Source organism: Muntiacus reevesi, chromosome 17, assembly GCF_963930625.1.
Source record: "Muntiacus reevesi chromosome 17, mMunRee1.1, whole genome shotgun sequence".
Lineage (NCBI taxonomy): Eukaryota > Metazoa > Chordata > Mammalia > Artiodactyla > Cervidae > Muntiacus > Muntiacus reevesi.
This window is the reverse complement of record NC_089265.1, coordinates 27567118-27809440: the sequence shown is the minus strand read 5'-3', so window position 1 is coordinate 27809440 and position 242323 is coordinate 27567118. Positions and strand designations below refer to the sequence as shown.

Here is a 242323-nt window from a genome sequence, read left to right as displayed (position 1 = left end):
CACCAAAGATAAATCAAAACCTTTCCTCTCCCCCTCACCTCTGCTGAACAGTACTTTGGGAAGGTTAAAAAGTTTGCAGTTTGCTGGATCTTTGAGCCTGTCTGCCACAGGTGGATGGGAAAGAAAAAAAAAATCTATTTGCTGAACTCTAAAATCTGAACTCTACAGAACGGCATTGAACGCTGTTCACAAACTGGTCCCTACTTATCCCTCTAGCCTTATCTCTACTTATCTTGCTTCTGAATCAACCCTTCCTAAAATGCCCTCCATCTTCCTCTCATGATCTTAATTCTACCCAGACCTGGGACTCAGCTCAAATCCTGCCAGCCCAGAGTTCCTCTCAATATCTCACACACTGTAGTTTAGTTTGGACCCTTATGTTACCTTGTATTGCTAGGTATTTTCAAAGGTGTTATGTCCTGGTTTCTGAATTAGTTACAAATACAAGACCTTGCAATCTTAAAGTCTTACATTGGTGGTTATCAAAGTGTGGTCCCCACACCAGCAGCAGCAGAATCACCTAGGAACTTGTGAGAAGTTCATGTTCCCCAGCTGTACCCGGACCTACTGACATAGAAACTTTGGGGGTGAAACCCAACAATCGGTGTTTTAACAGACCTTTTAGATGATTCTAATACATGCTCATTTTTAAATTACTGAGTTGGAGTGCTCCTCTGGTGGCTCAGTGGTAAAGACTGCCTGCCAGTGCAGGAGACATGGGTTCAGTCCCTCATCTGGAAGATCACACACGCTGAGGAGCAACTAAGCCGGCGCTCCACAACTCTTCAGCCTGTGCTCTTGAGCCAGGAGCCACAGCTACTGAAGCCCGCATGTCCTAGAGACCATGCTCTGCAACCAGAGAAGCCACGACAATGAGAAGCCTGCACACCACAGCTAGAGCGTAGCCCCTGCTTGCCACAACTAGAGAAAAGCCCATGCAGAAATGAAGACTCAGCACAACCAAAACTAAATAAATAAAAAATGAAATTACTGAGTTGGAATATTACCTGTTAATCCCAAAGGAACTCATTGATTGGGGTTGATTTGGCTATATGCAAGGTTTTTTGTGGGTTTTTGTTTTTGTTGTTTTTTTTTTTTTGCTTTTTAGCTTGAGAACTAAGCTCCTTCATTCACAAATAGCTAGGTTTGAAGGTTGTCACACTTGCTTTTGGAAGAATTATCATTATTTATCATAATGCTTTTGATGTAGTAGGATTTTTATAACTGGATTGGTTTGAAAAGAAAGAAGTCATAATGATACTCATTTTGAGGAAGAGGAAACATGTGAAGTTTTACCCCCCTTAAACCCTGGTACTGAAGTGCATATTATTTGGCTGTCTCTTAGTATACCCTTGTGAAAGAGAATAATTTGTGGCAAATGATCTCAACAGGTGCCAAAATGAGACTTAGTTGATGAGCATGTGAATGCATATGACTATGGAAGTGTAAGTACTACTCATGCATCTTTAAAATATTATTAGCCAAATCAGTTCCATGAAGAATTTTCTAAGGAAGGAGATAAGTGACAGGAAAGATATTCTCAAAATCATGAGTCTTTTTTTGTTTTTTATCCATGGGCAGTTAAGAAGTATCATCAAGGGCCTATCCCTTACACTGAAGGTCAAGTCATAATTTTATCATTCATGCTAAACATTGACTATACTGTGCTGCAACATATACACTTAGAAACCCATGTTATAGAGAGAGAATAGGAAGATATGGCATCATGTAATCTTTTTGAGGAGCTTTTCTACTTAGTTTTAGAGAAGACATATGCCATGCACTATTTTTTTCCCTTCAGAATTTTAGTTTTTCATGGTGCCTGTGACTGACTGAAACGTGATTATTAATCAAACTAATATTTATCTGGGAATAGAAAAAAGTAGAAAGGAGAAGTAGCACTGCTGCCACTGCCAATTTGGCTTCTCAACAAAGGCACAGTCAGGGCATTTATGTGGATAAACTCAGCCAACGACTGTGCTTCTGTGCCTTGACTGGGGAGGACAGAATTTTACTGCAATTTCCCAAAGTCAGGACAAGTGCAGTCCAGAGTTTAATCAGTACTGGCTAATAGCCCTTGGCAGCTTGGGATGGATAGCGTTCTCCACCTGCCCAGCTGGGTACCATGCCCTAAGCACCCACATTTGATGCACATTCATGATTTCTTGGTTGCTTATAGTCATCTCCCCCATCTGTTTGAGTGGCAGAGTGCCCATTCCACAACAGTCTAATATTTGAATAGTTTTTCTTAACCTCTTTGGGGTTATGCATCTCTTTGAGCATCTGCAGAAAGTCATAGACTCTCTTCCTAACAAATTACACAAGTATACACACATGTACATATATGTTTTATGCATTTAGGTTTATACTTGCTGTGAAGTCACTTCAGTCATGTCTGACTCTGTGCAACCCCATAGACAACAGCCCACCAGGCTCTGCTGTCCCTGGGATTCTCCAGGCAAGAACACTGGAGTGGGTTGCCATTTCCTTCTCCAATGCATGAAAGTGAAGTCGCTCAGTCATGTCTGACTCTTAGCTACCCCATGGACCACAGCCTACCAGGCTTCTCTATCCATAGGATTTTCCAGGCAAGAGTACTAGAGTGGGTTGCCATTGCCTTCTCCAGATTTATACCCAGAGTTTCACAAAAGGCTCTACCTTCCCATGTTCCCAAGGAACCATAATGAATTAATAAGCTTCAGGTTAAGAACTTTCCCTAGGAAATAGAGAGTAGGTAAAATAACTCTTTTCTCCCCCAAAATATTAAGGATAACTCTAAAAACAACTGCATTCTTAGGAGACAGAAGAAAAGCAATGCTAACCAGAGGTATGGACAAGTTACTATGGAAAGTGCTAAAGAAGCAGCTAACAGTATCAACAAGATGCTTCAGGGGTGGGTTCATGGAGAAAGTTCTTGCATCGGATAAATGAGAGTAGGATTTTGATTAGACAGAGGATCCCTCCAGGATGTGGGAAAGTGTAAGCAAAGGCATGGAGGTGTGGAAGTGCAAGAGTCCCTCTGGTGTGGCTCAAATGTGAAACATAGAGAAAGACAGAGAGGAGAATGGAAAGGTAGAAAAAAGCCCAATTATGGTGAGCTTCAAAGACAATGAGATTTCCAATGAGGAGTCATTAAGCTTTCAGAGTAGAGTAATAGACCTGCCAACAAGGGTCCATATAATCAAAGCTATGATTTTTCCAGGAGTCACGTATGGATGCGAGAGTTGGACCATAGAGAAGGCTGGGCACCAAAGAGTTGATGTTTTTGAACTATGGTGTTGGAGAACACTCTTGAGAGTCCCTTGGACTGCAAAGAGATCAAACGAGTGAACCCTAAAGGAAATCAACCCTGAATATTCATTGGAAGGACTGGTGCTGAAGCTGAAGCTCTAATCCTTTAGCCACCTGATATGAAGAGCCAACTCATTGGAAAAGACCCTCATGCTGGGGAAGATAGAAGGCAGGAGGAGAAGGGGAACGACAGAGGGCAAGATGACTGGATGGCGTCACCAACTCAATGGACATGAGTTAGGGCAAGCTCCAGAAGATGGTGAAGGGCAGGGAAGCCTGGCATGCTGCAGTCCATGGGGTTGCAAAAATTTGGACACAATTGAGCAACTGAATAGCAATAGACCTGCTGTACTCTGGAAAGACTTTTTGTGAGGGCAGTGGCATTATCAAAAGTTGTGGGGAGGTGTGGGGCATTTGGAAAAGCTCTAAATATCCTAAAATGGAACCTATGAGTGAAGCCACATGACTTTGCTTCAAGCTCTTAAGTTGCTTGATGTTTGCTCTACAAGTTCCTCCTAATTTAAACCAAGATGAACTAAAATGCTTACAACTGTTTAGGTGGGGAAATGTATCCCAGTGAATGATCAGGTGAGTTTAGAGTCTACGATGCTGAAAGAGTTAAAATCTGTTTGGAATTGAAAGAGCGAAAATTAACTTGGACTGAAAAGAGGAGAAAAAAAAAAGCCCTGCCACTAATCAGGCTGGGAGGACAGACACAGATGAAGGCAGCTGCAACGTTAATAGAAAACACTGTTTCTGCCAAGGTCATGCAGCAGTTAGAAATTACAATAATGACCCTATCTTTGGGTGGTTACTGACCAGTGATGCCCCAGACCACGTGCTCTTTTCATTTCTTACTAGGGATACCTAATTGCTCAGTCTTCTTGACACCTTCACTTGCTAACAACACCCAATTCCTAGTAAGTTCCTTCTTTTTCAGATCGCACCTCAGAAGAGCAACCAGTGGGAAGCTGATCCCTGCTTCCCTCAGACCATCTTCAGAGTCCTTAAGTAAAAGCCCAGTTCACAGAGATGCTTGCTTCCTCCCACCAGCCTAGTGGCAGGCACTCCTCTGATGCGTCCTCCCTTTTCCCAAGGCAATAAATCTGCTTTTGTTATGCTACAGACTTGTTCCTGGTAGTCCTGGGCTGAGTAAGTTTTAAGAGCCCGTTTGATAATGAAAGCCAGATGTTGCCAGGACTCAACAATCAAGATTCTTCAGGAAAGAGGTCTCCCTTTTTGTGTCAAAGGCACAGCAAAATAGCTGCCATCCTCAGCAGGGAGACTCAGCAGTTTCCCACATGGATTCTTCCAACACAGGAGGAAGTAATGCTTTGGGCAGAGCCTGCCCTGAGCCTTTGGAGAAACATGGATTGAAGTAGAAGGCTTTTTATTGCTTTGAAAAACTATTTTTGTGAGTGGTATTTCAGAAAACAGCTTATTCTAAGTAAACAGGATTAACAGAGTTCCAAGACAGAAATAAAATGAGCCTAGAAAGACAATGGCAAGTTCTGCTCTGATTCAATGCAAAGAACATATTAAAAATAGGGCAATTTTGATGATGCTGACCTCTTTGCATGATGGAGAAAGAATTGAGTGAGATGTTCTTTGAGAGATGTTATTATAAAGAAAATAGCAAAAAGAGATGGAGATAACTGACAAGACCATAAAATCAGAGATGCAGAATACAAGTCAGAATTGGAAACTTGAACAAAGTGAAGGGCAGGAGCACCAGGAGAATCAAAAGTCCAAATAGGAGGGCTATCTTTGCTAGAAAAGAAACAGTTGCTTAATTCTCAGTCAGAAGCAAAGAAGAGCCAAAGGATGACCAAGCGGGAAATTTTGAAGGGAACAGGAGGAAAACTAAGGGTTAAAACTGAATGGCTTCCATATTTGTGTAGAAACAGGAACAGGAGGTGCTGAAAGTGAAGTCACTTAGTTGTGTCCATCTCTTTGCGACCCCATGGACTATACAGTCCATGGAATTCTGCAGACCAGAACACTGAAATGGGTAGCCTTTCCCTTCTCCAGGGGATCTTCCCAGCCCAGGTCTCCCGCATTGCAGGCAGATTCTTTACCAGCTGGACCACAAGGGAAGCCCAGGAGATGCTGGGCTCTCTGAAAGGAAGAGAAAACATGAGACTGTTTAGCACCAGGAAAGGTGATGAGGAGACCGAAAGGGACAGCCCAGGTGGCTCATGTGGAGATAATGTTGATGAGGACAAGAACCGGAGAAGGCAATGGCACCCCACTCCAGTACTCTTGCCTGGAGAATCCCACGGACAGAGGAGCCTGGTAGGCTACAGTCCATGGGTTCGCTAAGAGTCGGACACGACTGAGCGACTTCACTTTCACTTTTCACTCTCATGCATTGCAGAAGGAAATGGCAACCCACTCCAGTGTTCTTGCCTGGAGAATCCCAGGGACAGAGGAGCCTGTTGGACTGCCGTCGATTGGGTTGCACAGAGTCGGACACGACTGATGTGACTTAGCAGCAGCAGCAGCAGGAGAAGAACATCGATTCTGAGTCCTTCAAAAAAAACCTAGGTGCCAGAGGTAATGAAAATAGTACTTTCGGCTGTTGTGCATAATCATATTTATGGCTGTAAAACACTTTAGAGACTTAACTTTTGTTGGTTTCCAAGCCTACTAACTCAACGGACCTGCTTCAGGTTTGTGGAATCAACATCTAATAGATAAAAAGAAAAAGAGAATGCCTGATATTTCACCTTTTGACACCTGCAGTGCCACAGCAGGGAGTCGCAGCCTTCAGTGGTAAAAATATAATTGACATGGGTGGAATAGCAGAGATGCCAGGGAAAATTCCATAGGCAATGCAGGTTTAGAGTGTTACAATGGAGATGAGCATGAAGCAAGCAAATGCATAATTGAGGAATTCAGTGCAAGCGATGGTGAAAGATTAATGAACAACTAGAATACACTGACCACATCTTCAGTTTATTAAATACCTGTGCTGCTTTGGATAGCAATGCCTGCCAGACTGATAGACATGCATACGATATACACACACGTCTTTGTTCTTTGCTCTCTTAATCAATCAGTGACTTTCACTGTGGGCTTCCCTGGTGGCCCAGTGGTAAAGGATCTGCCCATCAATGTAGATGTAGATCTTCCCTGGGTCAGGAAGATCCCCTGGAGAAGGAGATGGCAGCCCACTGTGGTATGCTTGCCTGGAAAATTCCATGGGCACAGGAGCCTGGCAGGCTACAGTCCACAGGGTTGCAAAAGAATCAAACACAATTTAGCAACTAAACAGCCACAAGAAAAAAAAAATACTTTCGCTGTAACTGCATCATAAAAACAAAAAGTCTGCCCTAAGTTCATACCTATTCTAGCAAGCGACCCCCTTGTTCCCTTCACCTTTTCCCAGTCCACTTCTGCTGTCTGGGGAGAACCTAGATATATGACCCTATAGAACCATGTAGGCAACAATGAAATGGGTCAGCCTTAGGTTTAAAAAGTCCTGCACCCAGATTCATCCTGTGGGCTGGATCTGTGAATACCAGCATTCTGAGAGACTCCTTCCTGAAGCAATCTGATCACCGTTGTGCTGTCATTCATTAACTACCACGGAAATCATCAGCTGTCATCATCGAAGTCTTTTACGGGCATGCTGTAGATATTAAAGGAGCATGTTAATATTACATCATGTGCAGCAACAGCTGACGCTATTTTATGGAGGCAATATTAGAGAGTGTGCAGAAGTATCAAACTCCAACTCCCACCATCTCTGTTTCTCACGGCTCTCCTGAAACCTGACGCGGGGCCGCAGTGTCAAGCAGCTTTAATCACAGCAAAGAATCATTCAACTGATCATTTCCGTGGAAGCCAATCTTATCCCTTAAACTAGGTATGTAGTTAATGATTATAGAAGTCTTTCTCTACACTCATCACCCAACGTCTACTGTAAACATGAAGACAGGAGGATTTTCTTTGAAGTTTCCCAGGGCCAGAGAGAACATTTCTCCTTCCTTCTAGTTCAAGCCAGTATGTGGGAGTGTACCCTAGGAGTTGTATGACTGTCTGGCTTCTCTTAGGCCTTGTGTCAAGTGGAATGGGCCTTCTGGCCAGCTGGGACATTACATTTATATGTGCTCAGTTGTATCTGACTTTTTCAACCCCATGGATGTAGCTTACCAGGCTCCTCTGACCATGGAATTTTCTAGGCAAGAATACTGGAGTGGGTTGCCATTTCCTACTCCAGGAGATCGCTGTCCTGATTTGTGAAATCTACTCAGAGCAAACTCAAGACTTATTGGGGCTCTCTCATAAGTCCTGCTTGCTCCCCTGAGATCTCCTCCATGAGCCTATCATAAAGTCTGAAATTTCCAGCTCTCTACTTGAGAGAGAGAGAGCAAGATCCAGACGGTGGCTGTTAAACTGCAAATAACTTGATGACATTTTGGAAATGTTGTTAATTTTCTTAGGGGTGATAATGATATTATTATCCTTAATTGCGTAGGAAAATAACCTCATTTTTGGGTGATGCATATTGGAGAATTAAGGGTGAAATGGCATGATATCTGCAATTTACTCTTGAATGGGCCTACAGTATAAAAATATGTAGTGAACACACATATACACACATTCACACAAATGGAAAGATAAGTCAATATGGCAAACATAACAGTCACTTCAGTTGAAGTGGAGGCTATGGAAGTCTTCTGGGATCTAATTTTTTCAACTATTTTGTATGTTTGATAAATCTTCATGATAAAGAAGTGGAAAAAATTTAGATGCCAGAACATATCTCAAACCCAGTGAATTAGATGCCTTGGGTGTGAGACCAAAAAAAGCCTTACTTGTGAGCACCTGAAGTAAGTTTGAGGCATGCTAAAATATGAGAGTTAATGAATTATAGAGCTAAATGCTAATAGAGGGGTACATGTAATAGGTATATAAAAAAAAGAGGTAATGATTTGGGGGAGAAAAAAAATTCAGTTGAACACCTCTATTTCCTCTGGGCAAAAACTGCAGTTTAGTTAACTGAGCAAGGGTACTGCTATTCATAAGCTGCCTGAAAATGAAATTTGAGGAACTTAGAAGAGAGTTTTGGTGAACAACAGGAGGATCAAGAAGGACTGAGAGAACAGCATGATGTTCCAATTCAAGAAGAAACCTGAGCCAGTGTTCAGAATTCCTGTGACCGGAATTCTGCAGTAGCTCCCACCTACTCATTATCTGCCCTGGTGGAAAGATCACCAGCAGAGCTTTAAAAATATATTGACAATTGCCTGATGTCCCCAGCACCTACCGCTAATTATTGGAACAGAACTTCTGTATTTTAAATGCTCATGGACCATTCTAACACACAGCCAAAGTGAAGAAGTAGTTACCTGTATATGAAATCTGAACTCTCCAGTTGGTAAATTCTGTATCCTCAAGGGCAGGAAGCTGTCATAGCCATCTTGGTACCTCAGTGGGTCAGCTCAGTGCCTGACGTTTAATTCATTCTGAATAGATGTTAACTGGATGAACTACACAGATAAATGCACATGAATTAGGAGCCCTGGGCAACTGTAGACAATTTGAATATCCTAGAATCAAGGTGAGAGAGGGAAGGGAGCTCAAGGGTGAAGCAGAAAGGAGGAAAAGTAGACACCAAAGAAAATTCCACCTGCTTTGAACTATTTTCCTTAGAGCTATGCCTGGACTCATAGTCACCTTTGCAGAGGGCCAGGGGAATTAGGGAGCTTCCCAGGTGGTACTAGTGCTAAAGGACTCGCCTGCCAGTAAGAGAAATGGGTTCAATCCCTGGGTCAGGAAGATCCCCTGGGGGAGGGCATGACAACCCACTCCAGTATTCTTGCCTGGAGAATCCCATGGACAGAGGAGCCTGGCGGGCTACAGTCAGGGTTGCACAGAGCTGGACATGACTGAAGTGACAGCACAGCCATGGTCATAGCACAGGGGGATGAGGGGCGTAAAGCCTCTTTTTTCAATCTCTGCACATGGAGGAGGCCCCTCCAATGATAGTTTCACCCTGTGTTCTCATGGTCCCAAGAAGCTCCAGGACATTATTTTTTTAAATGTTCAAAGATTACTAAATCCCATGGATCCCAGAGACCCTGATGGAGGCATCCTTTTAGTGTTTTATTTGAACAGCCATAAGAGGTAAAATCTGTGCATCCATTTAAATTTTTACCAATTTCTTGTCTGGGGTTTAGGCAGGATGCAGGTTCCCCTCATTACTGGAACTGTGACATAAAGAGGCATGTACTGGAAACTCTTATTCCTGGGATATTGAACATAAATAGGCGTGTTTCCCTCGGCTGGTAGACAAGAGGAAATTGTGACCATTTCCTTAAGAAACATTAACCCAAGTCCACACCCAGAGATGGGTCACTGGTTGTTTCTTTTGGACGAAAGGACGAAGAATGAAACAAAACAGGAGGGAGCACGGCAATAAAATGAAAATCTGAGCTCTCTCCCGGAAACACAGTTGGATAACTAGGGCTTGGCTTTGGAAAACTCGTATTACAGGAAAGTCCATTCCTTTGCTTAAGGTATGATTACTCACCCATTTCACCATTGCCAACTCCTGAATGTGAACATTAAACAAGGTGAAGAGGACCCACTGATGTATATTTAAAACTCCTTCTCTGTTCTTGAAATGGAAACTTGACTTTCTTGAGATTAGCTCGAAAGAGGTTTGTGAACATGATTTCCAAGTTTTCTTCCAGCTCTTCTGGCCTCCATGCTTCCTCTCCATTCCAACTGACCAGCTCCACTGTTAAAATGTTTGGCTCATGAAAATCTTGTAGAAGCTCAGGAAAATTCTACATGATCTCCCCTGAAGTGTGTCCATAACGACAACAATTATGCACATTTGGGGGGGGTGGTCATGAGGCCCTCTGAATCTACTGTGTAAATCCATACCATCTAATCTGCTCAGAAATCTTCAAAAACTTCACAGTCTATCAAATACATTTTTAAGCCTGTTGGCTGCCATTCCACATCCTATGTACCCCACAGACCTTTTCAAGAGTAGTTCCCAAAATTCATTCATTTACCTTTACAAATATTGAGTTTTTATTCCTTACAAAATATTAAAATTATACATTGTAGGCATATGTGTATGTTTCTGAGTATATGCAAATATATAAAAATCTCAAAATATGTAAATAATAATACTATTATATAAGAAATAAAAAGAAATATATCTAATAATATATTATATGTAATATATAAATGTAATGTAAATATATAAAACTTTAGAAATGGGATACTATATATATATAGTAGTAATATATAAATGTAATATATATATTGTAATATATATATAATATATAAAACTTTAGAAATGGGAGACTATATATATATAGTAGTAATATATAAATGTAATATATATATTGTAATATATATATAATATATAAAACTTTAGAAATGGGAGACTAACAAAGATGTATAATATACAGGACTTGCTCACTATTAATGCTTTATAATTTGCATGTATTATCTCTGATATTATATTATAAGCTACAGGGTGGGAGGAAATGTGTTTTATCTATGTTTGCTTATCCGAGGGTCCTCAGAATAATGTCATGTATAGCATAAATTATCAGTGAAAAGTCAGAGAACACATAACATTCTTAATTAAGAATTAAACTGGCAGGTTAAGGAGACTATACACACCAAAAAAATAAATTATCAAAGCTAAGTTAACCACTCCCTGTAAGGAGTACTTCATGTTATACTTTCTAATAGAGATAAAATAGTATAGAAAAAACGCCTCTAAAAACTATTGTAAAAACAAGCTGGAATCCTGTATGGAGAAAAGAGTAACCATGGAGCAATTTATATAGAATATCATGTTTGTAGTAATTTAAAACTCAGCTTTATTGTCACATTTTCACAGATGATTCAGTCTAACATAATTAACCTCTGGCACACTTGTCTATTTTATTTTTTATCACTTATAGCCATCTGATATTTTTCCTTTTCAGTTGATTGATTGATGAATTGATTGACTTTCCAGTTGCTTGTCTCCCTGCACTAGAATATGGACTCTGTAGGACCAGGGACCTTGTCTGACTTGTTTCCTTGCTGTGGACACAGCTGTAGACCTGCAGCTCTGTCTTGCACGGAACTGGTGGACAAATAAATACTTGCCGAGTAAAGGAACATATACACAAAAATAGCATGCATTACTTATGGATGTACATGTACCTTTACAAAAATATAAAAGGTATTGGAAGTGTAAACAAGACTGGGGGGTGGTAAGTATCGAGTGCTCAGAGACTTGGGGGATAGATCAGCATGGTAGTTAGAGAAGACATATATGTGAAGTGGTTCATACTTTTAAGAAAATAGACAAGAAGCACAAGATGACAAACGTTAACTATTCTGGTAGTGGGAAATTGAGGGTCAGTTGTATTGCTTTTTGCACTTTTCTATGTCCTCTAAATGTCTCAAAACAATTTTTTTTTAAAGTCTGAATAGAGAAGAGTGAATTTATCCTAGCTTTATAGGATCTAAAGCTCTCTGATGTGCTGTTACCTAAACCTGATCATCACAGTAATTCTGAAGTAATTATTACCAGCCTTATTTTATACAGGAGGAAAATGAGACCAAAATTGAGGAAGGGGGCTTGCCATGACCACCACTTAAGTCAAGGCAATGCTCGGCTGAGAACTTGACCTAGGGATGACCTCTCTTTCAAGAGATAATATCACTGTCCTTCAAATGTGAGGGAGGGCTAGACCAGAGGTAAAAAATAAACTAGCCTTGAGAGCTATAGGCAAGAGACCTAGAGGAGTTAAATCTAAATTGACAAACAGCAAATCGGCAAACATTTTAATACAAGTAGAAAATATGCTTCACATGCTCTTAGTCAAGTTGCATAAAATTTTTAGGCTTATTTTCCTCTCCTACAAAATAGGGTATTTACATACCTCATGTGATTCTTGTTAGTATTGTACTATTTATGTATTTACACATGACTTAAATTATACAATTTATTTAAAAGACTCAGGACAGTATCTGGCACTTAATAGATTGTTCAACATTTGTGTGTTTCCTCTGTTTCTTATGCTGCCATGTATTATGTCAAACAGTTAGACATTGCCTTTTTTGTAAATAAAAATCATCGAATGTGGGCAATTTCGTGAGTTTCATGCTGCTGCTCTTTGAATGTGACCTCTGCTACAACCATCAGCTATCTCATCTCAAATTCACACATGAACAAGGGCAGAGCAGAATTTGAATAAAATTGATGATTGTTTGGGGCTTGGGCTGGAGAGTCTATTTGCAAGGATAGATAAAAGGGATTTGCAAGTGTGTGAGGAGGAGAAAGATAGTCAATTGGCAGAGATAGGTTTACATAATCAGGGTGAGGCAATTGCAAACTAGACAGCTGCTCAATAGCTTTTGGCACCAAAATATATTGACCAGCTGGGATATCATTAATGCTTAACAGTTTTATCCTTATGACCATACCTTGGCCAATTAGGCTGTCTTTGACCACAGAAGGGTATAATATATTCTAATATAAATGTTGCATGTATATCTCTGTAGCACGTATTCTACTGCGTTGATGTGTTGTAGAGTATACACTAAATATAAATGCATTTGTTTCTTCAGAACGCCAGGTTAGATGGTGTGACTAAAGAGGAATAGAATTAAAATAGACATTAATTTCTTTAAAAAAAAAAATTATTGTTCCGGGATATACATTCTTGGGTACACTGAAAGTAAAGCGGTTCAAATAAAATCATTTTTAAGATGAATTTTTAAAGAATGATTTTAGAAAAAGAAATATGGTTAAGGAAAGTCAGTTCTGCATGCTTTTCATACAAATAAATACACACAGGACCTTAACAGAAAGTGGTTTGCAGTGTTAAAGGAAACACTTGGACCAGTGTCATTAGCCTATGAAACCATTTCAGAAATACTCCTACTAGATAATCTCCCAATAGTGCCTTTAAATTAATGGAGAGGTAAAACAAATAAGGGCAAAATATAAGACAAATGAATGCTATAACATTTCCCAGAATGCATCATACATGAAAATTTAATACATTAAAATATTTGGAATCTTTTCAGAATTTGCAACTGTGGCATTTACAGAATAAAATTTGTAACAGAGTTTTTATGCCGTAACACAAACACAGTAATACAAAAACAGAACCATTACTAAACTACCTAAACCAAAATGCATGAGGAAACAGATTCCACCTGTAAATTGTTTTTTAAATTTTAAATCATTTGCAGTTTACTTAATTTGACATCTACAGGAATTCCTTGGTTATTTGCATCAACATCTCTGGATTAACCTTTAAACCTGATACTAATCATATATTTTCCTTCCCCATAATTTAGGTACTGGTTTGTTTACCGATGATTGATTGTTCCTTCTGCCCATGTAAACCACTAAAAGTAACATCTGTGTTCCTTCTTCAAAGCTAGAGACCTGACATTAAGAATTTTATATGGGAAGTATAAAAAGTAATGAGGCAACCAAACACCAAACTCTTTCCACTTATGGACCTACTTAATCATCTGATAGAAGTCAAATAAAACATGGCCTGAGAGCAAAGACAGCTACAAGGATCAGGAATCCTCTCTACAAACACCACATAGATATGTATACATACATGCATACATATATTGCTCAGTCGCCCAGTCGTGTCCAACTCTTTGTGACCCCATGGACTGCAGCCTCCCTGTCCCTCACCATCTGCTGGAGTCTGCCCAAGTTCATGCCCATTGCATCAGTGATGCCATCCAGCCATCTCATCCTCTGATGCCCTTTTCTCCTTCTGCCCTCAATCTTCTCCAGCTTTTCCAAGGCTAACTGAATTCTGCCAAGAGAAAGCCTCTGGTCATAGCAAATACCCCTTTTCAACAACACAAGAGATGACTTTGCACATGGACATCACCAAATGGTCAATACCCAAATCAAATTGATTACATTCTTTGTAGCTGAAGATGAAGAAGCTGTAAACAATCAGCAAAAACAAGACCTGGAGCTGACTGTGGCTCAGATGCATACGTATATATATGTATTTATAAAAACATATATATATTTGCTAATGCTTTGACAAGCTATTAAGAAACCCATTTTATGGTCTAGTTTATTTCTTTTCCATCTTCAAATGGAGGGCTCTTACCAAAACTTGTAGACAATAAATCATGTAATAATAGTAGCAGAAAGGACCTTAGCAATTGTCTAGTTCAAGTCCCTCCTTTATAGATGAAAAACTTCAGGAAAAAGCTTCTGCAGCTCATTAACATGCTATACCCAGTTAGTGTCAGAGTCGAGACTAGATCCCAAATGTGCACTGATAAATGGATGAATAAACATCATGACCTCTAACTCATTTTCACAACTATTTTGCAAACCAAATTTCTCTTAAAATATTACATGCCCATTTAACATTTCAGACTGAGTAACCAGTAATTTTGCTGATAATAGTAAGATAGCTTTTCTTTTTTTTTTTTTATGTTGAAAATCCTGGGATAAAGGGATCTTGGACATGAAATTCTGCCCGAAAGCCAGCCTGTTCGGGGTAGCCATGCTGATGCTCTGTCTTCCCCATGCACTGACATTCCTCCACCAGCATCACCACCTTGACCACCATGGCCAGGCCGGTGCAGTTGAGCTGTAAGTGCCTCGTGGTGAACTTGGCAGGCAGGCAGTGGGAGCAGAATGTGTGGGGATGCTGTGCAGCTTCAGGAAAAGGCAGGGACCCGCATTTTCCAAAGCAGAGGTTGTTCTGTACAACCACTTCCTCACAGTCTTCATGGGTGATAGTCTAAAAGGCAAACACATCTCCATTAAATTATCTTGAATCATTTCTTTAACATACATGATGCAGAAGCTCTAGACTATTAAGTCTGAGGATGTTAGTTGCTCAGTCATGTCCTACTCTTTGCATCCCCATGGACTGTAGCCCACCAGTCTCCTCTGTCCGTGGAATTCTCCAGGCAAAAATTCTGGAGTGGGTTGCCATTCCTTTCTCCAGGAGATCTTCCTGATCCAGGGATTGAACCCATTCTCCTCTACTACAGGCAGATTCTTTACCATCTGAGCCACCATGGAGGCCTTCCCAAGCCTGAGGATAACTTAGACTAAAATTTAAAAATCTTTCCAATGTTGGATACATTTTGCAAATATCCAAGTGATGGTATCTTAAGAGCATAAAGCTACCTCAAGTAAATTTATTTTATTGGGTAAATTAATAAATTAACCTGTAGGAAATACCTAAGGTAATATGAAAACATTTACACTTGAATGCCAAACTCTAAGTTTGATGTTACTGGTCTGAAAAATTCTAATGGCTTGCTTCTTGTCAATAATGTGCCTTACCCTTCTACTCTTCACAGTGCATTGTACATAATAAATTCTCATTACGTATTTGTTCAATAGCTCACAGAATAGATCAGAACATCAAGAGTTTAATTCTGTCCTATTTTTCAGTGTTTATAGTACATTCAAATTTATTAAAGTTGCATGGAGCAAAGTTGCAGCACCTACACCTCTAAATCATGTTGTGTGACATCATCTCTGCCTCTCCCGTAACCCCAGACACCTAGCTTTATGTGCCCTTCAAAATATATGAGCCAAACACCTTACTCTTAATTTGATTAGCAATAGAATTCAAAATAAGAGTTCAAAGGAAACTTGATTGCCCAGTTCTTAGGAGCAATTTTCTAATTATACATGGACCAACAAAGCAGTTATTATTATTTGATCATTGCCTCATCACTGTATGTATCCTTGCCTTTTCAGAATACTTAACTGCCTTGCACAGTCAATTACCTTATAATACTGCCTGCTTAATTGGGTAGCTTTACTGGACTGTAAAATTTTATTCTACCCTGCATTGCTTTTGGTTCACTATCTCTGTGTTTAAGGACCTGATGCAATTTCTCAATTTTAATCTAACATTTGGAGCGTGGGCTTTGCCAGACTGACTGGAGGAAGTAGATAGTAGAATGCTCCCTGGTCTTAATAGTGTGGAATCAATCATCCTAGCCACAAATCAGCCAACACAACATGAATTGGGAGACAAGCATTTCTAAGGGGAGGAAATGTGATTTCATATCAAGATTACTTTTTGAAAGCTTATGAGAAAATCTGCTGTATTAAATCACTTTTGCTATGGTAATGCTAGAAATAATCTGGCAACTTTTGCCTGACAACCTGGACATAGGTGATAGACCTATGAAGTAGCTGGGTGTGAAATACAGAGATTAAGACCATCATACATGCATGTTTTGGGAGGAGTCCAGCGTATTCCACTTATCTGCAGATGGAACCCACCTGCTCACCCACGTCTAATGGAGTGTAGAGATGCAGCTAGGGAGAAGTTCCGGTGATCACTCTAAGTTCCCAATTTCGTAACTGAGGGTACAATCAATTACTTCTCCAGGTAGACCACACCAGTGTAAAAACAAATAAATAACCCTCCCCCCCAAAAACACAAAGCTCTGTGTGATCAATATGAATGATTACTAACATTAGCAGTACCATTATACCATCTTTGCAGCATTTCCAAGGTTAGAAAGAAATTTAGGGAATATGAGCATACTTTGCCAAATCCCATGATGAAGGTCCAAGGACCAAATCTGGAAATTAGGAGACTCAGACTCCTGGCACATTCATCCCTGCTTTTCACCCACCCCAGCTGTCTACTCCCTCCTGAAAATCTGGATCCCCGCCCCCACCCAGAACAAATACCTGGCTGAAGGGCACTGTCCTACAGGTCTCTTGATGTACTTCATGGCTTTTGATAGGCAGGATGATCCCCTGAGAAGCTGGACTCATTCTGAACATGAAGTGGTGCCAGAATTTCTTGGCTTCTTCCCGGAGAGGAGATTTCCCCATCGGCATCCTATCCTTGGGCTGAGTGAGGCCCCAAGTCCCAGGGAATAACTGCTCACTGACCAAGCCCTGGGATGGGTGCAGCTCTCTCTCGGGCTTCTTCCAGAATCTCCCAAACCTGGACAGCATCTTTTCTCTCTGCCTCTGGCCCTCCTCTGCAGGGCTGGCACCTATCAGATGTGGCATGGCCACAAACAGATCTGGCTTCTCTTCTGCTTCCTCCTGAGTGCCCATGGAGAGCTCTCTGCGATTCCTTTCTAGGAGCACGAGAGAGACAGAACTCTGCCTCTGGCGACCATCCCCGCGCTGCACAGCCTCCCCTAGAGGCAGGAGCACCAGTAGCTGAAGGAAGAGAAGATGCATGCTGTCGGGGCCCGCTTCTTGCAGATTCACAGACTGTGAGGCCCAGAAAGAGGCTCACTCCTTGCAGGAATGTGACCAGGGAGATGCTATATATGTATACCTGCCTTGTGGGATGGGAAGGCAGGTGGTCAGTAGCCAGGCAGAGTAAACACATCTCTTGTTTGCTTGAATTATGGAGTGCTAATAGTGTTCTGCCTTCATTTTGGTTTTGTGTATTTTAGAAGGCTCCAGTGAAAGCCAGGGACCCAGGGGGTAATTAGCTGACACTTTATCGTCTGAGATTTAAGGAGCAGTATTAGTGAAAACAACACTTCTTTGCCTGGATTTCCCATCACTGTTATTAGGGCCAGAGTAAGCTAACATCTGTGGTGCATCTGCTTTGTGCTGAGATCGAACTGACATGTTTTTAAGAGAGCGTTTAGTCTCTCAGTCGTGTCCAACTCTTTGTGACCCCACGGACTGAAGCACGCCAGGCTTCCCTTTCCATCACCAAAACTCCCGAAGCTTGCTCAAACCCATGTCCGTCAAGTCAGTGATGCCATCCAGCCATCTCATCCTCTGTTGTCCCCTTCTCCTTCCCCTCTTTAAGAGAGAAGTGTATCAGGTAAAAATTAATGTATACGTTTAACCAAAGTTCAGGCCATTAGGCTCTACACACACACACACACACACACACACACACACACACACACACACAGGAACAGCCAAAGAAATATATAAAAATTGTAAGAAAGAGAAAGGAAGAAATAGAGGAATGTTGCATTCATTGAGAAGGGGATGCTTCTACTATGGAGATGTGGTTGGGGTTGTCGATTTTTGCATGGTAACAGTAACGGGAGTATAGTCTCCTTTTCCACACATGGAAACTCACAATTCCCAAATAATCCCCTCACCTTAAAATCAAATACTTGGTGCTAAATTTCACAACTGGTTAATCATCAGATAAACTTTTTCAATTGTTCACACAAATCTCTCAACAGGATTCTAATAGACTGACAGCTCATTAGCCCTTGGTGAGGAAGGGGAAATGTCTTTCCCTCAAGCCACCCTACTGACATTTTTTTTTTCTCAAAACAAAGAGCCAGACTTGAAAACGTGGATTCTACAAACCAGGTTTGATAGCTCTGGGGCATGAAGCTGCCTGGCCCACATCATTTTCTTTATTCTGCAAAAATTGATGACCAGGTTAAAAAAAGATGGAGGCAAACATGAGTATTCAGGGATCAAAGGAAAATTTGTTAGATGACTATCATTTTTAAAACACTATAAATCAGACAAAGGTGTAAGAAAGAAACATTTTCACAAAAATGAATCTCAGGATTCAGTTCCATCAACCCTCTACAATATTTGAATAGTATTTCCATTGGGAATCAGCCTAACACCTGCTTGCCTTTCTCCCCTTTTAATTCAATCATCATATTTCTTGCTTTCAGTAACACACATAATCCTGGAACATAACCCTTTTTTCAGTAATGATTAATCTTTTATTCTAAGAAGTGACCCATTGGAATATTTTTTCCAGAACTACTGTTCTTCTTAATAGTTATGCCTGATTTCTAAGAGCTCAGTTCAGTTTAGCTCAGTCGCTCAGTTGTGTCTGACTCTTTGCGACCCCATGAACCACAGCACGCCAGGCCTCACTGTCCATCACCAAATCCTGGAGTCTACCCAAACCCATGTCCATTGAGTCGGTGATGCCATCCAACCATCTCATCTTCTGTCATCTCCTCCCCCTCCTGCTCTCAAACTTTCCCAGCATCAGGGTATTTTCAAATGAGTCAGTTCTTTGTATGAGGTAGCCAAAGTATTGGAGTTTCAGTTTCAACATCAGTCCTTCCAATGAACACCCAGGATTGATCTCCTTTAGGATGGACTGGTTGGATCTCCTTGCAGTCCAAGGGACTCTCAAGAGTCTTCTCCAACACCACAGTTCAAAAACATCAATTCTTCGGCATTCAGCTTTCCTTATAGTCCAGCTCTCACATCCATACATGACCACTGGAAAAACCATAGCCTTGACTAGATGGACCTTTGTTGGCAAAGTAATGTCTCTGCTTTTTAATATGTTGTCAAGGTTGGTCATAACTTTCCTTCCAAGGAGTAAGCATCTTTTAATTTCATGGCTGCAGTCACCATCTGCAGTGATTTTGGAGTCCAAAAAAATAAAATCAGCCACTGTTTCCACTATCTCCCCATCTATTTGCCATGAAGTGATGGGACCAGATGCCATGATCTTAGTTTTCTGAATGTTGAGCTTTAAGCCAACTTTTTCACTCTCCTCTTTCACTTTCATCAAGAGGCTTTTTAGTTCCTCTTCACTTTCTGCCATAAGGGTGGTGTCATCTGCATATCTGAGGTTATTTATATTTCTCCCGGCAATCTTGATTCCAGCTTGTGCTTCATCCAGCCCAGTGTTTCTCATGATGTACTCTGCATATAAGTTAAATAAGCAGGGTGACAATATACAGCCTTGACGTATTCCTTTTCCTATTTGGAACCAGTCTGCTCTTCCATGTCCAGTTCTAACTGTTGCTTCCTGACCTGCATACAGGTTTCTCAAGAGGCAGGTCAGGTGCTCTGGTATTCCCATCTCCTTCAGAATTTTCCACAGTTTTCTAAGAGACAAAGCCTCAAATAAATCCTTTTACCTACAATAATGATTTTTTAAAAATGAACCATCATTTTTTCAGAAATCTAATCAGAAGAGATGTATTTTACTTGCACTAAATACCCAGAGAACCTGTGCTAGTATTAATACTACTAAATAAATGTTAGTATTTGTCATTTTTAAGAGTATATTTTTAAAATTGCCTGCTGTTTGAATGTCTTAATTTCCCTCAGCCATCCAATGGAATAGACCTCTCAGAACTGGCTACTCTACTTATATAATTTATATTAGCTGGCCACTAAATTATAAATATGGTGTGGGAGCTAACTATGATATGTTCCTGGTTCCTTTTATTTTTTTATTTTCAGTTTTTTAAAAAATCTTTATTACTGGAGTATAATTGCTTTACAATGCTGCATTAGCTTCTGCTTTACAAAAAAGTGAATTGGCCACATGTATACATATATTCCCTGCCTTGCCCTTAAGCATCCTTCCCACCCCTCTAGGTTCCTAATTCCTTTTAGACTTTGCTCTTCAGTGCCTAAAGTTCCACTGCCATCAATCACAGTGTCCAGCATTTTCCCAGACTGAAGTCTATTCCAGAAATTCTCCTTGGAGTCTCAGGTTGCCTGTCTCTGAACATAGGATACAGTTAAAATAATTTCTTTTGAGTTTAAATTTATAGAAGGGTCACTTGGTGGGTCAGGCATCATGTTAGACACTAGGAGATGATAAAAAAAAATGATGAAAACTTAGTTTCTGCCCTTAAGTAGTCTAGTGGTGTGACACATTTTATAACTTTATTATATTAGCTGTGGGAATGTCAGTTATCCATATTTAACCTTTATTTAGTCCTAATTCCTCTTCTTCTGATATTAACTTTGGTGTTTATAAATGTCACTTAAAAACTGCTCAGGGAGGATTTGCTTTTGCCGTTCTGTTATTCCTGTTGAGAAATGTGTAAATATCTTGAAGGCAAACCTAGCAAAGTAAAGCCTTCTGTGATGAGTACAATAGTATGGAAGTTTGTCTTCAACCCCTGGCTTTTGCAGCTAAGGGCAGGAGACATTCACCATTCACCACTGTGTCCTTCCCTCAGTGCTAAAGCTGTGTGTGTGATACATTACAATTTATTCTCCAAAACAGAAACACTGTGGGGTTTTCAGCAAAAAATATGCTGCCTCTGTGGGTCTTTGGTAATAGAAGCATATAGTGATCTCTCAATTCAGATGAAACCAAATGGATGTAGGTGTGGAGGGGGTCTCCAGACACAGCAGGGAGCTGTGGTGTGGAGACAACACCACAAATTGCTGATGTCTTTGGTAGCAAATGCCAAAGCAGAAGGCAGGCCTGAGAGCTCATGAGCCCAAGCCTGCCTAGAGCTGCTTCCTGAGACCACCTCACGCCTGTGTGTGAGTCAGAGAGTGCAACTGTACTATTCTCAATTGACAACTTGCACTAGGCATGACCTGAGCTCCGAGTTTAACTTGACCCGTTTGTGTGGGTGCTAGGCTGTCTTCAGGAGCTCCCAGAGTGTCTGTGAAAGAACAGTAACAGACAGGTTTTCTGCCCCTCTTCCAGACTCTCAGAAAGAAGCTAAATATAGTGCACAGTGCTCTCCAAGGGAAAACAGACAGTTCTTTTCTAAAAATCCCAGACCTAAATCAACAAAAGGTGAGAGGCAGTATTGGGGCAGGAGGTAGGCACCAGAGCTAAACAGAGAGACAGAAAGGGGAATCTGGGCGGATGGATTTGTGGAAGAAATCTGTTTAGAGCACATGCCATTGCTTCACAACTATCTGTCTTTTCAAAATATAGAGTAGCAACAGGACCATCGGAATTTAGATTATTTAAAAAGAACTCAGAAGAAGGCAGAATCTTTCCTTTACCAAAGGACAAGGAAGGCAGCAAATTTAAGGTTTAAGAGTAAGTGATGTCCCCTTAAACCCTTTATCATCATGATTTAGTTTAGTAAAGTATTTAAAACATAGAATTCTCCCCCCTGCACTTTCCTCCCTGCTACTTTCTATAGAAAGAGAACATTAGGAAGTCCTTCTTCTCCAAAGGAGGGACTTTCACTTATTGGACTCATGGATACACTCATTCAGCCAGAATATATCTGAGTATCAACTCTGTGCTAGATCCTGGGGATAAATTAGTGACAGTGCCCTTGTCCAGGCCTAGTGAAGTTTGCGATCTAGAGGGAGTTTATTCAAAACGAGTTACACAAGGAAAACCAAGGCAGACACCATTCCTAGTACTGACGGGGGACTTTCAAGTGGATACCAATTTGAAAGGCACAGTGGACTGTGTTTCTGCTCATTTTATTTGATAACTATTTGCAAATAAAGACTGCACAACATGGTACAGTACATATCATGCAAATATTTTATTTTATTTTTGATTAGGTAATACATAGGTATAGTAACAAGATTGAGATCATAAAAAAAAAATTATATGATAAAAGATAAACCTTCCTCTGACCTCCCAGGCTTGCTGTCCTGCCATGTGGCCATCACTGTTGTCAACTTATTTATAGTCAATCTTTTAAAATAAAACAAATAAACAAAATTTTAAATTAAAATACTTTAATGTGAAAGAACCACTGAGGGACGTCAGGGAGAGTGGAAATTTAAGTCAAATTTTAATTAAAAACCTTTGCATAAATGAAAAAAAATTAAGTTATAAAAAAAAATGTTACCTGTGTCCCCCCTGCTCCATATCCATATGTTGAAGTCGTAACCCCCAGTACCTCAGATGTGACTGTTTTTGAAAACAGGGCCTTTAAAGAGGTAATTAAATTAAAGTGAGGCCACTAAGGTGGGTCCTAAACCAGTAAGATTGATGTCTTCATAAAAAAAAAAAAGAGAGAGAGAGATAGGGACAAAGACACACAGAAGAAAGACCAAAGACAAAAGAAGATGGCTGTCTACATGCCAAGGAAAGAAGAAAACAATCTTAACAAACACGATGACTTCAGACTTCCTGCCTCTAAAACTGTGAAAAAACAAATCTGTACCATTTAAGCCACCAGGCCTGTGGTATTTTGTGATGGCAGTGATGGCAAACTAATACACCACTTGAAGAAAAATAATGTAGCCAATAGCAAAGGACAAATATCAAATGGTGTACCACATTATAAAGCTTCTCTATTTCCACATTTAGGTACGGATTCCAGGATTACCTTTTAAGGTCAGATTATTCAGTTTCAGCGAACTTACTGTTCTGTGTCCAAATCACTCCCACACCATTAGGAAGCATTTTATTTTTTGCTGCTGGGGCTATATCTATTACCATGCGCAAGTCATGGACAATACCTAAATTTGACAAATAAGCTACCTACGAGGATAGCAGAGAGGGCTCCTATAAATCTGAAAAGTAGGCCAAGGCAGCCGAGGCAACTTCACCCTGTGCCCCACCCTCCACCATCCATCCATCCCTCACCACCCACAGCCTCTAGTTAGAGTCAGTTCAGGATGTCTTCACTGATCCTAAACCTCTGTCATCACCTTCTTGCTATTTCTTAAAATTTACCCTGATCAACTTTCACTGCAGAAAGCTGAGAGAGTAATATAAGTGGAAGTGGCTTCAGATTTGAAGCCAGAAAAGCTTTATCTGATTCCTGGCTCTGCCTTTACAGTTTATGAGCAACATGATCTCAGGGACTTGACTTCATGTCCCTAAACCTTGCCAGAAACAATACTACCTGCCCTGCCTTCCTCATCTGGCTCATTGCCTTTCTCTTCACCCCAAATCCTACTGTTAGCCTGAGTAACTTCAGGATGAACTTCAGGATCCTGGGTCAATTCAGGACAGGTCTGAACAAATAACCTGCCGTCAATGTTACATGCTGTCCTGTTCAATACCCTGGCTGTAGCCTGGAAACTTCCACTCAACAGGCCGCTCCATCCCCTTTATATTCTGACCCGTTATCCCCAGGAATTGTTCCACCTCTAGACTGTGAATGTCACATTCCACTTTCTCAGCGCAACTTTCTGTGGCTTCTATTCTCTGAACTGTCTCCACAGCATTTGTTTTCTGCTTCATCCTTATAATGGTACCACCAGAATTGCAGTTAAATAATTACTTGTGTGAACATTTAATATTTGTCTCCACTTCGGAGTTTGAAGTCCATGAAAGCAGGGGTTCTGCCTTTCTTAGTCACCATCTCAGGTCTTTTCTTGTAGTAGATGTTCAAAAATACTTGTTTAAAATGAATGAATGAATGAATATCTATAATTCTCTCGTCTTCATTTTCTTCCCTATCCAGCTTGGATACATGGCCCATCATTTCAAATTTTTACAATATTCCCAACTTCCTTGCTCCCCTTTTTCTTGTGTGATCTAGTAGAATTCCAAACCTGGAAACACCCCGCTCCCTCTTCCCTGGGCTACTTTGACATAGAATACTGGCGGGGATAATGACAAAATGGTGAAAATTGACTCTATATAAATTATCTCCCATTTTAACTGAACTGTCAATTCCACCGGCAATCTTTCTTATTACTCTAGTCAGCTCTCTCTTCATTTTCCAGGTAGATCATTTAAAAGTCTTCTCTAATAATCTCAAACCTCTGACTTCTCTGCCTTTCATTTTCATTTCTTCTCAACATTTTCAGCAAATGATCTCACCCCCTTCTTCCACAGAGAAAGACAGAAGCAATCAGATGGGAGCGTTTCCTTTACTGGACTGTCAGACCACAACAATTCTTTTCTCCTTTCCACTCTGTTCTTGGAATCCATCCTTTCCCACCTCCTTTATTAATAGTCTCTCCCACCCTGTAGCATTCAATTCCCTTCACTCCACCAGTTGCCTCCCATCAGCATTTATATAATGTGTGCTTGTTTTGAAGCTTTTAAAAATGCCTCTTTGATTTCACAGCAGTTTACAGATTCTATTCTTCAGTGGTGTCTTCTGCCTTCCCAGACAAATATTGGGAAAAAATTGTCCACGCCCAAACTCCACTTTCTCACTTCCACTGACATATCAACCCACTGAAGTCTAGCTTTTTGCTCCAGCACTCCTTTAAATCTTTCTTCCCAGGATCACCCATGACTCTGTGTAGTTACTGGAATGCTCTGCAACATTAAACTCATTTCTTAGGAATTTGGTCCTAAATAAAATGGAGAAAGAATGGGAGATTAGAGTGGGCAAAAGAACTATGAGAAACCTGAAATCTTAACTTCCAGGAGCCAACCTATCATCCAACCAGCTTCCTGGGGAACAGATGTTTTACAAGGAATCACCTCATCCATAGAGTTTCCCTGGTGCCTCAGACAGAAAAGAATTTGCCTGTAGTGCAGGAGACCCAGGGTTGGTCCCTGGATTGGAAAGATCCCCTGGAAAAGGGAATGGCAATTCACTCCAGTATTTTCACCTAGAGAATCCCATGGACAGAGGAGACTAGTGGACCACATCCCATGGGGTAGCAAAGAGTGGGACATGATTGAGCAACTAACAAACACTTTCACTTCACTTTCACCTTACCCAGAACACCAGGATTTATTTGCAGCTTCTTCTTTTCCCTGCCATTTAGTGACTCCTCAGCGTTGGCTCCATTTGAACGCGTGTGTGTCTTCCTAACCAGGAGGAGAGTCTCCTCAGAGGTGAGGTCTATGTTTGCTGGAGACTGCACAGTCAGCAACTTGGAGAACAGGAATTTTGCTGAATGCATTTTTCTGCTTCTTTCCCCTTCCCGGCGCCTCACTCTACGCTTAGGTTAATGAATGTTGGCTTCAACACATCAAATCCAGGAAAAATTTTGGATAGCAACTTCTAGCATGGGTCCTTGTCATGCTTTCCTTTCTAAGAGATTTCACTTTGTCCTGGAGAACTTATCCTTAATTCTCTGTGTTTAGACTCTATTTTAAAATCAAATTTCCATTAGATCTGGGAAGACTCAAAATAAAATTTTATTTTCCAACCTGGTCATAGTCTCAGAGTAGGTCTTTGAACTTTGTCATACCAGCTGCAGGTCCCAGGCAAATCTCTTCTGAAAGATGATTATACTCCCAGAAAAGGCAACTCAGGCCAGCAAACTCTTGTGTTAGGGAACTTTACACAGCTCATAAATTGCTTTCCTCTAGTTGGAAGATGGGAATGGTGTATCACCAACAGAAATGAGTGTAGGGGGCATCTGTCTGAAAACTGTTCCCCCACTGGCCACCCTGCCAGTTTCTGCTTTTACAATGCAGGCAGATTGAGGGAACCATATTGTCCCTATAAGCTCATAACACATGGACAAATGATTAAAAACACATGGAAAACAGTTCCACGGCTAAGCTAAAATTCAGATGGGAATGGAAAATCAACTTGCAAAGCTTTCAACTGTCTCGAGGCCAAATGTAGGACAGAATGTAAAGAAGAGTTGCCAAAAGGGAGGGAAGTTTGGGGGAAAAAAACGCAAGCCATGGATAGGAAACCTAAAACAATGGCACCTTGTGTTGACAACGCTTCTCTAAACCTCTCCAAGAGTAGGCACCAAAATCAACTCTGGAAATATTAAGACCTTCCTTTCATGAAAGATTTTAGACAGATTTATATTTTCTACCCTCTATAAATAAAGGTTGGCTTTGCCATCTTGGCAACACCTATGCAGAAGCATAATGTTAAGTATCTGTAACATAAATATTAAAATATTACACATTTTTCCCTCCAAGGTGTGGGAATTAAGTAATAAGGTGGCATGAGACAAACTGTGAAAAATCATGAGAATAAAGCGCTAAAGCAAAGCAGAACTTTCCAGGAAGGCTTGCCTTCTGTTGTGTTCCTGACCCTGGGCCTGAGTTTGCTATAAAGTCGGGCAGGCCTTCCTTCGTCACATTAGCAAAAGTTCAACTCTTGATTCAAATCTGAAACTCTTAGAGGCCTGCTATTCATGGCTAGTCACCACCATGACCTAAGGATTCTGCTTGGTGGGAAATCTTAGGCAAGAAGGTGATTTACTGGATGTCAGTCTCAGCCGAACTTCTCTGTCCTTCAGCTTCTAGGCGAATCTTTCTTGACTCCCATACACTTCAAACCACCATCGTCTCCATTTAGTGGGACATTCCCTGTGGCTCAGACGGTAAAGAATCCATCTGCCAATGCAGGAGACATGGGTTTGATCCCTGGGTTGGGAAGATCTCCTGAAGGAGGGCATAGCAACACACTCCAGTGTTCTTGCCTGAAGAATCCCCGTGGACAGAGGAGCCTGGTGGGCTACTGTCCATGGGGTCGCAGAGTCGGACACGACCGAGTGCGTAAGCACACATGCACGGACAACCCACACACGCGTTCTCTCGGGCCCTGATGAATCCTCAATATATGTAGCGAGTGTGTCACTTACTGAATATAAAAGGGAATTTTGAGGATACGGATCACTGGGGAACCATTCTTAGAAAATAACTATCATCCAAGTCCTTACCAGTAAACAATCTGTTAGCAAAACAAACAATCCTTTCTGTCAGTGGAAAAGCTATTTCTTAACTTTTCTTTCTTTATAATAAGATTTGGGTATAACAGATCTGCATTTGTAGAGATGTGGGTGGACGAGGAGGCCGGACACCGTCGGGGAAAGTGAAGGGTGGGATGAATTGGAGATCAGGGTTGACATCAATACACTACTGTGTGTACAATAAATAGCGAATGGGAAGCTGCCCTATAGCACAGGGAACTCAGCTCGGGACTCTGTGATGACCTGGAGGGGTAGGGTTGAGGAGTGGAGGGAGGTCCAGGAGGGAGGGGATATATGTATACATACGGGTGATTCACTTCATTGTACAGCAGAAACTAGCAGAACACTGCAAAGCAATTATATTCCAATTTTTTAAAAAAGATCATGCATGAAAGCAAGGCATCCTGGAGGTTTAAAAAGAAAGAAGTCAGTCTTCTAGCTTCTTCCAACAGCTGGAAACACCTCTATATTCAATAAAATGTCCTAATACATGGGAATGTTCTCACTGGTAATATGAAACTTCAAAACTCCAGCTGTCCCACTCCTGCTCCTCCTCCCCTGTTTACTGGTCAGGACAACACTGTTGGAAATTGTCACCCACTTCCAGGTACTGTGCATCACACACACACACACACACACACACACACACACACACACACACATTCTTATAGCTCTTCAATCTTTACAAAGATTGTTTTATTGAATGCCTACTATGATCCAGGCATATTCTTCATAGTTTCACACTTAATTCACTTAACAATTTCTTTAGAAAGTTATTATTACCTCCACTTTCTAGATGAGAAACCTAAGTTTAGAATGCACAGCTAGGCAGAGATGGGATTGAGATGTAAAACTATATCAAGCTTTTCTCCCTTGTCAATTTGCCTATTGCAATATGGCTATTAAACTTATGCACACAGTATTTTAAATTCTGCTACTTAAAATTAATTTTGTACAATAGAATTATCATTTTAAAGGAGGCAATAGAATATTCCATTAAGCATTTTTCTGTTGTTGGACGTTTAAATCATATAAATTTGTTCCAATTTTTATTGCCCTGAAATAGATATCTTTGTGAGATAGTGAAGGACAGGGAAGCCTGGCATGCTGCAGTTCACGGGGTCACAGAGTTGGACGCAACTTCGCAACTGAACGACAGCAATTCATATAGCCTTCCTTTTCTTTTGAAACTTTTCCATGATGTTGTAGACATTATTTCATTGTTTTTATTTCTCTAAACAGCGTTATTGAAGGATAAATGAGATACAATAAACAAGATATATTTAAAGTGTATGGATGGACAGATTTAGACACATACATACATATAAGTGTGGATGCACGTGTGCTAAGTCACTTCAATTGTGTCCAACTCTGTGCAACCCTATGTCACACAGACAGAGGAGTCTACCAGGCTCCTCTGTCCCTGGGATTCTCCAGGCAAGAATACTGGAGTGGGTTGCCATTCCCTCTTCCAAGGCATCTTCCCGACCTATGGATCGAACTTGTGTCTTTTATATCTCCTGAACTGGCAGGCTGGATATGTATATATGTGTGTATCTGTGAAACTATCACTACAATCAAAATAGTGAGCACATCCATCCCCTGCTAACCTTTCTTTGTGCCCCTTGGCAATCCTTTACTCTGTCCTTTCCTGTCCGCCTCGGTCATTTCCAGATAACATCTCACTTACTTTTTGTCAACATAGATTATGTTGCATGTTCCAGAATTTTCCGTTAGTGGAGTACACATACACTGTGTATTTGCTTGTTGTCAGGCTTCTTTCACTCAGCATAAACATTCTAACAATTATCCAAGTTGTAGAAAGTTTTCATTTGCTTTATTCCTGCATAGTATTTCATTATAGGGATATGCTATAATTTATTTATCCATTCACATGATAACAGATGGTTGTTGACAATTTTGGCTGTTACAAATAAAGCTACTATGAACATTTATGTACAAGTCTTTCAACGGAGATATGCATTTTTCTCTCTTGGGTAAATACCTAGGAGTGAATTGTTTGGATCATATACATGTTTAACTTTTTTGAATAAACCACCAAATTTCTTTCCAGTGTTGTTGGGCTACTTTATATTTCCACCAGCAATGTATGAGAGCTCCAGTTCCTTCAACATATAGTACGGTCAGCCTCTTTAATTTTAGCTATTCTAGTAGACAGTAGTACTGTCTTATTGTGACTTTAGTTTATAATTCCTTCAGTCAGTTCAGTTCAGTCGCTGAGTCGTGTCTGACCCTTTGCGACCCCATGAATCTCAGCACGCCAGGCCTCCCTGTCCATCACAAACTCCCGGAGTTTACTCAAACTCATGCCCATCAAGTCGGTGATGCCCTCCAGCCATCTCATTCTCTGTTGTCCACTTCTCCTCCTGCTCCCAACCCCTCCCAGCATCAGGATCTTTTTCAGTGAGTCAGCTTTTCGCATGAGGTGGTCAAGGTATTGGAGTTTCAGCTTCAGCATCAGTCTTTCCAATGAACACCCAGGACTGATCTCCCCTAGGATGGACTGGTTGGACCTCCTTGCAGTCCAAGGGACTCTCAAGAGCCTTCTCCAACACCACAGTTCAAAAGCGTCAATTTTTCAGTGCTCAGCTTTCTTCACAGTCCAACTCTCACATCCATACATGACCACTGGAAAAACCATAGTCTTGACTAGACGGACCTTTGTTGGCAAAGTAATATCTCACTTTTTAATATGTTATCTAGGTTGGTCATAACTTTCCTTCCAAGGAATAAGCGTCTTTTAATTTCATGGCTGCAATCACCATCTGCAGTGATTTTGGAGCCCCCCAAAATAAAATCAGCCACTGTTTCCCCACCTATTTGCCATGAAGTGATGGGACCAGATGCCATGATCTTAGTTTTCTGAATGTTGAGCTTTAAGCCAACTTTTTAATTCTCCTCTTTCACTTTCATCAAGAGGCTTTTTAGTTCCTCTTCACTTTCTGCCATAAGTGTGGTGTCATCTGCATATCTGAGGTTATTTATATTTCTCCCAGTCATCTTGATTCCAGCTTGTGCTTCTTCCAGCCCAGTGTTTCTCATGATGTACTCTGCATATAAGTTAAATAAGCTTGGTGACAATATAAAGCCTTGACGTACCCCTTTTCCTATTTGGAATCAGTCTGTTGTTCCATGTCCAGTTAATAATAGGAAAACATATTTTCATGTAATCTTTCATCCATATATTCTCTTCGGTAAAGTATCTGTTCAAATATTCTACCTCTTTAAAAAATTTATTATTGACTTCTTAATAATATGATATAATATATTCTTTTTTTATAATATATTCTTATATTCTATATGTTGGAGTTTAAAAAATAGAGTTTGCACACAAGTCTTTATCAGATCTATGCATAGTAAATATTTTCTCCCAGTCCATAGCCTATCATTTTTTTTAAACAGTATTTTGGATAAGATGTATTATCCTTTTATAAGCATTGTTGGATTTTAATTGGCAAATTTGGGGGGAATTTTTCCATCTATATTCATGAGGGATATTGATCTGTAGTTTTCTTTTCTTATAATATTGTTGCATGGTTTACTTGTCACAGTAACACTGGACTTAGAGAAGGAGTCAGAAAATATTCTTCCCTCTGCAATTTTCTGACTTTTGTGGACTTGGAACTATTTCTTTCTTAAATATTTGTAGAATTCAATAGTAAAGCTATCTGAGCCTGAAATTTTCTTTGTAAGAAACTACAAATTCAGCTTCTGCAATAGTTTTAGAGTTTTCTCAAGTTACCTATTTTTGCTCGATTGAGATTTGAGAGTTTTGTCTCTTTCATGGAATTTGACCATTCAAGTTGTCTTTTGATACAAGTTGTTCATGACAGTCCCTTATTTTTCTTTTAGTAGCTACAGAATACATAGTGCTGTCACCTGATGTTACTTCTCATTCCTGATATTAGCCATCTGTGTCCTCTTCTCATCTTTTCCTCATCAGTCTGGTTAGAGATTTACCAACTTTATCAATACTCTCAAAAAAGTAACTTTCGGTTTCACTGATTTTCCCCTACTGATTTTTGTTTTCTATTTCACTGGCTTCTATTCTGATATTTTTCATTTCCTTACTTATGTCTTCTATCTTCTTGAAGTGGAAGCTGAGGCTAATACTTTCTTTCTAATATAGGCATTTAGTGCTATAAAATTCCTCATGAGTACTGCTTTAATAGTATCCTACAAACTTTAATGTGTTTCCATTTTCATTCAGTTTACCATACTTTTTAATTTCCTCTTTGATTTCTTCTTTACTTCCTGCATTAAAGAAGTCTATAATTTAGTTTCCAAACACTTAAGGGTTTTCCAGAGATATTTTTGTTATTGATTTCTCGTTTAATTCCATTGTTGCCATTGAACATACTTTGTATGACTTGAATTTTTTTTAATTAATTTATTTTTTATTGAAGGATAATTGCTTTACAGAATTTTGCTGTTGACTTGAATTTTTTAAAATTTATGGAGACTCATTTTATGTCCCAGAATATGTCCTGCCCTGGTATATGTTCCCTGAGAACGTGAAAAGAACGTATATTCTGCTGTTTTGGGGTGGAGTGTTCGATAAATGTCTATGAGGTTAATTTGGTTAACAGTGTCCGTAGTTTTATAACCTTACTGATTTCCTGCCTACTTGTTCTATCGATCCTTGAGAGAGGGGTATTAACATTACTGGCTATAATTAGAGATTTTGTCTATTCCTCCTTACAGTTCTCCGTTTTTGCTTCATGTACTTTTAAATTTACTTATTAGATGCATAAATGTCTTCTTGATTTATTGACTCCTTCAAATGTTAAGTTTTTATCCTTGATAATATACTTTGCTCTAAAATTTACTCTGATAACATAGCCACTCCAGCTTTCCTTTGACTAGTTTTAGGACAATGTATCTTTTTTCCATTTTTCTTCTGTAGGGTAAGTTGGGATTGATTGCCTTTGGGAAACAAAAATACAGATGGGAATAGAAGTAAAAGGTGAACTCATATACTTCATTGCTCGGAAAAAGTACTGCAGGTTACCATAAGGCCTTTAATGGAAGTGTCAGTTGATTTTTGTTCCTTTCTGTCTTAAGATAAACTAAATTTTATTGCCTAGCAGAATATATAAGACCCATAAAAACTGCTCAAAATGAACAGTTATATGTGTAAGTTATGAGGACAGTATATTCATTTCCTGCACGATCCTGTTCTAAAGACTTATAAAATTAATTTTAAGAAAATCAAGGCATTCTGGATATTACAGTCGTCCAGACACATGCCGCCATCAATAACCGTTCTCCCATGATTAATGGGGGGAAAGAAGGGGAAGATCAATAAAGCAGCACTGTAAATTTAAAACTCCGTCAAATCAGCATTTTCTTTCCCTTAACCAACTGTATTAACAAATAAACAAAAACCTGAGAGAGACCTGGGGCAAAGACTGGAAAAAGTATCTTGGATGAATTGCATAAACATACAGCTAATACATCAACCCATTTATAGTTTTCTAAAATACATCTTTATGTGGTGATTTTTAATAGCATTTTTTATTGAGATATACTTCCTATAACATACAATTCACCATTTTAAAATGTGCACTTCAGTGGTTTTTAGCATATTCACTGTGTTGTGCAACCATTGCCACCATCTAATTCCGGAGCACTTCCATTCCCTCAGAAAGGAACCCTGTTCCCATAGCAGTTAGGTCCAATTTCCCCTTCCACCCATCCTCTGCCTAAACATTTCACATAAAGGGAATCACTCACTATGTGGCCTTTTGTGTCCATCTCCTTTCACTTAGAATAAAGTTTTTAGGTATATGGTGAACCTCATAATACTCACCACTGGAGTGGTGAGGTATTTTACTGGAATATAATAAACCATTTGCTCAGAGTGGTAATAAACATATGGAATAATTAGAAGAGACCCAGCCTACAGTTTGGAAGACTGTAGCTCTCTGGCGCTGATTTCTTCTCACTTTAACTTCTGAGGACTTCGCTCCTTTCTGCCGTATGATGTTAGAGGAGATGACATCAAAGATCTCTCTTCCTTATTCCTGCTACTCCAGGGATCTCAAAGACACAGAGACACACACTGCTTGTCTCTTTGGAAAAAATAATTGTTACAAAATTAATTAGCCAGATTTGAAATCTTTCATTCCTAACCTGATCCGGAGACAGGAAATTTGAAACAGCTGTTATCAATAACACCTTGACCTGATTATAAATTCAGGAAGTTCACACCAATTTCTTAATCAGTTGAGAAATAAAACAAAAGACAGTCTGAGCTCTTTGTATCAGTGTGACTTTCCCTTCGATTCTGAAAAGGGATAATGTAATCAATCACTTCTACTGTGACTTTCTCCCTGATATATATATTAAAAAAAAAAAAGCTCCATGCTTAAAAACAACTATTAGAAATTTACATATACATACCATACTTTTATACTTTAACTTCTTATCTCATCCACCACATATATCCAGTATCTACAACAGTATCAGGCACTTCACAGTCAATATTTGTTGAATGGATGGTGGATGGATGACTGGATAGATGGATAAATGGATGGAAGCACTAAAATGAAAGGCTGATCTAAATAGTAAGGATGAAAAACATGTGTTCAATTTTTCTCTCCATTTCTTCTTAAATGGGTAAAATAAATATAAAATGTTAAACACTAAAGGAATAGTAATTCAGAACTAGAAATAGCTTATTTTATTAATTTTTGTATAACACTAGGTACAGTACAATTAATATGCTGCTTTGTCACAAAAATTAATCAGTACTAGTATATGGTTTAGATTATACAGAACCATAGTATTAAATATGTGCATATTCTTTTTGGCTGTCTTAAAAATAAACCCCCAAAAATGTAAATAAACATCACCTACTTCATTTTTACCACCCCTTGGAAGAAGATGGAATAATTGTCATGTGTTTTTTGAGTTTATATTTAGCAGATATACACTACACATATGTATGTCTTGTTAAACACCAACAGTCACAAGATTCTGAAAGCTACACATTATCGAGCTGGGTTAATGCCCTTGGATTATATGGGACTTTTCCTGAGTCAGTATTCAAGTCTGGAGAGAAGAGCTGGGTGGCATTCAAGTCCTTCTTTCTGATGCTCTCTTTCTTAGCTACCAATCAATTCCCATCTCTTCCTATTCAATCCTTTTCTCCACTCTCCCCTTATCTATAATCTCCCTTTCCCATTCTATCAATACCATTACTCCATTTCCTTCCTTCCCACTCCCGCCATAATCTAAAGGATGACAATAACCAATCAAGGTGGAGAGAAACATGATGATCATTTGCTACCACTCTCCCATCAGTCAAAGACCAGTCATGAGAAGGAGATGAAGGCCATGCACCCACATATTGCTTAGCATCCACACTTGCTTGAATTTTTATTTGTATCTTCTTCCAATTAGTTGGATTTTACCACTTGATTAATGTTTTCATGACCAGGAATATTTTTTTTTTAATATCATTTTATTAGTTGGAGGCCAATCACTTCACAACATTTCAATGGGTTTTGTCATACATTGACATGAATCAGCCATAGAGTTACACGTATTCCCCATCCCGATCCCCCCTCCCACCTCCCTCTCCACCCGACTCCTCTGGGTCCTCCCAGTGCACCAGGCCCGAGCACTTGACTCATGCATCCCACCTGGGCTGGTGGTCTGTTTCACCATAGATAATATACATGCTGTTCTTTCAAAACATCCCACCATCACCTTCTCCCCCAGAGTTCAAAAGTCTGTTCTGTACTTCTGTGTCTCTTTTTCTGTTTTGCATATAGGGTTATCATTACCATCTTTCTAAATTCCGTATATATGTGTTAGTATGCTGTAATGTTCTTTATCTTTCTGGCTTACTTGACTCTGTATAATGGGCTCCAGTTTCATCCATCTCATTAGAACTGATTCAAATGAATTCTTTTTAACGGCTGAATAATATTCCATGGTGTATATGTACCACAGCTTCCTTATCCATTCATCTGCTGATGGGCATCTAGGTTGCTTCCATGTCCTGGCTATTATAAACAGTGCTGCGATGAACATTGGGGTGCACGTGTTTCTTTCAGATCTGGTTTCCTCGGTGTGTATGGCCAGAAGTGGGATTGCTGGGTCATATGGCAGTTCTATTTCCAGTTTTTTAAGAAATCTCCACACTGTTTTTCATAGTGGCTGTACTAGTTTGCATTCCCATCAACAGTGTAAGAGGGTTCCCTTTTCTCCACACCCTCTCCAGCATTTATTGCTTATAGACTTTTGGATAGCAGCCATCCTGACTGGCGTGTAATGGTACCTCATTGTGGTTTTGATTTGCATTTCTCTGATAATGAGTGATGTTGAGCATCTTTTCATGTGTTTGTTAGCCATCTGTATGTCTTCTTTGGAGAAATGTCTGTTTAGTTCTTTGGCCCATTTTTTGATTGGGTCGTTTATTTTTCTGGAATTGAGCTTCAGGAGTTGCTTGTATATTTTTGAGATTAATCCTTTGTCTGTTTCCTCATTTGCTATTATTTTCTCCCAATCTGAGGGCTGTCTTTTCACCCTACTTATAGTTTCCTTTGTTGTGCAAAAGCTTTTAATTTTCATTAGGTCCCATTTGTTTATTTTTGCTTTTATTTCCAATATTCTGGGAGGTGGGTCATAGAAGATCTTGCTGTGATTTATGTCGGAGAGTGTTTTGCCTATGTTCTCCTCTAGGAGTTTTATAGTTTCTGGTCTTACATTTAGATCTTTAATCCATTTTGAGTTTATTTTTGTGTATGGTGTTAGGAAGTGTTCTAGTTTCATTCTTTTACAAGTGGTTGACCAGTTTTCCCAGCACCACTTGTTAAAGAGATTGTCTTTTTTCCATTGTATATCCTTGCCTCCTTTGTCAAAGATAAGGTGTCCATAGGTTCGTGGATTTATCTCTGGGCTTTCTATTCTGTTCCATTGATCTATATTTCTGTCTTTGTGCCAGTACCATACTGTCTTGATGACTGTGGCTTTGTAGTAGAGTCTGAAGTCAGGCAGGTTGATTCCTCCAGTTCCATTCTTCTTTCTCAAGATTACTTTGGCTATTCGAGGTTTTTTGTATTTCCATACAAATTGTGAAATTATTTGTTCTAGTTCTGTGAAAAATACCGTTGGTAGCTTGATAGGGATTGCATTGAATCTATAGATTGCTTTGGGTAGAATAGCCATTTTGACAATATTGATTCTTCCAATCCATGAACACGGTATGTTTCTCCATCTGTTTGTGTCCTCTTTGATTTCTTTCATCAGTGTTTTATAGTTTTCTATGTATAGGTCTTTTGTTTCTTTAGGTAGATATACTCCTAAGTATTTTATTCTTTTTGTTGCGATGGTGAATGGTATTGTTTCTTTGATTTCTCTTTCTGTTTTTTCATTGTTAGTATATAGGAATGCAAGGGATTTCTGTGTGTTAATTTTATATCCTGCAACTTTACTATATTCATTAATTAGCTCTAGTAATTTTCTGGAAGAGTCTTTAGGGTTTTCTATGTAGAGGATCATGTCATCTGCAAACAGCGAGAGTTTCACTTCTTCTTTTCCTATCTGGATTCCTTTTATGTCTTTTTCTGCTCTGATTGCTGTGGCCAAAACTTCCAACACTATGTTGAATAGTAGTGGTTAGAGTGGGGATCCTTGTCTTGTTCCTGATTTCAGAGGAAATGCTTTCAATTTTTCACCATTGAGGGTGATGCTTGCTGTGGGTTTGTCATATATAGCTTTTATTATGTTGAGGTATGTTCCTTCTATTCCTGCTTTCTGGAGAGTTTTAATCATAAATGAGTGTTGAATTTTGTCAAAGGCTTTCTCTGCATCTATTGAGATAATCATATGGTTTTTATCTTTCAATTTGTTAATGTGGTGTATTACATTGATTGATTTGTGGATATTAAAGAATCCTTGCATTTGACCAGGAATATTTTAAACATTCTTCTAGTATTTCTTTCAGTTGCTATAAAAATCAAAGCATTCTCTCTTTGTGCTAACATTTGTGTTACATTTTAATATCACTGACATGGCAGAATTGTATAATAAAACCTACCACACTGACTAGGTTTACACAGTTGCCATGGTTCTGGATTTCCAGTCAATGTAGATCTAGGAATTCCTCGTGTCTTGACCATTTACTTTCCATCCTAGGATACAATCCTTCAAGTAAACAACTCCTCATTTCTTTATTCAGCATCCCATCTTTCAGCATTCCAGAGGCCCATGGATCAGAAGGGACATCAACTGATACAGAGAATGGGTTTACACCTTCTGATTCAACACCAGAAGCTGCTTGTGCCATATGGAAGACCTCTATATCACAGCAATTCAGATTCTACTTGTGATATCTAAGGTAAGGAGCCTCCTGACTCCACACTGATGCTGGAATTTAATAAGAGGTAGAATGTCTAAATCTCATTCCAATCTGTCTCTGTAAATATTTCTATTAACCAAAATCTTGATAAACAAGTGTGAATAAAACAAGCTTGTTGTTTTTTATATCCAAAAAATGAGACTGAATTTCTTCAGTCACTTTTAGTTTCTCGCAAGGTATTATCATAATAAAACCTGCTCCAAAACTTTGATCTACTTGGTAACTCTGTTTTGATTCTGAAGTGACTCTGGTACTCATAATAGCAAGTTACATGGTGCACAACCATATTTTTCAGGGATTATGAAAAGAGGAAAATTGTGAGTAAATGTTTCAGAAATAAATTTCTAATTTCCTGTAATTAAGCTTTGATTTCAGAAGGGAGTTCTTGTAAGGCTGCAACATGCTTTACTGCTACAAAAATGTTTCACTCAGCTGCCATTATAAAAGGCACCTTTTCATTAGAGGATCAGGTTAACATGGCAATTCTACACATATTAAATATTTAAGGGCTCACAATTATATCAAAATCCTTTCTGAGAATATAGGCTTTCAAGGACTCTGTTTTCAGTACTACTTTTCTTTGTTCATCTGCATAGTTCATTGGGACACTTTTGAGGAAGCCATATTTTTCTTCCATATGTTAACCATCATCCATATATGCTTTTTATTCCAAGTGTCCTTGAGAAACGCTACTCAGTGCTACAAGCACGAATGAACAGAGAAGCTCATTGTTGCTTCAAATGTCTCTTGACTCTGTAAAGCCAGGGAAACCCAATTATTCGCTTTAGAATGGCACAACCTTCTTACTGGAAAAGGAACTCTGTTATGGGAAGTGACGGGTAGGCTTCTGAAGGACAGGTAACCCCTGAATTCTTACCTGAACTACAGCTTTGCAGATGACCTTCCATCTGCCAGATTCTTCCATCGAAAGCCTTCCTTTTTCACCACAGAGAATTCTCCTTTTTATCCACCGCCTCTCAGTTTTCACATTTGAAAGGACTCCAAAGGGACAAAGCAACCCTTTGCAGTTCAACCTTGATTTAATGAACTGGCAGGGTAAGCCTCATTCAGATGGAAGTAGTGGAAGCACCTGCAATATAGATTTCAGAATGTACTCATTTAAAGTATTGGGGGGGAAATCTGAGGACCATGAAATTACTGTTGACTGAAGTATAAAGTCTCCAGAATAATCAAATTTTGTACCACATAATACCGTGAGGATTTATTTCAAAATGTACTGAGTTGCAAAAAATTTATCTTTTCCTCTAAGAAACATTCATTTATCAATCTTCCTGGAACTATTGTTTTTCTTTACTAGATAGAATCCTTCAAACACTTTGATAGAAGAAATGTACCACATCAGTCATGACCCTCTGCTTTCTTTTGAGTAATATGCACAAATCCTGGAAATAAATAGATAAAAACATCCCAAGTGGACACTTGTAGGGCCAGTTAGAGTTTCCTGGAGCACACATAATTGTGAGATTTTCCCTTCCTACAGTCCTTTGTGTGCCATTTTCCTGGCCTTTGAACCAAAACACAGTCTTTGCCACGCTTTGAACGTTGCGGGGGCCCTCTCCTCCAGTTGGTGAAGGTCACAGGTTCGCCGCCAATCCACTCCCAGTGGCCAGCACGCACTTGGTCATTCAAACCTAACATGAACCAAAGAAGGGCGCCAAATGATAGTTACTACATTTACAACTTGATGTCATATCAACCCACTGTTCTAAGCTCAGTAATCACATGCAATTGTGAGCCTACATTCTAAAGCATGCACTAGGACCTGGGAATCCTATAAGATACCCTGAGACTATGAGGCTTTGGTGTAAGGCCAGATAGGAATCCAAATCCTAGCTTCACCGCTTGCTAGGTGAACATACCTGGGCAGGTTATTTAAGCTCTCTGGGTTCTCTGAGTGTTAGTTTTCTCATCTCAGAAATGTGTATCTAAGAAGAACTAGCTCTATGTTGAAGATTAAATAAGATAAGGCACATAAACCTCATGACATAGAAGTGTTAATAAATGGCACTTATTATTCATACTTCCTACAGGCAGAGTACCCATCACAGGGAAACAGATATATTCCTGTCTATTTATCTTCCTTGTGATTCTTGGGTATCATATTTGAAAGTAACTTATTGAGTATTATTTTTAGTCTGGAGCTTAAGATTTTTTTTAATCTGCTACAGTTTTAATAAAAAGCAGCTTTTCTCAATTTGCCTCTCTACTCCCACTGGCATTTTTTTTTTTTTTTTTAGTTACACCTCAGTGTTACAAAACTCTTAAAAATTTTTTTTTAAATAGTATATTGAATTGTTTAATAATAAACAGTATGTTAAGAGCTTGTATATGCTGACTGGGAACCAGTGGTGGCTTTTTAAATTCTCGGAAAGACTGATTATGATTAGAAGAAACAACAGGTGATGATGCAGATTCTCCATCTCTCTGTAGCAGCCATTAGAGTAAAAATCTTTATAGAATTAAGGAAGCATTCCTGGGATGGGTTGAGAGAGTAGCATTCGATGTATATATACTGTGTTGTGTTCTGTGCTGTGCTTAATTGCTCAGTCATGTCCAACTCTTTGTGACCCTATGGGACTGTAGCCTGCCAGTCTCCTCTGGCCATGGAATTCTCCAGGCAAGAGTACTGGAGTGGGTTGCCATGCCCTCCTCCGGGGGATCGTCCCAACCCAAGGATCGAACCCAGGTCTCCTGCATTACAGGTAAATTCTTTACCACTGGGCTATCAGGGAAGCCCCCATATATATACCACCATGTATAAAATAGCGAGCTAGTAGGGAGCTGCTATAATACTGGGAGCTCAGACCAACGCTCTTGTGGTGATCTAGATGGGTGAAATGGGGGGGCCCTCAAGAGGGAGGGGATGTATACATACAAGCTGATTCATGCTGTTGTACTGCAGAAAATTGTAAAACAATTACACTCCAATTTAAAAATACTAAAAAAAAATTTTTAAGAATTTCCCCTCCTCACTCTCTTTTAGAATAGAGATAAAAATAATAGAATAAAAAAAAAGAATCCTGTGCAATAGGATTACCTGGCAGCTCACAAACCAAATTTGACTGTGAAAATGGTCTTTGTTATGCAGCATGTAACCTTCTCCCCATTGGTTCTCATTTGATATTTGGGGGGAGAATAAAATGAAGTCCTCTTGGTTGGGAATGACTTGTCTCCTTCTGGATTGTTTCTGTGAATTATTGATCAGGTGATGCTATGTCCCAAAACTTTGTGGAATTAGAAACTTGACATTAGTCATTGTGGACACAGGGAAAATTTATCTTCTAGGCTTCACTTAAAACTCTCAGATGGCTTCAGAATTACACACCACTGAGTATCACAGAGATTTTAAGAAGCCGAGTGGGTTTATTATTATTTCCTTAAATACAGTATCTTGAAGAGATGATGAGAATATTTACTTTAGTATATCCTGAGAACTCTGTTTCTAAAGTGGCTTGAAAAGGTTTGTGATTACTGTTAAAATTGTAGAAAATATTAAAACTTTAGAAAAAAAGGACACAATTAGGATTAGCTATAATTCTTAACTAGAGATAAAAAATATTTCTAACTCTTTGGCTTATTTCTTTTTATGTCAATACATATAGGTATATATTACATGTATATATATCACTTGTATATATGCTTTTTTATTCTAAATATTTTCATGCTTCATATGGCTGTAGACTGTGTTTTTCACTTAGCACCTTGCCACTGATGCAGTACATTACATATTTTATATATAATATGCATCCATTATTGAATGAATCGATAAACATAAGGCATTGTCATATCTTTAATATTCTTTCATATGGCTATATTATAATTTATTAAACCATTCCCCATTTACAACTATCTTAAATTTTTTGCCTTTAGAATTAACATTTTAAAAGTTATCTTGCTTTTAAATTGAACCACATTACTTCTTTGAGACAGATGCCTATAAATGAACGTATTATGTAATTAAAATGAGTTTTAAAAGATAGACTGTCCAACCATCTAACCATTGCTTATTATTGTAGACCACAAGTATTTGACCCATGGAAGGGAGACATTCTCTTTAAGGTCTTGCCCTCCTCCTCAGGGTAATACCGTAATACTTGCAGGGTATTACTTGGTAATACCCTGGGTAATTACCTGGGTATTTACCTGGGTAAAAAACAGGGTAATACTTGCCTATCCAAAAGGGCTTTCTTCCGCTGATGTCCCAAAGCCATCGCATGTGCTGCCTGGAGATGACAGTTACAAGGCTGCCCTGGTGACTACGTGCAAACAGAAAAATCAGAGCCTCAGTGACGGGAAGTTCAGCATTTCTGCTGATGTGAGATGCAAAATGGAAATCAAAGCTAGTTCAAACTAGAAACCTGGCATATATGTAGAAAGAACTTTCCAAGATTCTAATACTCCATTTTTTTTTTTAATATTAATGAGTATCTGTGGTGGAGGGGGTGCCTGCATCCATGATAAGTCACAGGGTGAGGTAGGTAACAGCAAAGAAGTGATACTGTATTATAATATCTGGGCTTTAAAGCACAAATTCTTTCCAGAAAATCAGCAGCTGTTTACTTATATAGATTAATTACTTAGTGTCAAAAAATGACCTCTCTCATGGGAAGTTTATCTCTAAATTGTATAAATTTGGCAATTACCTGGTTAATTTGATTACTAAGGTAACCCAAACTACCAGATAAAATTACTGAAAGCCAACATTTTGAGCTTGATGTGTTTAGTCAAATGCCCAAATATATGTGACTCTTTTTCATCCTACTCAGGGAAAGGAGCTCAGCCTCACCATCAAACCTTTGTATGTTATGACGAAATTAAAGCACCTGTTCTTACAAATACATATAAACATCTTCTCCAAAATATAATTGTATTTTTTATATGTTTAAAGTTTACAGCATAGTGCCTTGACTTACATAAACTGTGAAATTTGATTACCACAGTAAGTTTGGTTAGTACTCATTACATATAGTCACCAAAAAAAAAGAAAAAATATTTTTTCCTTATGATGAGAATTCTTAGAATTTACTCTTAACACCTTTCACATCTACCACACAATAATCATGTTACACATCACAGCCACGTTCTTTATCTTAAAACTGACAGTTTGTATCTTTTGATTACCTTCATCCAACTCTCCCACCCCAAATTCCTCACTTCTTATAACCACAAATTTGATTTATCTGTTGATGGACACTTACATTGTTTCCATGTCTTCACTTTGTAAAAAAAAAAAATGCTGTTATAAACATGGGGGTGCAGACACCTTTTCACCTTTTCAACCTAGTACTTTCATTTCCTTTAGACATATTCCCAGAAGTGAAATTGCCAGATCATATCATAATTCTGTTTTTAACTTTTGAGGGGCCTCAATACTCTTCCATGGTGGCTGTACCATTTTACAATTCTACCAACAGTGCATAAGGGTTTCCTTCTCTCCACATCCTTGCCAGCATTTGTTACATCTTGTCTTTTTTGTGAAGACACTAACAGGAAATTCTTTATGAATTATTTTTGCAGCTAGCTAAGTTATTCCTATAAGTAATGTTTGATCCCAGTTCCCCAATAGTGTTCATTTAAAACTCTTTAAAATGCCCTAAGTAAAAAGCCAATAGATAATTCTTTTTTCTTTTCTTCTTTTTCTGATACAGAAAGTTTCAACAACAAAAAAGGGTAAAAAATCACTACGATCTTCTTGCCTAGTTAATATCTATTGATGTTTTAAAAATCAAGAAACATAATTAGTAATACATACTTGTCACAAGTTTATGTTGCTGAACTGAATTTTTTTTTTCATTTTACCTACAACTATCCAAGCTTTAGATTCATTTCTCTGCTTTTCCAGATCATGTATGGTGAACATAATCTAGTCTATCTCTTAATGATATTTTTCCTACTAATACAGTACTTTAGTGTGATATAATGCAGTGATGACTCCTAGGCCTTCTGAGATATGTAGGCACTTTTCTACTTCTCTGAATGTCCTCACGGTGCCGGATTCAGGTCGTGTGACTTGGTTCTGACATTTTTATTTACTGTCAGCTTCTGTCTGACAGTTGCAACAGACTTGATAGCCAATTCTCTTCCCTCTCCCTCAGATCCAATATGGCAATTCTGGTGTGCTGAGGGTTTAAAACACAGAATATGAAATGTGTATTAAAAATAGCCCAAGGGAGTGTTTGAGGGGCTGCTTCAATTAATGTGACATATTGGAGTGTGGGAGACCTGGGTTCCACTTCCTGCTCGGTCCCCAATTTCCTTATGGATGTAACTTCAACCTCAGAGTCTTTATCAGGAAGGAATAGATTTTATTCAAGGATATTTAACACCTCCTTCTGCTTTAAGATCCTTGAAACTATCTTTAAAATAAGACATTGCAAAATCCATTTTAGCTGCTCAAGTACAAGTTTGATTTCTTTATTGATGTTCTGAGAAGAGCAAGAGCAAGAGGAGAAAATAGCTGTGTTTAGAATAGGTAAAATGTTAGGCCACAGTTATTTACAAAAATAAATATTTAGCTATTTTCATTTTATAAAAATGCCAATCATTTCCTTTTATTCCCATATACAAATAAAAGAGAGAATATTAACCATATAGATACATATATACTATAGAGATATACAAATAAAATATAGAGAAACATAGAAATAAAAATCTTTTGACATTTCTGAAATTTGAAGGCATTCAAAGTGTAGAATTAAAAACATAAATTTGATTTTTTCCAGTTATAGAGATAAACATCTACTTCATTAGAACTTTTTGATTAAATATAGATATATTTTAGAGCAATTCTTTAAGGATAGGTCAGCAGGGGTTCCAGACACTCCTGTGGAAAACCAAAATGGTTTCAGAGATAATGATTTATAATAATAGAATTACCAAATGTACAGTGACTGCCTAAGGAAATGAGCAGATGAGATTATGATATGTAAATTCAAGAAATACCTAATCTCAGAGTCTGGTTCCTCTGGGCTAGAAAAATAATAAAACACCAATGGGGAGGAAAGGAGAAAGGAGATAAAGATTGAGTTGAGTTAGCAATCTCATTAGGGGCAACAGATAAAGTAAAATTTGCTGTGCTTCTTAAAGCATACATGCTGTAAATGACCATCTGTAAAAAACCATCAGGTAGCAAGGGAGCCTGAGGAAATATAAATCAGAATGGAAAAATGGTCCCTGAGATCTAAAAAACACACTAGATGTGTATTAATTCTAATTATAGACTCTAAAACCATCTCTTAAAATGTATTTATGAGAAAGTAAATAGCCAAGTTATAAAATGTTGCAACGATTAATTTTATATCATAGAAAGAATTGATAATTCCCAGGGGAATATTCATTGTTCAAGGCAAAGAGGTTAGAGAAGAAGAGGTCTAGATGAACCTGAAAAGTAATGGGTGAGGGGAAGCAGAGGCCCATAGAATGAATGAAAACATGTTGAATGACAGAGGAGGTCTTGGGGCTCAGAGGAAAATTATACTGAGGAGGTGGCCTTACCATTCAAAAATGTTCCTTTTAGAGTGACTGGTCCAAATCTTTTAGTTTGTTTTTAATCTGCTGCTAGATATTTTCTGAAATGCCTCTAACTATTTTTAAATGTTCTTGGGATAATCATTCTTCATGTCCTTTTGAAATAAAATGCATATTGAAGATTCACACACAAGTCAGCAGGTCAAATATTTATACCCATTCTTCACTTAAAATTAGAAAATTCAAAGTATTTTTATGATATTTAAAAAATCTCATAGCAAATATTTTTTCTTTACCTCTTATACACCTTGGAATACCATCAGAAATGGTATTTGATAGACACCTTAATTTCTGGAGCAATATGGTACATACATAACATACACTTCAAAATACTTTATATTACTGATAGATACATAATGAATCACTTTCTAAAATATGATGGAAAATCTCCAGTTGCCCCCTAAAAACTTTCTCTTCTTCTGAAAATTTTTTCAGTTTTACATCTAAAAAAAGGTCTCAGTACAATAGTTTAAAGCAATCCCCTGAAACCAGTTTACAAAATAAATTTCACAAAGATACAAAAAAAATTAATTCTGAAGCTGCTTATTACATAATGTTTGATTTGCTGTATATGGTCACCAATCCCTTTAAATTAATAGAGGAAACAGAAAATTTCCATCACTCTTATACTAGATTTTATAATAGTTTACTGCAGAACAAAATATCTATGTATGTATGTCTTAATATCATTATTCTGAGATTATGATCTTCCAGATTTTTGGTGTCAAAAAACATTTGTTATGAAACCATGGGAATTTAAGGTAATCTTATTGATGTCATCATTTTGCTAACCCTGCATTAATATCCTAATATATTTTTTATTTTATTGATCCACCTAATTGCCCAAATCTGTTATAGTTCTAACAACAAAATATCAGAAAGAGAATTTGAGGCAATAATCTCATTTACTATTGCATCAGAAAGAATAAAATACCTAGGGATACTTAATGAAGCAAAAGACCGGTACTTAAAAAACTATAAGGTGTTGATGAAAGAAACTGAAGATGACAAACAGGTAGAAACATATACTGTGTTCTTAGGTTGGAAGAATCAATATTGTTAAAATGACCATACTACCCAAGGCAATCTACAGATTCAGAGCAACCTCTATCAAATTACCAGTGGCATCTTTCATAGAACTGGAACCAAAAAATTTAAATATGTATGGAGACATAAAAGACTCCAAATAGCAAAAACAAAGAAGAATGGAGTTTGAGGAATGGTACACCCTAACTTCAGACTATAATATAAAGCTACAGAAATCAAAAGAGTATGGTACTGGCACAAAGACAGATACATAGACAGATGCAACAGGAAATACCCAGAAATAAACCCACACACTTCTGGTCAATTAATCTATGACAAATGAGACAAGAATATACAATGGAGAAAAGATAGTCTCTTCAATAAATGGTGCTGGGAAAACAGAAAGCTACATGTAAAAGAATGAAAATAGAACATTCTGTAATATCATATACAAAAATAAACTCAAAATGAATTAAAGATCTAAATTTAAGAAGAGATACTATTAAACTCCTGGAGGAAAACATAAGCAGAACACTCTTTGAAATAAATCTCAGCAATATTTTTTTTTTAATCTGTCTCCTAGAGTAACAGAAACAAAAGCAAAAATAAACAAATGGGACCTAGTTAAAATTAAAAGCCTTTGCATGGCAAAGGAAACCATAAACAAAATGAAAAGACAACCTACAGAATGGATGAAAATATTTGCAAACAATGCTACTGACAGTGGATTAATTTCCAAAATACATAAACAGCTTATATTGCTCAATATCAAAAACAAACAACCCAATCAAAAATGAGCAGAAGACCTAAATAGACATTTCTCCAAAGAAGACACACAAATAGCCAACAACCACATGGAAAGGTACTCAATGTTGCTATGTGAAATGTTACTCAATGAGGTATCACCTCACATGGGTTAGAATGACCAACATCAAAAAGCTTATATTTAATAAATGCTGGAGAGGGTGGGGAGAAAAAGGAATCCCCTTATACTGTTAATGGGAATGTAAATTGGTGCAGTCACTATGGAGAACAGTACAGAGGTTCGTTAAAAATTTTAAATTATAGTTACCATGCGACCCAGCAATCCTACTCCTAGGCATATCTGGAAAAGAAGAAAATTCTAATTTGAAAAGATTTTCATACGCCCCAATGTTCATAGCAGCACTATTTACAAAAACAAAAGACATGGAAGCAACCTAAATGTACATCAGCTGATGAATCTAAAAAATAGAACAAATGAACTTATTTATAAAACAGAAATAGAGTCACAGATACAGAAAACTCATGGTTATCAAAGCAGCAAAGGGTGAGGGATAAATCAGCAATTTTGGAGTAGCGTTAGCATCTATTAAAATCATAATAAAACATCACCTACACCCACTAGAATGGCTAAAATCACAGAGACTGACTATGTTGTAGAGTAAATGGATAAATTTTGTCAATATTTGACCACAAGTCATCTTTCATTGAGTGTTCTGTTATCTAACTACACTTTGTCCAACTTGTCTGGTTTCATAACCATCAATGCCTCTTCTATTGTTATAGGCCTGGTGCTATGAGATCTTCCATTGCTATATATTTCCAAATCAGTGGGTTGGGATTCCTATTTAATCAATAAATGATAGACTCTGCCATGCTGCTGACTCCGAGAATCTTCTGACTTTCTTCAAAAGTTGGAGAGGCTAAAAAAGAAAACTGTGACATCAGCACGGTTTATCATAAAAGAGCTACGATACATCACTAAGGTCAGCCCAAATCTGTTCTGAACTACAGAACTCCCTCCAAGCTCCTAAAACAAAGTCCGGTAGATGTCAGACACTCAACACTTGAATGAATGAAGAAACACTAGAGTTCCATGAGAAAACAGAAACATTAACAAAGAAACATCGACCAAATGAGAAATGGGGTTTCTTACTGTTCCCTGCAAGCTTGGGCAGCTGTAGTCCATGTGCCTTTCTGCTCTGTGATCAAGGAGTGGCAATAGCCTGAATGACGGTGCCACCCAGCTGGGCAGGATTTATCTTCCACTGCCTGAAAAATAGTTGTCCATGCTCACGTCATAATGGTCTTTACAATCTAGAGTCTGTTCTCAACATAGAGAATCCTGTGAGTCCTCCAATGAAAATAACTTTGTCACTAGCAAGAGGTCAGCCCCGATCCCAATTCTCCACTTTGAGAACTGCAGTGGCTTCTTATGGGACACATTGGTAAAGTCAGCCACGTTTTAATTTTATACCTTTAACATTAAATAATTGAATAAAATAAGTAAGCCTCTTTTTAAATTGCAGTGCTTAACTACTGTGTTTTGTGATTTTTAAAACATCAACTGGCCATCTTTTCCTCTTCACCTTCAGAGCATAACAGGGCAGGCAGAGGAAACAGTAGTGGATAGGGCACCTCCTCTCCCTCTCTCGGGTCATGATGGGACTTGACTGCTTGGCCTGTCCCACCTTGGTGTGGGGGCTCCAGGATCTCCAGGCAATTCCATCACACTTGTACAGTTTTTGGAGGCTTTCTTCAAAGTGGAAGAGTCCCTTTAATTCCAGTGTGCAGTTCTTTGGGAATGAGGGCAACGGGTCCTATGGGAAGGAGAGGTAATTTAGATTTGACACCCTGTAAATTGATCACACTGTTACCTCTTTTATGTCATCATTTGCTGAATAGTGTTTGAATTGAGTAAATTATTCCCAAACTTGAAGGCTGTTTTTCGGCTCAGGAAACAGCTTGTTGTAAGGTGAGTAGGAAGTGAAGAGATTTTCATACCTGTCTGGGGAAGTGTGAGTCGGTTGTGGATTCCTCCTTATCGGCTCGAGGCGATTCTGTCACTTTGGTTGCCTTTTGGGGCTCACTAATAATGGATACGCTGGCCTTCCGTCTGTGAGCTGGGGAGCTGTCATCCTCCAGTTTCAGGGAAATCATCCCATGATACTTGAGGAAATCAGCAAACAACAATGAAGACAAAATAAAGCAAGACAGCAAACAAAAACATTTGTTGTGAAAACAGGCAATCCCAAAACTGGATCAAAATAAAGAGATAAAAGGATTTTTTCCTGACCATCCAAGCCTTTAAACAAAATTCAAACAGGATTTTAAGGAAAATATATAAATATAAAAGTTACGAAAGGTAGTTTAACTAGATATTTTGCATCCATAAATACAAAAAAGTTCAGCAGTTCTCTCAGACTGGCAGGCCTGGGGGTTGCAAAGAATTGGACATGACTGAGTGACTGAGAACACACATTGCTTACACACATATGCTTACGTTATAGATGCTGTCTGTTCTATTTCTATAAACAGAGGATGGAGGCACCTGAAATCAAGACGGGAGATAAATAGGAACAAAATTGGCTTGAATAATAATTAATAATAGGGCAAAACCCTTCCAATAAGATTTTTTAGTAACTAAAAATTTCTAAACATATTTTTAAAAGAATTTCCAGGCCCAAATAATTGGAATTTTTAAAAAGTCACTGGACTAACCACAACTTATCAGTGTTGACTCATCTATTCTTAGTTCCAGTTAGAAAAGACATCCTTATATTTTGGTGCATCTACAGTGCACAGAGGTCCAAGAAACACACACACACATACAAACACACACTTACTCATGAGTGTATGCCTAGTGAGAATGCTATGCTAGTAAGTTCAAAGCCATGGTTTCCACACCCAAATAATCTCATTCTTTTTCAGGACCACAAGTCATTCCCTATCTGTCTTGATCACAAAAGGAACCAAAGCAGAAATCATATGGATGAGTCAGCTTATCTATCACTTCAGTCAGTACAATTAATGAACTATGCTGATGTTTGTATGTAAAAACCACTTCCCGATGGGACAAGGAACCATGAGAATCTCTATGGCCCCCATTCACTGTGAGAACCAAAACAGCCTCCTCAGCATTTCAGATTACTTATTAAGATCCTTTGATTCTTTTCATATGCACTCCACACATCAAAACCCAGGAGGTCCCCATCCTTACTGTTTTGCCATCCCCTTGGGTCCTAAGCTTCACAGGAGAAAGATCTTCAGAACCACGGTCCTGCAGGGTGTCACCCCTGGTGACTGCTAGCTGCTTGGAAGCTGGAAGGGGTCTTCTTTCCAGATGAAAGGAACCAGAAGTGGTGGGTGAGGAAGCCCCTGTGGAGAGCAGGTGCCACATGCCCTTCTCCCATGCACGGGGCATGTTTGGATTGAAGGCATATGAAGGATGGCACTGCCCTGGTGGCACACAAAATGGCAGGTCAGTTCATTTTACACAAACAGATAAGTGATCAGATCAACGAAGCTCGTCATTAAATTCAGATGATTTTCCCACCAGATGTTGTCTTGCTGCCATTTGCCAGAAACCCCTTTACTCTTCATCAGTTTCCACACAGGAAACCTATGCCCTTCTGCACATCTACAGGGTGATTATGAGTCATGATACTGACTTCACAAACCACAGACGAAAATCACTGTGGTGATTTTATAATCATCCCATCTACTTGGGAAATAGACTGCCTTCATTTCATATCAACAGAACACCTCCATATTATTGGGTTTATTCCCTGATCAAGTATCATTCCACAGACACTTTTACTTGTTCACCCTCTCCCCAGTCTCCATAGGTAGAAACTGGAATTGTTGGAAGATGTTAGTGAAATCAGATACCAGTTATTCAGATGAACATTCAACTGTTAGAACAAAGATTCAGTCAATCTTAATGACTCTCCTTTGATTAGAAATATTGCCAATTAGTATGAAAAAAGTCTAAACCCAGAAGGCACATTTGGATACCTTATACTTCATGTGTCAAACGTGTACTTCATCTATTTATGTACTTAATGTGACCAGAAAAGTCTACTGGAAAACAAAAGAATTTGGTGAGGCAAGGTGGTGCGAAGAAATGTGGAAATATGAGTATGGTAAAGGAAAGAGGTAAGTGTCTATATTTATTATAGAATGAGAAAGAGAAGTGGAGATAATTAGGTGAAGAAAAATATATGACCCATAGGGCATGACCGGTGTAAAAATTGGAGCGTAAGACTAAGCATTGTAACTGGACACTTGTCAAATGCTAAAAAGATGAATAAGTAGAGGTTATTTGGCAGAAAAAAGTCAGTGTACCAAGGACTTTGGCTGATCTTTATTTAGTTCACAGGTTGTTCTTTAGCATATACCATCCAGGACCTGCTTGGCTCTGCAACCCAAGGTTATTCATTAATATTCTCCAGCTGCTCCTGAATCCCCACGCCAGCTGCACCTTTCACATCTATTTTCCTCCCTCAGAATTTTCGTGGTCACACTACAGTGAGGGCTCAGATTTTAGGCATTAAGAGCTCTCTTCCACAGAGGAAGATAATTACAGCCCTACAAACTCGGGGCGGGGAAATAATTGTCGATAGATTCTCACCAACATTGTTTCCCCCTTGGTGAGAACAACAAACGGGTAGGGGAAAAAAACAATGAGGCACTGACTTGTTGCTTTTCTCCAACGATCGTTCTTAGCAGGAGGAAAGCCACACGAAGCAGAAACCAGAATAAAGGGCCTACATCATGACTGAGGTTGCTTTCTTGACAAGAAATTAAGCATTTTGATTTGAAAGCGTTATCCAGCACACTGGCTGTTGAAAGCAAGCAGCTACAGTGCCAAGACTGCTCGTGATTTCAAGATGAGGATCAAAAGAATACCTCCTTTTGAGTCCAAAATTTTCACTGCAGTTTTTGTCTTTGTGCCAAGAACCGCATTCACAGGGGAGTTCAGAATTACTTCAAAGACCTCATCATCTTCCTCTAATCCGTCATAGGTAATTGCTATATTCCACATCTTAGTTGACATTCCTACAAGAAGTAAACATTTTAATTACTCTTTAATTGCTATTTCAATCAACTAGGTGTCAGCGAAATATATTAATTAACATGTCTGCAGCCAGACTGCAGTAGCCTGAGTGAGCCATTGTACTGCAACCAACTTGCTGAAGTCGTGCTGTTCTCCCAAATAATATTAAAAGACCACGTTTGTTCCTGGACAATGATGATTCCGTTTAAATGCAAACACTGTAGCAAAAAAAAAGCAAGCTGCATTAGGGAAGGGATGAACAAAAAATGGTGAGCTGTTGAGACCCCAAGACTTAATTTTTTCCTGACCTGCCCCTTCTTATTTTAAGAATAAACAAGTACTGCAATCTTAAAATCTTAATAGTTTGGAAAATCTTAAGATGTTGATGCAGTCAGAAGTGATTATTGGATGGTACTCCATGCTATTCATGGAACCCTTGAAATGATTGATTTCTAACGACAGCTGCTTCCATCGGCTGCCCTACTTCCTGCGATCCTTGTAGCCCGCAACCGCTTTTTCTGATGATGTAATACTCCAGAGTTTGATATCCTCCTATGGAGAATTTATAGGCTGGGGGTTTCTAGAAATAGATGGAGCCAATTTTTTCTTTTTTCTCACTTTCTGTCTGCCTCTGTTCATGGAGTTACAATCAAGCTTGGATCACAGTAACTTTGCGAACTTAATACAAAACAGTTTTGATGTTACAAGTGTATCTCCAGCCATCCTGTCACCACTCAGATGGGATGCAAAGCAACCCCGGAAGCACAAAATATTAATGTTGGAAGAAACTTCAGAGATTGTCGAATCCTGACTATTTTCCATGACATGTATAGCAGGACATCCGCCCCAAGGGTTTATTTAGAAGAAAAAGAGTTGGCGGGAAGAAAAGAAAGTATTGTTTAGTGGAGAAAGATGGCTCAATTTTAAGGGGAAAAAATAAACTTATGGTGTAAGATTCAAGAACTAGGTTTTGAAACTTTATTCTGGGTCATTTGCTCATTGGCTATTCAAATGCTTTTATTTCTATGTGCTAAGTTGCTTCAGTTGTGTCTGACTCTTTGCAAACCCCTGGACTGTAGCCCACCAGGCTCCTCTGTCCATGGGATTCTCTAGGCAAGAATACTGGAGTGGGTTGTCATGCCCTCCTCCAGGGGATCTTCCTGACCCAAGGATCAAACCAGCATCTCCTGCATTGACAGGCACATTCTTTACCACTCCCATGAACTCATTTATATAAACTTTTTTTCCCCAGCCTTTTCATCTAAAAATCTGAATTCTTTTCTCACTGTTCTCATCTGCCAACAGATACAGGACAGACAGTAAATACTACATGTATGTGGGCTCCAGAGTTGGAAAGACCAGGAGGGAGGAATGGGAAAACAACATGAGCAAAGTCAGAGAGCAAAGCAGAGGCCTTAATCAGGAGGGCTGAGCAGAATAGCTGGCTGGAGTAGAAGGGTCTTGCCAGGGAAGAGAGGTATAAGGCAGCACTGACATCTTGTAGCCAGACTGCAGAGAGCCCTGGACCCTAGGTGGTCAGATTCAGGCTTTAAACCCCAGGCAACAAGGAAGGCTCTTAAAAATGGGTGTCTTAGAAAACTGAAACTGAAAAGTATTATGTGGGAAGATTTAGGGGCCCAAGCAGACAAGCAAAGAAGCTAGAAGTTGGGAGTCCACATAGGTAGCTGTTGTAATAAACTGGCATGAAGAGAAAAGACTTGACAATGAAGAAAGCATATGAATACTAGGGCTTTTAATAATTAGAGAGCTCTTTTGACTCTCAAAGCCCGTAAAGTTAAGCAGCGGTCAAATAAAAATCCAATACAAAAAATTTTTTCCCAAGTCTCAACCATTTGCCCTTATTTCAAGAATTTTTTTTTTTTTTAATTATAGTAACTCCATCCTCCCACCTTTAAAGAAAACTCCTTAACGTTTTTTAAAACCTTATGGAGTAGAACCATATAATTAGAGAAAATCTATTCCAAGTTTCACTGAAGTACTTTTGATTTGTTTGCCTGCATTTCAACTCTGCTTCTATGTTTACCAGGTGTGCACATAAGATCCACTTTTTTTGGTTAATGGGGTTAGAAATAAGAATTTTCTTAGTCTTTCTTTTTCCTTCCTCTCCCACCTTCAAGGTGCAAAGTATTTGTGAAGTCACAGTGATTATAAACAATTTCAGAAGGCTTGAACTGGCCCCCTGTTCCCACAAACAAAAGGTGCTGAAGAGGAAAGAGAAGTGTCAGGTTATGCAGACAGAGTCCACTTTAGAGAGTGAGTTAATTCCTGGATATTTTCCTGCAAAACAGATTTCACTATTGAAAGACATTTTCTCAATTTTTTTTTTTTTTTTTTTTTTTTTTTTTTGCAAATGCCACATGAACTGTTCCTTTAGAAAACATTTTGACTCTTAGGCACGGTGAAGTCTCAATTAAGAATGTAGCAAAGCCTTCAAGAACACTTATTTTAAAGGAAAACAATCATTTTCTTAAGAATATTTGCACTTTGACTCTAGATTAGGCACAATCGCAGGATGTCAAGTAGTCAGGGTTTGTTTTCGATTTGGCACAAAACTGCCAGGTGAGTACAGATCCCTAGAGCAAAAAGTCCCTCAGTTTCTCTTCAGCTTCTTCCAAGAGCCCTCAAACCTTAAAATATTCACTCTTTGATTTCTCACTCTCTGTTTCTTCCCCAATCATGGAAACCACTGCTTTTAAAGAAATAAGCAGATTACCTTGGGTAAAAGAGGTGGGAATGGGGATGAAGACATCAGATCTAAAAGAGGTAAGGATTAACAAGATGGGAGTAAGTAAGTACTTGCAGGATCAGTGGACAGGGGGAAATGTAACATTTTCCAAAGGAAGATAACAGTTTATGAAAGTTTCTGGCTAATGAGTTCCATAACAATGAGCAGCCAAATGTTGTTTCCTTTTCATTTATAAACTATGTTTTCTTATTTTCTTCAAATGTTTAAATAATCTCTAAACTCTTAACTTGCATCTGGTCCCATTACTTCATGGAAAATAGATGGGGAGACAGTGGAAACAGTGTCAGACTTTATTTTGGGGGCTCCAAAATCACTGCAGATGGTGACTGCAGTCATGAAATTAAAAGATGCTTACTCCTTGGAAGGAAAGTTATGACCAATCTAGACAGCATATTAAAAAGCAGAGACATTACTTTGTCAACAAAGGTCCATCTGGTCAAGGTTATGGTTTTTCCAGTGGTCATGTATGGATGTGAGAGTTGGGCTGTGAGGAAAGCTGAACACGAAAAAAATTGATGCTTTTGAACTATGGTGTTGGAGAAGACTCTAGAGAGTCCCTTGGACTGCAAGGAGATCCAACCAGTCTATCCTAAGGGAAATCAGTCCTGGGTGTTCATTGGAAGGACTGATGCTGAAACTGAAACTCCAATACTTTGGCCACCTTATGCCAAGAGTTGACACATTGGAAAAGACCCTGATGCTGGGAGGGACTGGGGGCAGGAGGAGAAGGGGACGACAGAGGATGAGATGGCTGGATGGCATCACTGACTCAATGGGTATGAGTTTGAGTAAACTCTGGGAGTTGGTGATGGACAGGGAGGTGTGGCGTGCTGAGATTCATGGGGTTGCAAAGAGTCAGACACGACTGAGCGACTGAACTGAACTGAACTGAACTGAACTGACACTCTTAACTATTTAGAGCCTCCAGACGTCTTTAATATGTACTCAAAACAGCATGCAAACTCTTCCAGAAAAATGGGCATTTCTCTCACCCAGAGAAACCTGCAAGGGGACTGCTCAAAATCCACCCAAAGCCCAACTCACTCCTGATCTTGTCACAAACAGACCTCAAGTAATAAAGACGATAGACAACAAAGACTCTTGCCTCTCAAAAAGTGGAAAGACCGAACCTGCCTTAATCTGAAGTACATACAAGTCACAGTGCAAGTGCATCAAGTCCTTTTGCCTTGAGGTTGATCAGAACCAGTGCCTGTGGTAACTCAAGGGTAAACTTCAAAGCGTAATACGAATAGTTCTTCTCACCAAGGGCGGTCAGGCTGAGGAACAAGCTGAGGCAAGTCAGAAACTTAAGCATGGTAGGAAGGAAGCCAGTAGCAATATTGGGGTTGCTGTTGTTCAGTTGCCCCGTCGTGTCTGACCCTTTGCGACCCCATGGACTGCAGCACGCCAGGCTTCCCGTCCCACACCTTCTCCCGGAGTTTGCCCAAGTTCATGTCCATTGTATCAGTGATGCCATCCAGCCATCTCATCCTCTGACACCTTTTTCTTCTTCTACGCTCAATCCTTCCCAGCATCAGCGATTGTGCCATGTCAAATGTGAGGCTCTTTGTTATAGGTTGTGTCGCTCAGAAATCCCTACGGTGGAGTCCTAAACTTATTTGAAAATAAGGGCATTACAGATGCAATTCACATGAAGTCATACTGGAGTAGAGTGGACCCCTAATCTATTATGACTAGTGTTGTTATAAAAAGTGGGAATCTGGACACAGACACACGCAAGAATGCCTGACTCAGACAAAGGCAGAGATTGGGTGATACAGCAGAAGCCAAGGAAGCCCAAGGATTCCAGCAGAGCATCAAATCACGGAAATGAGGATGGAACAGATTCCCTCTCAGCCCTCAGAAGGAATCAACCCTGCCCACATCATGATCTTGAATTTCTAGCCTCCAGAACTGTAAGAAAACAAATTCCTGTTTTAAAGCTACCAGATTTGTGATACTTTGTTAGGACAGCCCCAGCAAGCAAATACAGTCACCAAACATTATATAACTTGCAATCATGTCCAACTCTGTGACCCTATGGATTGTAGCCCACCAGGCCCCTCCCTCCATGAAATTCTCCAGGCAAGAAAACTGGAGGGGTTGGCCATACCCTTCTCCAGGAAATCTTCCCAACCCCAGGATCAAACCCAGTTTTTCCACACTGCAGGCAGACTCTTTACTAACTGAGCCACCAGGGAAGCCTGAGCTGCAGAAAGGCATTCTTTTCCATGTTTAATAGTAAGTTATCAGTTTTGAAGTGGTGATGGTATTCAGGCAATTTTGTTTTGCCTTTGCCAAAACGTCATGGGTCAGTGGCAGACAATGGCAAAAGTTTTGGTCAGGTGGTCGGTTCTTAGAGTACAGAACGTGTCCTCTGCAGGAGAGCACAAAGGTACAAGCCCTGGCTGCCTCTCAGAGCTTTTCCATTCATCCCTGGGCAGGTGATCAAGGTCTATCCCACACAGAGGGAAAGAGAGAGAGCCATTCAGTACAGTGAGGGGGAGCTACCAGCCCCCATCTATAGCAGCCAGAGAAAGGGGGCATGGCTTCTGCCTTGGTGCCCCTGCCAGGCACAGCTGCCAAAAGTATGTCTGTCTTTCAGGCTAAGTCCCCTTCTGCTGCTGCTATCTCCTCTAGGATGTCTTCCAGGATTTTTCTCAGCCAGCACAGCGGCGCATCCTTGGGGTCCTGATGCACTCTATCAATGAGTTGTTCTCATGTCTGTATTTCCCAAAGGATAGAACATCTGTGGGGTAGTTCCCTAGTAGTTCAGCTGATAAAGGATCCATCTTCTATGCAGGAGACCCCAGTTCGATTCCCAGGTAGGGAAGTTACCCTGCTACCCACTCCAGTATCCTCAGGCTTCCTTGGTGGCTCAGATGGTAAAGAATCCACCTGCAATGCAGGAGACATAGATTTAATCCCTGGGTTAGGAAGATCCCCTGAAGAAGGGAATGGCTACCCACTCCAGTCTTCTTGCCTTGTCCAGATTGCCCAGATTCTGGATAATCTCCATGGACAGAGGAGCTTGGCAGGTTACGGTCCACGGGGTCTCAAACAGTCGGACGTGAGTGAGCAACAAAACGCAGCACAGCACAGAACATCTACAAGAGTGGGCCCCATGCTTTTATATTCACTTTTGCACCTAGCAAATTTTTTCCAAAGGCCTAAAACAAAATAGGTGTTATCTAATTAAATAATGATTTTCCCTGAAAGCTGCTCATATCAAGCTATTCCAAGACAGATAATTTAGAAATGCCCTTTAGGAATTGGAATCTACATGACTATAACATTCTGAAGTTTTCCATCAAAATATGAGACAATTACATCATTTCAGCTTTGTGTCAGACCTTTAAATCATTTTCTAAAATGGCATTTCTTCTGGATTTTTGGATCTTTGCTTTAATATTTTATATATTTTATTTGTTATGATCTTTCATCTCATTTAAAATAAAATATCCACTAGTAATAAAATAAAATATGAGGCACAAAACTCAAGGCCAAACTGATCTCTCTGGAAGCGAGGTAGTACTGTTCCCTGAGGAGCTCTAGTTGGCTGAAGTTGCATAATAGTCTGTCTTTTCCACAATCTCTAGACTGTCTTACAAAAACATGAAACAAAGTATAGACACACAGTGTACCTGGGTCAAATTGAACCAGCTTCGATGGAGTCATGGTGAAATCCTTTCCAAGTGTAGCTGACACTTGGTTGACCTTAAGAGGGAAAAAAAAAAAAGAAGACATTCTTTTAACAAAAATATGCTGTGATAGAGAAATACCGAGTCTAATCTCATACTAGATTAACTCATGTTCTTAAATCTGTTTCTAACATAAACTTATGTTTTATTATAACACATCATTTTGGGTCCATTTTCCTTAATGTTAATTTTTTTCCTAGACTAATATCAATGGAAGTAAACATAAAACTTTTTATTTTTTGGCTTCTCCTTTATAAATAATTCAGTTGTTGGAGAAAGTAATGTGAATTTTAAACAATATTTTTCTCTTTGCTACAGATATCATTTTATTCCATAGCCTTCCCTCTACCCCAACATGGTCCTAAAATCACGCCCTGGAGGAAAGGAAGGGAACAGAGGAGAGAAGGAAAAGTGGGCTCTCCTGACAAACAGTGCTGCTCTGTCAGCCAGTTGGAGGGATCCCACGAGCTCAGAGCGCAGCCTTCAGACCAGATGAACGAACACAAGTCCGGTCCATTCTCCTGTCTGGATGAAGCCATTCCCCTTCACAGGCAGGAAGGAGGGCTCTGTGGGGATGACGGACCTGGGGAACAGCCACACAGAGGCCACCCACACCCAGAACTCAAGGCTTTAGAACAACTTACAACAAGTAAGTTGTAAAAAAAAAAGAAAATTGCTCTAGTCTAAAGAGACTACTGGCTGCTCCCCTGTTCCCCTTCCCTGGGGCTGAAGGACAGAGATGATTTAAGGACTCTGATATCATGCCCTTAACTTCCCCCGAGGAGCCTAAATATATGTGAGGAACCCATATTTAGTTTGAAACATGGTTGAAAAAGAGTTTGAAAAAGAGGCTTCAGCTGGTTTGAAAAAGAGGTCATTGAATGAGATGTTTGGGAAAGTGGGTTACTCATTTCTTCACTTTCTTACAAGGGACGAAGGGCACAATTCAAAATGCACAGATTCTTATTTCTTTGGTCTCAGACATGATCTCCATTTCTGCCAAATACCCTAACATCTGCCAGTGGTCGGCAGTGGAAATGCTTTGCTCAAGAAGACTCCAGCCAGGTGAATAAAGCTGCACACGTAGAGAACCAATACGTGGACGCAGCGGGCAGAGGAGAGGGTGGGACGAACTGGGAGAGTAGCATTGACATATATACACCACCAGTGCAAAACAGCTATATATATTGATACATCGACATATAAACACCAACGTGTGCAAAATAGGTAGCTACCACGTGGGAAACAGACAGCTGCTGTATAGATAGGATGCTCAACTTGCTGCCGCGATGACCTAGATGAGTGGGCTGTAGGTGGGAAGGAGGAGATTTAAGAGGGAGGGGATACATGTATACACAGAGTTTATTCACTTTGTTATACAGCAGAAACCAATGCAACATTGTAAAACATTTATACTCCAATAAAAAAAAAGAAGAGTACTGCCTCCTAAGCCCCTATTTGCTCTTTCTCTATGATGCCAAGGCTCCTCCCAAACAACCTTTCCCTGTGGAAAGGCAGCCCATTGTACACCTGTACCCACCATATGCTGGGAGTTGCATTTCCCCGTGGGGATCTTGCACGTGCAATTACCTAGTATTTACCACCACTGAGTTTACAGAATCCTACGTGGGAAAAGAAATGGGCTAAAGTGAGGTGGTTGCAACAGTCAGTCCGGCTCAGGTTGGTGATTCAAACCAAGGCAACACAGAAGGTAGAAGCGCTTTCTTAAGCAGCCAATCAGCTCCGGTCTAAAGTGGCAGGCTGTGCTGCAGGCAGAGTGGTCCCTGAAAGACTCAGGCTCTTTGAGAAAGGCCTGCAGACACAGCCGGCAGCTTGACAGTGCGTGCTCAGCTTCAGCAGACAAAAGATTCCCTGTCACACCAGGACTGTTCTTCCTGCCTGGCAAGGTGAACAGTTCTGTGGCCCAAAACTCCAGACTAGAGCATATGGTGCTTCCTCTGGAGGCCCAGAAGATTATTAGGAAACCATCCACGCAGAGTCTTCCTTTTTCCATAACCAGTGTACTGGGAAGTTATAGGGGACACCAAGTTATCTGATCCTTTAACAATCATAAAGCACCCGTAGATCAGGGAAACAGAACCTATGCCCACTGGAAAGATAAATGCTGAGTCTGGTATATAGTATAATCTACGTGCACAAGCTTCTGAAGGTGATTTGAACTTATTATTGTAATTGAGACTTCACTGAGATGGCATTTCCCCCCAGAACCTAATATCACTGCTTTTTTTTCCCCCTTTAGATTAAGGAAGAAGTCTTTACCAGCATTAGTATGTACAGGCTTTTCATGCTCTCATTCTCCCAATGTGCAGTTTTTCTAGTGACTCCTTAAAAACGCTTCCATTTGCTCCATGTTCCACGTCAGCAGAAAGAAATATCAGGTGACTAGTCCAAAATTAATTATTGAAAATTTCTTATATTTCAGAGTGCCTCTATTGCTACATAGCCTCTTAACTTTGCATGACTTAGCTGATGCTTAAGACAGGTGTAATCCCTGACTTTTCTCATCCACTGAGACCATAGGAAGTGATCTTGGTGCATATGCTAAGAGAAAGCCATACAGGGACTGAAATTTGCAGACAACTTTCCTTTCCAAAGCAGAGTTTGGCCCAAGTTCACTAAGTTTGGTAGATCTTATGAAATCAAACTTCAAGAGTTAAAGATCAGATTTAAAAACTAAAGATGGGTTAGAAATAGCATATGTAGGAGCTAGTGTACCTTGATACATGATGGAGAGACAAAGAGGTTTTGTCCTTAGACTCTCTGGAACAGAGTAACACTCCTGCAGTTTGAAGTTTCCTTAGTTACTCTGAATTTCTCTAAGGAAATAGTCAAAGGCACCAACCAGCAACCTAGGCTTTAGCTTGAAAGATGATAGAGTTGTTACCTGTACACTCACAAAGGCCGAGTCCATGGAATATCCCCTTCTGGTGATTTCCAAGGGCAACGTGCCCATATTCTCACAGACCTCATATTCAGTCCGCGACCATTCAATATGAGACCACTTCAGTTCCAAACTATGCGTGTAAGAAAAGAAAAAAGAAAATCATAAGACATGCAAAGTGGAAACCTGTGGGGCTCCTCTGCTGGGTATAAAGCAACCACTGGTTCAAACTGGGAGAAAAAAGTGGTTCATCAACCTACACCAGTGCTACAAACTCCTTGCATATGTCTGGTACCTTTTAGTTCACAAAGAACATCTACTAGCATGATCTCATTTGTTACTCTCAATACTGCTATGAGGTAGACAGAACATGTATTAGAATTCTATTTTATAAATGAAGAAATAAGATTAAAAGCCTATCCAAGCTCTGCAGTTATCAATGATAAAGAAAGGGACTCAAACTTGACAGTGTTTGGAAGGCAAAGGAGCAGGTGGTTAAGTTCAAGGAGACATTCATTTTTGGAAAGGACATAGATACGAAACTTCTCTCCTATATTTTGGCCTCCTTCAGGGGTACAAGATCATTTCTAGGCACAGATCTCCTCTAAACTCAGGTTCAGTTTAATAACAAGATGTCTTTGAGGAGTGTCTAGGAATTAGAATGTGCATGTATGTTACAAGTTTATCCATCTCTCCTCTGTGCATGTGAAAGGACTGTACTAATATATAGCTTGATTGCAGCTTATACAACTGAATCAACCTGATAAAGAGAGAGTGGTCTTTTTTTCCACTCTATGTTTAGTGAGTCCAACATTGGATAGAAACTGACTTCTTTAATCCTCATAATACAAAGAAGTACTTTTTATTGTCTTTTTCCTTTTCTTCAGAAAAGAACACTGAGCTTAGAGAGGTTAAATAACCAGCTCGAAGGCAAAATGCTATGACAAAGCTAATAGACAGCAGAGATAGAATCCCGCACAGAAATCTGAAACCAAATGTTTTGTTCCTTCTCTACCATTCTTCTTCCCAACTAAATTTCTTCATGACTCTTGTGATCTGAGCTCAAGCAGTGGACTACAATTTTATCTTTATCCTGAAATATTTCCCCTTTTGAGGTGAGAAAACTTGAAATGGTTCACCTGAACAGTTCTCTTCAAAGGTTTTCTTACATTTTTTACCCCCATAACCTTAAGCAAGATAAAGACATGAACAATCTTCACTATGATCATTTAAGTCACTTCCATTGTTTTGGTTTTATTCATTTTCCTTTCACTCTCCATTCATAAAACCCTCAGAGTTTGCCTTACTGTATTCCCAAACGTCTACTTAGATTCAGGTCTTTCCTCTAGACTTTTAAATTTGCTTCTTACAGTGTTTTTCCTTGCAGAGCTAGAAATTCTGGGTGCTACCGAGTAGAGTGTGGAGTTTACAATTTCAAAGAACACGTCACACTTTCCTGGAGATCCTAATAGAGAGTAATACCAGTCAGTCATGTGTCACAGTCACATCCTATGTATTAAGTTCACTAGCAAAACAAACTCAACAGCACTGTGTTCTATTCTACCAACCAGAGGCCAGTGAGACAAAGTTAGTGTGGAAACATGGAATTATTCCAGAGGTTCAAGAATTTGTATTAATATATATGTTTATTCAATCAATAGACATGACATTTATTGTTATTGGCATGCTGGGCTTCACAAAACTTTGACATGAAAATAGGATACTTATATTAAATAATATTGGGAATCTCATAGGCCTTGATGAAATCGATTTCAAATCTGACAGGAGACAGATCAAGAAAGAAAGAAATGACAATGCTTAAAAAATCACAAGATAACCAGCAACACGGATATTATAAATGCCAATAGAAATAACATGTTGCAAAGAATTCCTAAAGGATCCAGCCACATAAGAAAGGGAAACAAAATCAACAAGAATGATTGGAAGAGAAAACAAGAAATTAAAACAGGAAGGAAAAGGGAGCAGTGGGAACCAGTGAAATAGATACACAGGGATGGATTTCAACTAAGTCTGCATAAGGTTCAAATGAGTTTCAAGGTTCAATCTTCTAAGAATCTATTCATTGCTAATGCTAACCACGACCAGCAAAAATTCATCAATGTCACTCTGCAGGTCCAGATGACCTTGAGGTCTAAAGTGAAGTGTGATTTGATTACTGATCTAGATCCATAAGCGGATCATGCAGAGTGACATTCAGTTTCAAAGCATTAAGGGTTTTGGTGTTCGGGAACGTGAACACATCACCCTGATATATCTTTGGAATGCTGCACAATGCTTAGAGGTTAAGGTTGTAATTACACAATGTTCTATTTTACTTGCTTAAAACTATTCCCTGCAAATAATAAATACCTATTTAAAAGCTATGAAATTTAAACCAGGCTATATATTTTTCAGAAAAATATACAAATCATGAGGCACTTGCATACCTAGAGGATATGTGTGACACATGCTTTGAAAGTGTTTTTTGTTTTCTGCATACTGTATTTAAGAAGGTCTTTCTACACTGAGCCTACAGTTGCTTAAACTCTACACAAATCCTTGAAAGAAAATTAAGAGATGTAGTCAGTCAGCTGGGAATTCTCCCTGCAAGAAGCCACACAGAAGTATGTTTGGTATCATGTAGATAAGCAGGTGCAGAAGCCCATGAGAGAGCTGTGGAAAGCTCTGGACTGGGAGGTGTCAGGCAGACAGGGGTTGGTTCACATCTTCACATTTTAATGACTCCCCTCTTCTCTTCTCATAAAGTTAAGCTCGTTCTGAAGTCAGAAATGAAGTTTACAGACACACTTTCTGTGAAACTCACATAGCAATCATTGTAAGTCAGCAGGACACAAGAACTCCTCAAGCCAGGATTTCTTGGTCAGGATTTCTTCCTCAGGTCAGGATTTCTTGGCCTTGGAACTCCTGACATTTGGGACCAGGCCATTCTTTGTGGTGGGAGGCTGTCCTACGCACTGCAGGATGTGTCCCAGTGGGGACCTCCTCACTGATCTAGTGGTTAAGACTCTGCCTTCCAATGCAGGGGGCACAGGTTCTATCTCTGGTCAGGGAATCAAGATTCCACATGCTGTGGGGTGCAGGCAAAAAAAAAAAAAATGTTTAGTAACATCCCTGGCTTCTACTCACTAGATCCATTAGATGCAGCCATGCCATTCCATTCCAGTTACAATAGTCAAAACTGTTTCCAGACATTTCCAAATGTCCCTCATGGGGAAAGTCATCCTCAGGTGAGAAACCTTCCTGAAGTGATTTCGCAGACTCATCACAACAGAAAATTCTATTTAATCTATAAGCCAAGTTGTGGTTCTCAACAACTATCGTGAATGAAAGACATAGTCTGTGGGGTCTGCCCAGACTATTTAATTTCTATTCCTCCATCCTATGTCTTTCACGATGTAGGGCTGAAACCATCACAATATTGTAAAGTAATTATCCTCTAATTAAAATAAAAATTAAAAAGTAAGGGCAACGGTACCTAGCATATGTAATAAAAAGATAAAACATCTCACATGAAAAAGAAATTAAATGGGATGAGACTTCCAGTTCTTCTTTCAGTCAAAGACAAGACAAACTGTTTAATTACCCAATTTAGCAATCTACCTCCACAGTGCAACATATGTAATCCCCCTTAATCTGATTAACTCATTTTCCAAAGTACATATAACATACTATTTAATTCACTTAGGTACTAAGGTAGTTAGCTAAGTAAACAGGGGTCTTTAGTTCACTGATGTATCACCAAGTGCCTTGTAGGGTGAGTGGGGCATAGTAAGTGCTCAATAAATGTTTGCTCAAGGAAAAAAATAAAAATAAAAATAAATAAAAAATATTTGCTCAAGGAAATAATGAACTTTGTTTAACCTACTGTTTGAAAAGCTAAATTAACCACTGAAACTTTTTTTCTTCCCAGTCTTATTCACATATTTCACACAGCTTGAAAAGAAAAATTCTAGGCCAGATGACCCTCACATGGTTTTTCTAGCCCTGACTTATTCTGGATTCTTTAGGTCATATTGAATTGCATTAGCTTGAGAGAAAGATGGCGTTGGTAAACGAGCATTCTATCATAAAACATGATGTCTTATTTTCTAAGGCATAGGCGTGCTTCTCAACATTTGACAGCATCTAGAAACAGCTTTATTTTTCGTAATGGGAGGAAGGTGATACTGGTATTTAGTGAGTGGAGTCCAGGGATGTTGCTAAATATCCTTCAATGTACAGGACACCCAATTCACCCTCCACTCAAGCCCCATGACGAAGAATTGTCTGGACCAAACAGTCAAGAGTGTTGAAGCAGAGTCAAAAATATATACTTTCTTATATTCTATTTTGTGGCTGTTGTTGCTCAGTCACTAAGTCATATCTGACTCTTTGGGACCTCATGGACTGCAACACGCCAGGCTCTCCTGTCCTTCACCATCTTCCAGAGTTTGCTCAGATTCATGTCTATCGAGTCGTGATGCTATCTAACCATTTTGTGGCTACTTGGTTCATTTATATGAAGGAAAAATGAACCAAAAGAACCACTTGGAATTAAACTCTATTTTGGGATTTGGGACATTAATCTAGGTTAACAAGCAAATGTGGAAAAGGTACTTGGCTGCTCTCTGCCTCAGTTTCCTCACTTCCCCAAGTACAATAATAATGAGTCTGTACTTCAAAGAGGTTGAATGAACCTTAATGAACACTTGTTAAGTACTCTGAGCTTCTCAGTGAAAGGTTTTATAGTAGCTAAAACTGTGATTAAATTATTCTTATAACTAGATCTTCAGTTATAATCAAGTAGCATATGACTTAAGAAAATCAAAATGTTAAAAAATATTTTCTAAGGATTCAATCCAAGACTTATCAGTTCAAAGAGGATGCTATTAAGCTCCATAAAAATGCTATGAACACCTGTGTTTTCCTTTCTGTCTTTCTCTCATGATAATGGAGAAACGGTGTTTAGTTAGGAAGCAGCATAGTGAGTACCCCAAACAAATGCTTTGGAGTAAGATACATCTCATAACCACTTATTAGCGTGTGATTATGGTCAGCTTCTCAGTCTCTCTGGACCACAATTTTCATCATCTGTAAAATGAGGGAAATTACATTCATGTCAAATGATGCAAATTAAAATGTGCTAATATGTATAAAGCACCTGTACACAGTGGGTGCTTAATAAGGGCTATTTCCCTTTCCTTCCTCTGTGGTTTCTTAGATCTAATCTAGAGACAAATACTTTAACTTCTGGCTTGCAGGTAACATGAAAGCTTTACCTAACCAAGAGTTTCAACCTCTTCCCCTATAACGTGTTTCATAAAAGTTGTTAAAGCATCACTAACTTCGCCTGCTAGGGAGGAGAAGGAGCGAGGTGCTTGGAATCATGGAACAGCTGGAGAAGCAATCTGAGTTATGAAGGACTTCAGCAGGGGTCAACTTTCATTCTGAAGTTCACCTTTTCTGCAGTGGGTGCAAGAAAGAGGTCAACACTGAACGCATGTTAAGAAACTGCCTTGGTCAGACGTCAGCTACATTCTGTGGTCTGCAAAGGTGTTTTTTGATGAATGATGAGGTCCTATGTGACAGAGTTTGGGTGGGATGCAGACCATCTTGAGATTCACACTGGACGTGAGAACAACATGTTAAGGCATGCGCTGAGAAGATGAGCACTCACATTGAGGTCAGGAGGTCATGGTGCACTGTGGGCTCTGCCATTTATTCATTTAGTGGCTGCTGGCCCATTACTTAAATGCTTTGAGCCTGATTTCCTTATCACCCTCAGAGAACTTTTTTGCAGATTAAAATGGAAAACATATGTGAAAGCACCTAGCACAGTGCCTGAAAACAACCAAATCTAAATTTTGATGCAAATTCCCGTGGATTTCAACGTTCTATAGTAACTTCTATTTACAAATGTCTCCTAAACATATCACATGAAAAGCTTGTGCCATGAGCTATTCTGGGGCAGGGTGGTCTTGGTTTTATAAGCAAATCATATAGAGATATGTTGCATAATATATCCCTCTCTTGAAGATTCCCAATGCACACATGCATCTTTGTGACTTTGGCAATGTGATGCATTACGCAGCACTCAAGCTAATTAGTGAGTCACAATAACTTGATCACATCAAGATTTCCTAACACTATTTCTAATGGAAAGTCTATTGACCCTTCAGGACTGATGCACAATAGAAATGCTGCCATAGCAAAAACTTATTAGCAATCAAGACTCCGGGACAATTCTCACTGAACATGAGTCCTTCTTATTCTATGAGGAGCCTCCTTTCTGCTCCTGATTGCATCCACCAGTCCCTTTAGCTTCACTGCAGAAGTTTTCACCCCTTGAAATAAACAGAATATTAATCTATTAATCCTAAACCAAACAAGAACACAAAGTTCACCGCATTTAGATTATTAACAAGAATATGGATTGTTCACTCTGTTAACATCTCAGAGTCCATTTCTAACCCATGATGGGCCTTAGCTGGCCACCAAAGGCCTCTGGGATACTTCAGTGAGTCATTGTCCCCTGCATGAATGCACAACAAGAGTAATCACCACCACAGGTCCTGTTTGTCAAGGACTTTAAATAGATGCTCCCACATGTTTTACCTCATTTGTTCCTCTAAATAAATTGTAATACTGCCTCCAAATTACAGATGAGATAACTAAGATAAATAAACACTTGACCTAGGTCAATGGCAAAGTCAAAGCCCAAACCCTGTTCTTTGGCTCTGAGTCCAGTGGTTTACTGTATATTATCTATCCCATGATCCCCAGTTTATTAGCCATGGAGTACACACTCATATTGAGACCTATAATTCACATTTAAGCTCCTTGAGGAGTAAGTCTTCTTCCTTTCTTGTTGCTTTGATGGCCAAAGATGTGAGAAAACTCTGGAGCTTAGTCTATGACTTCTTTCCCCTTAGGCCAGTTCAGCACACTCATTAAGAGTAGGCAAGAAGTCCTTTAGTGCAGTGAGGAAAATCACAGATTTGAGAGTCATAATTTCTGTACCAAAATCTCCGCTCCTTCTCTGATGAGCTGTATGACCTTGGAAAAGTCACTTCCTATCTCCTTGCCTCAGTCTCCTCACCTGTAAATTCTGGATTATGATGGTACCTAACTTAACGGTTGTTGTGATGATTAAATGAAGAGCAATGAAGTAGAGCAGAAAGCTATAGTATAAATGACTATGATTTATTCTATATAGGCAGCTACGTTCCTGCTAGCTCTGGGAAGACAGATCATTATTCATAACATTGTTTCCTACTGGAAAAAAAAGTTCTTCTTGTTCCAAAAAGTATATACTTACAATGAGTTTAGAGACAACTATATCCTTCAAAACCTATAAAGATAAGTGCTTAGTAACTTCTACCTGCTTTCCCCTCCACCCACTCTAGAGAAAACAACTTAATATATGTCGGATCAACTCAAAGTTATTTGGGGATTAACTCTCAGTGGACATATTTTGCATTATGTTCCACTGACTCCAATCATTACAAGCTGAATTAGAAACATCTTCAGCATAGGTCCCTGAAAACAGGTATCCAGTAGAAGTAGGAGTCTGTTTTAAAAGTCTCAAGTAAAGTTCTAAATTCTGAGGTTCTGTAATAAACTTGAAGATTATTCAAAATCATAAATCATCTTCAAAAGCAGTGTCCTTGGTTCAGTGAGGAATTGGGGGTGCAGGGGACAGTATGTAGAAACTTCCCTGGTGATCCAGTGGTTAAATGCTGTGCTCCCAATGCAGGGGGCATAGGTTTGACCCCTGGTTGGGGAACTAAGATTCTACATACTGCAGGATGTGGCCAAGGGTAAAAAGAGGTTTGTGGGTGAAGCAATATCAATCTAGCTCTATTTCTGTGTTCCCATGTGGAAGACCAATGGTCAGCATTAGATCAGTAGCAAGTCTGATCAATATTTTTATGTTTATATGTTGAACTATTAAAAAGCAAGCAAAATCAAGTTATTAATATTTTTGAGTAGGATTTTTTTAAAAATTCTTGAGAATTGAATACATTTGTCTGAAATTGCAAGTAGGTAACATATTTTCTATAAAGATTATAATCCCAAGGAGCCATTTTTCTGAGGCAAGAGCATTTTAATGGGAAGTGGGCATCTCTTTTAATTTTAAAGTGTCATGATAGAATTTTCATGTCAGGGTCCAGTTCTTCCTTGCCCACACTATTTCCCAGATGCTTATACTGTGCATCTGGCCTATAGTAGCCACTCAATAAAAACCTGGACCAGATTTTTTTTTTAATACTACTGGCAATAGAGGTGCAATTCTGAGAACAGGTTTTGTTCAAGATGCATTTTTCTAACAATGACTACAGAGACCTCTGCTGGCAGATACTGGAACTACAATTCAGGATCAGAAAGAAAAAGCAAAAATGAAGAGATCAGAGGTGAATTTCTCAATTTTCTTGTCTTTCTTTGTCCATACTCTGTCATAAAAGCCCCGTAAGAATCTGTCCTCATTATGGTGTGTGGTTTGATAGAGTCAATACTAAAACTAGAATAAATGAACAACTTTTCTCTGAGGTGAGTGGGAAGGGTATCAAACTTTGAAAGAAAGAAAAAACACCGTACGTGGAGAACTGGATTGTGATTTCTGGGACCATTTGATAGCTGTTATTCAAGGTGTACCTTAAAAAAAATCTAGACTAGTGACCTGGTAAGTGAAATTACTATGGTCTGTTAATATGGTTAATTTTGAGGATATGATACTCTGGTTTTTCTGAGGGCCTTATATTTGACACAACTTCAACGTATTACTTAATACCTCCCCCAAGTCTGTTTTCCTCTTTCACACTGTCTTCACCTTACCCATGTTAGGTTTATTAACTTACAAAAGGAGTCGCTAGTAATTGCTTGGGTTTGGGGTGAAGAGAAGTTGTTTTGCTAAACTTTCCTGATTCCCTCATTCTCTAGATATTTTAGAAATTTAGATTTAGGAAACTGTGGGTCCTAACACAGTCCTAGAGTGACCTCTTGCTGCATGATATGTACATGAGCCTACAAGCCCAGTCCTGGATACCAGTGAATCGTCAAGACAGAAACCTCTGTGGGTATGTAAATGCATGCATAAAATGAATGACCCAGCCCCAAACAACTAAACTTTTTAACACTCGCATATTCTGTGATCATCAAGCAGCAACAGAAGTTTGAACTTCCCTGGTGGCTCAGTGGTAGAGAATCTGCCTGCCAATGCAGGAGACACAGGTTTGATCCCTGATCCAGGAAGAATCCCTGGAGGAGAAAATGGAAATCCACTCCAGTATTCTTGCCTGGAAATCCCACTGACAAAGGCGCCTGGAGGGCTACAGTCCATGGGGAAGCAAAAGAGTCAGATACGACTTAGTGACTCAACAGCAACAATAGAAGTTTCTCTTTCCAAAATAAATTCTATGAGTTTGGGAAGTCATCTATCAATTTGTCCTCTTAGATTCTGTTTAAAAAAAAACATTTTACTTTCCTCATCAGATACATTCTGGACATTATATGCAGGACTATTTAATAAGCAAAAGAATCTACCTTTGAGGAGTAGCAGAGTTCCCTGTTGGATCCATGACTTGAAATTCCATGGTATCTGAATTTACTTCCAAGGATGGGTTTATGATGTAAAGAATGATCTTACTACTTAAGTCCTTTTGGCTAAATTGCTCATGGATAAATTCACCTACAAAAAAGAAGTAAATGATTTTCATCAGTAATCAAACAAAATATTAGATAAGAGCTGATACAATATTTATGGCTGTTTTATTTTTAAACTTCTCTTTTAAAATACTTAAAGTAAATCTTTTAAAGAAATTAATAAAATGTAACCATCTTAAAACTCAAAGTCAATGAGCTTAAATTAGGCTTCAAAATTACTTTGTTTCAAACATTATACCTTAAATATGAAAACAGAGTGAATAGGAAAATCTAGCAATAAAATCTAAAATTCTGTGCCATCCTGTGATAACTATCTTCATAAAGTAGAAATAACATACAATTCAGAGGAAACTTACATCAAAAAACTGTTTATAATGAACTTACATCACTCAGAAATTCATGATATAAGAAAATGAGTCACAAATATGAATTTGGTCCTGACAATGTATTCCTATGAATACCTTACAATCTAGCTGTTGAAAAAAAAGTTATACAAAAGAAACAGTTGTGAATCAGTATCTAGTTCTCCCACTCAAGATGAATTTAGGAAAACTCAGCTTTAAATCCTCTTTAGCATGGATACTGACTTATAAACTGCATCTATCAGTAAGGCTTGGGGAGTATTTACCAAATGGGCCTGAACTCAATTACAAATTACCCTCTAGATTGCCAACCACTGAGTATTTTAAAATGAGCAATGATTAAGGAAGGGAGTACCTGTCATTGAGTTCTCCAGATGCCCGTGTTGGGGGCCTCGTAAAATCTTAAAGATGATCTGATTGTCATCAGTGTCGGGGTCTGATGCCTTCAACACGCGGGAAGTGATGTAAATCCCGTAACAACCATTTTTCAGGAGCCCTACTTGAGAAGGGGAATGCAAGTGTGTGACGCGGGGGGCCGCTTTGTCCAACTGGTCCACCTGAATGATCAATAATCACACACAACGTTAAGCAAAGGCTTCTCATTCCCAAGCAACACAGGGGCTTAAATGGTTCAACAATGACAAACTCTCCTGAATTTCAGATTCCTTATCCTCCTCATTGGTTAACCTCTGTTAAAAGCTACCTCATTCACAATATCTTCAGCAAATATCATAGAACCCAGAAGAGAAGGCAACCTCCTGTTGTAAGCTTTGACTCAGCTTTGTTTATTTGCCCACTGTCTGACTCCCCCACTAGACCTAAGCTCCCTGATGGCAGGCACCGTGTCTTTTTTCCCCTCAACTATTCCCTGCACCTGGCACAATGCCCAACTGCTACAGAAGCTCAGGAAATGCTTGTTGGATGAATATATCAAAACTGACCCAGGAACTGTATTGCAAACTTAATATTAGTTCTACGAAAGCATTTCCCCCTTCTCCCAGTGCTCGGTAATTTACAGAAATAATGCTATAAAGGTCTACAAACACACTGAACCTTTCTTTGTCACGTCTTGGTTTAAATAGCAAAAATATTGAGTAGCAATAAAAATACTTCAGTAAAAAAAGTGGAAGGTGCTTAGCTATGGGTATTGAGTATTTGTTTTATTGATAGAACCAGGTAACCGAACAGGTAGACTCAATTTGTAAAGGCTGTGATGGGCAATTACTCATGAGTGGAAGAGGTACATAAGTCAGACACTACCAAGGACCTCACTTGCATATGGTATGGAATCATCAGAAATAGAAATGACTCTTATCGGTTACGGAGGGAACATCTTTGGAAGAATTAGCATAATTCGTCACTGATACCACAAACGAGATACAAGAACACAATCTTTGTTCCTTCATTTCTAATCACACAAATCTTAACTTTAACCCCAAATGAAACTATTGTAATTCTAGCAAAGTAAACGAGTGTCCACAATAAGACCATATTTTTGTGTGTTTATATAATAAACTGCCAGTCAGCTATTGATAAGAAAAAGAGATAGGATAAACTAGTAACAAAAAAAGTTCCACAATTCAGTGTTAACCGATAAAAAATGAAAACCAGAAAGTTTCAGAATACCATTTGTGTTCAAAACAAATACATAAATATGTTCACACAGACATAGACAAAATTTTGGGAGCATGTGTACAAACATGTTCATTTGTCTTCAGGTGGGAAAAATAACTTCTTTGAGTATTTCTATATGGAATTTTTTAACGGTGAAATATTTTTCTGTTAAGTTGGCAATCTGCTTTTTTAAATAAAAAAGTAATCACACCTCACATTGTTAAATGTTTGAAGAAATAGACATTTTTATATTTTGTTGGAAGGAAAGCAAATTAGTGAAAACCTTTTGGAGATAAATTTGACATACATGTATGTTAATAGCATGCATATACTGTGATTCAAAATTTCTACTTTTGCAGTATACCCTACAAAAATAGATATGTAGACAAAGAATATATATATGAATATTAATTAAAATATAATTTGTAATAGCAATTAATAAAAAATTCCATAAAACTTGGAAGTCCTACAGAGGAATTGTAAACTATCTCTGCCTGAGATTGAGTGCCATGCAGCCTTTATCAATTATGTTATCAAGGAAGGTTTAATGACGTGTGGAAATTTTTATGAGTGGAAAGAAGTAATATGCTTAATAGTACATAGAATATCATCTCTTTTTCATTTCAGTAAAAGACTGCAAGCAAGCCACTGACAACAGTGGGATAATGAAGAATTATTTTCTAGACCTTTTCTGTAGTTTATGAATTTTTTAACAACAATTATTTTGTAAGCTGAAATAGCAACACACAGTTTCAAAGGTTACAGTCATTCTCCTTTCCTAAAAAAGTGAGAATGGCGCCCTCAGAGCTGTGAGGTGGGGAGGCAGTTATCATGGCCTTTTGGGGAAGAAGCTCCAGGGTGACTAGTAGGAAGTACAGTCAATGGCAAAAGAAGAAAAAAAAGATATTTTAAGACATGTGAGTAATCCTCAAAGTTGGTAAATACTTAAGTGTGGTGTTTTTTTTTTTTTTTAATTATATTTTCCTTAAAAATAGAAGCATTATAAAAGGAACAAACGCCTGCTGTGATCCTTTGCTTTTAAAAAGGTTAATATCTACACTTTGGTCTTTGGGCCCCCTGCTGTGTCTTTGGTCCTATTCTGTGTTAAAATCCATCCTAAATTTCTAGTTTCTTCTTCAAAAGCAGGTCTTTTGACTCAGGATACCAGAAGTATTTTAAAATATTAGAGTACAGACATTTTTTTTTAAAAGGCTACATCCTTACAACCATTTGTGTTGGATTTACTAAAACTTATGTCACACTTGCCTAAACCATAGGAAGCAGCGACACTGGTCCTCTGTCCCTCACCCCCACCCCCATCTCCTTCTAAAAGATTACAGAAATCACTGCACTGAGATTGCAGAATCTTGGTCAGCAACACAGGAAAACCATAACTCACAAAGATACATGTGCCCCATGTTCATAGCAGCAGTATTCACGATAGCCAAGACACGGAAGCAACCTAAATGTCCATCGACAGATGAATGGATAAGGAAGATGTGGTACGCAATGGAATACTACTCAGTCATAAAAATAAACGAAATAATGCCATTTGCAGCAACATGGGTGGACCTGGAAATCATACTAAGTGAAGTAAGTTAGAAAGAGAAAGACAAATATCATGTACATGTATCATTCTGTGTGGTATCTAAAGATCACACAAATGAACCTATCTATGGAACAGAAACAGAATCACAGACATAGAGAATGGACTGGTAGAGAAGGGGTTGGGGGAGGGATGCAGTGGGAGGTTGGGATTAGCACATGTAAGCTCTAATATATATTAATAGAATGGATAAACAACAAAGACCTACTATATAGTATAGAGAACTATATTCAACATCCTACAATAAATCGTAACGGGAAAGAATACCTTAAGAAAGAAGGAATGTAAATATATGTACAGCTGAATCATTTTACTGTACAACGGTAAGTAACACATTGTAAATCTTCAATTAAAACAAAGACGCAGAATCTTAGACAGAGAGACAGGATTTCCTACAAAAATGAATGTCAGATTGGTGCCTGTTGGTATCAATAAAAGACAACTGTGTTTTGTGTCTAAGTCCTGTAGCTTTGCCCTAAGTTACTCAGTTTGGGAACATAAGTGGTACACCTATGTTTAGAAGATTCAGTTCAGTTCAGTCGCTCAGTCGTGTCTGACTCTTTGCAACCCCATGGACTGCAGCATGCCAGGCCTCCCTGTCCATCACCAACTCCCGGAGCCTACTCAAACTCATGTCCATTGAGTCTGTGATGCCATCCAACCATCTCATCCTCTGTTGTCCCCTTCTCCTCTGCCTTCAATCTTTCCCAAAATCGGGGTCTTTTCCAATGAGTCAGTTCTTCGCATCAGGTGGCCAAAATAGAGTTTCAGCTTCAGCATCAGTCCTTCCAATGAACACCCAGGACTGATCTCCTTTAGGATGGACTGGTTGGATCTCCTTGCAGTCCAAGGGAATCTCAAGAGTCTTCTCCAACACCACAGTTCAAAAGCATCAATTCTTCAGCACTCAGCTTTCTTTATGGTCCAACTTTCACATCCATACATGACTACTGGAAAAACCACAGCTTTGATTAGCAGATATTTGTTGGTAAAGTAATGTCTCTCCTTTTTAATATGCTGTCTAGGTTAACAGCTATTCTTTCAAGGAGCAAGCGTCTTCTAATTTCATGGCTACAGTGAATTTTGTACAGTGAAATCTGCAGTGATTTTGGAGCCCCCCCCCCAAAAAAAAGTCTCTCACTGCTTCCATTGTTTCCCTACCTATTTGCCATGAAGCAATGGGACCAGATGCTATTATCTTAGTTTTCTAAATGTTGAGTTTTAAGCCAACTTTTTCACTCTCCTCTTTCACTTTCATCAGGAGGCTCTTTAGTTCTTCTTCGCTTTCTGCCATAAGGTTGGTGTCATCTGCGTATCTGAGGTTATTGATATTTCTCCTGACAATCTCAATTCCAGCTCGTGCTTCCTCCAGCCCAGCACTTCTCATGATGTACTCTGCATGTAAGTTAAATAAGCAGGGTGACAATATACAGCCTTGACGTACTCCTTTCCCAATTTTGAACCAGTTTGTTTTTCCATGTCCAGTTCTAACTATTGCTTCCTGATCTGCATAAATATTTCTCAGGAGGCAGGTAAGGTGGTCTGGTATTTTCATCTCTTTCAGAATTTTCCACAGTTTGTTGTGATCCACACAGTCAAAGGCTTTTGTATAGTCAATAAAGCAGATGTTTTACTGAAACTGTCTTGCTTTTTTGATGATCCAGAGGATGTTGGCAATTTGATCTCCAGTTCCTCTACCTTTTCTAAATCCAGCTTGAACATCTGGAAGTTCACAGTTCACATACTGTTGAAGCCTGGCTTGGAGAATTTTGAGCATTACTTTGCTAGTATGTGAGATGAGTGCAACTGTGTGGTAGTTTGAGCATTCTCTGTCATTGCCTTTCTTTGGGATTGGAATGAAATCTGACCTTTTCCAGTCTTGTGGCCACTCCTGAGTTTTCCAAATTTGCTGGCATATTGAGTGCAGTACTTTCACAGCATCAGCTTTTAGGATTTGAAATAGCTGAACTGGAATTCCATCACCTCCACTAGCTTTGTTCATAGTGATGCTTCCTAAGGTCCACTTGACTTCACTTTCCAGGATGTCTGGCTCCAGGTGAGTGACCACAGCACCCTGACTATCTGGGTCATGATGATCTTTTTTGTATAGTTCTATGTATTCTTGCCACATCTTCGTAATATCTTCTGCTTCTGTTAGGTCCATACCATTTCTGTCCTTTATTGTGCCCATCTTTGCATGAAATGTTTCCTTGGTATCTCTAATTTTCTTGAAGAGTTCTCTAGTCTTTCCCATTCTATTGTTTTCCTTTATTTCTTTGCACTGATCACTGAGGAAGGCTTTCTTATCTCTCCTTGCTATTATTTGGAACTCTGCATTCAGATGGGTATATCTTTCCTTTTCCTCTTTGCCTTTTGTGTCTTTTCTTTTCTCAGCTATTTATAAGGCCTCTTCAGATAACAATTTTGCCTTTTTGCATTTGTTTATCTTGGGGATGATCTTGATCACTGTTTCCTATACAATGTCACAAACCTCCGTCCATAGTTCTTCAGGCACTCTATCAGATCTAGTCCCTTGAATCTATTTGTCACTTCCACTGTATAATCATAAGGGATTTGGTTTAGGTTATAACTAAATCAAATGGTCTAGTGGTTTTCCCTACTTTCTTCAATTTAAGTCTGAATTTGGCAATAAGGAGTGCATGATCTGAGCCACAGTCAGCTCCCAGTCTTGTTTTTGCTGACTGTATAGAGTTTCTCCAACTTTGGCTGCAAAGAATATAATCAGTCTGATTTCGGTATTGACCATTTGGCCTAACTCATCACTCAGTGGTGGTCAATGTCATATTTTCTTGCCAGAAAGAGCTCTTAAAAGCAAGAGACTGAGGGGGTCACCTCTTCTGCTTTACAGATGGGTCAGTCAATTCCTGAATTATTTGACTTCTCTGCTCAGAGACATCAGGAAGTTCAGGGCAGTTATGGGAGAAAGTTTGAGGCTTTCCTTCTGAGGTTTTTTATTTGTTTGTTTTATTTACACTAAAGGCAAGGAAAGCCTTGTACTTTTGATGAAAAACTTTTGCAACATGTATTCAACATTTCCCTATCAGTTAACTCTACAACTTCAAGAGATAAGGCTCTTGTGATAACTACATTCTAAAAGATACTTTTGCTGTTGGGAGAAACCTGTTTGAAGTTCTGGTACTCTCTTCAAACTCTAACCCCCTTTCCCTCCCTGTTCTGGAGTGTAGATAGGAACTCTTACACTGGCATTCAGAATTGATAATTCCTACAAAGTTGTAACCAAATAGAAGTGAAGTGAAGTCTCTCAGTCATGTCCGATTTTTTGTGACCCCATGGACTGTAGCCTACCAGAGTCCTCTGCCCCTGGGATTTTCCAGGCAAGAGTACTGGTGTGGGTTGTTATTTCCTTCTCCAGATAGACCAGAACATTACTTCAGATTGGGCAGTACTATGACATTTCTCTACATAGCATGGGGGTGGGGGTAGTCAGGAGTCAAGAAAAATATTAACTGACTGAAGAGTGGGAGGGAATTAACAACAATTAAAACATGTAATAAAAAAAATTAACTTTACTATGCACAAGGTATTTATTACATACTCTACCAATAATATCAACACCTTCTCTCTTCTCCCAGTATATCATAATCTCATTCCACTTTCTGGACCTCCTCATAGTCAAAGATTCATCTTATATCCACTCCATGTTATTAAAACTCCCCACTTTCATCCTCAGATCTCACCTGAGATAGAGACTGTGATGGTTAATTCTACATGCCAATTTAGCCAGGATGTTTGGTCAAGCTAGATGTTCCTGTGAAGGTATTTTTTTAGATGTGATGAGCATTTCAATCAATAGACTTTGAGTAAAGCAGATTACCCTCCCTAATGTGGGTGGGCCTCATCCATTCATTTAAAGGCCTTAAAAAAAAAGGCTGAAGTCTCTTGAAGAGGAAGGAATTCTGCCTCCAGACTGCTTTTGGACTCAAGACTGTAATATCAACTCCTTCCGAAATCTTCAGGCTGCTGGCCTGCCTTGTAGGCTTTGGAATGTGTCAGACCCCACAATCGCAAGAGCCAATTCCTGAACAGAAAACAATCTTTCTCTCTTCCTCTCTCTCTTATCATTTATATGCATATAAATTATATAATCCTATTGATTGTTTACCTGGAGATCCCTAACTAATACAGAGATGAAAGAGCAAGGGGAAATTATTATTATTTTACATAATCAGAATGTATTCCGCATTAAGACAGATTTACATCTTTTATGCTGTTGGTGGAAGTGTGTAGAACAGGGTGAACTGTATCCAAGGAGAGTGGATTCAAGGCTTTGAGAGCCAGAATCTACTTGATGTGTTTTGACTAAAAAAAGAAAAACACGTTATGCCCTCCAAGAATCATCGTAACAGTCATCATAACTGTGGCAGCACAGTACCAGGAAGGACACAGCACTGGGGATGAGGAAGACTGGAGCTCTTTCTGTGTGTTTGACCAAACTGTTTAATTTTTGAACTTCTGAACATCTATAAAATGGAAACAATAAAACTTAGTTCATTGGATTTTTATGAAAATTAAAAGAGATTTATATAAAGCAGGTCTGACCTACAGTTAACACTGTAAAATTATAGCTTCTGTAATTATTTTTCTCATCAATACATGGGTAGAACTGATGCAGCTCCATAAGTTTTTAGGTGTTTAATTGAAAACCATTAAAATTACAGTTAACCATTAACATGCTCTTGGAACTGCCAGGAGATCAAACCACTCAATCCTAAAGGAAATCAACCCTGACTATTCACTGGAAGGACAGATGCTGAAGCTGAAGCTCTATACTTTGGTCACCTGATGCAAAGAGCCAACTCACTGGAAAAGACCCTGATGCCGCGAAAGACTGAGGGCAAAAGGAGACGGGGAAGGCAGAAGATGAGATGGTTAGATAACATCATTGACTCAATGGACATGAATTTGAGCAAACTTCGGGAGACAGCAGAGGACAGAGGAGCCTGGCGTGCTGCAGTCCATGGGGTCACAAAGAGTCGGACAAGACTTAGCAATTGAACAACAACAATGTCAGTAGATAAGGTAGGCCAATAAGCATCATTATAACAGTATAGTTAGATACTATAAAAGCAATTATGAGACTGAATACCTAACATATTTCAGGCAACATGTTTGTACCTTGGATACCTTATCTTATTTAATTCTTACCACAATGCTGTAAGGCACGTTTTTTGAAGAACAAAACATAGAATTAGAAGAATCAAAAAACTCTTTTAAGTTCACACAGCTTTGAAAATACTGAAAGCAGAAATTCCAACCTAGGTGTCTGTCTCCAAATGTATTTTGGTCCTTTGTGCATTACCACTGACTCCAAAGGTCAGTCATTACCTTGTACACAGGCAGCACATCTGTTTTGTATTCATATTAACACGCCTGGCGCCTTGCTTAGTGCCTGGCATGCTATAGACACACATTATACATTTGAATGAAAGAAGGAAGGAAATAGGAAACAGTTCTCCTGGAAGTCATGTTCTCCTATTTCTGGCCATGAACTGTGTATTTGTTATACTTGCCTGGATGGTGAATGATACAGGTTCTTGCCACACTCTCCCATCCACAAGAAAGCCATTGTTTGTCCCATCTGAGACCATAAAAGTGAAGTGGTCAGTCCGAGAATCCCCTCCCAAGTGCCGATAGGCCACATGCCCGCTGTCCACGTCCAGCTGAGTGAAATTGTGTGGGATCAGCGCCATCCCCCGCAGGTAGAGCTGGCCATGCCGTGGGAGCTGGGCCAGAAGAAAGGTGAGCTTCTCTGCTGGAGTGTCAGGGTCGGTCAGCTGCAGGAGGTCAGGGGAGAGCAGGCCCGTGGCCCCTTCAACCAGTCTCAACCCCTTGTTCCTGGCCACCACGGGTAAGGCTGTGTCCACAGTCTCCAGTGTGATCTCAAAAACCCCAGGCTTGGTCTGAAGTCCATTGCTGACGATGAATCTGGCAAAGAGAGGCAAGGCAGCCTTCAACATGGATGCTTGTGTCACCATCTATTGGAATGAAATGATAACAATACACACCTTTACTCAAGGACATGTTGTGTTGGGATGTGAATGAAAGCTCAAGAGCAGATCTTTCAGGAGGACACCATTCTGTCCATTAAACCAGTCACTAGACAATGTGTACATGGACCCCAAGTATTGCTCAGCAGCATGGATGGTGGACTCCTGGGATGGGGCAGGTTAACTGTGCCAATGATCTTTCTCAGGCTTGTCAATACTTAGTGTCATTTCTTGCCCCAAATAGGAATTTCATAGTCCAGACTCTTTTGCAATTGTATTTTCTTTGTGAGATTTTAATAGACTCAGTTCTTAAGGCTGATCATTGGAAGCCCATCCAATAAAGTACTGAGTAGGCTGAATTTGGCTAATTCACTCAATTCATATATTTTTCTGATTGTTTTCACATTTGCCCATGACAAGATATGGGGGAGTTATGTTAGACAAATATTATTCCCCTGCTTTAAAGAAAAGAAAACTAGAGTGGAAAGATTCAGAAACATGGCAGATCATAAGGCAGGGAGGAGACAGAACTGGGACGGACACCCAGGTCCTCTGACGCCACACCTTCTGTTCTTGCAGTTTTAGTGATTGCTGGTTTAACAATCCACTAAGAAAGAGTTGTTGTGCCTAAGTGTCACTGCAGACCTAGAAGAGAAAACTGAAATGATACAAATCCAAGCTGAGCAAGATGTTTCTTACACTTGAAGCTCTGTGATACCACGGCGTGCTTCTGATTACATTGATCTCTAAATCACATTCCACCCACACCAACAATCTCAAAATTAAACTAACCAAAGTCACCCTTAGAATATTTCAAAGTGTAATTTCTATACAAAGGACAGTGGAGACTATGATGAAATTAAGTCAACAAAATCTGCTATTGAAACTCCAACAAGTGAGGAAATCACTAACCTCAAATGGAATTGACACATTCACTATTGGTCAAAGAAACGTACTTCAAAACAATCATGGAATTGTGTCTATTTGTTTTTTTCCACGTACCAGTTTTTAAATAGTCATGGAGGATAGAAGCACGCTTATGTTCCACAGATGTAAAAATCTCCTAAAACACTGCAGTGCATATAACACTGAATGATAAAAGAATTTTCTTTGGAGGTTCTTTTTTAAAATTAGAGAAGATATGGGGTTCATATTTATTTTATTAATTTGACAAATGTGACTACCAAGTTTTTTATTCTCTACAAAAGCTATCTTATCTTTCAGGGATAGAAGGTTGATGCTTTGTTGTTGAACATGAAGGAATATGAAACCAGGTTGTGTGGGCGTGATGAGTCTGCCAGCCTGCCTGAGGCAAAGGACTCAGGGACAAGAGCAGCTGGACCAGAAGTTACAGGGAGATGAGTTTGGCAGATACAGATTTTGCTTTGAAGGCTAGGCTAACATTTTTGAGCTTTCTAATTATCAAGCTGGTAAGACTGCCTACCAGGAAAATAGGATGCAATGCATGGAAAAGGAATCCTTGTCCAAAAAGTTAAAACTGCTAAGTGAAATACTCCAAATAAAACACATTTTTGGACATTTCACATACCTTGACCTGTAAAGAATACAACCTGTTTTTTTTCCTCCCACAGCTCAAACAAGAATATGGAATCAACTTTAGAATTGTAGATGGAACAAAATCATAGTTTCCTTAAAACAAAACAATATGTTTGGACAAATATATTCTAAGCAAATAGGTAATTTCATTGCTGGATCATGGAGTGTTTGCAAAATCCATTATTATTTGAAAAGAAAAAAATCACACCTGAGGAAAAATATTTGTGTTTGCTCTTCACCTTTTAAGTTATTAGACACCTTGACAATGTCAAAAATCAGGTGATACACATTTTTAGGTCCAAAAATCATGGTCTGTTTCTCAGGGGATGCTTTTCATGGAATTATGCCCATATTCCATTGTTTTCTGGTTAACTCTGTTTCCTCCCTGGAGTCTATCTGAGCAGAGGTAAAAATTGGAGACTGGGCATCCTCTCAGGGCCTCCATTTTCATGTAACCTCTCCAAAAACACACTTCATGCCTTCCACTTTGCCGTCTTTCACAATAAAGTGGCTATCTATGTAAAAACATGCTCTTTGGAGAGTCTTAAATTAGCAATTTATAGTTGAGCACAGCCTTAAGCCAGAGAACATGTAGGCATGTCAAATACTGGTGGAGAAGGAAGAAAAAGAAAATGGGAGAGAAGGGGAGAGATAGCCATCAGGAGCAAGGAGGCGAAGCAGGAGCCCCAGGCGCTGCCAGGGCCACATCAGAAGTGGCCACTTTGAGTGTCTGAGTCTGACTTTCTCCTCTGGAGACTGAATTCCAAAAAATGCCCCACTGGGTGCCCCAAGCTCCGTCTCAAGGTGGCTGCATTAGCCACATACATGTGACCTGTGTGAGGCCACTGAAGTTTCCTCATGATCCAGGAAGTCCATCTCAGACTCCTGTCTGCCTCTGATGGGCATCTGACCACAGTGAAAATCAGCAGTCTGCCCTCAGTCAGAGGGGAATGAGGGTGAGTGGGTTAGGGACCATTTAAGATAAGACACATGTTTCCTGAGGCCAGTGTTCCCAGCTGGGACGCTTGGGCAGCTGTCTGCACTGACAGAAAGCTATCAAGCCAGTGGCTAAAAGGAGGCAATGTCCCAACATGATTGGATCAAGTACATCATTCCATGTTCACAAGAAACAGTGCAAACTATTCACAAGTGGAGAACATTATCAGAGAGAGTGAGAGATGGGGTGAATTGGCCATGGTTGGCTTCCCAGTCAAAAGAAAAAAAAAGCCTAGCAGAACCAGTGTGACAAGGTCAATGGTCTGTGCCTGCAAAAGTTGACCAGATGATCTTGCAAATGGCCTGCACCATCCCCCTCAGAAGAAACCTTCCAAATAGATTTTCAAGTTTTAAAACAACAGTGCCATTGCTATTGTGGCATCAAATCAAGCTTAAGAAGCCAGTGGTGTTGGGGTGGAAGCTCCTTGTGTGGGTCCATTTTGTTTAATTTCCTTTATTATGCCCCCCCTGAGAAGAAACGCAGCCAAGATGACCACTGTCTCATGAAATTTGGGGAATGACTCTCAGATCTGTGTGGGGTGCCTGGCCGGCCTGATTTCACCATTACCATGGTGCTTTCAAGCTTTCTGCATTTCCTGGCAATAGAGTTGGCTGAAGAATCTGCCATCTGTCATGGCATTTAAAAGATAAAAATGGAATCATAAATAGAGCCAGTTCTTCAGCAAAAAAAAAAAAAAAAGTCCAACCAGCATGTCAAAATGGAGGACATTAGCATGTTCTTTTAGAACCCGGCTGCCAGCAGCTGAAGTCAGCTTGCTAATCACTTGGTGTCAGCTGTCCCAGAATGCGCTGCCAAATCCTTCTTCCAGGCCAGCAGCACCAAACAATACAGGAGAAATTTATGATTCACAAAATATTTTTGCAGAAGGTAAAATCTGACCATTAAACTCCCCCGTTTAATTAATGCTGCCATAGCTTACATTAAAAGTGAAGGGAGGAGGGAAACTCTCTGCCACAGAATTTATCTCTTCTCCCCAGCCAAATTCCTTGCCAGATTTAACAGCAAGCAACATAAATTTAGGTGATTAGATTGGTTGCATATATTTAATTTTTAAAAAGCACCATGATCACGCTTTCATTAAAACAGCCTTTCAGCTTTGGTTGAACGCCACCTGACAAACAACACAACGGTTGGGTTAGTGAAATGACAAGATTAAAACAAGGGTCTTCAGCAGATGTGAGGCTCTTCCACTATAAATATGTAAAAACTGCTGGCCAGATATCAGAAAGACACACACAGAGAAGGGTCCTTCCCACAAGTAAAGATTCCCCACAAGGTTTTTGGTACAGTCAGGGATAATGGAAAGATCTCTCCACAATGAGCTTAGCTCTGATACTCAGCTATGTCAGTTTAGGTGACTTTTTGCCTCTTCAAGACTCACTTTTCTCACCCATAAAATGGGAACAAGACATCTCTCTCAAGGTGGTGGTGTAAGGCTTAACAGCAATGATACTTGTATAAAAAGGGTCTAGTACACTGCTTGATGGGGCTTCACAGGTGGCCCTAGTGGTAAAAAAAAAAAAACCTACCTGCCAAGGCAGGAGACATAAGAGACAAGGGTTCGATCCCTGAGTCGGGAAGATCCCCTGGGGGAAAGCATGATAACCCACTCCAGTATTCTTGCCTGGAGAATCCCATGGACAGAGGAGCCTGGCGGGCTACAGTCCATAGGGTCGCACAGAGTCAGACATGACTGTAGCGACTTAGCATGCACACACACACTGCTTGATCCCTTACAAGTGTATCAAGACGAGCTTTCTTACACATAAATGAAGGGGCTGGATTAAATCAGTGTTTTCCTACCCTTGCTGTTTATTGTCTTGATGAACCTGTTTCCTAATTGTGAGTCATTCAAACACCATCTTCACAATTTTTGCCATTTTCTGGTACTACTTGTACTCTTATTACCTACTATTTTGCTTTATATCAACTCATTGTTCTTCTTAAATAAATGTGCTTGAGAAGAAACCTTTTAACGACTAAAAGATCAAAGTTTTCACTCATAAAAACGAAATCACCATAAACACGATAAAAATAAATACAAGAAACCAACTGTCTTTCATTCGCGCTAGACGTTGTTGGCCGATGGCTTGGAGCCTGAGGCCTGTACTTGCTTTGCTAAAAAGGGAAAAACAGTCCATACTGGAGAGCTGTTAAACACATATGAGCACAGGCCGCCTGAGACCTCCTTCTAGAAACAGAAGGATTGAGAATATTAAAATGGAGTTTCTCACTCTTGAATCTCTATGACTTAATGTCTCCTTTCTGGAGACAGCCAGAAAACATCATTTTGCATCTTTGTAGCATTGGTGGTACTAATCACTCATTTTACAAAATTGAGTCACAGAGTTTTTGCTAAATGAAAACCTTGCCCAGAAGCTGTCTGTGCAAAACAAACTAAAAATCAAACCACCAACAAACTAAACAAAACAAAATTATCTCAGTAACTCGAGATGTGAGCTGCAAAACACCAACAATTCTGCCCCTTCATGTGCTGTCTGGGAGAGGACCTCAGAGACTCCTGTAAATCTTCAGACACCTTAGAACACACTGGGAACAATGGACTGGGCCGAACTGGACATGGCTAGCCCCAACGGCATTGGAATCACCTGGAGAGCTTTTAAAAATATAGATTCCTAGGCCTGAAACTGGACTTACTAAGGTTGTCTCTTTGCAGTGAGGCCCAAGAATTTAAATTTTGTCAATCTCTCAGGTAACTCTCTTGAGAATCTAGAAACTTAGAAACTCCTAGGATGAATGATTTTATAAACACCCTTTAGTATGGGTTTTCCAGTGGTCATGTATGGATGTGAGAGTTGGACGGTGAAGAAAGCTGAGCGCCAAAGAATTGATGCTTTTGAACTGTGGTGTTGGAGAAGACTCTTGAGAGTCCCTTGGACTGCAAGGAGATCCAACCAGTCCATCTTAAAGATCAGTCCTGGGTGTTCATTGGAAGGACTGATGCTGAAGCTGAAACTCCAATACTTTGGCCACCTCATGCAAAGAGTTGACTCGTTGGAAAAGACCCTGATGCTGGGAGGGATTGGGGGCAGGAGGAGAAGGGGACGACAGAGGATGAGATGGCTGGATGGCATCACTGACTCGATGGGCATGAGTTTGAGTAAACTCCAGGAGTTTGTGATGGACAGGGAGGCCTGGCGTGCTGCGATTCATGGGGTTGCAAAGAGTTGGACCCGACTGAGCGACTGAACTGAACTGAACTGAGAAACACTCAAGCACTGAATTGGTAATAAGATAGTGAGCAACCAAATGATTATCTGCTTGTTAAAAACATTTGTCTAAAGAAAAAAGGAGGTATTAGTCTAAACTTCCCTGGATTTTTTTACCTAACTATACAACTCATCTTTTCAAATCATCATTCCAAATAGCAAAAAGGCAAGCAAAATAATCTTTACTGACATTTAAACATTGTTTATCATAGCAGACATACTGAATTAGATAAGATATATGATAGAGGAGAGTGGCATTTGGACATGGGTCTATCCATGTACCTGATAGTTTATGGGAACCCGTCAAATAACATAGGAGTCTGCTACAGTTGTGCTATTTTATAGCATTCTTTTGAAGGCTGTATTCTGACATGATAAAAATCATAGTGGAGAACAGAAGCTTTGTGTGTATGGAAGATGAATCAATGCTCTCAGAGCCTCTTTCTTAATTGGAAAATTCAGGGTTAGATGTGCACCAAGGCCCCCCAAAGGCTAGTCCAGGACTTCTGGGTTCTCAACCCAGCCCTGGGAATCTGTATTTATATCAAGAACCCCAGGTTCAGCCAGTTTTGATAACTGCTCAATGATAGACCCTCTAGAGTTTTTCTTGCTTTATGTGACCGGAAACAGATTTCAGTATTTTAAATGAATATAGACTTTCATTAATGTTGTATCTTTGCCTTTTCAACAGATTGTTATTCCTCCCAGTGATTTATTTGATACAGAATCCTTGAACAGGTGCACAGCCCCCAATTATAACACTGTTTCTATGGGGAAATATGATCCACTTTATGACAACATGATTTATGATATAGTTACCCGAACACATTGTGTCAAAAGGCACTGTCTGCTTATGCCAAATGTTTACTAGCAAATTTCTTTTCCTTGGATAGAAAAACAGACTCAAATAAAGAGGTAAATTACTTTGCCACATCTCTCATTAGTGGAGATCCTCAGGTCTTCACATGTCTCTTCACTGAACAGCTTGCATGGAAATTTGCTTAGGTGTTTATTTTTTAAAAAAAACAAGCCCCAATTTCTTGCCTGGCTACTACTGTCAATTTAATTGTGCACCCTTCTCTCTCATCCATCGAGGCAGTGGACAAAGAGCAGATTTATCCCGGAGCTGGAAAAGGACATATTTTTCCCTGCCTTTGTCTTTCTAAGCATTCATTCTGAAAAGTTCCCTCAGGGCTCACCTGAACATGTCTCTGTGGACAGGTGTCGTGCTCTTATCTACATAGCAGACTGTCTGTCCTGCTACATCCATTTGGCTGAAGCTCGTAATGGGGACCCCAGGATAGCGGACGTACTCAACCTGGCCAAATCGCGGTGGGGAGGTGATGACGTAGAGAAGTTCCTCAGGCTTGTCTGTTCCATCCACAGCAAGGAGAGTGGTGGTCGTCAGGAAACCTCTGTCACCTTTAGACACCAGAAGTGGTTTTGCCAGGATGACAATATCACCTGTGTGGCAGAAGAGATGGTGGTCAACATTTGAAAAATAAAACATCCATGGTGAAGGTAAAAAGCAAAGGCCAAACTGTGCAGAAATCAAAATCTCAACTCTAGGATAAGAAGAGAGGTACAGATGTAGAGAACGGATGTATTGACATGAGGGTCAGCAGAGACAGAACTGGCAGATTAGGTTTGCCATACAAGCATGCATATGCATGTGTGCCCAGGTGCTCAGAAGTGTCTGACTTTCTGCAACCCTACGGACTGTAGCCTGCCAGGCTCCGCTGTCAATGGGATTCTCCAGGCAAGAATACTGGAGTGGGCTGCCATTTTCTCCTCCAGGGGATCTTCCCAACCCAAGGATTGACCTGCATCTCCTGTGTCTCCTGCCTTGGCAGGTGGACTCTTTACCACTGAGCCACCTGGGAAGCCCATACACTACCATGCGTAAACATAGCTAGTGGGACAGCTGTTGTATGGCATGGGGAACTTAGCTCGGGGCTCTGTGATGACCTAGATGGGTGGGATGGGGCGTGCTGTTGCTGGGAAGGAGGTCCAAGAAGGACAGGATGTATGAACACATGTACACACAGAGGGGGTTCACACTGTTGTACGGCAGAAACTAACACAACATTGAAAAGCAATTACATGCCAATGAAAAAAATATTTAAGAAGAGACCAAAAAAATGCTAATATGATATAGCAAGGTTTCTATGACTGGGATTAATCAAAGAATTTGGCCAAAGACGTGGGCAGATATCACAGAGAAGGGGCAACACATAAGGCCAATAAAGATGCAAGATATGCTCAATCTCATGAAGAGTCAGGGAACTACAGATCAAGATCTCAGTAAATTGCCATCTCACATCGCTCTGATAGGCCAAGATGTGGAAGGCTGAAGACAGCAAGTGTGGAAGAGGATGTAGAATCTTGCATACAGTTCTAGTTAGAGTGTAAACTGGTACACAGCCTAGAATTATTTTGTAAAGAGTTGGATACTCACATATGCCCTGACCCAGTGATGCCACTACAGTGGTGTATTGGAAACATGTGCACTTGTACCCAGGAGGCCTGTGCTAGAAAGGCCATGGCAGCACTGTTTGTAACTGAAAACACTGGAGACAACCCAGATGCCTTTTCAGAAGGCGAATGTATAAACAAGCTGTGGCCTATTCATACAGTTGAATTTTGCAGAGTAGCAAAAGGAATGCACTAGAGCTACATGCACTCACACAGAGGTAGCTTATTAACATGTATCAGATGAGTGAGCAAGTCCCAGAGATCTATAAACAAAAGCAAGACACTTAACACAAAATTCAGGATGGTGGCTTTCTCTGGAGGATGGAACGGGTAGATAGGTAGATTCTGATACTGCAATATTCCAGTTCTTGTATGTATGGTGGCTGCACAGGTGCTGTTATATGTATTTAAAAGACTCTGTGAGTGAATGTCTGAACGAGCAAAGAAGAAGTTGATCACACACAGACAAAGGATACAAAGCTTCATAAATTAAAGGTTATAGCAAAGTTTGCTCACCTGAGGTTCATCAAAAAATGATCATAATTAAAATACCCTTAAGCTTCAACTTTGTGCTAGGTAAGGGATAAAGACTCTTTAAAATTTACACCAACATTGTGATAGGCCATTGCTAAGTGTCTAGGCTATAAATGAGGGAACTAAGGTGTACAAATGTCACCACCGTGGTAATGATTATACAGTTAGAAAACATAGAGCTAGAATTTATACCCAAGCCATCTGACCCAAGAGCACACACTCAAACATGTCACTATTTTGCTTATGCTCTTTAATACTGGAAAAGACCCTGATGGTGGAACAGATTGAAGGCAGGAGAAGGGGACGACAGAGGATGAGATGGTTGGGTGGCATCACCAACTCGAAAGACATGAGTTTGTGCAAGACCTGGGAGTTGTTGATGGACAGGGAAGCCTGGCAGGCTGCAGTCCATGGGATCACAAAGAGGTGGACACAACTGAGCAACTGAACTGAACTGATTCTTTAATATATATAAGGAATTCTTATAAACCAAAACTAAAAGGGTAAATATCCCAAAGGAAATATGTGTGAAATAAATGTCAGGTCATTTCTAATTTAAATATACAGTCAATAAGATTTTGAAAAGATATTTAGTCCTATAAAGAAATACAAAATGAAAAGAAAACATCAAGGAGGTATGATTTTGTTCCAGGAGTTCTCAATGAGGGACAATTTTGCCTCCTCTCCGGGGACATTTACCAATGTCTGGAGACATTTTGTTTATGCTATCTGAGGGGAACTACTGGCTTCTATAGCTCCATATAGTCAAAGTTATGGTTTACCCAGTAGTCATGTACGGATGTGAGAGCTGCACCATAAAGAAGGCTGCTGCTGCTGCTAATAAGTTGCTTCAGTAATGCCTGACTCTGTGCGACCTCATAGACGGAAGCCCACCAGGCTCCCCCATCCCTGGGATTCTCCAGGCAAGAGAAAGAAGGCTGAGTGCTGAAGAATTGATGCTTTTGAACTGTGGTTCTGGCGGAGACTCTTGAGATTCTCTTGGACTGCAAGGAGATCAAACCAGTCAATCTTAAAGGAAATCAGTCCTGAGTACTTGTTGGAAGGACTGATGTTGAAGCTGAAGTTCCAACACTTTGGCCACCTGATGCAAACAGCCAATCCATTCCTAGCATCCAGACCCTGATACTGGGAAACATTGAAGGCAGAAGTAGAAGAGGGTGACAGAGGATGAAATGGTTGGATGGCATCACCAACTCAAAGGACATGAACCTGGGCAAATTCTGGGAGATGGTGAGGGACAGGGAAGCCTGGCATGCTGCAGTCCATGGGGTTGCAAAGAGTCAGACACGATTTGGCCACAGAACAATGACTAACTTCTAATAGGTAAAGACCAGTTCAGTTCAGTTCAGTCACTCAGTCGTGTCCAACTCTTTGCGACCCCATGGACTGCAGCACACCAGGCTTCCCTGTCCATCACCAACTACTGGAGATTACTCAAACTCATGTCCATCGAGTCGGTGATGCTATCCAACCATCTCATCCTCTGTCATCCCCTTCTCCTCCTGCATTCAATCTTTCCCAGCATCAGGGTCTTTTCCAATGAGTCAGTTCTTCATGTCAGTTGGCCAAAGTATTGGACTTTCAGCTTCAGCATCAATCCTTCCAATGAATATTTAAGACTGATTTCCTTTAGGATGGAACTCGTTGGATTTCCTTGTAGTCCAAGGGATTCTCAAGAGTCTTCTCCAACACCACAGTTCAAAAGCATCAATTCTTCGGCGCTCAGCTTTCTTTATAGTCCAACTCTCACATCCATATATGACTACTGGAAAAACCATGGCTTTGACTAGAAGGACTTTTGCTGGCAAACTAATGTCTCTGCTTTTTGATATGCTGTCTAGGTTGGTCATAGCTTTTCTTCCAAGAAACAAGCATCTTCTAATTTCATGGCTGCAGTCACCATCTGCAGGGATTTTGGAGCCCCCCCAAATAAAGTCTCTTACTGCTTCCATCGTTTCCCCGTCTATTTGCCATGAAGTGATGGGACCAGATGCCATGATCTTAATTTTCTGAATGTTGAGTTTTAAGCCAACTTTTTCACTCTCCTCTTTCACTTCCATCAAGAGGCTCTTTAGTTCTTCTTCATTTTCTGCTGATAGAAATTCTATGGTGCACAACAAAGACTTACATATTCCAACATATTGATATTGCCATGACTGGGAAACCCTGTTTTAGATGATCAAATTAGTCTTTTTCATATATTATGCTTTTTAACTCAAAATGCAACTTAAGTTCAATGTAGAATCAGCAGTCAACCTAATGTTGCACCAAAATCTGAGCTGCAGATGCTTCAGAGGGAGTTAAGATTAATACATCAAAGAATAAAGAAGAATGAACAAAGCCAGGAAACAAAATTCACCCACAAGATGAAGGGCAGAAGATAGAGCTGAGGGGAGGAAAAATATCTAGGTATTGCCTGAACCCAGTTTTCCAGCACTGTTTTTCACATTAGTCAGAGTATTGATGAGGGTCAACTATAGGCAATGTCCTTCTAAACTTTTCTCAAAGATGTCCGATCATTTTTGCCACCGTGCAAATCAGAAGTCATGGCACAATGGGAAAGCATAAAGTTATTTATAATGGCTCCCAAAAAGTGTTCAAATATGCTAATGTTAGGGTCTAATTTAGTCTAACAATTCAGTATAATTTTATTTAGACATGAACAATTCTGATTATAAAGTTACACTACAACCTGAGAAAATTTCCTCCAAAAAGAAGGAAGGAAGGAAAAAAAATCAAAGCCGTGAAGAAGGAGGAGGAAAGAAGGAAGGATAGGATTCTGTACAGAGATAAAAAAATATCACCAAATTAAAAAAAAAAAAAAAAACTTCTGAACTACTGAAAGTTTCAACAGGTTACTGTGTCTACTTGATTAAGTTTTCACAAGTCCTTTAAGAAAATAATCACATGCCCATTGTAGCAGAGACTAGGGAGGACCTCACCAGCCTCAGTACTTTTTCTTCTGGATGTACTGTTCCAGTTTCCACCACCCAGCCTCCTTAAGGATTCAGCCACCGGGATGTATAGAGGGCAAGTACCCTACTTCCAAGCCTAGCCCATGAAATTCTCCCATTTTCCTCCACATGCCCATGTGTGCATGCACAGCCATGTACTGCTCTTTGCAAGCCCATGGACTGTAGCCCACCAGGCTCCACTGTCTATGGGATTCTCCAGGCAAGAATACCGGAGTGGGTTGCCATTTCTTCCTCCAAGGGATCTTCCTGATCCAGGGGCCAAACCCATGTCTCCTGCGTCTCCTGCACTGACAGGAGGATTCTTTACAACTGCACTACATGGGAAGTCCATTGTCATCCACATCTCACTCCCAAAGTGACTCCGAGGCCTTCAGAGACAAAGAATCCCCTGTCTAGAAAGAAGCCCCAGGTGCGTGTGTGGAACAGAACACTTCTATACTCCCCAGGGAATACACCATGCTAAGAATGACAGGGTAGTCTGCCAGCCTAATACATATGTTGTCTGCCCAGATACTTCAGTTGTATTCCATTTTCCCTGGACAAGTATTTATGAAGAATGTAGTCTTATTTTGCAAAGAGAAATAAATGTGTACAGTAACATAAACTTACTATGAATCTTCAAGGAAATAAGCAAATAAAATATACAGTCTTCCCCTCAAAAAAAAAAAAAAAATCAAAATCAGTCAATCTGGCTTAAAATTTGTTTACAAAAATTCAGAACAGCTGCAATTTTACCACAAACATGAAGTAAAACTTTTACTATACCTAAGCATCCAATTTAATTTAGCTCTGAGCTTTCTGGCAGCCAAGGCAAAAAAAAAAAAAAAAAAAAAAAAGCATTCTGTTAATCTGTCAATCAAACATGTACTAAGGATCTAACACTTTGCTTGATCCTGAGACTATATAGATCTTGGACTATACAGATGAATGAGACAGGATCTTTACTCTCCTCACACAAGCTCTAAGTGAAAGTATACAGTAGTCACAGTTGAGAATCAAAGACCTACTCTCTCCCTTGCTGAGCTTTCAGTACTTTTTTTGCTCTCCTCCTTCTGACATTTATGTGCTGTTGAGTCCCACCATGCAAATGGTCTGCTTAATTAATTCAAGAGAAGCTTACTATCAGGACTTCCCTGGTGGCCCAGTGGCTAAGATTCTGTACTCCCAATTCAGGAGACCTGGGTTCAATCCTTGGTCAAGGAACTAGATCCACATACTGCATATGAGAGTTCGCCTGCCGCAACTAAAGATCCTGTGTGTTGCAACAAAGACCCAGTGCAGCCAAATAAATACAAAATAATTTTTTTTTTTTAAAAAGAGAAAAGCATATTATCTTACAACATTCTCCCTCATCCCTAAAGTGTATGTGTTAGCACTTTCAAAGTGAAAAGAGTAACAACTTTCAACTTTTTCAACAACAAAATTCCTTTTTATTATTTTAAATTTTTAAAAAATACATTCATTTCTATTTCCTGTATCATTAGTGCATTGGAAATCTTTTCCCTTTCAAATTCTGTTTTCAAGTAATCATTCAATTCCTGAAGATAAAACTAGAGCTGGTGCATTGATTTGTAAAATTTTCCTTAAAGCATAAAACCTTGACAGTTAAAATAACCTGTGCAGCCATATTGCAGACAAGGCTGGATTTTTCATGGGCTTTTTGAAATACTGAAAATAACACATGAATTGGCTACTCTTGTAAACCAGGCAAAACAAGTGAGGAGCCCAAGGATCAAATCATAACTGATGGAATTTCAAGTCTAAGGGATGGAAGGGAGAAAGGAAAGGAGGGAAGGAGGAAGAGAGAGAGAGAAGATGAGAGAGGTTTACACCAGTGCACTTCTGCTATGCAAGTCTGTCCCGATAAAGTCCGCTAGAAATGTTTTACCTTTCCCCATATCCTTGATGGTGATGTCACAGTCAAAGGCCGGTGACCTATGGTCACCATCCCAGAGGTGGAAGGTGAAGCTGTCTTGCTTCTTGGAGTCCATAGCCCCGGTGTGTGTATATCTCAGCAAGTTCAAATCCACTTCTTCCTGAGTGCATTTCATGCCAGGGTACAGAGGGACCCAGTCCCTCCCTATCTGAAAGATGCCAGAATTAGTCAGCTGCCCAGGTTTCCCCCTCCTCCCAAGGTGTGTTAGTGAACATCTTCCATATCCTCTGAAAACTTCCAATATAAACAATATTCAGGGAAACCCCAAATTCAATTATTTTGCCATTCTACCTCATATTTTCCATTGAAATAAATGTATTGAAATCATTTCAGACCTTGAGGGAAAAAACTAGCTGTAAGCAAAGAATTTTTGGCAAAGTCATGTGGCAATTCAACTGCAGTGCTACTAAGGTATTTATCATAAGCCATCATAGCTGATTAAATATTTCAATTGAGGAGAGCAGGTGGGTAATTGAGCTGTTGGAATTGATTCTTTAAAAATTAAACGTGTTTCACTTGGGATTTCCTTTTTTCTTTTTAGTTCATATCATTGCCCAACTAATAAAACCTGTATTTCAAACCAGTTTGTCACTGGAGTTATCTGAAGTAGATAAAACACAAACAGAATGGGTGTATTTACTGTCCCTATGCTTTTCAAGTTTCCTAAAGACCAAAGAAAATGATCAAAACTTCTATTATTCCCTACATTTATATCCTGAGTCAGCACAAAAATAACTACAGATATCATATATGTATTGTTAATTATACTCTCTAAAAATAACCCAGCATTATTTAAGCATATATTCTATACAGAACTCAGTGCAGAAACTGTGGCATTTTCAATGAAAAGAGGTCTTTATGCTGAGGGAGAACTAACAACTGAGAGTATTAGAAAATGCAGTAATAATAAATGTGTCTCTGATTAATAATTCTGTTGTTATTCTCTTAAGATGTATAGCTTTCCCTAAGAGTGGCTTGTAAAAGTCATCTGACATAATTCAAGAAAAATGTCATCTTAAAAATTTACTATATGATATTATCTCTAGGGCTTTTCCTATGTTTGAAGAGACTGTAACAGAAATTTAAACATTTGTTTTTCATTTCCCTTGACGCATTATTTCACATGCCCTCCTCTCCCCTCACCGTGTTACCACTTCCTTTTGTCACTCTATCTGATAAAGTTCCCTCCTCTTTACTGTTTATGCCCAGCTGATGTTTACACATAGGTAGGCTCTGCCCCAGTTCTCACTGGGTGAAAGTTAATTATATTCTAATAATTAGGTTCATTGTTTGTTTGCATTATAAGGTCTATTTGAAAATTTAATTTTTAAAGCACTCTTTCAGGTTTTAAACCAGACAGCCTGTAATCTATTTAACTTTTTTCCTTATAGTCTTTTCCCAGAAAGTAAATATAGAAGAAGATACATTTTGCTTTCCCTCATCTCCACCTAATTCCTTACTTGCATTCCCAAGTGTGGGCTTTGACTTGACAAAATCCGTCTGCAAGTCCCCAAAGAGGAAGAAAATAAGAGCTGGACTCAAGGTGGGTAAAATGCAAGATAGTCAACAAGAAAACAAACATGCACAAGAAAGTCCAGGAGGCCTGGTCCCTGGTTTGGAGAGACTTGGAGAACCCCTCGGGAGCTGGGAGAGAACTCTATGGCGCCACATTGGGAACCTGGACCCATCTGGATTTTTACATAACCAAAAACACTTTTGCTCCCATGCCACCCAAATGTGTGAGCTCTCACTGCATTTCTGCTTCATTACTCTCAGAAATGAAATAAGGCCACAGCTGCACCTCAGTTTAAATCAGTGATTTCTCTTCACTTCGATTCTCTATGGTGCCTACAATCTAAGACAATCAAGCTGTTCCACACAGAATATGTCCTTGCTGCTATTATCAGGCTGTGTCTACATTTTATTAAAAGTTAAGCATTCAAATAATCACATAGACATTTTGATGAGTTACTCGAGTGACCTTCTCAAGTGACAGATCTGTAATTTGTATTGAGTTGATCCTTGGGCATCACATACAAAGTCTGAACTAGTCTGGTGAGCACCATTTGTTAAAAGACTATCTTTTCTCCACTGCTTGGTCAAAAATTGGTTGCCACACTTGTGTGGGTCTATTTCTGAGCTCTCAGAAATAGAGATTTCTGATTCCCTGGTGGCTGAGATAGTAAAGAGTCTGCCTGCAGTGTGGGAGATGGAGTTCGATCCCTGGATGGCAAAGGTCCCCTGGAGAAGGAAATGGCAACCCAGTCCAGTATTCTTGCCTGGAGAATTCCATGGATGGAGGAGCCTGGCAGGCTACATGTAGTTCATAGGGTCACAAAGAGTCGGACACAACTGAGCGATTTCACTTTTACTTTCGTTCTGTTCCATTGATCTATTTGTTTGTTCCTGTACCAAACGTACACTGTCTGGATTACTATAGTTATATAGTCAGTCTTGAAGTCCGGTAGTGTCAGTCCTTGAATTTCATTCTTCTATATTGTGTTAGCTATTCTGGGTGTTTTGCCTCTCCAGAGAAGCTTTAGAATCAGTTTGTTGATATTCAAAACTGCTCTAAAGAATAAAGCCCATTTTTTAAAATAAAAATCTGATGGAAATAAAGATATCACAAAGTATGCCTGATTCTCATCAGAAACTAGACAACTTGCTTTCCCCCGTAACTTCCTGTCCTCCAATTTAGGTACAATCCTAAGGAAAAATGAGCAGTGAAAAACTGTGATTTTGGTTGAATTTACCCTGAAATGAGTAAGTAAATTTAGAATAGTGTGAGCTCACTCCAAAGTAGGAAAATTAAAATTTCTACTTTTGGGCCAAATATGATTACGACAGAATAAATTCGGTTATGCAAATCTGTGCATTGAAAAAATTTAAACCTGTTACAGTCAATCTGAAAAATAAAAGTAAAAAGGCGACCAACCTTAAGTTGAAGTTGCCCATTTTGGGGAAGTCTTTCAAATAAATAGTAAATCTTCTCCCTGGGTGAGTCTTCATCTATGGCTGAGAGAACAGCACTAGAAATAATACGAGTTTCACCCATATTCATTGTAATTTCAGCCTTCCTGTAAAAAAGATACCTGGGTTGATACTGAAACAGAAGACATTGCTTTAACAGGGGGCAGTCATAATGATTATTACAGTGCTCAAGCTTCAAAAATTAGGGAATGATTTTCAGTCTCCAAAGTACTAAATATGATGAGTCAGTCTTGTGAAACCAGCTCTCATTTCACCTTACCTGTGAAAGTGCTGAAAACATTTAGCCAGGATTGATGAGTATGGCATGAGGTAATTACCTACTCCTGCTTACATGTGTAGACTTTATAATTTTATATTAAAACTTGTTTTATAAACTGATATTTTTCCAAAATTTTATTTGATACAAATACAACAACAGCTCCATGAAGTAAGTGGGCTAGGTATTCTCCTTCTAATTTTATAGACAGAAACTTAAAAAGCTGAAATGGCTTACTCACAGGTATTCTGGTACCCTTTATGATAGACGATTATGAATTTGGTGATATTCAGGAAATCTGTAGCCCTCTACATTACTCTTTCTCCTTGATAATCTTCTGGATAACTAGCATTCTAGCATTGTTTTCACAGCAATTCATCTTTTCCAAGTGCCACAGCTGCCCGGTCAACTCCTGGCATCTTGAAGAGAAGGCTGGGGCAGGGAGCAGCTGCTCCTTCTACCATAGAAGCTGCTTCTGTGGTTTCATGTGTCCTGTAAAGGGTGACCGCCTTCATAGCCAATATTGCCATTTTCCCTGGTCTCACCAAACTAAAGAGGGGATTTCTTTCCACCTGTTGTTTTTTGTTCTTGGTTTTGGTCATCACACATGAACAAACTGTGACACTTTGTTTCTGAGAAAAACACTTTGTTTCCTTGGGATTAAGATCAAGGACATTTTTGTAGCAAACTGACCATTCTCAACAGCCTTCCAGTCCTCTGCTGAGAAGTCAAAGCCCAAACACCTCAGTTCTAACCTTACTAGGTTTCTCTTGCCTCCTCAGAACTGACACCTTCCCTGGTAGTAGGAGGCAACTTTTGCTCTCCTCTTTACAAGAGACTATAGTACCACTGAGGTAGGAGAGAGATGGTAGGAGATAGATGGGCCCCTGGGCTGAACAGCTGGTGTTCGTCAAGTGGAGTAAAATTGCAGCTTTGTTCTCACCCAGACACTCCAAGCATAAAGCTAGTGGCAGAAGCTGGGCGCTGCTGAAGTAAAGAGACAAGAGGACCAATTCTGAGGTCAAGGAAAACTTCTCTGTCTGCACAGATGCAGGAAGACTCCTTGGTGGTCAAAAGACAGGGCGCACCACCTGTGTGGACATGTACCCACAAGCGTCTGCAGTGGAATCCATCTTAGTAAAAAGGTGCACACACATGTTGGGGAGAATCCTTGAACAGGTCACATATGGGAAAAGAAACAAGATAATTGGCCAAAGGTCAACATAGATCTGGAAGTACTGTCCTATGTAAGTGATTTAAATCACCTCCTTACTGCACTCCTCACTAGGGTGGACACACATACCCTTTCTCTCCAGGTGTGTATTTCTCCCTTACTTCACTCTTAAACACACAAAACGATTCTCTATGTGCTCTCCCATATGCTAAGCTGTGTCTCTGATAATAAACTTTGTACCTGTTGTTACAGTTTTGGCCTCCTTGAGAAACGCATTTTTCAATAAGGATAAGAGCCAGAGTCACTTTGCTTCTAACCTTCAGACCCTTGTTGTCTAGTGGCGAGGATTCCTCATTTTCATCCAGGCTACCCATGTTCAATTCTGGGGCAAGAGACTAAGATCTTTCTTCTTAGTCTCTCTTAGATTGCTGTCTCTCCAAGATCAACATCATTCTAGGAGGCTAGAATGATGGTTTGGGGCTATGGAGATTAGTGGTGATTTTATTTACTTATTTTTTGGGCCTCACGTCTTGTGGGTCTTAGTTCCCTGACCAGGTATTGAATTCCAGCCTCTGGCAATGAGTGCATGGAGCCCCAACCATTGGACCACCAGGAAATTCCCAGTGGTGCTTCTAATAGAAATAGATGAACTGAAACAGGAAGCCAATACAATGAAGATAATAAGGAGTCTGGTAGAAAGAAATGGTCAGAAATAAATGTCAGAGGGTTCAAGAGAGAAGAAAGTGTGTCACTGTGTGTTACCCTGAAAGAGACAAAGGCTTAGTCTAGGTAATTTATTTGGGAACTGACCTCAGGAACACGTGAGAGGGAGGGGCATTAACAAGGCCCAGCCAGATGAGAAAAGCCATTAGATTTGGTGGGAAAGCCATTAGATTTGGAGACAGTTGGCAGAAATGGAAGAAGCAAGCACAAGCTATTTCTTCAAACAGTTTGGCACTGAAATGAATGAAGGACTGGGTCACCATTGCAGTCTAAAATGAAGATATTTGCTAGCAATGATGATAATAACTGACATTTATGAGAACTTACTATGGACTAACCAATCTTTCAAATACTTTTACATATTTTAATTCATTGAGCCCTTTCTTTCAACAACCACATGAAAAGGATACGTTATTACCCTCATTTATAAAGAGGTTGACAAAGAGGTAGCAAGAGGTTAAGTAATACATTCAATATCAAATCAGGGCCTGCCTAGTGGCTTAAATGGTAAAGAATCTGCCTGTAGTATGGGAGACCTGAGCTTGATCACTGGGTCAGGAAGATCCCCTGGAGATGAGAATGGCTATCCACTCCAGTATTCTTGCCTGGAGAGTTCCATGAACAGAAGATCTGGGTGGGCTACAGTCCATAGAGTCACAAAGAGTTGAACATGACTGAAGAGCTAGAACTTTCACTTTCTTTTTCTCCCAAGATCACACTACCCACAAGTGGCTGAATCAAGACAGTTTGGCTCCAGAATTTGCTCCCTTCACTATTAACCATATCCCTGTGTCTTGTTAGCAGAAGGAATGAAAAGGGAAGAGACGGAATATGCAGTTGAGAAAAAATAATGGAGCATGTTCTGAGAGAAGAAGGCAACAGGTGATATGCTCAAGGACACATATGGAAGGGAAAAGAAGAAAAGGGGGGAAAAAGGAGAGATTTCAAAGCAGGGCTGAAGGAACGTTGGTGATTCTGTAGATGAAGCTATGTCAGGAAGTTTAACGGCAAAAACCTAGCAAGAAATAGTAAATCAGATAAGACTGAATGAGTGCCTTAAGTCATTTTACCTTTCTGGTCTTAGCTATCTTAGTGAAGAAAACAATAGCTAATTCACACAGTTTTGGTGAGGATTTAAATAAATATATGTGAACAAATACAGCACACTGCTGTATAGAATGTATTTAATAAACATCATTTTTCACCTCTCTCCCTCTTTTGTAGACAAAGTGAGGTCATCAGAAAGGAGGCTTTTTACTGCCAAAATATCTTTCAGATTTTCAATTTTATAAATTAACATTATACTAATTGAACATTCCAGCTAGGAAATAAGGAAATAGTATGTGTATCACTGATTCATTTTGCTGTACAGTGGAAAGTAGTTTCAGTCACTCAGTCATATTTGACTCTTTGCGATCCCATGGACTGTAGACTGCCAGGCTCCTTTGTCCATGGTATTCTCCAGGTAAGAATATTGGAGTGAGTAGTCATTCCCTTCTCCAAGGGATCTTCCCAACCCAGGAATCAAACCTGGGTCTCCTGTAGGCGGATTCTTTACCATCTGAGCCACCAGGGAACACAACATTGTAAAGGAACTATAATCCAATAAAAATAAATTTAAACAAATAATTATTCCTTAAATAAGGAAAAGCGTTTCAAAAGAAAGATGAGTTATAAGCCCAGAAATCAATACAATTTGAAAAAATTTTTATAAATACACAAATCCTAAGAACACCCACACAAAAATTTCCTATTGAATACTCTTAGTCAAACTGATGTCTGAGATGCAACTCTCCAAAAAATTATCTCCAGCATCCAAGGACCTCAGTGGCCATAAGTAAACAGCAAGATAAGGAAAGGATTTGTTTCTTTTCTGTAAAGTGGAGGAGACTTTCCGAGTTTACACACTTTCAAGAAGTTGTTCACTTCCTAACAAAAACTTAGACTGTCTACTCAATGCCCATCATGTTACACCATTGACATGGTCAGAGAGTACCAAGAAGCGCACAGCTCCCTTGATCTAGGAACTTAGAAGAGTTGGGTTTCCTAAAATTTTAACCTTTAGTTAACCTTTTAGTTCTCTATAGTTGCCAATGATAAGAGAAATGGCTGGAACTAAAGAAATATAACCAATGAAGATTCTGTATCTATGATCAAACTGATCAGGTACTGAGAAAGTTTGCAAAGTATAATACAGAATTTTTAAAAGGTGGTCATCTTGACCTCAGGTGGCAACAAGATATTGATCCCTATGGAACACAGAAGAGGACTGGAGGACAATGAAATATGGCGATGAAAAAAATCATGGCAATATATTTCCCTCAGCCACTCTTAGCTCAAAGCTTAACCAAATCCACAGTAGGGACTATCTTCTGTTGTATTATCATACTTTAGTTGAATTTATTTATTAATTACTCTCTGGTTTGTGTGTACGTGTATAAGTGCGTGTGCTTAAATATTTAGTACACTGTTCATTCCATATTGTATGTATGATCATTTTGAATTACTGACAACTAAATAGAAGTTTTAGAGGAAAACCAAATAATTAAAAGGCTAATTTGAGAAATTTTAAGGAGGAGTTATGTTAACTAACATTTGCACTGAAGGTTCTAGGTGATTAAGTCCGTGGGAAAGTTGCAACAGGCAGGAATTGTTAAAGACTTCTCTCTGGAGGAAATACATTACACTTGCATCTAGTATTCCAGACCTTGGAACTTCATATAGAATCTCAAATGGACTCTTTTCAGGTAACTTACTTGCTCAGCATTGGTTTTTCATCATTAACTGGGGTGACCTCTACAAAAATGGTTTTAAGTATTTTATGCTTCCCATCTGACACCTGGATTGTAAAGTCATCAGCAAGACTCTCTGAATCATCATGCATGTACATCAACCTCATTCCTGGACAAAGGGAAGAAAGAGAGAAAGCAAATCTTTCTTATGATTAAACCATTTCAAAACCTGTCACAAATAATTTGTTTTAATTTCCAAGGCATTGTTATTAGCATGAGCTCATTAATCAGCGCAATAAGGTAAAATCAAATTATTTTAAAAGTAAGAGTACCCTCTAGTTCATTAAAAATTCCTGTTTAAACAAGTTAGTATTTGATAAGGGTCTTACTTAAAGTCATTGAGGAAAAATATATTATTCAATAAACCAAAAGAGAACAATAGTGACAGGGTATTTAAATGAAACAAAAAATTAGTTCATTACTTAGGGGAATTTGTATTAAGATCCCTACCTCAAGCCAACAATCAAAATAAATCTTAGGTGAATCAAAACTTAAATGAAAAACTATTTTTAAAGCCTATATAACATTCACATGGAAAAAATGGAACTTTCATATGTAGCTGGTAGAAAAGTATAATGATGAAGCTATTTTGGAAAACAGTTTGACAGAGGTTTAGGTTTGATCCCTGGGTCAGGAAGATCCCCTGGAGAAGGAAACAGCAATACACTCCAGGATTCTTGCCTCTAAAATCATATGGACCGAGGAGCCTGGCAGGCTACACTTCATAGGGTCACAAAGAGTTGGACACATCTGAGCACATGAGCATATGGGATAAGATCAATTTTTCAAAAACAGTAATGAAAAAATACTTTAGGCTGCTATTTCAATGTGTCATTTCCTTAAAGAACAAATTAGCACCTCAGAGAATAATGAATTATTATAGGTTGTTCTATATTTGTTTCAAATGTGGAGGTTTTGACAGACAAATCTCTTTAAATTTAGTTTCATAATCTCAATAGTTTTTAAAAGGAATTTTTTTATTATGTGATTAAAACCTTGGGGTAAAATACAAAAATTCAAAAATATCATTTTTACTGATGCTCTTAAGGTGAAAGAAGATACTATTTCTTTTTCAATTACCCACTCTGTCTAGCTGAGACTTTATGCTCTGCATTAATCCAGAGCCCAGAGAAAACCCTTGAGGGATAAATGAATATAGGCAAAGGCCATTTCTTCAATTCCTCTTTCTGTGGTTTATTACTATCTTTTCTGGGTTAAATTATTAAATCAACAACAACAAACAAATTGAAATGAAACATGATATACCATTCTTGAGGAGTTCCATGGAAAAGTTGTAGACAAGCTCATACTTCTGGTCAGGGCTGACTGATTGCTTATATTGAAAAAAGTTTCTGCTAAATGCCCTATTGATGAGGAGGCCATGACGTGGCTTGTGAGTGATACTGAACAGCAAGGGGTTCTTGGGAATGTCCCGGTCAGTAGCACTGATGATGGAAGAATCCAGCTCTCTCATCTGACCCTCACACACCTAAACAAAGACAAGAGAAGTCAGCCACATGTGAAATGAAACCTGTCTTTCTTTTGGAAAAAATCTTAAAAAATAATTTTAAGAGATCCCCACAAATTTTCCATGAGGTTTGTGTGTAATGAGTCCTAAAAAGAAATTGCTAATTTAACATGACCTTAGAAGACAATAAGAAATCTATTCATCTTTCTCATGTGTTTTTCTGAAGATTTCAAAGCACTTTATTCATTTCCATGAAGGACTAAGAATATAAATAAATAAATAAGGATATATATATATATATATATATATATATATATACACATAATCTCATATATATGATTCATAATTCAAAGATCAGGGACTAAAGCAACCAAAAGGATGCTTGCTTTCTGGAAGTCACAGAGTTCAGTTGTAAAACAGGGTGTAGACCCTGGCTGTCCTAACCTGCCATTTTAACCTCTGCACCTTGCTGCTCTCACAGTTCTTTTTTTCTGCTTTACAAATGGCATAGATATCTGCTACACACACTGGGGGGTGTTAGGTGTATTTAATTTTCATCATTGCAGCAAACACTGCTATATCTCAATTACAGTCAACCACAGTTGAGAGGATGCTCCTGGATACACAACAGTATATATTTTAATGCTGGGTCCCTGATCTCTTCTCTGTCCTCACACCACTAATTTGCCTGAACAACCCCATATCCCACTTCAAGTTTCATAATCCTTTAAGCATAAAGAGACCTGAGTGTTTTTCATTTCATGTAGGATCTAGTTATTTAGAAACATTTGTACCATTAACATGGTGCTTAGTCATCTTCATCTTCTTTTCTCATAGCAAGGGAACAAAAAAGTATTTCTGCTTCCTACTGTGAAATACAGCAAGATCTAAATAATATGAGTATATAAGTTTAGTATGTGTTTATTGGGCACGTACAGAATCACTGTAAGAATATGAATATTCTAAAGAATCAAAGTCCACATGAGACTGTGATGTCCTGTTCATCATTAAGACAAGGAAGAAAATATCTAGCTCTACTAAATACATATAAACAAGAAGTAGGAGAGGGTGGAGGAATCCAGGAATGTCTTTGTGGCTGAGTGGACATTTTAGGTTTGAAGAAGACATGGGCTTTAGACTTGTGAAAATACTCTCTCTTCAGCCTCTCTTGAGGACTTTGAAAAGAGCCTTCCTACAACTACTTGCATGTACAAAACAAGAATCATAATATCTGACATTTAGGCTAAAATTGTGCTAGTTCCCTTTTATCTGGCCTACATTCTAAAAACTGAGATGGCAAAAAAATTTAAAAAATTAAAAAATTTAAAAAAATAAAAAACTGAGCTGGCATAATAATTTAATGCACGGTGATAGAAGTAGGGAATCATCTTTGATAGCAACTTGCATTTTTCTCCAAAAACTTTAATAAAGCAACCCAAAAAAGATGTTCTAATCATCTTTCTTTATAAAGCTCGGGACTCCTGGACTCATTGTATGGCAAACTTTCCCATTTACAAAATGGTAAATTCATTCAGAAGATGACTGGGAAATTTTATCCAAAAAATGTGAGATTCTTCTTTGCACATTCAATAATTTATTGAGATTATAAATAAAAGGTTTAGATAAATAGACATAAAACACAGAAACTCACTAGTAGACAGCTTTGAAATAGATTATAATAACTTAAAATCTCATTTTTTTGTGCTGCAAGTTGCAGCACAACTTGATGGAAGCCCAGCTAGCTATAAAATAAATACACTTTTCCACAAGAAAGCAAAATACATATGACTATTTTAAAAAATCACTGGAAGCTTAAAGTCAGCTCTGCCAATAACACATGGGGCTCCATATTTGTTACTCTTCAACAGCCTCTGTAAGCAATTCGCAGGGGAGAAAAAAGGCATGATTACTTTCAGAGAAGAGCAAGAGACAAATTCCCAGTGGCCTAATTATTTTAGAAACTCCAACCCTAGATAGATACAAGACAATAGAGGTAGGTATAGAAGGAGTCATTTGTAATTTCTTCTCTCTCTCATAATTACTGAAGAGCTCTCTGGAGAAATCCATGTGCCAACAGCAGAGGAATGGCAGGCGCTGGCTTTTAAGTCTCATTCTGGGACTTTTAATTCTCATCCTTTTAAGTCTTATATACCATTAAGACTTGGCAGAAAATTAAAATCAAATAAAGACTTTTGCATTTAGAATTTGATGATTTTTAGTGAAAAATAAGACAAAATAATGGTTTCAAAGCAACTTTGATCAATGTCTGATAAAAGACGTCAAACGCAACAAGACTAATATGAATGACACCTATTTAATAAGGGTTTCTAAGGAGATGGTTAGATAGTGTCACAACTCAATGGACATGAATTTAAGCAAACTCCAGGAGACAATGGAGGACAGAGGAGCCTGGGGTGCTACAGTCCATGAGGTTGCAAAGAGTAAGACATGACTTAGCAACTGAACAACAGCAAAATGTGCCTGACCATCATGATAGTCATGGCCACCCTAAAGGAAGATCTGATACACATTTTGCAGATGAGGAAACAAAAACACAGAGAGAAATAACTTACCCAGGACACTACGACTAGTAAACAGCAACACCAAGTCCCTCATATTCCAAAGCCAGTACTCATTCATTTAATCAGAATATGCTATGAGTATGTATGGATTAAATAATTGCATAAAAATTAGGATTGTGTAAAAAGAATTATATGCTCATATGAAAATATTAAAATATAGTAATCAAAGGCTTTTTTAAGCAGAAAGCAGGGTATATTAATGGTCTCTGATTTGTAGGTGAAAACATACAGAAAAGTCATATACATACATACACACATACATACATACATACATACATATCATTGGCATGGGCACAAATTACTTCTGTGGAAATTAATTACTAAAAACTCAACTGATGGGGAGTGACCATGCAGAGGGACTGTTAAAGAGGGAGAATTTCATAATTCACTGTGTAAGTTTCACAACATTCTAACTTGTTTAACCACATATTTATTATTTTTTTTAAGTCAACAATTATCTCAGCAGTGATATGCTGGGCCATTTTAACTATGCCTAAATTTTTAAATAAAACTAACAAATATTATTATATAATATAATGGCATTTTAAAACTGCACAAAAATAATGGTCCAAATTGTATTTTTTCTGGTCATATATCTTTATAAACAGCTATATAAAAAAGATCCCTGTAGTTTGTGAATTAAGAGTCCTTGCTATTGTGACACTGGTTAAGGTAGCATGCTATGGAATCAAAGCACCTGGGCGCAAATCCCCTACTTTTTACTTACTACAAAGCTCTGTGATCTGGGGACACTAACTTAACCTTTTTAGTCTCATTTATTGCAGTTATTACATGGCAATAATAATGCCATCACTTTAAAAGCCTATTATGAGGATTCAATATGAACACATGTAAAGGGTTTGCAACAGGACCTCCTAGCAAACACTGCATTCTATATACAGACAACTGTTATTTAAACTATGCAATTGCCTTCTGTTAGCAATTATTATTATCATGACCATCATCATTACTATTAGAAAAATATTTATCAAGTGATTGCATTACATAGCATAGGTTACTGCCCTCTTTACTCACTAACTTGATGTGTTAAGTGCACATAGACCGATGTAAATAGATTAGGTGAAAACAAAAACTAGAAAATGATAGAGGCTAAAAATTCAAATTATCTTTCTTACAGTAATATTCTGCACTATAAAATCAGGAGCTTCATCATTTGTAGCGTTGATTATAATGTAAAATGGTATCTCCATGGAGCGTCGCTTCCCATCGGTGACATACAACATAAACTTGTCAGCCGTTGGCTCCATCCCCAGATGCCTGGACTGCACATAGTTAATATGTAAAGCCTTCATGTCTTTCCACTGAAACGAAGCTAGAGCACAAGAAAATGGAGCAGGTAAATAAGAAAAATAGATTTTCCCAAGCTACTGGTCCTTAGTCCTTAACCCAATAGCCTATTTCTCAGCAGAGCAAATAAGAGATCACAGCAGTTGACCTAAGGATCAGTTATCACAGACTTCTATAATGACTATACCCATCAACATAAAAACATATCCATAAATTACCAGGAAGAATTAAAAGTTGCATGGAGAACAGAAGGGCTGTAACTGCTAACTAGGACATAGGGACCTTGTGACCATCATTCACATACTTGGAGTGAATGTCAGAGAGACCTTGATTAAAATCAGTGCTCCGGAGTGAGCAGTTCTTGTCATATTTGAACAAGAAAGGAACCATCTCTTTCATATAAAGGCAAATCAAGAGTTCATCAACCATCTGTCAGTTGCTAAGTTGTCTCCAACTCTTTGCAACTCCATGAGCTATAGCCCGCCAGGCTCCTCTGTCCGTGGAATTCTTCAGGCAAGAATACTGGAGTGGGTTGCCATTTTTCTCCAGGGGATCTTCCCCATCTAGAGATCGAACCCCAGTCTCCTGCATGGCAGGCAGATTCTTTACCATCTGAGCTACCAGGATGGTAGCCTATTGTCAGCTTACTTGATTGCATATCAAGCAACTGGCAGGAATGAGTGAAATTAACTGACCTGCTATTATGGTATTCTGATATCGACTTAAATCAAAAGATAAAAACGCTCTGTGTTGTGTATTAAGTCACAGGCAGCAGTTTAATCGCTAAGTTATGTGCAACTCTTGCAACCCCATGGGCTGTAGTCTGCCAGGCTCCTCTGTCCATGGGATTTTCCAGGCAAGAATACTGGAGTGGGTTGCCATGTCCTCCTCTGGGGGATCTTCGTTACCCAGGGATTGAACCCGGTCTCCTGCATTGCAGGCAGATTCTTTACCAACTGAGCTAGCTAAGGCCCCCACCCTAAGTCACAGGAGAAATTGCAATTAATGCAACTAATCTTTAATGCATTAATCTTTCTTCCAACTCCATTGAGACATAATTCACATATCACTGTATGAGTTTAAGGTGTAAGACATGTTGATTTGATACAAGCATGTATGTCTTCTCTGAAGAAAGGTCTATTCAAGTCCTCTGCTCATTTTTTAATCAGATTGTTAAGCTTTTTGTATTGAGTTGTATGAGTAATTTATATATCTTAGATTTTATCTCCTAACAGATAGGTGGTTTGCAGATACTTTCTCCCATTCTAAAGATACTCTTTTCATTTTATTGATTGTTTCTCTTCTCTGAAGAAGTATTTTAATGTAATCCCACTTCTTGATATTTTGCTTTTTTACCTTTGCTTTTGGTGTCAAATTAAAAAAATTGTCACCAGACCCACATTAGGGAACTTACTGCCTATGTTTTCTTCTAGGAGCTTTATGGTTTCATGTCTCATATGTAAGATCTTAATCCATTTTGAGTTATTTATTTTTGTGTTGTAAGATAATGGTCCAGTTTCATTCTTTTGAATGTGGCTGCCCATTTTTCCCAATACCACTTCTTAAAGAATGCTTTGCACATTGTATTCTCTTGGTTCCTTCATTAAGAATTTATTGACCATATATGTATGGCTTTATTTCTGGGCTCTCTATTCTGTTATGTTGATCCATGTGCTTGTTATTTTTTTTCTGCTTTGATTATGATAGCTTTGCAATAATAGTTTGAAATTAGCAGGTATGATGCTTCCAACTTTGCTCTTTTTTCTCAAGATTTCTTTGGCTATCTGAAGTCTTTTGCGGTTCCATACAAATGTTAGGATTATCTGTTCTATTTCTACAAGAAAAAAAAGTCATTGGAATTTTGATAGGGATTGCACTGAATCTACAGATAGCTTTGGGCAGTAAGGACATTTTAACTATATTAGCACTTTCAACCCATGAACATGGGATGTCTTTCCATTTGTTTGTGTCCTCTTCAATTTCTTTCATCAAGACACTAATTTTATGTCTTACAGTTGGTATATAAATTTTTCACTACCTTGGTTAAAATTACTCCTATATATTTTACTGTTTTTTATGCTATTATAAATGAGATTGCTTTCTCTGTTTCTTCTTCAGAAAGTTTATTGTCCATGTATAGGAATACAATTGAGTTTTGTATGTTGATTTTGTACCATGAAACTACTGAATCTGTTCATTAGTTCTAATGGTTTTTGGTGAAGTCATTAAGAATTTCCATATATAATATCACATCATCTGCAAATAGAAACATTTTACTTCTTCCTTTCTGATTTGAATACCTTTATTTCCATCTCTGGCTATGATTTTCAGTACTACATTGAATAGGGGTGATGCAGGTGGGAATTTTTGTCTTGTTCCTGATCCTAGAGGAAAATTTTTCAAACTTTCACTGTTAAGTCTAGCTACAAGTTTGCCAATTTCCTTTACCTTTTAAAAATATCAACTCAGTTTCATTAACCTTCCCCATTGTTTATCTGTTCTTTATTTGTTTCTCCTCTGGTCTTTATTATATCCTTTCTTCTGCTAAATATGGGCCTAATTTGTTCTTGCTTTTCTAGTTATAGGTTATTTACTTTTTTAATGCAGCACTTATCATTATAAAACTTTCCTCAGCACTGCTTTGGTGCATTCCATGTATTTTGCTGTGTTGTATTTCTATTTTTATTTAAGATTTTTAAATTTCTTTCTTATATTTAGTCTTCGATCCATTGGTTATTCAGGAATGTGTTAATTTTCACATATTTGGGAACTTTCTAGTTAACTCTAGTTATTGACTTTAACTTCATGCCATTGTGGTTAAAAAAAAAAGATACTTGGTACAATTTCAATCTTTTTATTTAAATTGTTAAGACCTGCTTAGTGACTCATTATATGATCTATCCCAGAGACTGTTTCCTATGCATTTGAGAAGAATATGCAATCTATTTTTGTTGAATGGAATACATGTATGCCTGTTGGGTTCATTTGGTCTAATATATAGTTCAAGTCTAATGTTTTCTTACTGATTTTCCATCCGAATGATTCATCCAGTGTTGAAAATGGGACACTGAAGTCCCTACAATTATTGTATTATTGAGTATTACCCTCTTCAGTTCTTCTAGTATTTGCTTAATATATTTAAGTGTTCCAATATTGTATGCATATACATTTACCACTATTATATCCTCTCAATGAATTAATACTTTATCATTATATAATGACCTTTTTGTGTCTTGTTATACTTTTGACTTAAAAGACTATTTTGTCTAGTTTATGTATATCTACCCTTGCTCTCTTTCGGTTTCCATTTGCAAGGAATATCTTTTACCATCCCATCATTTTAAGCCTGTGTCTGACCTTGAAGCTGAAGTGGGTTTCCTACAGGCAGCGTTTAGTGGTATCTTGTTTTTCCTATTCATTATACTAACACAACTAATTGTAAACCCAGCTTCTCTCGTATTTAAAATGGATATGCCCCAAAAGGTGCTTACAGAATAATTTACTTCTGAAGTGTTGCTTTTGAATGATTTTGGTTTTGGCATTTGTTTTGGCTTTGGTTGTTTTCTTTTCAACTGAAACACCAGAACTATTCAAGTTTTCAAGACACACTTTGTTTTTAAAATTAATGTCATTACCTTCAGTATTTCCATGATATATTTCCTACTCTTTTCTGCCTGTATGTTTTAAAAGTGAGAATAAGACTGTGAGTTCCACCAGATTTATTCTGTCACAGTATTCTGTGTTGCTATGAGGGCCTTTTAAAATGCTATTTCTTCAATATTTATCCTTAAATTTTCCATAAGTGTAATTTCCATTTATTTTGAAGTAAACTCCCATACATGGGAAATTTTAAATGAAAAATTAGAATGAAAAATAATAGTATTTGAAAGTATCAGTGATAATAATAATTCCTCAAGTGTAGTACTTTGAACATTGTTGAAGTTCTAACCCAGTTATTACACATAACCTAATCAGTGAGAGTCTCAAACAAAGGCCGATTATTGCTGGACATGAAACCATGACTTACCTATGCTGATGCCCATATTGCTCTTTTCAAAACCTGCAGAAGGGAGTGTGTTTTCAAGGTAGCCAAACTGGGGAGGAGAAACCAAAACAAACTCCAAGTCGTCTGTTGCAGTGTCAGGGTCAGTGGCAGACAAATGGTTAACGGTAAGGGCTGCTGAGAAACCCTCATCTACAACGAATATGGTACCTGCATACAAATAATAACACAATTATGACTTACTGTGAAATCCTCTAATCAGAATAGTGAGGACAAAAGGGAGTGATTGAAATTCCAATTCAGAGATGCCTCCTATAAGCAAATGTACTTCCATGGGAGATGTTCATTTCCTTTGGCATAATTCTCCTTATGGTGAAAATATTCAGGGGTAATGGGTGGAATTTAATTTGACTTATGGAATTATATTTTTTCTTGTCTAAGAAAGCCAGACTATTACGGAAAGATAGAAGAAATACTAAATGCTCCAGTACAGCCCTTTAGTCATTCTCAAGGAACTCTGATTTCCCATGTGTCTCTATAGAAGTGACAAATGAAAATAAGAATTGCCAAAATGTTTTAATGATAAGCCACTGAATGTGGTTTATATACTATTCAAGATAAGTTGTTACCTCTGTTTGTCAGAGCGTTAATTGCCTGAGAACTATTATGAATTGCTCATAACGAGCATTTTTTTCATGCTGTAGTGCTTAATTATTCTGCAGGGATAATGCTTCCTTTCCAGAACACTGCTTGGGAGACAGTCTGCAAATTACAATAACATTCATACATATGCTTGCATTTCTTTTCTGAGAGTCAGAACATATACATAGTGCCTACAAAGAGATGACTTCCTAAAAAGCAAACAAGGTTAAATATATATCAATAGTCCCACTGATATACTCATTCTATTCTAACAGAAATTATTATAGATAAAATAGATTACTGTCTCTACCAGGTAAATGATACTTTCCCATGTGAAATAAAACCAGAATATCTGAGTAGTACAATGTTGTCTTCATTTTAAAACACACACAGACACACACACACACATTTGCATTGTCTCTCCATATGGATTTATCTAAATTTTTAAACAAGTTATTTCTTTTGCCCTGTAATCTTTCACAGATCTGAGGTTTCCACAAGTCTGTATTGAGACAATTATTAGAGGCAATTTTGTATGGTGGTTTTCTATTTTGACTCTAATAAAGGCATTATTTCACAGGACCACAGGTGTGACTAGGTGAGATAACAGAAGCTTAAGAGAAAAAACATGGCCACCTATTGCAATTGAAGGCGGTTGGTTGTCCACTGGATACACTGTGATGTTGAGATCATACACTGGAAAGGACTCGTGAAGAGGAACAGATGGATGAGGTCCATTCACAAAAGGACCAGCTTCTCTGTCCGAAACCACCAATGTAATGGTGTCGAAACAAGGCATCAGGCCAATCTCACCACCTGGAAGACACAACTACAGCTGAAAGATGACTTTTAAAAAATGCAGAATACCAAGATGAAATTGCCTTAGACTTCCTCTACAAGTATAGAATGGCAAGGAAAGGAACTTATGTGGTTAAAATGTGAAACTCAATTTTATTACTATGAAATTAAATAGAGTCATGAAAATAATGCAGAAATGCTTGCCCATCTGTTGCCTCTGGTGAAAACCCTGCCAGCCATCTATCACCATATGGAGGGGCAAAACAGGGCTAACAAGGGCCTGACAGTTCACAAATGAACAAGGGAGACACAGAGCTGGACTCGGGATGGCTTCACTCTTCTCCCATAATTATTAGTGTTAGGACCAACCGCAGGGAAAACAGAAGGCACCCTGTCCCTCTGGTAATTGTCCTCCCATTTGCATTAACCTCCTTAATTGAACAACCACTCACTGCAGAAGAAGCTGGATAGGTGAAATACAAAGATAACCCACATCTTTGTCATTTGCTTCAGTATTTTCCTCATTACGTATAGTCAAGATGTTAGCAAAATAGCAACAGCACCTGGATAAGAAGAGACCCTAATTTTCATCTTCTTTTTACTCTTGAGAGCTTCCATCTATGGGGTTCAAAATGGTCCCAACTTAAGTCGTGAGAGGAAAGAGGAAGAAAATATCAGGACTAGATACTTTATCAGTAAATAGGACAATCTATTCTTGGATTACTAATGAACAGCACAGAAGTAGGAAGGAGTGCTTACTATCCAGGGGGCAGAAAAGTTCTGTAGATGTACTTTTGATAATTCTCATACATTACCCTAAAAGTGCCAAGAGGGAAGCAATTATGTTTGAAGTTTCAATGAGACTAGGGCACAAAAGATCAGGAGCAACATCTCTTTTCACAAGACACATTGGTCAAATCTATAGAGCATTGTACTTGGAATTATTACACCTGTTTAAAAAAATGACATGGAACTTAAAAAGGAACAAAACTGGGTCATCTGTAGAGATGTAGATGAACCTAGAGTCTGTCATACAAAGTGAAGTAAGTCACAAAGAAAAAAACAAATATTAATGCGTATATCTCCCATGTAAGTAAGGTCATACTAAAAATCTTGCATGCCAGGCTTCAGCATTACATGAACCAAGAACTTCCAGACATCCAAGCTGGGTTTAGAAAAGGAAGAGGAACCAGAGATCAAATTGTCAACATTCACTGGATCATAGAGAAAGCACGGGAATTCCAGAAAAACATCTACCTCTGTTTCATTGACTATGCCAAAGCCTTTGACTGTGTGGATCATAACAAACTGTGGAAAGCTCTTAAAGAGATGGGAGTACCAGACCATCTTACCTGTCTCCTGAGAAACCTGTATGCAGGTCAAAAAGAAAGTTAGAACTCTGTATGAAAAACTGAGTGGCTCAGGATTGAGAAAGCAGTACAACAGGGCTGTCCGCTGTCACCCTGTTTGTTTAACCTATATGCTGAGCACATCATAAGAAATTCCAGGCTGACTGAGTTATACGCTGGAATCAAGATAGATAGTAGACAAAACCCACTACAATATTGTAAAGTAATTAGTCTCCAACTAATAAAAATAAATGAAAAAAAAAAAAAACCCAACACAGCCAGAAATAAATAAATAAATACAAATTAAAAAAAAAAAAAAGATAGGAGAAACATCAACAAACTCAGATATACAAATGATACCACTCTAATGGCAGAAAGCAAAGAGGAAGTGAAGAGCCTTTTGATGAGGGTAATCAAGAACCTTTTGATGAGATCAAACCAGTCAATCTTAAGGGAAATCAACCCTGAATATTCATTGAATTTTGCTGAAGCTGAAGCTCCAATATTTTAATCACCTGACATGAACACCTGACTCATTGGAAAGGTCTCTGATGCTGGGAAACACTGAGGGCAGAAGAAAAGGGAGTCAGAGGATAAGATGGCTGCATGACATCACCGATGCAACAGACATGAACTTGTGCAAACTTCAGGAGATGGTGAGGGACAGGGAGGCCTGGCATGCTGCAGTCCATGGAGTTGCAAAGAGCCAGACATGACTGGGCAATTGAACAACACCACTAATGCATATATAGGGAATCTAAAAAGATGGTACTTATGAACCTAGTTGCAGGGCAGGAAAAGAAGTGCAGATATACAGAACAGACTTGTGGACACAGAAGGGGAAAGAGAGGGTGGGACCAACTGAGAATGTAGCATTGACATACAAACACTACATGTGTAAAACAGACAGTTAGTAGGAAGCTTCTGGAGAGCATAGAGATCCCAGCTTGGTGCTCTGCGATGAGCCAGGAGGGTGGGATGGGGGGTTGGGGTGGGAGGGAAGCTCAAGAGGGAGGGGATTTAAGTATACATATAGCTGATTCACCTCACTGTACAACAGAGATTAACAAACATTATAAAGCAATTATACTCCAATAAAAAGATGGCAGACAAGGAAATCTTCAAGATGATATTATTGAGTAACCATATGATTAAAGAATGAGAAGACTGGGCTTATTTTTTTTTTAAAGAATAAAGTTGAGACATTAAAATTAAACAAATCAGCCTCCTACTTTAGGAAAAGTGGGGGGAAGACACCACTCATCTATTCATATTTATAAAAAAGTTAATTGGCATAAAGCTTTTTTATTCAATACTCACTTGATAAATACTTATTTAATGCTTGTTGTGTGAGAATTAGTGTTCTGCGTGCTCCAGCGGAGGGAAAGACTGACATGTTGAAAATGTCAAGGCAGTTCAAAAAATATCAAATGTTCAAAGACCTACTATATGTCAGGAGGGGACACAGTCTAATGGGAGGGAAGGAAATGCAATCCGGTTAGAATATCACAGATGTGTGTATATATTAAGTGGAACCATATAAAATTGCCACTCTTAGCCATTTTTAGCCTATTAAATGGAATATTCATCTATCTCAGCCTGATTATTATGCATTAGGTGCTGAGGGTGAAGGAGGATGAGAACATAGGCTGATGATGGCATGGGGACAGAATGCACATGCCAGGGAAAGTCAGAGAAATCTTTCCAGATGGCCTTGCTCACTTTGTACTGAGCATTAAATAATGAGTGGTTTATAAGGCAGATAAGGCAGAGAACTGGGAGATGGGAGAGAAGATGTGTAGGAAGAGGGAGTGGGGAAGAGAAATGGAAAAATAATTCTAGGAAATGAAAATGAAAACAGGTGACTCAGCAGTAAAGAATGTACCTGCAATGCATTGAGGAGATGCAGGTTCAATCCCTAGCCAGGAAGATCCCCTAGAGAACCAAAAGACTGAATATAGTACATTCAGTAACTGTAATTTCAATATTAGAAAAGCATGTGAGACATTCGTAGAAAGAGCTGGAAAAGTTGGCTGAGTGTTAAGCCACAAAAAAATGGCTACGACATGGGTCGAAGAATTCTTTACCTTGAAATGAGATACAGTCTAAAGATACAATTTATACTGAAAACAGTTAACTGGACTGCTATTTATTAAATAATTTTTGAATGGTCTCATATTTAGTGTTTGGAGAATAGCAATTTAGTAATAATTTTATATCATAAAATATTCAATGATTAAAACATGGTTACAATAATTTTGTAACATTTAATAATATTTAAAGGAACTGCAGATACAACGTGATTGCAACTATATTAAAAATTACAATTAGAAAAAGGAAAAGAAAACATTGTAATACTGAAATGTTAACAGTGATTATCTTTCAGAGGTACATAAGTTGATTTTTCAAAATTTTATCATAATTTTCTAAGCTTTCTGTAATGAGTATATATTATTTTCATAATCACAAAAATAAATAAATAAATAAAATAATGGTGATACAATTGATACCAGGTTTCCCTGGTGACTCACCAGTAGAGCATTCACCTGCAATGCAGGAGATGCAGGTTCAATCCCTAGCCAGGAAGATCTAGAGTAGGAAGGGCAACCCACTCCAGTGTTCTTGCCTGGAGAATCCCATGGACAAGAGGAGCATGGCAGGCTACAGTCCATGGGGTTGCAAAAGAGCTGGACACAACTAAGCAACTAAAACTACAACAACAATTGTTCTTTGGTAATCTTGATAACCAATGTATGAAGGTAAGCGCAGGGCCATGGAAATTTTAGCTCCTATTCTGAGTTTCTCTTTACTCATTCTAAACAGTGCTAATCACTACCGAGTAACTGAGTGAACATTACAAGCAAAAGTATCATTCAAATAAAATATTGTTTGAATACAGTATTTCTGTTATTTATTAACATAACAAAAATGTCTACCTGAAAGAATTTGTACCAGTGTCCTACTAGGTCTTTGAAGGAAAAAAAAATGTGTTAATTCTCCCTTGTATGGCCGTCACGCTAAACGTATAACTATACGTATGTCTACTTGTTGTTTAGTACCTGGAACAAGGCACAGGATTAAAAAGAAGATAGTTTCATCTCACCCATAATGTATCTATGCCAAATGAGCCTTTCAAAGATGTTAAAATTATGTAACAAACCATAATATTGGTCTCTAGATCACTTTTCTGATAGTCAGTTTGGGCAAATCAAAAAGAAACACCTATTTGTGAACTCTTGACATTGAGAGACACTGAGTAAGTGGACTATACTTCTCAGGACAAGGAAAGAGCCAACAAAACCTTTTCCAAGTCACGTACAGATGTGAGAGTTGGACCACAAAAAAGGCTGAGCATGGAAGAATTGATGCTTTCCAACTATGGTGCTGGAGAAGACTCTTGAGAGCCCCTTAGACAGCAAGGAGATCAACTAGTCGATCCTAAAGGAAATCAACCCTGAATATTCACTGGAAGGACTGATGCTGAGGCTCCAATACTTTGGCCACCTGATGCAAAGAACCAACTTATTGGAAAAGACCCTGATGCTGGAAAAGATTGAGGGCAGAAGGAGAAGGCGACAACAGAGGATGAGATGGTTGGATGCCATCACCAACTCAATGGACAGGAATTAGTACAAACTCTGGGAGAAAGTGAAGGACACAGAAGCCTGGCATACTGCAGTTGATGGGGTCGCAAAGAGTCAGACATGACTTACCAGTTGAACAACAATAACAAAGACTTAACAGAGCTAGGATAAAGAGATTATTTCAAGAAAAAAGATGTCTAGTGGAGTGATTAAAGTATACCATACTAATTGGGTCTGAGGCAACTGGTATCCTAATAAATTGGTTTTTTCCAAAGTACATTTAAAAATATTATTTCAAAATGTTTTCACCCATGTCCAAGTTAAACTTGAGCTATCTCAGTTCCCCTCCTTGAATTCCCTCCCACATCACTGCTTGTATTCTCTTTCTCTGTCTTTTCAAATAAAAAGATTTGAATTCTGATACCTCTTCTTTCCTGTACCACTCACCTGGCCTGGCACACTCAGTCATAATTCCCCCTGGAATCTAGGTTAACGAGGCATACGGATGAGTAAACATGAAACAGTAATGGAGTGTGATAAAAGTTAGTTAGAGGAAATCCATGGCATTATTACCGAGGAAATACCCCCAACCCAGAAATCAGCTGTGGCAGGGGTAGTGATGCCATGAAGGACAGAGGTGTTACTATCATCTTTCCTTGGGAATGGCGTTCATCTTCGGGTCTGGATAATACTCCTTTGAGCATACTATGCCTACTACTGTGATTTATAGATTTCAGATGTTGACAACATTTTTTATGTGAATATTTTGCATAAGGAACAAATGCCACCTAGATAGCAATATAATGCAATGCCAGAAATGTAACTCCAATGCTAACAAACAACCATTTACTATATTTCCAATCTGTGTTCATGATTGTCAGGTGCTGTGGGCAAGTTACGCAAAGCATAAAACATCTTTGCTCTTCAAGAACCCATAGGGCAGACCAGTTACTTCTTAGGAACTAGCTGATAATCAGAAAACTTCTCAAGTTAATAATATAATTGCCTTAGGGAGCCTACTTCAGGCATTTTTGGTATGATATATGGAACCAAAGTGGGATGGCCAAATAGCCTTCTTCAAATTGACCAAAATAGGGATGGGGACGAGCCAGAGTGAATGGAAAATCTGTGTGGAAGCATCAGGAACATAGCAGCAATAACATTTGCTCTTTCTGTGAAATTCACTGTATTACTGAGAGATCTAGAAACACTGCTGAATATGGTGATCATATTTGAAAAATAGGATTAAGACAGAGGTTCTAAGAGCCCACAGCAAGAATTAGCTAAGACTCTGTAATGCTATTGCATCCCCGCGCCCAGACCCATCACAGTGCTGTCACCTACCTGTGTGTTTGTACGCCACAGCCCCTGCGACAACATCTTCCTGAGAGAATTGATGTACCGTGACCCCAGCTCGCCTCACAGTCCCATGCTGAGGTTGTCCAACAATCATGAACATCAGCTTCAAATCATCGCTGTCCACATCAGTAGCAAAAACGTATTCAGAAGTGATGACCACCTCTTCACCCTCGGAGCAACGCATCATGGGAACGAGGTCCGCCTTTAGCACTGGTGGCTCATCATTTACAGGGAACACCTAAACAGGGTGGGGGGAAAATGCATGTTTTTGAGAAAAAGAAAGCAATGACAAATTGTCCAACTGGTAACTCATTGCTCATAATTGGAATGACAGACTTTTTCAGTCTTCCAGACACGCAAAACAATAGCTATGGAATTTGGCCAAGCAGTTTGTATCTTTTAACTTTCCCCATGTGAACCATCTTGGAAGAAATGACCCATATGAGAGACATTTAAGGTAGGAATGGGGGAGTATGGTTATGATTTGGGACCCAGAGCTCTCATTTGTTTCTAGACAGACAAAATATAAATGTAATATAAAGCGTCTGTCACCTAAGCCCCTATCCTCCTTCGTTCAATCCATGCATATTCTGGAGGAAACCTAGTCCTTGTGGTCTGAGCATTTACATTTACCACATCAAAGTTATTTATATTTCAAATTACTTGGTGATTACAAAACTCTCCTCCCCTTTCAACTTCCTGCCACCCAGGAAGTTTCTCCGGACATATAGTAAGTAGCAGCTGCATTTCAAACATTTTGAGTTAAATTCTGAAGCTCCCTAACTGTTAAATCAGTGCCAGTTTTCAACGTGGTAATACATTTTTCTCTCACTGTCATTAAAATAAAACTCTTAAGGTGAAAGGAAAGAAAAGCAACATGAGATTGCAGTGACTGTCCACAATGTTAAAATATTTTGTATATATTTGAAAAAGTATGTTTTCTAAATAGGAATAAAGGACAGTCCTCCTCTGAGTTCACAACCACAACTTGGTGTGTGATGCACATTTATTTATGAAGTGTGGCCTGTGAATACCCTCAACCCTATATTTCCTTCCCTGACACTTCAACCAATATGATCTTTTTTTAAAAATTATTATTTTTTTATTTTGGCTATGCTGGGTCTTTGTTGCAACACATGAGCTTCAAGGAGTTGCAGCGTGAGAGCTTAGTTGCCCACTGCATGTGGGATCTTTTCACTCTCCTCTTTCACTTTTATCAAAAGGCTCTTTAGTTCTTTTTCACTTTCTGCCATAACGGTGGTGTCATTTGCATATCTGAGGTTATTGATACTTCTCCAGCAATCTTCATTCCAGCTGGTGTTTCATCCAGCCCAGTATTTCACATGATGTACTCTGCATATAAATTAAATTTCACATGACGTACTCTGCATTAAAGTTAAATAAGCAGGATGACAATATACAACCTCGACGTACTCTTTTCCCAGTTTGGAACCAGTCCGTTTTTCCATGTCCGGTTCTAATTATTGCTTCCTGACCTGCATATAGATTTCTCAGGAGGCAGGTAAGGTGGTCTATTATTCCCATCTCTTTAAGAATTTTCCACAGTTTGTTGTGATCCACACAGTCAAAGACTTTGGCATAGTCAATAAAGCCAAAAGGAACAGACCAAGTAAATGGCTACCCAAAGGTGGCATACAGGTATTGTACTATGAGAAGCTGGCAGATCATGGAGGACTTCTCTGAGAGCCATTAGGTCCCAACTTCTTCAGACTAGAGATATGATGTTATTCATTTCTATATGCCCAGGCTGAGCACACTGCCTACAATATATAGCTTATTCAATGACTTTCTTCTGCTGACACACAGTAAGGAAGGAAGACAGGAAAAGAAGCAAAGTCCAAGTTCAAAGTAGGAAAATCTGAGTTGATGGGTGAATCACAAGACAAAGCTAGAGTGAAAACATCTTTAATTTCAGAGGTATATTGGAACATTTAGAGGCTAAAGTCATGATATCTGGGGCTTAAATTAAAATAATTGAGGAAAGAGAAAATAAATGAAGAAAATATGGTAAAACGATAGCAATTATTAAGATCAGGTGATCGGTATATGAGACTTTATTATGACATTCTCTATACTTTGACACCATCCTTATGGTAAAAGCGAAGAAGAACTAAAGAGACTCTTGATGAAAGTGAAAGAGGAGAGTGAAAAAGTTGGCTTTAAACTCAAAATTCAGAAAACTAAGATCATGGCATATGGTCCCATCACTTCATGGCAAATAGATGGGGAAACAATGGAAACAGTGAGAGACTTTATTTTGGGGGAAATCACAGAAGATGATGACTTGCAGCCATGAAATTAAAAGACCCTTGCTCCTTGGAAGAAACCTATGACCAACCTAGACAGCATATCAAAAAGCAGAGACATTACTTTGCTGACAAAGGTCCATCTAGTCAAAGCTATGGTTTTTCCAGTAGTCATGTATGGATGTATGTGAGAGTTGGACTATAAAGAGAGCTGAGCGCTGAAGAATTGATGCTTTTGAACTGTGGTGTTGGAGAAGACTCTTGAGAGTCCCTTGGACAGCAAGGAGATCTAACCAGTCAATCCTAAAGGAAATCAGTCCTGAATATTCATTGGAAGGGCTAATGCTGAAGCTGAAACTCCAATACTTTGGCCACCTGATGCGAAGAACTGACTCATTTGAAAAGACCCTGATGCTGGGAAAGATTGAGGGCAGGAGGAGAAGGGGACAACAGAGGATGAGATGGTTGGATAGCATCACTGACTAGATGGACATGAGTTGAGTAAGCTCTGGGAGTTGGTTATGGACAGGGAAGCCTGATGTGCTGCAGTCCATGGGGTCACAAAGAGTTGAACACTATTGAGGGACTGAACTAAACTGAACTGATGTGGGATCTTAGATCCCTAACCATGTCCCCTGCATTGCAAGGCAGATTCTTAACCACTGGACTATCAGGGAAGTCCCCAATGTGATCTTTTTAAAATGTAGCTTTCATCAAGTCACCATTCTGTGCATGGGTGCATGTACATGGTTAGTCATGTCTGATTCTTTAGGACCCCGTGGACTGTCACCCACCAGGCTCCTCTGTCCATGGAATTTTCCAGGCAAAAATACTAGAGTGGGTTGACATTTCCTACTCCAGGGTATCTTCCTGATCCAGGGATAGAACCTGAGTCTCCTGCATTGCAGATAGATTTTCTCTCTCTCTTTTTTAAGTCTCTATTGAATTTGTTATAATATTGCTTCTGTTTTATGTTTTGTTTTTTTGGCCAGGAGGCATATGGGATCTTAGCACCCTGACCAGGGATTGAACTCACGCCCCCTGCATTGGAAGGCAACAACTTAACCACTAGACCACCAGAGATATCCCCAGGCAAATTCTTTATCACTGAAACTTCACTAGCTTCTTAGGGACTTTCCTAGGGTCTCTGGCCTCATCTCATGCAATAGGGTGCCTTTGACAATCCGTTCCACTCCACTGTTATCCTCAAGACACTGTGTTCCACACACATCAGGTCTTTGTACCATCTTTGCATCCTCGCCCTGTCCCTTGCCTGCTATGTTCTCCCCTAGCTTTATACTTGACTTCCTCTACGTTTAGGTTACATATGGATTCCTCCAGGAAAACTTCTTGACAACTGAGACTCATTAGAAACTTTCTTCAATTTACCCTCTTTTAGTACCCTGTTGACTTGTAGAACACATCCATATTTTAACTAATTATTTCAGTGATAATCTGTTTAAAGCCCGCCCTCCTCCCTTGCCCATAAGCTCCACAAGAAGAGGACGTATATTTGTCTTGTTCATCATCATAGCCCAAGCATTTAGCATAGGACCTGGCATATACAAGGCACTTATTAAGCATTAATGGGATAAATGAATGGACGAATATAACTATGTATATATGCCCTGGTCACTCTGCTATTTAAACAGGCTAACAACTCTACAACAAATATACATGAAATCATGTTGACACTTTCCTTTAACAGGTAGAGAAAAGAGTGATAAGCCCAGGCTTATTTCTTTAATTAAAGGTAGAAAAAGTATGCAATACTCTATCGCATTTTCTATTGGGTTATTAAGGGACAATATCTCTGTTCAAGTCCTCCAAGTAGATTGAGTGAAGACCCTCTTTATTATGGCTCTTGACCCCATCTGATTCTCACTAACACATTCACGTAATCACCTCGCAGCAGTTCACAAAAGAGCCTCAGCTTTCAAATGCATAAAAGTCCAAATGTGATAGAATTAAAAACATTTCTCCTGGATGAAAAAAAAAATCATATATAATTGTCCCCCAACTGCCCAAACTTCTGATTGGCTTTCAAAGGACATGCTCTTTTATCTAAAAAGTAACACAAACAGATTCTTTTCCTCAAGGGCACAGCTTATTGTCATTGATAAAAGATAGTCACAGACAGAAGATAGAGCTGGGATTTTCACCAGAAATTTTCTTTTCAGGAAAAAAATGTAACTTGGAAAAGCTTTCTTACTATGTAAAAGTCCACCAATAAAGAAAATTCACCTTTATGAAGCTGAAATGACATACTTCTTTTCATCTACGTATAAGACCATCATGAGAACTAAGTGGGAAAATGAAAGGTAGGGACTATGCATTGAACCTGGCATGCGTAAGTGCTCCTGAATTACAATCACCTGTTAATTGAGCTCTGTGGCAGTGGTGAAGAAGAAAGAACATTGGCCTGATGACCAGAGTAGAGATGTCAGCCCAGGTCTACATGGTCAAGTTCATGGCTTTTGACAAGTCATTGAACTTTCTCAGACCTTTGCTATAAAATAAAGATAATTCCTTTCCTGTGTACTTTTAAAAACACTAGATGGGTGTGATCATTCTAAATTAATTATTAACTGTAAAATATCTTGCAAACACATTATTATGACCTTTAACAATAATTTCACACCATGAAGATCTGACCAACTGTAACAGAAATAGAATTTGGTACAGTAAGAGTAATTAGAGGGTCTTTAAGAAGCATGGTAAGTCTTCTGCAGACTTTCCTTTGTCACTAACTATAAATAACTGCAAATCCTGTGAGTTATGCTTGTGGACATGGATAGTCACTCAATAAAGAAACCTAAGGATTCCCATCAAGTCTTTGAGCATGTACTCAACCTTTATGTGCAGATTTTCCTTCATTTGTCAAAAGGGGGAAATTAATCATCTCAAACAGGCCAGGGGAATGTACAATACAGGAATTCACAAAAACTCACATTGTGCATACAGATATGGCTCCTTGCACACAACAGGAAAAACCCCTATGATGCTAGCCTAACCCATCCAACTGCTAAATAAATATTTTTGAAGGTTACAGCTCAAAATATTGAAAATAATTCATATAAGGAACCAATTGCTTCTTCAGTTAAGTCTCTGAGTTTGAGGGCAGAGCATTCCTATCTTTAAATGAACTGGAGTGAAAAACCAGTATGCCCATTTCACCAATATATTTTTGCCCTCTATTGCCTGTACTGACACATTCCAAGACATAAACAGGCACTTTCTTGCTTTGACGCGCATGTATCTTCATTTCTATCAGGGACCCTAAGAAGATTCCAAATCCAAAACTTTGTTTCTATATGAACCAAGGAGGAAACTTACTACATACCTCAATGTGTAGAACATATTCAGCTGCATTTGTGCCATCTGTGACCTGCAGTACTATGTCATCCTGAAGTTCCTCAGATCCATCATGCTGATATCTGTGGGGATGATAGTTGTCACTAATCTCTCAAGGCCACAGTGAGAGTGCGCTGAGATTCCTGTCACAAGAGCTTTTCCATGGTTTTGGCCCTATGTTCAATCAAATAAACATATAACCAAAATCCCAGTATAATCTTGAAGTCACTTACATAACCATTCAAGCATCCTTGATGGCAAAATTGCTCCACCCGGGAAAAAATGTGTTCTGTGCATTCTTTTTTTTTTTTTTCCATTTATTTTTATTAGTTGGAGGCTAATTACTTTACAATATTGTAGTGGTTTTTGTCATACATTGACATGAATCAGCCATGGATTTACATGTATTCCCCATCCCGATCCCCCCTCCCACCTCCCTCTCTACCCGATTCCTCTGGGTCTTCCCAGCGCACCAGGTCTGTAACTTGTCCCCAAATCAAAAAGCAGCCCTTTAAGTTGTCACTGTAAAAATGGGAAGCAGTGGATGTAGCTCTGCTTACATACAGAAAACACTGCCTGGGCCAAGGGGACCCTAAGACTGAGCAGTGACAGACAGAAGTGGGACAATGAGAGGATTTTGGTGATTCTCCCTCCTCCCCCACTTTTAAGGCTAATCCTTCTGTGCTCTAAATCAGTTTAGCTCTACCCTGAAACCTCATCTATGGATTACTCTCTACCTCTCTCCTGCCATTTCCCTCTTGCTAAAGACTAGGTCTTTTCCTCTCAACCTAAGAAAATTCTTGAATCTCTTCAGACTTAAAAATATTTTTTTCTTGATCTATTCTTGACACTATTTTCTTTTCTTTCTCCAATCAAGTTTCTTAAAGGAATTGTCTAATTCTAGACTTTCCATTCACTCTCCAGTCTACTGTAGTGATACACTGTAAGTTTTAAATAATTGTTGAAATGAGCCAAATGTTTAGCTTATTGATGATATTGACTCACTCATGCACTAGTTAGGGATTCAATTTCAGTGGTGGAAAAAGCCCACCTCCAACCTCCAGTTTCCCTCCCAACATTCCCAATGTGCCTCCTATGCTTTATTTTGTCATGCTCCCTGATCAAAAGTAGACTGACATGTGATGATGTGCTAATTCAAATAAATTTTATCATACTATTATCCTTAAAAGGGCCAAATAGATCTAGGAGTACACATTCTAAGCTATGACAATGGAATCAAACAGAACTTCTTTTAAAACCAGACTCATCCACAAACTTGCTAAGTGACATTAGTTAACCTTTTGTGCCTTAGTTAACTCAACTATAATATGAGAACAGAACCATCTGCCTTATCAGGTTTGGTTGCTATTAAGTTTAATGAATGAAACATAATTTGAGGTTTCTAGAAGAATGCTTGAACTATAGCTTAAGAAAGCTAGAACTATGTGCTGGCAAAATTGGTACCTTTTTTCTATCAATTATTCATTCCCTAGAAAGAATTGCCTAAACAGAGCTCTCTTTCTGCAGGGTAGGAAAAAGCTAGAGTAGTGAAAAGAGCTTAAGATATTGGAAGCTGTAAATAAAACAGTGTAACTAAACTTCTGGATGAAAATGTTCTTCCTGTACACAAATCCCCCTTCTTTATCAATTTCCAAATGCAAAACTAAGCATTTGAGGCCTATACTTTATCAAAAAGACCAAAATTCTAGTTTGTAACTTGAATTTGCACAAGTGAGAAGTTAACCAGTATGTCTGTCTACCTGACAACTGCTTTTGAGTATCTTGCATTATTTTACAGAGAAAGAGTTTTACTAGATATTTTTTTAAGTGTCTTACATAATGACATTAGGCAGAGGAAAGGAACATCCTCAAGGGAAGGGAACTATTAATACTATAGGCCCACTACAGAACTATGAAGCAGAGATTACTCCACCCCTGACTATAAGAGACCCAAGTACTAGTCTGTGTCCTACCTACCTAACCTACCCTACTTATTCGCCTGCAAATCACCTCCTCAGTAGAATGGATTAAAAAGTCACATTAAAGACATCAATCAACAGAATTCTACCCCAGAATTTCCCATGTTATGAAGTTGGCTTTTCTGAAAGCCAAATTCAATTATGTAGATTAGCCTTATAGATTAGCTCAGACTCAATTCATCTAGTTTTACTGCTACCCTTTGTGATATGTGCTGTTGCAGCGAATTTAATATTTATGGCAATTCAATTTTTGTTGTTCAAATATTCATAATATCATTCCCATCAGTACAGCAAGCCAAAGGGGAAGAAAATGTCTGGAGGGAAAAGTAAAAGGTTGTTATTTCTAATGTTCAACTGCCCCTTGAAAGTATTAGGTGGCATGTTGCTACTTCTGCAAGAATTGAATAAACTTCTTACACTGCCTCACAATTGATTCAAATGAGAGCCAAAGCGTGTAAAACAAAGAATCCAGGAAATGTTCTAACCTAAGTTTTAAGGCCTGGAGGTCTCCCCAGGAAAACGTAGCCCCCGTGTTTAGAGGGAATCCATTTAGCTCCACCATTCCATGCTGAGGCAGACTCTGCAAGGAGAGGTGGATGTTGTCCAGTTTGGTGTCCTCATCAGAAACCAGGACATGCTCTGTGCTGAGGACACACTGACCTCCCTCAGCCACTCTCAGAGGTTTGGTCAACACCTGGAAGGAAGGAGGAAACATTAAGCAACAGAAAACTTCCAGCATTATCTTTACATGTCAATCCAACTTTCAAGAATGTTCTAAAAGGAACAAATTCATAGTTGAACATCTTGGCTAAAAAATATTTTTTGCTAAATGCTTTCAGTTCTAAACATTGATGGACACAAAGAAACAAGGCAGATCTAGAAACCAGAAAGCATCTACATTTCATTGACCTCAGATCCTGAATCAGCTCAGTTCAGCTCAGTTCAGTCACTCAGTCATGTCCGACTCTTTGTGACCCCATGAATCGCAGAGCGCCAGGCCTCCCTGTCCATCACCAACTCCCGGAGTTTACTCAAACTCATGCCCATCGAGTCGCTGATGCCATTCAGCCATCTCATCCTCTGAGCAATTAGATCTATCAGCAGCAATCAGATTTATCATCAGAGTATGATATCTAACCTATGTACCTAAACTAAGAAAATAACATTCCTCATCATGTCTATATCTATCATTGCTTGGCACATATGTATCTTAATTTACAAAATGAACAACACCTATATTAAATTTCCTGAGGGAAAGAATCCATGTTTTCTTACACCCTAAAAATTCCTAAAGACTGGAGTGACTGATTGGAGCATTTAAGGGTTAGAGTAGTGAGCATTTTAGAGATGGAAGTAGAACAGGGAAACTGAAGACTGGAAATTGAAGAATTCACAGGAAATAGATTTATTCAAACATTAGACTTAAATATTAAAGCCATAAAGATAATTTTCTATAATAGAAAAGACCCACTGCTCAATAAAAATTCATTTGAAAGTAAAAAGCAAGTCTGAACAACTTGGGATATTTATCATTACTTTGGGAGTTAGCAAGAAGTGTTCCATGGTCAAACACAACCTGAAAATAGTCACATATTAATACAATATCTTCATCTTGGAGGTTTATAAGATGCATAATCATCTTCATTCTCTGAGATCCTAGAGTAGGAAAATCTGTTGACTTTATTTAAACTACTATTTTCTCAAATTTGTATTACTACACAGAATCAAAAACAAGTTGATACAGCAGGGCTACAAGTCATGGGCTTTGAAGGCTCCTCAGCAACGGTCTGGGGTGACCAGTCTGCTAATATGAGGACACAATGTTCTCCAAGGAAGCAGCTACTCTTCTCAGAGCAGCTGCCACTCCTAGAAAGGAGAAGTTTCCCCAAGGAAAGATCTTGAAAAGGGGGTTGGGAGTGAGGGGGCAAGAAATGAGCAGAGGAAAGGGAAGTGAGCAAGAAATCACAGCGTCCACTTACATCTCTGCTCCATCCTCCCTCCCACCCACCCAACAGCTGCCCCAGGGGCAGCCCTTGGGTCTTTTTCATCATTCACTTTCCAGTCCCTCCCTGAACCCAGTGCTTAGGCTTCTGGAACTTCAGGTCAGTATGGCATCAAGATTCATGGTTTCACTCAACCTAGTGGTCTGTGGATTTTTAACATCAGGGAACAGTTCCCACGACCATTTTCATGCAGGAGACTCATTTAATTTGACTTCTGTTGTATTATTCTCAGTTCTCTATGGTACTATTTCATTTGTCTCAAACACTGTAGAAAAAATACAGAAGCCCCTATGCCTCTCGAGCCCCAAGTCCTCGTAACTTCCATTTACCTTCAAACGACAGAGGTAACTATTCACTTCACTCTTTCTGATGGTTCCCCCCTCCCCACCCCACAGATCATCTTTCTCTAGCAAAAGGTTTGGATATTTTACATAAAAAAAAAAAAAAAAAGCTTCTCTGTGATTGTTCTGGAAAACACAGTAGCTTCTTTGGATGCTGGGCTATTTTAGTGCATGCATCTCATACAAAGGATGATCTGAATAATATCTAATCAAATTCACAAACATTCAAAACTGTATTTTCAACATGGAACATGATCTGGTCCCTAGCAGGGAAGGAGACAAAGAATCCAGTTTAGATTATTTTGTGTGACCTCTTGGGGGGCCCATCTTCTACCAAAACTTGCAAGCTCAGAGGCCTGAGGGGTCAGGCCAGTGAGGTAAATGAGTGTCCTGAGCTGGATGGATACTTTGGTAACTGGGGAACATGCCCTGTCCAGCTGCTGCAGAGTGGGGGTGGGGTAAGCTGCAGAAGCCAGAAATCCAGAAACAAACACAGAACGATATTATTGAGATAATTCACACACCATACAATCTACCCCTTGAAGGTGTAAAAGACAATGTCTTTTAGTATTCGTCTTTTAGTATTTTCACATATTCAAAGTTATGTAACCATTATGATCAAGTTTAGAATATTTTCACACACACACCAAAAACCCTGTCTTTGTTAGCAATTACTCCCTATTTCCCCACAATCCTTCCCTCTCCCACCCTCCCATTCCCCCAGCTTAGAGTCCTAAGCTGTGCTGTGTCTCTGCCCACGGGATTCTCCAGGCAAGAATGGTAGAGAGGGTTGCCACGCCCTCCTCCAGGGAATCTTCCCAACCCAAGGTTCAAACCCAGGTCTCCCAAATTATAAGCAGATTCTTCACCATCTGAGCCATCAGGGAAACCCAAGAATAATGGAGTGGGTAGCCTATCCCTTCTCCAGGGGAACTTACCAACACAGGAATCGAACCAGGGTCTCCCGCATTACAGGCGGATTCTTTACCAGCTGAGCTACCCGGAAAGTCCCCTTGCAGTCCTAAGCAACCACTAATCTACTTTCTTTTCCTATAGACTTGCCTACCCTGGATCTTTCATATAGATGGATTTGTATAACATGTGGTCTTCTGTGACTGGGTACTTGTCTTTGAAATAATGTTTTCCAAGTTCAATCAATTCATAGCACATATTAGTACTTTATTCCTTTATAGTTGAGGATTGATATTCCAATGTGTGGATTGCCACATTTCATCGATCCATTCAGCAGCTAACAGAAATTTGGGCAATCCATTACTTTCAAGTATCATTTAGACTCATCAGAACAGTTGTGCAGGTTGGATAAGTGCCTTGTTCCCTCAGCATGAGACCTCTGCCCCACAACTTTGGGCGGATGCAGAGATGGTGAGGAAAGCATAGGAAAGGGAGCATCCAAGCTTTCCTGGTTTCATTTCAGGTGGGGGCCTGGGAAGGTGGCCTCTCCCCCTAGGGATATGACATGGGTGGGTTCTAGTCCCCGCTGGTTCCTAATGAATGGGTAATCATACTTTGTCTTTCCACTTATGAGGGAAGAAAAACAAGCCTAGGAATAGCCACACTCATTAACCCTAGCACTCTGATGGGGAGGAGGCAGGTGGGGAACAAACTCTCATGATGAATCCTAGCCCTGAAGATAAGATGTGCAAGGTAGCATCGCCTTGATAGTCTGGTTTTAATGAGAGACTTGAGTGCTTTAAAGCTGACACAAACATGAGGGAGTGGAACAGGATAGGATGCAAGGGTCCATCTTAATTCATTTTGGAAAATTAAAGTGCTTATTTAGATGACAGAGCAGCATAGCTAGTCTGTGGGGAGAGCAAATAAGCCTGTCTGGTTGCTAAGAGACTCCTAATTTAATCTCCTTCCCCTGATCAACACATGAAACTCAGTAAAAAGGAAAGGAAATGAAAGAGATTTTGACAAAGCTTTGAAAATCATGCCAAATGATTTCCATGCCAAATAAAGCAACTGGAAAATCTCACCTTTTAGATAGAAAGTCCCACAGGAGGTGAACGACTCCCCTCCCCACGCTCGTGTTCCCTACACTGTCGTTGGAAAATAGAAAAGTCCTTAGAAACAGCCTAAGGAGAAGTGAGCATTTCGAGTAAGTCTTTAAAAACCTTTTTCTCCTTAGGTCCTCCCTCCTCTTCATCCTTCGTATCAAGCGTGATACCTACCTTTGGGGCCTGATTGTCCACCGGAAGAATCGTGATGTTAAAGCAGATCCCATATAGCGTCCCACCGTGCTGGTTACTGACAGAAAAGGCAAACTGGACGTGTCTTGGACGGGGACCTACATCTTGCATGGGTGGCATATAGGCCACTTTCATATGGTTCACAGCATGCTGCAAAGCAAATCAAGATGGACTTGTGGGTACCGACTGCCAGGATCAGAGACATTTAAAGACCTGGGGCTAAGAGACCCTTCGGGTTAACTTAATATGGAACATCGCAAACACTCCCATCATCAATCTGAAGATTCTACAAAGCTCTGTCTTACAAATCACATTTAAAAATGGGAGGAAAAAGAACAAAGAAATTAAGAAACTATGCCAAGTGCTTAAAGTCATGCAACTCTATAAAAGACAGGGACCTTGAATTTCAACTCTACTCCACCATGAAGGAGCTGTGTGATATTGGTCAAGCTACTTAAACTTGTGAGGCCCAGGCACCCTGGAGCCCAAGTTCCACAACAAGAGAGGCCACTGCAATGAGAAGCCTAAGCACCGCAACTGGAGAGTAAGCCCCTGCTCACCACGACTAGAGAGAAGCCTGTGCAGCAGCGAAGGTCCACCACAGCCAAGAGTAAATAATTAAATGACAAAAGTATGAGGCCCCTGTTTCCTTATCTATAAAATAAGGTAATAAAATAATAGTACTTATCATGAGGGTTGGCATGTTCATTTACCACGTCTAACTACCATGGGGTCTCAAAGAGTTGGACATGACTTAGAGATTGAACAACAAACTACAGTGAGATTCAACATATTGAACCTTCAACCTGAGGCGGCGCTGCTGCCTAAGCATTCATTATTACTGTGACCTCACTCAGGCCTTCAGAATAGAGAACCACAGGAGTAGCAAGAAGGTTAAGGAAGGATTTTGGAAAGCAGTAGATATTAAGTACATACGTTGAATTATGTATCCCATACACAAAAAAAGATACGCTGGTGTCCTAAACCCCAGCACCTCAGCATATGACCTTGTTTAGAAACGGGTGTGGCAAAACTCACAATTAGTTAAGGTAAGGTTGTACTGGAATAAAGTGGCCCTTAATCCTACATAACTTGTGTCCTCATAAGAAGAGAGAGACACAGGGAGAACACAGCTGTGGGGTGACCGAAGCAGAGAGTGGAGTGATCATCTACAAGCCAAGGAATGTAAGATTCCCAGCAAACCACTAGTTGCTGGGAAGAAAAAAGGTAAGACACCCCTACACCACCCATGAACAAGGTTTTGGAGGATGGTATCCCTGCTGACACCCTGACTTCAGATGTCTCACCTCCAAAACTATAAGCCTACACATCTCAGTCCTTTAAAGCCACCTAGTTTGTGGTAGTTTCCATAGCAGCCTTAGGCAACTAACATGTAGGTTATTAGATGAACTGAAATTGATGGAATAAAACATATGCATCAGATCCCTAAATCAGAGCCCTAAACCAGGAACCTAAGTTGATGCAAAAGGCTGTATTGAATTATAATGAGATTTTATTATACAAACATATTCAGCTGGATCAAGCATTTTCAAATACATGTCACTTGCTTAATGGAAATGTGCAAGCAGAAAGAATATAGACATCAGGTATTTGTTGCTTGTGGCGGATGTCAAAGACCAAAATTCTCAAGTAAAATGCTAGGAGCACCAGACCTTCTCAGAGGACAGTTTCATCTGTTTGTTAATATTTGAGCATAGCATCACACCTGAGTAAAATATTTTAACCCTGGAGCTGCAGGAGTCTTGGTTAGCCTCGGTATGCTGTCCACCATGAATAATTTCCCAGCATCTAAGTGTCTAAAGAAAAAAAAAGAGAGCACATCAGCTAATTTTCCAGGTAAAAATTAAGTCACACATTAGCCTGCAACCACATTTTCTAAAGCTAAAAGTGCTCATTGTCAGAAGAAATCAAATGTTCCATTTTTATATTCTCTCTTTATATCAGGGGCAGGGACCTAGACCTACTAGCCTTAAGTCTAATATCATGAATGCCATTCTCATCATTACTGTAAAAAGTATGTACAAAATTTCTGCTCTGACAAGATGAAAGGGAATCTAACTACAAAGAGATACAGTTAGATACTCATCCTAAAAACATTTACTCACTATCATTTAGTACATAATTCAAGCCTAAGGGATATTCATGGCACTTTCTGGATTGGAATCATAGAATATGACCAGTTTTATAGCCTGAGATATCTAAAAATAAAGTTATGAAGACTCAATAAATTGTACCTAAAAGAAAAAAGTATTCTCTTTAGAAAAAGGGATTAAAGACTGTTTTCAGCCTACTTAAGCTAAAGACACTACAAGTTGCAGGCCATTTATCTATTAACATAGCCTTTGAAGGAAGGCATGAGACGAGCTTAAGATTAGAATAAATGCTGAATTGAAGATTATGTCTGACTAACAAAACAAGCGAACCAAGGACTACACAGTGACCCTTTCAACCCAATCCTAGAACACAACCTTCAACTAATAGCCCAAGTGATGACTTTTCATAGAGATACCTGTGGCTGGAGGAGAAAAATGGAGGAGCGGTTATTGTGTAGAGCAGCTCCCGGTCATGTGATTCTGTATCTATAAAATGTAGATGTTTCTTAGTGATGTAGGCCACCTCCGTTTCCTTGACAACTAAATGCCGAGAAACTCCAGGAGCCTCTTTTGGAAGCTGGTCATCTACTGGAGTGATATGGATTGTCACCACCTGGAAAGAAATTATCTGTGTCATTCATTTGAAATACCAAAAAGACATCTGAAAAAAGACACTCTCCTATCATTCAATCAACAATGATTTTCAAAAACTTTCATTTAATAATACACTCCCAGTGAAAAAGTTCAGGAGCTATTAAGAGCATGAGCTAAAAATGGATCATTCTCCATCCATTTTTCACTGTATCTTAAGAATACAATTATCACAATTACATTTAATGCAGTCCTGAGTGCTATCAAATGGGCACACAACACACAAAATATATTCCTGGTTTTATTTGTTGTTGTTGTTGTTCAGCCACTAAGTCTTTTCTAACTCCTTGTGACCCCAATGACTGGAGCATGCCAGGCTCTTCTATCCTCCACTATCTCCAGGAATTTGCTCAGATTAATGTCCACTGAGTCGGCGATGCCACCTAACCATCTCATCCTATGCCACCCCCTTTTCCTTTTGCCTTCAGTCTTTCCCAGCATCAGGGTCTTTTCCAATGAGTCAGTTCTTCTCATCAGGTGGCCAAAGTATTGGGCCTTCACACAGAGCAAGAATTATGACAGAGTGGAAGGAGGAAGAGAAAGCCCAGGCTGTTGGTAAAGAGAGATGTAAAAGTAAAACCTGATGCTTTCAAACTGTGGTGCTGGAGGAGACTCCTCCTCCTTCCACTCTGTCATAATTCCTTGACATAACTTTTGGTTCCTCTTCTTCTACCCACATAGAACACATCACTAAGTCCTAGAGTTTGTATTTATAAATTTTTCGAAACAGTGACCACACCCTCCTCCCCAGCTGTCAGCCCCACTATTCCTGATCTTGCTCCAGCTTGCATAATTTCTTCCTTGTATCATCGTAACAGCTTTCCATCAGCCCTAATTTCAATAACTAATCTTGAATTTTCATACCTCTGGTCTTATCTTTTAAAAAACACAAGTAAAATCAGGTTATTCACTTCCTCAAAGATCTAAAAAAGTTACAAATGACGTTATCTACAAAACAGAAATAGACCCACAGACATAGAAAACAAATTTATGGTTACCAAAGGGGAAAGGCAAGGGAGGGATAAATTAGGAGGCTGGGATGAACACATATACACTACAATATGTAAAATAGATAACCACCAAGGACCTACTGCATAGCAGAGGGAAATATTCTCACTAGTTTTTAATCTATACAAGAAAAGAATCTGAAAAAGAATGCATGTGTGTGCTCAGTCATGTCCGACTGTGTGTGACCCTATGGACTATAGCCTGCCAGAATCCTCTCTCCGTGGGTTTCTCCTGGCAAGGATACTAGAGTGGGTTGCAATTTCCTCCACCAAAGGGTCTTCCCGACCCAGGGACTGAATCCACATCTCCTGTATATTGTGCATTGGCAGATGGATTCTTTACCCCTGAGCCACCTGGGAAGCCCCTTTGAAAAAGAATATTTATACATAAATATGTGTAACTGAATCACTTGCTGTATACCTGAAATTAACACAACACTTTAACTATACTTCAGTAAGATTTTTTAAAACAAGAAAGTAAGAAGGAAATCTTAAACAACCACTCAGGAGGGATAGAATTATTCAAACTCCCTAGCATGGTATTCAAGACCCTTCACAGTTTAGACACACTCTTTAACTTTGTCTTTTGCCACCTTTTAACATTAATCTAGCACCCTGCTTGCACAAAGCAGATCCAGTCCTAGTCCCCAAACATGCCTCTCTGCTCTGGACCACGTTGTTTCTTCAGTCTGGAGTGCTCTTCTCCTGTTTTCTCTAGCAACTCAATTCTTTCGTACTCTAGAAGGTTCTTCTTGAAATGTTTTCCAGTTTCTCAGTTGGATTTCACTTTTCTTGAATTTTCATTATCCCTTGACAAACACTATAATTGCAGTGTCTTGCATTATTAGTTTGTAGCTTACATGTCATCTCTCCTAGACTGTAAGTTCCACAAGAGGAGGATCACAGTATAGTTCTACATGGAATGTGCCAGTGAGTGGACAGTCCTGAGTATACCACTTGGTAATTACCTATCTTGAACAAGTCATTCATCTTTTTCTAGTGTCCATTTTCTTATCTGTAAATTAGGCATAATATCAGCTCCACCACATCTAGCAGAATATTTTGTAGGTAGGAGGCACTTTATCATGTTTTCTCACAGCATGAGTCTACCTGTCCTGTTGTGATGTTAAGAATTTTCTCAAAACATTCACAGGTTTAGATCTTGCAAGGAGGGCAAGGAGATTTTGCCAAACAGTTTTTAGCATCACTTTTTTTCTTTTTTTAAGAATAATCCAAAAAGAAGAAGACGAAGAAGAAGAATCCATGCCTGGTTGGCAGAAAGCAATTACTCTCTCTTGAAATGGTACATTTGCTTGGCATCGTGAAAGCCTGATGCATTCAGTTCAGTTCAGTTCAGTTGCTCAGTCGCGTCTGACTCTTTGCGACCCCATGAATCACAGCACGCCAGGCCTCCCTGTCCATCACCAACTCCCGGAGTTTACTAAACCCATGTCCATCGAGTCAGTGATGCCATCCAGCCATCTCATCCTCTGTCGTCCCCTTCTCCTCCTGCCCCCAATCCCTCCCAGCATCAGGGTCTTTTCCAATGAGTTAACTCTTCGCATGAGGAGACCAAAGTACTGGCACATTAAAGTATTAATATTCTTCTCCTGGTTTTGATTTATTTAATATTGTCACTGAAACACAGATCAACAATGCCAGTTTTTTCTAAGAAAGTGGTGTTCACAATAACCAGTTTGAAAATGAAGAGAATTCCTTACATACAAAGCAAAAATTAAAACATAGTTAAGCTTTTACTATAATATAAAAAAGACTGGAACATCAGCTCAGCCACCTACAAGCTTTTGCTGCCTGGGACAAATCATTTGACCCTTTTGGGGCTCAGTTTTTCATTCTGTATATTGGGAATAATAAGAATGGCCCTTACAGTGAAGTGTTGCTGGGATCAAATAAGATATCTGACATCACAGAGAGTACCTGGTAGTAGGTGCTCAATAAATTAATTTCCTATCTCCATTCTTCATCACTTTTAGAAAAGTATATAGCATATTTACTACGCCATTATGAAGTATTTCAATAATTAAAAACTAAGCCCAGTTATCAAAATAATGGAACACAATGACAGTCATTTCTTTAGTTTCCTGGAATCTATGTCATGATTTTTTTTTCCAATTACAGTTTTTTGCTAATCTACAAAGTTCAGAAATTCTCTATGGGACCTCCCAGTCATGGTGTGGATCAGTGAGGCTCCACTTAATTGAAAAACTGGATTTAATAAGGAAACAATACTTATTGTGCATTCAAAGAGACCATTTTCTATGCAAATTCATTCTCTAGTGTGCTCTTTGTAGAAAAAGAATGTACAAGCAATGCTTTTTTATACCCCAGTAGTAATTCTTGGTGGGCCCATTTTTCAACATGCTTTATGATTGCCTAAGTTGATGTATCTTTACATATTTATGCATGTCCAAATAATTACTGTGTGTGTGTATTCTGTGGGTGAGAAAAATCCAATTTTAACAAACTCCATAGAGAAATAAACCGTTCCCATTCTTACTGAAATTTGGTTGTAAAAAGGACCTAATTAAATACCCATTCCCACACAGTGGAAAACTAGTGCCCATACCAGTCACTGGGCTCTTGCCTGCTGCCTTCCTCTACATGCCTCCAGTCTACTTAAGGCCACAGGCACCCACAGACAGACTGGAGGGAAATCAGTACATAAAGAAATAAATCAGTTTATAAAATGACAATGACTGACCTTGACCCTCGCAATACAGGTGACAATATGACACTCCACCAGGTAGTATCTACCTTTCTTGTGGACCTGAATTCTCGATCCCTTCTCTGCTCTGAGGTTTGATTCCTATCTGATTCCTTCTTTTTCATCTTCCTTTGAGATTGTATGTGTGCATGCTAAGTTACCTCAGTCGTGTCTGACTCCTTGCGAAACTATGAACTATAGCCCTCCAGGCTCCTCTGTCCATGGGATTCTCTAGGCAATAATACTGGAGTAGGATGCCATGCCCTCCCCTCCAGGGGACGTTCCTGACCCAGGGATCAAATATGCATCTCTATGTCTCCTGCTCTGGCAGGAGAGTTCTTTAACACTAGCACCACCTGGGAAGCTGATCCTTTGAGATTATCAATGCTATTTTTCACCCACAGGAATTATCACTTCAGTTCAGTTCAGTTCAGTCACTCAGTTGTGTCTGACTCTTTGCAACCCCATGGACCATAGCACGCTGGGCTTCATTATACATCACCAACTCCCAGAGCTTGCTCAAACTCATGTCCATCGCATGGGTGATGCCATCCAACCATCTCATCCTCTGTCATCCAGTTCTCCTCCTACCCTCAATCTTTCCCAGCATCAGGGTCTTTTCAAATGAGTTATTTCTTCTCATCAGATGGCCATAGTATTGGAGTTTCAGCTTCAGCATCAGTCCTTCCAATGAATATTCAGGACTGCTTTCCTTTAGGATTGACTGGTTGGATCTCCTTGCTGTCCAAGGGACTCTCAAGAGTCTTCTCCAACACCACAGTTCAAAAGCATCAATTTTTCAGCACTCAGTTTTCTTTAGAGTCCAATTCTCACTTCTGTACATGACTACTGGAAAAACCATAGCCTTGACTAGATGGATCTTTCTCAGCAAAGCAATGTCTCTGCTTTTTAATATGCTATCTAGGTTGGTCATAGTTTTTCTTCCAAGAAGAAAGCATCTTCTAATTTCATGGCTGCAGTCACCATCTGCAGTGACTTTGGAGCCCCCCAAAATAAAGTCTCTCACTGTTTCCATTGTTTCCCCATCTATTTGCCATGAAGTGATGGGACCAGACGCCATGATCTTTGTTTTTTGAATGTTGAGTTTTAAGCCAACTTTTTCACTCTCCTCTTTCACTTTCGTCAAGAGGTTTTTTAGTTCTTCTTCATTTTCTGCCATAAGGGCAGTGTCATCTGTGTATCTGAGGTTATTGATATTTCTCCCAGCAATCTTGATTCCAGCAGACTTGGGTCACATAGCATGTGTTATAAGCCCTCTTGGAGGAGGTCACCATTAACCCCACCATAGAGTCACCAAGCAGATGACCCACAACTGCAGAACAATTATACCAAATAAATTCTCACACTGGAATTATACCCAATGCTATTTTTGTGCACTCCACTCTCCAATCTGACTTCTGATAAATGCACATCCCAGCTGCCTGTTCTCTCCACTGGTCACATTACATTTCCTTCCTCCCACTTCACACACAGGCCTTTGTGGCATCTGCTTCCTTTCTTTCAGTTTCTTAGTTCTCTTTCTTCTCCTCTTATGCTTGTCTCTCTATTTTACTGCTAACATTATGCTCTCCTAGACTAAGACCTCAAGTGTAAGCTTTATAACGCTCTCTACTGAAAAGAATAAAGAAGAAATATTTTCTTTTTATGGTCAGCTTTATTGAGGACTATGCTACATACAATGAACTGCATTCAATTTAAGTCTATAACTTGCTGAGTTTTGACAATTACATATATCTATGAAGACACCACCACAATTAAGATACATAATATCTCCCATGGGTTTGCTCTTTTTTTTGGTTGGTTGGTTGGTTTGATAGTACTTCATCGTATAGAAAGAAAGAAAATGAAGTCACTCAGTCGTGTCCGACTCTTTGTGACCCCAAGGACTGTAGCCTACCAGGCTCCTCCATCCATGGGATTCTCCAGGCAAGAATACTGGAGTGGGTTGCCTTTTCCTTCTCCAGGGGATTTCATTGTATAGATATACCATATTTTTTTAAAACCAGTCTTCTGCTGATGAGTATTTTGGGTGCCAATACAAACAATTCTATACTTAATAATCTAAGAAAATATTTTTCAAAGGCAAATTGAGTAAGTGAGGCTTTATTTGGCAACAGTCATGATAACCAAGATGGAACAAGAGGGGCTTCTGGCTAACACTTTGTTGATGGGTAGGTAGATTGCTCAGTAGGAATATCCAGATGGGAAGGATGAGAGGAGGTAAGCGGCATCTCCACTTATGTAACTTCCTCCCTGATTTGACCAGACACTCACGTGAGAAAATCTTTGGTCCCTGCCCCTATGGAAGGAAGTATTCTAACAGTATGGCTGAAAAAAATCCAGGGTTTGAGTTTAATCTTCAGTGACCCAGGAACCTTCTGATCACAAAAGCTCCAATCAAGTAACCATTTCATCTGGTCTTATAGTTGAACAGTTGAAAGTTACATTTTGTTGAATATTTTAAATACATTTTTATCTGTTGGACATGACTAGATACTTGTACAAATTGAAAATGCAATCATCAAATAGACCAGGTAATCATTTGTATTCCTTAAGAATCAGTTTCAGTGATGATATAATTATAACATAGAAACTCTTACCAGTACACATGTAAACAAAATAATTGTTTTGTTTTTATACACCACACTAATTCCTGAAAACTAAAGTTTTACACTTAGTACCTCCCTATCTCACTTCTTTCCCAGTCCCTGACAAATGGTTGGGTTTTCTTATTTCTTCCCAGTTTCATTACAAGTTGAAAGAAACACAGTTTTAGAACGAACATGCAATTCTTGGAGTTCTACTCTGAGGCAGGTACCAAGATCTGAAGACACAGAGATAAATATATCAGGATCCCTGTCATTAATGAGCTCACCACTGATCCAATAAAATAAATAATGGCCTCACGTTATAGTAACTTGGTATCAGATCGTGTAAAAGGACCAGATAGCCAAATCTGGGAAAATGGGAATAAGAGGATCAGAGAAGGATTCCTAGAGCAGATGATGTTATAACTGAGAGCTGGTCTGTATCTAGAGATGCTAAAGCTGCTAAAGACCAGAAGAGGGAGAGTTGGGGGGAAAAAAACAACAACTAGATGAATTCTACTCAACATATTGCTTCTGGATCAATGACTTTATCTTTGCTGTTTAATCACTTAGTTGTGTTCCACTCTTTGTGACCCCATGGATAGCAGCCCACTAGTCTCCTCTGTCCCTGGGATTTCCCAAACAAGGATACTGGGGTGGGTTATCATTTCCTTCTCCAGGGGATCTTTCTGGTCCAGGGATCAAACCCATGTCTCCTGCATTGGCAGGCAGATTCTTTACTACTGGCTACGAGGGAAGTCCACCAATGAATTTTATTTGTCCTCAAATAATTGTCCTCAAAGGATGAAGTTAATTACTTCTTTTCTTAAGAGACCATGTGAGAGATTCGGAGAATAATCTAGTTCAAAAAAGATGAAGGTTGAAACAAAAGCAATGACAGTGGGGTGGGGTAAGTAGAGATAGATGAGAGAAATTTCTCAAGTAGATATAGTAATACTTGCTGACTGATTGGTTATACAGATAACTCAGCAGAAAGAGGGTAGTGGTGACTACAGAAATTCCATTTACAATGGCTTTGCATAGTTTTAGTGAAATAGGCTAAATGTCTTGTGAACATGTTGAGTTTAAAATAAATGTAGAGATGTCAGGTAGAGATGTAGATATACACGTCTGAGCTGGAGGATATTTAGGAGTCAGAAAATAGGTGGTACATGAAAACAGAGCAAAATTCTTTTTCTCCCCATTTCTCTCTCTTTCTCCCTCCCTCCTTCCTCATCCCTCTCTTTCTTTCTCTCTTTTTCCAACCCTTTTTTTTTCTTCTCTCCCTCCCCATTCAACATAGATTAAGAAGATAAATAAAAACAGAGAAAAATATGACATGATTTCCTTAGAAGCACAACCATAATGGGAAATAAACATAACTGGATCTGACTTATTTAATCTGACTTATTTGTCAAGATTTACAAATAATTTTAGTTCAGTAAAGTTTTCATTACTGCGGTCTTTACTAGAGAAAACTGACATCTACACTTGTGAGTATCAAAAATATGATCTATAAAATATACAATAGCAGAAAAGTAAAAAGTAGTCCTGAATTTCCTATTTTCAAAAAGGCCCACAGTTTGCTAAAAGTGATATGGTATTCTAGTCAGAAACATAGCACAGTTGAATGGATAAAACAGAAGATGTAGAAGTAAATCCTACTAATAGTTTTCATTTTGGACTATCAGATCAACTAAGATTTCAAGAAAAAAAAGAATCAATAAATGGCACAATTATATACATTGATGAAAAGAGGAGGCTGTTCTACGTAAAGGAATTTTTTTTAGTCAATAAGCAGATGAATTGAGAATTTCCTCATTCATTTTTCCATTACTTCTTTTAGCAAGGAGCATCTACCTCCTTCAGTTTCTGAGACATCCCTATCATTCCTCCTGATCATCCCCTTTTGTTACTTTTATCCTGGCAAACAGATGAATAACCCAATCATCTACGTCTTGGCTAATGTCAATGACGGTGACACTATGAGATGATATTATATCACCAATAGGGATCAGGTTCAAAATTTGTTTAGACCCCTATATATGCTAACTTCTGAAATAAGAGGTATAAAATGCCTAGCAAAAAGAACTATATATAGTGTGTGTCACTTATTTTTAGAAGACATTTGTCCATCCCTACCACCAGCTGCCCTCGCCTCACAAGAAATTTACCCCTTTATAGCTATCCAGACCCTTTTTTTTCTGTAATTTCTGTAGGATGATGGCTCCTTAAACCTATTTTTGTATTCTGTATATTTAAATAAAATCCTTGAATGTTAATAAAACTCTTAGTTCTTCAAAAGCAAAAATAAATAAAAGCAAATATATTCATTGAGTACTTACTAGGTGCCAGAAGGTTCACCATATTCATATGTATTATGTCATAAGGAAGTTCTTTTATCTGTTTTACAGATAAGGAAACTGAGACACAGGTCAGTTAATGCCAAGGACAGGAGAAAAAGACAGTCTAACTACAGAGCCTATATTTTAACCACCACACACAAAATAAATCAGTGTTGTTGTTTTTTTTTTAATGTTATGAAGCAAGCAAATCTCATAAGATACTCTTCACAAAAGGGTCCCATAGTTAACTAACTTTGGAAACACTGCATACATGGAAATGTACATAACCCACTTTAGTATTCTTGGGCTTCCCTTGTGGCTCAGCTGGTAAAGAATCCACCTGTAATGAGGGAGACATGGGTTTGATCCCTGGGTTGGGAAGATCCCCTGGAGAAGGGAACAGCTACTCACTCCAGTATCCTGGCCTGGAGAATTCCATGGACTGTATAGTCCATGGGGTCGCAAAGAGTCGGACATGACTGAGTGATTTTCACTTTCACATAAGTTTGAACAATGTGAACATAAGCTGTTCACGTAAATTTGGGGGAAAGTAAATTTTAAAAAGCAGTTATGTTGCAAGGATATTGACTTAATTTTGCTTCTTCCATTGCTCCTCAAACTCTGGAATCTGTTTTCACAGAGTTTCTAATAATATCTTCCAGAACTGATATCTGTGGACAAGATTTTGGGAAAGTGTTCAGAGATGGACTCTTACCTGTGGCACTGAGAGATTTGGAGGTTCGTGGCTGTCCCACAGGACAAATTCAAATGAATCTTCAAAGATTTCTCCACCAAAGTGACGATAGTAAATGATGCCATTGAATAGATCCCTCTGAATGAAGCCAGGGACTGGATAGCCTATAGAGTCCACAAAATATCAAATACCTTTGTAACAATCTGCCAGGTGCTGGGGTAAAATAATTTTGGATTTATCCACAAGTTTTTTCTGCCTAGTATGTTGCATGTACCCAAGGAGTATTTTTTTAAAAGTATAGCTGATTTACAATATTGTGTTAGCTTCAGGTATATAGCAAAGTAATTCATATTTTTTTCCAGATTCTTTTCTGTTATAGATTATTAGAAGATTCTGAATATAGTTCCCTGTGCTATACAGTAAATCCTTATTGCTTATCAATTTTGTGTATAGTAGTTTGTTTGAAGAATTATTATTAAATGCCCTATCAAAGCAGGACGAGAAGGAGGTGACGGCTTAGATGATTAAATGGCATCACTGACTCAATGGACATTAGTTTGAGCAAACTCTGGGAGATAGCAAAGGAAGAAAAGCCTGACGTGATGCAGTTCATGGGGTCAGTCTCAAAGAGTCAGACACAACTTAGTGACTGAACAACAAAAATCACAACTTATAAATAATAAAGCATAAAAATTAAAGTTACTACCTCTGCCTTAGTATATAGAAAAATTGGCATTAGAAAAATATTTTCAAGAAACAGTCTTAAAGTCAGACAAGATGGCAGAGGAGAGAAAGACCCTGAGCTCACATCCTGTCATGGGCATACCAAAATTACAACTATCTTCAGAACACCCATCAGTGAAAAAGTCCAGAACATACCAGAGGAGATCTTCTATAATTAAAGTTATAAAGAAACCACAATAAGGTTGGTAGGAGGAGTAAAGTCACAATATAGTAAAATTTCATACCCCAGGGCAGGCAATACACATACAGGAGAATAATTACAAGTGCAGAGTTTCTCTCAAAGGATTAACAGCTCGAAGTGTAAGCCGAGGGATCCCGCACTTGGGAAGATGAGTCTCCAAGGCATTTGACTTTGAGGACCTATAGGGTTACTTTTGATAGACCCAGACAGCTGGGGGAAATAGAGTGTATGCATGCATGCTCAGTCATGTTTGACTCTTTGCAAGCCCCTGGACTGTAGCCCGCCAGGCTCCTCTGTCCATGGGATTCTCCAGGCAAAACTACTGGAGTGGGTTGCCATTTCCTCTTCCAGGGGATCTTCCTGACCCATGATCCATGGGTCTCCTGCATCTCCTGCACTGACAGGCAGATTCTTTAGCACTGTGCCACCTGGGACATGGGGGAAATACAGACTTCACTCTTAAAAGGCACACAAAGAATCTCACATGCCTCAGGAAACAGGGAAGAAGCAGTAATTTGACAGAAGTCTAGGTCAGAAATTAAAAGATGCTTGCTCCTTGGAGGAAAATCTATGACATGTTAAAAAGTAGAGACATTACTTTGCTGACAAAGGTCCATCTAGTCAAAGCTATGGTTTTTCCAGTAGTTATGTATGGATGTGAGAGTTGGACCATGAAGAAAGCTGAGCGCCAAAGAACTGATGCTTTTGAATTGTGATGTTGGAGAAGACTCTTGAGAGTCCCTTGGCCAGCAGGGAGATGAAACCAGTCAATCCTAAAGGAAATCAGTCCTGAATATTCATTGGAAGGACTGATGCTGAAGCTCCAATACTTTGGCCATGTGATACAAAGAGCCAACTCATTGGAAAAGACCCTGATCCTGGGACAGACTGAAGGCAGAAGGAGAAGAGGATGCTAGAGGATGAGATGGATGGATGGCATCACCGATATGATCAACAAGTTTGAGCAAGCTCTGGGAGTTGTGTGTGCTACAGTCCATAGGGTCTGGTGTGCTACAGTCCATAGGGTCACAAAGAGTTGGCCCATGACTGAGAGACTGAACTGAACTGAACTGGATTGAACTGAACTGAACTGGACTATGTTGGACTGAACTGAACTGGACTGAACTGGGTCAGAACAACTTGTTTATCTAGGAGAACCTTCTGGAGAGACAGGAGGCAACCACAGTTCACTCTGGGGACACAGATACTGGCAGCAGTCATTTTTGGGAACCTGTTCTACCACACAGACACTGGCTCTAGCAAGCACCATTGTGGAATCCTCCTCCTATCTTACTGGGGCCAAGACCCAGCCCCGATCCAGCCCACAGGCCTGGGGGTTCCAGTGCTGGGATGCCTCAGGCCAAGCAACTAACTGGGTAGGGACACAGCCTCACTCAGGCCATCTTAAGACCTCCTGAGCCAACAGTTGCCTCTGGACACAGCCCTGCCCACCAGAGAGTGCAGGACCCAGCTCCAACCATCTCTGGGTAGACACCAACTCCAGAATAGCCTGGACCCCAGACCTACTCTCCAGGGAGCCTACTCTAGCCCCTGAACTAGTTCTATCTACCAGGGAGCATGTACTAACTGCATAAAATCAGATATGCAGCCGGCAAACACATCCTGACCAACTGGACCATTATCCTGTCCACTAGCAAACCAACACAAGCTTCAGGACTCCCCAGACCCTGCACTCAACAGGGTCAAGAAGTAATCCCATGCACCAGTGATGCAAAACCAGCTCTAGGACCCTTAGGTCCTGTAACTAGACTTGAGTATCTGCCTCTGCCTGCCAGTGGGCCACGCTAGCCCTAGGACCTGGTTCTACCCACCATTGGGTGGTAACAGCCCCAGAGTCTCCTGGATCTTGACCCAACCCAAGAATAAGCCAGCATTAATGCCACCTTGTGACCCAGTCCCACCAACCAGCAGCCAGCAACCTCCACACAACCCAGGGCCTGGCAACCAACCAGACAGGGAGTAAACCAAGCATATAAGACTGCCTACACAGTCAGCCCAGCACAATAGGAAGACACACACATCCCCTAGAACATATCACTTGGGTGATGAGAGCAGGATGTGTTGCTAGGACACATATGATGTCTCCTACAAAGGGCTGCTTCTCCAAGGTCAGAAAGCATAACTAGCCTACCAGATACATAAAAATAAAAACAGCAACCTAGGTAAAAGGAGGCAACAAAGGAACATGTTTCAAACAAATAAGATAAAACCCCATAAGAATAACTAAGCATACTGTAATGTTCTTTATCTTTCTGGCTTACTTCACTCTGTATAATGGGCTCCAGTTTCATCCATCTCATGGTAATGATAACCCTATATGCAAAACAGAAAAAGAAACACAGAAATACAGAACAGACTTTTGAACTCTGTGGGAGAAGGTGAGGGTGGGATGTTTCGAAAGAACAGCATGTATATTATCTATGGTGAAACAGATCACCAGTCCAGGTGGGATGCATGAGTCAAGTGCTCAGGCCTGGTGCACTGGGAAGACCCAGAGGAATCGGGTGGAGAGGGAGGTGGGAGGGGGGATTGGGATGGGGAATTCGTGTAACTCTATGGCTGATTCATATCAAACCCACTGGGGGAAAAAAAAAAAAAAAGAATAACTAAGCAAAGTAGAGATAGGCAATCTACTTAAGAGTTCAAGGTAGTGATTATAAAGATGATCAAATAACCCAAGAGAAAAATGGATGCACAGAATGAGAAGTTTTTTTTTTTAATGAAAAGTTAAAAAATATGAGGGACAACCAGACAGAGATGAAGAATACAGTAACTGAAGTGAAAAATACCCTAGAAGGAATCAAGAGTAGACTAAATGATACAGAGGAACTGATCAGCGTGCTGGAAGACAGAGTAGTAGAAATCACTGATGCAAAGTAGACAAAAGAAAAAAGAATGAAGAGAAAATGAGGACAGTTTGAGAGACCTCTGGGACAACATCAACCACCCTAATATTCACATTATAGCAGTCACAGAAGGATAAGAGAGAGAGAACCTACCAGCATATTTGAAGACATAAGTCAAAAACTTCCCTAACTTGGTAAAGAAAACAGCTATCTAAGTTTAGGGAGTACAGGGAGTCTTATACAGGATTTACTCAAAGAGGAACACACCAAGACACATTATAATGATAATGGCAAAATTAAATATAAAGACAGAATATTAAAAACAGCAAGAGAAAAGCAACAAATAATGTATAAAGGAACCCCACATAAATCTATCAGGTGAATTTCAACAAAAATCCTGCAGACCAGAAGAGAGAGGCACAATATATTTTAAGTGACGAAAAGGAAAAACCTACAACCAAGAATATTCTACCCAGCAAGACTCTTGTTCAGATTTGATGGAGAGATCAAAAATTTTACAGGCAAACAAAAGATAAGAGTTCAGCACCACCAAAACAGCTTAACAAGAAATGTTGAAGGAATTTTAAGAGAAAAATAAAATACCACAACTAGAAACATGAAAACTGCAAAAGGAAAATTAGTAAAGGCAAACATACAGCACAAAGTTAGTAAGTCATTCACACACAAAGATATGAGGAAGATTAAAAAACAAAAGTGGTAAAATCATCTACATCCACAATAAGCAGTTAAGGGATTCATAAAACAATTAGATGGAATATATGACATCAAAAGGGCTTCCCTGGTGGCTTAGCAGTAAAGAATCTGCCTGCCAACACAGGAGACACAGGTCCAATCCCTGGGTCAGGACCTCCTCTGGAGAAGGAAATGGAAACCCACTCCAGTATTCTTGCCTTGGAAATCCCATGGACAGAGGAGTCCATGGGGTTGCAAGGGTTGGATGCAACTTAGCAACTAAACCACCACCACCATGACATCAAAAGCAGTGAGGAGAGAAGAGTACAGGGTTACTAAAATGTATCTGAAATTAAGACACTGATGAAAGAAACTGAAGACAACATAAACAGATGAAAAGGTATACCATGTTCATGTACTGGAAGAATTAAAATTGTTTAAATGACCATATTACCCAAGGCAATCTACAGGTTCAATGTAATCCCTATCAATATATCAAGGGCACTTTTCACATAACTAGAACAAATAATTTTAAAATTTGTATGGAAACACCAAACTCCAGATTGTCAAAGCAATCTTGAGAAAGAAGAACAGAGCTGGAGGACACTGCCTTCAGACTGTACTACAAAGCTACAGTAATCAAAACAGTATGATACTGGCACACAGCAGACACACAGATCAATGGAACAAAATAGAGAACCCAGAGATAAACCCATGTACTTATACTCAATTAATCTACAACAAAGGAGCCAACACTATACAATGGAGAAAAGACAGTCTCTTCAATAAGTGGTGTTGGGAAAACTGGATAGTTACATGTAAAGCAATGAAATTAGACCATTCTCGAACACCATATGGCTTTCCTGGGAGAACTGGGTTCAATCCCTGGGTCAGGAAAATCCCCTAGAGAATTCTTGCCTGAAAAATCCCATGGACAGAGGAATCTGGCAGGCTACAGTTCATGGGGTCACAAAGAGTTGGACACAACTGAGCTTTGAACTAATACCATAGACAAAAATAAGTTCAAAATGGATTATAGACCCAATTGTAAGACCTGAAACCATAAAACTCCTGGAAGAAAACTAAGGTAGAACACTTTGACATAAACTATACTGAGTTTTTGTTTTGTTTTGTTTTGTTTTGGATCTGTCTCCTAAAGCAAAAATAAACAAATGGGACCTAGTTCAACTTAAAAGTGCAGTGAAAGAAACTATCAACACAACAAAAAGACAATCTACTGAATGGGAGAAAATATTTGCAAATAATATGATAAATAAGGGATTAAAATCCAAAATACACATATAACTCAACAGCAAAGTAACAAAGAACCCACTTAAAAAATGGCAGAAGACTGGAAAAGGCATTTTTCCACAGAAGACTTACAGATTGCCAACAAGCAGAGGAAAAGATGCTCAATACCACTAATCATCAAAGAAATGCAAATGAGATATCATTTCACACCTGTCAGAATGGCCATCACAAATAAGAAATGGCTAACACAAATAGCAAATGCTGGCAAGCATGTGGAGAAAAGGAAACCTTGTACACTATTGGTGGAATGTAAATTGATATAGCTACTGTGGAAAGCAGTAAGAAAGTTTCTTAAAAAACTAGACATAGAATTTACCATATATCCCAGCAACTCCACTCCTAGATATACACTTGAAAAAAATGAAAACACTAATTTGAAAAGATATGCGCACCCCAGTGTATACTGCAATACTATTTACAATTGCCTCGATATGGAAGCAACCTAAGTGGACATTAATAAATGAATGGGCAAAGAAGATGTGCCATTCACACGCACAAACACACATAATGAAATACCACTCAGCTATTAAAAAGAATGAAATTATGCCACTTGAAACAACATAGATGAACTTGCAAGGTATTATGATAAATGAAATGTCAACCAGAAAAAGACAAATACTATATATCACTTACATGTGGAATCTAAAAAGTAAAACAAACTAGTGAATGTAACAAAAAAAGAAACAGACTCACAGATATAGAGAACAAATGAGTGACTACCTGTGGGGAGAGTGAAGGAAGAGGGGCAATATAGGGGTATGGGATTAAGAGGTACCAACTGCTATGTCAACTACTATGCATAAAATACATTATACAACACAGGGAATATAACCATGTTTTATAATAACAATAAATGGAGTATAGCATTCAAAAATTGTGCATCACTATGCTGTATACCTAAAACTTATATAATATTGTGCATCAACTATACCTCAATTTTTAAATAATCTATTAAAAATAGAACAAAATATGCTTGAAAAACAACTAGTTTAGGTAAAACTGCTTGATGCCTATTTTATCAAGCTCCTTACCTATCTACTTCCAAAAGTAGCTGTGAAATTATTCTAACAAAATGTAAATAAAAGTTATTCATGAAATTTTTTATCAATAATCTAGAATAGGTCAAAATATTTCTTCAACATTATTTGTCCTATCACCTTGCATGGCAGACTTAATTTTTCATAGTGTAATGGTTACCTTGAGGCCCAGTTCTGGAACTTTCTAGATTCCCGATGGATAAATCAACTTAACCTCTCTAAGTCTCAGTCTTCCCATCTGTGAAATGGGAATAATAATAATAGAATCTTACCTCATAAACTTGATGTCTCTCTTAGCACAAATTCTAACACAAATGATCTTAACTGCACAACACTCACCTATCAGCCCTGGCGCTGGTTTCTTCATGATCTCTCCAGCTTGTGGCGGTTTTGTGATATTAAAGAAGATGTAGTCATCACTGGAGTCCATGTCTGAAGCTCTCAGCATGGAACCCTGGATTAGTATGGTCTGCCCCTCCTCCAGTTCAATCACAACATTTGTTATGAGGAATGGTGGACTGTCATCTTTCGGCAAGATGTTGATGGGAAACTTATGTTGGATGCTGTGTTGACTGTCAAATATCCTGAAGATCACAAAGTCTTTGGTGGAGTCACTGTCATCATGATGATATCGAACGACTCCAGCCTGAAGGTCAGCCACGGTGAAGAGAAATCCCTTCCCCCCTGATGGAAAGAACAGAGATGAGGCAGAATGAGAAAGATACGGAGGCAGCAGATTAGTAAAAGCAGCACTACAGGAGTGTGTGAAATGGAAAGTAGGGCAGGCAATACTTTCCTTACCTGGAAAAACCATAGATTGCTTAGTGGGCTCTGGGGCTCCAAAGACCCAGTTTGAATACTAGCTAGTTGTAACACTTATTAGCAGGGTAGACTTAGGCAAGGTATTTAATTTATTTGACACCCATATATAAAACAGAGATAATAATACCTACCTAACATTCCCTCTTAAGAATGAGAGTGCTCAAACATAGCATATCTACAATAAGCATTAATTGTTCTTCAATTCATTGTTATCAGCCAACAGCACTTCTTAAAGTAGTGGCTTCGAACTAGCAACATCAGAACCATTTGGGAAGTCATTATAAAATGCAAGTCATTTATAAAAATGCAAGTTCTCAGGCCCTACCATAGACCTACTGAATCAGAAATTCTGCGGCTGGAACTCAGCAATACATGTTTTATCAAGCCCTCTAGGAGTCTAATATGTGTTAACATTTGCAAAGCACTGGCTTAATGACCAAGAGCTTGAGCTGTGGTAGCAAATGGCTTGAGTTCACATACCAGCTCAGCCACTTTCTAGACCTTCAGTTCAGTCGTGCAGTTGTGTCCTACTCTTTGTGACCCCATGAATCACGGCACGCCAGGCCTCCCTGTCTATCACAAACTCCCAGAGTTTACTCAAACTCATGCCCATCGAGTCAGTGATGCCATCCAGCCATTTCATCCTCTGTCATCCCCTTCTCCTCCTGCCCCCAATCCCTCCCAGCATCAGGGTCTTTTCCAACGAGTCAACTCTTTGCATGAGGTGGCCAAAGTATTGGAGTTTCAGCTTCAGCATCAGTCCTTCCAATGAACACCCAGGACTGATCTCCTTTAGGATGGACTGGTTGGATCTCCTTTCAGTCCAAGGGACTCTCAAGAGTCTTCTCCAACACCACAGTTCAAAAGCATCAATTTTTTGGCACTCAGCTTTCTTCACAGTCCAACTTTCACATCCATACATGACCACTGGAAAAACCAAAGCCTTGACCAGACAGACCTTTGTTGGCAAAGTAATATCTCTGCTTTTTAATGTGCTATCTAGGTTGGTCATAACTTTCCTTCCAAGGAGTAAGCGTCTTTCAATTTCATGGCTGCAGTCACCATCTGCAGTGATTTTGGAGCCCCAAAAAATAAAGTCTGACACTGTTTCCACTGTCTCCTCATCTATTTCTCATGAGGTGATGGGACCAGATACCATGATCTTAGTCTTCTGAATGTTAAGCTTTAAGCCAACTTTTTCACTCCCCTCTTTCACTTTCATCAAGAGGCTTTTTAGTTCCTCTTCACTTTCTACCATAAGGGTGGTGTCATCTGCATATCTGAGGTTATTGATATTTCTCTTGGCAATCTTGATTCCCGCTTGTGCTTCTTCCAGCCCAGTGTTTCTCATGATGTACTCTGCATATAAGTTAAATAAGCAGGGTGACAATATACAGCATTGACCCATCCTTTCCCTATTTGGAACCAGTCTGTTTTTCCATGTCCAGTTCTAACTGTTGCTTCCTGACCTGCATATAAGTTTCTCAAGAGGCAGGTCAGGTGGTCTGGTATTCCCATCTCTTTCAGAATTTTCCACAGTTTATTATGATCCACACAGTCGAAGGCTTTGGCATAGTGAATAAAGCAGAAACAGATGTCTTTTCTGGAACTTTCTTGTTTTTTCAATGATCCAGCGGATATTGGCAATTTGATCTCTGGTTCCTCTGCCTTTTCTAAAACCAGCTTGAACATCTGGAAGTTCTCGGTTCACATATTGCTGAATCCTGGCTTGGAGAGTTTTGAGCATTACTCTACTAGCGTGTGAGATGAGTGCAATTGTGCGGTAGTTTGAGCATTCTTTGGGATTGCCTTTCTTAGGGATTGGAATGAAAACTGACTTTTTCCAGTTCTGTGGCCACTGCTAAGTTTTCCCAATTTGCTGACATATTGAGTGCAGCACTTTCACAGCATCATCTTTTAGGATTTGAAATAGCTCAGCTGGAATTCCATCACATCCACCAGCTTTGTTCGACAAGTGAATTTCTCTTAGTCTCAGGTTCTCATTTGCAAAGTAAGAATAATAGTACCTTGCTTCATAAAGTTGATGTGAGATAAAGTATGCAGAATGCTTTGCATAATTGGGCACAAAGTAAGTGTTTAATAAATGTTTGTACTATTTTCTGCATCCTCTGAGCTGGAATATCATTATGGGGTATGACTCTCTGCTTCATTTCTATAGTAGTGATAAACATTGCTTCACTCTGCACAAACTACTAATATTTCAATTCTTTCTGCAGATGGCCCATAGCTTTTCCCACTCCAGATGGTTTTATAGATTAAACATGAGTATAGTGAACACTGTGGGTTACTTGCCCATCCACCACTTTCTCCTCCTTCTCAGTACCAGAATCCTAGTCTTATTTGGAATGGTGATATAACCATTTAAAAATACTCAAGTTCCCAGACTCTGTTGCACCTAGGGGATAGTATGTAACTAAGTAAGACATGTAATTAGACTTCATTTCTTCAGGCTCCTGGGAAAAGTTGTTAAACAAAGCAAACTTAGATGGCATAGCTTTTTTTTTTATTTTTCCTTTTCTTTCTTCCTTCCCCTAATGCTCATTAGAAGCCTAGATGTGTAGGTACCATTCTGTGACCACTGACAGGGCAGTGCTGGTTTCATAAATACAGAATATCCACCTCTATGTAACTTGTCACAAGGAGAAAGTAACTCTTGAAAGTTTAAGTTGCCATAGTTGGATTTTTCTTACATGCAACTGAATACTCATCTGAATTTATACAACCAACCTTGAGCTAAGCTCCCATTGTCCTAGGATTAGGCAAGAGAATTTATCATTTTTATTTTTATTTGTTTCAGAATTCCTAATCACACATAATGATAAACAAGAGTTCTCTTTCTGCTTTACAAATAGGTAAACTAAGACGATAATGGAATTAATTCTGCTGAACTCATTACAAGGAAAAGACTATATTATTATTAACTATGGCTATTTTTATTAGGGCCATTACTTTGTTAACTACCACCCTTATAATTATAAACCCATTTCTTTTAAACTATGGCAGCTGCTACTAATAACATGAGCATAATTATTACTAAAGTATTAGCAACATGTTTTTCTGTTTTTCATCACATTTCTCTGAACCAGAGAAATGAAAAGGAAATATTTTGTCTTTAAACCAGGTTAAAATAATCAGTTAAGGAGTAAATTTAGAAGGAGCCCTACATGGGTTCAAAAAGCAAATCTGAGATTTAAATTATGGCTCAAATATAAAATATCATTCATAAATGTTCATCCATTGATTTGAGCATCTACTATAAAAGTCAATGGTTTTAAGATCTCTGGACCTAGGGAATATGATAATTCATATGAGAAATGGAACCCAAGAAATACCACATAAACCTTGTTAAATATGATTGCTTTTGGAGAAAATAATTGTGGGGTTTGATTCTAAGTGACAACGTTTGTTCCTTCACCTCTCAGAGTAAGCCGTCCGCGCTGCAGTCCGTCCACGGTGACTACCTGGACAGCATGAATGTCATCATTGTCCACAATCTGAAACTGTTCCCACGTGATGGCCCTAGACTGCCCCTCCAGGAGATTCAGACCTACAAGAGAAAACAAACAAACAAACAAAATGTCCTGGAAAGTTCTACAGCATGCCAAGATGACTACTTTCAGACAAGAGTAATAAATTTTCACTCATAAAATTAGGTAAAAATTGTATCTTCAAAAACTTCTCAAGAAACTGTAATTTAGCTTTTAAGTAACATTTTTACTTTTAGTACTATTAAATCTAACCTGATGAGTGGTTCCTTATGATCTATCCTTTAGAGGCACAATGGTGCCAAAAATAAACACTAGAGAGAAATAACAGATGTTATGTTCACAGGGGTCTCTAGTCCAAAAATGTACACAAGGAATATTTCAAAGGCTGTGTTCACGTATTTTAAGTAGGCAAGAGTCAGAAGCACTTTCACACATAAATTCTAAGAGCATAAGTAGCCCACAGGATAGAGTATTAAAGTGGTTAAATATTCATTAAATGTACAAATACAGAGTTATTGTGCTAGGGGAGCATTTAATGGTGTTAGACAGGAAGACTCTGACACTTTGTAATGAGGGTTGTGTTTTTGTTTTGTTTTGTTTTGTTTTTCAGTGGGTTTTGTCATACATTGATATGAATCAGCCATAGAGTTACATGTATTCCCCATCCCGGTCCCCCATCCCACCTCCCTCTCCACCCGATTCCTCTGGGTCTTCCCAGCCCACCAGGCCCGAGCACTTGACTCATGCATCCCACCTGGGCTGGTGGTCTGTTTCACCACAGATAATATACATGCTGTTCTTTCAAAACATCCCACCCTCACCTTCTCCCCCAGAGTTCAAAAGTCTGTTCTGTACTTCTGCATCTCTTCTTCTGCCCTGCATATAGGGCCATCATTACCATCTTTCTAAATTCCGTATATATGTGTTAGTATACTGTAATGTTCTTTATCTTTCTGGCTTACTTGACTCTGTATAATGGGCTCCAGTTTCATCCATCTCATTAGAACAGATTCAAATGAATTCTTTTTAATGGCTGAGTAATATTCCATGGTGTATATGTACCACAGCTTCCTTATCCATTCATCTGCTAATGGGCATCTAGGTTGCTTCCATGTCCTGGCTATTATAAACAGTGCTGCAATGAACATTGGGGTGCGCGTGTCTCTTTCAGATCTGGATTCCTCAGTGTGTATGCCCAGAAGTGGTATTGCTGGGTCATATGGTAGTTCTATTTCCAGTTTTTTAAGAAATCTCCACACTGTTTTCCATAGTGGCTGTACTAGTTTGCATTCCCACCAACAGTGTAAGAGGGTTCCCTTTTCTCCACACCCTCTCCAGCATTTATTGCTTGTAGACTTTTGGATAGCAGCCATCCTGACTGGCGTGTAATGGTACCTCATTGTGGTTTTGATTTGCATTTCTCTGATAATGAGTGATGTTGAGCATCTTTTCATGTGTTTGTTAGCCATCTGTATGTCTTCTTTGGAGAAATGTCTGTTTAGTTCTTTGGCCCATTTTTTGATTGGGTCGTTTATTTTTCTGGAATTGAGCTCCAGGAGTTGCTTGTATATTTTTGAGATTAATCCTTTGTCTGTTTCCTCATTTGCTATTATTTTCTCCCAATCTGAGGGCTGTCTTTTCACCTTACTTATAGTTTCCTTTGTTGTGCAAAAGCTTTTAATTTTCATTAGGTCCCATTTGTTTATTTTTGCTTTTATTTCCAATATTCTGGGAGGTGGGTCATAGAAGATCTTGCTGTGATTTATGTCGGAGAGTGTTTTGCCTATGTTCTCCTCTAGGAGTTTTATAGTTTCTGGTCTTACATTTAGATCTTTAACCCATTTTGAGTTTATTTTTGTGTATGGTGTTAGAAAGTGTTCTAGTTTCATTCTTTTACAAGTGGTTGACCAGTTTTCCCAGCACCACTTGTTAAAGAGATTGTCTTTTTTCCATTGTATATCCTTGCCTCCTTTGTCAAAGATAAGGTGTCCATAGGTTCGTGAATTTATCTCTGGGCTTTCTATTCTGTTCCATTGATCTATATTTCTGTCTTTGTGCCAGTACCATACTGTCTTGATGACTGTGGCTTTGTAGTAGGATCTGAAGTCAGGCAGGGTGATTCCTCCAGTTCCATTCTTCTTTCTCAAGATTACTTTGGCTATTCGAGGTTTTTTGTATTTCCATACAAATTGTGAAATTATTTGTTCTAGTTCTGTGAAAAATACCGTTGGTAACTTGATAGGGATTGCATTGAATCTATAGATTGCTTTGGGTAGAATAGCCATTTTGACAATATTGATTCTTCCAATCCATGAACACGGTATGTTTCTCCATCTGTTTGTGTCCTCTTTGATTTCTTTCATCAATGTTGTATAGTTTTCTGTGTATAGGTCTTTTGTTTCTTTAGGTAGATATGAAAGGGGGCAAAGCCTTTCAAAGAAACAAGTGTCTTTATGAATTACGGATTTCTCATGGTATAAGCACAGTGGTGGGATTGTTGGGTCATATGGTAGTTTTATTCCTAGTTTTTTTAAGGAATCTCCATTCTATTCTCCATAGTGGCTATAACCATTTTCCTTAATGTTCACTGCAGCACTATTTACAATAGCTAGGACATGGAAGCAACCAAAATGTCCATCAACCAGTAAATGGATAAAGAAGTTGTGGTACATATATTCAATGCAATATTACTCAGCCATAAAAAGGAACGAATTTGAGTCAGTTGAACTGAGGTAGATGAACCTAGAGCCTGTTATACAGAGTGAAGTAAGTCAGAAAGAGAAAAACAAATTTCTTATACTAACACACATATACAAACCTATTTTAAAAATGGTACTGATGAACCAATTTGCAGGGCAGGAATAGAGACGCAGACATAGAGAATGAACTTGTGGGCACAGCAGGGGACGGAGAGGGTGGGATGAATTGAGAGAGTGCACTGAAGTATATACATTACTATGTGTAAAATAAATAGCTAGTGCGAAGTTTATGTGTAACACAGGGAGCTCAGCCTGGTGCTCTGTCAGAACCTACGTGGGTGGGATGTTGAGGGTGGGATGGGAGGGATTAAGAGGGAGGGTATATATATATATACTATATATATACTATATATACCATGTATTATATATTACTATATATATACTTAAGGCTGATTCACATTGTTGTACTGCAGAAACCACCACAACCTTGGAAAGTAATTTTCCTCCAATTAAAAAAAAAGAAACGAGTGGATGAAATTTAAAGACGGTATACTGGTAGACACAGTGAATGCATTAATGCTTCCCCTCAAATCTGCCTGGCTTCCCCTGCCCCGGATGTTGACCAACTGCCTGCTTTCTAGCCTGGCAGCTCCAACAAACTTCCCACAATCCCCACACAGTAAAGCCCCGGCCGCCATCATTGCTTCATCTTCTGATGCCGCTGCCCTCAACCGCGCACCAGACCAAGTTTTGGCATGACCTTCCCTGTGACCGTGGCCAGGTCTCACACCATGGGACTCAAGGAATTTGTACAGTGACAGCTAAGAAGAGCCAAGTGACACAACCCCGGGCATGTGGGAAGTTAACCCCAGTGAGGCGAACTGACTGAGGTGAGAAGAGATGGAAGATGCCGACATGTGGTTGCTCACCCCTTCCCAGCCGCACCCCTGACTCTTCCCACACAGGATGTTTCCACCTCCTCCTGCAGACATCAGCACTATTGAGCAATAAGCTGTATTTTCTTGGAAAGCTACGATCAGCTCAGTCAAACCACCCTTCTATTTGCTACCCTCCAAACTCCCAACTTCCTTTTCCCCTTACTCCAGATTTCAGTACAGCGTTAGTCTGCCTCAAGGGCTCTTTGCTAGGGAACCTGAGTTAAGACATAAAGGAATACTGAAAGAAACAAAAAGAGAGAGAGAGGGAAAGGAAAGAGAGAGAAGTGGGGGAGAAGAGAGTAGAAGGAAATAAGGCAGGGAAGGAGGGATGAAGGGAGGGCAATCATATGTAAAGAATCTCTGTGGCTGGTAATAAGGATTTTGAAGTCAAGAGTGCACAGTACAGCTCAGAGCAAGGCATCATGGGACGCAGCAGAGAAGCAAGCAAGAGCACTAGAAATTTCTGTAGCAAGATATTAATGGTGATTATGTTTTGTGGTAGAGTAGTGAATAATTTTATTCAACCATTATTATTTCATTCACTTATTCATTATTATTAACTCTACTTATTTGCTTTCCAAGTTTTCAATGATGTTATATTAAGTTCATAATAAATAAAATTTTATTTTAAAAAGAATTCTGATGTCCAAAGTAGTGAAAACCAGATCCAGACCTCTTAACAAACCTAGGTTTCACAGATCACACTTACACATGCAGACCATTAAGTCTCTATGCTGTATACTAAACTTTGCTGTTATTCAGTTGCTAAGTCATGTCCAGCTCTTTGCAACCCATGAACTATAGCACACCAAGTTTCCTTGTCCTTCATTATCTCCTGGAGTCTGCTCAAACTCATATTTATTGAGTATTGAGTCGGTGACGTCATCCAACCGTCTCATCCTCCCTCACCCCCTTCCCCTCCTGCTCTCAATCTTTCTCCCCATTAGGGTCTTTTCCAGTTCTTCGCATCAGGTGGCCAAAGTATTGGAGTTTCAGCATCGGTCCTTCCAATGAATAGTCAGGGTTGATTTCCTTTAAGATTGATTGGTTTGATCTCCTTGCAGTCTAAGGGACTCTCAAGAGTCTTCTCCAATACCACAATTCGAAAGCATCAAACTTTAAATCACTAATTCCTTCTTTTCTCTCATTATCCCTCAAATAGAGGTAGAGCAGGACAAAAAACCAGATTGTAAATCAAGGATGCCCAACTGACATTGTTCGTCCCTACTGAAACTCACATATATATAAACACACACAATGGTGTGTTACCCATGTGCAAGCACACATATATACACATGTGCACAAAAGATAATCCATATAAGCTGCCACCTGAGGATTTAAATCAGACAGAGATATTTTCTGTGTTAAATGAACCTACCAACACTGTTTATAAGTACATTTTGAATGCCATTGATGGTAATGGTGGGGAAGGAAAAAATCTTCACTTACATTTCACATTTACATCTGATCTAAATATATACACTGCATTGTAAGTCTTCTCAGAAATGAGAAACAGTACAAAGCCTTCTTTTAAAAGAAGTAAAGCAAGAGGAAATTGACATGGCAGAGTAGGAGGATGCAGAATTTACCCCTCCTCTCCCTCCAACCTTATGAACACATCAAAAATACATCTATACATGGAGCAATTCTCACTGGAAAGGGACTGAACACTGACAGAAAGACCCTTATGCAACCAAGGCTAAAAGAAAGTTGTGCAGGAAGGGAATAGTAGCAATCACGTAGGGGCCTGCTCCCCTAGGAGGGGCCACAGGACAGGAGGGGCGTTACAAGGATGAAGATACCCCTGGGGAGTGAGTGGCTTGAACCATACACTGGGTGCACCAGCCCTGGGGTCAAACGGTGGGAAGACCATTGGGTGGTTTGAAAATCAGTAGGACTAACAACAGGGCTGTAAGAGATCTAGACTCTACTCATGAAGCACCCACACATTCTTGTTTACTCCCAATACAAGACAGAGAAAGCAGATCAAAATTGCTCAGGAGAGTGGCTGGCTTCTCACAACTGGCTCAATGAAGGCCCTGGGCCATGCTGAGTGCCCTTCCCAGCCCCACGTGCTCAGAGGCACAGCTCCCCACTAGAATGAGGCTGCTACAGCTGAGGAGCGCCCAGTTGTGGGGGATGGAGCTGGCTTGGGCCCAACCCTCACGGCTATTGCTCCAGTACTTTGGGGCATGGCCCTGCCCCAGTAGGGTGGTGGTGTTGGCAATTGAGCAGAGAAGCCCTGGTTCACTCCTGGCTCTGGCTCTAGCTCCTCCGTCTCCTGCCCCAACACCTACCAAGTCGATAGAGGCCACTATACTCTGAGGAAAGACATGAGTTGTGTTCATGTCAGATCCAGCACTCCCATGAAATCCACGGGGAACATGCTCAGACTGTACAGGGATGCTCCCACACAAGGACATACATTTAAGACCACGATGGGTAACTTTTACCTCGTTTTATAGAGACAGAAAAAGTTAACCAAAGCAAGAAGATGGAGAATTTTATTTCAAATGAAAGAAATTTAAAAAAAAGAAACCTGTAAACCCATCCAGTGAAACAGAGATGAATGAATTACCAGACAAAGAATTTAAAGATTAGTAATAAAAATGCTAACTGAGGGGAAAGAATAGATGAACTGGAGAATTTGAAAAAGTCAAAACGGAAGTATACAATAACTGAAATGAAAAAAACGCTAGGAATGATTAACAGACTAAGTGACACAGAGGACATATAGTGCTCTGGAAGACAGAATAATGGAAAATATCCAGTCAGAACAACAAAAAGAGAAACAAATTTTAAAAACTGAAAACAGTTTAAGGGACCTCTGGAACAACATCAAGCATAATAACATTTACATTACAGAGGTCCTAAGAGGAGAAGAGTGAACAAAAGAGGTCAAAGGATATTTGATGAAATTATGGCCGAAAACTTCCTGAACCTGAAGAAGGAAACAGATTTCTGGATACAGAAAGCATAGAGGGTCCAAAACAAGATGAAACCAAAGAGAACCACAGTAAAACATATCGTAATTAAAATGGCAAAAGTTAAAGACAGAATTCTAAAGGCAGCAGGAGAAAAACAAAGAATCACATACAAGGGAACCCTCCTCCCCCAAGGCTATTAGTGGATTTTTCTGCAGAAACTTTGCAGGTCAAAAGGGAATAGCATGATATATTTAAAGTGCTAAACGGGAAAAACCTACAACCTAGAATATTCTATCCAGCAAGATTATCATTCAGAATTAGAGAGAGAAAGAACTTATAAGCAAAAACTGAAAGAGTATGTCAACATTACACCAATTCTTAAAGAAATGTTAAAGACTCTTTAAGTGGAAAAGAGACAAATGGGCTCCAACAAGAAGATTCTATAGCAAAAGAAAAATCCACTAGTAAAGGTAAATATATAGTAAAGGAAACTTGCACAGTAAAAGACAGCATAAACAAATGAAAAGACAACTTAGTGAATATACAAGCATATAAACAACTCACACAACTCAACAGCAAATAACAATAATTCAATTTAAAAATGGTCAGAAGATTTGAATAGACATTTTCCCAAAGAAGATACATAGATGGCAAACAGGCACATGAAAAGATGCTCAACATTGCTAGCCATCAGAAAAATGCAAATCAAGAAAGAGCAGAGTGAGATATTACTTCACACCTCTCAGAATGACTGTCATCAAAAAAACACAAATAACAAATGCTGGCAAGGATATAGAGAAAAGGGAACCTCATAACTGACCCTAATGCTGGGAAAGATTAAGGACAGGAGAAGAGGGTGACAGAGGATGAGATGGTTGGATGGCAGCATCAAATCAATGGACACAAGTTTGAGCACACTCCAGGAGATAGTGAAGGACAGAGAAGCCTGGCGTATTGCAGTCCATGGGGTCACAAAGAGACAGACACAACTGAGCAACTGAACAACAAAAACAAAATTGGTGTAGCCACTGTGGAAAATGGTAGAGAGGTTTCTCAAAAAAATAGAAATAAAACTGCCATATGACCCAGCAATTACACTGTTGAGTATACCGGAATAAAACAAAAACACTAATTTGAAAAGATACATGCACTCCAATGTTCACAGCAGTATTATTTATCATAGCCACCATATGAAAACAACCCAAGTGTCTGTTAACAGATGGAAGGATAAAGAAGATTTATGGCTGATATATATACGACGGACTATTACTCAGCCATAATAAAGAATGAAATTTTGCCATTTGCAGCAATGTGGACGCACATAGAGCATATCGGGCTTAGTGAAATAAATCAAACACTCTATTTTATCACTTATGTGTGGAGTCTGAAAAATAAAACAAATCAATATGAGAAAACAGAAACAGGCTCACAGATACAGAAAACTAGTGGTTACCAGTGGGAAAAAGGAAGGGGGGAAGTGCAATATAGGGAGAAGGAACTAAGAAGTACAAACAACTAAATATAAAATAAATAAGCCACAAGGATATATTGTACAATACTGAGAATATAGCCAATATTTTATAACTTTAAGTGGAGTATAATATATAAAAATATTGAATCACTATATTGTATACATATAACTAACGTAAGATTGTAAGTCAGTTATATATTAAAAATAAGAAGACAAAGCAGTTTAAACTCTTAATTATGTATTTTCATGTCCATGCAACCCAACTTAAAAATAAGATAGTGGATTATAGTCTGTGTCTTTCTTTGATTCCTTTGAACAAGTTTGAGTTGGAGACCTTTTCTCTCTCAGTCCAACTATGCTCAGTATCACAAACAGTCACTTTTTTGCCTTAATCAGCTGAAAGAGACCTTTTGACTTATTTCTTGTAGAGGGAAGAACTTAGTTTCAGGACACAAGAATCCTCAATTTAAATTTCTCACCCTGACAGTAGGAAAAACAAAACCAAAAAACCAACTAGATACCCATAGCCTGTCTGGTTTCGGTTGCTTTGTGTGTAAAATGGGAATAAAGCTACCTTTTTTCACTGACCAGTGTACTTTCTTGTCTTCCCTTCCCTATTTTGTTTGACTCCTATTTTACACTTCACCTGTGTTCCAGGACACTCGCGGGGCATTTGTATCTGCTGGTCTGATGGAGATATGGACTGTAATAGGTGCACTCTTCTCAAAGAAGAAGTCATAGACCTCCAACTCCACCTGTAAACAAACAGTTGAATATGAACTACATATTGACAATTTATAATATAAAATACCATTAATTCTGGGATATATACCACAGATGGAGGCAAAACTAATTCAGGTTTCTGCTGTTGCCTGACCTTATTTTTGACAATGTAATCTCACTTTTTCTAGCTCTATGTCTTATTCCTTAATTTATCAGTGTTTTTAAATTTTCTTCTCTATGAATGAAGTTCTTAACCTGAAATAAGCAAGTGTGCTAGCAATGTGTCCCTGCATTTGTTCAGGAGACTACATCAGTCCAGCATCAGACCACTTCAGCTTCTCGCAAAGATATAGGATCTAGAGCAGTGGTTCTCGACTGTGATTTCACTCCCCAGGGGACATTTGGGAAATATCTGAAAACATTTTTGGTCTCACAAATAGGTATGCCCATGGAGGTGCTACAGGCATCTAATGGATAGAAGCCAGGGAGGCTACTATTAATAACATCCCACCATGACCAGGTCAGTTCTTACAACAAAGAATTAGCCAATTCAAAATGCCAACAATGTTGCAGAGATCCTGATCTACAGGCAGCTATCCCACTAGATATATTATTAAATATCTATATTTTATTTGCTCCCTTGAATTCCATAGCTAATAAACAGGCTTATACATTTTGAGCTTTATTACATGCTATGTGTGTATTACACCAGGTGCTGACAGAGAAGGATGAGGTATAATACTGTAAAGGAAGGCAGGCTACCTACTTTTGAAGAATGTGTGGTCCATTTGAGAGGATAAAAGAAACAATCAGATAGTACCGTATCAGCAAATACTACATTAAAAAAAGAAAGAGATTCCAGAGTGACAAATAAACACATTGAAAATGAAACTATACTGATATGGGGGATATCATTTTGGCGGTCTAATATAAATATATATTAGGTTGAGCCCTATCACTAAGGAACTTTCCTCTAAGATAAATGTAGTACCTACTAGAGTGAAGTTGGATTTTCATGCCTACAAGAACAGATTACCAGGTGTAACAGCCAAGGGAAGGATCAGCTAGCTTAAAGTGCATTGGGCACTGCTCTGCTCTCAGAAATCCCACCCCAGGTGGTTTCCGGCCAAAGTAACTGAACAGTGCAAAATCTCCACTGAGAAAGTTGAAAGTCACCTTCTAACAAAACAAACCAAAAAAGCACACATTTGGACAGGTTCTGCTTTAGTATTACATTGTACAATGCCAGACATAACACATACAAAGCAGACAGCGTCGCAATGCTTTATTTGTGAACGTGAGATAAAACCGGACATCTAAAGAGAAATTACCTCATGCTATAGAAGAAATGAGAAGTGAAGACAGGAAAGAAAAAACCAGTTGCCACTTACTATTAAGAAGTGAAGAAAATACAAGTAAAGGGCAAAGCACGGCATTTATAGTTTGCCCTTGAGACTAAAGGCTAAAAATGCCTAAACTAGATAGAGGGCAATTTGGTAACCCCAGGGACACATATTTTCCTTAATAGACCTGAACTCAAGTCTGTGTTAGCCTGCTTATTTAAATTTTCCATCATTTTTAAATCAACTTGCTGGTAGGTCTACAAGTTCGTAAAGGGTTATTATGCAAAAGTCTGTAACCAGCTGTTCTCTACTCTCATTGAATACAAAACAAGAGGAAAGAGGCAGAAATAGCAGAAACAATTTAGATTAGATAGAAAGAGGACTTTCCTGATGGAAAGTGATAGTGAAATGAGTCATTTTAATGAGAATTTGGAATCTCCTACCCTAAGTAAGCATTATCACTTAAAATTAAGGAATACAGTAGAAAACCTTGATGGAAAATAATATAAAATAATTTATTAATGAAAGAATTATAAACAAATAGAAGTTAGACCATCTCTAACTTCAATGGTCTATGTAATGCAAGAAGGCTGTTGGAGGCACCAGAGTCTCAACCTGCTGAACCTGGGGCCAAATGTGGCCTCAGAAATGTTTTGCAGCTGGTATTTTATGTTTTAAATTTACAATGTCTTCTATGTTTAAAAGTTGAAACTTTTTAACTGAAGTATAGTTGATTAACAATGTTATCTTAGTTTCAGGTATAGCATGGTGATTCAGTATTTTTGCAGGTGATACTTCATTAAAAATTATTACAAGAAAAGGGCTACAATTCCCTATACTATCCAGTATATCTTTTTTCTTATCTACTTTATACATAGTAGTTTTTATCTATTAATCCCATATCCCTATTTTGTCCCTCCCCTTCACCTATTCCCTTTAGTAACTACAAGTTTGTTTTCTAGGTCTGTAAGTCTGTTTCAGTTTTGCATAAACATTCACTTGTATTATGAAACTCGAAATATTTTTACCAAAAAAAGTAGAGCTTTCCACTTTTCTTGAAAAAGGAAAGCTACAGCAACACTGGGTACATCCATATTCTCACATGCAGCAGTCAGCTGGAGCTGAGTTACGTCTGCTCCCTAAATTGCCAACTCCTTCCCCACTTCCCCCCAATCTCCCTCCAGATGGGTTTGTTCATTTGCATAACCTGCCTGGTTTGCAACCTGATTTGCAGTGACTGATTCTCTTCTGAGGCAATGACCATACAAGGTAATCTGCAGGCTAGAGAGAGGTGGCTTTTTCAATGACTCTCTGATTACCAAAGAGTCTAGCAGCTCTGTCTCTCTTCCCTCTTACCTCATAAAGTCTCCTCTCAGAATGGCTGCTGTTTGGAGGCTGATAGGCAATCTGCATATCTCTCAGATCCTTCCAGGTGAAGGAGGACACTGGTCTGGTGTGATCCCACAGGTGAGTCATATAGCCCTGGAGCGGGGCTTTAGTGATGTTGAACACCAGCAAGGGTTTGGGGGTCTCATCCTCTTCACAGTCCAGAACCGATGTAGTCAATGAGGTCAGGATGAACTGATCCACTTCCAGAATAAACATGGCCATGAATGCAGCTCTTGGAATCTGATTAGGAATACCAGGTCTGATATAGACAGGCAGCCACACGCGCTCTGACTTTGGAAGGAGAAAGAAAAGATAAAGGGGAAAACTATAAATGAAGCTATTGATATAATAGCAGGGTAAATTGCACGATATTTAACACAAAGCCACAGCCCAGTGGGTGCATCCAACAGTGATCTGAATCATTTAGAGAGATTTTAATCACATACTGATGCCCAAATTCCATTTCCAGATATTCTAATTTAACTTTCCTAAGGAGGAGATTAAAAAAAAACAACTTGATATTCTTAAAGTTCTCTGGTGACTCCAATATTTAGCCAGGGTTGAGGTGGAGCACCAATTTTGTCATTAGATGGAACTGTTCTTTTGATTCCATGTCCAGCACATATGGTTTATATGACTTTGGACAAGTTACTTAACTTCTAAATCTTGATTTTCCCCACCTATAACATGGACGTCCTAGAGGTCCTAAGTACTGAGTGAGGATTACAAGAGATAGCCAAAGTAAAGCACAAGAACTTGTCTAGCAGTTCAGTGGCTAAGACACTGCACTCTCAATGCAAAAGGCCAAGGTTCAATCCCTGGCTGAGGAACTAGATCCCACATGCCACAACTAAGAACTTGCATGCCACAACTAAGATCTGGCAGAGCCAAATAAATAAATAATTTTTTTGTAAATCTTAAGAAAAATCAAAGCACTAGCAGTGTCTGGCACACACAACAAACCTCCCCTGCCCACCCTCTTGTAGATTTCAAAGGTGACAATGGCAGGATGAAGGAACCTGTCCTTAAAATAGCTGCTCATGAAACTGAAGGACGTTTGCTCAGTTGTGTATTAGTTAGGACCCTGGGTCTCTAAGTGAGGAGTAAGTCTTCAAAATTGCAAGTAACTCTTCAGGCTAGAAATATACCTTCCCCAAGTAAGAGAGCTATGAGGAAGAGGTTCTCATTGTGGGGATCTCCAGGGAAATCATGAACTTGCATCCTGGGATCTGAGGTCCCAACAAGTGCTATGGGCAGAAAGGATCCTCAGCAGAAGATAACTGGTCTGTGATGACAGCATTTGATGTCCCCCATTATTGGGAGACCAGGCTTAATGATCAGAGCCACACGAGTGCAGTACTGCTGAACACTGGATACTTATATAATGGAACGTTTAAAAGGAAGTTTTTGATGTAGTCTCAAATGAAGGTCCAAGAGAGAGCATTTCAAAGACAATGTAAGACAGGTACTGTAGGCAGAATTTACAAAACGAATTGTCTGGAACCAGTTTCAGACTCTATAACCTTCTCACCCACTCTAAGAATATGAAAGGGTTGAGAGAAGTAAGAGAAAGAGATTTCTTTACCGACCCAAATTGCTCTGTATTGGGCTGAGTCACCGCCTTGATGCCTCACACTGTATGCCCTCTGTGAAGAGGAGGGGAGGGGGGGAATGCTGCATCCCTTGTCCCAGGTGTCAGCTTCTATCACACCAGCCTTAAATGCGTCTTTTACCAGTGGAGCACAGAGGAGATTGAAGCTGGGCTCATCCCTGAGGAGGCTAAGTGGCCGGAGGCAGAAGACACATGGAATCTGTGCTGGGATCAGTCTCTAGGCCTTGTTTGCAGCAGGAAGGAATATGTGAGTGCTCTCAGATTCGGAGCAAGTGGGACAGAGGGCTGGTCTAGGGTCATCTGGGTCCCTGACCTTTAGATGCATCTGTGAGAAGCCAAAAATCTCCTCAGAAAGAAGCTGGAGGTGGAGGTCATATCCTAGAAGCACTGGGAGGAACTGCAATTGACTAGAAACTAAGATGAGAGGCCTTTGCAGAGGGGAATCTCCAGGAGAACAAATGAAACTGCCCCGAGATTAAGAAGAAGCTTGAAACATCCACCCAACTCAGAGAGCACAAAGCCATATTCCATTGATGCCTGGTCAAATAAGACCTCTCTCCGACATTCCTCCAAAATCACCCACTCCTCAGCCTGGAATTTCAGAAACTCGCTAGCAAGGCTCAGAGAAAGAGAGAAAAGTAAGAGAAACAGAAGGTGACAACTCCTCTCCCTCCCACACTGTGGTTTATAAAAACAAAAGAGTGATAACGCTGAGAGTTTAGACTATGTAGTCCTAATGTGCCATTGAAAAGCATTTGAAGATTTATAATTTAAACAAGAGTGAGGAAATCATAGTATAAAAGGATTGGTGCCGAACAATAAGAAATATTAAACTTAGAGGTTAAGCCTGAACAAATATTACTTGAAACACTAACAAAATGGATACAAATGTCAAAAGAGTATACTTGAAATAAAAGTTGAAATAAGTTTCATAAGGTATAAAGATGATATGCTAGAATTAAAGTTGCAGATTATGTTAACCAAGCCTGGTGGTGGGTAATTGCAGTGAGAAAGGATAAATAGGATCAGATCTCATAACATATATGAAGGAAGCAAAAGACTTCACTGTATTTTTTACTTAATATGTTAAAAATAAAGGTTAAAGAATTTTTCCAATTTAGAACTAAATTTTAAAATGGGGTATTAAATAAGACAAAGGCAAATAAAATATAACTTAGAATGCAAGATGATTTTATTAATTAGCAAGAAAGTTTAAAACAAGATGATAGAAAAAAACAGATATCCATTATTATAGAAATATTTTCCATATTCTCTTGTTTAAAACAAATATTCTGAAATTAAATATCCAATTATATCTGCCTTACTGGAGAGGCATTTAAAATTAAATACAAAGGTTAAACGTAAAAGGATGACCCAAAAAAGTCTGTAGATGTGACTGTAAGAATTTCAAAGAGAGATGAATTCAAGGCAAGAAGAATTAAAAAGAACAGTGTGTGCAGTTAATAGTGATAAAATGTACAAGACAATGATTCTGATAAGCATCACTGTATTTAATATTATTCTGGCCAAACTAGTGGGGAATATAGCAGAAAAAAGAGGAATAATTACTGAAAAAGCAAGGAAAAATTATTATCATCAGTGGAAGATGTAATTAGTACAGTCTTTAAAAGCCTATAGAATTGAAAAATTTTTAGAATAATTGAATTCAAGAAAGAAGCCAGACAAAAGAAAATTAGACCGAGAAATAGCTTTCCTGTTTATCATCACTAACCAACAAGAAGAAATAGTGGAGGAAAAGAAGACTAGTCAGAATAATTTCACGAAAACAAACTGCCTAGGATTGGACTTAGTAAATGTGTGTAAGTGACATGAAGAAAATTGCAAACTTAAGAGAAACATATCAAAGATCATTTGCCTCAATGAACTGAGATAACCTTTGCCTGGAAAAGATGACTCAATATGGTAAATGCTCCAATATTCCAATTTTTCTCAAAATAATTTATAATTTTAATACAATTCTGATAAAAAATAATTAGGGGCTTAAAAAAACTAACATAAATATTAATTATTTGTCTAGAACTAAGAATAGATAAGAAAATTTTGAAGAGAACCATGAGGAGAAACTTACCTATAAAATATTAAAGTCCATTTTAGATCTTTTATTTTGGAATAATAAGGTACTGGCACAAGAATAAGTGGGAAAATCTAAAGAATAAGAGAACTAGCCTTTAAACAGACATATAATATCTTTCTATACAACAGAACAATCAAAAAATCAATGACAAACAGGTTTATTATTCACCGAATAGTGTTGAAAATTTTGACTACTTGGAAAAAAACTGTTCTGCTATTTTACAATAAGAAAATTTATTTCAGGCAGATTAAAAAGGTAAACATAAACAAGAAAATATTTTTAAATCTATAAGAAACTATGGGTGAATAATCAGTCTCTTGATGAGGATGGATTATACCAGCATAAAAATGATAAAATAACAAAATTCAAAACTTCAAATATAATATAAATTCAATTCCATAAACTGACACTGGCATGTATGTCTCCACCTCTGTGTGTCTGTGTGTAAGTATATGTATATATACACATACATTTATATACATATAAATATTAGAAATACCCTAGTTCCATTTTCTTATTTTTTCTTTCTGTGCTTTTTTTTTAAAAAATAGCCTCTGCCATTGAGCATATTACTATAATCATAAAAGAATCTGAATATGACATGCCAAACTGACTATGGTATAAGTTAATTCTAAATAATACAGGAAGGTCATTTTAGAGAGGAAACTTCTAATAAAACCAATCTGAAAATATCAACAAAGAAAGCCCTATATCAATATATGAGGAAAAAGAAGAAAAATCAATTAGGAAGAAAAATGGCTCTAAGTTTTTTATGGAGATAATAAAGCATTAAAAGTCAAAGATGTTTCATGTCAAAACAAACAGAAAGCATGTACTAAGTGTTAGGAGACTGAGAATTTAGTCTTGATTCAGCCATGCATGTACGGTCAAGATATGCAGTTTTTGTGGCCCCAGTATAAAATAAGGGGCTTGGGCTAAACCAATTGTTTCCAAAAACATCAGTTTTTTCACTAGCAAAAAATATGTGTAGATCTTACTATGTGTTCAGCTTTGTGCCAAGCTTTGTTAAGCATCACCTCATTAAATCCTCTCAATAAGAAATACTACTATGTCCATTGCAAGATCTTAAAAATGAGGCATAAAGTACAAAATCACACAGTTAGTTAAGTAAACATTTGAATCCAGGCAACCCAGGCCCAAGGGCAGGCTCATTGTTAATGTCAGACTTAAATCTCTTCTTTCAAAGTTCCCCAAGTGATTTACCTGATCAATTTGACCAGACCACCTCGCAATTTTTCCAGTTCTCAATTATAAAATGCTACAACCCTATTTAATCATTTCTTTATCATTCTTTGTTTTCTTAACTCCTGTGATAATAATGTTCAACATTCAACTGGGTCTCTTAGGAGAAAGGGTACCAAGAAGCAAGACTGAAAGATGGAGGTCTTTCACAAATGTCATCTCAGATCATCTTAAATCAGCACAAAATCTGAACTGTTTCAGCAGGTTCATAGTCACTCCAGCTTCCCAAATAGACACATTACAAGAGTACATGAGATAGTAGAGAAGCATGCCAATCTTTCATTTAGATTGACTTCACTTTCTGTCATATTTCAATAAGAAGAGATCAAGAGGAAGAAAGGGAAGGAGAATTTGAAAGAGACTGGCAGATGGAGATGGCCCTGCTATAGCCCTAACAGTGAGATGAGGACCCCCTCTCTCCCAGTTTCCAATGGCCTTGCTGAATGGGTGTGTGGATCCTTTGATTTCCTCCAACAGAGGGTCTAATAAAGGGGTAAATGAAACATCAAAGAGTAAGAGTTAAAAAGCAAAAATGAGAAGTTGAAGAATATTGAAGGGCAAGGGAGAGAAAGGTTAGCATGTAACCAGATTCTGGTCCTTTCTAAGTTGCAATGGTAGAGCTACAAGATTGCCAGAAAAGGGAAATTACACATGGATATTATGTGCAAAATCAATCCTGTTTTAAGCACTCACTGGCAGAATAAGCCTGCAGTTACAGTGAGTCATTAGGCTGGTCCACCCACAAGCATACAGGAACCCTCACCGACACGGGAGCCAGCACAAGTGCCCCCAGGGAGCCAGCTCTTAGCTGGGGACCCAGACACATAAGCCCATAGACTCTACCTTGTATGTGATTTTACTCCTGCTATCTGTGAGGTCCAGTTGGATGGAGATGTAATCAATGTTGGGAGAAGGGGAAGTCAGGTGCTGGTATCGAAGCCCCATCAGCAGGAACTCCTCACAGCTCACTTTGAGACTTCCGACTTTCTTCAGTCCCAGCGTACACCCACCACCTGGACACTTCAGCTCTGTTCCCAATTCTAGAATGTATAGCAGGGAATTAAGAGAGGCACTTGTACCTTAGTGATTATCTTTAAAAACCCATCCTCCCTCCCACGGACACTTATTCCCTCTCACTGACCAAAGAACACTCATGTGTACCCACTAATTGATCACTGAGTGGGTGGTCATTATTCTGAAAACCTGCCATTTCCTTACTGTAAAAACAATCGACCGATTATCTAACAAGGTCCTTACCCACCAAAAGGGCCTGAGAGAAAAAACATAAAATGCATTTTCTGGTGGTGGGCCGTCTCTGACAAATAGGCTCACTATAGGCCTTCTACAATCCTGCTCTTGTCTGTATTTACAGCATCCAGTTCTATAACACCACCACGCAATCTCTGCTAGAATATTCTATTCACTGAAATTCACTCCCCACTTAAACACATCTGAATTCTGCATATTTTCCAGGTCCACTTAGTCTTTTTACTAAAGCTTTCTTCAAATATTCATTGACCACCTGAACCAACCTAATCTCCTCCACTAAAAACTGCAGTCATCTCTCCAGTACATAGCCTTTTGTCTCTGCCAACTGTATTTTTCACTCTTGCACAGTCTATGATATGCACAGGCCACTTATGTTAGTGGCCTTTTGCACACTTCTCAGATGTAAAAACTGGGTATTCTATTCTTACCCAGAAGGCTGCGAAGACAATGAGATGACATATGTGCAAACATGTCTTTAGTTATAACTTGCTGTCCAAATTCCAGGTATGACTACGACCATGATTTTCCCTTATGTTTCTTCATCTTTCCACAGTGCCTAGAGCACTATTATGTGTCTAGGAGGTGCCCAAAATGTGATAACTAAATGAATAACAAGAGGAACATTATCCATCAACTCTTCCTGATTTAAACCATATCTCCTGCCTACCAGCTTTACCCCAAACCTGCTTCAAGTCTAATAACACCTAATAAATTCCCCAGTTACTCTGGCTATCACTGCTATTGCCACTTACTATTAATAATAAGAGCTGACAGTTACTGAGCACTTGCTAGGAGCCAGACACTGTGTTAATTGCTTTGTGTGTGTGTGATCTCATTCACTGTCACCTTTATACAACCCTATGAAACAGCCACTATCCTTGCCGTTTTTTCAGAGACTTAGGTTAAGAAACTGACCTAACATCACACAGGAAATAAATAGCAGAGGCAGTTTTCAAGTCCAAGTTTTTCTGTTTCCAAAGTCTGCACTCTTAGCCACTAGCCTACATTTTCAACCAGCTACAAATTCTATTAAGTAAAACTCTTTGTCACGGTGGAAGATGACCATTTAAGATCTGGCAGATTTAGTAACATCCAGATAAGTATTAAATCATATCATACGAGACTCAGGAAAGAAACTATGTGGCTGATCTCCACGAGGTTCTTCCAGCTGGGGCTCCACCAGAACCAGCTGGCCATGGGCTGGCAGCTGAGTTCCCACAGGATCCAGTCTGACTGTGCATTCCAGGCTGGCCATCCTCTCGTAATCAAATCTGAGCAGGTTCTTATCAATGACTCGGGACAGGCCATAGAACTCAGACACCTCCAGTGCATTATCACTCATGCGGATGATGTTACAGTCTGGTTCCAGGAGGTAGACCCGCAGGATAAAGGTTTCTGTGAAGGTGTCTGTCTCAGTAAACCTGAGGGCAGAACAGAGCAAAGGCAACATTATTGGTGCTCAGGTTCTTCTGATACTTGTGCACTAAGTTGACTTGAAGCTTAAAGATTGTCTTTCACACAATCTGTGAATCAGGTAGAGCTTGGATTTTACTTTATACTCTACACCCCACCTCCCCGTCCTTTTCCCTTCTCCTTAAATTGGTGTCAACTCCTTTTTATGATACTTCCCTTTCCAATGACCCTCCTTTTAACACCTTCTCTCAAATCTATCATCAATACGGGTATTTAATGACTGCTCTGAGCTCAGAGTCTCATCTTGAGCATGTGTGCAATTTAAGAGTATCCTGCATATCTAGTTTATGCACTGACTTTTAATTCAGGAGTGAAGGGGTGAGGGGTTTCTGAAGCATCATGACCTTTTCGCTTTTCACAAATGCCACTACAAGAGGAGTTATTTGCAGTCTAGCTGGGGAAGCTCAGCTCAGTGGGTGGCATGTAAAGGGTGATCAGTGACTGTAACCTCCAATCCCTTCATTCCCTTAAGAGCTACATTCTCTGGATATTTGCAGAACTTAACAGGGATGGATTTGTCATCCTTTTTTTAATTAAATTTATTTATTTTTAATTGAAGGATAATTGCTTTACAGTACTATGTTAGTTTCTGCCAAACATCCGCACGAATCAGCCATAGGTATACCTAGATCCCTTCCCTCTTGAACATCCCTCCCACCTTCATCCCCATCTCACCCCTCTAGGTTGTTACAGAGTCCTGCTTGAAGTTGCCTGAATCATACAGTAAACTGATGGGCTGTCATTCTTTTTTGAAGGGAGAAAATTAAAGTGATGGTCATGCATCAGACTCTCCATTGATGTGCTTTCATAATGGCCCAGGCACATGCTAGACTCCTTACAAAGAGTTTATCATTCAGTCTTCACAGGAATCAATGGCAGTGTTGTTGACTCCATTTTACAGATGAGGAAACTGAGACTTAGAAAGGTCAAGTAGCTTACCAAAAGGGCTACAGATGAAATAAGAGTGTAAAAAACATGCTGTCTGCTTTTCTGCCTCCACCTCCTCTGAATGTTCGACTTTAAATCCTCAAGACCAAGAAGATTGACAGATCCTCTAACCCTGCACTTCAAGTGTGTTGCTCCACCCGCCTCATCCTTTAGAAACTCAAAGAAATGGGAACAGCCAGAATTCATCAGCAAGCTCTCTGAAGCTAATTAGTTTGTTACCTTTAAAGTCTTAGGAAGATCAAACAGCCCTGTATGCTGATTTCCTAGTTCCCAAGGAATCCTTGGGTGCCATCTCATTTTCAGAGCAGGGCATTTGCTTCATGCCTCTCTTCTGGATTGTCATTCTGCATCACAATTATCTAGCCATCTTTTGCATCAGGCCATGAAAACCAGCCCATTTATCCTCATGCTTTTGTTTCCTACGCCTACCTAGCACGAGCCTGACCTATAATAGGTGATCAGGATAATTCACTGTCTGCTACAAAACCCTAGACTAGTATTCCTCTGGTATTTAAGGGAAATTCATGCTGTTGTATTTTAGTCAAATATCTTAAAAGTGACAAAAACCAAGTAAAAAACTATATAAGGCCTACTCTACCTACTCTGAATTTTCAGTTGCTTCTATGAAGTGAGCAATAACATAACCATGAGCTTAATTTTTAAATTAACTTTTTATTTAGAGATAATTCACATAATCCTAAAATATACCTTTTTAAAGTTTACAACTCAGTGTTTCTAGTATTTTCAGAAGGCTATGCAACCATCCTGCTTTCTAATTCCAGAACACTTTTATCACCTCCCCCCATAAAAATCTACACCCATGAGCAATCACTCCCCCTTCACCCCACCCCCAAAAGTTGGCAACTGCAATCTACTTTCTGCCTTTCTGAATTTGCCTTTTCTGGACATATCATATAAGTAAAATTAAACAATGTGTAACCTTTTATGTCTGACTTCTTTCAAGGCTCAGCTGTGTTATAGCATGTAACAGTACTTCACCCCTTTTGTGGCTGAATAATATTCCATTGTATAAATATACCACATCTTGTTTACTCATTCATCAGACTGATTATTTCAACTTTTTGACATGTACAAAAAATGCTGCAGTGAACATTTGCATAAATTTTTGTATGAAGATACGTTTTAATTTCTCTTGTACATATATGTATCTAGGAGTAGAACTGCTGGGTCATATGGTCACTTTGTCTAACTGCATAATTGATCATTGTAAACCTTTTTAAAACATGTTTAAAAATAGAAGATATTGCCCTTCTTAAAACCAAGCAGTTGATAATCAAAATGAAGAATTTTATTCACTTTTGGAATATATTTTCTTCCTAATTCTCATTAAAAATTTGTAGTTTGTAACCTCCGTTTTTAATCATAAATGGAGAATTGAATGACCAGAGATACCTGTACAAGAACTATAAAGGGAAACAGGAGAAAGCTAATAATTTGCCATAGAAAAGCCCCAAGGAAGAGGATATAAAAAAAAGTAACTGAAAGGTTGCTACAATTCTTGCCTCATCCATTCAGGTCTCCAGTTCCTAATACTACTTACTTACTTGTTTGAAATCTAATAACTCCCACCATAGCAATACTTAACCAAAGAAACAGAATCACACAGAATGGTTATCTGACAAAGAATGAAGAATGCTCCTGTGCCATTTACCTGTAAAGTCTAAGCTTCACTGTGTCTTCATCAAGAATTGGGCAACCGTTATGAGTATATTTTACTTCATTGGGAAGGAAATGGCAGTCAAAGACCTAGTTCATGAGAAGAAAGGGATACATATGTGAAAATCATTGGTACACTTTTTAGTTTTTCCAGCAGTAAAGTATGGCCTGGAGAAATTATGTTCTCTTAGCATTATGTATGTGTATGTATGTTTAGTTGTGTAGGATCTTAATTCCTTGAACAGGGATAGAACCTCTACCCCTAGCAGTGGAAGCAGAGTCCTAACCACTAGACCACCCGAGAATTCCCTGTGTGTGTGTGTTTTAACCACCAGCACCTCTACCCAGCCCCATGTCCATGCTGCTGCTGCTGTTAAGTCGCTTCAGTCGTGTCCGACCCTGTGCAACCCCACAGACGGCAGCCCACCAGTCTCCCCCACCTTGCCTGGGGTTCTCCAGGCAAGAACGCTGGAGTGGGTTGCCATTTCCTTCTCCAACGCATGAAAGTGAAAAGCGAAAGTGAAATCACTCAGTCGAGCCCGACTCTTAGTGACCCCATGGCCTGCAGCCTACCAGGCTCCTCCGTTCATGGGATTTTCCAGGCAAGAGTACTGGAGTGGGTTGCCATTGCCTTCTCTGCCATGTCCATGACCATCCTGCTTATATAGCTGTTGCCTGTTTTGAGACTATCTAACTTATGAAAGTCCAAGCAGATGAAGCAGATAAATTAAGCAGTGATGATCTCTAAATAATTATCTTTTTATAGTATATTTAAAAAATGGTCCCATTTTTCAAAACATTATTTGCCAACACCTTTCAGGGGTTTACAGCAATTAAGGAGGCATACCTGTATGTACACAGGAAAAGATATGTCTTACCCCCACATACCAACATGCTATATTAGCTCTGTGTGTATTTTTTCTTCTCCTTTTATTGCTTTCCTTTCCAAATAATGTTTTTATATTTAAAGATGAAGCTGCTTACTATGGACACTATTGTGTTTGATCAAAGGCAAACAAGACCAACAGTAGTTTCTCATTTATTTGCAAAAGACTGTGTTTAATAGTTATGTAATAACAGAAATGACTTATGAGACAAACAGCAACATCAAGGCAATTTTCTCTCTTCAAGCAGAATTATAATTAACTGTACCACCTAACTCAGAACTATTAAGGATATTTCTAATTGTTATATTCTGGGGTCATATTTTTTAAAAGAATTTTCTCTTCCAGTCACACCATTCTGTACAATCTGACCTGGTAGAGTACTAAGAAATACTCTCGAGGTATTTACATGTCATCACTGCTAAATTCATGCTTCTTAGCATGTATCTAAGTACAGCCTCACACATTTACAGAAAACATAATTCTTTCTGACTCTACTCTAGTCAGAAGGTCTTCTTTATCTCCTTCCTTACTGTCAGAAAGAGGGAGCAAAGACGTCTGTAGAAGAAGAGATCATTTATTTGTATTCCTGTTCTACACACATCTTCGCTTCCTCTTTTTAATTGACAACAAGGAAGGAGATAAAGGAAAGACCTTCCCCATATCATTGACAAATAGTCATGGTAATAAAGAGACAATCTGCTTTGTTAAAAGAAACATCTGTTTTATGTTTCGTAATATGTTTTCCTTTTATAAAAGGCGACAACCATAATTGTCCATAAATTTACTAAGCAAAACAAAGGAGAGCTAAATCCTTTTCTAATTACTGTCTAGCTTTGTTTTTTTCCACTCCAACTGCTTTTCAATTACAATTTATAATTAAATTGTCACACATTCCTAACTCATTACTCACTTTAATGACAGTAAACTGGTTCAAACGAGAGATATTTTCTTACCGCTATATTTCCTATTCAAAAGAGCAAGCTCAGCTCTAAACCGTGGTGCTTTTCCACCCAGGAAATTTCTTGCTTTGGGACAGGTGTGAGCAATGCTGTGTGGGGGTAAGTCTTGTCCTAAAACATGAGGAAAACATATCGCCATCTACCTTCTCTAATTGACTATGTCAAGAGGGTTCTCTAGACAGAAGGTACTGGTGTGCACCAAGCGCATCCATTTCCAAATATCCAATAGGAAAATGAACCTGTTGGTCCTAAGACAAACTTCAGTAATGAAATGAAAACACTAATTGAACAGATGTTAAACAAAACATTTTCTGTGCAAATCACATGAAACTGTTCATTACACAGCAGGGTGTTGTTAATACAGTCATCTCACTAGGAATGGGCTCACATAAGCTTGCTTTCACCTTCCTAGTAAACTCTATTGAAGAGTAATGCTTACACTGTGTGTTTGTGTGTGCGTGCACTTGTATTCATGCATGCACATGGTTATGCTTAATTCCAAAAACTCCATAAGACATAAATCCCTAGGGAGAACTGCATCTGCCTGTATTAAAAACAGGCACATATTCCTCAAAAAAGCACTTTTCACTTAGGAATCTTGGTTTTGTTGAAATTATCACAGTAAGAAAATAGGAAGATCACCTGGTGATCTGTAAAACAAAGTTTTTCCAGATATACAGATTTCTTGGTAGTACAAAGCTCTAATATTTGTCCAGAAGGTAATGAAATTCCACATTTTAAGAAAATAAATATATTTACTTCATGTGTGCATGTTCAATCGTGTCTGAGTCTTTGTGACTCCATGGACTGTAGCGCACTAGGCTCCTCTGTCCATGGAATTTTCCAAGTTAAGCATACTGGAGTGGGTTGCCATTTCCTACTCCAGGGAATCTTGCTGATCCAAGGATCGAACATACATCTCTTGAGTCTTGAATCCTACATAGGCAGGTGGATTCTTAGATGAGAAAAATTCGTTTGAGATGTCAGAGTTACCTCTGGGTATGCATACACTAAAGCATGATCCTTTAATGAGCCACAGTACACTAGGGGACCCTCTGTGGATGTTTGGAGCCATGTTCCTTTGACTTGCAATGCTGACTTTCCTAAACCAGACAGGTACATTGTTTTTGTTCCACATCGTCTTTCTAGTAATGGATTTTTGCCCTAAGATCAGAGAAAGTTTGAAAAGGAGGTGACTTAGAGATCTCCTACAATCCTTGATTCTTATGACCAAATAAGTGTTCTGCTTACATCTGGTCACATGGGTCCCTTTATGCTCTCCAGGGCCTCAGAACTGGCCAAGTGATGAGGACCATTAAAGTATCACTAAAAATGATGACATTTTCATTATTCTCATAGAAAGTGCTATATGTGTTTAGAAGTCATAGGCTATTTGTAATGGAGAGAGGGACAGGATATCCCCAGAGGTTTAAGTCGCAGTATTTTTCCAAGGAGGGAGAATCTGGAGAATAATAGGGTATTGTTTTTGCATGCTTGAGGCCAGAGTTTAATATCTCTGCACTACAGGGGGAATTTTCCCTCTCTTCTTTCCTCACAAAATAGTCAACTTTACTTCTAAATAAATGTTGAACTTTTTATTTGATATATTGATTAGAAGCATTATCAAATTCAGTCTTTATAAGGCATCCACTTTTTTCCATACAGCCCTGAGTCCCCGCTCTATCAAGGACCCCAGTCATGTAGGATTAGGGTTCTACTTTGCTGCTCCCCAAAACCCCAAGGTTTTACTTTTGACCTCAGTGCCTGTAGTGAGGGCTCCACTGATGCTTCTATCACATTTAGTGCAAAAGGGCTTGAGGCGTGAGCCATCCCAGGCCTCTACCTTTCCCCTAACTTACAGGCGTCAATCAAACACACCTTCCAGCAGAAGTTACATGTTGGAAGAAAGTGGGGTAATATTGCAATTACTACACACTTGGGAAAACAAGTGTGACCTGGGGCCATTAGCACAAACTAACACTGTTTAGATGCCCATCCGAAGATCACTGATTGATAAAAGAAAAAGCTCATGGAAAACTGGAAGGAGACATTTAGTTACAATATCATAAGCAATACTCCCAACACGAGAGCCCTTCATAGAATTCTGATGTGTTTCATAATCAGATATAACCATAGGGAGGTAAGTGGAATATCTAGAGGTGTCAATTTGAGCTATCAGTCTCTTTTTATAAGATTTTTTGGGGGGAATGTGGACCATTTTTAAAGTCTTTATTGAATTTGTTGCAATATTGCTTCTGCTTTTTATGTTTTAGTTTTTTGGGCATGAGGCATGTGGGATGTGGGATCTTAGCTCACTGACTGGAAATCAAACTCATATTTCTTTTTTTTTGTTATTTTAATTGGGGGCTGATTACTTTACAATATTGTAGTGGTTTTTTGCCATACATTGACATGAATCAGCCATGGATGTACATGTGTTCCCCATCCTGAACCCCCCTCCCACCTCCCTCCCTATCCCATCCCTCAGGGTCATCCCAGTGCACCAGCCCTGAGCACCCTGTCTCATGCATCAAACCTGGACTGGTAATCTATTTCATATATGATAATATACATGTTTCAATGCTATTCTCACAAATCATCCCACCCTTGCCTTCTCCCACAGAGTTCAAAAGACTGTTCTTTACATCTGTGTCTCTTTTGCTGTCTCACATATAGGGTTATTGTTACCATCTTTCTAAATTCCATATATATGCATTAGTATACTGTATTGGTATTTTTCTTTCTGGCTTACTTCACTCTGTATAATAGGCTCCAGTTTCATCCATCTCATTAGAACTGATTCAAATGCATTCTTTTTAATGGCTGAGTAATATTCCATGGTGTATATGTACCACAGCTTCCTTATCCATTCATCTGCTGATGGGCATCTAGGTTGCTTTCATGTCCTGGCTATTATAAACAGTGCTGTGAAGAACATTGGGGTGCACGTGTCTCTTTCAGATCTGGTTTCCTCAGTGTGTATGCCCAGCAGTGGGATTGCTGGGTTGTATGGCAGTTCTATTTCCAGTTTTTAAGGAATCTCCACACTGTTCTCAATAGTGGCTGTACTAGTTTGCATTCCCATCAGCAGTGTAAGAGGGTTCCCTTTTCTCCACACCCTCTCCAGCATTGGTTGCTTGTAGACTTCTGGATGGCAGCCATTTTGACCAGCATGAGATGGTACCTCATGTGGTTTTGATTTGCATTTCTCTGATAATGAGTGATATTGAGCATCTTTTTGTGTGTTTGTTAGCCATCTGTATGTCTTCTTTGGAGAAATGTCTGTTTAGCTCTTTGGCCATTTTTTGATTGGGTCATTTATTTTTCTGGAATTGAGTTGCAGGAGTTGCCCATATATATTTGAGATTAATTCTTTGTTGCTTTGTTTGTTATTATTTTCTCCCACTCTGAAGACTGTCTTTTCATCTTGCTTATAGTTTCCTTCATTGTGCAAAAGCTTTTAAATTTAATTAGGTCCCATTTGTTTTTTGCTTTTATTTCCATTACTCTGGGAGGTGGGTCAAAGAGAATCCTACTGTGATTTATGTCAGAGAGTGTTTTGCCTATGTTTTCCTCTAGGAGTTTTATAGTTTCTGGTCTTACATTTAGATCTTTAATCCATTTTGAGTTTATTTTTGTGTATGGTGTTAGAAAGTGTTCTAGTTTTAGAAAGTGGTTGACCAGTTTTCCCAGCACCACTTCTTAAAGAGATTGTCTTTTCTCCACTGTATATTCTTGCCTCCCTTTGTCAAAGATAAGGTATCCATAGGTGTGTGGATTTATCTCTGGGCTTTCTATTTTGTTCAATTGATCTATATTTCTGTCTTTGTGCCAGTATCATACTGTCTTGATGACTGTAGCTTTGTGGTATAGTTTAAAGTCAGGCAGGTTGATTCCTCCAGTTCCATTCTTCTTTCTCAAGATTGCTTTGGCTATTTGAGGTTTTTTGTATTTCCATACAAGTTGTGAAATTATTTGTTCTAGTTCTCTGAAAACTACTGTTGGTAGCTTGACAGGGATTGCAGTGAATCTATAGATTGCTTTGGGTAGTATACTCATTCTCACTATATTGATTCTTCTGACCATGAACATGATATATTTCTTCATCTATTTGTGTCATCTTTGATTTCTTTCATCAGTCAAACCCACACTCTGCACTGGAAGCAAAGTCGTAACCACTGAGCTGCCAAGGAAGTTCCCTATCTCTGTCTCTTTAGTTCTTTACAACATCTACTATCACTTTTGAATAAGCTGATGGATTTTTTTATTTTCAGCTAAATAGACAGAAAGAGCATTGATGCTCACAGTTCAGCAAATAGAAATGATGTATTTTGCCAGAAGAAGTAGTCACATCCAGTGTTGAATATTATCAAAACTGTTTGCATTGAGAGGAAAGTTAAACCACAGTAAGAAGAAGTAATAATACCAGAAGTAATATTCTACTGTGTATAGAGAAAAACTTTTACTTTAAACAAATATTTGATAATTCAGGCTTTCCTAAACCCAGTGAATTAGAGGATAACTCTTTACCCTACAAAAGGATCGAGCACAGAATACCCTTAAATGACAAGGTCTCCAAGGCCATGATTAAAAGGAAAAAAATGTATGTGAACATTTTTGAAGAACAGTGACTATTTAAAGTATCTTCATATCTCTTTTCCAGATCTCTTCCATTACTCAAGGAACTGTTTGAGTGATGGTAATAGATGAAAATATCTTCACATTTTATTTTTGCTATTCTGCAGCACAAGGGTGTCCTAAAGTTGTCCTGGAACCCTGACATCTTATCCAAAGGCACCTTGACTGGCCAGGGTGAGATAATCTGGGGCAGCAATAGCCCCATAAAGACTGACCATATCACACTACACAGGAGACTGCCCACTCCAACCCTTGGAAGACTGGCCCTGTTTTCATTTTGTCTCTCTCTGTCCCCATTTTCCTCTCTCTGTTTCCCCGCTACATTTCTCAGAGAGCGCTGATGTACCTAAAATGAGTGGTATTTGATTCCCTGATCTTACTAAGCTTTACATACATTCTCTTCAATAAAGAGGATAAATTGGAAAGACTTGTCAATTTATGTATTTTTCATTTAAAAATCCATCCATCCATTAGTTTGAACCAGCCTTCCACCATAGGTATTAACATAAACAGGAGTAACTCCTGTTGGTTTTGTAATTCACAGTCAGCCAAGAACATTCAAAAATAGTTTTGACCAATATCAAATCATTACCTAGTACACCTGAAACTAATGTTGTATGTCAATTATACCTCAAAAAAATTTTAACAGGTTTCACCTTGCATAGAAAAAACAACACAGTATTATGCCCACCAATTGCAGCTCCACCATTTCAAATATGAACTTAACATCATTCACCTCTGGTAGCTTGAAGGAAGACCTTTTATCTTTCTCTCTCTCTCCTCTCCCCCCTCCCTCCCTAACATTCTCACACACTCAGATTCATACACACTACTAAATAGCAAATCTCAGATATGACCTACCTGTGGAGTGAGTTTCCCAACCCTCTGGGTTATTGGCTCATTCATCACAACTTCCACTTTGCAGGCATCTTTCTCTTTGGGGATGGTGAACTTCAGGTCATCTTGAGACAGGAAGGCAGAACTGCCCTTCATCACCCTGACCCCTTGGTTAACACGGACAAAGGTGGGGCTGGCCCAGTCTGGGAGCAGCAGCAGCAGGAGCAGGGCACCAAGCCCAGCCCAGCTCAGAGAGCTCATGCCGACAGGGGCCAAGTCGTTTCCGTTCACCAGGGAAATCCCTTCAACAAAGGAGGGCTTCTTGGCTTCCTCCAGGAGTGTCAGCTCATAGTCCAAGGGGCAGGGAGAGGGGTCCTGACAACGTGCCCCAAGATCTTAACATGTCCCTTTCATTTCAAACTCAGACAAGGAGGTCTTTCAGGCAGTCCCAGAGCTTTTAATAAAACTCGCTGATCACTCCTGACAACGCCAGCAAGATTAATGTATACCTCCCAAGTGCTTTTTTAATCCTGCAAATGGGACAAGGGGTTGGAGGAAAGTGAGAGAGAAACCAAAAGTTTATGTGACTCATTCAAAAGACCCCCACCGTCAAAGGAATCTTTCAACCAGCCTATAATTTCAACTAAATTAAAAACAAATAAACTAACTTGACCTCCAGGCCCATGTGAAAAGCAATGCAGTCATTTCATTCCCCTGCGGTAACTCCTGCTTCCGGACTCCATGGGTCCCCACCAGGATGTCAGTTGTGTGGTCTTACAGGAGCCAGCCCGCCTCACTGCCAAGGGCAGCGTTTGCTCCCCCTGCCTTCAAAGAAAGTTGTCGAACTCTGCTTCTGTTTCCTCACTTGATAAATGAGGACTGTAACCAAATTTGTGCAAGAGAGCTGATAGAATTATTTGCCCACTGTTTGAAAACATGATTAATTCTGAATCAGTGCTACGAACATTTTTTTAAAAGCCTTAATAATTTGTCACCTGTGCACACTTTGCCAGGCAATGAAGACACCTAAGAAATGCTTGAGTGGAAATTGGCGAAACGGTATTTTTTCCTAAGTGAACATTTGGGGTTTTGTTTTAGGTGTAACAAGCACTAGGAATTGAGTAACATAGCTTCAACATACACAGCTAATGACATGGCAGATGTACATTTATACATCTATACATTGTATACATCTATACATTTATAGATGTGCATTTATACATCATCTATAATGTTAATTACATAGAAAGTACTGAATTTGCCCAAGTGGAGTCTTTTTTTCTATTTTAACCACTTAGAATTTCATGATTTTTTTTTTTGTGTCCTGTGAGAACAGAAATGATTTTAACCCAAAGTAAATGGTATTGAAACATATCTTTAACTCCAATATATGATTAGGTGAACAAAGCATAGTTCATTATGCCCATGGAAAGGTCTTACACTTTAATACATTTAATGATTTCTGTACATGAAAATAAATGCCGGAAGGTGTAGACAGAAAGGCCTGTCTCATCCACTTCTAGGACATTAATGGAAGGCTCATTCTCTTGTCACAGTTTGAAGCCTTTGCTTTTAAGGTAGTGCCTGATCTGTGTCACCTGACACCGGTGGTTACATGCTTCACAGAGCAGCCTGTTTTCTATTTGGTCAGTCCCAAAATAAAACAGTACCACCCTCCCACTGACCATGTTGCACACTCTCAGGTTGAATTAGGTTGGCTTGTTTGGGCAAGAATGCAAACTGTTTGTTGAACTCTCACAACTTGTTTCCATTAACCTCTGACATCTAAGGGCATTCAAAAAAGCAGTGCATTCAGAGAGAAAGAGCCAGCAGGGTGGGTAGGTGTCTCCCCAAACTGAGAGATCAAAGAAAAAAACTTGGCTTTCTGAGATTGAAACGAATTAAATCAACCTATAAAGGATACTACAAGGACTCTATACTCTCAGACACTCATCTCCCTTCTTTCCTGCTTCTCCACAGACTCTCTGGCTTTTTCATGTTGGGGACCTCCAGGTCTAGAACTGTTTTCTGTCTACTCTCAACTCCGTAGCAACCTCATTCCTTGACTTTAAATACCACTTATTTTAAATGTGGGTATTGAGTCCTACATCTCTCACCTTCTCCGTTAATTCTAAATCATACATGCAACTATTTGATTCCTCCCTGTGGGTGCACGTGAACACACCCCAGGTGACACTAGTGGTGAAGAATCTGCCTGCCAATGCAGGAGACCTAAGAGAAACAGGTTTGATCTCTGGGTCAAGAAGATCCCCCAGAGAAGGACACAGCAACCTGTGGGTGTGTAACAGGCAGCTCAGTTTTTTGTTTTTGTTGCTGTAGCCAAAATTGAGTTCTTGATCTCCCCTCCCTGGGTCTTCTTTATCTCAGTAAATGCAACTCCAAGTTTTCATTTGTTCTCTTCTTTGCTTCACACATCTAAGTAAACAAACAAATAAAACTGTTTGTTCATTGTGGTGGACAGAACCTTAGGGTGACCTCCAATAAATTCCAGTCTCCTAGTACACAGAAGTTCCCTCCCTTTAAGTGACAACAGAACTAATGATATGTCCAACCAACCGAATAAAACAAAGGTGATGGGATGTCATCCTCATGACTAAGACTCTCTTAGCCAGTGGGCTAGAGGCTCTCCTGATGAATTTAAAGAAGCTTGCCCCTAGGAGTTCTGCTGTCACAAGGCAATGACCTCTGCCAACAACCTAAATGAGCTTGGGAGAAGGTTCTTCCTGACTCAAGCCTCCGAATAAGAAGGGACACCCATGGACACCTGGATTTCAGGGTGATGACAACCTGAAGCAGAGAACCAGGATAAGCCATGCCTGGACTCTGACCAGTGAAAACTGTGAGATAATCAATTGTGTTGTTTTCAACCACTGTTTGTAGTAATGCGTTAGTAGTAATGCAATGTAAATGTAAATGTAGTAATGCAATGTAAAACACCACTTTTTTTCAAAACATATCAAGAATCCAAATACTTCTCACTGCTTCCATTGGTACCACACTGGTCCAAGCCATCACCAATTCCACTGGACTACAGGAGCATCCTACTGGACCTTCCTACTTCTCCTCTTGCCTCCCCTTTAGGCATTTCTCAGCATGGCAGCCAAGGTTCCTATTGGATTTTACTTATATCACATCCCTTCTATGCCCTAGACCTCCAACAGCTTCTCATCTTAGTGTGAAAGCTGAAGGCCTTGTGATGGCCTGTAAGGTATTTTACCATGTAATCTTTTTCCCCTTACCTCTCTCATCTCCTGTTTGTCTTCCCTTTGCTCACCCTTCTCTAGCCACACTAGCATCTTTGCTTTTTTTTTTTTCAAACAAACCAAAATCAACCTTCCCGTTTGTGGCTCCCTCTGGCATAAACATTCTTCCCCTAGACATCCCTCTTTCTGCCTCACCCCTTTCAAATTTTCCATCAAATGTGACCTTGATGCTGTGGCCACACCTAGCTATCTCATTAAAACTACGATGCTCTCATCCCCAGGTCCTTTTCCTGAGCAGTGATAACCACCTAACATAATACATTTGCTTATTTATATTGTTCATGTCTACTTCTCTCATGAAAGTAAGAACTTCCTTTTTATTCATGGGTTTATCTTTATGTTTCTTTCCCTTTTGTTGTCCAGATTGAGAAGGCTGCCTTGCACTAAGAAAGAGAACCACACTTCAGGCTACCAGAGCAGTGAGCCCAAGGGAGTGTGGGTGTTCGGGACATTTCCAAGGCAAAGTCAGCATACCAGCCTATTCTTCCAGAATTTTACTTGGTAGGGAATGTAAACTGCTTTCCGGTTTAAGTCACTGTTGAGTGAGCGAGTGGAAGTCGCTCAGTCACGTCCAACTCTTTGCAAACCCATAGATAGTCCATGGAATTCTCCAGCCCAGAATTCTAGAGTGGGAAGCCGTTCCCTTCTCGGGGGATCTTCCCAATCCAGGGATCGAACCCAGGTCTCCTGCACTGCAGGCAGATTTTCTACCAGCTAAGCCACCAAGGAAGCCCAAGAATACTGGAGTGGGTACACTATCCCTTCTCTAATGGATCTTCCTAACCCAGGAATTGAACCAGGGTCTCCTGCCATTGCATGTGGATTCTTTACCAGCTGAGCTACCCACTTTTATTTGGGGTTTATTTCATTATTTGTGACTGAACTTTTACACTGTTAATAACCACCTTATTCTTCAAGCTTTTTTATTATAATAATTTCATTTAGTCACCAATCAGCTAAGTATTGTAACTTCTTAGCTAACAGCATATGGGGCAATAGCTCTTTCTCTAACTCTATCATAGTAAGTCCTTTATCAGAAAATAAGGTCAAAAACCAAGATTCTAATGTTCATCTACCAGGAAGAGAAAGGGGAGAAAGAAAAGTAAATCTATTTCTGTGGTTCCTTGTGCCACAGTGATGTCGGAAGGGTAGACATGAATCCGAAGATCTGGATTCAAACCTTGGTTTTTACGAACATCTGTTTCCTCTTTCAAAAATGGGGCCAAACATCTTGCCTCTTCCAGTGTCCCAGAGAGGCCAAATGAAATAGTCCATGTGGAAATATTTTCTTAATTGCAAAGCCCCATGTAAATGTAACACTACTATTACAAAGTATGTCAAAGGAATAAGACAGCAAAGCTTGTCTCAAGAAAAACAGAATGGCAGAACTTGGTCCTGGATGAAGGCAGCAGAATAAAGTTCAGTATAAGTCAAATAAAATATATTCTATTGACATTCAGATTTTCTCTTTTCCTTCCTCAGTGTCCTAAGACAGAGATAGTAGTAAAACACTGAATCCTAATATTTCAGAAACAACCTGAAGCAACACAATTAAGGGGTGATGAAGAGAACAAGAATTTCCAAGTTCAAAAATCAAGCAAAATTCATCCTTCAGTCAACTGGTCTACCAAATTAGGTGCACTACAGATCAGAAAGAGTATGCTATATTTGTGTGTTACTCATATTCTAATTTTGCTCTTATATTTTTCTCTTGGTGTTGAGAAAACTGAGTATGTAGATATTACATGAAAAGTATTTTTTCTGAATTTTTACTTGAAGAAGGTGGCAGGGGAGGGGAAAGAGAGAAAGATTTGGATGAACAGAGAAGAAAAGGGCCACACACAAAAAAAGTAAATAACAACAACAACAACAAAAAAAAAAAAACCCACAGAACAATAGTAAAGGAAATTAGGATTCTGAATCAAACAAGATTTCAGAGATGATAATTTGTTTTATCTCCACCAAATAAAATGATAGAATTGTTTTATCTCTGGTACAAAATTGCAATGTCCAGAGGCAGCCAATATTTACTGGACAACACCCCAGTGGGAAACCTAACAACACATCTTGAGAACTCCATTTCTTGACCCCAACATAGGGCCAAGTCAGAGCCTCAGAATCCATCTGTCCCCAGCTTGCTCTAATCACTGATGTGGGCAACCTCAGGGTCAGCCGAATGACTGGGAGCATTTTTGCAAGGGGAAGCAGAAAGGTGGTCAGATTCCATAAGGACTCATAAACTAACTGACTTTTCGCCAGAGGGACTTAATTTGATGCTGCAATAGAAACAAATTCTGTCTGCTTGCTTGTACAGTTCAGCGGCTCCTCAGTATTTCACAACCCTCATGTTAACCCTGTAAATCAATGATGCTCTTACAAGCCATTTCCCACTCTTGCCTTTTTTCCTTTATGTGGAAAGCATGTATTCTAAAGATACCTGTACAAGCCAACAAAAATGTTCAAAGATGTTTGCAAAGTGGAAAAACCACCCTGCTCTGAGTTCTTCCTTAAAAAAATTCAGAAAGGTTTCTCTACCCAAACTTTCTTAGTAAATTTCCTGAACAGAAGAAAATGATTTAGTGACATTTAATTTGGTAGAGAGAAATTGGAAAGACTGATGCTGGGAAATATTGCAAGCAAAAAGAGAAGGGGCATAGAGGATGAGCTAGTTAGATAGTGTCACCGACTCAGTGAATGTGAATTTGAACAAACTCTCAGAGACAGTGGAGGACAGTGGACCCTAGCATGCTACAGTCCATGGGGTCACAAAGAATCAGACACAATTTAGCAACTGAACAACAGTTTATTTCATAATTACACATTCAGTTTAATCAGAGGAGAATGTATGCTCCATGTTGATATAAATATGCTGATATCATATGTTGGTATCATATGTATCTGAGATATCATCATATGTATCTGAGATAATCTGTGCACAGCAAGGAAAAAAACTGGATCCCAGCTATCCTTTCAAGCTCTCTCTGCAATGGAAATTCTAGATGGGCAATGTTAATAATGTGCCTTGAAGAGATTGATATTTACTATTGCTCTTCTGAATAATTTTACGATGATACCTACACAATACAAGCACCTTCCCTATATCTGCCCAACACAGAAACATCATCCATAGTCTGTCATAGCTTTTGCTGGCTTACTGTGCTATTTGCAGGGCCCCTACTGGCCTGATATCCTTCTCGGCACTCTGGATAGTTATCACCAATCAACCAAAGATGCTATAAACAACAGAATCTTTTATCTTCCCTATACTTGAAGTTATTACCTCATAACTCACAGATTCAGATTCTACAAGTACCCTAAAGTGTTTAAGAAAGAAAATAAACTAATAGAGAAGTAGCATTTTGAGTAAAAAATAGCCAACTCATGATCAATCCATTCCCACTCACTAAACCCTAGAGAGATTTTGAGATCTTTGACTAGAATGAAGATTTTTCTGACTTGTACTCTACATTAAAATCTATGAGACGTCAGTGAGAAGGAACATAGAAGCCATCATGGAATGACTTACAATGAATTTTTGAAACCATGATTTTACTCAAATTAATTTTCAAAGTAATTTATATGAATCAAGGATAAAAGTTTTAAACACAAACTCATACCTGAATATAATTATCCATAGAACAGCTGAAATGATTCCGAATCAAATGTGACATAAATTGATTCACCCAGGAACAATGAACTGGAAATCAGGAGAACTGCCCCCAGGGAAAAACTTAACTGTCAAAACTCAGAGAAAGTGGTTCTCTTCTTTTGCATTGTAGTTGAGAAAATTAAGAATTAGACAGACTTTACCAAGGACTTCAGATCCACCACCTGCTTTGACCTTCCTTCCCTGAGAGAGATAAAGTCTAATTGCTCCTTGTTACAAGCAATAAGGAGTCAATCTAAGGCTGGCCTGAGGTCATAGCCAGAGGCAGCAGAGCCTGGGAGAATCCGGGCTCTGGCAACCTGGGAAAGCGCTCTGTCCTCTATCCTGATAATCTTGTTCCATTTCCTCCATCATAGAGCTGCTTTTGAGCCACTACAAAATCAGCCCTGTGCTCAGTGGTGTCCAACTCTTTGCGACCCCAAGGACTGTAGCCCACCAGGCTCCACTGTCCATGGAATTTTCCAGGCAAGAATACTGGAGTGGGGTGCCATTTCCTCTTCCAGAGGATCTTCCCGACCCCAGGGATCAAACCTGAGTTCCTGTGTCTCCTGCACTGGCAGGTGGATTCTTTACCAAAAGCACCACCTGGGAAGCCCAAAAGAACAGTCCTGAGAATACACAAATACAAAGCTGGTTCTTCTCTTTCAAGAAGCTCATCACCTCTGATGGAGTTTTAATTGTTCAATGATCCCACAAGGGTAGAGGATCCTCAGCAATCTCACCCTTCATGGCTTTTCCAGAGAGAATTGTCTCAGAAAGGGAGAATAGAATACTGGAGAAGAAAGAAATAGATTGCGACTTCTAACATTTTTTCTTAACAATTTTTAATACAGTTGTCCTCTGTGTCCACGGAGGTTGGTTCCAGGCCCCACCCCCACTCCCCCAGACACCAAACTGCAGGATGATGCTCAAGTCCTGAGTGACACTGTTGCACTGAAAAGGAAAAAAGAGGAACAAGTTTTTGTTTCTTTTCTCTCCTGAGAACAAAGAAGATAAAGAGAACAGTGAGCAGGACTGATCACTGTTAATTTTTACTTTAAGTGTTCCTAATCTGCAGTCTACAACAAGGTTTGCTATTCTCAAAACTAAGCTGACCCTGAAGTTAAAGCTCCAATACTTTGGCCACCTGATGTGAAGAGCTAACTCACTGGAAAAGACTGAAGACAGCAGGAGAAGGGGACGACAGAGGATGAGATGGATGGATGGCATCACTGATTCAATGGACATGAGTTTGAACAAACTCTGGGAGATAATGAAGGACAGGGAAACCTGGTGTGCTGCAGTCCATGGGGTCTCAAAGAGTCAGACATGACTGAACAACTGAACAACAAATCTCACCCCTTGTAAACTACATCCTGCACCTATTGGCCCCCTGACTCCATAGGAGCTACATTCTGCACCTATTATTCTTTAATTCTATGCTAATTATATCCTGCACCTGGTGCTTAGCTTTACCACAGACCATCCCTAGTAGTTTTCTCTCTTTCTATATTTCAGAAAGAAGGCCGCAGCACAATAAACCAGAAACAAAGGGACCCAATTACCTGGCTACCTGCTGCCAGCTATGGTGGCTTTGAAACAAAGCAAGAAGGATAATGCAAGACTTTATCCCTGGGTTGGGAAGATCCCCTGCAGAAGGGAAAGGCTACTCACTCCAGTATTCTGGCCTGGAGAATTCCATGGACTGTACAGTCCACGGGGTTGCGAAGAGTCAGACAAGACTTAGCAACTTTCACTTTCACTTTATTAGTCTGTCTTATCATTTACCCTAAAACCAGGAGACCCAGGCTATATGGAGTCTCAGTTTCACAAGGAAGAGAGGCACCGTCCTGGGGCACTAGCCTGCTGTGTTCTCAGTCGGCAGAGGATTTATTCAGGTTCAGTGGGCAGAGAAAGTCAAGATTTTGGCAGTAATAGCATAGCATTTACATATAACCCATGCAACATCCTCCCATACATTTTAAATCATCTTTAGATTACTTATCATACCTTAATACAATGTCAATGCTGTGTAAATAGTTGCTAATACACAGCAAATTCAAAGTTTGCTTTTTGGAAACTTCTGGAATTTTTTTCAAATATTTTCAGTCACTGGCTAAACTCATACATATGAAATGCACAGATATGGAAGGCTGAATGTCTTTCCTCACTTTTTGACAACTAGTACTTTTTGCTTACTATGTGTGTGTGTGTGTGTGTGTGTGTGTGTGTATAGCGCTGAGACATATTCTTTATATGTTAATTTTCATTTATTTCTCACAACAAACCTACAAAGCAGTTACTATTATCATGCTGATTTCATAGATAAATAAACCATGCGTTAAGGATGTGACATCATAACCACATAAAAAACACAATATATTAAGTGCTTACTATGGATTAGGCATTGTTCAAAGGATTTTGTATATGATATCTCAAGTCCGACAGTGGTTTTAGAAAGCAATGATTTTACAGATTGGGAAAATAAAGTAAAAGAGGTTAAGCTACTCGCTCAACGTCTTGAACCTGACTCAAGTCTGTGTCCTTGCAATTATAACCCATATTTACTGACCCCAGGCCCTGTGCACTTAACTACTATATTATACCACTTTGCATTACAACAAAATCTTAAACTCTGCTATTGCTTCACTATCCCTGGGGCCTTTTTCCTACAGTATGCAAACCCTAAACAATTTCCTATATGGCCCCAGACAGTAACAGTTGGCTATTGAAGGAGTTAAAGTTTCACTGGAGGCAATGTTCTTTCAAGGAAGTAGCTATTAGTTTAAGATCATTTAATTAATGCAGATATCCTGCCTAACCACATCTGAGTGTTCCAACTCCTTACACTACAAGCACAGTTTAAAGGCCTCAGGGCAAGCAGGCCACTTCCAAATTCCACTCTATTAGATCAATAAAATATGTATTGATTTTGTTTATAACGTTTTGCTTCCTTCATTCTGCCAATTTTTTTCTAAAATGGAATCTAAATCACAGATGTGTGGTTTACATGAACACTCAGAAATCAATCAGTATATATCCTTCGTTTTATTTATCAATTTAGCTTTTTCTGAAAATAACTTCCTTTTGTGTGTATAAAAGAAATGCACGCTCATTAACTAAAGGACAAAAATATAAAAACATAATGAAAAGGAAAAAATACACTTTCCCAACACCCAAAGAAAACACCCTTAGGTTTTCTTAAGTATGTATTTGTACACAGTTTTTAAATTTAATTAGAATCACACTATAAAACGAGTTGTGAAAGGTCGGGTATGTTGAGGCATGCCCCGGAAAAAGTGCCGCAGACAAGTTCCGGAGGCTGGTTAAACTTCCGGGACCGACCCCCCTGCAGCCTGGTCCAATCAGGAGCCCACACGGAGCCCTTGGACACCCACCGCCGCTATAGCCCGCGCTTTCTTCCGTATATGGAAGGACCTGACGTGGACGCCGGCCCTGGCTATAAAACCTCTCCCCACCTCTCATACCTCGCAGACTCCCTTTGTCTCCTCGCTCACCCGCCCCTCCCCGGGAGATCTGCCTGAGAGCGCCCGCCCAATAAAGGCCTTCATCAACAGTCCTTAGAGGTGGCTCTTTCATCCCGTGGCGTTTTATAACAAGTTGCATATAATACTTTTTCAGTAATATAACATTCTTTTCTAAGCATTTTCCATATTATTAAACATTCCTTGTGATCTTTACTTTTCATTTGTGCACTGCATCCTCTACATGGACATCTATAGTCATTTCATTGTTACATTGAGCTAGTTACTAGGTTAATAGATTCTGTTGAAAAATCCTTAATTAAATCAGCTTGTTTTTCTAGTTCTTTCCTTTTGATGGTTGTTTGGAAGTGGGATTATAAGGTCAAAGGATGCACAACTTATTTAGAGTTTCTTTAGTTCAGTTCAGTTGCTCAGTCGCATCTGACTCTTTGAAACCCCATGGACTGCAGCACACCAGGTTCTTGATGTGATGCTATATGGAAAGATGGCACTAATCTACCCCCTTACCAGCCTTCGTCCCACTGATATTCAGTATCATCCCCTTTAATTGTTCCTCACTTTCCAAGTGAAATGTAGCCTGTTACTATTTTAACTTGCATTCCTTTATTTACTTGAGATTTGGCTTATTTTTTTTATGTCCATGAACACCGGATTTTCTCATGTAGAAGCCCATATATTTTACAGAAGAAAGGAAGCCCTATGGCAATTAAGTGACTTTACCCAATGTTGAAATAACTGTTAAGGCCCAAGATGGAGCCACTCCCTCCCAGGATGCCATGTCAGCCAACCAAACCTTCATGTCCCTGTAAATGTTCTGCTTGACCAGAAACACAGTGTATTTAGTCAGCCAATTCCTAAGCACCAATTCTGGGCCTTCTTATTCTAAAGAAGGTTGACTTTGTCAACCCAGCCCCAGTTAATCAGATGTTTTCTTTTTATTCATTATCTTATAAAAGCTTCTGGCCTTTTGCCCATTTGCAGTTCTCTCAAAGGAGACTATTCACTCCATGAAGTGTTAAGTTTGTGTGTATCACCTAAATTGTCATCGTTAATTATCTTTAAACACCAAGATTATCCATAATCTGGAAATGAGCCTGCATTGGAACCTAAGGTCTCCTAACCCATGCAGCTCACCCTAAATCACAGCTGCTTAGTCCAATAATATTCCTTTCAGTTAGAACTAGACATGAAACAACAGACTGATTCCAAACAGGGAAAGGAGTATGTCAAGGCTGTATATTTTCACCCTGCTTATTTAACTTATATGCAGAGTACATCATGAGAAATGCTGGGCTGGAGGAAGCACAGGCTGGAATCAAGATTGCCAGGAGGAATATCAATAACCTCAGATATGCAGATGACACCACCCTTATGGCAGAAAGTGAAGAACTAACAAGCTTCTTGATGAAAGTGAGAGAGGAGAGTGAAAAAGTTGGCTTAAAGCTCAACATTCAGAAAACTAAGATCATGGCATCTGGTCCCATCACTTCATGGCAAATAGATGGGGAAACAGTGGAAACAGTGACAGACTTTATTTTTGGGAGCTCCAAAATCACTGCAGATGATAACTGCAGCCATGAAATTAGAAGACACTTGCTCCTTGGAAGAAGAGCTATGACCAACCTGCATATTAAAATGCAGAGACATTACTTTGCCAACAAAGGTCTGTCTAGTCAAGGCTATGGTTTTTCCAGTGCTCATGTATGGATGTGAGAGTTGGACTATAAAGAAAGCTGAGCACAAAAGAATTGATGCTTTTATCTATAGATTCAATGCAATCCCTATCAAGCTACCAACGGTATTTTTCACAGAACTAGAACAAATAATCTCACAATTTGTATGGAAATACAAAAAACCTCGAATAGCCAAAGTAATCTTGAGAAAGAAGAATGGAACTGGAGGAATCAACCTGCCTGACTTTAGACTCTACTACAAAGCCACAGTCATCAAGACAGTATGGTACTGGCACAAAGACAGAAATATAGATCAATGGAACAGAATAGAAAGCCCAGAGATAAATCCACGAACCTATGGACACCTTATCTTTGACAAAAGTGGCAAGGATATACAATGGAAAAAAGACAATCTCTTTAACAAGTGGTGCTGGGAAAACTGGTCAACCACTTGTAAAAGAATGAAACTAGAACACTTTCTAACACCATACACAAAAATAAACTCAAAATGGATTAAAGATCTAAATGTAAGACCACAAACTCTAAAACTCCTAGAGGAGAACATAGGCAAAACACTCTCCAACATAAATCACAGCAAGATCTTCTATGACCCACCTCCCAGAATATTGGAAATAAAAGCAAAAATAAACAAATGGGACCTAATGAAAATTAAAAGCTTTTGCACAACAAAGGAAACTATAAGTAAGGTGAAAAGACAGCCCTCAGATTGGGAGAAAATAATAGCAAATGAGGAAACAGACAAAGGATTAATCTCAAAAATACAAGCAACTCCTGAAGCTCAATTCCAGAAAAATAAATGACCCAATCAAAAAATGGGCCAAAGAACTAAACAGACATTTCTCCAAAGAAGACCTACAGATGGCTAACAAACACATGAAAAGATGCTCAACATCACTCATTATCAGAGAAATGCAAATCAAAACCACAATGAGGTACCATTACACGCCAGTCAGGATGGCTGCTATCCAAAAGTCTACAAGCAATAAATGCTGGAGAGGGTGTGGAGAAAAGGGAACCCTCTTACACTGTTGGTGGGAATGCAAACTAGTACAGCCACTATGGAAAACAGTGTGGAGATTGCTTAAAAAACTGGAAATAGAACTGCCATATGACCCAACAATACCACTCCTGGGCATACACACTGAGGAATCCAGATCTGAAAGAGACACGTGCACCCCAATGTTCATCACAGCACTGTTTATAATAGCCAGGAAATGGAAGCAACCTAGATGCCCATCAGCAGACGAATGGATAAGGAAGCTGTGGTACATATACACCATGGAATATTACTCAGCCATTAAAAAGAATTCATTTGAATCAGTTCTAATGAGATGGATGAAACTGGAGCCCATTATACAGAGTGAAGTAAGCCAGAAAGATAAAGAACATTACAGCATACTAACACATATATACGGAATTTAGAAAGATGGTAACGATAACCCTATATGCAAAACAGAAAAAGAGACACAGAAGTACAGAACAGACTTTTGAACTCTGTGGGAGAAGGTGAGGGTGGGATGTTTCAAAAGAACAGCATGTATATTATCTATGGTGAAACAGATCACCAGCCCAGGTGGGATGCATGAGTCAAGTGCTAGGGCCTGGTGCACTGGGAAGACCCAGAGGAATCGGGTGGAGAGGGAGGTGGGAGGGGGATCGGGATGGGGAATACATGTAAACCCATGGCTGATTCATGTCAATATATGGCAAAAACCACTACAATATTGTAAAGTAATTAGCCTCCAACTAATAAAATAAATGGAAAAAAAAGAAAAAGAAAAAGAATTGATGCTTTTGAACTGTGGTGTTGGAGAAGAGTCTTGTGAGTCCCTTGGACTGAAAGGAGATCAAATCAGTCAATCCTAAGTGAAATCAGTCCTGAATATTCATTGGAAGGACTGATGTTAAAGTTGAAACTCCAATACTTTGGCCACCTGATGTGGAGAACTGACTCATTGGAAAAGACCCTGATGCTGGGAAAAATTGAAGGCAGGAGGAAAGGGAGATGGCAGAGGATGAGATGGTTGGATGGCCTCACCAAATCAATGGACATGAGTTTGGGTAAACTCCAGAGTGGATGATGGACAGGGAGGCCTGGCGTGCCACAGTCCATGGAGTGACAAAGAGTTGGACACGACTGAGCGACTGAATTGAACTGACTCTAGATCATGAAATTGAGCAGGACCTTGTGGAGCCACCAAACATAAAAATCTTTCTTTGTCCCCCATTTCTTGATTACAGGAAATAGGCTTCATTCAGCCACCATGACCTTCCCTGAGTTTCCACCGGCAGGTTCAAATAGTCACTAATTAGGGAAGCGAGAGGATGCAGAGACAAGGGAAGAACAGTTAAGAAGTAATAGGGCAGCTTTGGGGTAGGGTCCTGGTTCCCCTTCATGGGACATACATGACAATATCTTTGAGCTGTTTTGCAGACACTGAAACTCTCACCAGGTAGGAGAAGTTAACCATAAACTGCCACAAACACTTAGACCCAAGATCGGTTGGACCCAGAAGGTTGAGGATGCTGACTCCCACTACCTCACCACTAACCAATGAGAAGAATGCCCTGAGCTGTCACACTCTCTTTGAACCATTACTATAAAACTTCTCACTGCCTACTCCAGGTTGGGACACTTAATTTTGAGGGCCTTAGCCAACTATGGCCCCTTTGCCTGGCAAAGCTATTAAGCTATTCTTTTCTACTCCACCCAAAAGTCTATCTCTGAGATTTAATTTGGTGTCAGGGTACAGAGGCCACATTTGGCTTCAGTGAAAGGAAGCACAGACTCAGAAAACTATGGAGAGAAAGACCCCTTGGGTTGTACCATCAAGCACAGGGTTGCCAATACGGACTATCACAAAAATTCATTAGAAGGTTTCCTTTCTTAGATTTTTCAACACTTCAGTGTCTATCTCGCTGAAAAGGGCCATAGTTTGCAAGTTGTGTTTTTTTTTAATGCACATGTTGGAGATGTTAAAAAGTTCTCCACAAGTCTTCTATATCCAAATATACATGAAGTACAGAATGCCAAAAACTCCTTTTAGAGATTTACAGTATAATATGAGCTTATTAAAGGCTCTAAGAATTCCTGCAGAAAGAAATCATTAAGTCCAAAGTTTGCAAACTTATAGAAAACCATTTTTAATTTAAAAATTCAGGTTCTTTGAAAAATCATTCAAGAGACATTAGTCATAGAATTAAAATGACTGAAATACAGGATGGTCACATGGTATCTACAAAGTTTCTGGTCACACTTGATAAGTCCACACTTAATGAATCTACATCAGAAATCCAAATTCCAGGGCACTCTTTGGAAACCAGACATTCAACCTTTCTTTACGAAGACTTTCTACTAAAACTACCTTCAAAGACAGAAAAAACTGATCACAGAGGGAAAAGACTTTGCGTCTCGATTTATAGTTTTATTCTTAATGGCTATTAAAGTTTCTTAAGTTATCCGAGGTATTTACCTGAACATTAGGAAATGGTCATAATTTATTTTCATTTTGCTTTTAGTCAGAGGGTTGTATCATACAAATTTTCACAACAGCTTGTTTTAATTGAATAACTTAGAATGGAAAACAGTCACATTCGCTATAACTGACTATATCCATTTACAGAATTATAGAACTGGAAAGAGCTTCTCCTCCAAATTGTACATGTTATCTTCAGCAACAGCAGCATCATGTGTTATGTATTTACTTTACCTCTGGTGCTGTTTTAACTCATTTAATCTTCACAACAAGTTATGGAATAGATCCTATACCAAAGAGTCTAAGAAAACAGATAAATAACTTGTTCAAGGCAAATGTTAATAAACCATGGAGGTGGAATTCAACCCCAGCAGACAAGCTGAAGAGCCCAGATTCACACTGTTCGCTGTAGCACCCAAGGTCAAGGTGAGGAAATAGGGGCCTAAGAGGCTGTGATTTGCCAAAGGTTGAAAAAAATTGCTTGGGCCTGCTGCTTTATTCATTAACATAAGCAGAGTGTGGCAAGTAAACCACAGTATTATATATTGAGATGCAGTAAACTATTGTGATACTTAAACTTAACAGTTCACTTTTTTTTTTAAACAAATACTTGTTTGTTTACAAATAACTCTGTAAACAACTTTCTGATTTATCAGTACTAAACAAAGAAGGATAGAGGGCTTAATTCTCTGATGCAGGATTGGAGCTGAAGTGAAAGAAAATATAGTGGTGATCAGCACAGATTCTGAATCAACTCTACCAGACTGGTATATCTTTCTTTCCTGGTTCCATCATTTCCTTCTTCCCTGGCCTCTGTCTCCTCATCTATGCAATAACTGACACATTTCAGGGTTGCCAAATAGTTAAATGTACTACTATATATAAATAAATCATGACTCAGCTGAGGTCCCCAAGACACACACAAGGCTCAACCAAAGCCAGTTTCCTCTCCTCCCCTTTCTACCCCAGGCCAATCAAAGTTCTGTTGTTGTTTTTTTTCTAAAACATACTGAAAATGTTACCACTGTAATAGTGGATGCATGTCACTAAACATTTGTCAACACACACAGAAGGGACAACACAAATACTGAACCCTAATATAAACTATGGGCTTTAGATAATCATTATTGGCTCATCAGTTGTAGCAAACATACCAGGCTAAACCAAGATGTTAATAACTGGGGAAACTGGAGGGAGGGAATGTGAGAACTCTCTGCACTTTCTACTCAATCTTCCTATAAACCTAAATCTGCTCAAAAACTAAAGTTTACTAATTTTCTAAAAGTTATTAGTTGAGCCATCCTTGGACATGCTCCACAATTGAGGTTGAACTGACCCTCCAGTAACATCCAGACAGAGATAGGAAATTTTACATAGAGCTGTGTAGAGCCACCAGCAGCCAAAAGAAAACAAGACAAACCACAGCGACTTCTCACTTGCACCACTTCTAAAGTCTGGAAATGAGTGTGATTTTCTCCAGGCAGCCTAGCTCTGTCCTTTCTGGGGATCTGTGTGTCCCCTGCTTCTCAAGGGCCACTCAGATACCATCAAGTCTCTCTGGTTCCTAAGACACACTCCCACACTGAGACTCCACATGTGAACACACAACCCAGCGCCAGTGTTAGTTCTGCACACGCAGGAGTCCCTGATACCTATGTGACCCACTGAGCTTAATTGCTTTAAGATTCTTAACTGCATGAACAAAAGCCAACCTTGATCTGCTTCCTTTGGCAGAACTTGGGGCGGGCTATGGAAAGTGCGAAGATGCGCTCAGCCAGTCAGACTAAAAATGCTTCAAGTACTGGTTCAAAAATGAAATCTCCATAAACATCACAGGCTGTAAATAAAGTATCTGAAAGTCTGATTAGATGACTTACTGTTGAACAAATCTGTGGCGGAGAATAAAGCAATGCACAATATAAGAACAGCAGTATAAAACAATACCAAACACCAATAAGTTAGAGAAGTATTTTAAAGGAAAAAAAACACAGAGCACAAAAGTACTCTTGGCTAAAATACTTTCTTAGAGTCTCCAAGACACAAATAAGCTATTTTTTTAAAGTTGGTTTTCAAATAATTTGTGTAGAAGTAAAATGGCAACCCACTCCAGCATTCTTACCTGGAGAATTCCATGGACAGAAGAGCCTGGCAGGCTACAGTCCACAGGGTCGCAGAGAGTCAGAAATGACTGAAGAGACTTGGCATGCATGCACACACAAGAAGACGTTTACCATAGGCATGAGTGTCCAGACTAACTGGCAAGTGCAATTCGAAATGTGATGCCAGTCAGCACTGCATAAACTCATCATGGTGGACGAGATTTTCGTGGGAAACCAAATTAATGTTTAGTGTTGACCAGAGGCGTTGGGAGTTCTTCCCTTAGTTTCACTCAGGCCAGTACACCAAATTCCAGGGCAATGTCTGTGTCGTAACTGTGCCCCAAGGGGGCCAAAGGTGCTGTTTTCACAGCCCCCAAAGTGAATGGCGCCCCCTAGAGGTATGCAATGTGGCGGTTGAGTCCAGGGCTCCCAGGACCTGAGGATAGAACTGGCTGCAGGGGAGACTTCACCCTCTTGGTTTTAGCCCCACTCCACTGGCCCAGAAGGAAGCAGTAATCCCCATGAAGGTTTAAGGTGGTCTGCCCTAGTGTTGACAACGGGAAACACCAAGTGAAAGAGCTGGCTCTGGCATCACCCCTACACTAGTGAGGCCCATCACTGACTTCCCTTCCCCATCATTCAAGCACCTCTCCCAGAGTTTGAGATTTAATTTATATTGGTAGGGATCCAGGCACATGAACTCAAAACTTCTTTAATGAGCAACCAGAATTGAGAATCGCTGCTGGAAACAACTGCACTTTTCTTTCCTTCTCCTATAAGTATAAGAGGTCAAAGGAACTTTGGTGCCCAGACTGAAGCTAGGTTCTTTGATATGTCTGAAAACCACCTCAGTAGAATGAAGTAGTAAGACTAGGGCTGGGGAGACACCTCCAAGGCCCTGGAAGAGGAAACGGCAACCTACTCCAGTTTTCTTGCCTAGAGAATCCCACGGACAGAGGAGCCTGGTGGGGTCGCAAAGAGTTGGACATGAGTGAGCATGCACATCAAAGGTACATGTTCTCCTTATCATGTTATTATGTTAAAGTCTTGAGTCTGAGCCTTAAAAATTCTGAAAAATCTTAATTGAAAGGCTGAAGTCTTAAGTTTTAGGTTTTAAAGTCCTCATTTCAGGATTCTCTGGCCACAGAGCTAGCAATTCAGATGTGGCACCTGTAAGCACAGAGCTGTCTTTGACAGTTAGGCTGTTATGCAATGCCATACGATCTCTGGCCATGTCTCTGTCAGCTCACACAGTTACCATCAATTGGCATTCTTAATGTAGGCAAACTGTGGTGCAGAAAGAGATACTTGAGGACCTCCAGAGTCATCCTACCACTGTATTCCATAGCGTGTGATGTACATGCACCATAAGGGCCTGGCATCAAAGCAACTTATAAAGCCACAGATCAGGGAATTTCACTACATGAGAAGTAAATAAAGACTAGCAGTTCCCAATAAAGTGATTCAGCAACAATTAATGACTAAAGTGACATAGCCTCTGTAATACAAAATGGTACACAGGGCAGACTGCTCATTCCTAACACAAACAGATCAGCACTGTGTGGGCTTTATGGCCAAATAAGAAAAGGCAAAATGGGTGCCATCTGAGATTTTCAAAAATGCAAAGGGAGTCCTGCTTGAGGAATTTTCCCGGTCACCTCATCCTGAAGCCAAACTCTAAATCCAGAGTGCAATAGAGACTATTTTTAAATGTGGGTTTATGAGACTACAGGTTTTATTCTATTTTCTTTGGCTGCAGTAATATCTAAAGAATTTGGAAGATCAGCAAGGTGATATGGTGGTAATGTGTTATGGGCTGACTTTCATTCATCCAAAATTCATATACTGAAATCCTAATGCCCAGGACCTCAGAATGTGACTGTATTTAGAGAAAGAGTCTATAAGGAGGTAATAAAATGAGGTCATTATGGTGAGCACACCTAAGTACATAGTGGGTGTTCAATAAATGTTAGTGCTTTTTACTACCACTATTGTTATTATGACTATTGCTATAATAGTCACCAAACACTTACTTTTCCCCTTTCCCCTTATATATCTCAATATGACCAATGATACTATCTCCTTGAAACATTGTCTCAGGACTTCCATGGTGGTCCAGTGGCTAAGACTGCACTCCCAATGCAGGGGGCCAAGGTTTGATCCCTGGTCAAGGAACTAGATTCCACAGGCCATGACTGAAAGGGCCTGTGTGTTGCAACAAAGACTGAAGATTCCACATGCCTTAACTAAGACCTGGCACAGCCAAATAAACATATCTCTACCCACTCTTTCACCAGCCTTGTATTTCCTAAAAGGAAATTACTATCAGTCCACTGAAATGGGTGTCTCAAAGGCTGCCAGTGACTGCCTAATGGAGACAGCAAACTGAACTTTTCTCTGAACGGTTCTTTCTGATGATCAGTCCATTCCGATCTCTGAACAGTCCATTCTGATCTCAATAGTGCCCAACAATGCCCTCCACCCACACTGTCTGCACAATCGCTTCTGTGACTCAATACACTTCCGTTTCTGTGACTCAATACACTTCCCGTTTCCCTTTCTATCTCACAAATGCTTCTTTCTCCTTTATCTTCTCTTCCTTTTCTTTCCATCCTCTGTTTTGTTCTCTCTTGGTCATATAGTATCATTGAAAATACAGTATTCTTTAAAATCTGACCTCACCTGGCTTCCCACTACATAGCTGCTTCCATGGTCTTTGGCCATCACCTCTGGGTTTCTATATCCCCAAACCACAGGCATCCCCCTCCTGCAACTTCAGTTACACATCACTGGGTCTTGATGGACATTCTCACCTGTACGCCCTTCCTCATGTCTGCCCTACCTGGAATGTCTTTGCTTCCATTCTTATTAAAATCCTTCTCACATGTTAATGCCTTGTGAACTGCCTCCTTCAAGATGTCCTAAAACCTCATCATTCCATTTGGAAAGATTTTCTTCCTGCTACTGCAGAAAAGTCACACTTTACTTAAACCCACCATGGGGCATGTATCACATCCTACATAATTGCGTGACTCTGTTTTTCCAAAGCTGGAGGACAGAATTCTCTGCTATGTGTGATATGCACTCAACACATGTATCGGACAGATGAAATCAGTGATTAGAGTTGAACTGTACATTTAGCATTCTTGTCAAATCAAGAATATCAGCCCACATTGACACTGTTGAGTTCTTCTCATTTATACTTGGACATTTCTGTGAGAAACAGGTTGAGTGGTGCCCAGAGCTCCACTTATGGCACCCTCTGGCTCAGCAATTTTCCAAATTCCTAAACAAAGATAAAGAGATTAGCTTATCCAGTTCACAGACAGCCAAAATCCAGAAAGGTTAACTGTTATCACTGAGGACATAGTCAGGATGTATATCTTAGATAATGGAGGCTGGAATGATGAATGGAAGCCGCCAAGTTCACTTTCAACAAACACAAACATATAAACTTACATTCCAAAACATCAACTGCATGTGTATGGGACAGAGCAGATTTACTTGAGGAATGATTGATGAAAAAAAAACTGTCTTCAAATACCTGCCAGAGGAATGACTTTATTCTGTGGTTCCCATACACAGAACCAGGAGGATGGGTTCCTCTGAGAAAGAACTTTCCTTCAAAGCCATCCAGTAACAGCAAGGGCTGAGGTACAGACATCAGCACAGTTCTTTGTCTCAGGGAACGAGTGTAGGTCAGGTACTTCCTGGGGTCCCTTTACCTGCGGGACTGGGTTTTCCTGTGTGGTTGTCCCCTGCCATCTGTCCACATCCTCTTTCTCACACAACTCTCCTCCTCGCCACTAACAAGCTAGTCACTCAGGTTTTCATTTCTTTCCTAAACTTGTGGCATTTCCCCATTCCAGGCCTTTACATGGTTTGTTCATGCTGTCCCCTCTGCTAAGAACGCCCTTTCCCCTCTCCTGCCTACCCCTACATTTGGCTAAATTCTACCCCTCCTCCAGGTCTCAACCTCCCAGACTAGGTTAACTGCTGGCATAGAACCCTGCAATACCCTTACCACACGACGCCCACCTGCAGTCATTGAAAACATGTCTGCCTTTGACCTTAGTCTGAAAGTTTTTTGAAGATAACAACCATGATTGTTCTGCTCACTCAAATAATCTCCAGTTTTGGAGTCACTGGATTTGGCACAGAGGAGGTCCATAGATGTAAGCTGAGAGACTGACTTACTCCAGTTTAAACTTCGAACTTAAAACTGGTTAGAAGAGTGAGAAAGACAGAGAGAGAGAGAGTACTCACACCACATGTCTGAATGGCTCTGTCTTTCCATTTGGTGACAGCTCACAGACTGACCACAGGGCAGCTATTTTGCTCTGCTGTAGCAGGCAGCCCAACCTCAAGGGAGAGTTTCAAAATCACAAATACTCCCCCTTGAGGTTGGGCTGCCTGCTACAGTAGAGCAAAATCCCAAGAGAAACAAGATGATTCCTCTCCTTATATATGTATCCAAAATGGCTGTACAAGTCTCTAATTCTGAAGGGTCAGGTAGAAGAGGACAGAATGATTTTCACACTGCCTTTGTTCTCTCCCTATGAATCCCTTTGGCGATCTCTGAGCTCATGAATCTGTTTCATGCTTCTTCTTAACCTGGAAGAAGGAATCAAGGGAGAACAAGGCTGTTGCCCAGAGGTAAAGGCTGAGGAAGTGGTGGACAGATATCCGTTCTGCCCAGTCTATGAGGCCTGGAAGAAAGCTCTATTTCCCATTTCCCCTTTGACCTATAAATTGAGTGACTTGTCACACATTCAACTCTTTCCAGCCTTCATACCTGTTAGTCCTCTTCTAAAGAAGAAATGTTTACTGAGAACCAATCGTATGTCATATACCATCCTGGGTGCTTTCCAAATGTCATTTAGCCCTTCTAAATACCTGGGAAGGTAAGCATCAACACATTTATTTTACTCCCAAGGAAACTGGTAAGTAACTTAGCCAACATCATAAAACATCAAAGGAACATTACAGCCTAGGATGGGAACCCAATTGGAATTTATTCAAAGGCCATTCTTTTCTTCGATTATACCACTCTGATTTAATATTCAAGAGGGCTCTCTACAAACACTACCTTTTGGTTTCACAACAGGCACTAATGCCTACTGACAAAAATATTTCATCCTACCACATGATAGCAAAAGAGAAGGTTTATATAAAACAGAACTAAAGCACTGCTCTTGGACACTACTGTGTTGTTTTTTCAAGAAGAATCACTTTTACAAAAACAAATAAAAACAAATCTAGGCAATAAACAGGATTTGATAGGAAACACTCAACACCATTTGAACATTTGGATGAATCTTCATCTGGGAATTCTGGTCCCCTCTGGAATTCTCATAACTACTCAATGATTTTGGCTTATAATTTACAAAATGAAAAAAAAAAAAAATGTGCTAACAAGAAATTTAGACCTGGGAAAGAAAATACTGTGGTATTGAGTGCAACCTCATAAGATAAAGTCCTGGTCTGTGTATGGTAAGAGAAGAATTCAAGGAGCATCTGTAAATACTGAGCCGCTGGTAACACTTGATAGGATGCAGAGATGGATCCCAGGGAGGTGGGCCATGTCAATGGAAGGACTTGGAGCTCAGCTGAGTCCTGGAGCATTATCTGCTTCTCTCTCTAAGGAAGCCAGATACGCAGGTTTCAGGGACAAAGTTGAGAGCAAAGAATGACAATCTTAGCAGCCATTGACGATGCACTAAAGGAGTCTTCTGACATCCTAACAACAACTCAGAAAAAGAGAGGGATGAAAGTGAAACCAACGCCTATTTTGCCCTTCCCATTAAACTTACCAACAAGAGGCCAAGAACGTTTTGTCAAAAATATCTTAACTTTGCAAGATCCCTATACTCTGTCCTCCAGTGAGCACTTTCTCATCCAAATGCAGCATCTTCAGACAGCTGGAGGCTACATTTGTCAGAAACACACATAGATCACACCTATATTTTGATATTCTTATCTTGATGGTCAAGTTTTAGAACCCTTTGAAATGTTGCCCCATTCACTGCAGTAAAAGAAACTACAGTATGCAAAAAATGTAAGATTTCATTAGGGACTTGTTTTGTTTTTTTTCTCCAGCCCCTCTAAGGTCTCTGTTTGAGCCTCACCCAGCCGCACAAAAGCTATCAAACCACTTGAATGAAAGGGTCAAGGAGCAAGCTGTGCAAGTATGGAAGCCGGCAAGCCCTGTTCAGACCACCCAGCTCTCCAAAGGCTGAGCAACACCAGATTCAGACAAGATAAGAGGCTGCTGGCCCATGTAACCCAGCCCAGGGAACAGCTTTTCCAGAGAGTTACAGGCTTCCATTGTGAGCATGACTGTGTGCTCTGAAAAGGTGGCGTTTGTCTATAACTCACTAGATCAGCAGTGTTGATTCTTTGTGAAAGAAAACTTCAACGGTACTTTTTTTAATTTTTAAGAAAAGCAGTAAGCCAAATCTTTGGGCTTGTGGTCAAAGCAAACACTGAAAAGCTCTCATCCCTCTATATCTATGTTTAGAAGACTGAGGCATACCCATCAATGTCAGAATATCAGAGTTAGAAAGATACCGGAAGCACATTTAATTCAACACTTTTGTTTTATTGATGGCAGAAGTGAAAGTTAGCAAGAATAGGTGACTCATATAAGATTGGTTAGCAACACCTAAGACATGAAACACCATGAAGACAAAGTGTCTATCCATATTATATACACTGATCTTTCTGAATCTTTGGCACCAGCCCAGAGCCTGGCATGTAGCAGGCACCTACAAATATCTGGAATGAAGAGAGGAAAAAAAGAAAAGGGCACTGATGACCGTATCCTATTTTCTTTTTACTGTAAATATATTATGTCATTCATTGTCACTGGTGACAGGGATGGAAGCTGAGTTCTTCCTTTCATATGCTGTCTAATGAGGACCTCAACATGATGGAGGAATCATTTCCTATTTCTCCCAATCCTGGTGGGTTTGTCCAATCAAAACAGATTTCTAGGAATTATACTTCTACTGAACAGTTCCCAAGAAATAATCCAACTCAGTTCAGCCCACTCAGCCTAATCTGTCCCCAAGAGCAGAGCATTCCCAGCAGGTTGATAAAGAACTAAGAATAGCCTTGGGCTTAAAGTTTCCAAGACAAACATAACTTGGCCATGCAGAGCAGGTCAGACCACACAGTCCAACACAAGGAATCGGGGCACATTTCCCTGACTGCTTTTCTTACTCATGGGAAATGTAAAGGCAGGAGAGCTGGTTAAAAGTTCTGGTTTGTCAGTCAAGCTTGCAAAACCATGCTTCATGTAACCTGTGTTCAACATCAGCTCACACTCAAGCTTATTATTTAGGTGTGAGGTTTAACATTAACTGAGGACGTGACAAGAATTTAATTTGCCAAGAAGGATGTAAAGCACTACTCATCCAAGTGTGATCTTGCCTGCATGAGAATCACTGGGGAAATTCCTGCCCCCTCCACCCCCCACCCCTCAGCCCCCCTCCCCCGGCCCACCAAGTCTAAACTCCTCTGGGGGTGCGGCCTAGGTGCCTGCCTTACCCCAAGTGGTTCTTAGGGACATTGGGTTTTGAGGATCTTTGTTGAAGAGAAAGAGGGAAAGTATTTAACATTTACCTAGTGTTATTTCTGAAGGCAACTTTATCAAAGAAAAGCAGAGGACTAAGAAGCAAAGCTTCAAGCTTTAAGCAGTGCTGAATATGGTGGCATCACTTTTCCAGAGCAGAAACCTGTAAAGCATTTGGATCTCCTGCTCAGGTCTGTAAAACAGTCCTGAAGAGGTTAATCTCTCCAGCAAAATTCCCAGGCCATAAACTCCGACCAGACCCTGAAATGCTCTTTTTAAGCTTTGTAGTTCATACCACACAACAAGACTGCACACAAGCATTGAAAAAAACAGAAACAGAAACAAAACTTAAATGCCTTGAAAATTGTTTCTGGGATCCAGATGACAAATAAAAAAAATCATTTACTACAGCACAAAAGTCTCTAGGCCAAATCCAGATAAAGAGATGAAAGAGATTAAAAATCAGTCAGAAACTTCAACAATATGATTTCTTTGCCTCTCCAACACTGGCTTTCAACTCCATAAAAAAAGAAACCATACTTTAAATGTGTATACATATATAGCTAAACTAAAGCAAAGCTATCCAAAAATCATCTCATCCAAACTTTTGTATCTTTATACCATGAGGATACTATCTGTTTTGTTAATTTTTGCATTTTTTTCTCTTTGTCATTTTGTTTAGCTGAAAAGAAATATTCTGATTTGGGGAGGCGGGGAAAAGGGACAATTCGGAATGTAAAAATGCTTTTTCACTGGTGAATGCTATTGGGGATAGATTGAGAAGAGAATTATAAATTTGTATTATGTAATAAAGAGCCTCCCATTTGGGACATAAGGCTCTTTAACACTCCAATTTGCCACCTTGTGAACTTACATTAGAATTAAACTTTTGCGAGCAGACTTGATCTACTTCTTGTATCATTATTCGGAGTTAATGCTACCACACAAATAACCTCTGGGGCATTCTAGCAGAATGTTCACAGTCAAGAGGAGAGGAAATACATAAAGCAGATACTTACAGGTAGTGGTTTTCCTTGCCAAGTCAAAAGCTAGAAACCCTTGGCGCAGGCAGGCGGGATAAGAGTCACTGACCCGGTAATCTCTGATTTAAAGGGCTTTGAGAGGAAAGGGGGAGGAAAAACAGCCCAGGGAGGGGAAGAGCTGAAATTCCAGTCTTTCAGGTCAGCTGAGTTTTAGCTCTCTTTGTACTAAAAATCCATTAACCCACCCCATAAGAAAATATAGAATTGAAGTTCACATACACACTCCACAGTCTTTGCTGGTCTTCTCCAAGGCTGCAGTCGCTGCTGAAGCTTTGAAAACTTCCCGATTGCCAAGCTCAGGACTCCCAGGGAAAAGGGATGATCAGGGATGCCTGCAACTGTTTGCAGCGAGCCCGACCTCCCTGGCAGAGCGCCACAGCTCTCCAGTCCCTTCTGCCGGCTGGGTCCGCAGGGACAAAACTGAGCTTTTGTTAAAGGTCGGTGCCGTCTCTTCTTAGCCTCTCCCCAGCTCCCTTTCTCACTATTAGTTCTGTACTAACTGCTCCGCCACTGGCTGATCCCAAGCTGCCTCTCCCGTCACAGCGCACAGGCACACACACTCACAGACACACACATGGCACACACCCACACCCCATCCACACAATCACCCCACACACCGCACACAGGCACCCACACATGTGCATGTGCCCACACCTACACACAGACACATGCATTCACAGGCAGGCACACACATTTACACACCCTCATACCCGTGTGTGTGCAAACACACATATGCATAGGTACACACACATGCGTAGGTACACACACAGACATGCTCATACCCACCCACACTCATACTCACACGAGTTTTTTCCTAAACCTTCAAACTCTTCAAACATTTTTTTCCTAAACCTCTCCTGAAAAAAATTCCCAGCCTGAAAGGTTTTTATTCAGATTCAGAAAAGATGTCCTGCATTCAGAAGGCAAAAGGGAGAGGGAGGGGACCTGGCCTCTTTGAACTTTAGTCACAGCTTTTAAAGGAAAAGAGGAGATTCTAGGGGTTGTTTTTAAGTACCGCTTTAGTTCTTCAGTTTATAAGGCTTTTCATGTGTCTGGTTCTTTTTTAAAAACCCAGAAAAATTCTGTAAATCTCATCTCATTTGCATACAGTTTATGACCCCACTGATTCCACCCTATTACAGGTCAAGAAACGTGCTCTCAACAGAGGTTCATTCAGTTAAACTGGGCGGGATTCAGTGGGTGGGTAAACGCTTTGTTCCTTAACAACTGCAAGATAAAATGCTTTCCTGTGTTTCATCCCCACCAGAAAAAAATAAAATAGTGGCATTAGTATCTGGGCTAACTTTTAAATTGACCATAAATAGAGAAGTTGGAGTGTTATCTTGCTTTGGGGGAAATGTTTACATTGAGACATGTCTGGTTATTCTAAACCTTTGCCTAAAGAACAAGGCACTGTAAATCCAATTCAGACAAGACTTGTTTTCCTGAACAAGGTCACCACATAAGACCCTCTCTCTGGGAAGCAATGAGAGGGAGAGAGAAGAAAATGGAGAAGAAAGGGAAGAAAATTATGTGAAGAAGGAATAAAGCAAAGAAAAATTGAAAAAGAATTCAAAGGGAGAGAGAGAAACAGTTATTTCATTCTAAAACATGCTTTATGGATGCTTTAGCAATGAAAGGTACGTGTACACTTACTCGGAGTCAGCAGAAATTTAAAATCTTCAAGAATCTCTTGATTCCTTCCTCTTGCTCTGAGAATAAATGGATGAAAATGTCTCCAAGAACCACTGAGCTCTCTATAAGTAAACACTGTTCACTACACAAAAGTGTTAGTAAACAAAATATAGTGGCAATGTATGATTCATGTACTAATCTTTAAAAAAACAAGAAATAAACCCTTAATGGTGACAGGAAACACAGTGTGATAGACAATCCTGTTCTCAGACTACATTTAAAACTTTCCCAGCTTATGAAAATCTCACCTGCAAAGAAATGAAGATGATTTTAGATGCTATTAGTTGAGAAAGGAATGATAGTAGGTGGTTGCATTGGTGTGCTTCTCCTAACATCTGGGCTAAATAAAGCTTGTGGATTCATATGGAAACAGAAATAAATGTTTTATACTACTTCTGTAGGGGAAAAAAATCCCTTCAGCATTCTAAGCAAAAAAACAACAAAAACTTATAGATTGCAACATATTTCAGGAAATGTAATTTTCATTAAGTTAATTATACACATGCTGGTTGGCCTAACTTTGTGCTGAACATACACTAGAATAAACAGAACTAGAGTTAGTTTAGCCAAAATATCTTGAAATCTGAGGTACCCACTTATACAAATAAGTGAGTCTTTCTCATATCTTTCACCAGTGGATAGCGGCTGTTGAAATAATATAGTTATCAACTTTAATAAAGTATTCTTTGAACGAGTTGAAATGCAAAGCCAGAATGTTTTAAAAGAACTTAGCCAAAGAAACAACGAAGAATTCTCCCCCTAAAAGCGTGTGTTGTTGAACTTAGTACTGAAACAAAATACATTTTAAAGAAGTCATTCTATTTCTAACCCTAGGGTTAGATGTGATGTGAAAAATACAGAATGCCATGTGTTGGAAATGACCATACCTTTTTGGATTGTAAATGTACAATTTTGTTAAACTGCCGTAGAATATAGCATTCTCTAAGGAGCACAGCCAACACTTTCACCAAAAGCCTATGTTAAAAAAAATAAGAGTGTGCCTTTTAAGTGTTGCTGATGACACCTAACACAGAAGTGTTATCCATTGTACTGTGAAGATGGTTTACCACTGAATTCTTTTTTTTCGTATTTATTTTATTTATGTCTACATCAGGTCTTAGTTTCGACACGAGGGATCTCTGATCTTCATTGCAGCGTACAGAATCTTTAGTTGCAGCACGCAGGATCTAGTTCCCTGACCAAGGATTGAACCCTGGCCCCCTGCACTGGGAGCATGGAGTCTTAGCCAATGAACCACCAAGGAAGTCCCTCCACTGAATTTGGAAAACTCAGTGGCTATGGAAAACAATTCTGCAAAAAAGACTATTGGCTAGGAGTGGAAGGGTCCACTTTAAATAGATCAAATTAAAGCAAATAAGTAAGTAAAATGAAAGTAAGATTAACACCCTTATGTACAAGAAAAGAACAGAAACACAACCTAGTGGGAGTGTGTAGAGGCAGAGACTTGCTGTCCTCAGAGTTTGGGATGGCTAGAGAATAACAGGGAATGAAATAAACCCAGCAAGGCGGAAAAAAGAGCCATGTGCTCTGCTTGAAATTCTAAAACTGTAGACCAAGATCACTTTTTTACACAGATGTCTAAATAACACACCTTCAAATCTAACCTTTCTATGTATTTTTAAAGATGTTATACCCAAATAGGGTTAATTTCAGGATTATAATGACAGTTCAAAATAAAAACATCTAACAATTTAATATGTTGAAGGAGGAAAAAAGCCATATGATCATCTCAATAAATGCCAAAAAGTGGTATTCAGTAAAATTCAACACTCATTCACTAAATAAACAAACAAAAAACACTATTAGCCAGCTAAGACCAGAATGGAAATCTTTTTACCCAAAGACTTTTGTGAGAAATCTTATCCTTAATGGCAAAATTTTAGTAACCACTAAAAAGAAAATGCCTGCTACAATCACCACAATTCAACATTGTAGAAGTTGTAGCCAATACAGTAAAAATAATAACAATAATGAAGCATGAGGATTGGAAAGGAAGAAAATATAACTTTTACTTCTAAAAGATTTTTTTTAAGATTTTGTTTTAAAAAATCTAAAAGATATTCAATATTTCTAAAAGATGTCTAAAAGTCTCCCTGTAAAATATCTTAAAGAGATTTTCCAAATAAGGGTGCCAGAAGAGGATGCCCTGACAGGAGGGACATTGAAAGAGCAGCCTTTTCTAAATAGACACATGTACACACCCAGCAAGACAGCTGTTAATAAAAAACATCCTCCCAGCGTTTTGTTTTATGTTTGGAGCCAATGGTCCAGCTGGAGAACTGAAAGAATGAAAGATTCAAGTTCTCTCATTTTATGAGGACTGATGCTCAAATCACATGTACTTCACAGAATCTATTTGAGAAAATGGTTCCCCTCCTCCATACTCAAAGCTATTGGTTGTGGAAGTGGAAACTCCTAGCATTATCATTTCCATATTTGCCCACCACACTGAGGTAGGAAATCAGAATAAACTGACTCATTTCATTCCACTGCACGGTACTTTTCTCATTAGTAATTAACACAGCTTCAAACACTAGCATTAAAGTAAACAGACATTAGGATTTCCATGTACATATTAAAAGCATGAAAAAAATCAAGAATACTTTTTATCTTCTTCTTTCATAGGAAAAGGGAAATGTACCAAAGGCAACATAAACAACTTAGTTTTGAGTTGTTTTACATTTCAACTATCTTTGTGAGAGATTTGGTCTTTCAAAGCTTAGCACCAGGACAGTTTTCCTTTCCAAGTCTAATACAAGGAGTTAGGAGTCTTGGCTTATTGATTAAAAAAAAAAAAAAAATCCAACTCTCTCAAAAGATAATGTATTTTGCATCATAAAAAAAAAGTAAAAATAGTTGCTATATTTTAAAAAAAATCATGGTAGGTTAGTCCAAGAGGTGAACACTGAAAGTAACAGAATACACCTATAGGCAAAAGATGTTTTTCTCAGGAGTAAATGGCACAAATCTGTTAAAAAATCCCCCCGGACTTGTTTAGAAGCTGAGGCTGAAGTCACACAATGAGTGTGCCTGGCAGAAACCAGAACATGCTGATCTATTAAATTATCTTCAACAGGGTTATCAAACCTTAGTATATGCCAGGCACTGTGCTAATCCTGGGAAAGACAGAGATGAGTAAGTAAAACCTAGTGCCTGCTCTCAAAATCCTTACAATTCACTTGGAGAAGACAAGACAACAGAAATAACTTGTACACTGAGATGTGATTAAAGATCACTAACAATTATTGAACATGTACCACCTAATGTACATTTTTACTTATGTGCATTTATTAGCTCATTGGACCTAGACAATTCTAATACCTAGAATGGATCTTGGGGCTCAAATCCAGCATTAGCTCTCTGTCTCTCTATTGATAAACTTTGTCTCTGCTTTAATTTGCACATTAACCTTACTTTCTCCTGGTACATAGAGGCTTTTTTGTGATAAAGAAAACTACCAGCAGCCCAGGTCCAGTTCCTATGGCTTACAATCCAGAAGGAAGAGAGTTATCTTCCATACTAGTTTTAGCAGAAGATAGAACCCCAGGGCAACTAAGAAAGAAGAGGGAGCCATGAATGTTGACACAACAGGACAATGTAGAGTGAGGGAAGATTTTCTGAATGGGAACAGGGAAGAAGGATGGGAAAGCAGGTGGGCAGGACAGCCAGGCACCATGAGAGATGTCAGTTTCAATCTTGAAGGCAATGGGAACCCTTTCTTATTGAAATATATTTGACATAAAATGCAGTGTCAATTCAAGGTGTACAGCATGTTAACTTGATAGATTTATATACTGTAATTTAATTGCCATTGTGGTGATAATTAGCACTGTTATCACATCACATAATCATCTTTTCCTGTTAGTGGTTGGAATAATTAAGTTTGAGTCTCTTAGCAAGTTATGATACAAAATTATTTTCTATTTTGACTACATGGTACATTAATTCTCAAGCACTTAAAAGAGAAGGGCACAATCAAGCCATGAAAAGAGATGGAGGAAATTTAAGTGCATACTTCTAAATGAAAGAAACCATTCTGAAAGGATACATACTGTGTTATTCTGACTATATGACTTCTGGGAAAGGCCAAACTATGGAGACAATAAAAAAGAATAAGGGAATAAGGGATAGGAAGGATAAATAGAGCACAGAAAAGCTTTAAGGCAATGAAACTACTCTGTATGGTAGATAGATGTCTCACAAATTTGTCCAAACCCAAAGCACATACAATACCAAGAGTGAACCTTAATATAGACTATATAATCTAGATGGTACTGATACCCCTCTGGTGGGAGATATGAGAACGGTGGAGGCTGTGCATGTATTGGGGTAGTGAGTATAAGAAAAATTTCTGTATCTTTCACTTTGAGTGATACATTCCATTCAATATTTCTGTAAACTTAAAATTTCTCTGAAAAATTACATCTAATAAGTATATTTTTAACATTCAAAAGTGTAAAAAAAAAGGGTACTTCTGATCACAATTCCCAGAGAATTTCTCAAAGAGGTAAGATGGTCTTTAAGAATTCCACATGGAGGAATTGGACCCCTTGTGCACTGCTGATGTGATTATAAAATGGTGGAACCACTATAGAAAACAGTATGGAAGTTCTTTAAAAAAAAAAAAAAATAGACTTACATAATCCCACAATCCTATTTCTAGATCTATGACCCTCCCAAAAAATGAAAGCAGGATCTCAAAGAGATATTTGCACAGACACATTTATACCAGCACTACTCACAGTTGCCAAGAAGTGGAAAGAACCAGAATGCCCATCCATATATAGACGTATATATAAGTACATTCATCTTAAGTATAGAGCATGATGAATGTGCATGCTCACATCCACTCATGTAAGTACAAGCCAGATCAAGTCAGAGAGTATTTTCACCACCCTCAATGATTCCCTCATTTCCCTGCCAGTCAACACCCTCCTCCTCACTCAGTGAAACTCAAAGGTGACCACTATTCTGGTCTCAATAACTATAGATGGGTTTTGCCAGTTCTTGAATTTAAAATACATAGAGTCATACAGTATATATTATCTCGTATCTCTCACTCAACATAAGTTTTGTGAGATACATCCATGCTTTTCACTAACAGTTTCTCTCTTTTTATTATAGTGTAATATACCATTTGTGTGAATACTCAATAATTTACTTACATATTTCTCTTTTGGGGGGTTTTCTGGGTTGGGACCAATCTGAATAAAGTTGCTGTGAACATTCTTATATTTGCCTTTGGGTTGACCTGTGTACTATTTTCTCGGGTATATTTCAGGTCTGAAATTGCTATGTTATAAAGTATATTTTAGCTTAGCATTTTAAAGCAGGATTTTAAATAATTACATTAACTTCCAAGTCTAGTCAAACCTAGCCTGACTCTTAACTCTACAACATTATTCACCGCAGATTCATTGCAACACTATTCACTCCATAAAAACCTGTCCAGAGTCTGCTATGTGTCAGGAACAAACCAGTGAACAAGGCAGGTGTGAGTTATGCCTGCATTAAGCTTACCATCTGGTGGCTGATGAACAGTGAGCTAGAAATTAGATGCGATGAGTACTAAGAGGGGAAAGTGTGGGCATTATAGGTGTACAATATAAGGGATCTGAGTGGTCTGAAAGTGGAGGCATTTTCTGGCTTCTACTAAAAGTAACGAGTTCCAATAAAGTAAAGAACTAGTTGTGATATGAGCACTATATAAGGAGTCAGAAGATCAGATTCTAATTTGCTGTTTTCTCATCAGGCAGCTGGGTGACTTGAGGTGAATCTCTTACTTTACTGGGTCTCACTCACAATAATAATACCATTTTATATTTGTGTCAAAGTAAAGTGTTCCTCTTAAATTGGTTGAATAAATAAGTCTGTAATCTTATTTTACCAATTATACAAAAAACCATTGTCAGAGAAGTACTAATAAGTCTCTGACAATAAAAAAGTTATTTTTAGTCCCTTTATATACAAGTGAAGTACAGAAAACTCAGTTTCCTGAAAACAAATTAGCATATTTAGCCATAAGAATAACTGTTAAGGGTTTAGCTAACACTACCTTGGTAATCGCTTCACAAAATACAAATATATCAAGTCAACACATTGTATACGAACTTACACAGTGTTATATCTCAACTACCTCTCAATTTAAAAAAAAATTGTTAAATTCATTGGAGATTATCAGTAACAGGTTTTTAAACAGTAGCCTAGAAAAAAACACTTTTGGTTACTAAATCAGATTACGGTAACATTCTAATAGGCTTTACCCTCATCACAATGCAGGATGAATGTATGTTTTAAGTACCTTCTAAGCCAAAACTTCTCAAAAGTAGCCAGGAATACCTGGGGGTTCCCAAGATTGTTTCAGGACTTCCATGAGATCAAAATTATTTTTACAATATTAAGATATTCTCTTCCTTATTCTCTCATGTGTATAAAACTTAGTTTTCTAGAGGCTATGTGATGTTACAAGAGATTGAATGCAGAAGCAGCTGTGAAAATCCAGCTGTTTTGTACTGCTAGACATTAAAGTGATTTGCAAAAAAATATAAAACAACATCAACTTCTCAGGGTTTTTTTTTTTTTTGCTTTCAAAATTATAGTTATTTTCCACCAGAATATTTATGGTAACATAATAAATTTACTTTTGTTCCTTTAAATAGTTAAATATTTCTCGGTTTTAATTTCTAATATGCTAAATAGAGGTGTAACTCAAATAAATGAAAGCTCTGTAGCGATGTTCAATAAAATTTGAGAGTACAAAGAAACCCTGAGACCAAAAGTTTGAGAACTACTGATCTTGCAAACATTCCCAATATCCTTATGTAACAATTTCTGGATCAACAGTCTGGCTTTAGCTATGGTTATATTAGCCAAGATTGAATCAAAGGAAACAGGGCTTCTGGAAAGCAAGGAATAAATTAAAGATTACAGAGCTTACACTTTCTCCTCAAAGAATATTTTTCCTGTCTCCACAAATAGTGTTATGATTCATGATTCCATATTTGCATTCATGATTTTATTTAATACTCAAAACTTTGAGGTGAATAGAGAAGGCATTATCCTTCCGATTTTACTGATGAGCAAAGTGACCTAGAGAAATTCGTGTTCAACTGGCTGGACTAGGATTGGAATAGAGATGTTTATGATACCCTACCTAATGTGCTTTCCATGAAGCAGAAGGAAGGAATCGTATCTAAAAACTCTCTAAATAACCAAGATTATCTTCTCTCTAAAACATACTTTCACAAAACCTGAAAGTCTCTTCAGTTCAGTTCAGTCACTCAGTCGTGTCCAGCTCTTTGTGACCCCATGAATCACAGCACGCCAGGCCTCCCTGACCATCACCAACTCCCGGAGTTTACTCAAACTCATGTCCATCGAGTTGGTGATGCCATCCAGCCATCTCATCCTCTGTCACCCCCTTCTCCTCCTGCCCCCAATCCCTCCCAGCATCAGGGTTTTTCCCAATGAGTCAACTCTTTGCATGAAGTGGTCAAAGTATTGGAGTTTCAGCTTCAGCATCAGTCCTTCCAATGGCTCTTAAGAGAAGCTAATTATCTGGAAGTATCTTTATCCTTCAAGGGTAAAAAGAAAAGTCAGACATCTATTTTGTCTTTGCATTTACTGAAAGCAAGCATGGTCTAATGTGGATTAGAAGCAAACATGTATCCTCTGAGGCAGAACTATATGTTAAGCTTATATATTGGATAAAAAGCATAGAAGCCATCTCTGACACAGCAAACTGGTAGCAGCTAATGAGACCCAAGTGAGTTTTTAAATTCCAAAAGTTAGATTTTATAATCATTTTCTGAGATCAACCATTGGTTGTTTTGTGATATAGTGATAATTTTACTTTTTTCTCTAATGCTCTGCACAGTTTGATGAATTTTCCCCTATAATATGATTACTTTCTTAAATGGATGATTAAGTAATGACTGACACTTCTATTTCTGCCTGAGATTAATGGCATGCCATGATTTAAAATGGCATATAAATACAAAATTGAATCCTCTTTGCTGACTAAGGTGATCTGACTTTAAGCAGACAAGGATCTTAGCTTCAATTTGGGGTTAGTTGGAATAAGAGATACAAACAATAAAGACAAGTTCTATTATTTCTATATTCACAGAAATACCAATAAATTGAAAACACTGGACTAGGTGGATCAAGGAGAATCTTTAACATAGGTAAACAATAAGGTTGCTAGAAAGACTTCAAATATTTCTAAATATAAAATAATTTTAACACTCATTAATTAATTATCCATCACTGTTAAGATATGTCAATGCCTTGAACTAACATAGAGCATTTTAGACTTCTCCCAATAAATGTCAAGCATGAAGTATACATTTCCAACTTTTATATTTGAAAATATTCAGATGTATTTGTCATTTTGGTAGCATAATTAAAATTGGAGTTAGGGAGAAGTAGTGAAATTTGGAGAGGGAAATGGCAACCCACTCCAGTATTCTTGCCTAGAGAATCCTATGGACAGAGGAGCCTGGTAGCCTGCTCTCTATGGGGTCGCACACAGTCAGACATGACTGAAGCGACTTAGCATGCATGCATGCATTGGAGAAGGAATTAGCAACCCACTCTAGTATTCTTTCCTGGAGAATCCCAGGGACAGAGGAGCCTGGTGGGCTGCCGTCTATGGGGTCACACAGAGTTGGACACGACTGAAGTGACTTAGCAGCAGGGAAGTTTGAGGGCTGCAATGGAGAGTGATGTAAGAATTTCTGTTTTGAAACAATCTTCTTATATTCAATTGGAGTAATCCCAAACCATCCCCATCATGATTACAACGGAAGGTGACAAATTTGCCAAATTTTGGTGCTTTGGAGCTGTTTTTATAACAGAATGCTGCAACACTCTACTTGCCAAGAGCAAAACAAGAGTAGAAAAGGAGAAATCCTTCAGTCTCCAAATGAAGTGCCCTTAGATTGCATGGGAATGATCAGTCAACAGCAAGTGGTACTCTTCGCAGGTCACAACATTTCAGCAGTAATTCAGTTTTCACAAAAACAATCATAAATTCCCTTCTTGAAAGGCCAGTCACCATTTGATCATTGGAGAATATAAAGCAAGATTTGAAAATGTGACCTGCACCACTTCAGCATATTCCCTGAACTACCACCACAAGAAGCACTCCTGGACCGCAAGTTAGGGAGGCCATTTACCAGCATAGCTGAAGAAATTTCCCATCTCTTTCCATAAGCTCCCAGAAAGAAAGACCCTTCACCTTGATATCTTCAGGTATAACTGAATTTATCTCAACTTTTAAAAGGAGTTATCATCAATGTAGATTAACGGAACCCTATTACACAGATTGAAAAGGGAATTCAGAAAAAAAAGAAAGCAACACTATCCAAAGAGAAATGGAATTTCTTTTTCAAAACAAGCTCCATTTCTATGCCTATGCATCAATGCATATTTTTGGCACATTGTCTCACCACCCTACCCTAGAAATTCGTAGCATATGTTTTCAAATTATTCACGAGTATGCATAAATATTAATCAAATAGATTATTTCCTTTAAGATGAGACTTGATTTCAATGTGTAACATAAATCTTGGCCAAGTAAATATCCTCAGACATTTGTGGCAGATCCTACTTCATAGGCTAAGGCTCTGGGGGCATATTTTGTGGGGGTGTAGTAGCATCTGCTGACTATCAAGAGGCAAGGGAATGCATTTTATGACGACTGCTTCCTGGAAAGATAAACAGAAACTTAATTTTTCAACATCCATTCCCTTTAAACCTTCAATTAAGAGCATTTTTACAACTGATAATCCAGTTTCACAGTGATAACCTAGCGGTAGAGGAAATATATTTTCTTTCCAGTCACTTAAAAACAGACAATTGCCCTGTGAAGACGTCTTTTGGTGGTAGAATATATTGCACATTTTTTCCATTCTAACCCCAAGTCAAAATTGATTTAAAGAAACTGGAAATGGCCATATCTTTTCCAACATGTCTGATTCCTGAATAATCTAAGTACCGTTTGACAGCATTTTTAGATACAAACAAAACTGTTAGTTTTGTTACTTTCAGAATCAAACCAAATAAAGGTTCCCCTTTCTAAAAGTCTTAGGTCAGCATCAAATTAGCAAAAGTTGTTCTTTGGTGGTCTCTCTCCTGGGCAAGCGCAAAGAGTCAGACACGACTGAGCAACTAAACTCAACTGAACTGAATTCCTGCACAAGTGCAGGAACATAATCAAGTATTTAGGATGTGGTCATCTGACCTGCAGACCTTTGGTTTAATGTATTATTAAACTAAGATCACTGGAGTCATGGATCCAAATCCTAGGACAACTTTTAACCTCACAGAAAATTCACTTTCTTAGGTACACTTTGGTAATATTCTCCTGGCTTAGATTAAGAGAAACTACCTATAAGCTTGCAGCACCCACTGCTTCACTTCCTATAAGATTACTGAAAACACTGTCAATTGCATGACAATTTTTTAAACTAATATTTATAAAGCATTTAGTAAGTTACAGGCATGGTTCCTGTATTACCTTTCTTGAACCTCCCAAAAACACCATAAAGAAGGTGGTTTTATTTTTACTTTGCCAGTAGAAAACAAAAACTTAGAAAAGTCCAATAATTTGCCCAAAGCCAGAAGCTAGTAGATGAAAGAACCAAGATTTGAATCCATATCTATCTGTCCTCCTGGGAAGTCTATCTGAGGTCCAAACACTTGTGAAACTAATTTTCCTGGGTGACAGAATGATTCTCCTAGTGAATATAGAAACCATACAGTCTACACTGGTTCCACTATTACTTTGACCAACTAAGCTCATCTTTTTTTTAAAGAATTATTTCATTGGGATATTTTTGATAATTCTTCTTATGGAAACCCCAAGCCATAAACAAAAGTATAAAGTGGAAAGTTTTAAAAACTAACAAAATTCTACCACTCAGAAACAGTTTAATTCCTAAGAATCAGCTCCTTCTAAAAAGTGAAATAACTGATAACATGCAATGTTGATGAGGACAGGTAAAACAGACACATTTATAACCTGCCAGTACAAGAGAAAAGGGGGAAGATCGTTCTGGAAAACTACTAGCAGCTAACCAAAGAGCTTTTAAAATGTTTGTCCCTTTGACTTTGCAATATTACTCCTTGTCCTATACAATCAGGAAAAGGTACAGAAATTTATAGTTTTTATGAGTTACTTTATAAACTTATAAGTAAGATGTTACTTGTAAAAGAATTAAAAAATAAAAGTAGAAATAAACACTCAAAATTAGAAAAGATTTTCATTGTGAAATGTACAAACAATATCACATATCATTAAAAATCACTCATGATATAATTTAAGTGAAAAAGTATGATTTTTGTATAATATTATTTTAATAAAATCATTTATTATAACAATAAATATTTATATATTGATAGTAGTAATTAATATTAAAGTATAAATGCTATTATCAATAAATGATATATCAATCAAATATTAATATAATATTGATAACAAGTGTTTTAATGCATGTACTGATGTTATATATTGATAGTGACTATTAATTTCTATAGTAATAAAATATTACTAGAGTGATTTATTCATTTTAGTTCAATAATATCTAGCAATTAATTGAGTGTTCCCCTCTATGCCAGGCCCTGTGTTAAAATATTTTTTAGATTATTCAATTTAGTCCTTACACCAATACCCTACGTACTCCTAGTGTGTTTTTATTTTAACTTTAATAACTCTTTTGAAATAACTTCTCACTCAAAGAAAACTTACAGGAATACTACAAAGAACACCTCTGTAGCCTTCACTTGTATTTACCAATTAATATTTTGCCATGTTTCTCTCTCTCTTTTTGTGTATCTCTCTCCACACACACACATGTACATACATTTTCTGAACAAGCTGAATAACTTGTATAAATCATGTCCCTTTACGCTTAAGCACTTCATTGTATATTTCCTTAGAACAGGCATTTTCTTTCACACCCACAGTAGAGTGATCACGTCAGGAAATTACACACTCACACAATACAAGATCTTCTCCCCATAATATATCAATATTTTTCAAATCCAGAATCCAATCCAGGATCACTCACTGCATTCAGATGTTGTGTCTCTTCAGTCATCTCTGATCTGAAGCATTTCCTCAAATTTTGCTTTTCATGGCATGGACATGTTTTAAGTGCATGAGCCATGTGCTTTGTAAATTTCCCTACAAATTTCCTTTCCTGTTTGATAGGAGTACCATAAATGTGATATTCTGTCCTCAGTGCATCATATCAAGAGGTACATGATGTCAGTTTACCACATAACGAGATGTTAACTAAGGCTGAAGCCATCAGGTAGTATCAACCAGATTTATCCACTGTAGTTGCCTTTTTTTGATTCCTAGAGAGTATGTATAAATGCATCATTCATCAAACTTTCACCTACTATTGTAACATCTATAGATAATTGTCTATAACCCTTTTTCCCAACTGTGAGAATTCTGGCTGCCAGCAAAATCAGTATCTTAATATTTACTCATCTGTTCAGTGCTACCATAAATAGAGAGTAATTTCATAATTGCTAAATTCATATAATGCAAAAAAACTAACCTAATACATATAGTTCAAATTTATCTTTTGACTGATGATAGCAAAATTACCATGTTTAAAGATACTTAATTTAGCTCTTTTTCACCATTCTGAGTTAATTTATTTGAAAGTTGGGTTCATCTACTTCTATTTATATTCTAAGGTTTTTTTCCACTATATTCCTATTGATGCACATTTTTTTGAAAGTGAAATAATATTACCATGATGCCAAAAATAAAAAACTGCACAAGAGAATATACTCACTTTCCTATATTTTCTACCCTGTTCCTACCCAGCCCTTGTAGGTAATCAATCTCATTAGCTTCTGATTGATCTTTCTTGCAACATATATTTTATTATTATCTATGTTTCTTACACAAAGGTATTATACTGTATATACGGACCTCCTTTGCCCTTTGCTTTTTCTTCTGTTTATGAAGCTATTTATCCTTCTTTCTTAAAGTTGCATGGTCCTCTTAACATAAATATTTCATTGCTTGTTCAATAAAAATCTCCTATATTTGAGGATTTAGGTTACTTCCAATATTTTTCAATTATGAATAATGTTGCAATGAGTAATCTTGGGCATGTATATCTCATATTGTGAAAATACACCTTCAGAGTAAATTCTCTGCAGCAGGATTATTGGAACAAAATGTAAACATACATGCAGTCTGTGTAAGAAGTGTCAAATTCTCCTCCATAAGGTTGTGTAATATTGAAGAGTGCCTACAAATCCCCTGCCTCATTGACAAAGTGTGCTGTCAAGCCTCACATTTTTGCCATTAATTAGCATTTATCTTATGAGTGAAATTGAATATTTTTTCATATGTTTAATAGGCAGTTTATATTTTTTGTGTGAGTTACCCTTTATGTCTTTTCCCATTTTTTCTATCAGGTTTTTGTTAGCATCCATCTTTAACATGTAAGGCTACAGACTCAGGGAAAAGAAGTAACCCAGGGCCATACAAGTATGAATTGCTGGAGCTGAAATTGGTTGTTGACTATAAAGGAGGAAGTTGCACAAATTATTTCAGTTGTTTTTTGGATCTTTAGACTTAACTCTCCAAATTTTCTACCATAGGAAACATACATTAATTTGATAAATAAAAGTGAAAGTAAACTAACGTTTAAATTTAAAAAAAAAAGAAAGAGAAGAAAAACCAGCTGCTCCTACGCCGCAGCAGCTTTCAACCGTCTGCCAGGATAATCTGTACCTCCAAGGTGGGAGCAGCCAGGCACGCAGACTGCCAGCTGACAGAGGCTGCAGGAGTTGCCATGTTCGTGTTTGTTTTAAATGGAAAAGTAAAAACACTGGGAGAAATAGGAAGAAAATATTGAGAAGGTGACATTTGAGAAGACTGAGACGGCATACTGAAGCCAAGCAACAAATGGGGAACAAAAGCACATCTTGTACAATCAACAGCTAGAGATTCATAAGAGACACAAGAGAAAAGGAGGGGAGGAAGCTCACCAATAAGACATACATCTCAAAGATGGTTTCGGAGTCTCAGATGTGACTAGGGTGACGCTGTCAGCAGAAAGAAGAACATAAAAGTAATGCAACCAGTCTGCTACCTCGAAGAACTAAAGAATGGCAAAGTCTGACACAGTGAGCTATGAATGAATCCTTCTGCTGAGCAGTGGATCTGAGCGCTGACAGTGGATTCACGTCACCAGAGGAACATTTAATACAGACAGGAGCTGGAGCCCCATCTTCAGAGAAATAAATTAGAATCTCAGGGATGGGATGTGGGCTTCCTGTTAAAAACCATAGATCCAGTCATAGGTCAAAAAGGACCTTCTTTAAAATTTTCAGACTTCTTTGAAGGATTAGAGAAAGAAGTCAGCTCTATATTTTAACTCAACAACTCTACCCATCAGCGCATATACAGGGATTGCATTACCATCATCTTCTTCTTCATCATCATTAGCACCATCATCACTGCTCCCATTCAGTAAATCTCTACCACACTCCAGATTCTACGCCTGGTACTTTATACTCTTCACATATACTATATCTTCACAGCAACTCTTCAGGCAAGGCATTATATTTTTATTTTAAAGTTGATGAAACTAAAGTTCAGAGAGATTAAAAGATTTACTCAAGTCAGGTCTTGGCATGTTTTCCATCTTGCTCAGTATTGTGATTGCAGCATGTTGTTCATGTTTGTTAACTTCACCAAATCTGCTTACTTTATAATACAGAAATTCCATTCCTAGATAGGCTCTCAAGAGAACTAAGTGCCTGTCTCTAAAAGACAACACTTCTACAAGAATATTCATGGCAATCAGAACAATTCTATCCATAATTGCCCCAGTGTAGAAACAACACAAATGTCCATTAGTGGAAAAGAATAAACAAATTGTGGGCTATCTACTCTACAAAACTACTCAGCTATTAAAAAGAACAAACTTCTAAACTGATATACACAATAACATGGACAAATTTCAAAGACATTTCGATGAACAAAAGAAGATATACAAAAAAAAACCCCATATGCTGTGCAATTCCACTTATATGAATTTTTAAAGATGAAATTAATTTATAGTGCCAGAAATCAGAATAGTGGTTATACTCAGGGGAAGGGGATGTGGTGTATGTGGTCACAGAGGTATAAGCATATCTAAAAGCTCATTGCTATGTATTTGATATTTGTGCATTTCACTGTATATAAAAGAGATCTCAACAGAGTACTGTACTTAAAAAATAAATAAAAGGCGGTGACTGAACCAAAATAACAGAACCCAGGCTTGTCTGAGACAAAGCCTAAGATCTATAAGTAGAACCACTTTCCTTCTAATTGTGTATTAACTGCCTCCATTCAAGTCTCACTGTTATTCAACAGAACTAATAACAGCCCAAATACCTAATCTTAGGAGAATGAATAAGTACATTATGGTATGCTAATATAATGAAATGCAATTCAGCCACTAAGTGGTGATTATGAAGATTTTTAAAGCAATAAAAACGAATGCTTATGATATATATATGAAATAAAACAGAATATTGAATTGTAATCTACCTAACTGATTATAACTATGCAAGCATTAGGGATGTCAATAAGTAAGAACTAGATGGGAGCACTGGGCTTCTCAGATGGCACAGTGGTAAAGAATTCACCTATCAATGCAGGAAGAACAAAAGACACGAGTTCGATCCCTAAGTCAGGACTATCTCTTGGCATACGAGATGGCAACCCACTCGAGTATTCTGGCCTGGAAAATTCCGTGGGCAGAGGAGCCTGGTGGGCCACAGTCCATGGGGTCACAAAGAGTCGGACACAACTGAGTGACTGAGCACACACACCCACAGATGACAGCATTAAAAACTCCTAATTTGTTGTAATTGAGAGACTGCGGCTGATTTATGATTATATGATTTTCATTATTATTGTTATATTGTTTTGACAATGAATTATAAAAGACTCAGTATGTACAAAATCTTTTAAGTCATTGTCTGTCATATTTCCAATTAAACAAATCTAACAGTTTCTATGGAGAATCCATTATGACCCAGAATTCTGCTGGAAGGTGAGTGGGGCAGATAAATTAGTCTCTCATTCCTCCAGTCAGTGAAGTTTCTTGAACCAATTTTAGAGCCAATCCTCTAATTTAAGAGTTAATGATGACATAATGTATAACAACATGTAATTGAAAAGTAAAAACAAAAAAATAAGAATAAAATATTTTTAAGAAGCTGTTTGAAAAACCAACTCTAGTATATTAAAGAATATGAATATAAATTTTTGATAAGGAATAACATTATTCTAATTGTGGTCTGTTAGTGAACAATGCCCATTCCAATTTGTTTTGTACAAGCCCAATTTTTTATTTATGTATTAGTCAAGAGAAGCACAATATATCTGCATGGTTAGTTTAAAACAGTGGCATAACTTTGGGCTAAATATGGCAGATCGTAAACATGTATTTTTTTCTGCTTCTTTTCTAAATCCTAAAAAATCATCAGTAAAAGTATAAAGTGGCACAAATCCACTCAGCCAAACAGAATAGTAAGACAACAGAAGATGAGCCTATCAGCTGATGAATGGATAAACAAAATGGGTCATATTCATGCAATTGAATATTATTCAACAATAAAAATAAATGAAATGCTAACCCATGCTACAAAGTGGGTGACCCTTGAAAACTTAACTCTCAGTGAAAGGAGGCAGTCACAGAAGTCATATATTTTATGATTCCATTTATATGAAATACTCAGAAAAGGTACAGTTACCAGAAGCAGATCGGTGGTTGCCAAGATCTGGTGGGTAGGGAGGAATGAAGAGTGACTGTTGAACTGGTATGGAGTTTCTTTGAGGAATCATAAAAGTATTTTGGAACTAGATGGATGTGGTGATTGCACAACATTGTTAGGGTACAAAATGCACTGAATTATCCACATTTAAATGTTTACTTTGATGTTACGTGAATTTTTTCTCACTCTTTTAAAGATGACAATACCAGATGAGAGATGAATACAAAATCTGGAAGTTGACAAACAAATGGACAAATGACAATTGACTTACAAAGCAGATGAAAACTTATATGTGTGATTTGGTCTCTTCTCTAGGGAAAATTATCAGCTGAGTAAAAAGTAACTACCCACAAAGTCTTAGCACATTCTTGCCTGTCAACAAACTTTAGACAGAAATGACCTTGAGATGCCTCTTTCTTAAATATGAATGAAACTGATAGCTAAGAGCCACAACACATTTGAGGAAATATTATATCCATGAAACGAGAACACAATGCTATATTTTAAAGAGTATTAAGAAAGAAAGAAGTAATGTTTGGAAATTAAATACTTGACCGGAGAAGCTAAAATTTCAAAAGAAGTTTCAGAAAATATAATTGAGAAGACAGACAGAAGATAGAACACAAAGACATCTGAGGAAAATAGGAGAGAGAAGGTAAGTCAAGAGTCAGTACAACTAGTTAGTGTTCAAGAAGAGAACAAAGATAGAGAGGTGGGGTTGGCCAAATAAAGACCCACAAAAATATCCACATCATCATTCCTGGAGTCTGTGAATGTTACCTTCTATGGAAACAGAGACTTTGCAAGTGTGAGTCAATTCAGAATTTTGAAATGGATTATCTAGATTATCCGGATGAATCCTAAATGCAACCACGAATGTTCTTACAAGAGGGAGGCAAAAGAAGAGACACGGAAGAGGGGCAGGTAACATGACCACAGAGGCAGAGATGAAAACATGTGGCCAGAACCCAACAGATGGCTTATTCCCCTTTGCAGCTGGGGATATATGGGGTGATTTTTGTTCTTTCTTTGGAGGAATTCTTTTGGTTTGTTTTGCTTACAGGTTTCCTCCTCTTTTGCTTCTTTTAATGCCATCAGTAGAAGAATCCCTGGAAAAGTTTAATACAATTTCTGTGCTAACTCTCTGAGCTTTTTACTACCCTTTAGGTTATCCTCTCACACAATTGTGCACAAACTCTTTTCTACACCACAAATGTATTATGACACCTACGATGTGCTAGATAGCTTCTGGTATTACAGTAGCAGAGCAGCCTCCAAAACTGCTCAATACACGTAGAGATCCTAGCTTAAGGATAATCCTAATTATTTTCTAACATTGAATTGCCACTGGCAAGCATTATCTACATGTTTTAATAATTTTTATTGGGAAACATGCTATAAAAAAACTAGAAACCAGTATTTTTCATGTAATACAAATGAAATTATTCTTCTTGTAGTTAAATTAGGAACAATTGCCTATTTCAACAAATATAAAGAAGTTGAAAAAAAATCTGTTTAGTCAGAGTCATTTCTGCACACAAACAAATGGAAAGAATCACTAGTGGCACTCATTAAATCTGTAGTTCATGAGCCACAGGCTCTAAAAATTTCTTTCTGATAGAGACAACAAAAACTCTTAAGCATGTATCCAAGGGTTGTAATTCAATCTCTAGATACCATAAAACTGAGTTGTGTGTGTAAATACACAAAAGGAATTACACAGAGAGTATTGAAAACCTTTTACTCGTGATGATGGATGTGATCTTAGCTCACAGTCCTTTTCATGATATACAGGGTTTCATTGCTTCCAGGAGCTTGTAGTCTCCTAACTGTTTTATCACCCAGGAAAAAATTCTTTAAACAAGAAAGAAAGAAAGAAAAACAAAACAAAGATACACCAATTGAACTCCTGAATGAGAGATATCCAGAGTCTCTCCCATCCCATACAATTTCCCATATTAACTGGAGTTTTCGGGCACTCAGAATGGAATTTTTGGGCACATTTGATGGAATCTGGGTGGATGCTCTTCACTGCAAAACAGAGTCTGCAAGCTAACAGAGTTAGAAAACACATGGAAAAGGAAATGTAGACTTGCCAGAAGTCCCCACTTTTCTCAATATGTATATTTATTTGTATATATGCATTCCACCTTCTTCTAGAAAGAACTGAATGAATCCCTGACATTTCTCCATCTGTACCAAGGAATCCATTCTTAGTTCTTTGCACAACCTGCAAATATTTACTTTTATCCCCAACCCAGAGAGAGAAATGCAACAAGATCTAAATCCTTGAGAAGTTCAATATTTTGGAAGAAAGTATTTTGTCTTCCTAAATTCAAAAAAAAAATGGAGAGAATGGAAAAGTTTGGAGAGGTGGGGAGAATTGGAGATGCTTGCTGCTATAGTGAGAAGAAAGAGACTTTGATCAGGAAATCAGTAAGAGTTATTATTAAGGTGAATGCAAGATCCTTATAAATTTAATGTGTGTAAGTGGTAGTGGTTTAGTCGCTAAGTCATGTCCGACTCTTGCGACCCCACGGACTGTAGCCCGCCAGGCTCCTCTGTCCATGGAATTTTCCAGGCAAGGATACTGGAGTGGATTGCCATTTCCTTCTCCAGGGGATCTTTCCGACCCAGGAATCGAACCCAGGTCTCCTGCATTCCAGGCAGATTCTTTACCGACTGAACTATGAGGGAAGCCCTCGTGTAGGACCTATCTTCAAATAAAATATATGGTAGATTCTACATGTGATTAGACCATAACTACATTATAGTTTCCAAAAAAAGTGTTTTTTAAAAAAAAGGTCCCTGAGAATTTGTAAAAATTTCTGAGAGAACTTAGACTTCCAAAGACTGTGGAAATGGTGGTGTTCAAGTCTGTATCTCTAAGGAGTAAAGGGGAATCAGATAATATATGGATTACAGGTGGAGTAGAGAGGAAAGTTGGAGAAGGCAATGGCAGCCCACTCAAGTACTCTTGCCTGGAAAATCCCATGGATGGAGGAGCCTGGTAGGCTGCAGTCCATGGGGTCGCTAAGAGTGGGACACAACTAAGCGACTTCACTTTCACTTTTCACTTTCATGCATTGGAGAAGGAAATGGCAACCCACTCCAGCGTTCTTGCCTGGAGAATCCCAGGGACGGAGGAGCCTGGTGGGCTGCCGCCTATGAGGTCGCACAGAGTCGGACACGACTGACGTGACGCAGCGGCAGCAGCAGAGAAAAAAGTACATTAAGACAGGATGAAATAAAATCATTTTAAGGCAGAACAAGAAAAACATTTACACATGAAATCCTCTCTCTGTCCATTTGAGCATCCCCTTATTGTGCAATGTGTATCTGTGTTATAAATTAACTCGATCCCCCTTAGAAGACACAGGAAAGTCTACTCAACAAAAACAAAAGCAATTTCCTCCTGACACCAGCAGGGTAACTCCTTTGGAGATAATGTTTCTTTCTCAATCCTGTTCAGTTCAGTTCAGTCACTCAGTCATGTCCAACTCTTTGTGACCCCATGAATCACAGCACGCCAGGCCTCCCTGTCCATCACAAATTCCCGGAGTTTACTCAAACGCATGCCCATCGAGTCAGTGATGCCATCCAGCCATCTCATCCGCTGTCGTCCCCTTCTCCTCCTGCCTCCAATCCATCCCAGCATCAGAGTCTTTTCCAATGAGTCAACTCTTTGCATGAGGTGGCCAAAGTATTGGAGTTTCAGCTTCAGCATCAGTCCTTCCAATGAGCACCCAGGACTGATCTGCTTTAGGATGGACTGGTTGGATCTCCTTGCAGTCCAAGGGACTCTCAAGAGTCTTCTCCAACACCACAGTTCAAAAGCATCAATTCTTTGGCACTCAGCTTTCTTCACGGTCCAACTCTCACATCCATACATGATAAGGGGTCACAATAACCCACTACTCACCTTGTAGTACTATGCAGACTGTCAATATATTACTTTGATATGTAGCTCTTTGTCTCAAAAACTCACATAACTGTGCTTTGACTTCTCACAGGTGAAATGGTCCTCAGAGCTTTCTGACAGACTGTCTCTGGATAATAAGTCTCTGCTGCTGCTGCTAAGTTGCTTCAGTCGTGTCTGACTCCGTGCGACCCCATAGACAGCAGCCCACCAGGCTCCGCTGTCCCTGGGATTCTCCAGGCAAGAACACTGGAGTAGGTTGCCATTTCCTTCTCCAATTAATAAGTCTCAAGTTAGCACAAATAAAATTTACCATTTCTTTCTTAGATTGGATGTGATTAATTTTTGTTGATGGGACCACATGCAGAAAACCCCTCTTCATTTTAATTTTCCAGGAAGGATCAGTAGAAAACATTTTTATCCCTTTAGCAATAAATAGCATGGAAAAAACTGGAGCACAATTAAAACTTTCTGACTCTATCAGAGTCTCTATACATTATGTATGTATATATAGTATACTGAGGAAAACTGGAAGGATCAGAGAAGGGTGCAGATATCTAGCAGCCAGGAGCTGGTGGTAGGATGTGCTAGGCTAGATGGTGGCAGAGGGGCTGGCCTCTCATTCGCACTCAGGAGGCCTCTGTGACTGACCCGCAGCGCTCTGATGGGGGCCTGGAACCTCAGACTAGAATATGTACTCTCTGTGCCCCGTCACCTGAGACAGCAATGCATGTCAGATGAAAGAAAGAGTTGACTGGTTTCTTCTCCCTTTCACTGAGTCCTGGGACTTTTGCTTTGAATGGGGTCAGGGTTTTCTGTCTGTCTTTTTTACCACATTCAGTGGAATTCTGCATTTGAAAAAGAAAAAGATATCAATCAGTAGAGGAACTCTAGGTACAGCTCATAGGAAAAGACTGATTCTCAGGTTTTTTCCTTCTTCTCTTCCTTCCCATTTCTCTAATCATTGAAACAGAATGACATCAGGAATGGGAACACCAGGGAGAAATGAGGACATCTAGTCTAGGAGAATAGCTTGGAAAAGACAAAGGGGAGAATGGGGACCAGGGTTCCTTTCTAAAGCTCACATACTGTTCACCTGTATGTGGCAGAGGGCCCCAGAGTAACCCCGCAATTTAGGGGCCACAGGATGGCATATTATTAGAATTTAGAACACCTAAGGTGAACATGTCCTCAACATGGCTTGTTAGCCATCATCCTATCTTAGGTGTCTGTAGGCCAAGCCTCCCCATTTTGTTAAAGCTGATCTGTGAGCAATGCTGAGACCCTGAGAGCCTCTGACTAGGTACTATTCCATCTGGATTAAGGGAAGAGATCCCATAGAAAGGAACAGACATGTTCCTGAAGATATGTCTTTCTCCAGTAGAGGACCACTGTTTGAAGAAGCATCAATCAGGACCACACGCAGAAAACCCATCTTCATTTGAATTTTCCAGGAAGGATCAATGGAAAATACTTTTATCCCTTTAGCAATGAATAGCATGAAAAGAACCAGAGCACAATTAAATCAATGCAGAAAGTCACACAATTCATTCATGAATATCACATCATTCATCCTGTAATGAATGTCTTCTACTTGCTTAGAAAGAGAAGAGTGAGTACTGGGTCCCAGCTTTTCACTTTGTCTTTCAGCATCAATGCAGAGGCAGGAAGAACAAAGTGGAGCTTCAAAAGGTAAGTTTCTACTATTCAATCTCCAGCTGGTACAGGGCTATCTTTCATCTCTCCTTTCCATGAGGCCCCAGGGATACCATGGCTGACAACGTCCATTTCTAGAGTCTGTTCTTTAAAAATAGAGCCCTTCAAGGAGAGACATTTGGGAAGGAAAGCAGAACCTGACAGCCAGATCCTCCAGAGTTTCCATCAAAGAGTAAATTTTAAAATAGCAGGAGGCATTTGTTTGAGGTTTCATCCTTGGAAGAAAGAGACAGGAAGAGCTACAGCTCAGAAATTAAACAATGACCACCTCTGTGCCCAGCCCAGGCCTACAAGATATCAGAGTTGCTTCTATGGGCCAAGGTAACATCCATCTATGGTCACATTCTAAGGAAGAAAGTGGCACTTGGGTGTAAAACTCACTCAAGGAAAGAGAGTTCCTCCTTGAGTGAACTAGAGGATTCCGCAGAGCCAAAAATGCCAATTCCTGCAATGACAGGACTCCTTCCTTCTTAGAGCAACTCACTCAAGGAAAGAGAGTTCCTCCTTGAGTGAACTAGAGGATTCCGCAGAGCCAAAAATGCCAATTCCTGCAATGACAGGACTCCTTCCTTCTTAGAGCAAAGGTAGGGCTGAGGACCATATCCTGCAGCCTAAGTGTCTGAATGCTCCTAGCATGATAATGCTGGTCACACAGACCACACAGAACGACCATCTATGTTTGAAGCAACCCTGTTCCATGCTCCCCTGGAGTCTGTGTCCCTAGCTAAGCCTCGACAGCCTAGACCAGGATTGCCCAGGCCAAATGCCATTCTCACCAGAGTCCCAGACTCTGTCTCTTGGGTGAACTAGCAAATTCTCCTCCAACCCCTACCTCTTGCAAAAGATTCTTCAAAGAAATGCGGTTAGAGAAAATGAATGAGTTCTCACATGATCACATCCTCTGAAGAGGATGGTCTCTGTGTCTCCTAACCAGCAGTATTTATTCCCAAGCCAACTTGTTTTTTACCAAATGGAGAGTATTTGGGGGAAAGTTTAGGGAATTTGAGGAATGGGCTTAGAGTAAACAAAGGCTTTTGCTTCAACTCTTATTGAGAACCAACTTTGGCTTCTCAAAGGTGACCAAGTTTAGGAAGGGAGTTCAACTGTGACACTACACGCCTACCACCATGCTGGGTTCCTTCCTTTGTACCCATGAAGATATCCAATTTTCAAAATTTGTAAGTATAATACGCTATCATAAAAACATATACATATGCACAAACACCCATTTTGTAAGCATTCAGAGGTTTAAGCAATGAGAAAATTCACTAAAGGTCAAGCCTTTAGTTACACAAACATCAAAGGTTACACAGACATCAAAAGAACAAGGATTACCTATTCAGCCTCCCAGAAACCTCATATCCTCTTAAAATTGAACTGAATGTTTGGGGGTTGTGATGCCCTGGGTTCAGAGGGTAAGGAGAAATCCCAGTGACCTTGAGTCTTTGGTGGAAGATAGCTCCCACCCGCTCCCAGGAGCCCCATCCATTCTTGGTAGAGACTGGGAAATGAGCTCTGCTCCCCAGTTCCTAGTTTAGCCTTAATAAAAGGGTACATCTGATGTCAGCTCACCTGTCTCCAGGTTCTGCAGATTTCAGCTCAAGAGAAACATACTCAAAGTGAATTGTAAAAGGGGAAAATTAAAAAGTAGAAAACCCAGACAGATGTCCAACAACAATTATCAGAGAAAGAGACAGAAGGAAGAAAACACTAAAATATATAGGATTTTTTTCAAATCCACCTATAAAATAATGACAAATCTTCAGAAAAGGGGCAGAGAAGTTGATGTTCGATGTTGTGAAGGAGAGGAAGGAGGAAACAGTAAAACTATCCAGAGTGAGCTCTCTTTAGATGATGTCTTCTGACTAGGAATTGCTAAGGTAACAAGCCAACTGCAAACATAATAGCAGAAACAGCTTCTAAAGAAAAAACTGACTAATAAATAAGACAGGGACTGGAAAAAAGCAAAAGAAATATAACTACCTAGGCTTCTCCCCTTCTTTGTTGCATGTTTCTTCTAGTTCAAGAAGCAAAACAAGAACTGCTATTTTAATCAAGTTCCTGCCTGTTAAAGCCTTACAACCTTCACCAGAGCTTAAAACATCCTCCAAAACATTTGGCCTTTGTCAGGGCTTCAGATGGGTTATAAAGCAAAACATGTGTCCTATTTCACTCAATCACAACTCACAGGGGCCTCTTAATGGGCACTAAATCATAGTATCTTGGGAACTTGCAATTGAAAACAGTCATTTCTTCATCTTGCCTGGGACAGGGGCAGGGTGCCCACACTCTGTATCCTCCAGCTACTTGGCCCTTTTCAATATTTCAGGGGATGTGACATCTTCATTCTCCACTCAGAGATAAAGCATTTCATCTGTTAGGACCCACTGCAAAGAGATTCTCAGAAATGCTTGTCTTCTGCTCTTAATACTCTAATATTTCTCATTAGTAAGTTTCTCTACCACTCTCAGAGAAGGAGTTTTCCCATCAGGAAAGAAGGAAGTTGTGAATAATGTGGCTGAAGATTTTGGAAAGAACATAGAAACTGGGGGCTAAAATACGCCTGTAAATAAGTGGGTTGGGTTTACTTCTTGTTCCCCAGACATCTGGGATTCACCCCCCAACTTCCAATCCAGGATTTCTCATCTCACTCCATATTGTATTGTTCTATTTATTCATATTTCTTCCATCCAAGTGTGAGTACCCGATGTCCATAATGAATACATGTAACATGAGCACTGATGAGCCTAATGAAGAGAACTTAACTTTCCTTTATTACAGCAAGGAAATGACTGTATGAGCTTTGCTGAGTGGTTTTGGTTTCTAGAGATGGAAAAGATAACTCACTTTGGAGTAGGAATATTTTATCAGGGCCAGAGAGCAGAAAGATCCATTGGGTACCCAGACAAACAAAGAGCTGCACTAGAGTTCTGTCTGGGAACACGGAGGCAGCCTTCTGGACTGAACTAGACCTCAAGCTCTGCCTCTTCAGACCGAGGGACCACTATACTCTCCTTAAATGACTGATACCCCAGGCTTGCCTCCTGCTTTAGTAGAAAAACAGAAACCAACACACAAGCCTTCCAGCATGCTTTTACCACCAAAGCCCCAGCCTGTTGGAGACTCTGTTTCCCCCTTTGTCATCGCTTCCTGTTAAGAGAGACTATTGAAGGCCACTTCGGATGGTGGGCCAGGATCCCACTCTCAGGAACTTCATTTTTTCACTTTGCAGCTCCCCATCGGGCAGTATACTCCTCTTTTCTTTCCACGGGATCATTCCCATTGGCATCTGCATGCTCCAGTGAGTTCAAAACACATATGAAACAAACTGCCCTTAACCACATAGTCCCCTAAGTACTGGGCCAGCCAAAAAGTTCGTTTGGGTTGTACATCTGCTGTTCTCCTTCTCAGTCAGGCTCTCAGAAATGTTGCCTACAAACCTTTTCAACTTACTCTTTAGCCCTCCCCAAAATACCAGAAGTCACCAAAGCTTTCCATTCTGTCTAGTTGAATGAACAATTGTCTTCATAAAAAAATCACTTCCTCCTTCATGAATCACTGTCCTTTGCTTCCTCCCACTTTCTTCTGTCCTCTTCCCACCTCTGCGATTCAACTTCTCTCCTGTGCTGGTGCCAGCTCCCCCATCCTAACCCTATAATTGCCAGGGTGGCTCCACCCTGTGTCCCCTTCTCCTCTTAAACCATCCTCTGTGAGCAGGTGATTCCATCCAGTTTCTTGACTTTAAGTAAATGTTCTGGAAAAAAGTGAAAGTGAAAGTCGCTCAGTCGTGTCTGACTCTTTGCGACTCCAAGGACTATACAGTCCATGGAATTCTCCAGGCCAGAATTCTAGAGTGGGTAGCCTTTCCCTTCTCTAGGGGATCTTCCCAACCCAAGGATCGAACTCAGGGCTCCCACATTGCAGGTGGATTCTTTACCAGCTGAGCCACAAGGGAAGCCCAAATAAATATGCTAGTGACCCCTAAATTTCTATCTCTAGTCCTGATCCTCTGGACTCGAGAGACATGTACAACTCATCATTTAACATTTCCACTGGTCTGTCTAGGAGAGATCTCAAACTTGAAATATACAAAATAGAACTCCTGATTGTCCAATTCTTCCCCCAACACTTGCCCAAGCAAGGCACTCCCCAGGCTTTTTCATTTCAGCAAATTCTAGCCAATCTTCCCAGTTTCCCAAGCCTGAAAATGGAATCATCCTTTCTTGCAACTTCCCATATCTTACTCAACACAATATCACATTGATTTAATAACCAAAACCTGTTACAAATCTATTCAATTCTTTCCATCTTACAGCCTGTAAATAACCTTCCTGCATCCAGTGCTGTCTCCTCCAATTCACCTTTCACGAATCAGGCAGGCCAATCTTTTTAAAAAATTATCTGACTTTGCCACTCCCCTGCTTCCCATTGCATTCTATATAGAATATAAATTCCTTAACATGACCAAAAGGCCTTTGTAATATGGTCCCATCTATCATCTGCTTGACTCCTGCACTCCAGCTCCAAGGGGTGAGCTGGAGCCTGTGGACTGACTGCCCACTCCCATCTAGCATGCCTCCCTGCATCGCATGTTGGGAAAGCTAAGGTCTACAGTTCCTTGATCCGCCTTGCAGCTAGGAACCAGCATGTGATCTCCTTCTGCCAATCACAAGCACTTGTAAAAGATGACCTGGGAGCCCAGTTAAGCAGGGAAGAGGCAGAAAATAAGGCATCACTTTTGCTGGTACAAAACTGGGCCAGAATCAGCTCAGTTCTGCAGTCACCGGTTTCCAGATTTGACTTCCTGCAGCAGCAACAGTTTTCCTAGTCATAGAAGTAATGACGTGGTTCAATGAGTAAGAGGTTGTCTCTAGAAGCTTGGTTTGGACTGTCACCCAAAGAACTTCCCTTCCAGCTCCTTCAGTGATTTTGTAAACCCCTGAGTACCTGGTAAATCTCTTCTTCCTCAACCTAGCTAAAGTAATTTCTGTTGTCTGCAACTGACTAGCAGATGGACTGACCAACTTTTTATTATTTGGTTGAACCAAAATCACTGCTTAGAATGTGAGTTTGTAATCATCCTGGCTGAATCTGAACCCTTGTTCCAGGACCTACACACTATATCACCTTGGATAAGTTACTTCATCTCTTTAACCTCAGTTTTCTCATTTGTAGGGCAGGAATAAAAATAGCATCTATCCCAGAGAGTGTTTAAGGATAAGATGAGATAATACTGGTAAAGCATTTTGTATAGTCGGTTGGCACACAAATAAGAGCTCACTAAGTGTTAGCTTTTATAATGACTGTAATTAAGTATTATTAGTATTTCTTTACACAAGGCCTTCAAATTTGCTCTTTTATATGCCTAGATTGTGCTGCCTGCTCTGCATTCAACTGACTCCCACTGATGAGTTTCAAGTTTCAGCTTATACATCACTTATTCAAGAGTTACCTCCTCTTTCATTTAATTATGCCTATCCTCTGTTTTCCCTCGAAATGGCACTTTTCCCTCTTGGATGCTTATGGATTCAATCCTAATCTCTCCACCAGGGAAACACAAGTTCCAGAAAGGCAGAAGTAGTGACAGTACATAATCGGCACCCAGCATTTTGCTTAAGATACAAATGAGCACAATAAAACTTTCTCAAATGTGACCAGTGAGTGACCCATTCATCTGGGCGTAAATGTCATAGAAGTTGCTGAACATGTGCAGAGCTGTCACCGACAAATTCTAAAAGAGAGAGCCCAGCCCTGCTTTGGCATAAAATAGCCCAGCTGTGTGTTTAGGAGATTAACTGTAAGTTTTCTTTATAATATGAAGTTGCATATTGATAGCACTCTACAGGTTTCCAAGCCCTTTTAGATATATTAATTTTAATTCTCACAATAACCCAATTGTCTTTGTATGCCATCTTACGAAAAAGGAAATATAGTCTTCAAGGTGTCAACACCATGCCCTGCATCACATAGCTATGAAGCAACACGTTTCACAAATCACGGACTGGTAGACATGACTTCCAGCCCTGTCTTTGCCATTTTTTTGCTGTGTGGACTTGAGCAAATTGCTCAGTCTCTCTGAGATGACTTCCTCATCTTTGAAAACATAGTAATAGTATATGTGTTGTTGGGAAGATTAAACATATAATAACTGAGATTTGTACTAGATAAGTAACAGACAATCCAGATGTTATTACCACCAGCAGCAACATCATTGTTAAATCGTTCAGTTTTACTGAGCAAGATGGTAAATCAGACTTCTCAATCAGACCATTGGATTCTTGACCAATGAAACCTTTGAATTACATATGAATCAAAGCTGCAGCATGAATTCCACCCTCCATTATATTAAATGAGAGATTTAATAACCGACATATCAGCCACGGATGCACAGATTAACATTCAAAAGAGCTTGTTCCATCTCAGCAATCAGAGTGTAACTCCTTGTAGTTTCCTTGATTGCAGAAACTAGAGCTTCCTTTTTCTAGAGTGCTTTGGACGTAAGTTTTGATTATGTGTCAGTGGATGAGTAGGAAGCAAAAGAAAAATAAAACAAAACCAGCTATGGACAGGAAGTCCAAAGCACTTCAAGAAACTGAAACTGATATTTCAGAACAAATTCTGCCAAATAGATGATCCAAATCAGCCAAAGGTTCCTGGCCCTATCCTCGGAACTTTTGTAAACCTTAGACCAAAAAAACCAAACAGTCCTTTATCCTGTTTCTGGGAAGGAATCAACTCTCTGATGAGCAGACTGTTAGGCCGGGTGCCACAAACAACAGTCATGGATTTTGCTGTTGTTCCAGCTGACCTGGTTTGGCCACGGTGGAGCAGGTATGACTGTGTCACAGGGAATCAATGAAGTGAAGACAGATGGTAATAATTCGGAGGCCGGATGGCAGACCTGAGGACTAACGTTTATGTTTTCAGCATCCTTTAGATGCTATCAGCTAAAACCACAGCTAAATTGCCCACAACCAGTGATTTTCAAAGGGATTATAAGGGTTCCCAGTTCTTGCTCAGGGCTATGACCTCAACATTTGAATATCCATAATACTAATAAAGATCCCTGGTTTTAATCCTATGAGAATGACCACATCATTTCCTGTTTCCAATGCAACTGAACACAATGAATGGGATTCAGACCCCTGGCTCTCCCAGGACAAAGCAGATCTCATGTGTTGACTGACTGTCTTACTGAGGACCTGGGCTGCTACATATCCCCCGTGAGAAGGGAAAACTCCTTCATCACAGTAGAAAGGCTGCTCAGATATAGTGAGGTGCTAAAAAGCAGTGTAAGTGTGTGCCCAAACCATGCATGACAAGAAACCCAGCTTATTAGTAAATCAATCTCTGCAGTACTGCTCCAGAACTTCATGTCTTAATCATAAAAATAACAGCTGCTATGCCGGGAAAACAGCTAATATGTCTTGAAACAATACAGCCAATATTTATTTAACACTTAACTTTT

At 39.2% G+C, this 242323-nt stretch overlaps 2 protein-coding genes across 2 annotated transcripts; both read right to left on the bottom strand.

Moving 5' to 3' along the window:
• Nucleotides 1-14753: 14753 nt before the first annotated feature.
• Nucleotides 14754-17503, bottom strand: CER1 (cerberus 1, DAN family BMP antagonist). The gene is made up of 2 exons (XM_065907850.1): nucleotides 16997-17503; nucleotides 14754-15068 (listed from the first exon to the last, which is right to left on the bottom strand). Exons 1-2 carry the CDS (start codon nucleotides 17501-17503, stop codon nucleotides 14754-14756), a joined length of 822 nt encoding a protein of 273 aa, XP_065763922.1.
• Nucleotides 17504-38904: 21401 nt separating this feature from the next.
• On the bottom strand, nucleotides 38905-184639 carry FREM1 (FRAS1 related extracellular matrix 1). Its single transcript, XM_065908057.1, has 36 exons — nucleotides 184393-184639; nucleotides 177043-177137; nucleotides 174069-174370; nucleotides 172524-172720; nucleotides 166678-167001; nucleotides 163902-164010; nucleotides 155148-155279; nucleotides 151229-151573; nucleotides 144078-144220; nucleotides 134442-134638; nucleotides 133638-133728; nucleotides 131894-132061; nucleotides 127840-128048; nucleotides 125365-125458; nucleotides 119740-119992; nucleotides 113301-113480; nucleotides 112047-112232; nucleotides 107848-108044; nucleotides 103928-104150; nucleotides 102626-102770; nucleotides 97661-97802; nucleotides 94678-94873; nucleotides 87984-88248; nucleotides 80503-80917; nucleotides 72086-72287; nucleotides 71249-71393; nucleotides 61709-61838; nucleotides 58747-58819; nucleotides 52188-52337; nucleotides 50497-50735; nucleotides 49780-49827; nucleotides 49281-49445; nucleotides 48968-49096; nucleotides 48433-48548; nucleotides 42132-42217; nucleotides 38905-39592 (listed from the first exon to the last, which is right to left on the bottom strand). Exons 1-36 carry the CDS (start codon nucleotides 184627-184629, stop codon nucleotides 39393-39395), a joined length of 6528 nt encoding a protein of 2175 aa, XP_065764129.1. The 5' UTR covers nucleotides 184630-184639; the 3' UTR covers nucleotides 38905-39392.
• Between the last annotated feature and the right edge of the window lie 57684 nt (nucleotides 184640-242323).

Bases quoted from the DNA above. Each gene is read 5' to 3' on its own strand.
- CER1 (XM_065907850.1), bottom strand. From the start codon at position 17,503: ATGCATCTTCTCTTCCTTCAGCTACTGGTGCTCCTGCCTCTAGGGGAG. The intron at 15,069-16,996 runs GTATTTGTTCTG...TTTGCCTTTTAG, and splicing joins GGACAGTGCCCTTCAGCCAG to ACTATCACCCATGAAGACTG.
- FREM1 (XM_065908057.1), bottom strand. From the start codon at position 184,629: ATGAGCTCTCTGAGCTGGGCTGGGCTTGGTGCCCTGCTCCTGCTGCTG. The intron at 88,249-94,677 runs GTAAAACATTTC...TCTGCCACACAG, and splicing joins CATCAAGGATATGGGGAAAG to GTGATATTGTCATCCTGGCA. The intron at 71,394-72,085 runs GTACTCCCTTCC...TCTTTTTTGTAG, and splicing joins TCTGGAGAACTCAATGACAG to GTGAATTTATCCATGAGCAA.